Here is a 288,358-nt window from a genome sequence, read left to right as displayed (position 1 = left end):
ATTTTAAGCTTAATCAATATAGGCTGATCATAGCCAAACTGAACCCGATACACTTAATAAATACACTCAGTTAATCTTTAATCTGGTAATTAAAAATATTTTACAAAACAGTGAGATGTCTGCATTCATGACTTTTGGAGAAATTCAGGAAACGTTTTGACGCAGATACTTGATTTTCAAAGGAAACTGTTGAGGACCTATAAAATCCCGACATTTTATAATCCCAAAAGGAAAAAATTATTGACATTTCGTGTGTTTTTTTACAGTGCATATAAAAAAGCGTGGAACACTGGTAAATAGTTTTATTTCTTAGAATCGGCCGAACACATTAGATTTTAACACACTGTTAAAAAAAAATCACTGTCGTTTTTGGTGGTTTCAGTGCTCTTCGTAGAAAATATCTTTAGCAAAATATACTCGTTGACCGTTTTCGAACTGAAAGATGCCGGCTAGAAGGGGCTTTTTCGTATATTGGGACACTAAATGCTGTCAGATATCTTCGTTGCTGCTTATATATCTCCTCATCTCTCATCGACTTATTTCGTCAATATTTCTTTCTTCAAATGCGACTTAATAAGGACCTTTATTAAAGTTGCAAAAAGGTCTTAATGGATTACGCGGATACGGATACGGATCATGATTTTTCTCCGGTAGAGAGCGTGAGCTCTTTTGCCGGGTGTGAGGGTGTAGGGTCATTCATGGAACAGATCATTGTTTGTATGAGGGGGGAGGAGGAAAATATGTATAAAAAAAAGGAATCTTTTCACGGCCACTTGAGTATATACATATTTACAAGCACATGTGAAATAATTGACAAGTATGAAAAACGAAGGATAAATATGAGTGGATAAATAAGGACTATTTACCTAGCGCACGCATTTGCTTCTGTCTGACTGTGCGAAGGTTACTGGCAAAGTTGCACAATGCACATGCTCGTGTCTAACAGAAACCATCATCGCAGAAATACTTTATTTTATCTCCCAGATTTTGTATTTTTTAAAACTATTATAACTAAAGGTCATTCAACTTCTGCATTTCGTTTTCCCTTTGTTAATTCTTTTGCTCGTGAACAACTCTCGCATCCATGTGCGGGAGGAGTTATTTTTGAAGTTTCGAAGCTAGCCCAGTCAGGATGCTTCTCTGCTTGTAGGTGCATGAAAGCATCCTGAAGGCATGAAAGCATCCTGAAGGAAAGCAAATAAACGTTGATTCATTAACTAAACCTAGCGCCTGCAATTGCTTGTGTCTGACTCGGGCGAAAGTGGCGAATTTGCACATGCCATATCATTAGCCATCAGTACAGAAAATCTTTCTTATATCTACGAGTTCCTGCATTTTCTTAAAGTGTGGTAACTAAAGGTTGCTTTAGCAGAAGCTTTAGTTAAGTTCCTAGCATTTTTTTTTTTAAACGCGTGAACAACTCTCGCTTCCATGAGCGGGAGGAGTTATGTACGAAGTTGAAAAGCTAGCCCAGCCGAGAACTACCTCAGTCATAATGATTGTTTTACATGCAAGTGCATCTTAAGCAATGGATTTTTTTCTCAGAATATATATTCAAAAGTAAATAGCCTCAATCTCTAAACTTTTGCGAAATATGAGAAAAACACACAACTAAAGTTCATGAGTTGATAGCGTTTATATAAAAACCATATTATGTATTCTGGGGAGTACTTGTAAATTTTTAGCACCGGAAGGCTTGATTTTAGTTATAGCATCATTTTTCTTTTGTAGCGAACTCCCATACATTGAAACATGACGTTAAATTAAACGTGTGTGTGGGGCATATAATATATGGAAAAATTAACAATGTAGAAGTGAAATGTGTACTTTTCTTTTTTTCTTCTTTTACAACCTGAACTGTCACTTTACCCTCACGTTTTCTCTCATGCCATGCTCTCGTTCTCTTTGTGTCTGACTTGGGCATTTTCGGAACAAAATTGTATATTTTAATAAAAAAAGTAGATTTTACTAAACGAGAACATTAAACAATACTCAAAATGTAATTTGCAAAATTTTTCAAAAAACAATGAATATTTATAGTATAGTAGCTGACCCAGCCACGCGTTGCTGTGGTGAAGTAGTTGGACTAAAATATTCTTTTACTCAATATTTTGATAGAATCTAATTAATATTTTTAGTAAAGCTTAAAATAGTCTAGCCAATTTTAAAACAAATGAGATTGATAATGGGCGTGTTAGGCTGAATTATGTACCTATTGAATTAGTAAGTACTAACTAAATTTTCAATGGTTAAAGCACTATACTTACGCTTAGTAATTTTGAAAGTATGACTTCGGCCAAAAATAAAAGCAAAATAGCTTGAAAATGATAGTAAATATCGAAACTGATGTAAAATATCAGAACATAGAAATTAAACATAAACCAAAATACACTTTTAGAATGTACACTTCATTTTATTCATCTCAGATTTAGCTATAGTTTGTAATCAATAACTTTACAAAATACATTAACTAAATTAAAATCATATAAATATGGCTTATTATTCACAATAATTGTAGCTAAGATAGCGTCATTGCACTGTTTTTTCTCGTTGCAAATCAGTGTCAACTAAATCAGTGACCAATTGATGAGGTGAAATCACACCATAATGACTAAACAACAAATTTGAAATTGAAACGCATAAATCTTCAATCAACACTAAAGCTTTATTATACATCTTTGGTGTAAAATTTAGATTTGGACATCGGTGCGTTTGTTTAACTCTATGGAGTACATCTTTAAGCATAAAATTTGTCTAGTTTCCCCACAAAAATGATGACTGTGTTGGATATAATGTCGTGAAAATTATCTTAAACAGTTGACGAATACTGTTTCTCGTTATGCAAAACCATCATTAGAAAAACGAAATCCCAATGATTCTGTGATACCAATAATTACAATTCGCGAAATTCATCATGAAATGTATTTAACACTCGACAATTAACGGTCCGGAAATATTACCGTCTTTTTAGGAATGTTTAACGAAAACAAATGCAAAATCAAAATTCACTTTGTACTGGATGCACAGTTTTGTTTTGGATAGAGTTTTGGACCCAATGTCTTGGCTTTAAATTTTAATTGTGCCCGAGATTGATGAATGTTGGGTTCTTTGTTTGGTGGCTTCCATGATTGTTTTGATTTTATTTAACACTGTAAAAACAATCAAGAAACGTCCTGAAAAATAATGGGCAGCGAATACGCCGAATTTCTGCCAGTAACATATCTTGGAAAAAAAAATAGCAACGTATCCCACTAAAAGTCAGGAACCATCCTAAAAATATCCTGAAATCTTTCTGAAGAATTCCGAAACCTCTCCGATTCGAGACAGTCATGTCTGTGAAACCTTTAGAGAGAACCGAAGTAAGATTAAAAATAATAGCTTGGCACATTTTTCAACTCACCAAGAAAGTTCCAAAAGCATTATCGCAACCATAGCCACTGCTAAGAAGGACTTTCAAGCACGCACTAAGAATTTACTTGCTTGTTACTGTTGGAAAGTCAGCGGAATCCAGAGACTCCCTTCCTCCCATTGGGAGTTATGTCAATCTGTACGGACCACGACGACGGTAATCAAGTCAGTCCATCACTAAAATTCATTAACCTTCATGAAAGTATCCTTAAATCTTTGAAGAAATCAATACTATCCCAGGCTAAATTGCCAGTCGTGTCGCTGGATCTTCAGAAAAAGCTTTGGTAAGTTGAATGCAAAGCTTGAATCCTCTTTACTTCTCCAAGAAAGCTTCAACACTAATGCTGCAAACGTGACGAAATATAAGACAGTTTTGCAAGCAAGTATCATGAGTTTAATTCGTCTGCAATTCCTGCAAAGCTACGGAATCCAGAGGTTCATTCACTCTTATTGAGCGTTTTGTCAATTTAGACAGAACGTAATCGAACTGAAGCCGATACACTTAATAAATACGCTTAGTTACTCATTAAACCTGAAATTAAAAATATTTTTCGCAACAGTGATAAGTCTGCATTCATGACGTGTGTAGCAATTCAGGAAACTTTTTGAAGCAGATACTTGATTTCCAAATAAAACTGTTGAGGACCAGTGAAATCCCAACATGTTACATGGAAATAATCGTGACGTTTCGGATTTTTTTACAGCGCATGTAAAATAGCGTGGAACATTGGTAAATAATTTTATTTTTGAGAGTCGGGCCAAACACATTAGGTTTTTGACTGTGTAAAAAAAAAGAAAAAATCAGGGTCGTTTTTGGTGGTTCAAGCGCTCTTCGTGTAAAATATCTTCAGTAAAATACACTCGTAGACCGTTTTCAAGATGCTGTACAGAAGGGTCTCTTTCGTATGTGGGGAAGCCAGATAGCTTCGTTGCTGCATACATGTCCACATCGCGTTTTTTCGGCAATTTTGTCCATATCGCTTATTTTAAATGTGACCCAATAAGGACCTTTAATAACGTATTTGCAAAAATATTTATTGGATTTCACGGAACTGCAAAACTCGACATTTATATGAGCCTCATACGTTTTTAAAAGCAGTGGTGAGTATGGAACTACCCGCTGCTCAGCAATTTCAACTTGATTTGTAGAATTTGACATTTAGATTGAAAAGTGTGGCCTCTATACTCCTCCTTTCTACGACAATATTGTTGATAACCCTCAATATCCGTAACATTGCATCGTTTGTAAATTTTAATTAACTTAAGAATAAAATTTTTGAGGGTGAATTAACTTACAGCGCCATCTAGTAAGAATTTACAGAACCAAACAGTCGATACACATTATTAATGTATAATTGACTTTTTATTTGAAATATAAAAATATAAAAACCATCCTATCTTTTAAGTTGGACCAAATTATAGATACGTATGAAATTTTGGAAGTTACCGCAATTTCGGAGATTACCCCGGACAAACATCGTGACACCAGGTTTTTATATGTATATAGATTTATAAAGCTAATCTCTCCATAGCACAATATGAAGCCTTCAAAAAGCGACTGCTTGTTTGTCAAGTGACGTATGTTCATAAATAAGCCTTAAATGATGCCAAGTTCCTTCCAAATAATGACTATAGATGCTAAAATAATTTTAAGAAAGCGTCTGCTTGTTTGTCAAGTGACGTATGTTCATTAATGGGCCTTAAATGATGCTAAATTCCTTAAAAATAATGACTATAGATGTTAAAATAATTTTAAGAAATTAAAATAAGAAAACAGAAAGAAACGAAAAATTTAAAAGGCATAACCATTAGGGTGGGTCGAAAATTAATTTTTTCCCCTAATCAATTTCTAATAGGGCGGAAAGTTTGCTCATTTGCATCCTAATAACGGGAAAAATAATTTAAGAAATAATTTGAAAAAATTGAAATCGCGCAAGAACCTTAAAGTTAAGAAAAAATAGAAAAAATCGGCAACTTTTAAAGACTTGTATTTTTTTCCAAAAAATATCTTACTTCATTCTAGCCCTCGTATGAAAAGTTTGACCTCAAAAATGTCCGCGATGCTAGAATTAAATATAGGACAAAAGAAAAAAAAAAGCAAAACTAATTATGAAAAAGAAAAAAAAAAAGCATATGGTATTAGCCTTTAAATCGTTATCGACTTGTGGGTGGGTCGATAAAATGAGTACCACGTGTTTTGGGGAAATAAACCATGGCGTTTCCGCGTTCCGATGACCACCTTACTAGAACACCTGCTCTTGTATTCAATAGTCCTTGTTCACGAAAACTGAGATTTGCCCAGTCGGCCTAGTCCCCCCAGGACTGGGTTTAGATTAATTTGTGCAAAGAATATCCTTAAACGGGAGCGTCGATTTGGTCCTGATATTTGCTATACCAATACCAAAAAAAAAAAAAAGACGAGCTGATGTGTGCATCACATGTTCCAATTTAATGTCATTTCCCTATTACTGGCAATTTTAATGTGATTCAATAGTTTACTATCTTAATATCACCAACAGTAGCCAAATTGAAACAGATAATAAAAAATAAAAAAAACTGCCAAATTTGTCGCCAAGTTGGCAACAAGCCTTGGCGACCAAAAGACTGGCGATATAGCGACAAGTGTCTGCCAAATTATAACACCACTTGAGTTTACATTAAAATTAACAATGATTCCCCCCCCCCCCAAAAAAAGTGGCAAAAGACCCCTTCAGAAATTCCCGAATGCAAACAAAAAGAGAGTTGCACAACTAAGTACCAAATTTCAACTTTCTAGGACTTACCGTTCTTGAGTTATGCGGCATACACACGCACATCTGCACATACGCACATACGCACATGCATGCATACATACGTACATACAGACATCACGAGAAAACTCGTTGTAATTAACTCGGGAATCGTCAAAATGGATATTTCGCGTGTCTATACGTTCTTAGGCACTTATCCACGCGTGGTCGAGTCGAAAAAAAAAACTAAATATTCATTCGGGGTGAATAAAATGGAAATTAAGATCGATTTTTGAGTGAAAATTTTTCCGCGAATACAATACTTCCTTTTTTGTAAAAGAAAGTAAAAAGAAAAAAACCGTCAGTAATGGTTAATAGTGACATTTTTCCTCGTTGTGTTCTAAGCGAGATAGCTATGGAGTATGTAACTTCTGGCGATAACATGAATGGATAAGTTGTTTGCTAGTTTACGTCACATGTTGGAACAACCCTGTACAAAAATTACTAGAAGAAAGGATTATAAGCGAGGGAAGTGATTATTTATTAATATCGGGAAATCATGTATTTATTAATATTAACTCTGGCCTTACCCAAAAAGCCCAAAAGTTTCCCCTTCGTAGTGGGGAGAAACATTCTACGCAAACATTTGTTTACCTTACTTCTTCGAAATACGTGGAAGTACTAGTTTCAGTCTTTCCTGTTGTGTAGGGAGAGAATCAAATATTTTAAAGGTGCAATCCAGTGGCACACCTACGGAAGGAGCTGAGGGGCTTAAGCCCCTTAGCTCCTATAGACAAGAAGGAATTCAGAAAGGGCTATTACCCCCTTGACAAGACCAAAGAGATTGCCTACACTTCCTTATTTGGCCCTCAATTTTGGAAACGTTGCAAAATGGTTGAAAATTACTTCTCTTGAAATTCGGCTGCTACAAATATAATTTCCCAAGAGTCTTATCGTCGCTACATAGACGAATGTGTGTATCTCAAAAAAATCGAAAAACAGGTTATAACCACCACAGAAATGTCCAAAGTCGATTTCATAATATGACCTATGAACGTATCTCTACAATTAATAGTAAAAACTTAAGATTCCCTCTCACTGGTGGCGGTTCCCAAGCGATACAAGTAAACTGGAAATCTTTAAATTGGTTTTCTGCTTCGTGACGTTATACAACACTGAGGTTTATCTTTTTCTTTTTTCCTAAAACAATATTTTCTTCACCATTCCTTACTCACGATGTTTTTTTTTTTTTCTGACGGGAGCATGATTAGGTTGATGTGTGTCGTTTAATATTTACAAATTTAAACTGATTTGGTAGTTCGATAAAAGGAGAAAGATATAGAGAACGCACTGAGAACATCGCCTTTTCTTTTGTAAGTCCCACGTACATACTACCGTTTATGGTTTTACCATTTGAATGAGACCCTGAACACAGGAGAATGTTTGATCCAGGACAGGAGCCGGGAAATCCCTGGTCCAGTACCCTCAGAGGTATCAATTCATTTGGAGGACTTGGTGACTAAAAGCGTGTTTAACGTCCTCCAGTCAATACCGATTAAGACGGTGGATCTTGAACCGGCTAGGCTCAAACTCGGAACCCTCCGATCACAGGTCCAATGCTTACCGATCAGGTCACAACGGCCCTTAAGCACCGAGGGGGAGACTTCACTGATTTTGCGTCTCACTTCATGTATCAGATTTCCTTAAAAAATGTCTAACCCTTCCCAGGAGAATTTCTCAGTGCTTCAGTGGTGCAACCTTAAAGCAATAAATAATAAATGGTAGGAGCAAATTTAATCATTGACTAAGCAAAAGCTTTGGCAAAGACCCCAAATCACGTGATTGAACAATGACAAATGGACGACACGTTTTGCGTGCAATTAGAGAAAGAAACCTGATTCCTCCCAATGCTTTGTTAATGCAATAAAATAGATTTTAATTTTCAACAGATGCATAGTGCATATTTATTGCAAAAAAAAAAAACACATATTAAAGGACCAGAAAAGGAATAATATTGCAATGTTCAAAAAATGGTAAAAAATAGATTTTCGGTTAATTTCACGAAAATATTAAGCTTATTCGCGCACTTAAAACTGGAAAGGAATGTAGTTAATCACAAGGACATGTAAAAAGAATGTTAAAAGAGAGCCTTTGAATGGTTTAAGAACAAGAGCTTTAAACATTTGTATTCTTATAAAAAATTTTGGAAACTTTTTACCTTTTTTTTCAAACCTTTAAACTCATTTCCCGGTAACTAAACCTTAATATTTTTGAAAATCATACAAGAAATGAATTTTTCGGGTACAAATAAACTGCATCACAAAAGTGCATGCTAAAGTTTTAAAATTTTATTTTTAAGACATAATGAATAATCAATTGCAGAAGGTATGGATCACCAGCACATATAGTGTAGTTATAATGTTTGCAGTGATTCGTAGAAAAACGACATTTCAGTTCTTGCTACAGTGGTGGAAAAAAATTTGCACCACCCGCACCGCAAAAGAGAAGAATATCATCCCGACTGCAACACACAGTCAAGCATCCCGTATCCCAGATGATTTGGGGATGCATTTCTGATCAAGGAGTTGGGGGGCTTCACTTTGTGCAAGGAACAGTAAACGCTCAGGTGTATATTGGCATTTTGGAGGAGAAATTCCTTCCTACTATCCGGGATCATTTTATTTTAGTTCCAAACGTCATTTTCCAGGATGATTCTGTTCCGTGCCATAGGGCAAAACTGTTAAGTAACAATTTAAAAACATTTATAATGCCATTAAACTTAAATTGACATATGGTTAAGTATTTTTTTTTCTCTAAACTCACACACATGTTCAGAAATGGAAAAATAAGCATGAGGTCAGCAGTTTGCCTTGGCCCGGAAACAGCCCCGATCTACGTAAACAATTATCGGATCCCTGCTGTTAAATGTTTATTTCATAAGGTTTGCAGAATTTCACATACATTCGATTGACCAAAAGTTCTCAAATAATCCCATTATTGTGAAAATGCGAGGGTAATGCAGTCTTTTTTAACCAGCACTGTAAGCGCCGCTAGTGCTACAAGGGTTTCACCCTTGAAAGGTGCCAAATGCAACCGATAGTTTTAACAGTGTAGGTCAGGGGCGCACCCAGGATTGTTTTCTGGGAGGGGCTAGAAGTTTCGCGAGGAGCTAAGTGAAGTCAAAGGCAAAATCAATGAAGTTTCAAAGGCCCTCCCCAGAAACAAAAGTTACAAGTCTACAAAACATTAAAAGTCCCGAAAAAAACCTAATTTCAGGGAGTCCTTAGTGACTTCAGAGAATAGACGGAGGTGGGCGTTTCGTGAGAACTGCCACAAAAAATTTCGAAAGTGAAGCCTTAAAAATGACATTTTAGGGGTGTTAAGGGAAGATGAGGAGGCTTCCCCCCTGGAGAACATTGCTAAATTGAAATTTCTAAATTACGACATTTATTTAAAAATTGAAGATTCATGCAATTGTGGTGACGTTAAAGTGGGATTAGGGGGCTCTAAACCGTAAAATTTTGAAATTTAAGTCTTAAAAACGTATTTTTGGTTATCTTTGATGGTTTTAGGAGAAGAGAACCAGAGTTCCGGGGCTCTGCACAGAAATACTTTAATATTGAAGTTATAGAATGCAAATATAGAATATTTGCCGATATATTAGGAGATTGAGGGGGGGGGGGGGTACTCTCGGTAATGCTTCGAAATTGAAGCCCAAAAAATACATTTTCATGCTATGTTTGGTGATTTCAAGGGTTCTCCTAAAAAAATTTCGACATAGAGGATCTAAAAACACAATTGTAAATTATTTTTGGTGTGCAAAGGGGCACAGGATGGAAGATTCGGGAGTTCTCCGATTTAAAAGATTTTGCAGCTATCTTTTGGAGATAATGCACAAGGGAGGAAAATGCGGAAGTTTAGTGCTGAAAATACTTCGAAAATAAAGTTCCCAAAACTCACTTTAGGCAATATTAGTACCAGTTAGAGGAGAAGGAGAGGTATGGTAGCTGTCCCTCGAAAATGTTTCGAATTTAAAGTCTTTGAAAAAAATTAGTTTTCTTTTTGGAAATTATGATAAAAATTGGAGATTGAGTGTTTTCGCCCGGAAATTTTCGAAAACTGAAGACCAAAAACTGCAATTTTACGCTGTCTTTGGTCAAGAAGGTTCGTCTTCATGTTTCTGGGAGGGGCTTAAGCCCCTTAGCTCCCCCCGTGGGTGCGCCACTGGTGTAGGTAATTCTTGATTGTAATCATCTTCTGTGCCTCCCCTCTAATCTTGTACACGGCATTTAGGGACACCCTGTAAGTTGTTTTACACTTAGTATGTTCTTATGTGTAGAACTGTCTTAAACAGCTATTCAAGCGCATTTTCCAAAACATTCTCAAACCTCTGTACTTAAACTGAGTTATTACAGTACGCAGTTGTGTCCATGTGTTCTGTTAGAATTGGATTGAAAAGCTATTGAAGCGATTTCTTCAGAGATTTTCTTCTCCCTGAACTTCATATTATGTTCTCCAGTTAGAATTTCAGTGGTATGTCAATAATCTTACTTGTTCTCAGAAAAGTGATTTCTAATTAGAAATAAGCTATGACTATCCCGCTAAAAAAGAATTGACAACAAACTACTATATCTACGCATTTTAAATCTCGTTCTTTTATCTTAATGTTTGAAGCAAGATTATGCTTTCCAAAACAGATACCGACGTTCGTCGAATGGCAGTCGAAAAATAATGCTTTTCTAATTACTTTGGCTCAAAATGTTACTCCACAAGATTTCCAAATACTTTCTTTTAATTAAAGACGAGGGTTACTACTTAAGCATTCAATACGTGCTACAAAACTCTGGCATGCAATTTTTATTTTTTAAGAGTGAATTTGACTGAACAATTATTTTCGCGGAAAACATAAGAGTTGAACTTTTAATGAACCTTTATTTATTTGAAATGAGCAAAATGTTCATTTGGCTATTAATATTATGTCAATCATTATTGTTCTATCCAAGTTTTGAATATTTGAGAGAGATGGTTTTTTTTTTTTTTTTTTTGAGCAATCACGAAGTCCCTATTATTTTCACTTGACCAAAGTTGATGTTGCTCCAATTATTCAGATTATCATGCTTAGAGTTGCTTTTAACATTGATTTAGAGAGTGAAATGTTCGAAGTCATAATTTTATAATTACAAATCGGCTGCAATTTATTTTATTCATACTTTTCTGCTGCGTATCTCAAGCAGACTTAACATTTAAAAAACAGAAAAAAAAAAAGAGTTTTTTTGTGTAAAATTACGTTTTATTTTCCTTTAAAAAAAAAACCTCTAGAAAGATGAAATGATACAGAAAAACTTCATCTTAATTCACAATCTCCAGATTACTTATACCCATCATTTAATATTGATAAGAAAAAAAAATACATTACTTTTTGCGCTGTAAATAACGTTTATGATAAGTGAACTAGTGGATCTCGAATATAAAATATTTTTCTTTTTTTTTTTTTTTGTATCCTGACCACCATTTTTTTTATGATATGTTTTGCATTAGCCCTTCTAAAAATCACCATAATAAGACGGGTGCTAATTTCTTGGCTATTTATTGCGTTCCATTCCATTTGTAAAAGCAAGAAAACCAACGAGTTGGGTATAATCATAGTTCTTGATTTGCTAAAAACATAATTTAAATTTTAGACGTCACAATTCATGTATGAAAAATTTTCATTTTCATTTTTTTCCTTAGTATTTTCACGCCTTCAGCATTGCGGTCTCGTTGATGTTACCAAAACTATTTTTGGCTAACTAAACTAAAATTTCGCAATCGTGTCATAACCTCAACAATCAAAGTATCTCCATACTTTCAATTCCGTATGGAGAAAATATATCAATCTGGTTGACAAAAGAAAGGACGAAAATTTTCCCAACTAGTGAAAAAAGCTCAACGTTATTGAAGCGATTAAATTCACGAGCAGCTAGTAGTAGATCTTAAAATTATACAGGAGCAACAAAATCATTAACGGTTACCTGGTTTTCAAAGGAAACTGAACTTTAACTGCAGATTTAGACCTGAATGAGCAGGATGCTTTCCAAATCGCTTTGTGTCCTTGTATATCCACCACAGAAGTAAAAAATTATTAAAATAAAGCAACTTCTTTAGATTTATGGAACGAGCCAGCTCCGATATTAAATGCCTAGTGAAATATCAGGCGTTGTCTTTCGCAAAACAGTTCAGAAAAAAAGTCATAATTTGAGTACAAATGTTTGATTTCTCAATTAAGATCATTTGTATTCGACACAGTTTGATTTCTTCGTTTGGAAGATTAAAAATCAAGAGAACTTCGGATGTTACATTTTAGAAGTCAAGAAAAAACATATCACATCGTGTTAAAGTCGGAACGTGTTGTTAATTAAAGGAAAAATTGAAGCTATGAAAGGAATAATATTTATGTCATATTTCAGCCGACTAAAATTTTAATTACTAAAAATCTGGAGCATGAAATGCAAAAAGGGAAATCGTACTATATACGTTACTGGAAAATAATGGGCAGCTGATGTGCCCAATTTCTTCCAGTAACATATGTTAAAAAATCCAGGAACGTTTTCCGCTAAAATTCAGTAGCCTTCCTGAAATTATCCAGAATTCTTCGCTTTCAAATCCAGTCATGTCCTTGAAACTTTAGAAATAACATAGATGGTTATAATATTAAAGTTTTGCACCTCCGTGGTTCACCGAGAAAGCTGCAAAAGGGAACACAGCCAAAGCTAGCACAGAAATGCAAGTACATAACGAGAATTTTACCCGCCTGCAATTTTTGCAAAGCACTTTATAAATACGCTCAGTTAATCTTTATACTGGAAGCTAAATTTTTTCACAACAGAGTGAAGTCTGCATTCGTGCGACTTGCAGCAATTCATCAAACTTTTTGACGATGATACTTGATTTTTCCAGGAAGGGGATAGAAACCATTGAAATCCTTAAACGTAACACTGAAATACTCAGTATCGTTTTTGATTTTTTTACAATGTGGTATATTAAATAAAAAGCTTTTAAATTTCTCTCGCAGGTGCTAAGGACGAAACATTTTGAATTATTCAAGAAAGGAATACGTCTATTGAATTATTTCGTTTTCACATTATCGTTTTTGTGATAAGTGTTCGGCGAACACTTGCCTGTCATGAAAAGTATTAATAGAATATGCGAATCTCATATTAATACCTTAGTTTTGTTGAACCAATCAAAATTGAACAGGTAATTTATTAGACTATTCGACTTGTGAGGAACTCCGCACGGGTCTGTTCGAGTCGTTTCGAGTCGATTCATGTGGCATTTCTCTCTTTAAAAATTTCAAAGAAGAACACCATGAAGAAAAATCGAAAAAAACTAAACGGATTTAAGAAAACGGAAAAATGAAAAGGCACAAAAGAAGGCATGTAATTTAAAGACATCAGCAACAAAACCTCGTTAAATACAACGTTGTGATGATGTAATCATCGCTCAATTTTGATTGTACTTTTTTTCAATGTAAACATAAATATCATTAAAAGTGACTGGGTGAAAAAGCAGTAGTTGTGCATGTAAAAAAAAAAGGTTGTGGCAAATACAATCCTGCCTATGTGAGCCTGTGACGTAAAAAAAAAAGAGGCAGAAAAGATATATGTATTGGCACGTATTCGAACTAATTGTCAGCGTGACACTCCAACCAACCGAGCAATTTTGCCTTAGTTTTTAAATGCTATTCATTGAAGCAATGTGTAATAAAAAACAGCGAAAAAGCTTTGTGCAAAAAAAAAAAAAAAAAAAAAAAAAAAGACCATGCATCTATGTTTTGTCATTAGCGAGCTGATGAGCTTTAATATTATTTGTAAAACACGGAATATGGTCTTTGACTTGATTAAGGAAAGAGGAAGATTTTGCATAGTGATTGAAACAAACATTCTAGAGAAATAATATATTAGATTGAAAATAAATGTCATTATTTTTGAAAGTTGATACAATATCCCATAGCACGCTGCTTTAACCGTTACGGCTTGAATACCAGCGCATGTTTTTTTTAATCGAACACTTAAAATTCAAAACCAAAACCAGTTGAACTGAATCAGTTTTTTAAGTGTAATTTTCCGAACGTAGAAAAATTGCATTTTTTTTTCCGCCGAAAGCAGATGATAAGAAAGGGATTTCTTATTTTTGAAGTTGGTAATAATATTAATGTTTTACATCGTATTCGAATAAATAGTTAAAAGTTTACTGGGTTAAACTTGTAATTTCAATTTGGCATAGTAGTTTTTTATTTATACAAAAGGTCTAACACTGCTAACAGCAAAATCTACATTTCAGCATACAATGAAGAGTTTTTCTGCGCAAAAAGGACTCCCTTGAGGTCTGAATTTTTTAATCTAATATTTTTTATGCTTATATTTTGATTAGTAAACTGAACGGAGTTACAGCTTTAAAAAAAAAAAAAAAGGAAAGAACACCCTTTGATTAATAGTCAATTTATCTGAATAGTAACTGTAGTTTGCATAAAAGAGTTGAAATGCCAAGGAGCATTCTCGTCCCGTTTATGTTATTGCCATACGTGTGTTATCTGTTGTAATGAGTAATGTGAGGCTCTGAAAAGTTGAGCTCCGACTCTGACAATGTTTACCTCTGTTTCGATAAATTGAGAGTGGTAATTGGTGCCAAATTGAGTTGAGAAACGTTCTTAGTAGTTTTTCAAAAATATTCCAACTAAAATCCAAGCCAGTAACACGTCTATTTTTCACTAATCTCCCCTAAAACAGAGGTGAACATAGTCAAGGTCACAGCTCAACTAATCAGAGCTGCACTGTATATGTAATGCGTAATATTAATCTGTAATGAGTAATATTAATCTAAATTATCTATAATGGCGGACCCGAATTTCAGCTAATTTACAACCGAACGCTCTACCAAAAAAAAAAAAAAAAAAAAGAAACTTATCAATGAAACCGAACAACTAAGCTCAGTGCTTTTGAGTTTTATTTAAAAAAAACAGGTTTAACTGTGATTTTTTTTCGCCGAAAACGGTGCAAAAAATTGGAAATTGTATTAGAATTTTGAATTAAAAAAAATCTCTATAAGAACTGCAGGCTGCATCAAGGTTATGCAAGAGCAAGGGGCGTTTCCGAAAAATTGATTTTTCGACCGAAAGTCTGATTTTTGTCATTAGCCTACTCAATAAGCTTTAAAATGAGGGGTAAATCAAAGAAATCTACCAAGAATTGAAGAAGATCTCGCGTAGGAACAAAAAACAGGCTACAGAAATAAAATATAAGGATCTCGCATACCGACAGAAAAATGATCCACAGAAATAGTACGTAAGATAAGATATTGAACAGTAGTGTTTTTGTGTCATTAAAAATGTATACAATTTGTTATCGCAGGCTGCTTGAACCTTCATGGCTTAGATGGCAGCAAGTTTTTCATCATTTAACGATCGGTTAGAATACAAAATCGTTTGAACTATGTTCGTTTTTTAAGCGCAGCTTCCCGAATGTAATAAAAATGTGACTGGCTATTTGTTTTTGCCGAAAGAAGAAAAAAATTATTTTTTACCCATCAAGTTGTTAGTAATTTTAATGTTTTACTTCTTATTCTAATAAATGAAAAGCGTAATTTCAATTTGGAGTAATATTTTTTTTTTGTCCAAAAAGTCAAAAACTGTCATTAGAAGATCTACATTTTAGTATACAGTTTTTATCTGAACAAAAATTATTCCATTGTAGTCTGAAATCTTAAACCTGATGCTTATATTTTCGCTTACATCATGCTTTTTTTTTCTGACTGGAGCCAAAGCTTTAAAAACAAAAACCTTATAATTAAGAATCAATCGAGCTGCAGGTTGCATCAACTTCTCGTAATATCAAGGATCGTACCTATCTCATTTATTTTATTCCCTCACGTGAGTAGGTAAAAATTGACAGTTCAACGCCAGGAGGCGCAATGCGCAATATGCATCTGCAATCCGCCTCCCAATCCCCCTCCGACCTTGGGGTTGACCTTGGGGTTGCGCCTGAATCTTGAAGAAGATGACGAGGGTATTTTCCCGTGATTTCGCCCTTCCTCGTTTTCGCTCTTCCTCGCTTTTGCTCGGCTACGTTTTCGCTCTTCCTCGCTTCCGCTCGCGTTTTCGCACCATGAAAGGTTACGAATAGTTTTCGCGCGTTTTTTAGTTTCGGTTTTCGGTTGGCAACACTTGTTGTCATGACAAACAGAGTTTTTAGATATTTTCCCGCGTTTTCGGACTTAGAATATTTTTTTGCAATTTAACGTTATTTTTTTTTCTTCTAACCTTATACGAAGGTTTTCGCATGACCACGTTTTCGCATGACCGCGTTTTCGCACGGCCGCGTTTTTGGACTTTGTCGTTTTTTACTTTTTGGATGGCAACACCAGTTTTCGGTTGGCAACACTTGTTGCTATGTTTTTACTTTTCGATTTTTACTTTTAAGAACGTTCGTGGCGCCATCTATCGGAACTTTGAATATTTTTTCCGGACTTAGAATAATTTCGACGAATGGTTGTCAAGACAACCAAAGTTTCGCGAATTTAATTATTTTTATTTTACAGAGTGTCGAGAATCGAACACCCAAACTTTGAGTTAGCAAAAACGTATGCTAACCACTATGCTATATTTTCCATTACACTTTCAGTCTTAATATGAATCTGTACCATGACAACGAATATTACAATTAAATTAATTTTAAAACCATCAGTTAATTCACTGTTTAGTACTAATCATGGCATATCATTAACTGTATTTCAGCTCATAATTGAAACCATCATCATTATTATTATTTTTCATAATAACAAAGTTTTCACTTAAGTAAAGATTTATTTAAATACAACCCATTCGAGATTTTAGATTTGGTTCAATGCTTTGTGGACTTGAAATATATTTTAAACTTTGATTTTCTTTTTCATGCATTTCAGACTTTATCATTTTTATTTTTTCTAACTTGTTAAATTTTCTTAACTAATTTCTTTTTTCTTTGTCAAATTGACAAATAATTTTTCTAACTTGTAAAAATTTCGAAGAAATAATTTTCTTAACTAATTTTTTTTTTTTTTTTTTTTGACTTTCATACAACAAAATATTTTTTCTTATTTGTTAAATTTTCGAAGAAATAATTAACTTAAATATTCTTTCACACATTTTGAACTTTAACGCTTTTTCCTGTCATTTAGAACTTTGATTATTTTTTTTTTTTTTTTCACTATTTTAGCGTTTTTCAATTATTTTCAGTCTTTAACTATTTTCTTACTTTTTAGTCTTTAACTAATTTCAAGCATTTCAGACTTAGATTATTTTTTCGTGATTTCGATTTTATCGTATACTTTAGAGTTTGATCATTTTCTCGCTTGTTTTTACTTTATCGTTTTTTTCCCTGATATTTTTAAACTTAGAAATTTTTCACAAGTAGTGACAGGAATCGAACCTTCAAATTTTTCGAAACGTTATCATGTCTTCAATTTTTGCAATCATGTCAAACTTGCAATCAATTTACTCGTAGTAGTAATTAACACTTATCATTAACGAATTTTCACGGATTTTAAAAAATCAAATTAATTATTTTTTTCCAGTAAGCAAATTGCGCACTCAAGTTACATTCCAACACTGCATATACGTTTCAAGAGTTTCATTGAATTTATCACATTCCATTTAATTAACTCTAATAATTACTTTTTCATTAATACTTAACTTAATCATTTTATCATACATTTATTCCAGTTACAAAATTATGCTTAAAAGTTATTTATTTTTCTTAGCACAAGAGATTTTAACATGTTCCTACTAAAATGCTTTTCACTCTAGTTTGAGTTTACTAAAATAGCAACTCATTTACGATTTAGATTCATTTAATCGTCTTTGATTCTTTTTCATTGTTAATATTTTACATTATCACATACGTTATTATTTTTATACATTTATCCATTTAATTTTCCAAAATCTACAATCAATTTACTTTTCGCATTAATTAACACTTATCACTATCAAATATTTTCATGAATTTTAAAAATTATCTTCTTAAATAATTTTTTACTGTAACCAAATTTCCCACTCAAGTTATATTTTATCACTACATATGCTTTTCATGAGTTTCACTTAATTTATCGCATTTCATTTAATTAACTCTAATAATTATTTTTTATCATCGATATTTAAGTTAATCATATTTTCCTTTCTTTATTTTTTTTTTTCATGCAAACACTCTTGATGGAATAAAACAAAATTTTCAACTTTCATGAATTAAATCCCCTCTGACTATTTTATTTTACTTTACCATACTTTACTATTTTACTTACTGCGTTTTACTATTTATCATTTATTACAGCTTTTCCAAAATATTACTTTACAACCAACTAATTTCATTAACAGAATTTTCATTACAATTTATAAATTTCACTTTTATTTAATTATTTTTACCTACGGTAAAATAAAACACATCACACAAAACTGTTAAACATCAATGAAGAACCCAAGAAATGTTAAAATTATAAGTCGAGTATCAAAACTTCATGTCAGCAAATTTTAAAAATAGACTTACCGAAAAATAACTTCTACTGAAATTCATTTCAAAACTTGGAATCAATTTACTCTTAGCATTAATAAACACTTATCATTAAGAAATTTTCATGGATTTTAAAAATCAACTTATTTAATTTTTTTCCAGTAAGCAAATTTCGCACTCAAGTTATATTTTATCACCACATATGCTTTTCAAGAGTTTTATTGAAGTTATCACATTTTATTTAATTATTTTTGATTAGTATTAAACTTAGTCATTTTATCGCTTAGTATTTAACTTAATCATTTTCTTGCTTGTTTTTACTTTATCGTTTTTTTTTCCCGTTATTTTTAAACTTAGAAATTTTTCACAATTAGTAACAGGAATCGAACACACAAATTTTTCGAAACATTATCAAGTCTACAATTTTCATCCAACTAAGTTAATTTAAAAACTTGCAATCAATTTACTCTTAGTAGTAATTAACACTTATCATTAACAAATTTTCACGATTTTAAAAAAATCAACTTATTTAATTTTTTTCCAGTAAGCAAATTTCGCACTCAAGTTATATTTTATCACTACATATGCTTTTCAAGAGTTTTATTGAATTTATCACATTTTATTTAATCAACTCTATTAATTATTTTTTGATTAGTATTTCACTTAGTCATTTTATCGCATAGTGGTTTACTTTATTATTATTTTTTTTTCATACAAGCACTCTTGTTAGAATAAAACAAAATTTTCAACCTTCATGAATTAGAATCACTTTGACTATTTCATTTTCCCAATAATATTTTACTTTAACAACTAATTTCTTTAACAAAATCGATATCATTTATTTTAGTCTTTATCCTTTTCGAACGATACATTCAAATGGACAGCTATACGTTAGATTAAGAAACTTAATCTAAAATTTGACAAATTAAGTTAAAGCTAAATACTGACTAAAATTAAGTACAAAAGACTAACCTTTTTGGGGTGAAATCTCTCAAGTACCAGCTATCGCGGAGTTATTTAAAAACAGTGAATGAAATTGTAATAAGTGGATTGTTAATTATAACTCAATCTCACAAATTACAACTACACGCATGTTTTATTTGAAATCGCTGCATACGGCTGTTTCCCCATCGTCGATTTGCAGAAGGCATGCCGTAAAATCGCAAATCAACTCGGCTGTTGAAAAAAACTACCGTAATCCTACAGCACTTCGGATGGTCCACACACAACGGTGCGAATTGAGGAAATGACTTTATCAATATTTCTATCTACCCTTTACCGATAACAGATAACAAACCCCACGTGCGAGTATGATTCACCCCTTAGCAAGTACGTCTTGTAAGTGATGTCACTGTTTCTGACCAATTAAAATTAGTTCACGTTTCTCAAATATCAAGCACATAGATCGACAATAGCCTGATGTCAGGTTTTCCAAACAAAATTTTAGATTTTAATTCGTAGTTTCGAATTAATTTCTTTTTCATTTCAAACTTATAAAAAAAAATTTCAACTTGTCAGAATATTTCTTTTTTTGTTTCAAAACAATATTTTTTCAAACTTGTAATATTTTTCTACTTAGAAAATGAAATCAAATATTTTTTTTTTCTTCAATTATATAAAATGTTTTTAAGAATTAATTTCTCAAACTTGTAATGTATTTCCACTAATTAAAAAAAATCAATTTTTTTTTCAATCATATAAAAATAAATTTTTAATCTTACAAAAATAATTTTTTCCGCAAAAATATTTTTTTCAAAACAAAAAATAATATTTTTATAACATATTATTTTTTTTCTTTTCAACCTTTTTTCACAAAACTATTTTTTTTTTCATTTTTTTTTTTTCAAATTTACAAAAATAAATTTAATCAACTGAATCTTCAAACAGAATGATTTAATTAATTTTAAAACTAGCAATCACTTTACTTTTTGTATTAATAACAACTATTGTTAATCCATTTACTCTTTGCACTCTCAGTATTAATTAGCACACATGCATTACAAATAATAGTAATGTTTAAGATACTTATAAATCATTCACTCAAGCTTTCAAATATCCAATTTTCATGTTATTGTTCAATCATGTGGGGGAACTTGTAATGAAACTTTACTCATCAATCGAAATTATAAGCGAAAATATCACATTTTTAGCAATTAATATAATCATACAATTAACTTTGAATTTAAGAAAATTAAAAACTCTTATACACTTAGTAACACATAGGTCGAAATGGTTTACGATCAGGTGAGTGTCTTTTATCAATTGAGAGAACAACATAGTTGAGAAAGAGCGCTCACATTTCATATTAGAATTTATAAGTCTTTAAGGTATTTCTTCAATATTGAATTCAGTATTAATACGTATGAATTTCAACATGTGAATGTGACTGTATATTATTTTTCAACCGATTAACTTGTTTAAGGTTCACTATCATAATTTTCAACTTTTTCTTAACATATGTTGAAATATTTTATGTGTGTCAATCTATTGAAATATCACAAAAATCATATTCTCACTCAAACTTTATTACAATACCATACAGTGAAACAAACAAAATATCATATTGTCAATGTGGAAGTTCAGACTGCGAAATACGCACCTTTAGCTAAGTAGTAAATTCATAAGTTTTATAAATGAATTACCTCTATCCTTCAAAATGTATCTGTTATCCTTTAAGGCAGTTAAACTTGTTTTATTGCTTTGCGTTGTATATAGTTGATGATTTGTGCTTTGAAATTAATCTTTCATATATTTCTACATGCGTTTTCTTGTAAGCAAGCTTTAGAATGGCTGTATTTTGTTTGTTTCACTGTATGGTATTGTAATAAAGTTTGAGTGAGAATATGATTTTTGTGATATTTCGATAGATTGACACACATAAAATATTTCAACATATGTTAAGAAAAAGTTGAAAATTATGATAGTGAACCTTAAACAAGTTAATCGGTTGAAAAATAATATACAGTCACATTCACATGTTGAAATTCATACGTATTAATACTGAATTCAATATTGAAGAAATACCTTAAAGACTTATAAATTCTAATATGAAATGTGAGCGCTCTTTCTCAACTATGTTGTTCTCTCAATTGATAAAAGACACTCACCTGATCGTAAACCATTTCGACCTATGTGTTACTAAGTGTATAAGAGTTTTTAATTTTCTTAAATTCAAAGTTAATTGTATGATTATATTAATTGCTAAAAATGTGATATTTTCGCTTATAATTTCGATTGATGAGTAAAGTTTCATTACAAGTTCCCCCACATGATTGAACAATAACATGAAAATTGGATATTTGAAAGCTTGAGTGAATGATTTATAAGTATCTTAAACATTACTATTATTTGTAATGCATGTGTGCTAATTAATACTGAGAGTGCAAAGAGTAAATGGATTAACAATAGTTGTTATTAATACAAAAAGTAAAGTGATTACTAGTTTTAAAATTAATTAAATCATTCTGTTTGAAGATTCAGTTGATTAAATTTATTTTTGTAAATTTGAAAAAAAAAAAATGAAAAAAAAAATAGTTTTGTGAAAAAAGGTTGAAAAGAAAAAAAATAATATGTTATAAAAATATTATTTTTTGTTTTGAAAAAAATATTTTTGCGGAAAAAATTATTTTTGTAAGATTAAAAATTTATTTTTATATGATTGAAAAAAAAATTGATTTTTTTTAATTAGTGGAAATACATTACAAGTTTGAGAAATTAATTCTTAAAAACATTTTATATAATTGAAGAAAAAAAAATATTTGATTTCATTTTCTAAGTAGAAAAATATTACAAGTTTGAAAAAATATTGTTTTGAAACAAAAAAAGAAATATTCTGACAAGTTGAAATTTTTTTTTATAAGTTTGAAATGAAAAAGAAATTAATTCGAAACTACGAATTAAAATCTAAAATTTTGTTTGGAAAACCTGACATCAGGCTATTGTCGATCTATGTGCTTGATATTTGAGAAACGTGAACTAATTTTAATTGGTCAGAAACAGTGACATCACTTACAAGACGTACTTGCTAAGGGGTGAATCATACTCGCACGTGGGGTTTGTTATCTGTTATCGGTAAAGGGTAGATAGAAATATTGATAAAGTCATTTCCTCAATTCGCACCGTTGTGTGTGGACCATCCGAAGTGCTGTAGGATTACGGTAGTTTTTTTCAACAGCCGAGTTGATTTGCGATTTTACGGCATGCCTTCTGCAAATCGACGATGGGGAAACAGCCGTATGCAGCGATTTCAAATAAAACATGCGTGTAGTTGTAATTTGTGAGATTGAGTTATAATTAACAATCCACTTATTACAATTTCATTCACTGTTTTTAAATAACTCCGCGATAGCTGGTACTTGAGAGATTTCACCCCAAAAAGGTTAGTCTTTTGTACTTAATTTTAGTCAGTATTTAGCTTTAACTTAATTTGTCAAATTTTAGATTAAGTTTCTTAATCTAACGTATAGCTGTCCATTTGAATGTATCGTTCGAAAAGGATAAAGACTAAAATAAATGATATCGATTTTGTTAAAGAAATTAGTTGTTAAAGTAAAATATTATTGGGAAAATGAAATAGTCAAAGTGATTCTAATTCATGAAGGTTGAAAATTTTGTTTTATTCTAACAAGAGTGCTTGTATGAAAAAAAAATAATAATAAAGTAAACCACTATGCGATAAAATGACTAAGTGAAATACTAATCAAAAAATAATTAATAGAGTTGATTAAATAAAATGTGATAAATTCAATAAAACTCTTGAAAAGCATATGTAGTGATAAAATATAACTTGAGTGCGAAATTTGCTTACTGGAAAAAAATTAAATAAGTTGATTTTTTTAAAATCGTGAAAATTTGTTAATGATAAGTGTTAATTACTACTAAGAGTAAATTGAATGCAAGTTTTTAAATTAACTTAGTTGGATGAAAATTGTAGACTTGATAATGTTTCGAAAAATTTGTGTGTTCGATTCCTGTTACTAATTGTGAAAAATTTCTAAGTTTAAAAATAACGGGAAAAAAAAAAACGATAAAGTAAAAACAAGCAAGAAAATGATTAAGTTAAATACTAAGCGATAAAATGACTAAGTTTAATACTAATCAAAAATAATTAAATAAAATGTGATAACTTCAATAAAACTCTTGAAAAGCATATGTGGTGATAAAATATAACTTGAGTGCGAAATTTGCTTACTGGAAAAAAATTAAATAAGTTGATTTTTAAAATCCATGAAAATTTCTTAATGATAAGTGTTTATTAATGCTAAGAGTAAATTGATTCCAAGTTTTGAAATGAATTTCAGTAGAAGTTATTTTTCGGTAAGTCTATTTTTAAAATTTGCTGACATGAAGTTTTGATACTCGACTTATAATTTTAACATTTCTTGGGTTCTTCATTGATGTTTAACAGTTTTGTGTGATGTGTTTTATTTTACCGTAGGTAAAAATAATTAAATAAAAGTGAAATTTATAAATTGTAATGAAAATTCTGTTAATGAAATTAGTTGGTTGTAAAGTAATATTTTGGAAAAGCTGTAATAAATGATAAATAGTAAAACGCAGTAAGTAAAATAGTAAAGTATGGTAAAGTAAAATAAAATAGTCAGAGGGGATTTAATTCATGAAAGTTGAAAATTTTGTTTTATTCCATCAAGAGTGTTTGCATGAAAAAAAAAAAAAAAATAAAGAAAGGAAAATATGATTAACTTAAATATCGATGATAAAAAATAATTATTAGAGTTAATTAAATGAAATGCGATAAATTAAGTGAAACTCATGAAAAGCATATGTAGTGATAAAATATAACTTGAGTGGGAAATTTGGTTACAGTAAAAAATTATTTAAGAAGATAATTTTTAAAATTCATGAAAATATTTGATAGTGATAAGTGTTAATTAATGCGAAAAGTAAATTGATTGTAGATTTTGGAAAATTAAATGGATAAATGTATAAAAATAATAACGTATGTGATAATGTAAAATATTAACAATGAAAAAGAATCAAAGACGATTAAATGAATCTAAATCGTAAATGAGTTGCTATTTTAGTAAACTCAAACTAGAGTGAAAAGCATTTTAGTAGGAACATGTTAAAATCTCTTGTGCTAAGAAAAATAAATAACTTTTAAGCATAATTTTGTAACTGGAATAAATGTATGATAAAATGATTAAGTTAAGTATTAATGAAAAAGTAATTATTAGAGTTAATTAAATGGAATGTGATAAATTCAATGAAACTCTTGAAACGTATATGCAGTGTTGGAATGTAACTTGAGTGCGCAATTTGCTTACTGGAAAAAATTAATTAATTTGATTTTTTAAAATCCGTGAAAATTCGTTAATGATAAGTGTTAATTACTACTACGAGTAAATTGATTGCAAGTTTGACATGATTGCAAAAATTGAAGACATGATAACGTTTCGAAAAATTTGAAGGTTCGATTCCTGTCACTACTTGTGAAAAATTTCTAAGTTTAAAAATATCAGGGAAAAAAAACGATAAAGTAAAAACAAGCGAGAAAATGATCAAACTCTAAAGTATACGATAAAATCGAAATCACGAAAAAATAATCTAAGTCTGAAATGCTTGAAATTAGTTAAAGACTAAAAAGTAAGAAAATAGTTAAAGACTGAAAATAATTGAAAAACGCTAAAATAGTGAAAAAAAAAAAAAAATAATCAAAGTTCTAAATGACAGGAAAAAGCGTTAAAGTTCAAAATGTGTGAAAGAATATTTAAGTTAATTATTTCTTCGAAAATTTAACAAATAAGAAAAAATATTTTGTTGTATGAAAGTCAAAAAAAAAAAAAAAAAATTAGTTAAGAAAATTATTTCTTCGAAATTTTTACAAGTTAGAAAAATTATTTGTCAATTTGACAAAGAAAAAAGAAATTAGTTAAGAAAATTTAACAAGTTAGAAAAAATAAAAATGATAAAGTCTGAAATGCATGAAAAAGAAAATCAAAGTTTAAAATATATTTCAAGTCCACAAAGCATTGAACCAAATCTAAAATCTCGAATGGGTTGTATTTAAATAAATCTTTACTTAAGTGAAAACTTTGTTATTATGAAAAATAATAATAATGATGATGGTTTCAATTATGAGCTGAAATACAGTTAATGATATGCCATGATTAGTACTAAACAGTGAATTAACTGATGGTTTTAAAATTAATTTAATTGTAATATTCGTTGTCATGGTACAGATTCATATTAAGACTGAAAGTGTAATGGAAAATATAGCATAGTGGTTAGCATACGTTTTTGCTAACTCAAAGTTTGGGTGTTCGATTCTCGACACTCTGTAAAATAAAAATAATTAAATTCGCGAAACTTTGGTTGTCTTGACAACCATTCGTCGAAATTATTCTAAGTCCGGAAAAAATATTCAAAGTTCCGATAGATGGCGCCACGAACGTTCTTAAAAGTAAAAATCGAAAAGTAAAAACATAGCAACAAGTGTTGCCAACCGAAAACTGGTGTTGCCATCCAAAAAGTAAAAAACGACAAAGTCCAAAAACGCGGCCGTGCGAAAACGCGGTCGTGCGAAAACGTGGTCATGCGAAAACCTTCGTATAAGGTTAGAAGAAAAAAAAATAACGTTAAATTGCAAAAAAATATTCTAAGTCCGAAAACGCGGGAAAATATCTAAAAACTCTGTTTGTCATGACAACAAGTGTTGCCAACCGAAAACCGAAACTAAAAAACGCGCGAAAACTATTCGTAACCTTTCATGGTGCGAAAACGCGAGCGGAAGCGAGGAAGAGCGAAAACGTAGCCGAGCAAAAGCGAGGAAGAGCGAAAACGAGGAAGGGCGAAATCACGGGAAAATACCCTCGTCATCTTCTTCAAGATTCAGGCGCAACCCCAAGGTCAACCCCAAGGTCGGAGGGGGATTGGGAGGCGGATTGCAGATGCATATTGCGCATTGCGCCTCCTGGCGTTGAACTGTCAATTTTTACCTACTCACGTGTGTTATTTATTGGTTATAAGTGTCCATGTAATGCATGATATTTGTCTAATTTTTCGATGCAGATCATCCGGGACGGAGCCCGAACACTCGTTCTTCTGGTTAACAGTCGAACGCTCTGCCAATCAAGCTATTTTGCTCTGCCCATCATGGAGCAAGTTATAAATTTTACCGAAAACCTCAGTCCGGTGCTTTAAAACAGGTTTTTTTTTAATCAGAAAAAGTAGTTTTTGAACTTTGGGTCAATTTTTCGTCAGTAGCCTAAAAGATAAGCTTTGAAATGAGGGGTAAATCAAAGAAATCGATCAAGAATTGAGGAAGAATTCGCGTAGAAACAAAAAACAGGCTGCAGAAATAATAATATAAGGATTAAGAGAAAAAAGCACGGACAGATCAATGGCCGCGTCTTTCTCATTAAAAATAGAGTTTCTTGTAACCTTGAATCATTTTTATTCATTGATCTGCAATTTTGTGCAATTCACGTTATTTCTTAATTTATTGCTCAGGCACAAAGGCACCTATTCAAATTTATCATCTGAATATTTGACTCTAAATGTAAAACAGTTAACTAGTAGGCTATCTAAAAACTCAGTGACACAGCAGTGTATGGAGCCCAAGGCTTACTCTGCCTATCTCAATTTTTGTGACCGAGAGTTCTGAGGTGCAAAGGCAGATATTCTGGGTTGGTAATCAACCGAACGCAGAGCCCGACATGTCTAGTTCCCAAGCACACTTAGTATTCATTCGATCGATCCACTAAAAGGCTGAGTTGACAATGTTCTACAGGGAATGGAACCCGGGTTGGCGGCGTAGAAGCGCGAAACACAGAGACTAAGTGACTGGGCTAGTCTGCATCTAGCAAATCTAAGCAGCATTAAAGAAAAAGGAAGTTTGACCGTGGGAAGGTAATTTTGGTTGGTTTCTATTCAGTGCTTACTTATTGTTAACTTACAGCAAATCAACGGGTCATCATCGCGGGCTGCATATAACCTACACTGTAAAAGCGATTCAGAAACGTTCCTGGAAAATAACAGGCAGCTGATGTGCTCAATTGCTGCCAGTAATATATCTTGCAAAAACCAGTAACGTTTTCCGCTAAAATTCAGTAACCTTCATGAAATTATTCTGGAGGTCCTCCTGAAAAATTCAGAAATCTTCCCGTTAGATGTCAGTCGTGACTGAAACTCTACATTACACTTAGCTAGGTAAAATTTAATAAATTGGCACCTTCCTGATTTATTTAGAAAGTTACATAAGCAGTATTACAAGCATGGCAAAAGCTACGGCAGAATCGCAACGAAGTATCAAGAAGTTTTCTCGCCTGCAACTCGTGCAAAGCAACGTTGTCCAATCTTATTAGCTCCCTTTAAGAGCTTAACCAGTATAGACGGGCCTCACTACAAGAGAAGCCGACACACTTTATAAATACGTTCAGTTAATCTTTAAACTGGGAGCTAAAAATATTTTTTACAACAATAGGAAGTTTGCATTCGTGCAACTTGCAGCAATTCAGGAAATATTTTGACAATGATACTTGATTTTTCCAGGAAGTAAATAAAAACTATGGACTTCCTGAAACGTTACATGGAAATTCTCAGTAAATGTTCGGAATTTTTTTACAGTGTATGAGACGTAGGTTGAGCATCACTGATTTTAAGAAACTAAGACTATGATTAAACGTTATTTTAAAAAAATATATTTTTATAAAACATGGTAAATTGCTCATTTTTAAACAAGTTCTTATTGTTTGTGGTGCTCCATCAAGATAATTTTTTAGCCTGTCTTTGATGTATCACGTAAAATTCCCTCCTTGATAATGTAGGAAAACAAAACAATAAAAACTGATTAACAACAAAAACGAGTAGAACGATGTGTTGTTTTCGTGCTACCTCATTTGATGTTTTGCACGACAAGCGTATTTTTCATGTTATAGCACGAAAGCTATTGTGTTGAGAAACAACGTCGGCAATCTTTCAAAAACTGGACACATCTTATTTAAATTAATGATATAGTGTTTCAAAGTTTCGAAAAACATTGTGATGATTCTGTTTCATGCTTAGTTAATGGAATATTTGTCATAGACTGCTATCCGTGCTGAAAGGTAAAAACATACTAACATTCATAGTTAACTCATACAGAGGACTTTTAAGCATGATTATTGATCCTATAAAAATGTACTATTATATTGTAAGTACAACAAAAAAAAAATGCGTGTTTGTCTAACTTGTTTGGAATTTTAAAATAAATGTACTTTTGAACTTAAATTAATCACAATATATTTTCCATTTTTATTTTTAAAAAAAAACGACTTTTGATTACGTATTTAGATATTATGTATTACGAAAATAATCATGATTCAAGTACTTTCTTTTTTGTTAGATAAAGAAGCAAGTAAAAACAATAGATAGAGAAGATGATAATTGAATTAAATTGTGAAAGAAAATATAAAAGTCTGTAGCAGACCCCAATTTCCCAATAGGCAGAGTAGGCAGCTGCCTAGGGCAGCAAATATTTTAGGGACGGCAAATTTTTTAAATAATTATTCTTGAAAATAAAGTATCAGTTCTTTTTTTTTATTTTTCCCCTAAACAGCGACATAACTGCGACGAACTTTTGTGTACAATATAACAAAAGGATGGGATTCTGTTTAAGCGAATAAAAACAGATCACAATTTCGCAACCAGAATGCACATCTTTACGAATTGCACCATTCATTATACATTTACAATGATTTAAAAACAAATCTTGCATCAAAACATGTTCAATGTTACGGCGAAAGATCAGGTAGAGTTGTGGAAATATCACGATTTGCGAGATATTTCAAATGCCTCCAAAGGTAAAAGTCACACGGATTGAGGTTTGATGATAAGGTATTGTCCGTTTTCCACGAGAAGGCACTTGACTCCGCCTTCGTCACGTGGTATCCGATGATTCTATTTTGTTGTTTTCGTCAGAAGTTATATTCGGATCATTGCATTTTGTTGTAAAAGCAGCAGTTTCTAAAATGTAAGAATAACTAAAACGGCAACAGACAAGTGAAGAGAGGGACACTAAGACTCTTCGTTTCATTCTGAGCAATAGTTTCAACGATAGAGCCCTTTTAAAGTACGATTGTGTGCATACCGCATTGTATTTAGATAATGCAGCACGTTTAAAAGCAATTTAACGGTGGAAAGAAAAAAAAACAAAGTTGGAAAAACAACAGCTCTCCAAAAAGATAAAAATAATATTACCATTCAATGGTTTCCCTGTCTGATTTATCAACGGCATCATTTGATAAAGACAGAAATCATAGTTGGAAAAAATAATTTTGCTCAGGTAAACATGCTTTTAGAAATGAAGAATGAAAAAGGTTATTTTCTTCAACTGATATAACACGAAAATAAGTGTAAAAACCATTTAGAATAAATGATATCTATCTGAAAAGCTGTCTAATCAGAATTTCTTACATATTCAGGCTGATTGCTTCTCTAAGCATTTTTACTTCTTCAAAATAAGCGAACATTTTAATTAAAAAGATAGTCTGCAATTATTTTTCTATTGATTTTGTTGAAAGACATAATTAGAAAAAGATCAAATTCAACTTCCCTCCGATTATCTTTAACGGATAGGAAAAAAATGAGCCTGGAGGTACATTTTAAAGCTAAAAATGCCTTAAATTTAATGAGTATTTTTTTGTGAATTTGTACCAAAATTCATTTAATATATGTTTTGCTGTATTCTTCTCTTTTGCTTTTTTTTTTGAGAGATGTAAAGAAAGTAATATAGCTTTGACTTCTGTTGCATGCAATCTCAGAGTAGAAAAATAAAAATAATTGTTTTTTTTTTTTTTTTTTTTGAGCAATCACGATTGCTTATTGTTCTCATTTGACTGTTTTGGCGTGCTATCATTTCATTTTCCCACCAGCACCCTCTGCCAGCACCACCGTCGACCGGCTCCTCACGATGCTGCTCCTATAGCGAAAACAGTCTCCAGGTTGCGTCCATATCCTACACACACACGCATACAAACTCACACACCTACACACACACATACACACACTCCTACACACACATACACACACACGCACGAACGCCTACACACACGCGCTTACACACACAGCACTGCATACACAGCATGCACACACATGCATACATACACACACCCGTACACACACAGCACTGCGTACACAACATGCACACACATGCTTACATACACACACACACACATGCACGCACCCACACACATGCGCCTACACAAACACACACGCGCATACATACACACACACGCTCGTGATTGCGAAAAACATAATTTGAATTCAGATGCGAAAAATTCATTTTTTTTTTTTTTTGTATAATAAACTCTAATTTAAAAGTATTGAAAGGTTTTTTAGTCCAAATGTGTGTAAAGTAGAGCAAATTTAGCTTTGAAGTGTAAACCTTATTACAAGAAATAAAAGCGATATTTATTTATCTCGTATTACATCTTTATCACCGTTGCATTACAGGATGTTCAAAACCAAGCGGCTAGGTCAAAAGTATGAGACTGTTGTTCTACTAACCAATGCCACGTATAACAAATAACATTGGATATTTTAATTTAAGTTTTCTTTCATTTAAAAACGTGTTTAATTTTACCACTGATCTTTCTAGAGACCTTACCAGGTATTCCAAAATTATCGAAACAGTTTTATGAAAGCACAAATGTTTTGATTTTTTCACAGTCATCCTTTCCTAGCCCATTCCATGACCAGCCCGAAACCCCTTAACGCGCATGCCGCAGATAACGAACGGAGTTGCTTTTTGCTACGTTGTAATAGCACTTTTTCCCCCATTTTGCTATCGGGATTTTAATGTTGTTTTTGCTGTTCAGCTTGTACTCGAAAATCGCTTCGCTTTATTAGTTTTTTGGCCCTGAATTAAATAGTGCAATAAAAAATACAAGGTTGCTAATATGTGCTGAAATATTCCTGAAATTTACACAGTACATAACGGGAAAATAAACAATAGAGGATAGGACAAAAAGCAATTATTTTTATAACACTAATTATTTTATTCAATTATTATTATTATTATTATTATTTTTTTTTTATTGCTTTTACCTCAGTATATCATTTTTTTTCTTTTTATACACTTAAGAAATCTTAAGAACTGTTAAATGTAAGATGATCTATCTTTCAAAATGGCGCAACAAAGCATTCTTCAAACAATTGACTGATCGGTACAACCTGTGAGTTGGACCTGTTGAATGGACAAAACGCTTTAATAACTGTGGGAATGATTTTCTAAGAGGATAAAAAGTATTCTTCGGTGCCTTTTGATACATTGTGACCCTTCAAAACGACCTATACACACAGAGACTGGTCGGTTCTTTTATCCTAATTCCGATGACTTTTAAATCCCTTCTGAGTGTCCAGATATCAGTTGCTCAAGCATGGGAAGTATTTTAAAGTTAAATGCTTACAAAAGATCAAAATTGCGGCTAATCCCCTATTTCCCTAAAGGATACCTTTGTGCATGCAGCTAAAAGCCCCCAGCTGAGAGAGGAATCGGCGGCCTGGGCGGATTCCCTAAGGAGGTGCCCCCCTTGGTGTCTTGTGGTCAACCCTTCCGCATTATTTTCGTACAACAAAACAGTTTGAATCAGAAAGGAATTTCAAAGCAAGCTTTACTGCTTCTACCAGGGAACATGTCTTCAGAAGAAAAAAAAAAAAAGAAAATTTTGCTTGAAATCGAGTCGGATTGTTTTTTTTTTTTAAAACATACTTGGATAAATTTTAGTTAGTTTCATAGGATTATTTACTAATTAAGGTAATTTGATTATTGAAAAGAAATCAAATGTTTTATTTCTATTTTTAAAATCTCATAAAAGAAGGTGCAATTAAAACATTGGAGCTATTTTAAAACAATAAATAAAATCTGAAAAAGAAAGGGAGAAAAGGAATGTTTCGTTTTGTATGAGTAAAGCGAAAAGAACTCAAGATATTATCATTTCATTTGTACTGTAGTATATATTTTATGTTTTGCATAGGGGTCAACTATTATGCATAATCAATGCGGTCGTCATAATTTTTGTTTGTGAAATTAAAAATATTCAAAACTGTATCACTAAAAAGCCATCAAAGGGTTCCGCGAATATAAAACGTTATAATTTAAGTTTGAAAATATCATGATTTAAAAATGAATAAATATTAAAAAATAATAATAGTATACAAATAACTAAAAAGCGTAGTAAACACATTATAATAATAAAAAAAACATACTCGTACAAAATTAAGATGTGTAAGATAATTAAAAAATAATAGTGTGTAAATAAAATTATAAAATTTGAGGATTATGAACAATTTAATGAAGGTTGCTTGTGTAAGAAGGTTGATTTTTGATAACAAGAAAAAAATATTTCTGTTTCTTTGCTTTATTCAGGCATAGAAATATTGGTAAATGTGTAAGGAAATATTTTCACACTTGTTCATCAGGAGTTCGAATGCCAGAATGCTAAGAAACAAAGCTTCCACGAAAAGATAAAAATATAATGCCTGATTATTTGAAGCATTATTCGTGTCCCATCTAAGAGTAATTGAAAGGTTAATATCTTAGTAAAATAAAATAATTTACAACAAATTTCGTGAAATACTGTAAGTTACATCCCTTTTGCCTAAGGAAAAGAGCTTGATTAGCGCTCCCCTAAAAGCACCAGAACCCAACAGAGAAGCGCAATAACAGGGTTCTGCCCCTGGAAGGATCGCCGACACATATTCGGCCGAAGCAAAAACTGCTAAAAACACCGTGACGACACAGGATCGTCCAAGGCAGTTAGGAACCACTTTCTTGCGACGAGCCTGAATCGGCCGGGGCAGTTTTAACACAAACTGCGCGGCCGATCCTGTATCGGCCGGGGCAAAGAATGATGGGCTAGAAATTGGAAGGTCCTAGAAAGAGATGCGTCAGGATAAATAAACCTGAGGCCTCTATATAAGGAAAGTTGACTTATCCGACATTTTGGTTCTAAGATTGTCAGGTGGCAAAATTAGTATTTGTACAAAAGCCTCGTACCTGCCAAGCTATAGATGTGTTGCCTGATGGACGTTTGAATTTTTGATTCTGTAAATGAAGAAGATTTAAATAATATAAATTAAAAACAAATAAGGTGAGAAATGGAGGCTCATTACTGTAAACATTTTCTAATACATTTTTGTTGAATATGTAAACAAAGTTTTCATTTTAGATTAACCTTAAGGGACATTTTACTCAACTCATCATCAGTTTTTTTACGACGTAGCAACCGGCGAATATTATAACGTAATTATAAATACTAGAAACACGGTTGGTTCCGATGCCGTCTTTGAACCAAAATGTCGGATAAGTCGGCCTGCCCCTTTTAATGAGTTCTAAACAAACCTAGATGCGTTGTATTTACGAAACGCATGAGTGCGATCATCCGTTACATTTTGTTCCTCATCGTTTCTCTTCCCCGAACTACGATTCTAGAGTACTCACGATTGTCGTGCAATTGGGAGACTCTCTTGAAGAGGGTGTGACATAATGGGGGGAGAATGTTCGATGAGCCACCGCTCGGCTATATAAAACGTAGATAGAAACCTAATGGATCAAACAGGTTCAGCCAAAATTATGAGAGGTGTCACCTTCATATTTCAGTGTGAGTTCCACTAAACTCTTTCTGTAATACTCTACAGCAGTGCTTCTCAACCTTTTTTTATGTTACGGCTCACTTGATGGTTGACTCGATCCTTACCGCACACTGTACCAAATTTGACATGTCAATATGGACAATGTTTTCATCATTCACTAGTCAAAGCAAGGAAGAGAAGCTATTTGTAGTTTATGAAAATATGTTTCTTTAATCTCACCGGTCGTTTCATTTATTCGTTGCCTGATTACAAAGTCTGGAATTTTCATTCCGATCACCTCATTCACTGCATCGGAACTTTTCGTTACCTGTGAGATTTTTTTACAACCGTAAAATTAATGCTTCACCATTGGTATACAGTTTTCAAAGCAATTTGCAAATTCATCAAACTTGCAAAATTATATCTGATCTCTTGCGCAGGTTAATAACATCTTTATTGGGTTCTTCCATTTTTTTTCAACTCCGAAAAAAACCGTGGCACACTAAGGACCTTGTCGCGGCACACCAGTGTGCCGAAGCACACCGGTTGAGAAGCGCTACTTTAAAGGAACGCATGCAGAGATACTTCAAGCCTGATTAATGGCGTCTCCTTTTAGGAGTTTTGTACAAACTCTGCATATTAATAACAACTGTAAGAGTCCGTTTAAGAGGGGGTGGCAAGAATTTCTGGAGTATTTTATTACAATTAAGTAACTGTAAAATACCCGCACAAGGATATCTTATCAAAATGGATAAATTGGGAAACTATCTCTAAATGATTTGATCTTTATAGTTTATCCTGAAACCAAGAATCTTTATCAAGCAAGTTACACGTGGATGTATGAGAGTGCTATAGTTTTTGCCAGCAACGCATGATCCACAAGAATTCCTTAATTCCCTCAACTCCTAAGGACTTGAAATTTGGATTTTGAAATTAAAGACGATATTCTAATAATTTTATTGCTCAACTTTTTGTCTACTCTATGAATTGGTTCCCATATGATATCACTTAGGATTACTAATATAGAGTATTCTTCTTACAGCACCAACAGCAGTTCAGTTGGTTCATAGTCCTTGCATTTCCACGATCCCTGCAATTTCCTTTTCCAATTTAAGTAATTACAAATTCCGATGAAAATTTCTTATGCCAACACTGTCATTAAATCAGAAGTTCAAAAGGACACCTTTATGTTGTACTATGTTACATACGGGATGATTGTATTGTTCAGTGCCAATTATATATTGGCCTCTCTTGATCAGGAAATGATGTAAATCAATTTGTTTCGAAACCTTCTAAAAACGAAGCAATAATGTTGTTTTCCATTAAATATTAAATTAAAAAGCACCTGCATAACATTTATTTAAAATACAGGGTGATTATAATTAAAGTTCCACTTTCAAAACGCTGTAAAAATAAAACCACTAGTCAGAATGACGTCAAACTTCAACGGAATATTATCGAAAAAGGGGGGAACTTGATGGCAGAAGAAAAATAAATATTTGGAACTTTTAGCAATAGATGGCGCTGTGAGCATAATTTAATAGTAGTCGACTTCAAATGACAAATAAATCATAAAAAAATTACCTAAGGTATAAACTATACGTTAAAGCACCGTACAACTCAGCGTGCAGGAGGGTACAGTGTGATACTGTCAATTAAGTAAGCCCATTCAACACGGCAAGGTCATATCACATCGGATGGGAAAAATCGGTTTTTAATTGTCCTGAGGACGAAAACCGCATAAAAAACATCAGTAAAAATTAAATCGGTCTTTAATTTTCGTGAGACTAGCGCAAAAGATGTTCAATATGACAATATGATGTACCCCGTTTCTGTAACAAGTTGAAATCGAGAAACAGCATGTTCTATGACTGATTGAAGTGTTTCGGGGTCACGTTTAGAAAGTGCTGCGCAATGCATAGCTTTAGCTCAGCAAAGTTTGCAATCGGAGCACTGAACACAATAGCTCTCAGATAGCCCCAGATGTCACACGGGATAAGATCAAGTGATCGGGACGGCCAGGTCTTTCATTGAGACAGTCATAGTGAACTTCTCGGATGAGAAATGAGGAAAACAACGTGTATTTGGCGTTTTTATAACAACTTCAATGAGTCGTGCGCATGACAGATGTTTTGATTTACATATTCTGATACTTGCAGCGCCATCTATTGCTAAAAATTCCAACTTTTTTTTTTTTTTTTGTCATACGTCTTCCCCCTTCTCCGATAATATTCCGTTGAAAATTAAGGTCATTCTGATCAGTGGTTTTATTTTTACAGCGTTTTGAAAGTGGGACTTTCATTATAATCACCCTCTACATAATGTTTTGACCCAAACAAGGTCGGGACGGGCCGCTAGTTAATAAATATTAAAACAACAAGCTAGACTTATTCTTGCCGTCATGGTACAGTCATAGAAAAAAAAAACGAAACACTTTTAATTATTTGGCCATTATACATGCTAGAAAGGAAAGAAAGATGTCATCCGACTTGGTTTAAAGTCTTCTTTAATACTACGTAGGTAAAATTTTGATAAGGGACCATATACAAAGAAAAATGAGCACCAACTCTTGATTTTCGAATAGGGATCCCTATTTTTTGCTGCATAATTATGTTTAGACCGCAAAATACAGCCAGGGTACAAAATTTCACTCCATTCCGTGCAGTAGAACAGGAGTTATTAACGAAAAACGTTTAAGGTACCGTCACCACATTGAAAACGCTTCTTTCAAGGTCACAGTTTATCAAGTAAAAATCGATATTATTCAGCTCAGTTCATGATTTCATGAAGTTCTTTTTTTTTCCCTTAATTCTATACTTTTTGACCGATAATGTTGCGCTAAAAAGCGATTTAAGGTCGAAAACTTGTTTTTTCAATTTTTTGAAAAAAAAAAAAAGTTGAAATATTTACTGATTTTTGTCTATCTGGATTAACCTAAGAAAGACGGATGGGGTTTGGCTGGTCCATCGTATAGATCGTAATTTAGTAAATCGAATAATGACAAATTAAAAGTAATGGAACTTTTTGACTTTTCTAATATGAACCTATTGCATTGCTTATATCATCATTCAACAAATTAGCCTCACAGAAATGTAAATATCCAACCTTATACCAAGAATCATGATGTGAATATGTTTGATAAATGTATTGCACCTATGTTACAGGTTTATTTTGGAATGAATAGAAAGTCTTTTGATGTAAAATGAAATTGCGCGTTTTTAATTTCTCAGAACATCGGCAGAAGTTTGGGCCATCGCACACAAAATTATAAAAAATATACCGCACAACGTGGGAAGACGCAGCATTAAATAGATTGGAGACACGAGCGAAGCAAGGTCCATTTATTCCGTGAAAATTTGCTCTAAATACATAAAATGAACGAAGTATCAATCTAAAAAATAAAACAGAAACAGGAGAATATAAATACCCGTTAATGAACAAACCGTTCAAATTCGAACTTTATTTGGGAAAAATTTGGTTATTTGAACTAACACAGGGGACGAACACAGTAATTGTTCTAGCGGCTTTTTTGTAATCAAGAAAAGAGAATTTGTTTCAAATCCAAATTAGATGCGAAAGATCAAAATGCATGGTATTATTAAAAAAGCATAACACAATCGGCGGTTTTAGTTAAACATGTAACGGCTCTTAAAAGCAATTTAGGAAAGTAATTTTCCAATGCTGTTTCTAGCTCCGAGATGGTCCAACCCGTAATTTAAAAAGACAAAAGTTATTTTAGCTTAAACCAAGGTGAACCGAAATCAGACTTCTTGCCCTTTCTCTGATTTGGTAACTTTCCACACACAAATCTAAACATTATTTAATTTTGTTTCGCGAACTATATACCTTGCAAACGAACATTGGTGGGTTAATCTATTCAAAAGCTACAATTGCATCCTTGCTGCGAATTTTGCAGACTGGAATCGAAACTAATCGAGCGGAATGCAGAAGTAACCTCATTGAAGCTGTGAGTGCGAATAAACTGGTAGGTAAAGTTAATTAATTGCTGTATGTTTATTTCATCTCAATGGTGAGATAATTTTCTTCATCCACCAGTTTTTAGGCACTCTCAGCTGCAATGATATGATACCTGCTTCAATGGCCGGTTAAACCTAGTTCTGGACCGTTGTGCTCATTATTAGAACCCACAGTATCCATCGAATGGGAAAACGCGGGTGGCATTCAGCCCTCTAAGCTGGCCATGTGGGCAGTTGTTTGCTTAAAGAATAAGATCAGACAGTAACAATAAAGTGCCGGTGTCATAAAAGTGGAGCCGAATTGGATTTTGAAGAATATGTATTTAATATATAAGATAGACATCTAGTACTTGATAACAATAATTTATCATAACTCTTTTTTTTTTTTTTTGTCGATATTTTTCCATGTTATTCAAAAAAAGAAAATAATTCGAAATTTTATCTTTGCCTTGCGAGAATGATTTTAATGTGAAATGCACGGATAATGACCACAATGACCGAGAAATAAATAGAAAATAAGTATTTAAATTATAATTAAGAATAGACAAAAACTCAACTTTATCGAACACCCAAGTTAATGTTTTGTTAAATCTTTGACGAAGTCAAAAAAAAAAAAAAAAAAAAAAAAGTTCACACTTAGTCACAACTACAACTTTTGTGCGGAATACGGCTCAAAGCACGCGGTCCACTACTGCGACTGACATTTATTCTCCTAGATCTTAACAAATTGAAAATTATTCAAACACTTTACAAAAAAAAAAAAAAAAAATAATTCCTAAAAACCAGTAATTTTATCTAAGAGCAAATATTACCTATTGACCCATCTGGATACTGTTAAAGGCGAAACTTCACACTGTCGGCTATTTTTCGAGTGCTTTTTCCCGATTTAGACAAGGCAATAATTTTTCCTTTCAGCAAATCATCACCGGGAAGAGCCATTAAATTCTACACTGTCTATTGCAACATAACTAGCAAGACAATGAGGTTTTATTGTATGTGTCTGTGAAAAGGTTGTGCAAGTTAAATTTTTTTCTAAGTTATTGTTTTGCAAAAGGCAATGGCTAAACGCAAGAAAAAAAACAGAAGTATTTTAAGTGTAGCTTATAATTTAAAAAGTTCTATAAAATATTCTTTTATTAGACAACGAAGTAGTGCTTCGCATTATTTACACGTTGACGTTTGAACGATCTCCACAAAAAACTGACGGTTGCAATATTGTGTTGTTCTTCTGCAGAGACAGCGAATAAATTTATGCATTAAAAAAATTCATAGACGTAACTCTTATGTTGAGAAACCACGTTATAATTGGTTTGCTGATTTTGTTCAACAATTTTTTTCTTTTTTTATGAAGAAACCAACTTTCATAATTTCTGTTTTAAAAAAGTATACGGTCCCCTAAAGTGGGAAAAAATGAATTTTTAAGCATAGCGCAAAAACTACTGAATATTTTGAGCTCAAATTTTGGATACCGCATAAAAGCTCCTGTAGATTGTTTTTCTGTAAAAATTTAATATGGTTTCAGATCATATTTTTTTCAAAAAATATTAAAATAATTCATAAAAGAACTAAAATTACATTTTAGGTGTTGTAAATCATGTTTTTATTGTTGGGTCACTTCATATTTTGATATTAAAAAAAAACAATCTTTGCTTTGCCTAATCTAGTTTTTGTGTTATGAGTAAAAATATCAAAATACGTTTTAACATTACGAGAGGAATTTTTCAAAATTCGATTCTGAAGTAACGGCTGGATCGAATTAAACAAAACTTTGTATAGAAAGTTTAAAAAAGATGCTGATCACAAATATATGATAAAAAATGGGGGTTCTCATTGAAAAATTTGAAGTTGATGCTCGTTTTAGTATGAAGACGACTGCTTAACAAGAATTTTTTACCATAATTATGTAGAATTTTTTATTCCTAAAACAATAATACCTTACACGTGTCTCTAGTGTCAATAGTCTTTGTATACGATCGAGTGTTTCGTTTTTTTTTCTATGACTGTACACTAAAAACCAGAGCAACATCAAGTCAAACAAGACACATTCAAGTGAGCTTAATAAAAAATTTGTGATTGCACAAAAAAAATAAATAAAACAAAATAAAATAAATAATGATAAAATAAATAAATTTTATAAATTAATAGATTAGCTGTTTATTACCCAAACAAAGGTGGAAAAAGTATTGTTCATTCTAAGAGTCGTAATTACATATGGTTATGGAAATTCATAATATTTACCTTGCTATTGCAAATTTTGCGTATTTTTTCATATTTTGATTTGATTCGTGTATCAAATTAAAATAAATCTATCAAAATGCTTGCTGTCTTTATTGTACCTTTTTTTTTTCCTACCCAATGCTATATTCTCATCTTCAATGCTAAAACTCAAATACTTATTCTGACACAATCCTTCAAAATGCTAAAAGGGCAACAGTAGGTACGAGACATTGATTTTGTCGACCAGTTTTTTTTTTCCTTTTCTTTAAGTGAAATAACAAGGGATTCCTCCCTCTTCGTACTTCCCTCACACCACCCCTTCACGCCAGCTCGACTACTGTTTATTTCTCTCATTCAGACCGAGTAAAAGAACCTTGGTTCTGGCGCAGTGCACTCTCCCGATCTGATCTGATCTCTTCGTACTCGTTGAGTCTTTGCACGTTACTGCAGCTCAAGAAAACTTCTCGATGCAATCGTGGTGAGGAGTCGTGATGGAGTAAAACTGCGTTAGGGCAGCGTTTCTTACATTGCGTTCTGTGGAACCCCGGGGTTCCATGAGATCACCCAAGGATTCCGCGTTCTTTTTTTTCTAAATAAAAATGCTCACTTAAAAATTTGGTTGAAATCAGTTCTGAGTGAAATGTCAAATCGTTATTTTCTGAATAAGCAGCAGAGAAAACATCAAAATAAATTTTACATTGCGAACTCAACTGCATTGCTGATGTGATTCTCGTGTCCTGTGACTATGTTCGTACAAATCAAAATAGCATTTAATTAATCAAAAAACTTTAAAAAATGTGTTATTAAAATGTTACAATAAGAATTTGGAATATTTTTCGCTCTTGTTGCAAGTAATCCGTTTTTTACTAGTGTGCTACTAAAGATACGCTAGGGGTTCCACGAAAAAAATGGATTTAAAAAGGATTCCACAGATAAAGAAATTAAGAAACTATACTTTAGGGAATGATCCCCCTTTCAGGGCATTAATGGAGAAAAACCATACATAATGAATCCAAATGTCAATCAATTTCTTTTATTTAACATAAAGATTACTACGGGGTGCGGGGAGCGATATGCCCCGGGTGTCACGTGTCTAGGAGGTGATATCCTAATTGGAATTGCAAGTTTTTGAATAATATAAAGCTAAAATGCATTTTCAAGACTACAAATTTGAAAATTTTCCGGGGAGTAAACCCCCGAACCCCCCACTTTTTTTGTTTTTTTGTACATTAGCCCATTTAAAATTTTGTTATAACCCAAAAGAAAAAAAAAGTTGTTTCTGGAAATTCCATGAATTTCAAGTTAACATGTTTTGTGTATGGGGGAGGGGGGGGGGGTGACACCACAAATTACCGCCCCCGGATGCCACCCACGCTAGGTACGCCACTGAGAGGAGAAATTTATTTATTAGGTCCCCGTTTATCCGGAACTCCGGTTAATCCGGATCAAATTTGAAGAGTTTAAAAACAGTTTTTTATTATTTTAAATGAACATTATGTATTCGCTTTTTCTTCTAATATATACATTATACGTAGCAATCTAAGAAACATCATGTCGTACTTGCAGCATCAGTCCGACCCCACTATAACTTAGAACCCTATAACAGGACCGGTCGATTTATCCGACATTTTGGTTCCAAGACAGCTTTGGATATAACCCTGTTTCTAGTGCTTTTAAATATGTTATAACATTTGGTAGTTGCTATGTCGTAAAACAATTGATGTTTAGTTGAGTAAAATGTCACTAAAGGTGCATCTCGAAAGGTAACTTCATTCACAAATTCAACAAAAATGTTTCGTGAAATGTTTACTGTAATGAACGTCATTTCCACATCTAATTTGTTTTTTAACTTGTATTAATTAAATATTTTTTATTTACAAAATAAAATAATCAAACATCAATCAGGCAACTCAGCTAAACTGTTTTCTGCAACGAGGTTTTTTTATAAAAACTAATTTTGTGCCCCTGCAATTTTGGTACCAAAATGTCGATTGAGTCAGCTCCCCTTAGTGGCCTTACTACAACCCTTGTCCCGGGTGTCACCCTTGCTAGGTATGACACTGCTATCATAAAATGTTTCTTGTTGATTACCAGTATTCGTTTCCTTAATTATACTTGCTGATCATGAGAATGTATTTCTATTTTTGGAACACTCTGTTTAGACGGGCGTACCGTATTTCTTCCGCCGTCTGACAAGTGACTAAATAATGCAAGATAATTTGATCAAAACCTTTGAGATTCAACTAAAACGGTATGGAAGAAAAGTGCTGCCAGAGAACTTGCATTTGTTTGGAAAGCTCGTAATTCGGAGATAAGTTCATGGTCAGGTTATGCATGTGCGTGTTGGTAACTTCACTTAGTATGTCTAATTTTTTAAGATGTATCGCGAATTACAAGCTGCAGGTCACTGGCAATATATGAAGATGTTTACGTCCACATCAAATAGCTTACCAGTCTGGCTGGTTTGGCATTTAGAAAAGGTTTGCCTTCGTCTGTTTTTGCAAAAGTTGACAAAACAATTGTTCTCTCATGCATTGTGTTGGTCATATATCCTCTGAGACGTAACACTAAATGAAACAGCCTTCTACAAACTTGTTGCACAATTAAAATCATTTAATATAGCACCATGCCTAAAAGACCGTAAACAAATGTTAAAGAACGAGAGCATGTATTCAACGCTTGCTCGGTCAGACTAGAGACTAGTCGAGAACTGCAGTTTCCTTCTTATTAGTACTTATCAGTACTAATCAGTCCGACATAGGAAGTGACTAAATTGGAAGTGAAAAACTTCTTAAGGAAGCCAAGAGTGCCAAACAAACTATCAGCTATTATAGATTTAGCACAGAGCACACGATTGACCAAAGCAATGGTTCGTCTCAACTCGAAGATTGAAGGCAAGGCATGGCATTTTCAGTAAGTAACCAATCCTATAGCCAGGGCCAAAGCAGAAATGCATTACCAGCTTCAGTCAGCTACCAGTTTATTTGGCACTCTTGGCTTCCGGAAGAGTTCTTCCTCCTCCAAAGCAGTTGCTTACTATGCCGGACTGATAAGTGCTAATAAGCACGAAATTGCAGTCCGCGGCTGGAATGACTGAGCTGGCGATGAATTTCTGCATTAGCCCTGGCTATAGGGCGGTAACTTACTGTACGCGAGAACAATTATTTACTTCATTTTTCTTCCTGAAAAATTTAAACTTTAGTTGAGAAAATGATTTTATTCTAAAGACAAGATGTACGTAAAGGGTAAGAACGTTAATTACGGAGTGTCGATAAAATGTTTCTTGCATCAGGAGTTTTTTTCTTTATAAAATATGGTTTTTTGTTCATTGTGAAAGGCTTTATTTTGTATAAATACAGCAGCCTTTGGATATGATGCCGTTTATGCTGCGCGTATATTTTTAAAAATATTAATAGCAGACTATTAAGCAATTTTTGGCTCAATCTAATGAAGAAGCTTAAAGCCCTTTTTTCAGATACGAGTAGTAAAAATCAAATAATAAATAAAAATCAAGAATTTATTAGCCATTTATTTCCTACGCAAAGGTGAAAAAATATGTTTGATTCGAAGAGTCGTAATACATACAGGTCAAGAGCAATTCATAACGTTGATATCGTTGTACCGAGTTTTGGGTATTTGTGTCCTTCTTTTAATGTGATTCGTGGATTAAATTAAATCTATGAAAATGCTTGCTGATTTCACAACAATGCTAATTTTTCTATCCAATGCTACAATGCTAGAATTGAAATGTTTAAGCTAATACGACCCATCAAAATACTTAACTGACAACACTAGGCTAGAGGCCTTGATTTTTCAACCATTTTTTTTTTCATTGAATGTAAATAAAAAAGTATTAGCTAAACAATGATTTCGTCATTATACTTATTTCGGGTCGTAAATCTCAGGGTAACTCCTCATTCCGATCAGGGTGTGGAGTTGTAAAAAAAATCAGTTTAGGGACTATTCTCCTAATATTGCCATTAATGGAGAGAAACCAATTCATTTTGAATCTTTTACCTGAGGGCGAGAGCTTACATTTAAATGCAAATTTTTATCTTTTGTCATTTTTTTAAGAATAAAAAATTAAGATCCTATCGATCAATAAAACTACTTGTTGGTATGGCTTTAAACAAGCTTATTCGGTCACGTGTAATTTACTCGAAAATTTGTGTTTTATATTTTTACAATGAAGCTTGAAATATTATCCAAGTTTATACTGCACCGTTTTCGTTTTTCAGCCTCCAATTACTGAAACATAAATTCCCCTATGCAGTAGGACGTCGTTTATCCGTCCTCCTTTTATACGGAACTCCGGTACATGACGGACCAAATGTCTAGAGTTTAAAAATATATGTTATATATTAACAGAATATATATTTTTTAACTTCTGGTGTTTAAACTTTAAGTGTGCGACAGCAGTTACTTTTTTTTAAATTTATATTTACAATTAAAGCATGCATCATGCAACACACTATACGTAATAATCTATCAAACATCATGGCGTAATTTAAGCATCAGTCTGACACCAATGCATTTGAACTTTTAATGATCGAGTTTGGTTGAAAAGAACCTCCATAATTTTGTTACGAAGCATTGTTTTTTGCTGTAATAAAAGGAACATCTGCTTCTCAAATGTTTTTTTTTTTTTTTGTGGATTTTTCTGTGTCTAACGGAATACGTTATGTAGGACTCGGCCAACAAGGAAAGAATGCTCATTGACTTAAAATTTCATCCGTTGCAAGTTTGTACTTGTCCGCAAAAAAATATTAATAATTCATTTTATCATATGAAAGGTTTTAAGAGGACTGTCACTTTCCCTCTAGATTCTGCTTTTGGCATGAGCAAAATTTACTAGGAATGGTTATCTTTCTTTTTTCGTTTCTCCCGTGCCATTTGGAACAATAAAAAATAAATGTATCTAGATTTTGCAAGTGTTCTGCTCTGCGAAGTTGGTCTTAATATGAGGTCGGCAATCAGGGTGGAGGAGGCCCAGAGCCAGAGAAGCAGCACCTGGAGACGGTGATGCTAGCAGAGGACTCGGGGGCAAAGGTCAAAGAACGCGGACGTCATTTAATGGACAAGTGAAATCAATAAGCAAATCGTGATTGAACAAAAGAAAAAAAAATAAGAAGAAAATAGAAAAGAAAATATTGACTTAACAGTTGCCGCAAATGATACGTTTAAAACTTCTCATTTCCATGGAGGTAAACCTGAAAATTTTGGTTATGTTTTCCAAATTTACATTTGAGGCAGTGAAAAGAAAAGGGATGTATGTGGATTTTTGAACGTTTCGAGTAAATTGCGTGTAAAGTTCACATCCTAGGTAGGCTTTTATTGTTTTTTTTTTCTAAATCATGCTATGCAGCAGCACCTTCTAGGGCTGTCAGTGCTATTTCTTGCTCAAAGAAGAGGAGAGATTCTCCTTTTATTTGTACTGGTTATCTTCATTTTTTAAAATTTGTTATTTACATTCATTTGCTAATAACAGCCTCATATGTGATTTAACATGTTTTTATGTGCATTCCAAAATTCAGTAGGCTTTTTAAAAAATTAATAGTTGGATCATTTACAATGACATGATGTGTTATGCACATAGTTCCTCAGAAACTCGGGAAAATTTCAATTAGAAAGATAAAAAAGAAAAAAAAGTACCATAAGTATTTTTGTTTTAAAGGTGACACGGGACCTTAACTAATGGAATTACAGTGGAATATAGCTCGTTTTGATTGAGAAAAATGTTTCATTGCAAAAGCTATTCATTGCTTCCCCAAATTGAGAAATGCACACTTCAGACGAGGTAAAACCCCCTACACAGTGTTAAAAAGTACTTCAGAAGGTACACCAGACACATAGCACATTGTTGCTTTTGACAGGTTAAAAATTATTGCCGTTTTCTCTACACACGTGAATTAAAATACTCTACAACTAGAAATCGCAAGGTATAAGATCCGGAGACCATTTGGCGTTGGAGGGAGTGTAGATGCTGTAAGCATCGACTGAGGACTTCGTTCTCTCCAAATGTCGACCTCAGAAGTGTCGTAACAAGAGTACCTACGTGCGGAGGCACTCCATCGTGCATAAAAATTATTGACTAAAATGCTTGTCTTTCGTGAAAATAATTGATGACTTTAGTTTTTAATAGCGTTTCATATCACTCAATTGTGACAGAAAAGATGTGAAATACATGTCCAGGAAGTTCCTCGACGAAAAACAAGGAACATTAATTCAACTCCAGTGTCACATTAAAGTCAAACATGCAAGTAATACAAAATATTTGTATGTGATGTAATAGCAAATCCTGAATGCTTCTGGGATATTTACGTGCAAAGCACATAATTTTGTTGCATAAAGTTAAATAGTTTAAAGGTTCATTAAAGTCTGCTGTCTTTTGAATCACCCTATATTTCTTCAATTCTTTATAGTATGAAAGTACATTTTGGAGTTTTTCTTAGTCTTTAACTCTGTGTGAAGTTCTCATTTCTTATCAAGTTACTAAAAAGGCCAAATTTCCAGTCTTTGTCGAAACTACTGAAGAACATAGGTAAAACTTACTTTTGTACTTGGCTTTATTTATTTTTTGCTATTTTTTATTAGGCATCTCATGAATATGCAAAAGCTGCTGGGGCATTCCAAGGTATTTTTTTACATTTATGTAGAGTCCGTAACGTGACCTTTTTTGTCATAACTTTTTAATTTACTGTTTGATTAGCATATTATTTTATTTTGATCTTTTCCTACCAACACACCAGAAAAAAATTAAAATAATTTGCAAATCAAACGGTAAATTAATAAGTTATGGCAAAAAAAGGTCACGTTACGGACTCTACATAATGTCAAAAATACCGTGGAATGCCCCTGCTGCTAATTCAGTCATAAATGAGCGAGCTATTAGGTCATTAACCTCAGGGTGGTATTACGTTGCGTTACCTATCTTACATTGGTAGTTACTTTATATAATAGAGATGGGCTAAGATGCAGTGAGAAAGTTAGAATTCTTTAATATGTGCAGCGAGTCGAAAAAGTTTGAACCCCTGAATTAATTTTATCTACCAGTTTTGATATTTCATTGAGCATAATAAAAAAAAATCGCGTTATGATGGATACCGACTTGGTTTTAAATTGGGGCAAGGATCGTGAATCTTCTTCTCTCCGATTGGAGATGAGAAGTTGTTTTACGAAAATTACGCGTAGTCCAGTCATGATCAAAATAGAAATGGGACGAATTCGCTAAGCTCGTTTAAGTAATTAACTTGTTTAATTTGTTCTTTTGGAGAGTTAGGGTAGATTAAATCTAAGTTAAGAATTTTCAAAAATCTGTGCTGCTGCGTAATTGGAGAAAAAATGAGAAAATTTCAAACTTTTTTGCATTTTTTCTCTAACTCTTAACTCTCTAACCTCTTTCTCTAACCTCTATTAAACTTTTGAACACAACAGGCATACCCGTTTTCAAATACATTACATTTTGAACAATTTAAGCTCAAATGGCACTCTGTACAACAAATAGTTTAAGAGATATCGTACTTCAAAAATTGGCCATTTTTTACGAAAATGAAAAAAAAAAGCTTCTATCACATTTTGGGGCAAATTTTGATGCAAATTCCTTCTCTATTAGAAAACTTTGACTTGGCTGTTGCAGAAAAAAATAACTGGCTTTCATTTAAGCTCAAAATGAAATCTGTAGGTTAAGTAGTTTTTTTACACTCGAAAAGAACAATTGGAAAATTTGTTTTTTAAGAAATACAACAAATAATTTCGCCAGACAATATGAGAGGCCTATTTTAAAGAAAAAGGTAAAGCTTGGTATAAAAATGACTCCGACGTGTGTTTATAGAAGTTATCCGTATTACGAAAACGCGTGGTTATGTGAAGAAAATATAATCAGGGTGGAGGTGGCCCAGAGCGAGGGAAGCAGCACCTGGAGACGGTGGTGCTCGCAGAAGACCCGGGGGCAAAGGTCAAAGAACGCGGACGTCATTTAATGGACAAGTGAAATCAATAAGCATGTCGTGATGGAACAAAAGAAAAAAAAATTTTGACATCTTGAATTCAAATTATGTTTTTCGCAATCACAAGTGTGTGTGTGTGTAGGATATGGACGCATCCTTCAGACGGTTTTCGCTATAGAAGCAGCATCGGGAGGGGCCGGTCGACGGTGGTGCTACAGAGGGAAGCGGGGGGAAAATAATCAAAGGAACTCTATTCAAAGGCCAAAGGAAAACAATAAGCAATGCGATTGCTCAAAAAAGGGGGGGGGGAGAAAATAACGAATTAACGGTTGCCGCGAATAAATACGATTAATACTTCTCATTTCCATGGAGGTAAACCTGAAAATTTTATTTATGTTTTCCAGATTAACACATGAGGCAGTGAAAAGCAAAGGGATGCATGTGAACTTTTTAAAGTTTCGAGTAAATTGCGTGTAAAGTTCACGTCCTAGGTAGCCTTTTATTATTATTTTTTTCTAAATTATGCTATACAGCAGCACCTTCTAGAGCCGCCAGTGTTTTTTCTTGCTCAAAGGCAGAGGAGAGATTCTCCTTTCATTTGTACTGGTTATCTCCATTTCTTTAATTTTGTCATTTACATTCGTTGGCTAATAACAGCCTCACATGTGATTTAATATGTTTTTATGTGCATTCTAAAATTCAACAGACTTTCCAAAAAAATAATTGTTGGATAATTTACAATGACGTGATGTGTTATGCACATAGTTCCTCAGAAACTCGCGGGGTTTTCGATTAAAAAGAAACAAACGAAAAAAAAGTACAAGTAATATTTTTGTCTTAAAGGTGACACTGGACCTTAACTAACGGATTTACAGTGGAATATAACTCGTTTTGATTAAGAAAAATGTTTCACTATAATAGCTTTCAATTTGTTTCCACGTATTGAGAATTGCACACTTTGACGAGCTAAAACCCCCTGCACAGTGTTAAAAAGTACTTCAAAAGATACACCAGACACATAGCACATTGTTGCTTTTTACTGGTTAATAATTGTTGCCGTTTTCTCTACATAAGTGAATTAAAAGACTCCACAACTAGAAGTCACAAGGTGTAAGATTCGGAGACCATTTGAGGGGGAGAGTGAATGCTGTCAACACCGAATAAGGACTTTTTTGTCTTCAAATGTCGACCTCAGAAGTGTCGTAACATGAGTACCTACGCGCAGAGGCACTCCATCGTGCATAAAAATTATTGACTGAAATGCTTGCCTTTCGTGAAAATTAGGGATGACTTTAGTTTTTAATAGCGTTTCATAAGACGCCTATGACAGAAAAGATGTAAAATGCATCTCCAGGAAGTTCCTTGACAAAAAAAAAAAAAAAAAAAAAAAAAAAAAAAAAAAAGAGAACATTAATTCAACTCCAATGTCGCATTGAGATCAAACATGCAAGTAGTACAAAATATTTTTATGTGATGTAATTGTAAATCCTGAATGCTTCTGGGATGCTTACGTGCAAAGCACATCAGTTTGTAGTATACAGTTCAATAGTTTTAAAGTTTAAAAAAGTCTGCTGTTTTTTGAGTGACCCTGTATTTTTTCAATTCTTTATAGTATGAGAGTACATTTTGGAGTTTTTCTTAGTCTTTAACTCTTTGTGAAGTTCTCATTTATTATCAGGTTCCTAAAAAGGCCAAATTTCCTTTCTTTGTCAAAACTACTGAAGAATATAGGTAAAACTTACTTTTGTACTTGATTTCATTTATTTTTTGTTATTTTTTATTAGGCATCTCATGAATATGCAAAAACTGCTGCTAATTCAGTCATAAATGAGCGAGCTATTAGGTCATTTACCTCAGGTTGGCATGACGTTGTGTCACCTACCTTACATGGGTATTTACTTTATATAATAGAGATGGGCTAAGATGCAGTGAAAAGTTGTAATTCTTTAATATGTGCAGCGAGTCGAAAATGTTTGAACCCCTGAATTAATTTTATCTACCAGTTTTGGTATTTCTTTCAGCATAATAAGAAACAATCGCGTTATTTTATGAAACGTTTGTTATTTGTATTGGTCCTTTATCGTGAATCTTCTTTACTCCGATTGGAGATAAGAAGTTGTTTTACGGAGATTAGAAGTAGTGCAGTAATAATCAAAATAGAAATGGGCCGAATTCGCAAAGCTCGTTTAAGTAATCAACTTGTTTAATTTGTTCTTCTGGAGAGTTAGGGTAGAGTAAATCTAAGTTAGCAATTTTCAAAAAACTCTGCTCGCTGCGTAATTGAAGAAAAAATGAGAAAATTCGAATTTTTTTTTTCATTTTTTTTCTTTTCTAACTCTTTAACTAAGAAACTTTTTAAGACAACAGGCATACCCGTTTTCAAATACATTACATTTTGAACAATTTAAGCTCAAGTGGCACTCTGTACAACAAATAGTTTAAAAGATATCGTACTTCAAATATTGGCCATTTTTTACGAAAATGGAAAAAAAAATGCATCTATCACATTTTGGGCCGAATTTTGATGCAAATTCCTTCTCTATTAGAAAACTTTGACTTTGCTGTTGCAGACAAAAATAATTGGCTTTCATTTAAGCTTAAAATGAAATCTTCAGGTTAAGTAGTACTTTTACACTCGAAAAGAACAATCGGAAAATTTGTTTTTTTTTAAGAAATGCAACAAATAATTTCTCCAGACAATATGAGAGATCTTTTTTAAAGAAAAAGGTAAAGCATGATATAAAAATGACTCCGACGTATGCTTATTGAAGTTATCCGTATTACGAAAACGCGTGGTCATGTGAAGAAAATATTTTAGGCCGATAGTTGACAGCCCTATATAGGCAACGCAAGCGTTGCCTACACTCGTCTGCTAGTCTGTACCTTTCACCCCGATACATTTTGGGCTGTATCGAGTTTTGTTATTAACTGGAAAGAATTTTTCATAGCAGACGAATTTTTACTGAGATTCAGCTATCTGAAGAAAGACCAGTAGAGAAACAAAAACAGTTAAGAAAAAAAAAAAAAAAAGAAAATCTGAGCTCACTTTTTTTTTTTTTTGCATAAGAAAAGGAAGCTGTCTAATTCATCATGTCAAACGCAAAGCTGCGGCTGGCAACCTACAGTGAAAATGGCCTACTGACACACTTTGGGTGCAATATTATCGAATGCCTGTGCTTACTGAAGAAATAATTCACGCAGAAAGAATGTAAGATATGGTTGCACACCTGGAAACATTAATCAAAATACTTCTATTCTTTCACTTAGCAGATCACGTTTTCTACGCTAAATGTGATCGCTTATATTTTCAAGAGGTCTGAAAAAGCATATGGTTCCAAAGGATTGTTCACGTGCACTAAAAGAAAAACTTCACGATTTTTGTAAATCAGTCATTTTTCGCCTAGTGTGTGATTATACTTGTGTAGAGAGTAAGCTGCATAAACCTGCGAACTTTGGACCCTGAGCCCGAACAAATTGAAAAAAAAAAGAAAAGCCTTAATTAGATGCCTGTGTAAACAAACAAGCGAGAGAGGTTTTAAAACATTTTTAAGCGCTTTTTGGCGTTTTCTCAACTGTGTGCCCCGGAGGAAAAAAGCTCACACCGAGTATTGTTATTAAAAATGCATTATTCGCAGCTATTTAACTGTGTCTGTATTTTGCCGTTAACATATTATATAATTTATGAATGCAAATATTTTTGTTTTTAAGGAAGTCATTTGTATTATAACTATGCGCCATGTTAAAACATAAAGAATTCAATTTAATTTAAAACATTCACACACACTTGTCTTAAAGCAGCAAATTTAAACTGAGAAAGTTAAATTGTGATCTTCTATGAGCACTAGATATTTTTAGACAGAAATTAATAGCCCAAAGAAAAAGGAACTTTTTAATTAAAAATGCAAACGTCTGCACTCTTCTTAAGAAAAGAACTAAGATAAAGAAAGATAATATTTTTATACTCCCAGACCCTCGAATTTCATAAAAAAATCTTTTAACCCCGGACCTTCCACTGTTATCTATTTTTTGTACATTAGCCAACTTAAAATTTAGTTATAACACAAATGTAGTTTCTGAACTGCATGAAGTTCGTTTTTCCATGTTAACATATATTTTTTTTTCGTTTGCGTGTGTAGGGGCCGGGGGTGACACGACAGATTACCGCCCCGCGTGTCACCCTTGCTATGTACGCCACTGCTATAAGTATAAAATGTTTCTTGTTGATTACTAGTATTCGTTTCCTTAATTATACTTGCTGATCATGAGAATGTATCTCTATTTTTGGAACACTCTTTTTAGACGGGAATTCAGTATTTCTTCCTCTGTTTGACAAGTGTCATAATAATGCAAGATAATTTGAATAAAACCTTTGAGCTTCAACTAAACCGGTTTGGGAGAAAAGTACTGCCAGAGAACTTGCATTTATTTCGAAAGCTCATAAATCGGAGATAAGTTCATGGTCACGTTATGTATGATTGTGTTAGTAACTTCATCCAGTATGTCTGTTTCTTTACGATGTATAGCGAATTACAAGCTGCAGGTCACTGGCAATAAATCAAGATGTTTACGCCCATATCAAATAGCTTACCAGTCCGGCTGGTTTGGCATTTAGAAAAGGTTTGCTTTCGTCTGTTTTTGCAAAAGTTGACAAAACGTCAACTTTTTTCAACGTTGACAAAACGTTGTTCTCTCGTGCATTGTGTTGGTCATATATACTCTGAGACGTAACACTAATTGAAACAGCCTTCTACAAACTTGTTGCACCATTAAAATCTTTTATTATAGTACCATGCCTAAAAGTCCGTAAACAAATGTTAAGGAACGAGAGCATGTATTCATCTCTTGCTCAGTCACGCTAGAGACTAGTCGTGAACTGCAGTTTCCTTCTTATTAGCACTTATCAGTACTTATCAGGGAAGGGACGTAGTAAGTGACTAAATTGGAAGTGGAAAACTTCTTAAGGAAGCCGAGAGTGCCAAGCAAACTGCCAGCTAATATAGATTTAGCACTGACCACACGAATGACCGGAGCAATGGTTCGGCTCAGCTCGAAGATTGAAGGCAAAGCATAGTATTTTCAGTAAGTTACCAATCCTATTGCCAGTGCCAAGGCAAGAAATACATCACTAGCTCAGTCAGCTACCATTTTGTTTGGCACTCTAGGCTTCCGTAAGAGGTCTTCCACCTTAAAATCGGATGCTTTTAATGCCGGACTGATAAGTGGTAATATGCACGAAACTGCAGTCCGCGGCTGGAATGACTGAACTGGCGATGTAATTCTGCATTAGCCTTGGCTATAGGGCGGTAAGTTACTGTACATGAGAAGAGTTATGTACTTCATTTTTTTTCGTGAAGAATTTAAACTTTAGTTGAGAAAATGATTTTATTCTACAAACAAGAAATACATGAAGGGTAAGAACGTTAATACCGGAGTGTCAGTAAAATGTTTCTACTACGGGAGTTTTTTTTTTTTTTATAATTAAATCTGTTTTTTTTTTTTTTTTTTTTTTGAGCAATCACGATTGCTTATTGCTTTCATTTGACTGTTTTTGGCGTGCTATCATTTTTCCCATCGGCGCGGCGCCACCCTCTGCCAGCACCACCCGTCGCGTCGGCCGGCCTCACGATGCTGCTCCTCTAGCGAAAACCGTCTCCAGGTTGCGTCCATATCCTACACACACACGCATACATACACGCACCAACACACACGCACACACAAACACATACACACACACATACACAAACACCATCATTCGCACACATACACAAACACATACACACACGCGTGCATACAGACACCTACACATACACACAAATACACACAACTGCCCACACAATCATGCCTGCACACAGACACAAACACATATGCTTACACACACACACACATACACATACCCCGCCCCCACGCACACAAACACTCATACACACAACTACCCACACACTCATGACTGCACACAGACACAAACACACATGCCTACACACATACACATACCCCCCCCTCACACACACTTACAAACACACACTCGTGATTGCGAAAAACATAATTTAAATTCAAGATGACAAAATTAAAATTAATTTTTCTTTTTCTTTTTTTTCTTTTTTTTTTTTTTTGTTCATTGTAAACGGCTTTATTGTGTAAAAATACAACAGACTTCGGATATGATGCAGTTTACTCTGCGCGTATCTTTTTTAAAATATTAATAGCAGGATATTAAGCAATTTTTGACTCAAGCTAATGAAGAAGCTTAAAGCCCTTCTTTCAGATACGAGCAGCAAAAATAAAATAATAAATAAAAATCAAGGTTTTATTAACCACTAGCTGCGTTGCCCGGCTTTGCCCGGTCTACTTTGAAAAAAAAAAAAAAAAAAAAACATTGCGTCAAGTGAAGTATCTTCAATAACCAGGATTAAATGAAAGAAAAAAAACATCATGCAAAATTTTCTCGCCAAACAATGACGACAGGTACTAAAATACTTTTAAGGAATTAAAATAAAATGAGAAAGATGGATTTAAAAGGCGTAACCATGGAAACACAAAATAAGTTTAAGAATTGAAAATGCGAAAAATGAAAATAAACAATGGATTCAAAAAGCGTTACCGTGGAAACGCAAAATAAAATGGTTAAAAACTTGAATAGAGACCAAATTTTTGAACTTCATTTAATTCGCTTGTAACTTTTTTCTAATGGAGATAGAGGGTTAAACTTTCGACCTTAGGTCGAGTTGGATCTGGAGTAAAAAAAGCAGCTCTATCCAATTCTGTAAAAAAGAAAACTGTGGGACAATTCCTTCACTTTTTATTGATGGATTTAATGAAGAAAGTAGTGTCTAAATTTTAGCTAAGCCTAAAAAAATTCGAGTTAAAAACCTAAATAACTCCCTCCACAATTAAGTTAGAGCATTGGAACAAATTGCGTAGAATGCGGAAAATTCTTCCCTTTCCAACGATATATAATATTATTATTTGCGAGTAATTTTTCACCCCCATATTCGGGAATTTATGTGAAATTGGGCCTAAATTGGAATATAAGAACTATTCATCGAATTGTTTTCGAACTGGTCTGCAAACCTTCTCAGGACTTAAAGGAACAAACTGAAAATTTCAGCAAAATCGGCCGGTTAGTTCTCGAGTTTTGCGAGTTCAAACACACAGACGCTTTTTGGAGACATCATTTTGTACTATGTAGAGACTAGTAGACCCGTGCGGAACTCCGCACTATGCTTCGAATCGTTTCATTAGGCATTTCGCTTTTTAAAAATTTCAAAGGAAGAACATTATGAAGAAGAAACGAAAAAAAAGTAAGCGCAGTTGAACTGAGTCCGTTTTTTAAGTGTAATTTTTCGAACGTAGACAAAATGTTTTTTTTTTTCAGCAGAAAGCAGAGGAGTAGAAAATGATTTCTTGCTAATGAAGTTGATAATAATTTTCATGCTTTATATCGTATTTGCGCGAATAAAAAATTAAAGGTTTACTGGGTGAAACTCGTAGTTTTTATTTGGCGCAGTATTTTTTCATTTGTACAAAAGGTTGAACACTACTATTAGAAACATCTACATTTCAGCATACAATGAAAATGTTTTTCTGCACAAAAAGGATTTCCTATAGGTAAATCTAATACTTTTTATGCTTATATTATGCTGAGTGATCTGGATGTAGTCAGAGCTTAAAAAAAGGGAAGATCACCCTTCGATTAACAGTCAACTTATCTGAATAATAACTGTAGCTTTCATAAAGGTGTAGAAACACCAAGTAGCATTCCCACTGCATTTATTTTATTACGTTTGCATGTTATGAGTACATGTAATGCGTAATACTAATATACATTTGATATTATTTCGGACAGCCCAAGCTTGCCCGAAGTTCAGATAGTTTATAGTCGAACGCTCTACCGAAAAAAACTTATCAATTTACCCAAACAACTAATTCCAGTGCTTTTAAGCTTTATTAAAATATGAACACACACACACACAGGTTTTTTTTTTGCCGAAAGCGACGTAAAAAATTGGAAAACTGCATTAGAACTTTGCAAAGAAAAAAAAAAAAAAATGCATAAGAACTACAGGCTGCATCAAGGTTTTCAAACAGCAAGGTGCGTTTTCGAAAACTTGATTTTTCGACCGTAAGTCTATTTTTCGTCATTAGTCAGCCTGATAAGTTTTAAAATGAGAAGGGAATAATTTATAAGATAAGATATTGAAGAGAAATGTTTTTATTTTTGAAAATTTTTACAATTCGTTACCACAGGCTGCTTGAACCGTTATAACTTAGATGGCAGCACGCGTTCATCATTTAACAGCACGGTTAAAATACAAAATAAATTGAACTATGCTCTATTTTAAGCGTAGCTTTTCGAATGTAGTAAAAATGTGATAAGCTATTTTTTTTTGCAAAAAGAAGAAAAAATATATATTTTACCCTTCAAATTGAGGTAGTATTTTTTTTATTTGTACAAAGAGTCAAAAACTCATTAGAATAATATATATTTCAATATACGTTTTATTATTTTTTTCTGAACAAAAAATAATTCTATATTGTAGTCTGAAATCTTAAACCTGTTACTTATATTTTCGCTTACATTATGTTTTAATTTTCTTACCAGAGCCAAAGCTTTAAAAAAGAAAAAAAAAAAAAAACGTACAATTCCGAAGTAATTTGGCACAAAGTCACATCAAGTTTTCATACCAGCAAGGAGCGTTTCCTTCTCATTTATTCTATTCCCTCATACTTGTTATTGACTTACTTACGTGTTCATGCAATGCGCGATATTTCTCCAATTTTTTGATGCAGATTGTCCGGACGTTGGCCCGAACACTCATTCTCCAGGTTACGAGGAAAACGCTCTGCCGATCAAGCTATTCAGCTCTGTCGGTTATAGTGCAAGTTAAGGTTATAAGTTTAACCGAAAACCTCATTCTGGTTCTTTAAAACAGGTTTTTCGGCTGAAAAAAAAAAACAATTTTTAGAACGTGGGTCTATTTTTCGTCAGTAGCCAGCGCCATAAGCTTTAAAATAAGCTGTAAATAAAAGAAATCGATCAAGAATTGAGGAAAATCTGGCGTAGAAACCAAAAACAGGCTACAGAAATAATATATAAGGATTAAAATATGAACACACACTCACACAGGCTATTTTTTTTTTTTTTTTTTTTTTTTGCCGAAAGCGACGTAAAAAATTGGAAAACTGCATTAGAACTTTGCAAAAAAAAAAAAAAAATGCATAAGAACTACAGGCTGCATCAAGGTTTTCAAACAGCAAGGTGCGTTTTCGAAAACTTGATTTTTCGACCGTAAGTCTATTTTTCGTCATTAGTCAGCCTGATAAGTTTTAAAATGAGAAGGGAATAATTTATAAGATAAGATATTGAAGAGAAATGTTTTTATTTTTTAAAATTTTTACAATTCGTTACCGCAGGCTGCTTGAACCGTTATAACTTAGATGGCAGCACGCGTTCATCATTTAACAGCACGGTTAAAATACAAAATAAATTGAAGTATGCTCTATTTTAAGCGTAGCTTTTCGAATGTAGTAAAAATGTGATAAGCTTTTTTTTTTTTTTTTTGCAAAAAGAAGAAAAAATATATATATTACCCTTCAAATTGAGGTAGTAATTTTTTTATTTGTACAAAGAGTCAAAAACTCATTAGAAGAATATATATTTCAATATACGATTTATTATTTTTTTCTGAACAAAAAATAATTCTATATTGTAGTCTGAAATCTTAAACCTGTTACTTATATTTTCGCTTACATTATGCTTTAATTTTCTTACCAGAGCCAAAGCTTTAAAAAAGAAAAAAAAAACGTACAATTCCGAAGTAATTTAGCACAAAATAACTGAATGTTTTCATATCAGCAAGGAGCATTTCCTTCTCATTTATTCCATTCCCTCATAGATGTTATTCATTTAATTCAGTGTTCATGTAATGCGCGATATTTCTCTAATTTTTTTGTTGCAGATTGTCCGGACGTGGGCCCGAACACGTAATCTCCTGGTTATGAAGAGAACGCTCTGCCGATCAAGCTACTCAGCTCTGTCGGTCCTAGCGCAAATTAAAGTTATAAGTTTAACGAAAACCTTATTCTGGTTCTTTAAAACAGGTTTTTCGGCTAAAAGAAACAATTTTTAGACCTTGGGTCTATTTTTCGTCAGTAGCCAGCACCATAAGCTATAAAATTAGCCGTAAATCAAAGAAATCGATCAAGAATTGAGGGAAATTTGGCGTAGAAACCAAAAACAGGCTACAGAAATAATATATAAGGATTCATTTTCTACGCAAAGGTGAAAACATATGTCTGATTCGAAGAGTCGAAATTCTTACAAATAAAGAGAAATTCATAACGTTGATATCGCTGTACCGATTTTTGGATATTTGTGTCCTTCTTTTAATGTGATTCGTGGATTAATTTAAATTAAATCATTAAATCTATGGAAATACTTGCTGATTTCGCATTAATGCTATTTCCCATTTTTTTTTTCATTGAGTGTAAATAAAAAAGTATAAGCTAAGCATTGATTTCGTCAATATCTTCGCTCGTAGGGATGTAAATCTCAGGGTAACGCCTCATTCTAATCGGGGTGTGGAGTTGTAAAAAAAAAAATCAGTTTAGGGATTATTCGCCTACTAATGACATTAATGAAGATTCATTTTGAATATTTTACCAAAAGGCGAGAGCTTACATTAAAATGCAAATTTTGATCTTTTGTCATTTTTTTAAGAATAAAAAATTAAGACCCTATCAATCAATAAAGCTAATTGTTGGTATGGCTTTAAACAAGCTTATTCGGTGACGTGTACTTTACTCGAGAATTTTTCTTTTCTATTTTTACAATGAACTTTAAATTATTATCCAAGTTTATACTGCACCGTTTTCGTTTTTCAGCCTCCAATTACTGAAACATAAATTCCCCTATGCAGTAGGACGTCGTTTATCCGTCCTCCTTTTATACGGAACTCCGGTACATGACAGACGAAATGTGTACAGTTTAAAAATAGATGTTATATATTAACAGAAATCATATATTTTAACTTCGGGTATTTGAACTTCAAATGCGCGACAGCAGTTTCTTTTTTTTTAATTTAAATTTTCAATTCAAGCATACATCGTGCAACACACTATACTTAATAATCTAACAAACATGGCGCAATTCAAGCATCAGTCTGACACCACTGCATTTGAACTTTGAATGATCGAGTTTGGTCGAAAAGAACCTCCGTAATTTTGTTAGGAAGTATTGTTTTTTGCTGTAGAGTCATTCCATGTCAAGTGACCTAGGTGTCCCCACTCGACCATCTCTGATTTGGATGAAATTTTATAGAGGCGTAGAGATGTCTTTGAAACTAATCTATGCAAATTTTCCGCTTCCTAGATCCAAATCCTGAGAATCTAGGAACTCCGAAAAATGTGATCCAAGATGTCGGATTAGCTTTTTGTGCCAAATTGCAATGTTTACACCAAGCTTACAGGAAATTTTATTACACTGGAAGCCTAAAATTTTAGGCGCTTAAAGTATGTTTGACCGTTAGTATATTCAAGTATTTTTGTGAGTTTGAGCTCGTTAGATTTTGTGTACCATGCGCTTGAACTTGTGAAACAGAGAGATGGGAAAATTTTTTCCTGAATTTTAAGTTGTCATAAAATCTGAACAAAAATTACTCAAAAGCTCGTACTGCGTGACTCCATTGTAAAATGTTTTTTTTAATAGGTTACAGTTACAGAGCTTAAATATGTATTTTCAAAAAGATATTGTGATTCAAAACGGCTATCAAAAGGATTCAAGTGAAAAATAGCCTATTTTTAAAGCGCTATAGCTTAAGTTTGTCACCTCGAATCTTCTTTTCGTTTATACCATTAGAAAGAACACATTTTTTTCCTTTCAAAATAAGTTTTTTCTTTTCCTTCGATGGTGTTTCTTCGAATAAGGATAAAAAAACGAGCTCTACATTATAACTTTCGTAACGAATTGCCACGTTCAATCTCAGATTACGGGACATTTTAAAACACTGGAAGCCTGAAATTTTTATGAGCTTTAAGTATTTGTTTGTCAATACGTTCTAGTATTTTTGTGAATTTGAGTTTATTAACTTTTGTGTAGCAAGTTTGCAAAGTCTTGACAAAACGCAGCAGAGAAACTTTTTTTCTGAAATTTAGAATGTCATAAATTTTGAACAAAAATAATTCAAATGCTCGAACTTTGTAATTCTATTGTCGATATGCATGGTTTTAATGGGTTATACTTGCAGAGCATAAATATTCATTTTTTAAAAGATATTGGCATCCAAATTGGCTATCAAAATAGTTCACATGAAGAATAGCCTGTTTTTAATGCCTTGTAGCTTAAGTTTGCCACCTTGCATCTTCTTTTCGTTGGTACCACGAGAAAGAACATATTTTTTCCTATAAAAATGAATTTGCTTTCCGATGGTGTTCTTTCAGAAAAGCGGGAAAAAATGAACCTGAAATAATATTTTTCGTTAGCGAGAAAATCTCGTTCTACAATAAATAAAGAATGGTCCAAAAAAAGTTTCTCTGCCGTGCTTTGTCAAGACTTTGCATACGCGCTACACAAAAGTTAATGAACTCAAATTCACAAAAATACTTGAACATATTCACAACCAAAAGTACTTTAAGCTCCTAAAAATTCAGGCTTCCAGCGTTATAAAACGTCCCGTAATCTGAGATTGAACATGGCAAATCGTTATGCTAGGAATAATTTCAAGTTCGTTTTTTTATCCTTATTCAAAAGAACACCATCGAAGAAAAAACTTATTCTGAAAGGAAAAAATGTGTTATTTCTAATGGCATAAACGAAAAGAAGATGCGAGATGAAAAACTTGAGCTATAGCGCTTTAAAAATAGGCTGTTTTTCACTTGAACGGTTTTGATAGCCAATTTTAATCATAATAACTTTTAGAAAATATATATTTAAGCTCTGTAACTGTTACCCATTAAAAACAAGTATTTTTACAATGGAATCACGAAGCATGAGCTTTTGAATAATTTTTGTTCATATTTAATGACAACCTAAAATCCAGGAAAAAATTTTCACATCGCGCTTTTTAAGAAGTTCACGCGCATGCTACACAAAATCTAACGAGCTCAAATTCACAAAAATACTTGAATATACTAACGGTCAAACATACTTTAAGCGCCTAAATTTTCAGGCTTCCAGTGTAATAAAATGTCCTGTAAACTTGATGTAAACATGGCAATTTGGCACAAAAAGCTAATCCGCCATCATGGATCACATTTTTCGAAGATCCTAGATCCTCAGGATTTGGATGTAGGAAGCTGACAACTTGCATAGGTTAGTTTCAAAGGCATCTCTACGCCTCTATAAAATTTTATCCAAATCGGAGATGGTCGAGTGGGGACGATTTGAAAAATTAGGTCAATTAACGTGGAATGACTCTGTAATAAAATGAACATCCGATTCTCAAATGATTTGTTATGCGGATTTTTCTGTGTCTAATGGAATACGTTATGTAGGACTCGGCGAACAAGGAAAGAAAGCTCATTGACTTAAAATTTCATCCGATGCCAGTTTCTACTTGTCCGCAAAAAATATAAATAATTCATTTTATCTATATAAAAGGTTTTAATAGGACTGTCACTTTCCCCTCTCGATTTTGCTTTTGGCATCAGCAAAATTTACTAGGAAGGGTTATCTTTCTTTTTCCGCTTCTCCCGTGCTATCTAGAACAATAAAAATAAATGTATTTAGATTTCGCAAGTGTTCTGCTCTGCGAAGTTGGTCTTAATATGAGGTCGGCAATCAGGGTGGAGGAGGCCCAGAGCCAGAGAAGCAGCACCTGGAGACGGTGATGCTAGCAGAGGACTCGGGGGCAAAGGTCAAAGAACGCGGACGTCATTTAATGGACAAGTGAAATCAATAAGCAAATCGTGATTGAACAAAAGAAAAAAAAATAAGAAGAAAATAGAAAAGAAAATATTGAATTAACAGTTGCCGCAAATGATACGTTTAAAACTTCTCATTTCCATGGAGGTAAACCTGAAAATTTTGGTTATGTTTTCCAATTTTACATATGAGGCAGTGAAAAGAAAAGGGATGTATGTGGATTTTTGAACGTTTCGAATAAATTGCGTGTAAAGTTCACATCCTAGGTAGGCTTTTATTGTTTTTTTTTTCTAAATCATGCTATGCAGCAGCACCTTCTAGGGCTGTCAGTGCTATTTCTTGCTCAAAGAAGAGGAGAGATTCTCCTTTTATTTGTACTGGTTATCTTCATTTTTTAAAATTTGTTATTTACATTCATTTGCTAATAACAGCCTCATATGTGATTTAACATGTTTTTATGTGCATTCCAAAATTCAGTAGACTTTTTAAAAAATTAATAGTTGGATCATTTACAATGACATGATGTGTTATGCACATAGTTCCTCAGAAACTCGGGAAAATTTCAATTAGAAAGATAAAAAAGAAAAAAAAGCACCATAAGTATTTTTGTTTTAAAGGTGACACGGGACCTTAACTAATGGAATTACAGTGGAATATAGCTCGTTTTGATTAAGAAAAATGTTTCATTGCAAAAGCTATTCAATTTGCTTCCCCGTATTGAGAAATGCACACTTCAGACGAGGTAAAACCCCCCTGCACAGTGTTAAAAAGTACTTCAGAAGGTACACCAGACACATAGCACATTGTTGCTTTTGACAGGTTAAAAATTATTGCCGTTTTCTCTACACACGTGAATTAAAATACTCTACAACTAGAAATCGCAAGGTATAAGATCCGGAGACCATTTGGTGTTGGAGGGAGTGTAGATGCTGTAAGCATTGACTGAGGACTTCGTTCTCTCCAAATGTCGACCTCAGAAGTGTCGTAACAGGAGTACCTACGTGCGGAGGCACTCCATCGTGCATAAAAATTATTGACTAAAATCCTTGTCTTTCGTGAAAATAAGGGATGACTTTAGTTTTTAATAGCGTTTCATATCACTCACTTGTGACAGAAAAGATGTGAAATACATGTCCAGGAAGTTCCTCGACGAAAAACAAGGAACATTAATTCAACTCCAGTGTCACATTAAAGTCAAACATGCAAGTAATACAAAATATTTGTATGTGATGTAATAGCAAATCCTGAATGCTTCTGGGATATTTACGTGCAAAGCACATAATTTTGTTGCATAAAGTTAAATAGTTTAAAGGTTCATTAAAGTCTGCTGTCTTTTGAATCACCCTATATTTCTTCAATTCTTTATAGTATGAAAGTACATTTTGGAGTTTTTTCTTAGTCTTTAACTCTGTGTGAAGTTCTCATTTCTTATCAGGTTACTAAAAAGGCCAAATTTCCAGTCTTTGTCGAAACTACTGAAGAACATAGGTAAAACTTACTTTTGTACTTGGTTTTATTTATTTTTTGTTATTTTTTATTAGGCATCTCATGAATATGCAAAAGCTGCTGGGGCATTCCAAGGTATTTTTTTACATTTATGTAGAGTCCGTAACGTGACCTTTTTTGTCATAACTTTTTAATTTACTGTTTGATTAGCATATTATTTTATTTTGATCTTTTCCTACCAACACACCAGCTGAAATTAAAATAATTTGCAAATCAAACGGTAAATTAATAAGTTATGGCAAAAAAAGGTCACGTTACGGACTCTACATAATGTCAAAAATACCGTGGAATGCCCCTGCTGCTAATTCAGTCATAAATGAGCGAGCTATTAGGTCATTAACCTCAGGGTGGTATTACGTTACGTTACCTATCTTACATGGGTAGTTACTTTATATAATAGAGATGGGCTAAGATGCAGTGAGAAAGTTAGAATTCTTTGATATGTGCAGCGAGTCGAAAAAGTTTGAACCCCTGAATTAATTTTATCTACCAGTTTTGATATTTCATTAAGCATAATAAAAAAAAATCGCGTTATGATGGATACCGATTTGGTTTTAAATTGGGGCAAGTATCGTGAATCTTCTTCTCTCCGATTGGAGATGAGAAGTTGTTTTAAGAAAATTACGCGTAGTCCAGTCATGATCAAAATAGAAATGGGCCGAATTCGCTAAGCTCGTTTAAGTAATTAACATGTTTAATTTGTTCTTTTGGAGAGTTAGGGTAGATTAAATCTAAGTTAAGAATTTTCAAAAATCTGTGCTGCTGCGTAATTGGAGAAAAAATGAGAAAATTTCAAACTTTTTTGCATTTTTTCTCTAACTCTTAACTCTCTAACCTCTTTCTCTAACCTCTATTAAACTTTTGAACACAACAGGCATACCCGTTTACAAATACATTACATTTTGAACAATTTAAGCTCAAATGGCACTCTGTACAACAAATAGTTTAAGAGATATCGTACTTCAAAAATTGGCCATTTTTTACGAAAATGAAAAAAAAAAAGCTTCTATCACATTTTGGGGCAAATTTTGATGCAAATTCCTTCTCTATTAGAAAACTTTGACTTGGCTGTTGCAGAAAAAAATAACTGGCTTTCATTTAAGCTCAAAATGAAATCTGTAGGTTAAGTAGTTTTTTTACACTCGAAAAGAACAATTGGAAAATTTGTTTTTTAAGAAATACAACAAATAATTTCGCCAGACAATATGAGAGGCCTATATTAAAGAAAAAGGTAAAGCTTGGTATAAAAATGACTCCGACGTGTGTTTATAGAAGTTATCCGTATTACGAAAACGCGTGGTTATGTGAAGAAAATATTTTAGGCCGATAGTTGACAGCCCTATATATGTAACGCAAGCGTTGCCTACACTCGTCTGCTAGTCTGTACCTTTCACCTGATACATTTTGGGCTGTATCGAGTTTTGTTATTGACTAGAAAGAATTTTTCGTAGCAGGCGAATTTTTAATGAGATTCAGCTATCTGAAGAGAGATCTGTAGAGAAGCAAAAAAAGTTTAAAAAAAAAAAAAAGAAAGAAAATTGGAGCTCACTCTTTTTTTTTGCAAAAGAAAAGGAAGCTGTCTAATTCATCATGTCAAACGCAAAACTGCGGCTCGCAATCTATAGTGAAAAGGGTCTACTGATACACTTTGGGTGCAATATCATCGAATGCCTGTACTTACTAAAGAAATAATTCAAGCAGAAAAATGTAAAATATGGTTGCACACCTGGAAACATTAATCAAAATAAGATCACGTTTTCTAAGCTAAATGTACTCGCTTATATTTTCAAGAGATCTGATAAAGCGAGTAGTTACAAAGGACTGCTAACGTGTTCTAAAAGAAACCTCACTGTTTTTGCAAATCAGTAATTTTTCGCCTCGTTTGTGACCATGCTTGTGTAGAGAGCAGGTTCTAATGAAACTGATTTAGAGCCTGGAAAACTAATCCATAGTTGTAGCATATTCATCGCTGTGCTTTATCAGTGGGGTTAATGGGTTGTTTTCATGTTAAACTTTACTGGAGAACTAGAATGATTATGGGACATTTGTACTGTCTATGAACACACCAGAACAACTTCCCGCTGGAGCAATATGATTGTAATTGACTCTTCAACGTCAGAGTGTCCCAGAAGAAACGTTTTTCCTAAGCGTGCAATAAGCTATACCTCATTAACAAGTTGTGCTCTTCGTTTGGACTCGCGCGCATTGTAAAAGACAACAAAAGAAGCAGATTTAAACACTATCCGAACCGTCATCGACAAAAGTACATCTCAACAGATAGTGATCGCTGATGGAGAAGATGTGGACCTGCTAGTTCGTTTCTGCTGTTCCGTCCAAAAAAGAGCCAAGGTTCAGTGTATTTGTATTCTGCTTCCTTCAACTTATTTTAACCGTCGAAAAAAAGGCATAGCTCTTGGACTTGAACTCTTTCTTTATGCAGTAAAAGGAAATAATACCATATCTTCCCATGTCTGGCTAAGAAAAATGAAACTGATGAGTTTTTCTAAAGAACTGGTGTTGGGTTAACCTGACCACCAGAGCTTTTCTTCCAGAGTTGAGTCATAAATCCCTAGGGGCCATAGCTGGAGAACTGGAACTGGTTGCTCTGTATGGAAAGGAGGGATCCATCGATACTTTGCAACAGTCTTCGATTCCATTTCTTCCGTATTGCAAGTGTGAGAACAGTGGTTTTTAATCTCTATCTGAATGAGTAGCTTCATTCCATTCGTATCACAGGCACCACCAAGTAAACAAGGGGTTGGCAGGGGAAAAGGATGTCTCATAGTGGAGTGGTTAAAAAACCTACTCCACTCCAAAAAAAAAAAAGGCAATTATGTTTTTATTTTCATTTTACACTCTGTAGCATTTGCACTTTGATCTGTGAGATTTCTGTTATTGCGGTTTTTGTTTTTGATCTAATTGAATCATTTATGTATTCCCATTTCATGTTACTAAAATTTCCAATGTGAAACTCCCCCCCCCCCCTAGAAACCGATACTGAAATCTTTACTACTCGTTTCTGAACAGTTTATAATAGGCAACAGTTGGGCGAAAACTTTTACTCATTGATTTCGCAAATAATTAATTTTCTTTTTAATTTCACAACTTCGAACTTTTATATGGGCATTGGGCAATTGCACAGGTAACTGACTGACACTTTTAGAGTAAAGCGGTAAGTATTTTGTTTTGCTCAACACAAACATTTTCTTCTGGATTTACTGTATTTTCTCAGCTAAATTTAATAGTTTAACTGATTTCTCGAAATCCATATTGGTTGATTCTTAAAAAATTGTTAAAAATATGGTAACTTACATGCATTTTAAAAAGTACCGAGTCAGTCGGTTACCTTGTTTTGATTTGTTTTCTAAAAATCAACCAAAATGTCTTTCTAGAAATTATCTATACCATTATATAAAGCTTAAAAAATTCAATAATCCAGGAGAAAAGATTGTTTGCACAACGGAAATTTTTACGTTAAATGTTGTAAAATACGCAGTTTTCTCAAAAAATGTTAGTTACCCGTGGAATAGCCCAAAAATGTTTTTTTCAATTGGTATATTAAGAGTATGATGAACTTAACTAAGAAACAAATTTGTACCTCAGAGCCAGAGTGACGCAAGTCCAAAAATTGCGATTTTCTGTTTCTTAGAGAATTGCATGTAGAAGCTCATTCCACATCGAGTCATGTAAACGTAGTTCTTAAAATAAAATCCTTTTTAATTTTTTACCAAAGTCAAAAGAGCGCAAGTCCTATCTTTTCCGTGTGCCAGAAAAATGTTTTTCCTCTCTACTGTAAAATTATCATAATGTGACTTACGTTCCTCTGGCTCTGAAGTACAGAAACATGCCGTCCTTATTTCACTTACAACTACCAATAAATAATATTCTTTTAAAAAGTAGTATTTTAAAGGAATCTAAGTTTTTTTTTTAATTCTTTTTACTTCCTTTTACAATAAAGGAAGTATTGTATTCGCGAAAAAAATTTCACTCAAAAATCGACCTTAATTTCCATTTTTATTGCACCCCCGAATGGATGTTGAGTTTTTTTGTTTTTTTTTTCGACTCGACCACACGTAGATAAGTGCCTAAGAACGTATAAACATGCGAAATATCCATAATGATATTGCCGAGTTAATTACAACGAATTTTCTCGTGACGTCCGTTTGTACGTATGTATGTGCGTATGTGTGTATGTATCTCGCATAACTCAAAACCGGTATGTCCTAGAAAGTTAAAATTTGGTACGTAGACCCCTAGTGGAGTCTAGTTGTGCACCTTCCCTTTTGGTTGCATTCGGATGTACTTAAGGGGGTCTTTTGCCCCTTTTTGGGGGGAAATCATTGTTAATTTCGATGTAAACTCAAGTTGTGTTATAATTTGTTGGACACTTGGCAATATATCGCCAGTCTTTTGGTCGCCAAGTTTTGTCGCCAACTAAACATGAGAAATATCCATAATGATATTGTCGCCAACTAAACATGCGAAATATCCATAATGATATTGCCGAGTTAATTACAACGAATTTTCTCGTGACGTCTGTATGTATGTATGTGCGTATGTATGTCGTATAACTCAAGAACGGTAAGTCCTAGATAGTTGAAATTTGGTACGTAGACTCCTAGTGGGGTCTACGTGCACCTCCCCTTTTGGTTGCATTCGGGTGTTTCTAAAAGGGTCTTTTGCCCCTTTTTGGGGGGAAATCATCGTTAATTTCGATGTAAACTCAAGTGGTGTTACAATTTGTCGGACACTTGGCACTGCAACCATGCGACAAATTTTGCGATTTTCTTTTTTTTAAATCTGTTTTAATTTGGCATTGTTGTTGATATTTAGAGTAAACTATTGAATCACATTAAAATTGTCAGTAATGGGGAAATAACATTAATGTGGAGTAAAAGGAAGTAATGTGATCAGCTGGTTTTTTTTTTTTTTTTTTTTCAAAATCGTGGACCCTGTATTCTCTATTCATTATTGCACTTTTATTTGAACATTTTTTTATACTTCCTTGATTATATTTTAGTTTTCGTGAATTTACTTTTCCAGTACGAGGAAAACAAAAATCTTTTTGGCAGCCGCATCATATTTTAAGCATTAAATATTTTAATCTTGTTTTTAAGTTACTTATGAATAAAACAAAAGTATTGAAAATGCATCGCTAATTTTAAAAATTTACAATTCTGAAAAAAATTTCAAAACCTTGAAAATGCTTTAGCAAGAGTTATTTTAAACGGATTATTTACCGCAAACGATAATATATTGCTTAATGTAATGTGTGTGTCAAAAAAAAAAAAAAAGAAAAGAAAAGAAAAAAAAAAAACATCCTTTCATACATTATGACTGATTATATAAAATTTCTCATAAAAGGCAGCGGTTATTTTTCTAGCTTTGTCTTTGTTTTCAGAAAAAAACATATGAATGATTAATGACAGGGCTGTTTACTTAATTACCCAAATGATATGATAAATTAAGCGTAGTTAATATTTCCACCTTGATAATTGAAAATTTAGAATTACGGAAAAAATCTTATATCGTTATGTTCTCAATGTAATGACTCAAAGTTGATCTCATGCACAAACTAGTTAATGTATATTTCAATGTTGTTGCTAAGATTTGTTGATGGAAACTGAACAAAAATACTTTCACTAGACAAAAGGCCTACGTGGAATGATATAATGTAGGTTATCTTTTCCCACTATTTTATAGGGTTTAAAATGGAATCGCTGAGCTCAGTCATTTCTTTAGGTTCATTAAAATTAGTCTTCTAAAAACATTTATTTGATACTTTTTATGATAATAATAAAGATATTTTTTTTATCACTACGGTTGACGGAAGGTTCAATATTTAACTGTCGTTACTACTGTTAAGAACGTCTGCACTTTTTGCAACATTTTATTTTTCTAGAAATAATTCTTTTATACGTGACTTATTCAAAGAATAAAAGTGAAGAACTAATGAACCGGCGGCATCACTAATTGTCATGGTTCTTATACGTGACAGAGAAAAATACTTTTTTTTCTGAAGTTTTTTTCCTAAAAGCGATTTTTTTGGAAAGCGTAAACTGATGTCTTTTGGTCAATCTACATTTCTAATTATGCCTATTATATATTTTTTCTTTCCCTTTCGTGATGAATATTATGTTTCCAGAACCTTGTTTCAACACAATATTTAAGGGAAAGGACATAAGACAAAGAAATAAAAATGGAAAAGAAAGAAAAAAGAAAGGAAGACAAAAAACGTAAAGTAATAATAATAAAAATAATAAACTATGTATGGTCGTACACTGTAAGAGAAATTCTGAAACGTTACTGGTTATTTCCGTGGAACGTCTCGGGATTTCACACGTCTTCACCTATTTCCCCGTAAAAACAAGTATCATCACAAAAAAGTTTCCTGAATCGCTACAAGTTGCACGCGTGCTAACTTTTCATTGTTGTGGAAAATATTTTTAGCAACCAGTTTGAAGATTGAATGAGCGTGTTTATTAAGTGTATCGGCCTATGGTACTTGAGGCCTGTCCAGACTGACTAAGCTCCCGATGAGAGCGAAAATGTCAATGGATAGCTACAGTCTTAGCAAGGTAGGAATTGCAGGCAAGAGTTATGCTTGGTTCCTTCTACCATAGCTTTGGTCGTGGTTCGCTCTGATTTTTATGGAGACTTCTTGGTAAATTAGTAGGGTTCTAATCACTTGCACGAAACCTACTTTATTTTTCTAGAAGTTTTTATAGACATGACTGGCTTTAACAGGGGAGATTTCGCACTTCTTCTTAAAGTTTCAAGGTTAATTTCTGAAAGGTTACTGACTTTTAGCGAAAAGCGTTCCTGAATTTTCCAAGATATGTTACTGGAAGAAATTGGGCACATCAGCTGCCCATTACTTTCCAGGAACGTTTCTGAATCGTTTTTACAGTGTAAAGATTCGATAGAAGTCGAATTTTTGTATTACAGGGAATAACTAAATTGAGGGAAGTGTTGTACTGCCTGACAATTTGACAAACTGGTCGAACCAGTCACACTTCCTACTCTTTTTCGGCCGTATTCTCAATACCGTCACAGAACGGAGATGAAACTCGGCTCCCCAAAACCGAGAAGTAAGGGAAAACTAGTTTCGAACGCGGTGCGTATTCTTCAAGTCATTTCAAGCACGATTTAGGGGAGCCGAGTTTTAACTGAAGGAGAAATGAAACGGCTGTTACCATTGGGTAGAGTGACTCACGTGACATTTTCTACATGACTGCATTCCACGTGGTAGTAAATTCGCGCGCAGAAGAATGATTGACATATAATAAGAATTGGGAGTAGCAAAATGGATCTAGTTCATGCAATTTTTTTTTTTATTTGACTCAATTTGAAATTTAAAGACATCAATGCATTTTTTTAATGTTTCTGTATAGAAACTTAAAAAGTTTTTTATCTTGTTATTAATTAAATGTTTTTTTTTTCATCTTGTTATTAATCAAGATGAAATAAAAACTAATTCAATAATATAGTCACATTCTTGGGAAGGGTTTCATCTGGGTCGGGCTGTAATTTACGAAATCCCCCCCCCCCCCTCTTTCCAAAAGATGTTTTATGTAAATATTAAGTTCGTGCTATTTTTTAGAAACAACAACTTATTTTTATTTTGGCGTTGTAAGTATTAAAAAAAACGAGTTTAATAATTACGAATAAATTTTATGTAAAATTTGCTCTAGACGCATATGCAACGAGCTCCGTCCAAGCGCAATATTGTGCTTTGTTTTCGTTGACATTTAATGAATTAAATATGATTTAAGAAAAAAAGGGAAAACTTCAGAGAATTAATTAAAATTTATTTATTTTACTAACTTTGAAATCCACTTTGGATGCAATTCCGGGGCAGACTGTTGTTCCCCCCAATCTAGATACGCTACTGATTAATATATTAATCTCTTTCTAATATTGAAAATCTGTCAGTCATAAATGTTTTTTCTCCTTGTGTGTGAAGTAAACATCTTTGAATAATATAGAAGCTTAATATTTTCTACTATGTTGTAAATGCATTTGAAAGAAAGAAAGAAAAGAATTAAAAACATAAAAAAGAAAAATAATCTATAATATTATTAAAAACTTGTTACAATGTATTAGCTTTAGAACCCGATCCCCTCCCCCCTCCATCTGTTCCATTTCGTGAAACATTTGTTAACATTTATTGTCTTTAAAATCCATAAACTTATTAATATAAACGACACAGGGCAAAAACATAAACTGAATTTCGCCCTGCATTCGTTTTCCATGTGAAGAACTTATTTTTCCCAACAATATAGTCCTTTCTAAAAGTAGAAAAAATAATTTTATATTTTTATCATACAAAAATTCAAGGGCACACATATGGGGAGGGGGGAAAGTGGGGACTCAAGCCCCCCCCCCCCCCCACCTCTTTAGAAATTACAACTTCCTTGCTTTAGTATTTTTTTCTTTGCTAAAATGTAAAAAAAATTCTTTTCCAGCCATTATTGAATAAGTAAAAATGTCAAATTTTATTCGCTCTAAAATCTGTACTGAAATCGGTTTCCGCAGGAAAATATCCTGGTAAAACATATAGAAAATACCTGAGTCCCCCCCCCCCTCCTCTTAAAATTTTGCATATGGACGCCCATGTAAAAATTCCTTGTTATCATCCACACCTTAATTTTTACAATCACTTGTTTTTCAAAGCTCTTTCTCATCCCCTGTCTTGTAATTACATGCGTGTTTGTATGCAAAAATAAAGTCACATTCTAATTGCTTCTATATTTACATTCCCTAGCATAAAATCAAATGTTATTTCATCCATTGAGAATATTTTTCCACATTAATGTGTTCATGAAGCTAGTAATAGTAATTTCTTCTGCAGTTAAAAATCTCCTGAACCGTTTTATTTATAATTATTTGAAACAAAGAGAATTTTAAATTCGTTTAGGTATTATTGTGTTGCGCATTGAAATTTTGTGGAACATTCAACTTCATTCTGTCATTTTCTGTCTTGGAATGATTTATGTAATTCAGAGTCTCTCAATTGGACAAGATACCTTGTTAGAGTAAAAAAGTTGCAACAGGTACTACTGTTTAAGAAAAGTTATTGATTTTTCTAGGGGTGCCCCCGCCCTCCCTAAGAGCAAGGGCACACCCCTCCCTCCCGAACACTTCAAAGACCCCCCAAATTGGATCACCCCTCTAAAAAAAGAAGAAATTATTCCTTGAACAGCCCCCCCCCCGAAAAATTTCATGGCATATTCTGCGCCATGACGCCCCCCCCCCCCTCCTCCCACAGCCGAGGTGAGCACTCCTGATTATTTTGCTTCAGACCATTTTTTCATTTTCCCCAAACTCATAAAAATAATGGCAAGTGCTATTCTGCCACATTTTTCACAAATTTAAAACAAAACTTTAGCAATTATAAAAGCTCCGTTGTGACGTTATATGACTGTAATTCAGGGAAGAATTTGTTTAAAAAACTATTAGCGGTTTAAAAATTGTTTGACCTGCATTTTAAAATTGGAGCAATGCTGCATTAAAAAAAATAATGAGTTTTCGTGTTCCAGAAATTATTTGATAAAGGATAGTTTGTAAGGGACGAAAGTGTTATATTCTCTCAGAAGTGGCATCTAATCCCTCCCCCCCCCCCAAATACTTATTTTTTCATGCAGTATTCTTTTGTAACGTTTTTGTTGTTAATTGAGGCGAAAGTTTAAAATACGAAGAAACGGTGCGGCAGAAATAAATCAGATTTCAAAAAAAAAAAAAAAATGCTTACCAATCGCAACTTTTCCGCGCTACAGTGGCGTGGAAATTAAAAAAAAATGATTTTTTTTTCGCACCATTCTGTTGATCATTGCATTAATGTTTTCGGCCGTACTTTTTGATAACACCTATAACGAATGTTAATTCTGATTAAATTTTGTAATTAATCTTTGTTTCTCTGACGTCAAGTTAGCGAATGTTTATCAATAGTTTCTAGCATTTGCAAATCACTCAAAATAATCCAAACAGCCGTCGTCCATTTTGTTTGCTCACAAAGGAATGATGGGAAGGAAATCTAGTTTTAAACCGTCGAAGTAGCGGTTACAAGCCGAGCTCTGGAAGTGGGCGTTCCGTGACCGAGTTTAACGCCAAACCGGGATGGAGAATAGAGTAGTTTTTCAACTTCGAGGTTTAAGCCTTGGTCCGAGTTTTAACCGGAGTGGAGATTTCAGAGGAAAAATCGACCCATACTCTCCATTTTGGTTCCAAAAGTGCTTTAAATTAAGATTTGTTTCAAATACTTGTAAGAGCATTTTTCTGTAGTCGTTAATTGCTGTATCGTAAAAAAATTGATGAAAAGTTGAGAAAACTCACTTTCATAAAAGCTAGAAAGGTAACTAACATCTAAAATCAAATGCCATCTCCTCGGGGTATATATATATTTCCCGTTAAGAACCCAATTTTCAATCCTAAATTGTTTATAATGAAATCTTCTCTTTTTTTCCTTGCTCTTACAATCTGAAGTTAAGACTCCAGTTTTCTTCAGCTCTGTGTTCATACACATACTAATAATGCCACACAGCGCACTGTGACAGGAAGTCAGTGGCTCAATCCGCAGAGCACTACACATCAAACTTATCTGACCCGGTGTCGAGACCCGGCCAAGACGTGTCATACATATTCTCAAAATGCGTCGGTTGCACACACGTTTCCCAAAGGATGCTCTGTTCATGCTTCTGTGTGTTGGAACTATTTTTCAATGGAGTATATTTCCTTAATCATAATCTAGGGGATCTAGGACCCAAATAAAAGATAAGTTTTGCATTTTTTACTCATTTTTAGTTTTGCTTCAAACTTTCAATACATTAAATCTACAGCTAATTTTAAACATTTTTGCAACTGGAAGTGTACATCTAGAACTAACGGTTGAGAAACGCCTTGCCGGTTATACCGGAACAACCTGTTTATGTGTAATAAATTTAATGTGTACTTATTACGGAAGTTATGCACAACGTGTATAAAGAAAAAATGAATTCATTTACTGTTTATAAATAAGTTGGTTATGATATTCTTTTGGCAGTAATTAATTATTGTTCTCTGTGGTTCATAATGTGCATAATCTCTGTGCATAAATCTTCAATCAACACTAAAGCATCATTATACATCTTTGGTGTAAAATCTTGATTTGGACATCAGTGTGTTGGTTTAACTCTATGAAGTACATCTTCAAGCATAAAATTTATATAGTTTCCCCACAGAAATGATGATTGTGTTGGATATTATGTCGTGAAAATTATCTTTAACAGTTGACGGTTACTGTTTCTCGTTATGCAAAACCTGCATTAGAAAAGACATCTCCCAATGATTGTGTGTTACCAATACTTACAATTCGCGAAATGCATCGTGATTGTATTAAACATTCGACAATTAACGGTCCGCAAATATTCCCGTCTTTTCAAGAATGTTTAATGAAAAGAAATGCAAAAACAATATTCACTTCGTTTTGGATGCTTTAATGCCCGAGATTGATGTTCTTTCTTTGCGTTGCTTCCATGATTTTTTTGATTTTATTCAACACTGTAAAAACAATTAAGAAACATCCTGAAAAATAATGGGCAGCGAATACGCCCAATTTCTGCCAGTAACATATCTTAGAAAAAAAATAAGAACGTATCCCACTAAAAATCAGAAACCTTCCTAAAATTATCCTAAAGTCTTTCTAAAGAATTCCGAAATCTCTCCGATTCGAGACAATCATTTCCCTGAAATCTTTAGAGGGAACCGAAGTAAGATTAAAATTAATAGCTTGGCACATTTTTCGACTCACTAAGAAAGTACCAAAAGCATTATCGCAACCATAGCCACTGCTAAGAAGAAATTTCAAGCACGCACAAAAACTTTTACTTGCTTGTTACTCTTGGAAAGTTACGGAATCCAGAGAGTCGCTTCCTCCCATTGGGAGTTATATCCATCTGGACGGATCACGACGACGGGAATGATGTCCGTTCATCACTAAAATTCATTTACCTTCCTGAAATTATCCTGGAATCTTTAGAGAATTCAGTACTACCCCAGGCTAAAAGCCAGTCGTGTCGCTGGACCTTCCGAAAAATCTTAAGTAAGTTAAACATAAAGCTTGAAACCTCTCTACTTTTTCAAGAACGCTACAACACTAATGCTGCAAGCATGGCGAAATGTAAGACTGACATGCAAGCAAATACCATGAGTCTAACTCGTCTGCGATTCCTACAAAGCTACGGGATCAAGTGGCTCATTCACTCTCATTGAGAGCTTAGGCAATGTAGAATGAACGTAATCGAATTGAAGCCGATACACTTAATAAATACGCTCAGTTAATCTTTAAACTGGAAATTATAAATTTTTCGCAACAGTGAGAAGTCTGCATTCATGACGTTTGTAACAATTCAAGAAACTTTTTGAAGAAGATACTTCATTTCCAAATAAAATTGTTGAGGACCTGTGAAATCCCAACATGTTCGACGGAAATAATCAGAGACATTTCAGATTTGTTTACAATGCATGTAAAATAGCGTGGAACATTGGTAAATAATTTTATTCTTGAGAATCGGGCCAAACACATTAGGTTTTTGACAATGTAAAAGAAAAAAAAAAAAAAAAAATCAGGGTCGTTTTTGGTGGTTCAAACGCTCTTCGTAGAAATATCTTCGGTAAAATATACCCGTTGATCGTTTTTAAGATGTACTGCAAGATGCTGTACAGAATGGTCTCTTTCGTATATGGGGAAGCCAGATAACTTCGTAGCTGTTTTTATGTCCATTCATCGCTCATCGTGTTTTTTCGGTAATTTTTTCTACATCTCTTACTTTAAATGCAACCTAATGAGGACCTTTAATAAAGTATTTGACAAAGTATTGCAACAGCAAAACTCGACATTTATATGAGACTCATTTGTTTGTAAAAGCAGTGGTGAGTATGGAACTACCCGCTGCTTATCAATTTCAACTTGATTTGTAGAATTTAACATTTAGATTGAAAAGTATGGCCTCTATACTCCTCCTTTCTACGGCGATATTGTTGATAACCATCAATATCGGCAACATATTATCATTTGTAAATTTTAATTATTTTAAGAATGAATTTTTTGAGGATGAATTAACTTACAGCGCCATCTAGTAAGAATTTACAGAACCAAACAATCAATACACATTATTAATATATAATAAACATTTTATTTGCAATAAAAATTATAAAAACCATCCTATCTTTTAAGTTGGACCAAATTACAGGTACGTATGAAATTTGATAAGAATCGGTTCAGTAGTTTCGGAGTTTACCCCGAACAAACATCGTGACACGAGATTTTTATCTATATAGATTCGCTTAAACAATCGTGATTATGATAGCAAAAGCGGAACAACAAATGTGTCCAACTATACTACTGTACACTGAAAAAACGATTCAGAAACGTTTCTGGGAAATAATGGTTAGCTGATGTGCAATTTCGGCCAGCGACATATCTTTCAAAAACCAAGAACATTTACCACTAAAATTCAGTAACTTTCCTAAAATTGTCCTTTTATTTTTCATAAGAACATGGAAATCTTTCCGATTGAAGCTAGACTGGACCCTTAAAAAGGAAATTTGGTTGGTTGATGTAACAGATTAGATCCTTCCTCACTTACAAAGTAAGATCCTAAACCATCAACGCAACCACGACTAAAGCTAAGGAAGAATTACAAATAAGCGCCATGCGCCTCCAGCTTTCCAACGACTTATTCGCTTTCCTCTGGAATTCGCTCAGGCAATAAATGTACCTAACTGCCACCGATACACTCATTAAACACGCTCGGTCAATCTTTATACCGGTAGCTAAAAATATTTTTTGCAACAGTGAAAATTCTGGTATTTGTAGCTTTTCAGGAAATTTTTTTACAAATATTCTTGATTTTACGGGCAAAAATGAAAGTCCGTAAAATCCCGAAATGTTCCACGGAAATAATCAGTGACGATTTGGAAGTTTTTTACTGTGTATAGCCGGACAATAAATTATAGCAATTAATAAACAACATGGCGTCCTTTTAGAGTGTCAGTTCGACACCACGGTAGGTTAAACTATTAATGAAGAAAGATTTTTTGAGAAACGATCTTTTGTGTGATTTCGTTACAAAACACCGCTTTTTACTGCAATAAAATATAATTTTGCTTATTTAAGAATGTGTTTTGCCTTCTATGCATAATATTATCCCGATTATCAGGATTTTCGTTTTTCCGGAGTGCCCAGTTAGTCCAGGTAAGCAAGGTTGTATTGTATTTGAATACTAACAGGAAGCTCCGCCCAGAACTAAACGAGCCTACTTATCAATATACCAATATCGACTTTCTAGTGCATGATCAATTTTCTCAAAATTAGCTTAAACCGCAAATTATTTGAAACGTAACTTCTTAACATTTTAACTTGTTTTCACTGTTTATCCTGAAATCAATGATCTTTGTCATAAAATTTTACATGAATGTGCGAAAGGGCTATAGGTTTTGCCAACAAGCTGTGTATCATTCATATGCATTCTTTATTTCTCTTAACACCTCAGGAATTTTTTTAATGATTTCAAAATTAAAGGCAATATTCCAATAATTTTGTTGTACATCTTTTTTTGCCTTGGATTTGACGGCAATTAAAATCACTACGGAAAATTATGATTTAGACTTAGAGTGTTGTTCTTACATCACGTGCAGTAGATCAGTTGGCTCATATTCTTTGCACTCTCATGGTCCCCGCATATTTCCTTCCCCAGTTTAATTGAGTACTATTTCCAATGAAAATTGCTTATGCCATCACCATCGCCAAATCCGCAGTTTAAACGCAAAACTATATGCAGTACTCCGTTGCATACGGGAAGACTAGTATTCCGTGGCAATTATATGCTGGTGTCTCTTATTATTTCAAATTCTCATAGAAACGAAGCAAAAAATGTTGTTTAACGTTAAAATTTAAATTTAAAAGTACCGGCACAATATTTATTTAAGACAAATATTTTTTTTAACACGAACAAGGTCGGGACGGGCCCCTAGTGTAATAAAGGACTCCGAATTTTTTCTCCAAACACTGAATACATAGATTAAATCCTTAGCGTGAAAATATAAACAAATCATATCAACAACAATTTTTTTAAAGGAAAAACCATGACTATGGAGTCGGAGTCGGAGTCAATCTCATTTTGGGGTCAAGAAAGAGTCAGATTTTGGAGTAAAAGGATTTTAATTCAAAGAATCGGAGTCGGAATGGATCATTTTCCCTTAAAGTACGCAACTCTGCCAATGTTTGCGGAGTCGAAGTTAATTTATTTTAGAATAAATGAGTCGGAATCGAATACTGTAAATTTTCAACTGTCACTTATTTCCCCTTCATGTCTAAATTTTTGCCAAACCTGCAGTGTCGTGTAGTCGGAATCCGACTAATTTTTAGATACAGGATTCGGATTCGGAGTCGACTGCCCTAAAATTCCAAGAGTCGAAGTCGGTAGTTGGTCATCAAGGGCTATTTCTTACAAAATTTGTTTGAAATAAATCCGCCTTTGCGTTCGGGATCTAAATTGACTTGGAAAATTGCTGAAACCAAAAGGATATTTCTCATACAAGATCTTCTTAAAAGACTTTTTCCTACACACTTTGGCATTGCTTGTGCGTTTGAAAAAGGCGTTCCTTGTTACGGCGAAACACATGTCTGCAGTATTCTGCAATTTGTGCTACCTGACGTTGTTACTTCGAAATTTACTTTTTTTAGCTCAAAGGTATATATTTTTCTTCAATGTATAGTAGTTAGGAAAAGGAACACGAGTGTTTAATTGATGATTGGAGTTATCTCGTTTGAAGAAAAAAACTTTATTTTCATAAACTCCAGTCCTATTAATATTTTAATCGATCTACTTTTAATCTTAAAAAAAAAGAAGAATACGGTGCCGCTTGAAAGCTCTTTATTTATATATTTTAATTTTTTGAGGTTTTGGGGTACCAGCTTCCCTTAACTAAAGCAAATCATAAATGAAGCACTTATAAGCAAAGGGTTTTAATAACCAAAATTAAAAATTAGATGATAAATAATCAAATAGAAGAAGAACATCTTTTCTGTTTTGAGTCAAGATATGGTAATTTTGTCTACCAATTTTTTTTTTCCTGAAATCACAATGAGAAGGAATCACGCTGATTATCATGACGTCCGCAAATTATGTTTTCATGCGTTCATGTAAACTTCTACTCTCCTTTTGAAGATTACAAGTTGTTTCCGAGAATGTTTTAGTGAAAGTCTTGCTAAGGATATAACGTTCCACTTGTACTATTGTGCATTTTCCACGAGAAAGCACTTGACCCCTCCTTCGTCTCATGGTATCCGATGACTCTATTTCGCTTGTTGTTGGCAAAAGGCATATTCGAATCATAACTTTTTATCGCAAAAGAAGCAGTTTTTAAAATGTAAGAACGACCTAAGTAGCAACAGACAATTGATGTTAAGGACACTAACGTTTTTCGCGGATTAAAATGCACGCCAAAGTTAAGGTTGTTGGCTGTCTCATTTACAAGCACGGGGATAGGTTTACCTAAGGCTCCTATATAAGGGGAGCTGACTTATCCGACATTTTGGTTCCGAAATTATCGGGCGAAAAAAATAAACATTTGTACAAAAGCCTCATTGCAGAAAACTGGTGTCCAAACTTTAGGTGTGTTGCCCGATTGATGTTTGATTATTTTATTCTGTGGATGAATACAATTTAATTAATACAAATTAAAAACAAATAAGGTATGAAAATGAGGTTTATTACCGTAAACATTTCCCGATACATTTTAGCTGAATTTGTAAACGAAGTTATCTTTCAAAATTTACCTAAAGTGACATTTTACTCAACTTATCATCAATTATTTTACGACTTAGCAACCAGCGAATATTATGACGTATTTATAAATACTAGAAACGAGGTTGGATCCAATTCTGTCTTGGAACCAAGATGTCGGATAAGTCAGCCTGTCTTTTTCAAGGGGCTCTAGGTTTACCAATCACCCCCTCGTAAAAATTGAAGTTCGAGAAGGCGGGAAAAGTGCCTTCTCGTGGAAAACGGACAATATTTAATACTTGAAAACCTCTTCTTACATAGCTTAGATTTTTACTGCCATTTTTTTTTCCAAATTGTAGTCTGCGATCGTAAAAGACATTTGGGACAAAAAACATTGCAATTTTTATTTTTAACTCATTTTCCTCAACTTTTTATGATGGCTGAGGCAAACCTAGCCTGGCAGCACTCTAATGCTGCGATCAGGTTCTGCGTATATGAGATATTGCAAACAAAGCCACGTGAGTAATTCCCCAAAACCTCAAGTTTTTAATCGAGAGCTAGAGTTTTTGGGATTTTGTGGGGAGTTAAAGTCTTTTTTGGCTTTGGGTTTCACATTAGTTAAATATTTTAACAATAATACATTACGCATATTTTTAAGTCAGATTTTAAAGGATTGATGAGCATGCTTCCCTTAAGCCAGAGAAGAAGCTTTTGCAACAAAAATGACTGATTTGACGCAAGTCACAATTGTTTATGTTTCCTATGCATTGCTACCATTTATTAACATGAATTGAAGTTAAAATCTTTAAAGTAAATGTGCATTCAGTTGGTATATAGTCTTCTACTTGAAAAAGTTTGGGTACGAATCTTATTTTAGGACATTTTCGTTGGACGTGCCAATCATTGGTGACCTGCCAATTAATGGGGGTGTTACCCAATTCGGTAGGCTTATAAAAATTGACCATAACTTTCCTAAGTTTAAAAAAAGAGAAGCATCAATGCAACCATGGCCAAAACTAAAACAGAAGTGCCTGCAATTCTGCAGTTATTCATAGGCGTCTTTGTTGTCAGTGAGAGCTTAGTCAACCTAAACAGGTCGTAATTGGACTGAAGCCAATATACTAATTAAACACGATCAGTCAATATTTAAACCGGGAGCTAAAAATATTTTCCACGACAGTGAAATGTCTGCAGTTGTGCAACTTGCAGCAATTAAGGAAACCTTTTGGCAAATATACTTGCTTTTATTGAGAAATAGATAAAAACCCGGGAAATCCTGAAATGTTTCACGGAAATAATCAGTGACGTTGGGGATTTTTTTTTACAGTGTATAGTTGGACAATAAATTATAGTAATTAACAAACAACATGGAGTACTTTTGGAGTGTCAGTCCGACATCGTTGTAGGTTAACTACTGCTGAGAAGGTATTTTTGAGAAACGATTTTATGTGATTTATTTTTCAAAACATCGCTTTTTGCTGTAATAAAACATAGGTTTGCTTACTTAAGAATGTGTTTTCTAATTATTCATAATATTACCCCGATTATCAGGATTTTCGTTTTTCCGGATTGCCTGGGGTCCCAGATAAGTGAGTTTGTATTGTATTTGAGCATTAAAAACCGTTATGCGTTATGATAGCGTTTTTAATCTTATTTGACACGGGGACCGGTAAGAGCTTTCGAAAAAAAAAAAACCGGGAACAGGTAATGTTTTATTTTCTGAAAAAAAAAGAGAGAGGGGGGGGGGGGGGTGAGAAAATCCTTGCACATGCGGGCTGTTAAAAATATGATTTTTTTTCGTTCCTGAGTGGGACAATGACCGCATTTGTCTCGGATGTCTTTTCATCCATAAGCTCATTTCGTTTTCATTCGTTCCTTGTAAGGCGTTCCTTGTAACGCCGAAACTCATGTCTGCAGTCATCTGAAATTTCTGCTCTCTGACGTTGTTATTTCAAACCTTACTTTTTAGCTTAGTGGTATTTATCTTCTATGCATAGCAGTTTTCTTGGAAAAAGAACACAAGTGTTTGAAACTGACGATTTGAGAAAATGTCGTTTGAAAAAAAAAAGTATATATTTTAATAAACTTCTGTCCAATAAATATTTTAATCGATCCACTTTCAATCTAAACAGTGACATGAATACGGTATCGCTTGAATGCTAATTGTTTCAATATTTTGATTTTTTAAAAATGTAAAATTTTTTTTTTTTTTTGAGCAATCACGATTGCTTATTGCTTTCATTTGACTGTTTTGAGGTCCTATCATTTTATTTTCCCGCCAGCAGCCTCTGCAGCATCACCGTCGACCGGTTCCTCACGATGCTGCTCCTCTAGCGAAAGCCGTCTCAGGTTGCGTCCATATCCTACACTTACACGCATACATATATGCACGTACACACACACACACAAACACATACACACACATACATACACCTACACACATACACACACATACATACACCTACACACATACACAAACACATACACACGCACAAACACATACACCTACACACACGCATACATACAGACACCTACACATACACACACACCTACACACAACTATCCACACACTCATGCCTGCTCACAGACACAAACACATATGCCTACACATACATGCACATCCCCCCCCCACACACAACTACCCACACATTCATACCTGCACACAGACATAAACACACATGCCTACACACACACACTCATGCCTGCTCACAGACACAAACACATATGCCTACACATACATGCACATCCCCCCCCACACACAACTACCCACACATTCATACCTGCACACAGACATAAACACACATGCCTACACACACATACACATACCCCTACGCACAAACACACATACTCCCCACCACACACACATAAACACACACACCTACATACACACACACACTCGTGATTGCGAAAAACATAATTTGAATTCAAGAGGTCAAAATTCAAATTTTTTTTTGAGGTTTCGTTGTGCTAATTTCCCTTACCTAAAGCAAATCATAAATGAAGCACTTATAAGCAAACGGATGTCATTACTAAAATGAAAAAGTTGAAGATAACTAGTGCAAATGGAAAAAGACTCTAATCATCTGGCAATTTTGGCAACCACTTTTGTTTTTTCTTAAAGCACTATAAAAAAGAATCACAGGGTTGTTAAAGCCGTTGTGAATAATATTTTAACATTCATTTATGCAAACTTCTTAACTCCTTGCGATGATTAGAAGTTGATTCAGAATATTCTGTAACGAAGGCATTGCGAAGTTAATTTGCACGCCCATGTTACAGTTCCACGTTGTGATAATTAGGTAATTTACTCGTCTATGTTTAATAATTTGCTCGGTAAAATGTTCTTAAAATTGGAATAGAAAAAGAACAAAATCGATTTTTCAAAAAATCGCTTCGAGGTGCTCACCCCTGTGCTAAGATCTAATTTTGTGATAAATTTCATGAAAATCGGCCGAACGGTCTAGGCGCTATGCGTGTAACAGACATCCAGACATACAGATATCAAGAGATCCAGACATATAGACGATCAGCTTTATTATTAGTAAAGAAAAGGTATAGGTACATTTAATAAATGATTTAACCGAACGTTTTCGATCATACTTAGATTGGAAACAGTTGGATGTTTTAACATAAAAAATATTCACTAATTGAGAGTGGTAAAGATGACTATTAAGAAAAATACTCTTATGTCTTTTATGCCGAAACAAATTGTAAGAACTTTTTTTTTCTCTATGAAATAGATTTTTTATTGCCTAGAAAAATATGTGCTCCAAAATTTTTCTCTATTAACTTAAAGAGAATTTCGGTACTGAATATCCGAGTCAAAGAAAATATTAATTGAGTATTAAAATATTAATAACTAGGGCTACCCGTACGGCTTTGTCCGTAGTTGAAAATTAAGAGGTCATTCGGTTCGCCTGTATATTTACAAATAATGGATAACGATTTTCTCGCCAATTGGCTATGTTTATTCTCTCTCCCATTCCACATCATGATAATTTCGTAATTTATTCGTCCATCTTATGATAATTTTGCTCGGAAAATGTTCTTAAAATTGGAATAGAAAAAGAACAAAATCAAATTTTCGAAAAATCGCTTTGAGGTGCACAGCCCCATGCTACAAACTAACTTTGCCAAATTTCATGAAAATCCGCCGAACGGTCTAGGCGCTATGCGCGTCACAGAGATCCAGACATCCTACAGCTATCCTCCAGACAGACTTAGAGCTTGGTTATTAGTAAAGATGATGCAGTCTTCAGATAAAGTAAGAACACTTTTTTTTGCAGTGTACGGACATTTTTCATATTAAGACCTCAATCCCGCGAAGGACATTTATTTCGGTCTGTCCTAACGCCTGGCAATCTATCGTAAAATTTTAACATTACACAGACAGGACAAACTTGTTCCGACTGCTTACATGAATTTTTAATATTTGTTTTAAAATAATACTACGGAGTTGCCATGCGTAATTCGTAATATATATAGCTTTGAGTTAAAAAAAAACTGGTAATAGAGTTTAAATCTTTATTAAAATGATGAAATGAGTAGGAAATTAAGCTAAGAGAACAATTAAGTTTCTATTGTGAGCATTGTGGAAAATTCTGTAGTGCAACCGTCGATGATAGTTTGTCAGTTTAAATCTGTATGAAGGACACATTAAATGAATTTTAACTGCCCCATATTTTCTTCAATCACAATTTTTTTCTTTCTGCAAATTTCTTAAATCTCTACTTATATAAAAGTCAATGTCTGTTAGTCAGTTTGTCTCTGTTTGTGTGTGCAATGCTCAGACGAATTTTTATCACTTGCAGACTTTAAATTCGGTATATAAGCACTTTGAAAAATATCGGATGATGCACGTCAAAGCTTTGTTTAGTTACTAAAGTATTTGGGTCTCAATTCGTATAAAATTTAAAATTAAAATCACTGCGACTAATATTTACCCTAAACAGTGTTTTGTATAATACCCAGATACAAAATATTTTGGGTTTTTTTTTTTTTTTTTTTGAATACTTTCTCGCCATTTGGTCAACGTCATCTACTCCATATTTTATTGAATTACAAAAAATATAACTTCAGGAGTATTTTTCTCTGTATTTGTTACACGAAAGTTTGGATGCAGGGAGCTCAAAATAAATAAATAAATAAATAAAAGAAAATTAATTTGAATTCTGCAATTTTAAATTCAAATTATGTTTTTCGCAATCACGAACTGAGACAGGATCCTACTCATTGGAGTTATTGTTTCTAGAAACGGCTCCTGCCCCCCCCCCCCCCAAGACTGCCCCTCCTCCTGGGCGGTTACTTGTGCATAGTTGTGTGTGCGAGTAGACCTGTGTGTATGCACGTAGGCGTGTGTGAGTGTATGTGAGTGTATGTGTGTAAACGTGCGTGTGTGTAGGACATGGACGCCTCCGACCAGGAGAAGCGGATAGCTCAAAACCGGAGCAGCCGCGCCGCGCCGCCAGCAGAGGACGGTGGGCAAAAAGTGTCGGTAGTAACAAATGTGCGTAATATTTACTTACGATAGATATTTTTTCAACCCGAACAAGTTCAGGACGAGCCATTAGTTCACTGTAAAAAAAATCCGAAACGTTACTGAATATTTCCGTGTTACTTTACGGGATTTCTAGGGTTTTTATCCACTTCCTGGAAAAATCAAGTAAACTTGTCAAAAAGTTTCCTGAATTGCTACAAGTCGCACGAATGTAGATTTCTCATTGTTGTAAATAGTATGTTTAGCTCCTAGTTTAAAGATTAACTGACCGTATTTATAAAGTGTATCCGATACAGTTCAATTGCGGTTCGTCCAGACTGATAAGGCGTGCAAAGGGTGCAAATCAGTCCATATACTACGCAGCTTTGCAAGAATTGCAGGCGAGTAAAGTTCTTGATACTTACTTGCAGTTCTTGCTTAGCTGAGGCCATGTTTGCAATACTGCTTTTGGAGCTTTCTTCGAAACGCAGTATGGTGCCAAATTATTACAGCATGCCCACCTAAGTTTACTCTAAGATTCCAGAGACACGACTAGCTTTAAATGATAAGAGTTCTGAATATTTTAGGAAGCTTCCTGGATAATTTCAGTAAGGTTACTGAATTTTAGCAAAAAAAGGTTCTGGTTTTTGTAAGATATGTATCTGGAAGAAGTTGGGCACATCAGCTGCCCATTATTTTCCTGGAACGTGTCTGAATCGTTTTTAGTGTTGTTGTTGTTGTCGTGTGCCAGCACGGCTGGCAATTTGGGTACACTGCTTCACTTTTCCAACTGTAACGTAATTTGGTGTGAAGTTTGACTTCCACAGTACACACATGCCATTAGGACCCGTTAATAGGGTAGGCAAGCATTCAGAGCACAATAACTCATTCACACAAAAAAAGGACAAGGACAGGAGAGAGAAGGTACAGTCATAGAAAAAAAACGAAACACTTTTAATTATTAGGCCATTATACATGTTAGAAAGGAAAGAAAGGTGTTATCCGACTTGGTTTAAAGTCTTCTTTAAAACTACGTAGGTAAAATTTTGATAAGGGGCCATATACAAAGCAAAATTAGCACCAACTCTTGTTTTTAAAACGGGAACCCCTATTTTTTGTTACATAATTATGTTTAGACAGGAAAATGCAGCTAGGGTACGAAATTTTATTGCATTCCGTGCATTAGAACAGGAGTTATTAACGAAAGACGTTTTAGGGACCGTCACCACATTTTTAAAGCTTATTTCAAGGTCATGGCTTATCAAGTAACGGAATGTAAACAAAGAAAAGATGGAGATTATCCAGTTCAATTCATGATTTTTTTTAATTCTCTTTTTTTCCTGTAATTCGATACTTTTCGGCCGATGATGTTGCGCCACAAAGCGATTTACGGTAGAAAACCTTTTTTTATTGAAAAAAAAATTTAAAATATTTACTTATTTTTCTCTATCCTTTAAAAAAAAGGATGGGGGTTGACTGGTTCATCGTGTAGGTCGTTGGTTAATAAATCGAATAACTTCCAATTAAAAGTAATGGAACTTTTTGACTTTTCCTAATATGAACCTATTGAATTGCTTATATAATCATTCAGTCACTAGCCTAATAGAAATACAAATATCGAACCTTATGCCTAAAATCATGATATAAATAGGTTTGATTAATGTATTGCACCTATGTTACAGGTTTATTTTGGAATGATTAGAAAGTCTTTTGATGTAAAATGGAATCGCGCGTTTTTAATTTCACACAACATCGGCAGAAGTTTGAGCCATCGCATACAAAAATATAAAAAATATACCGCACAACGTGGGAAGACGCAGCATTAAATAGATTGGATACTGGAACTAAGCAAGGTCTATTTATTCCGTGAAAATTTTCTCTAAATACATAAAATGAACGAAGTATCAATCTAAAAAATAAAACAGAAACAGGAGAATAAAAATACCCGTTAATGAGCAAACCGTTCATACTCGAACTTTATTTGGGAAAAATTTGGTTGCTTGAATTAACACAGTGGACAAACACAGTAATTGTTCTAGCGGCTTTTTTGTAATCAAAAACGAGAATTTGTTTGAAATCCAAATTTGATGCGGAATATCATAATGCGTGGCATTATTAGAAAAGCATAACACAATCGGCGGAACACAATCGGCGGTTTTAGTTAAACATGTAATAGCTCTTAAAAGCATTTTTGGGAAAGCTTAAACCAAGGTGAACCGAAATCAGGCATCTTGTAATTTCTCTGATTTTGTAACTTTGTACTTGCAAACAAAGCTTAGCATTATTTGATTTTCTTTCGCTCACCATATACTAGCAAACGAACATTTTCTATACTATCAGGCATTAGGTTGTCACCCCAATAGCAAAACTACACGCAACATACCCTACACGCGGGTTAAGCTATCCATCCTGCAATGTATTTAGCAGACCGGAATCGGAGCTAACCGTGCTGGATGCAGAAGTCATTTCATTGAAGCTGAGAGTGCGAACAAACTGGTAGGTAAAGTAAATTTATCTGCTGTATGTTTACGGCCTCTCACTGGTGAGATAAGTGTTCTTCATCCACCAGTTTGTAGGCACTCTTAGCTACAATCAAATAAGACCTGCATCATTGTTCGGTTATGCCCAGTATTAGGACTCACAGCGGCAGCAGCTTTCGAGTGGGATAACTATACCGCAATTATATCGCTGATTAGATACGAGCCACATTCAGCCCGCGAAGCTGGTCCATGTGGCCTGGCCCGTTGTTTGCTGGAAGTATACGATCTGAAAGCAGAATTAGTTCTAGTGCAATCGAGTTGGAGCCGAGTATTCAGATATTGGATTCTGAAAAACATGCATTTAATAAGATAGGCATCTAGTAGTTGAATTAATTATTACTTTCTTTCTCTGTCGATATTTTTCCATGTTATTCAAAAAAGAAGAAAATAATTTGAAATTTTATCTTTGTCTTGCGAGAATGATTTTAATGTGAAATGCACGGAGAATGACAGAGAAAGTAAATAGAAAAATAGTATTTAAATTATAATTATGAATACACAAAAACTCAACTTAATCTGACACTCAAATTAATGTCTTTTTAAATCTTTGACGAAGTCAAAAAAAAAAAAAAAAAAGTTCACAATTAGCCACAACTACTACTTTTGTGCAGAATACGTGCTGAAAACAAGCGGCCCACTACTGCGGATGACATTTCCTCTCCTAGATCTTAACACATTGAAAATTATTCAAACACTTTACAAAATAATAATAATAATAATAATTCCTAAAAACCAGTAAACTTATCTAAAAGCAAATATTACCTATTGACACATCTGTATACTGTTAAAGGCGAAATTTCACACTGTCAGCTATTTTTAGAGTACTTTTTCCCGATTTATACAAGGCAATAATTTCTCCTTTTAACAAATTATCAACGGGAAGAACCATTTATTTTACACTGCCTATTGCAACATGACCAGCAAGACAATGAGGTTTTATTGTATGTTTCTGTGAAAAAGTTGTCATTGTTAATTTTTGTTGTCAGTTATTGTTTTACAAAAGGCAGTGGCTAAATGCAGAAAAAAAGAAAGAAAAAAAAAACAGAAGTATTTTTAGTGTAGCTTTTAATTTTAAAATTGCTATAAAATATTCTTTTATTAGACAATGAAATAGTGTTTCGTATTATTTACACATTGACGTTTGAACGATATCAACAAAAAACTGACGGATGCAATATTGTTTTGTTCTGCAGAGACAGCGAATAAATTTATGCATTTTAAAAAATCATAGACGTGACTCTAATGTAGAAAAAGCAGGTTATAGTTGATTTGCTTATTTTGTTGAACAAGTATACGGTCCCCTAAAGTGGGAATAAATGAATTTCTAAGCATAGCGCAAAAACTACTGAATATTTTGAGCTCAAATTTTGGATTCCCACATAAAAGCTCTTCTAAATTGCTTTTCTGTTAAAATTTAATATGATTTCAGATCATATTTTTTTCAAAAAATATTATAATAATTCATAAAAAAAAAAAAAAAAATTACATTTTAGGTGTTGTAAATGATGTTTTTATTATTGGGTCAATTCATATTTTGACATAAAAAAAACAATCTTTGCAGTGCCAAATCTAGTTTTTGTGTTATGAGTAAAAATATCAAAATACGTTTTAACATTACAAAAGGAATTTTACAAAACTCGATTCTTAAGTAACGGCTGGATCGAATTAGATAAAATTTTGTATACAAAGTTAAAAAAGGGTGCTAATCCCAAATATGTGATAAAAAAGGGGGGATCTAATTGAAAAATTTGAAGTTAATGCTCGTTTTAATAGTAAGACGACCCCTTAATAACAATTTTTTAACATAATTATATAGAACTTTTTATTCCGGAAGAAATAACAACTTACACGTGTCTCTAGTGTCAATAGTCTCTGAATACGATCGAGTGTTTCGTTTTTTTTTTCTATTACTGTACATGTATGACAAAGCTGAGATTCTAAACCGGGACTTCCCTGTTGCAATCAGACTATTCTGACCACTAAATAGGCAATTATGAATTATCATTAATGCCTATTTCTTTTTCCCAAAACCCTTTTTTTAACGAATATTTTGGACTAAACGAACGTTAACAAGTCCTTCCCAGACATATATTCGTTGCTTCAAGGAAAATGAGCCTTATCTTCTCAACAGATGGATCATTACAGAAAGGGGGGTAATTTTCTCTTCTCTGGATTAATTACAAAATAAGATTAATTAGTGTATATTGATTGAAGTTGCACATCCTTTATCCGCGGATGATATTCAACAGCATCAGCCATTAAACTGGCAACATTTTCGTGAATTTGTTTAACATTTGATCATCGCATCAACACTTCCAAACTATTAACCGTTCCTCATGACTGATTAAATGTTGTACTGAACCTAACTGAGGGTTCCCTAATTAAAGATTAACTCATGGCTTCCAGTGGAATGCATGCAAATTTGCTCAGCAATATTTTGATTCAAAACTTAGTGTTTCTACTCTGATTGATGTATCATTAGATTAATTCCTTAGTAACTCGATTGGTTTTGAAAAGCTTGTGTTGATATTGATTTCTATTTGTCAAAGTAAGAGCAAGGAAAGTGAACGTAATGATATTACTGTAGATCCTCGTTTTACGTGGGGGTTACGACGTTCCAGGGAAATGACGCGTAAATCGAAACCGCGTGAATAGAGACCTAGAAGTAGTACATCAAGTAATGTTTGTTAAAATAGGAGTTAGGTTCCGTATATAAAAAAAACTACTTCATTCTGCAATGACTAATTGCATAATAAGTTTAATGTGTACTTATATCGATTTTTATGCTCAACATGCATAGAGAAAACATAATTTAACTCTTAAATAAAAATAAATTAATTCTTTAGTTTACATAGAGGAGCTGGCAATGATAGTCTTATTGGTAATCATTAAGAATTTTTCTCTGTAATTCTTTGTAAAGCATTAACGCATCCATGACCACTTGCGTCATTTCCATGATAGAATCTACCTTCACCAACAAATCCGAAAGATCATTTCTATTGTCTGGGAATGGCTCAAAACTGTCAATGTGAACATTTTTGGTTGTGCGTCACCGACATCGTTATCCTCGTTGGTTTTGGTCTCTTTTCTCACTCCTAAAAGCGCTTCTTCCAGTGAGTTCTAAACTGTGCAAGTTTAATAACTTTACTTCTGGAAAGAGCTCTTTAACCAACTGCATGAAATGTCTCCAGTGGCCCAAGCTCGTTTATTAGCTTGCCAAAATGCAGTTGATTACGCGTAATCTGCAATCTTTAGAAGTTTGAATTTTGAAAGAGGGAAAATTTTATCTGTTTGCATTGCCGCATCAGCGTAAAACCGAAACTCATCCGCGTAAAATAAAATAAAGGTGTCAAATCTTAAACCGTAAAAGTAAACCGTATAGCGTAAAATAAACCCGCTTAAAACGATGGTCTACTGTATTGTTATAAGTGAGGGATAATTATCGCATTAGTTTTGTGTGAGCTTAAGACAAAAACATTTTTAACTTGATGTTGTTTACGTATTATTATTATTATTATTATTATTATTTCGAAACATCTGAACTGGTTTTAATGCCTAGCATGTTTTTCTAAGAGTCAAATTCACTTATTAAATATGTAAGCGTCGTATGCTTTCATGTGACATTTTTTGCAGCAATGTGGTCATTAATAAAATTAAACTGGTTTTTCATTTAAATTCTGTTTACTTGCAAACTTTACATTAAAGACAACATGCGAATTTTTGGCACTAAGAAAAATTTTTTGAAAAATTAAACAGGCAAAAATTTGCGGATTGAGTAAACATTGTACACTTTCATGTTAAATTTTATGAAAAAAAGTGTTTTTTTCAAAGTGAATTTGATGACAGATTTTAAAATTAGCACAACGCCAATAATCGTTATTTTAATGCTAACCGCACACCCCATCCGCTCATGCCTTTTTTTTTCTGCAAATGGTACTGTTTAAGCTTCAGTGATACAGAGAAGTCATTTTATAAGATATTAACTATTCCATAAATTTCATGATTATTGAAAAAGCTTTTTCAAATTTTATTTATTTGTTGTGGTTAACTTTGTGCAGTAAATATTTACATCACTTACTATTTCTGACTTAAAATACTCAAAGGGTGATTATTTCACGTTTCAAACATTGTGAACTGACTAACGAATCCAAATGAGTATAAAACCCAGCAAATTAAATTTAGTATCGTTTCAGCTACAAACTTCTACCCATAAGCATTTCTGTTTTCGCTTTAATGTCGCGTTAAAGAGTAAATATAACTTCTTAAACTGAAAACTTAAAATTAAATTCAAGAGTCCATTTCTCAGTGAAGTATAACGACTTTTTTTTGCGCTAGTTTGTATGCAAAGTGATCTGCTTTACTCAAGTCGCTAAAACTTATGATCCATATCATAAAACTCTACCTCCAGACTTGATGTGGATCGTTACACATTTACTCTCTTTGAATATTAACATACTGCTTAAAGACGAGTGCTACTTGCCGCTCACAAAATTAAACTTTTTAGTGTATTTAAGACAGTTTTTTTTTGTTTCCCTATACTTTTGGTTTAATGAGTAAATCTATTTTTATACGCAGAAAAGAGATATTTTATAAGGGCTGAGGATAATTACTTTTAGTTTCTTTTATTTTAAACTGTTTCATGTGACCTTAAAAAAAATTAAGGTTACTGTTTTAGGGATTCCTGATTTCGTTTTGGACTCAATGAGATTACATAAAAAGAACGATGCCATTCATTCTCTCTATTTTGATTTATTCTCTCAAAGAAACTTCTGTAATTATTCATAAAAAGCACGAAAAAGGGAAAAAATAAAGAAGCAAAAAAACAATTAATAAATAAATAAAATAAAATAAATAAATAAATAAATAAATAAAATAATAATAATACTGACAATTATGAATCCTTTTTTGAGCAATCACGATTGCTTATTGTTCTCACTTCACCGTCCGTGGCGTTTGGTTCCTTTTTCAGCTTGGATCAGGGGCCTCTGCAGCACCACCGCCCACCGGCCTCTGGTCCTGAGCACTGTCCCCTGGAATCCGCTGCTCCTGGTCGGTGGTGTGCATGTCCTACAAACACGCACGCTCATACACATACACACTCTCACACATAGCAACTCACACGCACGCCTACGTGCAAACACACAGGTCTACGCACACACACAAGCATGCACATGCACGCACACACGCTTTCACACACCAATATACACACGCAACCACCCAGGAGGAGGAGCAGGTTTGGGGGGACAGGATTCGTTTCTAGAAACAATAACTCCAATGAGTAGGGTCGTGTCGCAACTCGTGATTGTGAAAAGCATAATTTGAATTCAAAATTTCAGAGTTCAAACTAATATATATTTTTTTGGCTGTAGTTTCAATTGAATGCTGTTCTGATGAAGCAATCATGACCACTGATGTTTAGGTTCTTTCTGAATAAAAAATATTTAATTTGAATAAAACATACGGTCCATTCGTAAATATTTCTTTCGAATTACCACTGAGACTTTGGTTGTTTCTGAACAACCAATGTATAAGTTTATATCAGTTGATGAAAAAATAAGATTAACTCTTAAATTTTTTTCTGTTCATGTAAAAAATAAACTTTTTCTGGATTTTCTAAATCTAGTTTACCGTTGTGGTATTTCGTACAGTTCAGTTTCTATCGTGTATTGATCAGAGCATCATGACAGAAATCTAAGCAGTTCTTCCCTCGGTTTTTAATTTGAGGCTTCTAATTCTGAATATATATTTTTACTAGGTGACCCAGCCACGCGTTGCTGTGGCGAAGTAGATGGATTAAAATATTCTTTTGCTCTATATTTTGATAGAATCTAATTAATATTTTTAGTAAAGCTTAAAATACTCTAGCAAATTTTAAAACAAATGAGATTGATAATAAGCGTGTTAGACTGAATTAAGTACTTATTGATATTAGTAAGTACTAACTAAATTTTCAATGCTAAAAGCACTATACTTACAGTTAGTAAATTTTGCAAGCGCGACTTCGGCCAAAAATAAAAACAGAATAACTTGAAAGTGATAGTAAATATCGAAACTGATTGTTAAATATCGGAACGTAGAAATTAAGCGTAAACCAACATAAACTTTTAGAATGTACACTACACTTTATTCATCTCAGATTTCTCTGTAGTTTGTAATCAATAACTTCTTTACAAAATACATTAACTAAATTAAAAACATATAAAAATTTAATTTTATAAATGAAGTAGATAACATTGACTTCGATCTATTGTTTCTATTATTTGAAAACTGAAAATTATCTAAGCACTTATTTGTGCACGATATTCTTGCTTAACTTGTCTATTGCTAATACGAATAGGTATGATAACTTTCTCCCTTGTGAGTACGTGATAGATAGTTGCCCATTAGAGAAACATGTATGTTTCAAGTCCAACACTAAAAACGATTCAGAAACGTTCCTGGAAAATAATAGGCAGCTGATGTGCCCAATTTAAACCAGTAACATATCTTAAAAAAACCAGGAGCGTTTTCCGATAAAAGTCAGTAACCTTTCTGAAATATTGCGAAATCTCCCCTGATAAAGCCAGTTGTGAACATTCTAGATATATGAAACAGGCTTTATGCATTTGATTAGAGCCTTCCTAATTTCCCAAGAAAGCTCGAGAAGCATTCGAGCAATCCTCGCCGAAACTACGCGAAAATCGCAAGACCAAGCATTTCCTTGCCTGCAATTCCTGCCTCGCAAAACCGCAGCTATCCAGCAACTTTTTTTTTTGCTCCCACTGGAAGGTTTATTAACCTGGGCGGGCCGTGATCAACAAGAAGCCGATAAACTTAATAAACACCGTCAGTCAATCTTTAAACTGGTAGCAAAAAATATTTTTAACAGCAGTGAAAAGTCTGCATTCGTGCATCTTTTAGTAATTCAGAAAACTTTTTTGCGAAGACACTTGATTTTGAGTGGAAATAGGTGAAAACTCTGAAATCACGAAACGTTCCACGAAATTAACCAGTAACGTTTCGAAATTTTTTTACGGTGAAACCGAAAGTAGACATTGTTTGGTTTTAAGATCTAGTTATGGTCTTTTCAAAATCTAAACAAATCGGAATTGAAGCCATCCAAATGTGTTTGAAAATTATGATGCTATTAATGGATTGCGTGGCAACACAAAAATTCTCCTTTAAACCTTTCCGTCAAAATCGTATAAATTTTTATGAAAAAACGTGTACCGTTGCATAATCTTTGTGGGTTTAAACTGTCAAAAAGAATAATTGGTGAACCAATTTTCAACCGGAAATCGTCAAGTGGCATTCCTTGTATATCCAGAGAATTTAAAAATTCAATTGGAATGTTAACGGCTTTGTTTTCATCGACAACTGTATAGCCTTGTTCAGGATCAATGTTCAGCACAATATAATTTTGATTTTTTTCAGCTGTAAGTAATGGCTCCTTATTTACTATAATTGTAGCTAAGACAACGTCATTGCACTGCTTTTTCTCATTGTAAATCAGTGTTTACTAAGTCGGTGACCAATCGATCAGGAAATATCATACCATAATGACTAAACAACAAAATTGAAATTGGAATGCATAAATCTTAAATCAACACTAAAGCTTTATTATATATATTTGGTGTAAAATCTAGATTTGTACATCGGTGTGTTTGTTTAACTCTATGGAGTACATCTTCAAGCATAAAATTTATATAGTTTCCCCACAGAAATGATGATTGTGTTGGATATTATGTCATCAAAATTATCTTAAACAGTTGACGAATACTGCATTAGAAAATGCAACTCCCAAAGATTGTCTGCTACCGATAATTACAGTTCGCGAAATGCATCGTGATATGTATTAAATCCTCGATTAGTAACGGTCCGCAAATATTCCCGTCTTTTCGGGAATGTTTAACGAAAACAAATGCAAAAGCAACATTCACTTTGTTTTGGATGCACAGTTTTGTTTTGGATGGAGTTTTGGTCCAAATGACTTGGCTTTAATTTTTAATTATGCCCGAGATTGATGAATGTTGCGTTCTTTGTTTGCGTGGCTTCCATAATACTTTTGATTTTATTCAACACTGTAAAAACAATTAAGAAACGTCCTGAAAAATAAAGGATTGCTAACAGGCCCAATATCTGCTGTAACATATCTTGCAAAAAAGTAGGAACGTATCCCACTTAAACTCAGAAACCATCCTAAAATTATCCTGAAGTCTTTCTGAAGAATTCCGAAACCTTTCCGATTCGAAACAATCATTTCTCTGAAACCTTTAGAGAGAACCGAAGTAAGATTAAAAGTAATAGCTTGGCACATTTTTCGACTAACCAAGAAAGTACCAAAAGCATTATTGCAACCGCAGCCACTGCTAAGAAAGACTTTCAAGCATGCACAAAGAATTCTACTTGCTCGTTAATCTTGGAAAGTTACGACATCCAGAGACTCACTTGCTCCCATTCGGAGTTACGTCATGTCTAGACGGGCCACGACAAAGGTAGTTAAGTCAATTCATTACTGAAATTCATTCTCCTTCCTGAAATTGTCCTGGAATCCACTTGAAGGGTTCAGTAATATCCCTGGCTAAAAGCCAGTTGTGTCGCCTGCCCCCCCCCCCCCCCTTCAGAGAAAACTTAAGTAATTTAAATACAAAGCTTAACACCTTTCTACTTTCCCAAGAAAGCTCCAAAAGTATTACTGCAAGGATTGCGGAGGGTAAGACAGACTTGCAAGCAAGTACCGTGAGTGCAGCTCCCCTGCGACTTCTGCAAAGCAACGGAATCCAGAAGCTCATTCACTCTCATTGCGAGCTTAGTCAATGTAGACGGAGCGTACTTGTCCTGATATTCACTCACCGCGTTATTTCCACAAATTTTGTCCCTATCATGCACATAAAATGCGACCAAATAAGGACTTTTAATAACGGCTTTGACACAGTCAGTAACGGAACTTTAAACTCGACATTTATATGAGCCTCATACGTTTTTAGAAGCAGTGGTGAGTATGTAAAAACCCGCTGCTTATCAATTTCAACTTGATTTGTAGAATTTGACCTTTACATTGAAAAGTGTGGCCTCTATACACCTCCTTTTTCGGAGATATTGTTGATAAATATTAATATCCGTAACATATCATCATTTGTAAATTTTAATTAACTTAAGAAAAAAAATTTTAAGGCTGAATTAACTTACTGTGCCATCTATTAAAAAATTACAGAACCAAACAATCGATACACACTATTAATGTATAAGAAACATTTTATTTGCAATAAAAAATTATAAAAACTATCCTATCTTTTAAGTTGAACCAAATTACAGATACGTATAAAATTTGATAAAAATCGGTTCAGTAGTTTCGGAGTTTACCCCGAACAAACATCGTGACACGAGATTTTTATATATATAGACTAGCTGACCCAGCCACGCGTTGCTGTGGCGAAGTAGATGGATTAAAATATTCTTTTGCTCTATATTTTGATAGAATCTAATTAATATTTTTAGTAAAGCTTAAAATACTCTAGCAAATTTTAAAATATATAAGATTGATAATGGGCGTGTTAGACTGAATTAAGTACTTAATGATATTAGTAAGTACTAACTAAATTTTCAATGCTAAAAGCACTATACTTACACTTAGTAAATTTTGCAAGTGCGACTTCGGCCAAAAATAAAAGCAGAATAACTTGAAAGTGATAGTAAATATCGAAACTGATTGTTAAATATCGGAACGTAGAAATTAAGCCTAAACCAACATACACTTTTAGAATGTACACTACACTTTATTCATCTCAGATTTCTCTATAGTTTGTAATCAATAACTTTTTTAGAAAATACATTAACTAAATTAAAAACATATAAAAATTTAATTTTATAAATGAAGTAGATAACATTGACTTCGATCGATTGTTTCTATTATTTGAAAACTGAGAATTATCTAAGCACTTATTTGTGCACGATATTCTTGCTTAACTTGTCTATTGCTAATACGAATAGGTTTGATAACTTTCTCCCTTGTGAGTACGCGATAGATAGTTGCCCATTAGAGAAACATGTATGTTTCAAGTCCAACACTGTAAAAACGATTCAGAAACGTTCCTGGAAAATAATAGACAGCTGATGTGCCCAATTTTAACCAGTAACATATCTTAAAAAAACCAGGAGCGTTTTCCGATAAAAGTCAGTAACCTTTCTGAAATATTGCGAAATCTCCCCTGATAAAGCCAGTTGTGAACATTCTAGATATATGAAAATGGCTTTATGCATTTGATCAGAGCCTTCCTAATTTCCCAAGAAAGCTCGAGAAGCATTCGAGCAATCCTCGCCGAAACTACGCGAAAATCGCAAGCGAAAAACCAAGCATTCCTTGCCTGCAATTCCTGCCTCGCAAAACCGCAGCTATCCAGGGACTATTTTTTTTTTTTTTTTGCTCCCCTGGGAGTTTTATGAACCTGGGAACGCCGTGATCAAATTGAAGCCGATAAACTAAATAAACACCGTCAGTCAATCTTTAAACTGGTAGCCAGAAATATTTTTCGCAGCAGTGAAAAGTCTGCATTCGTGCATCTTTTAGCAATTCCGAAAGTTTTTTTGCGAAGATACTTGATTTTGAGGGGAAATAGGTGAAAACCTCTGAAATCACGAAACGTTCCACGAAATTAACCAGTAACGTTTCGAAATTTTTTTACGGTGAAACCGAAAGTAGACATTGTTTGCTTTTAAGATCTATTTATGGTCTTTTCAAAATCTAAACAAATCGGAATTGAAGCCATCCAAATGTGTTTGAAAATTATGATGCTATTAATGGATTGCGTGGCAACATAAAAGTTCTCCTTTAAACCTTTCCGTCAAAATCGTTTAAATTTTGATGAAAAAACGTGTACTGTTGCATAATCTGTGTGGGTTTAAACTGTCAAAAAGAATAATTGGTGAACCAATTTTCAACCGGAAATCGTCAAGTGGCATTCCTTGTATATCCAGAGAATTTAAAAATTCAATTGGAATGTTAACGGCTTTGTTTTCATCGACAACTGTATAGCCTTGTTCAGGATCAATGTTCAGCACAATATAATTTTGATTTTTTTCAGCTGTAAGTAATGGCTCCTTATTTACTATAATTGTAGCTAAGACAACGTCATTGCACTGCTTTTTCTCATTGTAAATCAGTGTTTACTAAGTCGGTGACCAATCGATCAGGAAATATCATACCATAATGACTAAACAACAAAATTGAAATTGGAATGCATAAATCTTAAATCAACACTAAAGCTTTATTATATATATTTGGTGTAAAATCTAGATTTGTACATCGGTGTGTTTGTTTAACTCTATGGAGTACATCTTCAAGCATAAAATTTATATAGTTTCCCCACAGAAATGATGATTGTGTTGGATATTATGTCATCAAAATTATCTTAAACAGTTGACGAATACTGCATTAGAAAATGCAACTCCCAAAGATTGTCTGCTACCGATAATTACAGTTCGCGAAATGCATCGTGATATGTATTAAATCCTCGATTAGTAACGGTCCGCAAATATTCCCGTCTTTTCGGGAATGTTTAACGAAAACAAATGCAAAAGCAACATTCACTTTGTTTTGGATGCACAGTTTTGTTTTGGATGGAGTTTTGGTCCAAATGACTTGGCTTTAATTTTTAATTATGCCCGAGATTGATGAATGTTGCGTTCTTTGTTTGCGTGGCTTCCATAATACTTTTGATTTTATTCAACACTGTAAAAACAATTAAGAAACGTCCTGAAAAATAAAGGATTGCTAACAGGCCCAATATCTGCTGTAACATATCTTGCAAAAAAGTAGGAACATATCCCACTTAAACTCAGAAACCATCCTAAAATTATCCTGAAGTCTTTCTGAAGAATTCCGAAACCTTTCCGATTCGAAACAATCATTTCTCTGAAACCTTTAGAGAGAACCGAAGTAAGATTAAAAGTAATAGCTTGGCACATTTTTCGACTAACCAAGAAAGTACCAAAAGCATTATTGCAACCGCAGCCACTGCTAAGAAAGACTTTCAAGCATGCACAAAGAATTCTACTTGCTCGTTAATCTTGGAAAGTTACGACATCCAGAGACTCACTTGCTCCCATTCGGAGTTACGTCATGTCTAGACGGGCCACGACAAAGGTAGTTAAGTCAATTCATTACTGAAATTCATTCTCCTTCCTGAAATTGTCCTGGAATCCACTTGAAGGGTTCAGTAATATCCCTGGCTAAAAGCCAGTTGTGTCGCCTGCCCCCCCCCCTTCAGAGAAAACTTAAGTAATTTAAATACAAAGCTTAACACCTTTCTACTTTCCCAAGAAAGCTCCAAAAGTATTACTGCAAGGATTGCGGAGGGTAAGACAGACTTGCAAGCAAGTACCGTGAGTGCAGCTCCCCTGCGACTTCTGCAAAGCAACGGAATCCAGAAGCTCATTCACTCTCATTGCGAGCTTAGTCAATGTAGACGGAGCGTACTTGTCCTGATATTCACTCACCGCGTTATTTCCACAAATTTTGTCCCTATCATGCACATAAAATGCGACCAAATAAGGACTTTTAATAACGGCTTTGACACAGTCAGTAACGGAACTTTAAACTCGACATTTATATGAGCCTCATACGTTTTTAGAAGCAGTGGTGAGTATGTAAAAACCCGCTGCTTATCAATTTCAACTTGATTTGTAGAATTTGACCTTTACATTGAAAAGTGTGGCCTCTATACACCTCCTTTTTCGGAGATATTGTTGATAAATATTAATATCCGTAACATATCATCATTTGTAAATTTTAATTAACTTAAGAAAAAAAATTTTAAGGCTGAATTAACTTACTGTGCCATCTATTAAAAAATTACAGAACCAAACAATCGATACACACTATTAATGTATAAGAAACATTTTATTTGCAATAAAAAATTATAAAAACTATCCTATCTTTTAAGTTGAACCAAATTACAGATACGTATAAAATTTGATAAAAATCGGTTCAGTAGTTTCGGAGTTTACCCCGAACAAACATCGTGACACGAGATTTTTATATATATAGACTAGCTGACCCAGCCACGCGTTGCTGTGGCGAAGTAGATGGATTAAAATATTCTTTTGCTCTATATTTTGATAGAATCTAATTAATATTTTTAGTAAAGCTTAAAATACTCTAGCAAATTTTAAAATATATAAGATTGATAATGGGCGTGTTAGACTGAATTAAGTACTTAATGATATTAGTAAGTACTAACTAAATTTTCAATGCTAAAAGCACTATACTTACACTTAGTAAATTTTGCAAGTGCGACTTCGGCCAAAAATAAAAGCAGAATAACTTGAAAGTGATAGTAAATATCGAAACTGATTGTTAAATATCGGAACGTAGAAATTAAGCCTAAACCAACATACACTTTTAGAATGTACACTACACTTTATTCATCTCAGATTTCTCTATAGTTTGTAATCAATAACTTTTTTAGAAAATACATTAACTAAATTAAAAACATATAAAAATTTAATTTTATAAATGAAGTAGATAACATTGACTTCGATCGATTGTTTCTATTATTTGAAAACTGAGAATTATCTAAGCACTTATTTGTGCACGATATTCTTGCTTAACTTGTCTATTGCTAATACGAATAGGTTTGATAACTTTCTCCCTTGTGAGTACGCGATAGATAGTTGCCCATTAGAGAAACATGTATGTTTCAAGTCCAACACTGTAAAAACGATTCAGAAACGTTCCTGGAAAATAATAGACAGCTGATGTGCCCAATTTTAACCAGTAACATATCTTAAAAAAACCAGGAGCGTTTTCCGATAAAAGTCAGTAACCTTTCTGAAATATTGCGAAATCTCCCCTGATAAAGCCAGTTGTGAACATTCTAGATATATGAAAATGGCTTTATGCATTTGATCAGAGCCTTCCTAATTTCCCAAGAAAGCTCGAGAAGCATTCGAGCAATCCTCGCCGAAACTACGCGAAAATCGCAAGCGAAAAACCAAGCATTCCTTGCCTGCAATTCCTGCCTCGCAAAACCGCAGCTATCCAGGGACTATTTTTTTTTTTTTTTGCTCCCCTGGGAGTTTTATGAACCTGGGAACGCCGTGATCAAATTGAAGCCGATAAACTAAATAAACACCGTCAGTCAATCTTTAAACTGGTAGCCAGAAATATTTTTCGCAGCAGTGAAAAGTCTGCATTCGTGCATCTTTTAGCAATTCCGAAAGTTTTTTTGCGAAGATACTTGATTTTGAGGGGAAATAGGTGAAAACCTCTGAAATCACGAAACGTTCCACGAAATTAACCAGTAACGTTTCGAAATTTTTTTACGGTGAAACCGAAAGTAGACATTGTTTGCTTTTAAGATCTATTTATGGTCTTTTCAAAATCTAAACAAATCGGAATTGAAGCCATCCAAATGTGTTTGAAAATTATGATGCTATTAATGGATTGCGTGGCAACATAAAAGTTCTCCTTTAAACCTTTCCGTCAAAATCGTTTAAATTTTGATGAAAAAACGTGTACTGTTGCATAATCTGTGTGGGTTTAAACTGTCAAAAAGAATAATTGGTGAACCAATTTTCAACCGGAAATCGTCAAGTGGCATTCCTTGTATATCCAGAGAATTTAAAAATTCAATTGGAATGTTAACGGCTTTGTTTTCATCGACAACTGTATAGCCTTGTTCAGGATCAATGTTCAGCACAATATAATTTTGATTTTTTTCAGCTGTAAGTAATGGCTCCTTATTTACTATAATTGTAGCTAAGACAACGTCATTGCACTGCTTTTTCTCATTGTAAATCAGTGTTTACTAAGTCGGTGACCAATCGATCAGGAAATATCATACCATAATGACTAAACAACAAAATTGAAATTGGAATGCATAAATCTTAAATCAACACTAAAGCTTTATTATATATATTTGGTGTAAAATCTAGATTTGTACATCGGTGTGTTTGTTTAACTCTATGGAGTACATCTTCAAGCATAAAATTTATATAGTTTCCCCACAGAAATGATGATTGTGTTGGATATTATGTCATCAAAATTATCTTAAACAGTTGACGAATACTGCATTAGAAAATGCAACTCCCAAAGATTGTCTGCTACCGATAATTACAGTTCGCGAAATGCATCGTGATATGTATTAAATCCTCGATTAGTAACGGTCCGCAAATATTCCCGTCTTTTCGGGAATGTTTAACGAAAACAAATGCAAAAGCAACATTCACTTTGTTTTGGATGCACAGTTTTGTTTTGGATGGAGTTTTGGTCCAAATGACTTGGCTTTAATTTTTAATTATGCCCGAGATTGATGAATGTTGCGTTCTTTGTTTGCGTGGCTTCCATAATACTTTTGATTTTATTCAACACTGTAAAAACAATTAAGAAACGTCCTGAAAAATAAAGGATTGCTAACAGGCCCAATATCTGCTGTAACATATCTTGCAAAAAAGTAGGAACGTATCCCACTTAAACTCAGAAACCTTCCTAAAATTATCCTGAAGTCTTTCTGAAGAATTCCGAAACCTTTCCGATTCGAAACAATCATTTCTCTGAAACCTTTAGAGAGAACCGAAGTAAGATTAAAAGTAATAGCTTGGCAAATTTTTCGACTTACCAAGAAAGTACCAAAAGCATTATTGCAACCGCAACCACTGCTAAGAAAGACTTTCAAGCATGCACAAAGAATTCTACTTGCTCGTTAATCTTGGAAAGTTACGACATCCAGAGACTCACTTGCTCCCATTCGGAGTTACGTCAGGTCTAGACGGGCCACGACAAAGGTAGTTAAGTCAATTCATTTCTGAAATTCATTCTCCTTCCTGAAATTGTCCTGGAATACACTTGAAGGGTTCAGTAATATCCCTGGCTAAAAGCCAGTTGTTTCGCCTGCCCCCCCCCCCCTTCAGAGAAAACTTAGGTAATTTAAATACAAAGCTTAACACCTTTCTACTTTCCCAAGAAAGCTCCAAAAGTATTACTGCAAGGATTGCGGAGGGTAAGACAGACTTGCAAGCAAGTACCGTGAGTCCAGCTCCCCTGCGACTTCTGCAAAGCAACGGAATGCAGAAACTCATTCACTCTCATCGCGAGCTTAGTCAATGTAGACGGAGCGTAATTCTCTTGATATTCACTCACCGCGTTATTTCCACAAATTTTTTTTCCTATCATGCACATAAAATGCGACCAAATATGGACTTTTAATAACGGCTTTGACACAGTCGGTAACGGAACTTTAAACTCGACATTTATATGAGCCTCATACGTTTTAAAATGCAGTGGTGAATATGTAACTACCCGCTGCTTATCAATTTCAACTTGATTTGTAGAATTTGACCTTTACATTGAAAAGTGTGGCCTCTATACTCCTCCTTTTTCGGAGATATTGTTGTTAAATATTAATATCCGTAACATATCATCATTTGTAAATTTTAATTAACTTAAGAAAAAAAAATTTAAAGCTGAATTAACTTACAGCGCCATCTATTAAAAAGTTACAGAACCAAACAATCGATACACACTATTAATGTATAATAAACATTTTATTTGCAATAAAAAATTATAAAAACTATCCTATCTTTGAAGTTGAACCAAATTACAGATACGCATGAAATTTGATAAAAATCGGTTCAGTAGTTTCGGAGTTTACCCCGAACAAACATCGTGACACGAGATTTTTATATATATAGACTAGCTGACCCAGCCACGCGTTGCTGTGGCAAAGAAGTTGGATTAAAAAAAACTTTTACTCATTATTTTGATAGAATCAAATAAATATTTTTAATAGAGTTTAAAATAGTATAGCCGATATTAAAACATATGAGATTGATAATGGACGTGATTCAATGTAAAATCCATTCCTAAATGTTCCTGGGAAATTATGGGCAGCTGATGTGGCCAATTTCTGCCAGTAACATGTCATGCCAAAACCCGGAAAGTTTTCCGATAAAAGTTTATAACCTTCCTGAAATCATCTCGGAAGAAGCTTGAAAAATTCGAAGATCTTCCCGTTTGAAGTTAGTCGTGTTTCTGGAACATCAGTGTGAACTTAGGAAGGGATACAAAAAAAAAAAAAAAAGCTTAGCACCTTTCTGATTTATTAAGGAACTTCTATAAGCAGTAATGCAAACATAGCCAAAGCTTAGCCAGAACTGCAAGCAAGTATCGAAAATTTTCACTCAGTAACGTCTCGGATTTTTTTTTTTTTTTTTACAGTGCATGCTGAAGAAAGTACTTATTGAATTCAGTAAGTACTAACTAAATTTTCTGTAGAAAAAACACTATACTTACGCTTAGTAAATTTTGTAAGTATGACTTCCGCAAAAAAAAAAAAAAAAAAAAAAAAAAAAAAAAAATTGAAACTTATAGTAAATATTGAAACTGATAGTAAAATAACCGAATGTAGAAACTAAGCGTAAACCACCATACACTTTTAGATTCTACACTACATTTTATTCACCTCAGCTTTCTCTATAGTTTGCAATCAATAACTTCTTTGCAAAATACACTAACTAAATTAAAAACATATAAAAATTAAATTTTTTCAATGAAGTAGATAGCATTGACTTCGAACTATTGTTTCTATTATTTGAAAACTGAAAATTATTTAAGCACTAAGTTGTGCACAGTGTTCTTGCTTAACCAGTCTTTTGCTAATACGAAAAGTATGATAACTTTCCACGTGTGAGTAGATGATATACGGTTGCCCATAAGAGAAATATTTATGTTTCAAGTCCAAACCGAAAGAAGACATTGTTTGTTCTTGAAATCTATTTATGGTCTTGCAAAAGCTAAACGAATCAAAAATTGAAGCCTTTCAAATGTGTTTGAAAATTATGAAGCTATTATTGGATTACGTTTCAACACAAACATTTCTCCTTTAAACTTTCCCGACAAAATTGTTGACTTTTGATGAAGAAACGTGTACCGTTGCGTAATTTAGGTGGGTTTAAATCGCGAAAAAGAATAAATTGTTGAGCCAATTTTCAACCTGAAATCGTGTAGTCGCATTCCTGGTGTATCCAGGGAATTTAAAAATTCAGTTGGAATGTTTACTGCTTTGTTTTCGTAGACAACTGTATAGGCTTGTTCAGCATCAATGGGGACCTTTTTTTCCAGCCGTCAGTAATGGCCTATCATTCGCAATAATTGTAGCTAAGACAGCGTCATTGCTCTGTTGTTATACGTTGCAAATCAGTGTTAACTAAGTCGGTGGCCCAACTATCAAGTGACGGCATATCATAATAACTAAGTGGCAAATTAGAAATTGAAACGCAAAAACCTTCAGTTAAAACTAAAGCTTCATATTCATCGCTGGTGTAAAATCTGGATTTGGACATTTGTGTGTTTGTTAAACTTTATGAAATACGTCTTCAAACGTGAAAGTTATATAGTTTCTCCTTAAAAAATAATGATTGTGTTGGATAGTATGTCGTCAAAATTGTTTTAAACAGTTGACGAATACTGTTTCTCCTTATGTCAAACATGCATTAGAAAGTGTCAACTCCCAACGACTTTGTGCGACAAATAAATACAATTTGCGACATACATCAGGATTTTTATTTGACAGTCGACAATTGACGATCCACAAATATTCCTGTCTGTTCGGGAATGTTTACCGAAAATAAAACTGCTACAAAACCAGCGCGATTACAGAGGCAATTATGATTTTAAAAAAATTAAATTTATCTGGGAATAGACTCTCAATTAGTTAACTTTTCGTCTCAACGGCAGACGAAATCGGCAGACTGTCTGGCTATTTGTTGTACTGTATATTTTGATACAGTTCAATTTCACCGTTTATAATACTCAGCAATTGCTTAGAAAATACTTATGCGAATAGATAATTTTGCGTTTATACTCGCATGTTCATGACCAATCGCATTATCTCGACATTACGCTATAGAAACGATTGTTTTAAACATGCGTTGATTTCATCGGAATAACTGGTAATGTCTGCCGGAAGTCCCCAGACAGTATTCAGATGATTTCGCCTAAAAGTTTATCGTTGCCGTTCAAATATTGCACAATCCTAGGATGTGCTTCGAATGAATGCTTTTACTCATGAGCCATAGTACACTTATATCCCAAATTATAATTACACTCTCTTGCAACACTACAGCCATACCACGTTTTTTTTTTTTTTCTTTAATGTTACACATTGCGTTTTGTTTGTTATGAATATCTAATAGGCAACTTTAAAGCTGAATGTGCTGTTCGTCTACCATCTAAAAAAAGTAGCAGCAATGCCTGACGATGCAATTGTCACTGCAATTTTCTGTTGCCAACGTATCTTAGCAAGAATTAATGATATTAAAAATCTCTCGGGGAACAAAATAAAGAAAATAATTGTTTTCCGCTTAAATTCATTAACCTTCCTGAAATTAACCTGGAATATTTTTGAAGAATTCAGTAGTCTTCTTGGTTAAAGGCAGTTATGATTCTAGCACCTTCAGAGAAGCCTAACGCAGGTTTATTATAACAGCCAGGAACCTTCCTGATTTTCTAAGAAAGCTCTCAAAGCATTAATACACGCATTACCAACGCTAAGACAGACTCTCAAGCAAATAGCTCGAATTAAACTCCCCTGCAACTCTTGCAAAATTTCGTAATCCAGATATCTCTTCGCATTCATTGGATATTGAGTCAATCTTAGCGAACCGTAAGCGCTCCGAAACCGATACACTTATTAAATACGTTTTGTTAATCTTGATACTGGTGGAGAAAAATACTTTTCACAACGGTGTGAAATCTGCAATTTGTAGCAATTCAAGGAAACGTTTTGAAAAATATAGTTGATTTTCTCAGGAAGTAAATAATAACCAGTAACATCCCGAAACGTTATATGGAATTCTAAGCAGCATTTCTGAGTTTTTTTTATCATGGTGTTTTTAGCAGTAAGTCATACGATGTTATATCGATTAATTAACTTACACCGCCATCTATTAAGAATTTTTACAACTAAACCATTAATTCACACTATTATTGCATAATTAATATGAAATTTGCAATAAAAAATTATAAAAACTATCCTATCTTTTAAGTTGGACCAAATGACACATAGATATGAAATTTTGGAAAAATCGGTTGAGTAGTTTCGGAGTTTACCCCGAACAAACATCGTGACACGAGATTTTTATATATATAGATTTGGGGGGGGGGGGAGGATTTCGTATCTTTTCTCTGTATTTCCACCTTTAAATACTCCAAAACTTGTAGCTTTTTTTTTCTGTATTTTTTAGTGTTTTTTTTGTTTGACTCTTCTCTACCTTCTTCCAGGCTTACAATAAGAATTTTTCTGTAAATACACTGTAAAAAAGTTCCGATTCGTTACTGGTTATTTCCGTGGAAAGTTTCGGGATTTCAGAGGTTTTCACCTATTTTCCCGTAAACTCAAGTGTATTCGCAAAAAAGTTGCCTGAATTGTTAAAAGATGCACGAATGCAGACAATCACTGGTCTGAAAAAATTCATGAAAATTTAGCGATGAACTTCGGTATTTTTGTACATATATATAAATATATTTAAACTTATCTAAGAAAATACTGTCAGCTAAAGGAAAAATGTAATCAATTCAATCTGAAACTGCTAAAATAGCCACTAAAGCAGCTGCTAAAATTTGGACTTTCCTCCGAAATCTTAGGTCCTTAACAAAGATCTTGGGTTGTTTTGTTTGAAATTGTAGAGTTGTGTACTATGTTGATGAAACAAATATATTCATAAAAGAACTTAAGCGACTATTTTTGATCACACTATTACTAGGAAAAAGTTAAAATAATTGAACAAATAGTATTATGTTTAAAAAGTAAAATAAGGTATAACATAACACGGATGTGCAAATTATTGCAGACACGAGTTTCATGACTCCAAGAAACCCCTTTTTTAGTGCAATAGAGTGTCTTTAGAAGCTACAAAACATGTCTCCGATGCAGTGATCAGTGCTATACTCGATTATGTAAGTTTTGTGCGATAAAACAGGGTTGTGTCTTATGTAACTAGGAAAATGATGGTTGTTTTTAAGTTTACTTCATAGAGCTTTATGTAGTTTTCAAGCAATCCATATAGATTTTGTTCAAAATTTCATTTGACAACTCAAATTAATTGAAAGAAAAAGTCAACTGAAAGACTACCAACATCGTTTGTGTGGTGAAAAGGACTATTAAAAATTTGTGAAAAGGACAATTGACTCTTTTGCCATGAAACAAGTGGTAAGAATATCAGTTTTTCTCTTTGAAAATGGTGTTTTTATAATCTTGAAACCAGTGGTCGGAGAAGCTAAATTTGTTTTTGTAGTGAACTACAGCTACAACTACTTTGATACAATTGTGGTTAACTACAACTACAACTACATTTTTTTTAAATGTAACGACTACAAACTGCTTTTGAAATGCAATCGCTACTTCTCTACTTTAAAAAAATTAATAAATAAAAAGCACACACATTGAATGGAAAAATTCGACAATTGGTTTAGATTGATAAGTTAGCTTACAGTATTTTAACATAGAATATTACTGAGAATCATCTTCCTTCTTACTTTCTCTCGTTCTTTCTTTCTTCCTTAATTTTTTAATCCTTTCCTAGCAAATATTTAACTAAAGAACTGCAACTCGGCTACATTAATATGTGAAGAGAAGCAGTCATAGTTTAATTTAAATGTTGCGTAGACATACATACACATAAAATGGATCAGATGATGAATAACATCTTTCAAACAGATGAGAAAACTTTAATTTTCATTATAAGAATTAAATTTACAAGAACTAATATTTTGTATGAGCTAATTAACTAGTTCTCAGCTTTTTTGGGGGTCCAGATCTGGACACCATCCATTTTTTAAGCCACTACGTGTTTTTTTTTTTTTTTTCTTTCTTTTTCTATCAAATAATCTCAAAAACTTACAAATATTCAACTATTAAGTTTTATTATTCCGATATATCAACACTCCATCATTAGAAAAGCAAATGCAAAAATGTATGAAAAATATCCTAAATAGAACTAATATTCACTATTAAATATTAGTAAATGAACAAACCGAAATATAATACACTAGTGGTACCCGCACGGATTTGGCTGTAGTAGAAAATGAAAAGGTCATTTGATTCGCCTGTATATTTACTTATAACGAATGATGAATTTCTCAAAAATTTTCTATGCTTGCCCACGTTACGGTTCCACGTCATGATCATTTGGTAATTTACTCGCCCACGTTGTGATAATTTGCTCAGTAGAAAGTTCTTAAAATTGAAATAGAAAAGGAACAAAATCGAATTTTCGAAAAATCGCTTCGAGGTACACACCCCCATGCTATAAACTAATTATTTGACAAATTTCATGAAAATGGGCCGAATGGTGTAGGCGCTATGCGCGTCACAGAGATCCTGACAGACAGACAGAGATCCAGACATAGAGAGATTCGGACAGAGAGACTTTAAGCTTTATTATTAGTTAAGGTAAAGACTAGTTGCATTGCCAGGCTTTGTACGGTCTACCTCGAAAATAAAATTTACGTCAAGTGACGCGTGTTCAACAATCAGGTTTCAATTGGAGGAAAAAAAATACTGTAAAATTTCCTGTCAAAATAATCATTCTTAAAGATAGAAAACGGCAAATCAAAAATTCCCGAATAAAACGCCTCCCTCCATATGCAACTAAAATCCTAAACAAAAATATAAAAAAAGGAAGAAGACAAATCGCCAAATAATAATCAAAAGAGGAAATTTTTACCTCAACACAAAAACAAAATTTTATTTAGCCACAGCCGAGACAAAAAAAAAGAAAGAAGACAAATTTCCAAATAATAATCAAAAGGAGAAATTTTTACCTCAACACAAAAACAGACGAGGAAAAAAAAAAGGCAACCTTCTGAACGTTAATTTAAAATGAGATCGCGCAAACTATAGTTTTCGGATAGGAAAATACAGTTCCATTAGGCTTATAGTTGCTTTTAAATTTTCCCCGGTGGTTTTAAAGCCTTTTATTTTTGAAATTCGAAGGAAGTGAATGAAAAGTATGGGTATTTTTTGCGCCAAATTCGAACTGATCTGATAACTATATTGGGTAGAAAGAGTCATTTAATGCCATTTTCGAACCAGAAAATTAAAATGCTAACGGTTTGATTATTTTTAGGTGTTCGATCCCCCCCCCCTCCCCTACATTCCTTCTCGGGTGTCTAAGTACCTCCCTGCCAAATTTGGTCGAGATCCGACGTAAACTGGATTTGTATAGGGGACACACACACACACATATTATATTCTTTGTTTTATTTATGTAGATAATCAAAGCAAGAGTTTTGTGAATAAATGTTACTGTCACGACAGTTTCACTTTATCGATTTTTTAAAACGTAGTTTATTATTTATTTATTAATTTATTTAATAGGCAAACTTTTATATAGTAACTACTTAAACCATGCAAAATTTCAATCCAAAAGCTCTCAAATGTGACTATTTTGCGTTTTAAACATTGTAAACAAAACAACGAATGCAACTGAATATAAAATCTGCTCATTAATACTAATACCGGTTACCCTTTATATTTCTACACTTAAGCGCTTCGATTTTCGCCTTAATACCTCTTTAGATAGTAAATATAAATTCTTAAACTAAAAGCATGCAATGAAATTCAGGCATCCACTTCTAAGCGAAGTATAACGACTTCTTGTTGCGCTAGTTTGTATGCAAAGTGATCTGCCTTACTAAAGTCACTAAAATTTCTGGTTCATATCATAAAACTCTTCCTTTAGACCTGATCTGGATCGTTACACTTAAACTTGCTTAGAATATTAATGTAGCATTAAAAGACGTGAACTATTTTCCGTTCTCAAATTTGCAGTTTTAGAAACTTTCAAGAAATTGCTTTACATTTTCACTATAGTTTCGATTTGTGAGTACGATGAGCATTTTATATGCAGAAATGACGTATTTTTCATAGGTTGAGGGTACACTGCCAAAAAACTTCCGAAAAGTTACTGGGTATTTAAAGGTTACGTTTCGGGAATTTAATGGTTTTTATCCACTTTCTGGAAAAACACAAGTATCATTGTCAAAAAGTTTCCTGAATTGCTACAAGTTGCATGAATGCAGACTTTTCATTGTTGTGAAAAATATTTTAGCTCCCAGTTTAAATATTAACTGAGCGTATTTATAAAGTGAGTCGTCTTCAACTCAATACCGGCCCGTCTGAGCTAAATAAGTTCCCAAAGGGAGCAAATAAGAATGGACTACGTAGCTTTGCAAGATTTTCAGGTGAGCAAAATTAACATTACTTATTTGCAATTCTGGCTTAGCTTTGGCCATGTTTGCAGTAATGCTCTTAAATTCCTTGATAAATCAGGAAGATGCCAAGGTAATACATTATACTTTCTTAAGTTTACTCTAATTTTCCAAGATGCGACTGGCTATTAACAGGAAGATTTCGGAATTTTTCAGGAAGCTTCCAGGATAATAGCAGGAGGGTTACTGAATTTTAGAGGAAAACGGTCCTGGACTTTGCGAGATATGTTACTGCCAGAAATTGGGCACATGAGCTGCCTATTATTTTCCAGGAACGTTTCTGAATCGATTTTACACTGTAAATACGCCCCCTTTTTAAAAAAAAAACTTTTTAATGTATCCCTTAAAAAATAAAGTTCACCATTGTAGTGATTCTGGGTGTTTCTTTTTCTTTATTTTGAATCTTTAAGAGTATATAAAATTCAATTAACCCTCTGAATTGATTTAGTCTCTCTGCACTGTAAAAACGATTCAGAAACGTTACTGGAGAATATTAGGAAGCTGATGTGCCCAATTTCAGACAGTAACATCTCTCGCAAAAACCAGGAATGTTTTCCCCTAAAACTCGGCAACCTTCTTGAAATTATCCTGAGAAATCCAGAAATCTTCCCGTTTAAAGCCCTAGTCGTGTCTCCAGAACCTTAAAGTAATCTTAGGTACGCATAATACAATAGCTCTCTAAGCAGTATTGCAGTCATGGCCTAAGTTAAGCCAGAATTGCAAGTAACGATTGCAATTCTTGCAAAGTTAAGCAATCCAAAGACTTTTTCGCTCCATTGGGGAGCTTAAACAGTCCGGACAACCCGTATATGAAATTAAGTCGATACATTTTATAAATACTCTTAGTTAATTTTTAAACTGGGGGTTGTAGATATGTTTTACAACAGAAAGAAATCTGCATTCCTGCAACTTGTAGTCATTCAGGAAACTTTTTGACAATGATACTTGATATTTCCAGGATGTGGATAAAAACCGTTGAAATCCCGAAACGTTACACGGAAATACTCAGTAATGTTTCTGAATTTTTTTACAGTGCAAGGATATGTTATAATTACCCGCCAAAAAAAAAAAAAAAAAGAACAATTATGATGTCTAATGCTTTGGTTGCTTTCATGTATCCACCATTTAAGTCGATAAAAAATAAGATCCATGTTTAAAATGTTTCTGTTAGTGTCGGATAAATGCATTTTTCTGTATCTTCTGTTTTCAAGTAATTCTGTCGTAAATTGCAGCGTCGTAAATTGCAGTTTCCCTGACGTCTGAACAGGAAAATGAAGAAAAATCTAAAAAAAATTTCATTTGCCTTTTGAATTGGGGCTTCTGATTTTGAATTCCTTTTAATTTTAATTTTTCCTTCCCCGCCCCTCCTTTTTTGTATAATTTAGCATTTATGTTTTTCTGGTTATTTTAGCTATTTTTAGTTCTCATCTTCTCCACCTTTTCTCGGCTTACTACAGAGTATTCTGCTGTAAATACTTCTTTCTGTCTTTAGGTTAAATTCTATTTTTTTCATCCTTTGTTGGTGCTTGTGTACTTTGTTTCAGTTACTTTCAGATTTGAGCTTTTCAAGTTGAACATAACTAACCAAATTATTATGAGGGTGTACTTCCATTTACTAAACTTTTATACAATCATAAAATAACTAAAACTAGAAAATGATCATTAGAGTAATTACAATCAAATTTGCTCTTAATGCAAAATTTTCTTGAGGGCCAAGGTCACATTGAATCAACATAGATCTAACTTGTTTTTCCAATATGTGTTTAATTTTTCTAAAATATTTTAATTTTGACTCGATATTTTTATCTAACAACTATTTATTAATTCTTGAAATAAAATATACCCTTATAGATAATAGGTCTTAAATGAAAATGTATATAACTTTAATATTTGTGCACTTGGTTTAGAGTAAAGTATAAATTATTCAAAATTTTTAGTAAATAAATAACTCTAACAATGTTTTTAAAGCAGTTAAATTAAAGATTCCTCTAATACTACAATCGAATAGTAAGAATCAAAATGAGCAGACACAAACTTGTGGTAAAACTGCTCAGCTGTACCAAAGTAAAAAAAAAATTTTTTGAGTACAACACTAAAAGGATTCCGAAACGTTACTGAGTATTTCCGTGTAACCTGTCGGGTTTTCAATGGTTTTTATCCATATCTTGGAAAAATCAAGTATCATTGTCAAAAAGTTCCCTGAATTGCTACAAGTTGCACGAATGCAGACTTCTCACTGGTGTAAAAAATATTTTTAGCTCCCAATTTAAAGATTAACTTTGCATATTTATAAAGTGAATCGGCTGAACTAGAGCTCCTTGAAAAGGACAGGCTGACTTATCCGACATTTTGGTTCCAAGACAAAATTGGATCCAACCTCGTTTCTAGTATTTATAAATACGTTATAATGTTCGCTGGTTGCTATGTCGTAAAGCAATTGATGATAAGTTGAGTAAAATGTCACTTAAGGTAAATCTAGAAAGATTACTTAGTTCACAAACACAAGAAAAACGTATCAAGAAATGTTTACTGTAATAAACCTCATCTTTTCACCTTATTTTATTTCAATTTGCATAAATTAAATCGTCTTCAGCTACAGAATAAAACAATCAAACATCAATCAGGCAACACATCTAAAGCTTTGACACCACTTTTCTGAAATGAGACTTTTGCACAAATACTATTTTTTTCGCCCTACAATTTTGGAGCCAAAATGTCGGATAAGTCAGCTCCCCTTATATAGGAGCCTTAGGCTGAACTACTTCAGCCCATGCTGACTTAACTCCCAAAGGGAGCGAATAAGTATGGACTACGCTGCTTTGCAATAGATTTAAGCGAGCAAAATTCTCGATATCTGCTTAGAATTCTGGCTTAGCTTTGGCCATGTTTGCGATACAGCTTGTGGAACTTGCATAAAAAATCAGGAAGAGGCCAAGCAGTTATATTGTTACGAGATCAGCCGCTTCAAGAATTATCTTTGAATGACGACACGGTTCTTGAGAAAAGCACAGGAGATTTATTTACAGTTATGTACAAGAAATGTAGTTACAACTGCTATATCAATCATCAGCAATCAAGCAAACATCAATTATCACCGTAAACTCAACGAAGGCACACGTATTTACGGCCAAATACGCAAAAACTCAGCGCATATGCTTCACAAAACAGAGCTAATACACACTCTCCGCGCAACTTCTCGTTCGAGACCGACTTTGAACACGCGGCATGGCTATTTAGAAACCTCCAAAAAAGAGAGCTCCCAAATATTCCTCAAGATTCCCGAAGTTTCCTTCCATTTTCTTTTTATTCATTCACAAATCTTATCATTCAGAAATGGAGGGACCATATACTACATTCGGATGTAAGGGGGTTGTATATTTATTGCAAGAAACTATTTACAGGTTACGTTACTAAGATAATTTTAGATGAAAGATAATGGAATAAACGCCAAATTTGAACAGATTACAACAAATTAATCATAAAAATAATTACTATTTACAGAATTTTTAACCATAGTATACCTTCCAAAGTTTACTCAACGGTTCCAGAGACACAACTGGCTTCAAACGGGAAGATTTCTTAATTTTTAAGAAGGTTTCCGAGATAATTTCAGGGGGATTACTGAATATTAGCGGAAAACGTTCCTGATTTTTGCAAGATATGTTACCGGCAGAAATTGGGCATACAGCTCCCCATTATTTTCTAGGAACGTTTCTGAATCGTTTTTACAGTGAAGAAACGGAAATAGCTTTAAAAACAATTACATGCTGTTCCATACTTGACCGAAATAACTGTTTGATTTTTTTTTTTTTTTTTTTTTGCGAATTTTTACCTTACCTAATGCGCCAACTTTGTGCCACGGCACCTATTGATACTTTTGAGCTAAGTAGAGATGCTGTACGAAATAGAGCTTCGCAAAAATTGTAGATCGCAGTACTAATTCGCAAATGGTTGCTCTTCTGCTTTCTTTTGGTGACAGCAAACAGTTTGAATGTAAATCCGGCGTTTCTCTTTGTTTCTGCATTGTCGTGACTCAGTTTTTTAAGTGATGTGTCAAAATTACATGAAGTTCAACGCCAGCTCAGTCATTCCATCCGAGGACTGCAGTTTTCGCGCTTATTAGCACTCATCAGCCCGGAATAGGAAGTTCCTGAGCTGGAGGTTGAAAACCACTCTTGGCTCCCTTATGAGGTTTTCAACCTCCAGCTCAGGAACTTCCTATTCCGAGCTGATGAGTGCTAATAAGCATGAAACTGCAGTCCTCAGATGGAATGACTGAGCTGGCGGTGAATATTATGTATTTCTGCCGTAGCCTTGGTTGTAGGGCAGTAACTTGCTGAAAATACGTCAAGATTAGCTGCCTAAAATATGAGAAACGTGAAAAAATTTCTGCAACCAATTGTCATAACTGAAACTGTATTACTTCTATCGCTTTTTTTTCTGTTTCCCCGCAGCATTACTAATATATTGAAACTTTTAGTTTTAGAACTGTTGCTTAACCTTTCTCGAACATCAGGAGGAAGAGAGAGAGAGGGTGACAATTCTTGAACTTTACAAAAAGATTAAAATGCCGGCGGATCAACCTCGAAAATACGGGACAGGTTTTTTCCCCCCCCTAGCGCAATGTCATGAAAATATCTTTTACTTTTGCTTGTTTTTGATTTTTTAAAGATTTTGTCAGCCCCTTCAGTAACTATTCTTGGTTGGATTCTAAATAATATATTTTTTAAAATCTAAATAAAGTAAATTTCCTTAAAGATGAGTTAAAATTTTTTGTGAAATGTGTTTAAAAGTCAAAAAATGCTATTCAAAGCTTTAAAAATATAGTTTGTTAAAATTTAAAATGCAAAGTAAAATTTTTTAGTAACTTTTAAAAGAAACTTTTTTTATTCCACCAACAACTTAAGAGGAAGAAAATTTTAAAAAAATAATAATTCAAATGCCTATATTTTAAATTACAGATTTCAATTATGAATAACTGAGTGTGGCAGTTTTGTGAAAAGATCAGTTTAAAATGTATTTTCAGTAAAAAAAAATTGACGCAATCATAAACACAATACTGTGTCACAAGAAAAAAATCATCCACACATCCTAGCCATCTGGATTTTTTTTACCATTTTTAATACATTTATAAGATGTGACGTAAAATTACATAGGGCACAATAATCCTCCCATTATCTCAAAGAATATTAAAAATGTACTTAAAAATCATCAAAATATTGCACAAAGACAGCGTCTTGACAGTACATTTTTAAAATTTCTAAAAATATAGATATTTCGTTCTATGATATCTGCAGCGAAATCAGATAAATATTGTTTAACACTAGAGGTTTCGACAAAAATCTAATTAGCAAGTTTCAAATTAAAGTTCATAAAATCGGACATGAAGAGCAAGAAATGGAGCTCAATAAAAAGCTTAATTGTACAAAGTCTGAAACAATAAAGTCGTTCTATCGTATCGGAAAAGGAATTTGGAGCCACTTTTTACTTCAAAACCAGAATATCAAAAAAAATCGTTTTTTTGAAAAACACCTATTTGCTTGCGTTCATACCCAAAACAAATTTTGGACCAAATTTCATGAAAATTGACTACTCATTCTTAGCCCTTTCCGAGTCAAGACAATTAACTGTCATGGGAAAGTTAAGCGCAGAAACTGCATTTTTGTTCATTTTTCACGTTTATGAATTTTTGTCGTTTTTTGCTTTACTGTACAAGCTTGCTTATTTGGTTTCCGCTAAAAGTGAAGCCCGAAAAAAAACGTCGCATTAAAACAAGCTTTTATTTTTACTACAGAATTAAAAACGCATGTCTTCAACTATCTCAAAACTTCATTTCTGCAGACACTGCGCTTTATCTTTTCACAACAACAAACTGGAACTAGTATGTTGTGGCCGTTACGAAACTTTCTTCTATATTTTTCCTTTTTCTGATCCCTCCCCATGCTTGACGAGGAAGCAATATTCCCAACAAAAACAAAATTACACATGCAAAAACTTGACGACCATCCCAATGTCTGAATTATTGCAAAAGCAAAGCAAAGAGCGAATATTGAAAGTTATTTTAAAAGCCTTGCTTGAATTAATTACAAATATTTTATTTGTTAACAAACATAAGATGGCAACAGTTAAAAATTTTAATTCATTGAGATAATATTTCCGATCATTTCCATACAATTAAAATCACGAGAAATACGCAGACGACAATCTATTACGATTTATCTTTCTTATTGTTGCATTAATAAAACTTTTTATTCGCAAAAAAAAAAAAAAAAAATCAACACCTCTTGGAGCGATTGGAGTCAAAATTGAACCAAAGCCTGTTTACGTATGGATTCACATATATTCCAAATTTCAACCAGAACGTAGCATTACTTCTTGAGATAGGGCACTCACAATGGAAAAAAAGAACGGGCGATTGCGCTACCCCCCCTTTTTAGCTGTTGACACCAAAATAAAATCAGCTCTTATACCCACTAAGAGCTACTTGTCAAAAAATTTTTGTTTGATTCCGTTCGTTATTTCTTGAGATACAGCAGTCACAATTGACGACAAAAAACGTTCTATAACTCAACCCCCGTTTGAGCTATTGACACCAAAATTGAATCAGCACCTGCTCCTGTTAGGGGCAACATATGGACCAAATTTTGTTTGATTCCGCCAGTTACTTCCTGAGGAATAGCAAGCACGCGTAACTCAAAAAACGTCCCATTGCTCCGTCCCCCTTGGAGGAATTCGCGCCAAAAACCAATGGGCACAAGTTCACCTAGGGGCACATATGTGTACCAAATTTCGTTCAATTTCATGCGGTAGTTTTTGCTGTACAGCGGCCACAAAAAACTGGTCACACACAGACGTGACACACATACACACACACACACACACAGACAGACAGACATTTTCCAAAAATAGTCGAAATGGACTCAGCACACCTCAAAACGTTCGAATCCGTCAAAATTCGAAATTCGAAAATTTGCACGAATCCAATACTTTCTTCTATATATTAGATATAGAAGAAAGTAAAAAGAAGGTTTCTGCTCACCTTAAAAACGAGTCGAAAACGCGTTTCTGGAAAATAATGGGCAGCAGTTGTGCCCAATTTCTGCCAGTAACACACCTTGCAAAAACCAGAAACGTTTTCCTTTAAGATTCAGTAACCTTCCTGAAATTATCCCGGAAATTTTCCCACCCGAAGCCAGTCTTTTCACTGAAACTTTAGAGTAAACTTACGTAGGTATAATGTAATAACTTGACCCCTTACGGATTGATTACGAAAGTTTTATAAGCAGTGTTGTAAACATGGACAAAGCTCAGCAAGCATTGCAAGTAAGTTCCGAAAATTTTACTTGCCTGCATTTCTTGCAAAGAAGCGTAGCCCATACTTATTCGCTCCCTTTGAGAACTCAACCAGTATACACGAACAGTACGCAAACTGAAGCCGATATACTTTATGTATGCTCAATTTATCTTTAAACTGGGAGCTAAAAATATTTTTCACAACAGTGAGAAGTCTGCATTTGTGCAACTTGTAGCAATTCAGGAAACGTATTGTCAATGATACTCGATTTTTCAGGAAGTTTATAAAAACCAATAAATCCCAAAACGTTACCCGGAAATACTTAGTAACAATTCGGAATTTTTTAGTGCTTTGTTATCAGTTTTGTGTGCAATCTAGCTTTGATAAAAGTTTAATACATTTGTAATCAAATCATAAAGCTCTTTCATTGTTTACTATAAAATAAAATAACTAAATCAAAAATTGAAAAGGAAGCTACGCATTAAAAACGTAATTTTTAATAAATTCCTTGATTTTGCACCTAACTGCGTTCAATACAATTATAAAGGTATATGTTGCAATACAAAAAGAAACAACAGCAATTTGAAAACACTAGATTAACCAAACAATAAAACTTACCATTACTTGTTATTTAAATTTTCAAAAACCGCAATTTCAATCTCAACATTAAGCACTAAAGAGACAATGTCCCATTGATCGTGGACTATGAGAAATTCATGTCCAAACCGTATTGGAGTACGGTAGTTTTTACAGCGATCAATCTTCTCGGGTGATGAATGAGGCATCAAGAGTGCTTCATGCAACTTCGCAGTTTTAATAATGAATTTATTTATGATATTCATTTCCTTGCTACATCGAACTTTAGTAAGTTTTCGTGTGGATTGTAATGAAGATCAAACCAGCAATATGTTATTTAAGGCAGTAACTTATCTGCAAACTGGATTCAACGGTCCTTTTATTAGAGTTTATGCAAGAGGCTTGATAGTACTTAAGCTGTCTGCGGTAAATTAATAAGGCACTAAATCAATCAAAAGCATCAGTTATGTAGTGATTAATAATGTTATGTCATGTTCTTCTAAATACTATTGATTCATGCAGAGATAAAACTGTATCTTTTACATTAAAAAATTGATTATGAATTAGGAAGTTCTTTTACGTAACTTAATGGCGTATCAAGTACCATGCTTCACCTTTTCGTAATTTCTTTTTGTTTGTGACAAAATACAACTGAAAACCTTCTAAAAATGAAAAATAAATGTTAGCTTACGAAATATCGCCACGATGTAATGGATATAGCATTTTAAGATTTCACTTTTTTTTACGCATTTGCGTTTTAGTGTCAGTATTTTGTTTTAAAATATTTTTTGAACTTTTGTTGTTCGTGTCGTATAATTCGTCGCTAAAAAGACGAGTGGGCGTATCTCACTTTTAAGCACTTTGCAGAAAGCCGATTTAAAGATTTCCAGATTACAGAATCGCTTGAGAACTGCCAACAATGTGAGGGACTAACTTTTTTTACTATTTATTGTAGAGGTACGCTCATTGGTCATATTATAAAATCAACTTTGGTAATTTCTGTGGTGGTCATAACTCATTTTTCGCTTTTTTTTTTCTGAGATACGCCGATTTGTCTTTTTCGAGACAAATTTATCCTGCTATCGCAAATTTAAAAAAAAAATGTTTAGAAAGAAAAAGTTCAAGATTTAATTACTTTAATGTAAACTAATACACTTTATGACACTGTAAAATTCTTAAAAATAAAGAAAAAATAAATTTAGACATAGCATAGAAATAAAAACGAAGTTTTCATTACTCGTTTTCTTATTTCAAAGAAATCCCAGAGAAATTCTACCTCACCCCCAACCCGTTCTTCCCTTTATCAAACAGTTACTTTCGCTTTGCTCTTGCTCCAAAGACAAACACTGAAGCCTGAGTATTTTTAAACCCCAAACCCCACCAATCGCTCTAGCACCGGTATTATATCCAAATACAAGAGTTTCTTTCTCTTTTTTGTTTGCTTTTCGAGCGACAGTGTTGAAATTGTCAGCTTTTATATCCTTTTCTTTGCATTGTGCTACTTCATTTTTGAGTCAATGGGGATTTTTTTCGATTTATTGAAAATGAATCATTTATGAATGTTACGAAGATAATGACATGATTTACGTTCCTTTTTTAAGACTTTAGTTTCTATAGAACAGTTCTTTGAATTAGTAATAATTTAAGACATCCTATTGTAATGAATATGAAGATATATGTAATAATTGAAAAAATACCCCTGTGTTTGAAAAGTAAAATAATGTAACACATTGTATGATATGATTTAGTTCCTTTTTTAAAAATTTTAGTTTCTATAGAAAATTTCTTGAAGTAAGTAACGATTTAAGGAATCCTATTATAATGAAAGTAAAGATACGTGTAATAACTGAAAAAAAAAAAACAAAAAAAAACCTCTGTGTTTGAAAAGTAAAATACTATAACAGATCGTATGATATGATTTATTTCCTATTTTTAAGACTAGTTTATATAGAAAATTTCTTAAAATAAGTAATGATTTAAGGAATCCTATTATAATAAAAGTAAAGATTTGTGTAAAATTGGAAAAAAAACCTCTGTGTTTGAAAAGTAAAATAATATAACATATCGTATGATATGAGTTACTTCCTTTTTTTAAAGACTTTAGTTTCTATAGAAAATTTCTTAAAATAAGTAACGATTTAAGGAGTCCTATTATAATGAAAGTAAAGATATATGTCAGAATTGAAAAAATACCCCTGTGCTTGAAAAGTAAAATACTCGTGTTATAACACATCGTATGATATTAATTATTTCCTTTTTTTAAAGACTTTTGTTTCTATAGAACATTTCTTCAAATAAGTAACGATTGAAGACATCTTATTATAATGAAAACAAAGTTACATAAAAGAGTTGAATAAATTGTTCTGTGTTTGAAAGTAAAATAACATGTTACAACGTACAAAGGGATACATTTCCAGGACACTACATACCCGTGTTTCGCCGTTATTAGGAACCCCATTTTAATGCATAATAACGCTAAAAACAATTTAGAATCGTGTCTGAAAGAAATAGGCAGGTAGTGTACCCAGTTTGTGCTCGTAATATATTTTGCAAATTACAGGAACGTTTTTCGTTAAAATTTAGTTATTTATCTGAAATTATCCTGGAATCTTTCAAAAGAATTTAGAAATCTTTACTGTTAAAGCCAGCCATGTATCTGAAGATAGCAGCCCTTGGCACTTTACAGATGGACCACTATCAGGGCCACGCCGTCCCTATGTGCAAGGTCGTGCGGCGCACGACGACGCCAGAGTCAAAAAGGCGCCGAGCTCTACCAATCGAAAATGCTCCAAATAAGTGGAAAACATCTCCAACCAAAACAATAAAATTGAACTTTTCATTATGTTTAATAATGATGGTGAACTTATACTGCTCATTGAAGCAAGCAATCCTCCTCGCTGACCCCTCGCTCTGAAAACACATGATGCTAATTTATGCATACATTAACATTCTTATTCATATATGGACTGAGGAATCCTGAATGATATTTAGGTAGTATGTCTGTAATTTCAAAAGGTTGATCATACGAAGCGCAAGAAAATTACTTTTCTCCATTTTGGTTCTTACAGTGAATATGCTGTATTATAATTTATGCACCTCCAGAATGCTGAGTTGAATGTTTTTCAAAAATATTCTTTATTCTTGAAGGGAAAAGAAAGAAAAAAGAAAAAAAAAAACGCGTCTTATCTTTGAATTAAAAATTTTCAATAGTTACATCTAATTGATCACCTGTCTGCACTCCATCCTATGTTTCTTTTTTTTTTCTTTATTATTTTTCTTTTTTTTAGTTCGTCTGAAAATAAGATAGTCTTAAAAGTACTACTTCACCGATTCTCTCCCCCCCCCTCCACCAAAAGCATTACGAAGCATTTCAAATTTCGTTTCCAGATCTTTAAATTTCTCAAAATTTCCAAAGTCCCAGAATACCAAACAACAATGCTTGAAACTGCGTTCGAAAATCATGTAAAATTGCGTTTTTTGCGCTTCAATTTTGAAAGACTGCCGGTCCTTATGTTACCAAATACGGTCTTACAATCCTGTTTATAAGACTTCAATTTCAGAAAATATTCGGGCAAGGGCCTCCGAACCGCCTTCCTTTAATATCATTAAAATTTAGGTTTTTAAAACATGACTTACGTAAAATTTAAGTGGAATAGCCTCTGAACCTCTTCTCCTAATATCATAGGATATTGCTTCAGATTTTAGGGCTTTAACTTTGAAAAATTTCCAGGGGAAGCTCCAAAATATTCCCATAAAAATCTTCAAAGTTGTCTACAATTGTGTTTTTGGAAGTTCGATTTTGAAAAATTGGAGAGGAGAGGAGGAATTCATTTCTGTTTTTCAAAAAAAAAAAGGACAAGTAGAATCCCAAAGTTCCATCCCTTGTTCTAACGTCAATAAATACGGCCTATAATCGCGTTTTAAGGCTTATCGAAATAATTTCGATTTATGAAGTAAAAACGTACACCATATTCGAAAATCAAATGTTCACACAATATTTTTTGAATAAATTAAATGCCAAACGTATTTTTTTTTTCATTTTATATTTGTCTACAAAACTTCTTTCCATATGTTAACTATACTTCCCCGAACGCCAGAGCATAAAGGCGCACAAAAGACATTTGCACGACGGCGCCGATCAGGCTTGGCGCGGCCCTACCCACTATAGCTCCAAAACAGTTACTGTGCCTGTTATCAAAGCTACGACCGAGTTGAAAAGTAAGTACCTAGCATCTCACTTGCTAGAAATCGTTGCACAATAATCCGGAGTCTTAACCCGCGATAAACTGGAGCTTAGTGAATTAGAGCCAAAATCGAAATGAAGCCGATATATAAATGAGTTACATTAATCTTTAAACTAGTAGCTAAGAATATTTTTCATAACAGTGAGAATACTGCATTCGTGAAACTTGTAACAATTCTGAAAACATTTGGACGTACATACTTGACTTTCACAGAAAACGAGGAAATCCTGTGAAATCTCGAAACATTTTGCGAAAATTATCAATGACGTTTCGGGTTTTTATTTATTATTTATTTTTTACATTCAATATATACATACGGAAATCTTGGAATTAGGCTTTTTTTTTAGTGGAAACCAAATAAGCAAGCTTGTACAATAAAACTAAGGTACTGTTTGACCGCGGATTGTATGGAATTGGTAAAAATCCAGTTAAGGCGACTCCATCTGAGTGAGGGGAAAAATAAAAATTTTATGCGCGTATTCCGCTCATTTGAATGAGACTCTGCTTAATTTAGAGGCTAACATACATCTGCAAAATCTGACATCCCTGAAAACTAATAGATGCTTCCATTTCCGCGTGTAAACCGGATGTTTGCCTTTCTATACAATCCGTGGTTAGACAGTACAATAGATGACAAAAATGAAAAAAAAAAAATTAAAATTTGCAGTTACCTGCACAGGCAGCAATGTCAAAAAAGTTAGCCACAAAGGATATCACTTTTACGGAATTTTTTTCTGCTGTAAAAGTATAAATTTTACGAAGTTTGTCATCTGCAACGGAATTGAAAAGTTTGTTTGTAACTGTCGGATGGTTAGATATACGATCAAATCAATGTTCAGTATCGATTTATTTGTATTTAAGGTATGCTTATGAAGTCTCATAATTCATTCATTTAGCTCTAAACTACTTATTTTTATCTTTTATTGTCCAGTATTACATTTAGTTATATCTTAACATTTGTTTTCTTGATTTGGTCGTGATTTTAAAAACTCGAATTTGAAACAGGTTGGGAGTTAACTACACAATAAAATTTAATCTTACCTCGTTCTTATCGAAAAGATGGGATTCTGATTGTGTCTGAGAATATGTACGAGTGACAATGTTTATGAATACGGTAAATTCTCACAGTACGTAGTCATTTGCACTAAGAAAAAAAACAATCAATTTTCTATTTATAAGTTTTAAATGTGAAAAGTTACAAAACAAAATGCCGAGTTATTTTTAAGGTTTTGTAAGAGAAATACAGTGCTGGCCTAACTGTTAGACTAAAGAGTTTTTTTTTTGTACACTATTTGTACTAAAATACTATTTATTTTACTATTAGAGTACGGTACATATTGTACACTGATCATTACGTTATTTTAGCATAATTTAATGCTTGCAGGTGGAAGCACTGACTGCTTTGTTTATGTTCTTTGTTTATCTACCTACCAAGAACATATCCTCAATCAGCTTAAACAGTCCACTAGTTCTTTTTATTAGTGTGTCCTGTTATAATTAAAGTTAGTTTTAGGTAATTAGTGAGAAGGTGTATGTGAGTATACATAATAGTGAGTATTACCGGTTTTTTACCTCTTTTTTAAAAAGTTAAGAAATGGTGTAAACCTTGTGAAAAGTATGCCATAAAGACTTAAAATGATCATCAAGAACAAAGGCATAATAAATATTAGATAATTTTTTCACTGTTCGTTAATGTGTCTATAGTTATGTAATCAATAAAGAATTTTCTTTTAAAACAGTCTTAGTCTAATAATTTGGCCAGCACTGTAGTATGCAACATACTTAGCAATCTACTGTGTATATTTGCATTTAGGTATGTATAGTTTTTGGACTTGCGAAGTAGGTTAATGTAAAAGCTGCCATGCATATACTATTGCCACGTAAAGTGACTAGATAGAGTTTACCTATCTCTTTACTCGGAGGAAGGACACAATCTATATATATAAAAATCTCGCGTCACGATGTTTGTTCGGGGTAAACTCGGAAACTACTGAACCGATTTCTATCAAATTTCATAAGTATCTGTAATTTGGTCCAACTTAAAAGATAGGATGGTTTTTATAATTTTTTATTGCAAATAAAATGTTTATTATACATTAATAGAGTGTATTGATTATTTGGTTCTGTAAATTCTTACTAGATGGCGCTGTAAGTTGATTCCCACTCAAAAATTGTATTCTTAAGTATATCTTAAGTTAATTAAAATTTACAAATAATACTATGTTACGGATATTGATGGTCTTTTCACCGATGCGTCTTATAAGAACAAGGACTTCATCATTATCTTACACAAGCTTTATATTTTTTAAATGACGAGCTTCCGGGTCGTTGGATTGGACGAGGTTCCCACTGTGACAATAGCCTTGCTCTGTGGCTATACAGCGTTCTACAGACCCAACTCCATGTGCTGCTTTTTTCTATGGAGTTACATCGAAGATCGTACATTTGTGCTCCTTGTGTCACATGGTTTACAAGATTTTTTCCAAAGAATGGGTGCTATTCACGATTTGGCAACGGTCCCATCAGATGTCCGTCTGTGGGTATTTTGACCGACTACGTAGTGTTAGTAGTGGTAAAAAAAAACTCGTTTTATTTAAGGAACAGTGGTACCCGCACGGCTTTTCCCGTAGTAGAAAATTAAGAGGTCATTTGGTTCGCCTGTATACTTACAAATAATGGATGATGAATTTCTTGTCAATTTGGTATGTTATCGCCAATTTGCTATGCTTGCCCAAGTTGCGGTTCCACTTTATAATAATTTGGTAGTTTACTCGCCCACGTTGTGATAATTTGCTTGGTGAAAAGTTCTTAAAATTGGAATAGAAAAAGAACAAAATCGAATTTTCAAAAAATCGCATCAATTTGCGCACCCTATGCTATAAACTAATTATGTGCCAAATTTCATGAAAATCGGCCGAACGGTCTAGGCGTTATGCGCGTCACACACATCCAGACAGAGACTTTCAGCTTTATTATTAGTAAAGATAAAGATGACTGGACTTCATACGTATTATGAACATGCTTATAGGGCTTATACAGACTTACGATTTCATGAAAAATGCCTAGAAAAGGGAAAAGTGAAACGAAAATTCGGGTGTTCATCAAGTTTCTGATAAAGAACCAAAGAGGCTTAAACCCATAAAAATACGATAATAAAGAGAGTATTTCGTATTAAATGAATCTTTCATCAGTCTTTTACAACGTTTTTTAATTAAAAACTTTAAAAAACTTTCAGTTTCATTTAGAAAGAAGAGTTTATCAACCGCAAACAAAAAATCAAGTGTTATTACACGCTGTAGTACCGGATTTTCGTCAGCTACGGTTCCCACTATGCATTGCAGTGACGTCTTTGAGCCGCAGTGACGTCAGGTGAAAAGGACACATTACATGCTACCATTGATCGTTACGTGTTGCTGCGACTGAAATAGGAATTAGATTTTAGATTTCACATAAGGAGCATTACGAAAAGTTAACATTTCGAACATTTGGGAAACAAAACTTTTAGCATTTACTTCTCTTTATTTATCTTTTCTACTGCTTTATTGACAACCTCGGAGAAAATTGTAACGTCCCTGCACTGTAAAAACGATTCAATAAAGTACCTGGAAAATAATGGACAGCTAATGCGCCCAGTTCCTGCCAGTAACATATCGTGCAAAAAACGGCAAGGTTTTCTGCTTAAATTCAGAAACCTTCCTGAAATTATTCTGGAACACATTGAAATAACACAGAAATCTCCCAGGTTCGTTCTGTAAATTCTTCGTCTATAGGTAGGTGTCAAGTTTCTATAAATTTATGAGCAAACTTAAGTAGGTTTTATGTCACGCTTGGCGCTTTCCCGAATTATCCAGAAAGCTCCAGAAGCATTATTGCAATCATGGTCAAAGTTACACTATAAAATCGATGCAGAAACGTTCCTGGAAAAAAAAGGGCAGCTGATGTACCCAGTTTCTGCAAGAGATGTTCAACCATAGATGTTTTAAATAAGAAAAGATTTAAAATATTTTCATTTCCCAATATGTAAGAAAAACACGAAAGCTTGAATTTAAAAAGCTTTCAATTAAAATACCTGTTAAACTTTTTTTTTTTAATCTAATAAACTTTTAAAATGTTTCATTACTTTTTTTTAAAAGGATGGATTTTTAATTGTGGCGTGAGGTCTCACTCGGAACGCATACAAATATATATTTTTTTAAAGCCCTTTAATAAAGTGAAGTGCGTAAAAATGCCTTTTTTGTGCAAATGGATTCAGCAATGTATTACTCAAATTCTACACACGGAACGTAGCTATGAGATCAAATAAATACACCAGTATATCACCGCTTATCTACACTAAATACAGACATTTGATGTGTAATGCACTCTTACATTGATATAAAGTTTCTGCCAAAATCAGCTCCGATTCCGGCCGAGCAAGCAGAAACTTGCTCCTATAACAGGACTTTGGAAATTAGTTTCCATTCCGTGTTAGGGCAACGATCATTCACAAGTATTATCAATCCATCGTTAGAGACGAGAGTAATGGAATCTAGGACTGGGGGTGTGAAAATCGTGCTCCGGGTGTCACGAAGGGTGTCAGGCACTTGAAATGGAAGCTCGAATGTTCGGATCGAGTTTTCGGAATCGTCTGCAGTTATTGGAGTGAAAGCTCGTGTTTCCCGCTGCATTAATAGGAGTGATTTCCGTTGAGTCTTTAAACGAGGGTATGTTTTGAAATGAAATGTATTTGATGATGCTTTCAACGTCTGAAGTAAAATTTACTAAACGAAGACAAGCTATTCGCTTCTTACTTTTAAATTAATTTTTATTATTTTTTTCCCCTAAATGTGTCGTTTAAATTTTTAACTTAGCAAAAAAAAAAAAAAAAAAAAGAAAGAAAAAACTTTTGTTGTGAAACCGTGTTTTTCCCTTTCTCTCAAATCGCTACAGCTTTCGTTTAGAAAATTTCAATATTATCGATATTGGAATCCATATTGGAAGAAAGAATATTGGATGTTCCGATTTACCCTCGTTATGTTGCTGTTTACTAATTTTGACTAACAATTAATGGAAATATTACGCATTGAAATGAATTAGATGTTAATTTGTTTTATTCATATTTCTAGGGCGTAATGTGCTATTTAATGGGGTTGTTTCCTTCAGTCAAAAGTGCTACTTTTAGTACCTGAAATTGATAGAATAAGCATAATATTTTGTTCATTCTCTCAAATCGCTAAGCATTTTTGCTACCCTTAATAGGTGGAATAGAATATTTATTTATTTACTACTAGGCATGTTTTGATCTCAAATAATCAATACAATTCGTCAAACTACATGCGAAGTGAAGTGAAATAGTTTATTCAATTTATTTCTTCATCCCCTTACTAAATCGCTTACGGACTCATAATTTAGTTCATTTTTGCAGTTATTTTCGTATTCATTCTAAAACTAATTTACTCATGTAATTTTTACTCATGTATTTCTTCCTTTATTGAGAAGTTCAATTACTTTTCTTTTGATTTGTAAAAAATAAAGTTTAAAATCCTTGGGGCATAAGGGAAATTTTTCACTTTAATTGGAAGCACAAATTTATTCTTAAAAGTGAAAAACATCATTTTAATACAAGTTTTATTATGAAATGCAGTATTTTATCTCTATGTACTAATCTTTTCATAAAATTCCAATTTTTCTTTTGAACGCATACTGTAAAAACGATTCAGAAACGTTCTTGGAAAATAATAGGCAGTTAATGTGCCCAATTTCAACCAGTAACATATCTTACAAAAACCAGGAACGTTTTCTGATAAAAGTGAGTAACCTTCCTGAAATATTGGGAATACTCTTCTGTTTAAAGCCATTCGTAAACCTTCTAGACAAATTAAATATATTTGATGTACTTGATTAGAACTTTCCCTATTTTCTACGAAAGCTCCAGAAGCATTACAGCTACCATGACCAAAGCTACACGAAAATTGCGAGCAAGAACCAAGAGTGCTCCTACCGGCATTTCTTGTCTCGCAAAGCTGCAGGGGTCTAGCGATATACTTGCTCCTTTTGGAAGCTTAGTCAATATTAACGAGCCGTAATCAAGTTAACCCGAAACACTTATTAAACACGCTCAGTCAATCTTTAAACTGGTAGCAAAAACTATCTTTTACACCTGTGAGAAGAAGTGTGCATTCGCGCATCTTTTAGCAATTCAGGAAACTTTTTTGCGAAGATACTTGAATTTACGGGGAAATAGGTGAAAACCTCTGGAACCCCGAAACGTTCCGCGGAAAAAACCAGTAACGTTTCGGAATTTTTTTACAGTGTACATTATCTTAATAATTTTGCTTTACCCCTAGTTTACTGTTACTCTTAACACCTCAATGATTCAGTTTATATTTAATAAAGCTGTACAGTTTTAAGCCTAATATACAGATTACATTTCTGAGAAGAAAATTGGTACTAGTTTTCAAATGAAAGCTTTCGGTAATAAAAGAAAGATTTACTGAAATATATTTTAACTAATACTTATAATGTTTTAAAAATAAGTTCTAATTTTACCATAAAATAAATTTGAAACTATATATTTTTCCCTCACTAAAATGTGAAGTTCAAACACTTAAAAAAATTTAGACTATTAGGAATAAAATTTTTACTGCAATTAGATTACAAAGTAAAGTTAAATAACTCGAATACGCATTTTCTCCTACTTTTCTTTTATATATTTTGTATAATTTTGCAGAATTACCACGCTCAAATATGGTATGGTCTTCATTAAGATTGTACTACAAATTACTTTTATAGAACCATTAAGATGATAAAGGAGAGAAAACACCCAACATGTTTGTATGAGCAAATAATTAAAATTTATGCACGTGTTTGTTGTAAGAAAATTAATGTACATGAAAGTTCATAAAATAAGCATATGTATGGTACAAAATCCCATAATACTTTTCCATTATCTTCGGAGCCCTTTGTTGTGTCGAGAAAGAAAACTACTTTCTGAAAATTTACGAGAATCCTCTTTTAATAAATTTTCTTTACCATAAAAGCTGTGTTTGCATTACAGTAAAAAAAAAAAGAAAAATGAAATTGGAAAGAATTAGAAAATGCTCGCGTTGAACATTTGAACTTAATGTGTTAAATTTGTCTTTTCTCCTTACACGTAACATTTCTAATAAGTTCTGCAAAATGTTAATCTGTTTTTTAGATGGTTGAACTCGGTTAATACGAAATTCAAAAATGCACTAACTTCTACGTATTAGTCGTTATTCGTGGCACACGAGAATAAGTTAAGTATGAAAGAATTCTTATATACAGGGTGGTTAAAATTAAACGAACAGTACTCAGAGGCTCATAGCTCCGGTTCTACTGAAGGGATCCGAATGAAATTTAAAATATACGTTATGTAGAACATGCGCTCGAGGTTTTTGCAAAAAAAAAATGTTTAAATTTCTCGCCAATAGATGGCGCTGTAATGACGTAAGAAGAAAGATAACACTAAAAATTCAAAGAATAAAAGACGGTTTATTGAGTTACACATACGTATGCTATCGGTACCGAAAGAAAACGGCTCGCCTATTAATATATAAAGATTCTGTACTGTAATAAAAAATATATGATGCGTAACGAAGGCAAGACACTCCGATTCTAGTCCTGATCAAAATAAACCCGTGCAATAACACCAAAACTACAAAAGTCTATTAATTCGATGTTCATCTCTAAGATGTTGCATTTGCTTTTGCCTTGATTCAAGGGACTGAGTTTAGCGACGTGTACTTTCTTGACAGGCTTTTTTAGTTTTGCGAGAAAGATTTGAATGACGGGGCCTCAGTGGCCGAGCGGTCTGAGTAACTGCATGATATTGGCACACTTGAGGCGGTGGGTTCGACTCCCACCCTCGCTCCGGTTGTACTTTTCCTTTGTGATGTAAATTCTTTCATGTGTTGTTTATATGTGTAATAAAAATATATATCATGCATAAGGGAGGCAAGGTACACAGATTGTAGTCCTCATCAAAATATACCTGTGCAATTAAGCACCAAAAGAAAGAAAAGATTTGACTGACGACGTTTCTGATTTCGTGTCATAATGAGTTATACAGGCTGTTTATATAGCTGTGCTGTGGTTGACTTAAGTTCGCGCATTTTTGCCGAAGGTGAAGCACATGTAGCTTTAAACCGAGTTAGGTCCCTAGAGGGACTAATTATCAATAGTCTAGACCTCCGCAAGTTACTTAATAAACCTCACGATACAAACTCTCTCAATGAAATGACAAGATTGCGAAATAAACCGTATAGTAATCATAATAACTAAGTCAATGAAAATTAACTAAAAATTGTAAAATAAGAAATTATCAAAAAAAAAAAAAAAAAAAAAACCGACTGCGTAAAAACCAAAAAAAGAACTAAAAAGAAAAATGTATAAACCCACTATTTTAGAATGTTGTTAAGTACTACTGAAAAACTACACCGTTGAAATAGTTTTAAAACACTACACAGATAAGACAAATCATATATTCAAAAGCAGAATAGAAGGATCAACAGTCGGGGCACATTTCTTTCTGATTCAAGGAATCCCGTAAAATTTGAACTTAGTAATACTATACGTTTTCAATACAGTTCTACGATTGATTATAGCTGATTTATTTGTTTTGACTGATTGTGAAAGAAACATTAAGAACTTGGAAGGACGTTCAAGCAAGACTTGGTCATGCAGACAGAACTTGGAACATGCAAAATAATTTCAAAATTTCATGCAAAGTATTTCAGTAGATTTTTTTTTAGTCCCCAGTGTTACAACAGAAGTTATTTCTTTATCCGCATTCTTAAAGACATTCGTAAATTGTTTAATTTTACTTCGTTTACGGTTTTATTACATTTCTGCTCGTCATGAAATACTATCAAATCCCATACTAAAACTTCCGAATATTTTTTTTTTTTTGCCAAGTTTAATATGTCTAACAATACGATACATTGCTCAAGATAAATTTAAAACGAAACTAACACTTTAAGTGAACGATATTTGCACAAGTAGTACAGATCTTTTACATAATTAACACACGAAACCATCACTTTTCACAAGCACATCATAAAATTACTCGGAAAAGCTAAACTACACGGCAGCTTAATTCGCATTACCTGTTTTAGAATACTAATTGGGACTTTAAAGTCAAGTAACACGTTGCGCTACATTAACGAATACGTGACAGAAGGTGTTAAGCATGATACCGTCCCATCGAAATGTATTTCTGCAAAATGTTCTATCGGTACAAGTGATGCTCAGTTCAATATTTAGAAGTTTTAGTGTTAAAAATTGCAACAGCAGACTGACCAAATGTACTTCATTTTTTTCTTTTCTTCTATTCTTTTTTTTTTCAATACAAAAACCATGCGCTATGCCACCGAGTATTGTGGTGACGAATTCGGGAGCCTCCATTTACGAACTTTGATACGTCCTTTCTGTCTCTCTCTTTTTCAAAACCTATCACGGCTAATAAAATTAATGACAGAAGTTTAAGATAAAATTTTGTTTTGAAACAAAAATATAATGATGACGTCGATTGTTTAACAAAATGCAAAAAATTTTATAGACTTTTTTTTGTGTGTTTTATGTGCTAGTCAGCAAGATCTATCCCACTCTTGCTGACTTTGCGTTTAATTAATGAATTTTCATCCAAAACCTTCTCACTTACTCTACTTGTAAAATATTTTTTTCCAGCATACACTGTAAAAAAATTCCGAAACCTTACAGAGTATTTTCATGTAACGGTTCGGGATTTCAATGGTTTTTATAACCTTCTGGAAATATCAAGTATCATTGTCAAAAAGTTTCCTGAATTTCTACAAGTTGCATGAATGGAGACTTCTTACTGTTACAAAAAATATTTTAGCTCCCAGTTTAAAAATTAACTTCTAGTATTTAAAATGTGTATAAGCTTTAACTCAATTGCGGCTCGTCCAGTCTAATTTAAGTTCCCAAAGGAAGCGAATAAGCCTTTGGTCTACGTAGCGTGCAATGTATTGTGAAGAAGTAAGATGCTTGTTACTTACTTGCAGTTCTGGCCTAGCTTTGTCTATGTTTGCAGTTCATATTTTGAAGTTGTTATCGTATCCCTATCTAAGATTATTCTGAAATTCCAGAGATACGACAAACTTTGATTTTTGGAAGATTTTTGGATTTTTCAGGGTAATCTGAGGAATGTTACTGATTTTTAACGGAAAACGTTCTTGTTTTTTGCGAGCTATGTTACTGGCAGAAATTAGGCACATCATCTGCCTATTATTTTCCTATAACGCTTCTTAATCGTTTTTAGAGTGTAGCTACCAATGAGCTCAACCTTCTATTAGCATGGCGAGAAAATGGCACGATGTCGGTAAGTCTTTCAGGTCGTTTAGGGTTTTATCTACGGCTTATATACGCGAGCAGTGGCTCGTTTATCTCACATCATAAGACAGACATCTCTTCCCAATGCTTTTTTTTGGAACATAATAATTATTTTTGGAGGGGGACATTCAAAGCACTTTAAACTCGGAATGGTCAGATTTTACACCGCTAAGTAAAATCGTGCTAACTCTGAAAAAAAAAAAAAAAACCTTCGCGCGAAGGTTGTATTGAGTGTGTGGAGGGATGTGTAGGAATTAATTCGCTGGGAGGTCCTGCCAATAAACCAAATCATCAATACAGTATTTTACTGTATACACAGTGATAACGATTCAGAAACTTTCCCGGAGAATAACGGGCAGCTGATGTGCCCAATTTCTGCCAGTAACATACCTTGCAAAAACCAAGAACGTTTTCCGCTAATATTCAGTCACCTTCCTGAAATTATCTCGGAAGCCCTCCTTAAAAATTCAGAAATCTTCTCGTTTGAAGCCAGTCGTGTCTCTGGAACTTTACAGCAAACGTTGGAAGGTGTAACATAATAGCTTGGTCCGTTCCTGATTTATTAAGAACGTTCCTTAAGCAATATTGCAAACATGGCCATAGCTAAGCCAGAATTGTCAGCAAGTATGGATAACTTTACTATCTTGCAATTCTTGAATGCATCTTAGTCCGTACTTATTCGCTCTCTCTGGGAGCTTAATCAGCGCGGCCGAGCAGTAATTGAGATAAAGCCGATTCACTTTATAAATACGCTAAGTTAATCTCTAAACTGGGAGATAAAAATATTTTTCAAACTAGTGAGAAGTATGCTTTCGTGCAACTTGTAGCAATTCAGGTCAGTAAAAAGTGTGCATTCGTGCAACTTGTAGCAATTTAGGAAACTTTTTGACAATGATGCTTGATTTTTTCCAGGAAGTGGATAGAAACCATTGAAATCTCGACAAGTTACACGGAAACACACAGTAACGTTTCGGAATTTTTTTTATCATGTACAGTTAGACAGCATACAAATTTGGCAGCAAAGCAGTCAAATCTTATCAATATTCGTAGTGTTACTCTTTATCCCTAAAACGACAGACCACATGCTGTTATAATACCTCGCCGAACGTTTCTGGGTTTCGGTTGGGAGGTCTTGCCCCATCTTCATAATCCTCCTGCGTCGTCAGTCAAAAATTGTTTTGAACAATTATTTTGTTCGGAAAAGCTTTCGATGATCTTGATGCTGTGAAAACTGGTCCCAACAAAAACTTTCCTTGACTCAAATCCGCCAGAATTTTGCCCCCGTAGGATTCATCTCCTACGAATAACATACAAAGAGCCCCATATATCAATGGGGATCTTGTGCACTAATAGGTACTGTTTATTCTGCTCTGATTTTCTTTTCTTTGTGAGTAAGAAAACCGGTTAGAACTTCTGCACTCACTCACTCAATATACATAATATACGCTTCCTGCTTATTTCCCAGCTATAATTATAAAGTATTGTAATATGTACGAAATGTGTGTGCAAGAAAGTTACACATGTTTCACAAATTTATTATTCGGGAATGTCTCTCTTTCAAAATGTGGAACAGGGACTTTAACAGAAAAGTCTAATTGTTGTAACACACTAGAATCGCGGTGATCCCTCTGTGACCTTCTCTTACTTAGTTCAATAACTCGAATAATACAATGGTGGTAAAAAAAAATTGCATCACCGGCGCCGCAAAGGAGAGGAATATCATCCCGACTGCATTCAACACACAGTCAAGCATCCCGTATCCCGGATGATTTGGGGATGTATTTCTGAACAAGGAGTTGGTGGGCTTCACTTTGCAAGGAACAGTTAACGCTCAGGTGTATATTGGCATTTTGGTGGAGAAATTGCTTCCTACTATCCGGGATCACTTTACTTCAGTTCCAAACGTCATTCTCCAGTATGATTCTGCTCCGTGCCATAGGGCAAAACTGGTAAATAACAATTTAAAACCTTTATCCTGCCATTAGACTTAAATTGACATGGGGTTAAGTAATTTTTTTTCTCTAAACTAACACGCGGATTCAGAAATGGAAAAATGAGCATGGGGTCAGCAGTTTGCCTTGGCCCGGAAACAGTCCCGATCTTCGTGAACAATTATCGGATTCCTGCTGTTAAATGTTTATTTCATAAAGTTTGCAGAATTTCACATACATTTCCCGTTAATCGGTCTACCAAAACTTCTAACATAATCCCATTGTTGCGAAATTGCGAGGGTGATGCAATTTTTTTACCAGCACTGTACATAAAGGAGCTTAATACAACTTCATAGCTTTTCTTTATATGAATGCTTATTTAATCATTTAGTCATTCGCCTCATTGTACTGTAAATTTTGATCTTTATAACCTAGGAAAACGTTTCCTTTGAAACAAAACCAAAAAAAAAAAAAAATTCTAATTATTGTAGCATAAAATACTGCTATGTACTCTAGTGTTGCCTATAACTTCATCTTTACGTAGCTGGTTGGAATTCCAAATGCTATAAACAGTGTCCACTACAAACCAGCCAAAACGTTAGCCACTGCTCTGCGAAAGATAAACTAATTTTACCTCTTGGCGTGTAATGATAGAAATACTAATGATATTTACGCATTAAGTTTTAGTTCAGTCATAAAAAAAGATGCGTCGGGCATGCAGACTTACTCCAGAAAAAACTTCAAAAGAATTTGCCCAAAAAATGTGTAAGGGTCCCGCTAGCCGTTTCAGTCTTTCTAGGTATACTCAAATTTTCCGTCTTTCATGCACACGCTCCAGACGAAGGGAAATTTTCGTTGTAAGCCGCCTTTGATGTAATCCTCAAACCCCTCAGTTGGCAGTGACCCATAATTTGTTAGAAACATGTAATTCAAAAACATGATTCTGATTTAAAAGAAAAGAAAAAAGTTGAATAAACAAAATATTTAAAAAAATTGTAAATTCGCCAAGCTCTAGTTTTTTTATGCATACAAATAATGTAGGTCTCTACTAAACCATTCTTGTAAAAAAAAAAAAAAAACCACACACACACACACAACGTATTTAAATCAGAGAAAATCCACCCGTCTTAAAATGCGTAACTGCCCTCACTAATGGAATGGGCGCACTTGCGTTTGCGCATGGTGGCAACATTTGTCTTCCCAACAGTTATTACGAAATTTGGATCCCGATAATAAATTAGGCAACTGGATTTAAAACTAACGCAAAAAATAATTTTCAAAACTTCAAGTTGTTTTAATATCTTTCTTTTAAGGACACATTTGAAACTTTCATTCAGCAACAGATACCGTCGTTTTTTTTTTTTTTTTAAATATTTTTTATTACAACTAAGCAATGTTCTTGGCGCAAAAGCATTTCAGTTTTTCTCTACGTTTCCAAGTTTTTATGTTTAATCAAATTAAAAATTATATCATTCAACCCTCGACATAAACTGTGCAATATAAGATTCACTCGAAAAAGTGCTTAAAAAACGCTCACAAGCTACACTGTTAAACATTCAGGAAACTTTTATGGTAAATATTACGGTAAAATGGTGTGTTTACAGTGCAGAAAAAAATTACAGTAAATTGTACCTAGGAAAATAAACCATTGCAGCACTAACTGATATACCACGTAACTGACAGTGTGAGGCAAATAACACAGTATTTCCCCTCACTCGACGTGTCCCAACTGGTATGGTGGGCAGCAAAGCCGCCTGCCAATTCGAAGGTCCCGGGATCGCACTTGCAGCTTGCATTTTGCATTTTTTAACTCTTGTTTATTCTACCGTAAAATTTTACAATAACATAAGATTTTACAATAAAAATTGCTGGCAACATGGATGCCAGTAACCTTTACTGTAAAATTTCAGGATTTTTTTTTTTTTATACAGTGTATGGTATTCTTAAAGGAGTGCAATCTAATCAATCCTATGCCTATCCCAAAAGAGTAGGGATTAGCACTTCATCAGATAAGAAAGACATAAGTTACACAGTACAAACAATTCAAAAATATTCCTGGAAAATTGGGCTGTTAGTGGTACACATTTTTAACCAATTTTATATCTGGAAAAAAAGCAGGAAAGTCTCCCACTAAAAGTCAGTAAGTTTCTGAAGTTAACCTTGCAGTTTTCTAAGGAATTTAGAAACCTTCCTAATAAAAGCCAGACACGTTAACACAAAAATTTTGAAATCTTCCAAACGCACTTAATTGTTTACATTAAAGTATCGGTACAAAAGAAAGGAGGGGGGAGGGGGGATGGGGAAACGAAACACAATTAATTATTTGACTATTAAACGTGCAAGGAGTGAAAGAAAGGTGTCATCCAACAGCGATTATATTCGTCTTTTAAACTACACAGAAAGGTAGCTTTGATAAGGGACCATACAGAAACTAAAACGAACACAAACTCTTAATTTTCGGATCTGTATCCATGTTTATTACTTCATAGATGAGTCTTGAGGCTCAAAGAAGGTAGAGTAACATATTCCGTTTTATTCTGACAAATATAAGGAAAGTTGCTAGCATAAGCGATTAAGGGATCGACACTGCATTTCAAATGTTACTTTCAAGGACAAAGGCTAACCAACTAATGCATAAAAGTTCCATAATTATCAATTCATTTTTCAAAAGAAGTACCTGACAACTACTCACTATAATACATTAAGTCTGGGCAATTACTGTAAATTTTCTCATTTTGGTAAATTAAGGTAAAACACGAAAACTTCAATACTTGAGCATTTTGCTTAAAAAATAGTTGAAAGAACACTGTAAAAACGATTCAGAAACGTTCTTGGAAAATAATAGGCAGCTGATGTACCCAATTTCTGGCACTAACTTATCTCGCAAAAACCAGATACGTTTTCCGCTAAAATTCAGTAACCTTCCTGAAAAATCTAGATATCTTCCTGTTTAAAGTCAGTCGTGTCTTTGGAACTTCAAAGTAATCTCAAGTAGGGATAATATAACACCTTGGCACCTTTCTGATTTATCAAAACAGTTCCATAAGCAGTATCGTAAACACGGTCAAAGCTAAGCCAGAATTGCAAGTACGTACCGGGAATTTTTCTCACCTGTAGTCCTTGCAAGGTTACGTAGTCCAAACTTATTCGCTGTCTTTGGAAGTTTAATTTACATTGCCGAACCATAACCGAACTGAAGCCGATGGACTTTATAAATACTCTCAGTTAACCTTTAAACTGGGAGTTAATTTTTTTTTACATCAGAGAGAGTCAATATTCAGACAACTTGTAGCAATTCAGGAAACGTTTTGACAATGGTACTCGATGTTTCCAGGAAGTGAATAAAAAACCATTGAAATCCCGAAACGTTATACGGAAATACTCAGTAACGTTTCGGAATTTATTTAGTGTCTATTTTGTATCTCAGAGTCAGAAGGACGTAATCCAAAATTTAAGATTTTCTGTTTATTAGAGCATTGTATATAGACTCCTATTCCGCATAGAGCCATGTATCGGTAATTCTTTAAAAAATTCTTTTCACTCATTTACCAGGGTTAAAAGATTGCACGATCCATCCTTTGCATGCGCTCGAAAAAAGTTTTTCCTCTCTTTTGTAAAACTATCATTATGTGACTTACGTTTTTGTGGGTCTAAGGTACAGAATTTACATGTATGAACTAACGCAGCCAGAATATACCTTCTGCAGGGTGTTTAAGTCAATTTACAAGTATATGAACTACTGCATTAAGATCAGCAATAATTTTAAAACATAAGGTCCTAGGAGAAGGTTTTGACACCGAAATCCGCGAAACACTGCCAGTACGATCGGTGACTTATTGTAATCTTGTCGGGATAAAAAGTAAATATCTCTTTTCAGTTATATCTGGATCACGTGCTTAGTTCTCAAAAAACAGAAGCAGCTGCCTTTAGTTATCTGCATTAAAATTGATGGCTGCTGATTTTTTTTAATGACTGTACCGTATCGCAAAGCTTTATAGGACTGTGTGTCACCTTTCTGATCCACCTGCAATGACTTGGAAACAGAAACTGCATTCCGGGAGTTTGTTTTTGAGTGTGTGGTAGCATGTGCAGGGATTACAGTCGGACCTCTATATATCGAAGTAGCAAATTGTCGGAAAAAAATTCGATATATAGAAATTTCGATACATGGAAATTATCTTATTTTAGCATAAAAATAAAACACCTAAACATTAAAATTAAAGCTAATTTTTGTGTATGAAACACTAATTCTAATTTATCTGAGCACCGGATTAAATGAAAATTAATAATTAAAAAATTAACAAAAATTACATTTTTTGGCTTTCATACATCATCATTCTTCGGCAATTCAACTTGATCCGCAACATAAGGGGGATTTTCGTTTTGATAATATTATCGAGAGAAAAGTAAAAAATCACTAAAACCTAACTTGAATGACTTTTACTGAAGCTAAAAAGACTAGGAATGATAATCAACAGAGAAAAGGGTTAACGTGAAACTGATTTTACAGTGCTACTGGTTAAAACTAAGATTTGAAATAAACTTGAGGGAATTTAAGAACTCCAGAACGAAACAACGACCTCTCTACACACCCCTCAACTCCAGATTCCTTATGAGTTTCGTAGCAATCTTTAGTGAACATAATTTTCACCCGTAACCTTCAGTTTTCATGAAACAAACAGTCAAAAATGGAAAAAAATCTACGAATGTCCCGAAAAAAATTTCGATATATAGAGATTTTTTCGATATCTAGAAACAATTTTTCTATGTAATGAACATAGAAACTTGCTGGGAGTTCGATGTATAGAAATTTTCGATATGTGGAAGTTCGATATATTGAGGTTCGACTGTTCTTTACTGGAAGGTCCTGCCACCTATCAATGTAGCCTTCTGCTATGTACATTTTGACAGGATGCTTTCAAATTTGGTATCAAAGAGGCCAAGTCTCAAAACATTTTTTTTAACTTATGGGTTATCACGTTAAAAAGTCACACAGGTTAAAAAATATTTAATTCCCTATGGTAACACGCATTAATTGCACTTAAAGAAACAAACTGCATTGACGTTTTTAAATGTTAGATGAGCAGTAAAGTAAAATAAATTTCAGCTGTGTTACACTAACAAATATTATTTCTTTCTTTAATGCACAAAAAATAAAAAAAGATTGCTTTAAAGAGTACGAAAAAGATAAAGTGTATGCGAACTTTCTAGTCAGAACAAAGAAATTTCCGTTACTAGCTAAATTAAGTAATAAAAAAGGCTCATTAATTTACAACCATGAAAAAAGACAATGAATGCAATCAATTTAGTGTAACACAATGCCTCACTATATGTTTATGCAATGCCAAAAAAAATAATTTTATCAACTTAAAATTTAACGGAAATCGTCTGGACACCAAACTGTAAATCACTCTGAAAAACGACCATGGGTCTTACTGCGGAAATGCTTACATGAACGGCATGGAAAATCCATATTTAAGAAGTGGCATAGGTAGTAACTTACTTGCGTAGTGGTTGCAGCGTTGAAAGTGCTATGAGCTCATGTCATGAGTTTTGTGTGATTATACGATACAAAATATTATGATAAGTAAACATTTTCTGAGAGTCATATCGATTAGGAATATTTATCTTCTCTTTACTAATAATAAAGCTGGAAGTCTCTCTGTCTGGATGTCTGTGACGTGCATAGCGCCTAGACCGTTCTGCCGATTTTCATGAAATTTGGCGCAAAGTTAGTTTGTAGCATGGAGGTGTGCACCTGGAAGCGATTTTTTGAAAATTCGATTTTGTTCTATTTCTATACCAATTTCAAGAACATTTCTCCGAACAAAATTAGCATAAGATGGACGAGTAAATTACCAAGTTATCACAACGTGGAACCGTAACATGGGCAAGCCAATTGGCGAGAAATTCACCATACAATATCTGTAAATATACAGGCGAATCAAAACACCTTTTAATTTTCTACTACGAGCAAAGCCGTGCGGGTACCACTAGTAGACAATGTAACTCATTTAAAACGAAATCACTGAAATATCTGTAAATGTCTTTCGAATGTTGAAGAAAATAAAAATGTACGAAAAAATTACGTAACTTAAGTTAATATATACAGGGTTGTTGTGTCGTTCACAACTCTCCTATACAACTTTGTTTGTTTTCTCACTGTCCTCGCCTCCTTGTCTCTTCGTGTTCATCCATTCCATTCCCTATCACGTGATCTTGCGTCTCGGCTTAGGACATTCACTGATGTCTGCCGTATGCTCTCTGCTAAACACGCACACTCCATAATGTTTTCCACTTCGTTCGATTTCAATGCATCTTTTCTAACGCTGCGAAGTGTTTGGCAACGGATCGTTTTACTATGATTCGGCATGTCTTTGGTTGTTTTTCGTAGAGCTCCTTGAAAAGGACAGGCTGACTTATCCGACATTTTGGTTTCAAGACAAAATTGAATCCAACCTCGTTTCTAGTATTTATAAATACGTTATAATATTCGCTGGTTGCTATGTCGTAAAGCAATTGATGATAAGTTGAGTAAAATGTCACTTAAGGTAAATCTAGAAAGATTACTTAGTTCACAAATTAAAAAAAAAACATATCAAGAAATGTTTACTGTAATAAACCTCATTTTGTCACCTTATTTGTTTTTAATTTGTATAAATTAAATCGTCTTCATCTACAGAATAAAATAATCAAACATCAATCAGGCAACACATCTAAAGCTTTCTCACCACTTTTCTGAAATGAGACTTTTGCACAAATACTATTTTTTTCGCCCGACAATTTTGGAACCAAAATGTCGGATAAGTCAGCTCCCCTTATATAGGAGCCTTAGTTTTTCGTAAGTGCTGACCTGCGTTACGTGGTCTGCAAAACGACGTGTGGAAACGTGATGCATGTTCTCTGATGGATCTCCCCTCTCCCTTTTATTAAGGATTTTTATCAATTAGGAATGCTCTGCCTCATGAAACTGTAGTGAACTAAAGAGTCAAGCTTATTTGTTACGTCTCCTTCATCATTAGGTGAACAGGACATTGTGGTGGTCACAACGCAATGCTTATTGTATATTTAGCAATGCTTATTGTTAAAAAAATAAACGAGTTGTTTCGGGTTCATGTGTGATGTGTCTCATTTGTCAGGCCTTGAGAAGACTATGAGTCAAACCCAAAATTACCAAAAACTAAAACCCTACAAGGGTGTTTCTGAATTCTTGGGGAAAATTTTTTTAGGGGTGATAGTACATGTCCGGCAAACAAGATAAAGTCAAAAACAAGGGTCCCAAACGTTTTCCGAAGGAGCTAAGCGCTGTAAGAATTTAGGGTTTAAAATTTCAAAGGATCATAAAAAACGGAAAATTTTTTCGATTCGTTTGCGGCTTCACTAAAATCATTCTTTGTATTATTATTTTCATGAAAGTAAATTTTGAAGATGTAGTTTTTAAAATGTCGATAGAGAGTGTTTTGATCTTTAGAGTTACAAACATTTTTTTTACAACTATTTTGAATCGCATTTAATGTTTTTTAATGCTCGGACTTGAACTTAAATTTTCAGCTCAAAATAAGAATCATTTGGAGTAATTAAGTCACGCAAACTGAACAGTTTTCAAAGGTTAAAATACACTTTGTCTCATGAAATATATGCATCAAGAATAAATTGCGTGGGAACCAAGGAACTCGGCAGGAATGTAAGTTTAGATTAGAAGAGACACCAGTTGCAACAACAAGAAAATATATATTCATGTGGGTAAACAATCTTTAATAAGTATAATATAATTTTATAATGCCTTAGATGATATGTCAGCTTACAAAGAGAAAAAAAAAAAAAAGGCCACCATGGGAATCCAAGTGACTGGGATTTCCGTTTTGTTATCACAAAATAGTTGGCTGTGGTCGTAAAAAGCAACTGAAAACATGTTCGGAAGACCTAAATCCTCCAAAATACTGTGTTCGGTCACTTATGAATTTACCATAGGATCAAAATGATTTACACTCTCCCATACACACAAAATATTCAAAAACACTAGTCTTTATAATGTTAGATTAAGGCTCCTATATAAAGGGAGCTGATTTATCCGACATTTTGATTCCAAAACTGCCAGGCAAAAAAAAAAAAAAAAAAAATACATTTGTACAAACGCCTCTTCGCAGAAAACTGGTGCCAAATCTTTAGGTGTGTTGCCTGATTGGTGTTTGATTATTTTATTCTGTAGATGAAGACGATTTAATACAAATTATAAACAAATAAGGCATGAAAATGAGGTTTATTACAGTAAACATTTCCCGATACATTTTTGTTGAACTTGTGAACTAAGTTATCTTTCTAGATTCACCTTAAATGACAATTTACTCAACTTAACTTGAGTTGTTTCACGATATAGCAACCAACAAATGTCATAACGTATTTATAAATACTAGAAACGAGGTTGGAACCATAATGTCGGATAAGACAGCCTGTTTTTCTCAAGGGGGCTCTAAGTTAGATAAGCTCAAACCAAATAAATATAGGCGTATAAAATGAGCGCAATGGGAAGAAATAAACCTAGACAATAGGAAAAATGACTAATGTATTGGGCGTTCCCAATCGCAGATTACGAGCTTATATCGTGTTGCATTTAGTGAGATGATAATAAATTTGCGTATCAGGATCATGATATTGGTTGTTATTTATCCATATCTGGAAATGATCTAAATAATATTATTTTGTCGTGGACGTCTATAATAATTGTTGTCACATTTACGGGAAAATGTCGAATGGTATACACTCAAACCTGTTTTTGTGCGGTTTTGTTATTTGCGCAACTTTTTATACGGCATTAGTAAATTTCAATCAAATTTGAGCACAACTAAACAAAATTTATCAGTAAAATGACTGCGATTTACTATCTTTAACTGACGAAAGCGATTTTGTATCAGTTTATCTCAAGAAGTTCGCATATTGTTACACTACAAAGGTTTTACTTTTTATGCTTCGAAAAGTTTTGCAAATGCAAAATAAGAACATATGAAAATAAAATAACTAAAAACGGTCATCCATTCCTAATAGCGTTGAAAACCAGGAATGGATTTTGTTTATCGGCATACCCAATAAAACTGAGAAAACTTAAAAAATCCATTACCGGAAGACTGGCTTTTCCGATAGTTTTTTACGAAATTGCCAGAACTTTACTTAGTGTTGGAAAAACTATTCATTCCACATTTAAACTACCTGAAATGTCTCCTGCAGAAAAACTCCGTATGTTCCATAAGAAAAAACAAGCAATTGGGAGAATTTCTTCAGTAGGGTACCTCATAATGAAGGACGAATTTTCGATGAGCCACTGTTCGGATATAGAAGGTTTAAATAGAACACTAAAAGGCCAAAAAGGTTTAGTCAAAATTATGGGAGGTGTCACCTTCGTATTTGACGATGACTTTCATCAAACTCATTCCTGTGGTAACCTAGAGGAACGCGTGCAGATGTCTTCAAGCCTGAATAAGGTCGTCCCCTTTACAATCTCTGTATCTCAAGAACAACTATAAGAGCTCGTTTACGAGATGGTGGTAAGCATTTCTCAAGTCTTCCTTTGCAAGTAACGCAAAAACGCCTATAAAAAGATAACTTATCAAATCAGATGAGTTGGGAAAATCTCACTATGTTTATCTTGACACCAAGAATTATATATAAAAAAAATACAGGTGGATTCGGGAGAGGGCTATAGTGTTTTCCAACAACGCTGTGCATCATCCACATTAATTCATGAATTCTCTGACTTCCTCAGATGTTCCCTTAATACTTTTAAAATTAAAGGTAATATTCCAATACTTTTATTGTGCAACTTGAATTCGATTAATTCATGAAATGTAATTGTGCCTCAATTTAAGTCACTATGGAATAATACATTTAGAGTATTGTTCTTATAGCAACAGTAGCTGGTTAGTTAGCTCATATTCCTTGAATTCCCATGGTGCTTTAATTGCCAAATCGATTACCTCCACGTTTTAAAAAAAGGCCTCATTTCTGCTTTAATAGTGCTTTATCAATGCTTAACATGTGAATTTATGTTCAAGTTTTGGTTCAGTACATTTCTGACTATGTGATAGCAGAAAATGTAACACGACCTATTTACTTTTATGGATAACACCATCCTCTTCAAAACTATTCTCTGTTTTTTGCTTTATGGAGTTAGTCAAGTAAGGCACCCATATATCTTTCTCCAATTTAAATGATTAAAATTTTTCAATGAAAATTCCTCATACCATCACCATTATCAAATCAGAAGCTCAAGCGTACAAGCGTTATATGCGGGAGGATTCTGTTGTTCAGTGGACATTTTATGGTGGTTTCTCTTGATCAGGGAAATAAAAGAAAAAACAATTTGTTTCAAAGCCTCATAAAAACGAAACAAAAATTGTTATTTTAGATTGCATTTTAAATTAAAAAATACCTACATTATACTTATTTAAGATAGATATATTTTAAACTCGAACATGGTCGAGACGAGCCGCTGGTACAGGGTGTCCTGAAAAAGACTGAAATTTATAACAGGAGAACGGTTAATGATAAAAAAAAAAACAAATTCTTGTAGAAAATTCATGTGGTGGGCGCTAAATTTTTTCCCTCAGGGTTACAAATTTTAGTTCCAAAATGTTTCAATAGATGGCGCTGCAAATGGTAAACCGGTAAGTCGGAAAAGAAAAAATGAAATTAGCCGATTTTTTCTCCGATTGCGACATGGGATTACAGCCGACGAGTGTTTGAAAATATTATTTTGTTCTTTTGTTCATTATTTTCGAAAAATTACGATGTAATTTTCTATCTTTTTTTTTTAATTTACGGGCTTACTATCTGCAGTGCCATCTATTGGCAAAACTTTCAACTAAAATGTGGAACTCGGGAGGGAGGGGTAAAATTTACGGCCCACCAAATGAATTTTCTGTAATAATTACTTTTTTATCATTTACGTTCTCCAATTATAAATTTTTGAAAACAGTCAGTCTTTTTCAGGACACCCTGTATATACATAATTCGACCCATATGTTACTTTGTGAGAATGTACCTTTCATGTAGTGAAAGAGTTTTTCAAATACCTGCTGTGGTTCTGGAGATTACCTGGAACATATAAATATACATAATCCGCTCTTTCTCTTTATAATATTAGTCCAGATATAGATTAGTTAATTTCATGTATTTTTTTTTTAACTGCCAGTTATATTTGTAATAAGTTGAGTATATTTTGGAAAATGAAGCAAATCCATCAGCGTATTTTGACCACTATTTCATCTAGTCGTGAAAGTTCCCTTTGTATCATTTAAAGCGGACCGATTTAAAAACTCCAAAACCGTTTAATTATTATAACCTTGAGGCTGAGAAGCGAAATGCAAAGAGACTCCTAAAATAATTTATTATTTAAGTCTCATAAAATTAAAATCCAACACGGACATATGATGCTGTGAGAAGTAAGATGACATAGGTAGTCATTTTCTAGTAAAACCCGTTTGTGTAACGTCCTAAATATAACGTCATCAAATCAGAACAAGGTCTGGACGGCCCGCTAATCAGAATATGCAAGGTTTGGCGAGATTCCACGCAGCTTCCGTGTCTTGATTTTATTTAATACAGTAATTCCTACTTATTTCGTAAGGGTTTAAATTATTTTCTACGTGAGACTTTTTTACGTGACCTCTATTCACCGCATAGATTTTTTTTTTTTAAACTGTGCAGCGTAAACTATTCCTTATAGCGATTTATTGTACATTCATGAATCCGTTTTGGAAGAATTTGAGCACAGGCAAAACAAAATTAAACATCTAGCATCCAGGCCTTAGCCTCTGACCCCTGCAACTAAATAGAAATTTAACAAACTGAATTATATTATTTTCTTTGCAAAGGAGAAATGCTATATAATCCTATTTGTTGGATTCCTTGTTTCTACTATTGACTTCAATCGCAGTCATAAATCGCAAAAAAAAAAAAAAAAAAAAATTGAATTTTGACATCTTGAATTCAAATTATTTTTTTCGCAATCACGAGTGTGTGTATTAGGCGTGTGTGTTTGCGTGTGGAGGAAAGGGTGTTTGTGTGCAGGGGGTATGTGTGTAGGGGTATGTGTATGTGTGTGTAGGCATGTGTATTTGTGTCTGTGTGCAGGCATGAATGTGTGGCTAGTTGTGTGTATGTGTATGTGTCTGTATGTATGCGTGTGTGTATGTGTTTGTGTGTCTGTATGTGTATGTGTGTATGTGTTTGCGTATGTGTGTAGGTGTGTTTGTGTGTGTGTATGTACGCGCGTGTGTGTAGGACATGGATGCAACCTGGAGACGGCTTTCGCTAGAGGAGCAGCATCGTGAGGAGCCGGTCGACGGTGATGGTGCGGAGGGTGGCGGTGGGAAAATAAAATGATAGCACGCCAAAAACAGTCAAGTAAGAGCAATAAGCAATCGTGATTGCTCAAAAAAAAAAAAAAAAAAAATGATTTCAAGCCGTCAAAAATCTAATTTATGCCAAGGCTGCACTTTAAAAACGATTCAGAAGCGTTTTTGGAAAATAATAGACAGCTGATGCTCCCAATTTCTACTAGTAGTATATGTATCTTGCAAAAAAAAAAAAGGAATGTGTTCCGCTATAAGTCAGTAACCTTCCTGAAATCATTCCCAAGCGATACAGCTATACATTCGATTAAAGCTCTCTGATTTGCCAAGAAAGCGCCAGAATTATTTCGCAATTCAGACCAAGGTTGAGACAAAATCGCAAGCTCCAAGCAGCTCATTTGTCGCGCAATTCTAACAAAGCTGCGGGAGCCAATGACTTTATCACTCACATTAAATAGCTTTGAGCTTTTTTACAATTCGGATGGACGAATTAGACGCATAAGCCGATACACTTAATAAACACGTTCTGTTAATCTCTAAACTGGTAGCTAAAAATATTTTTCCTAATAGTGAGAAGTCTACATTCGTTTAACTTGGAGTGGTTCAGGAAACATGTTTATCAAAATACTTAATTTTCACAGGAAATAGATGAAAATCTTTGAAATCCCGAAACGCTCCCTGGAAATAACCGGTAACGTGTTAGATTTTTTTTTTCAGTGTGGATGCTCGGTGTTGTGTGCCGGGTGATGTTTTTGTCTGCAGAGGACTGTGTAAAGTCGACTGTGTATAAATGAAATTGATTCCATAGTACATGGACGCCGCCACTCTAGTTCATTATGATAGCACTTATTTTTCTGGTGTAATAGTCGCTGAAATATACGGCTCTAATTATTAAGTGAGTGCCATGACAAACTAGTATGTTGTGGCCATCACAAAACTTTCTTCTATATCTTTCTTATAATTATAATCCCTCCCCATGCTTAACGAGGAAGCAATATTCCAAACAAAAACAAAATTACACACGCCATAACTTGACGACCATCCCAATTTCTGATTTAATTTAAAAGCTAAGCAAAAAATGAAAATTGAAAATTATTTTAAAAGCCTTGCTTAAAATAATTACAAACATTTATTTGTTAACAAATACAAGATGGCAACAGTTAAAAATTTTAAATCATAGAGATAATATTTCCGATCATTTCCATGGGGCAATTAAACTCACGCGATAAACGCAGACGACAGTCTATTACGCTTTATTTTTCTTATTGTTGCAATTATAAAGCTATTTTTATTCACACAAATAAAAAAAAATCAGACCTTATGGAACGATTGGCGCCAAAATTGAACCAACGCCTGTTTACATATGGATTCATATTTATTCTTAATTTCATCCAGAACGTAGCATTATTTCTTGAGATATGGCACTCACAATGGGAAAAAAAGGAACGCTCGATTGCGCCACCCCCTTTTCAGCTGCTGACGCCAAAGTAGAATCATTTCTTATACCCTGTAAGTGCTACTTGTCGACAAATTTTTGTTTGATTACGTTCATTATTTGTTTAGATACAGCAGTCACAATTGACGACAAGAAATGTTCTATGGCTCAACCCCCGTTTGAGCTATTGACACCAAAATTGAATGAGGCACCTGTACCTGTTAGGGGAAATATATGGACCAAATTTTGTTTGATTCCGCCAGTTACTTCCTGGGAAATAGCAGTCACGCAAAACTCAAAAAACGTCCCATTGCTCCACCCCCTTGGAGGAATTCGCTACAAAACCCAATGGGCACAAGTTCACATAGGGGCACATACGTGTACCAAATTTCGTTCGATTTCATGCGGTAGTTTTTGCTGTAGAGCGGTCACAAAAAACTGGTCACACACAGACGTGACACACACACGGACACACACACATACACACACACACAAACACACACACACATACATACACACACACAAACAGACAGACATTTTCCAAAAATGGTCGAAATGGACTCAGCACACCTCAAAACGTTCGAATCCGTCAAAATTCGAAATTCGAGAATTTGCACGAATCCAATACTTTCTTCTATATATTAGACATAGAAGAAACAAAAAATTGGCCCAGAAGTGTGAAAATGGTAAATAAAAGACGGTTTATTGTGGTGCACTGTAGATGTTATCATGCAGTTTCAAACCATGAGACAACCTACAGCTAAAATAACACGCGGTGTAAACGCAGTGCTTCTTTCTTTTATTGCAATGTTTAATATTCTAATAAAATACCTGATTCACATTCATTAAAATGACTAAAGAGACAAAAACATTGCTTTTCTTTTACATGTTTCTCGTATGTCTAATATTGAGCTAAGATTTTAATTCCAAGGTAAAAATACGGTTTTTTGCCTCAATTAGAGCATAAGGCGGCCACAATTAGCTTATAGCTCGCCACAGCTGGTGAAAACTATACTTTGTCAGTTGAATAAATTTATTTTTCTGCTTTTCGTTTAATTGCTTATAAGGGTATATATACATAAATATATATATATATATATATATATATATATATATATATATATATATATATGTTAAAGAGACTTTATTAACATATGACACATATTGACACATATTTTATTCTTCACATCTACAAGTGGAACATAATTCCTCAGAGCCTCCGCTGGGTATTAAACTAAGCACGGTTTTTTCACTTAACCTACAAAATCAAATATTAGTCACCAAATGCAAAGCCATTTCTTAAATAATATTCGTAAATATAAGAAATTAAGTGCTTAAAAACCAACAAGGACATTTTATGAACGATTTTAAAGCAATCAGAATTAAAAATCGTTAAATGATTTTAACGAAAAAAGTAAAAAAAGAAAAAAAACTTTTCTAGCACTTACCTTAAAAGCATGTACGCCACGCCAGAATCACATGGTTGTTGTTTTAATTTGTCGATACTTCAAGTTTTTTGCAAGTCTCTTCGATTCTTTCCCGTGCTCAAGGGGTGCAAAAGCGAATTCAAAATCCCAATCACTTTGACCTTACTTCCACTATGTTTATGAACACGCTTAAGAAAGCTGAAATTACCAGTAAGCATAATATCAGTAATGGAAATAAATGGTTAAAAAAAAAAAAAAGAAATATGTTCGAAATTGAAGTCTTGTCCGTCTCGCGAAAGCGTTCTGAGCTGAAGGCATACATTTCATGATGCAGTCGAGCCCGCCGGAGAGCTCGTACAAATCCAGAAAACACGGTCACACTCTCGCAGGACCATGGCCCGTGCTTGGAAGTTAAGTCTATAAAGTAGGTCTAGTAGGTAAGTCTGCGCGAGCATTCCTAAAAATCCACCCTATTTTACGAACTTTGCCACTTTTCGATCCACATTAGGCCGAGATTTCCGGACTGTATAAAAAGGATATTTGAGGGAATTTGCATTTCAGTAACGATTGGGCTGTTATGTTCCGCGATTAAAGTTATGAAGTAGTGCTAATTTTAAGTAAATCCGAAAATCCACCCTTTTTTACAAACTTAGCCATTTTTCGATCTACATTAGGCCGAGTTTTACGGTGTGTATTGTTAATGTTTTCGTATGGCAAGTACGAAATGAAATTCTATAATAATAAAAAAAAAATATATAATTTGAATTTTGACATCTTGAATTCAAATTATGTTTTTCGCAATCACAAGTGTGTATGTAGGCGTGTGTGTTTGTGTGTGGGGGTATGTGCTTGTGTGTACGGGTTATGTGTATGTGTGTGTAGGCATATGTGTTTGTGTCTGTGTGCAGGCATGAATGTGTGGGTAGTTGTGTGTATGTTTTTGTGTGTATATGTGTGGGTGTCTGTATGTATGCGTGTGTGTATGTGTGTGTATGTGTGTGTGTAGTTGTGTATGTATGCGCGTGTGTGTAGGACATGGATGCAACCTGGAGACGGCTTTCGTTATAGGAGCAGCATCGTGAGAGCCCGTCAACGGTGATGGTGCGGAGGGTGGCGGTGGGAAAAATCAAAGGAACGTCAAAAACAGCCAACTGAGAACAATAAGCAATCGTGCTTGCTCAAAAAAAGTCAAATTGAGACGAAAGCTTCAATAACGGCTTTGGCGACTTCTACGGCCTTGTCTGTGTAGAGCGTTCGCTTTGTGCAGTTCAGGTCAGTTTTGAAGAGGGCCGCTACGATGGAAGGGCAATTGAAAATGTGTTTCGGGTCAAGTTGTTTGCCTGGGCAATGTAGGCAATCTTGGAAGATTCTGGATCCATCAGGCATAATCTTCATGCCCTTCAAGTGTCCTGTTCTAAGTCTGGTGATCGTGGTAGTTATGTCTCAGCTGTAGTTCAGTTCAAGTAAGGAGTATTTCTTCTTTGATTTAGCACAAAGTCTCATTTTCGCTACTGCATATGCTTCCCCCTCCCCCTCGAAGTCCGAGCAGGCTATCTCAACGTAGAGGTCTTTGAAAAAAACAGGCTGACTTATCCGACACATTGGTTCCAAGGCAAACTTGGACCCAACCTCGTTTGTAGTATTTACAAATAATTTAATAGTTGACCCGTGCTCTGCTTCAAGTCGTTTCATGTGGCATTCTACTCTTTCAAACAACCAACATTATGAAGAAGTATAAAAAAATGTAAACGAATGTTGGCACAGAAGGGCAGGCATGTATTTTGAAAACATCACTACCAAACACTTTGTTAAATACAATGTTGGTTTTGATAATGTGATCTTCGCTCACTTTTTTGATGTACGTATTTTCGATGCAAACATAAATATCATAAAAAGGTTTTATTAAGAAAAAAGCAGTAATTGTGAATGGTAGATAGCAGAGTAGCAAAGCAAGAGACATTAAGTTAAAAACCATTTATTGGTTTATGTTACATTCAAAAATAAAAATATGCTCACTGAGCTGATACATAAATCAAACTTATACATTTGACCCGGCGTCAGTTTGACCAAAAAACCATTAAATCAATTGAGCACCTTTCCAACTCTAAAGTCCATGCCTATATACGTAGAAAAACAACTACGCCACCTATGTAATTTACATATTGTTGCACTTTCAGTTCGAATACTGTCAGTGCATACAAAAAAACAGGTCGTAGCAAATACAATCCAACCTATGTGAGATTCTGCCGGAAAAAAAGAAACATTTAAACGATATATATATAGGCACGGATTTGAACTGACGCCATTTTGATGATCAGAGCGACACTCCAACCAACCGTGCAAATGCACTTTCGATTTCGAATGCTATTCATTGAAACAAATTGCAATAAAAAACAGCAAAACGTTTTTGTCTAAAAAAAAAAAAGTTCATGGTTCTGTGTTTTACATTAGCCTGCATGATATGTTTAAAAAATTATTCGTAAAACATGGAGTTAGATTAAAGAATAAGGAAGATCTCGCGTAGCGATTGAAACAAACAGGCTAAAGAAGTAATAAATGAGGTTGAAAGGAAGTGGTTTTTATTTTTTAAACTTGATACAATTTCCCACAGCAGGCTGCTTTAACGGTTACGGCTTGGACGTCAGCACATGTTTTCCTTTGAATTGAACAGTCAAAATTTTAAACCAAAACCAGTTGAACTGAGTAAGTTTTTTAAGTGTAAAATTTTTAAAAGTAGACAAAATGCAATTCGTTGTTTATTTTTCGCCGAAAGCAAAAGAGAAGAAAATAATTTCTTACTTATGAAGTTGATAGTAATTTTAATGTTTTACTTTGTATTTTAATAAATAGGTAAAAGTTTACTGGGAAAACGCGTAATTTCAATTTAGGATATTATTATTTATTTATACAAAAGTCGAACGTAGCTTTTCGAATGTAGTCAAAATGTTACTGGCTATTTGATTTTTGCCGCAATCAGAGTTTTAAAAAAAATGATATCTTACTCATGAAGTTAATAGCAATTTTTATGCTTTCCTTCGTAGTTTCATCAATATTCATTGTTTAACCTTATGAAAAGCGCACTTTTAATTTGAGGTAGTAATTTTTTATTTATGGAATGGGTCAAAAATTGCCATTTGAAAAATATGCATCTCGGAATACGAAAAAAAAAAAGTGTGCACAAAAAAAAAAATATTCCCTTGTAGTCTGAAATCTTAAACCTGTTGCTTCCATTTTTGTTTACATTATGATTTAGTTTTGTGAGCGGAGCCAAAGCAGTAAAGGCAAAAAAAAAAAAAAAAAAAAAACTTAGAATTACAGTCAATTTCTGCAGACTTCACCAAAGATTATTTATTGTCTTCAAGTGTTCATGAAATGCGTGATTTGTATCCAATGTTTTGGTGCACATTGTCCAGGTTGGACCCGAATACTCATTCTTCTGGTTGCCAGCCGAACGCTCTGCAGATCGAGCTATTCAGCTATGTCGGTCACAGCGGAAGTTAAACTCATAAATTTAATCGAAAATCTCACTCTTTTGCTTTAAAACAGGTTTTTTGGCAAAAAAAAAAAAAATAATAATTTTTAGACCATGGGTCTACTTTTCGTCATTAGCCATCATGATAAGCTTTAAAATGAGGGGTAGAACAAAGAAATCGATCAAGAAATGAGGAAGATCTCGCATAAAAACAAAAAACAGGCTATAGAAATAATACAGGGCGATTATAATTAAAGTTCCACTTTCAAAACGCTATAAAAATAAAATCACTGGTCAGAATGACGTCAAACTTCAACGGAATATTATCGAAGAAGGGGGGAACTTGATGGCAGAAGAAAAATAAATAGTTGGAATTTTTAGCAATAGATGGCGCTGTAAGCATCATATTTAATAATGGTCGACTACAAATGACAAATAAATCAAAAAATATTACCTAAGGTGTAAACTATACGTTAAAACTCCTTACTACTCAGCGTGCACGAGGGTATTGGTGTGACACTGTTAGTTAAGTAAGCCCATCCAACACGGAAAGGTCATATCACATTGGATGGGAAAAATTGGTTTTTAATTGTTCTGAGGCCGAAAACCGCATAAAAAGCATCAGTAAAAATCAAATCGGTCCTTAATTTTCGTGAGACTGGCGCAAAAGATGTTCAATATAATATACCTCGTTTTCTGTAACAAGTTGAAGTCGAAAAACAGCATCAGCATGTTCTAAGACTGATTGAAGTGTTTCCGGGGTCACGTTTAGAATGTGTTGCGCAATGCATGGCTTCAGCTCAGCAAAGTTTGCAATCGGAGCGCTGAACACAACAGCTTTCAGATAGCCCCATATCCAGAAGTCACACGGGTTAACTTCAGGTGATCGGGACGGCCAGGTCTTTCATTGAGACAGTTATAGTGAACTTCTCAGATGCGAAATGAGGAAAAAAACGTTTATTTGGCGTTTTTATAACAACTTCAATGAGTCGGGCGCATGACAGGTGTTTTGATCGACATATTCTGACACTTGCAGCGCCATCTATTGCTAAAAATTCCAGCTATTTATATTTTCTTATGTCATACGTTTTCCCCCTTCTTCGATAATATTCCGTTGAAATTTGAGGTCATTCTAACCAGTGGTTTTATTTTTACAGCGTTTTGAAAGTGGAACTTTAATTATAACCACCCAGTATATAAGGATAATGTCTGCTTGTTGCCATGTCGCAAAACAATTATTGATTAGTTGAGTAAAATGTTACTTAAGATGAATCTAGAAAGGCAACTTAGTTCACAAATTCAACAAAAATGTATCGGGAAATGTTAACTGCAATAAACCTCATTCTTACAACTTATTTGTTTTTAATGTGTATTGATTAAATAGTCTTCATCTACAGAATAAAATAATCAAACATCAATCAGGCAACACATCTAAAGTTTGATCACCAGTTTTCTGCAATGCGGCTTTTGTAAAAATAGGGTCTGGTGGGGGAAAGTGGTCAATGGGGTAAAGTGGTCATTCGTCAAATGAATGGCTATAGCTTGGAAATAAATGTTCGAATGAATGTGAAAATTTTATAATAGAATAGGGCAGTTAGAAACTACATTTTGAATACAAAATTTTACAATTGGCAAAATTTTATTTGGTGAAAAAAAATATTTTGTGTGAATATGAAAAGTTTTAAAATCTAAACACCTCTTTTAACTTCCTTGGGAAATTTTGTTTGTTAGAATTATGAACAGATTGACTGCATAGGAAGCTTCCTACATGTCTCAAGAACTCGTTCTCATTAGCAGTTAGCTGAATCTCTTTTAGATAATTTTTTAGAACAATTTAAGTAAGATGGGGTAAAGTGGTCATAATATTAGGCTTAACAAATATTGTTATTCTAATGTCACTTAATCGTTAAGTATAAGACAGATATAACTTAAATATTAATTTCACTTAATATGTATTGTTTTTACAGTAAACGGGGTTAAATATACGAGTATATGCATATGCATATGCATATACTCGTGTAGTCCCGTATATAGACGTATTCACATAAATGCACCAATAAATACGTATATGGGTATCTGCAAGGTTTTTAAATCTATACAGATATACATTCGACTATACACATATATACTCACTTATACTCGTTACTCAGGTAGACACGAAAATACGCGTACGTACTCGAGTAGACACTTACATACAAGCATATTATATACAAGTAAACAGGGTGAGTTTAAACTTTTGGGCAAATTATTAAAATGTGTTAGAAGAGAGGATAAGAAGCAAGAATCATAAGGAACATATGGTCACAAACACAATGCTGACGCACTACATACATGCAAAGCCAGAAACTGATGGATGCAAAACAGGTCACAAATTTATATTACACACAGAAAATTTTACACAACATTTTAGGTCTCAAGAAAGTTTTAATGCGATTGATGAAATTTGCGACCTGCAGCTATAATGCATGTGCGTCGCAATCACAAAGCACTCTCTGTTGCAATAACGAGACTTTTGAAAAAGTTCCTTCTGTCGCTGCGCTTTGTTGCGACTACAGGCCGTAACTTTTAACAACTGCTCTAAATATTTCTAACTAAAATGCTGGGTAAAATCATCTTTGTGTGACAAAATTGCGATTTGTTTGCATTCATCAGTTTCCGGCTTTGTGTGCATGTAGCGCGTCAGCTAACGTAAGTTCCTTATAATTCTTTGGTTCTTATTCTCCCCTCTCACACTCCTTAGATTTTTACCCAAGAGCTTGGATTCATTCTGTAGGCATACATGTATAAAGCTTAAAAACTCGTGCATACATCAGTACATGTACTGATGTATGCACGTAAATGTACGTATATACGTCTATACGTCTATACAGGTATATAATCGTGTTTGCACATATACATACGTATATACTCGTGCTTCATAATATATATATATATATATATATATATATATATATATATATATATATATATATATATATATATATATATATATATATATATATATATATATATATATATACCAGCTGACCCAGCCACGCGTTGCTGTGGCAAAGAAGTTGGATTAAAATAAACTTTTACTCATAATTTTGATAGAATCAAATAAATATTTTTAATAGAGCTTAAAATAGTATAGCCGATTTTAGAACATATGAGATTGATAATGGGCGTGATTCAATGTAAAAAGGATTCCTTAAATGTTCCTGGAAAATTATGGGCAGCTGATGTGGCCAATTTCTGCCAATAACATGTCATGCCAAAACCCGGAAAGTTTTCCGATAAAAGTTAATAACCTTCCTGAAATCATCTCGGAAGCCTCTTGAAAAATTCGAAGATCTTCCCGTTTGAAGTTAGTCGTGTTTCTGGAACTTTAATGTAGACTTAGAAAGGGATACAAAAAAAAAAAAGCTTAGCACCTTTCTGATTTACTAAGGAACTTCTATAAGCAGTAATGCAAACATAGCCAAAGCTTAGCCAGAACTGCAAGCAAGTATCGAAAATTTTTACTCAGTAACGTTTCGGATTTTTTTTATTTTTTTTTACAATGCAGGCTGAAGAAAGTACTTATTGAATTCAGTAAGTACTAACTAAATTTTCTATGGAAAAAGCACTCTACTTACGCTTAGTAAATTTTGTAAGTATGACTTCCGCAAAAAAAAAAAAATTACTTGAAATTGATAGTAAATATCGAAACTGATTGTAAAATACCAAATGTAGAAACTAAGCGTAAACCACCATACACTTTTAGATTCTACACTACATTTTATTCACCTCAGCTTTCTCTATAGTTTGTAATCAAAAACTTCTTTACAAAATACACTAACTAAATTAAAAACATATAAAAATTAAATTTTTTCAATGAAGTAGATAACATTGACTTCGAACTATTGTTTCTATTATTTGAAAACTGATAACTGTCTAAGCACTAAGTTGTGCATAATGTTCTTGCTTAACCAGTCTTTTGCTAATACGAAAAGTATGATAACTTTCCACGTGTGAGTAGGCGATATATGGTTGCCCATAAGAGAAATATTTATGTTTCATGTCCAAACCGAAAGAAGACATTGTTTGTTCTTCAAATCTATTTATGGTCTTTGCAAAAGCTAAACGAATCAGAAATTGAAGCCATTCAAATGTGTTTGAAAATTATGACGCTATTAATGGATTACGTGGCAACACAAACATTTCTCCTTTAAACTTTCCCGACAAAATTGTTGACTTTTGATGAAGAAACGTGTACCGTTTCGTAATTTAGGTGGGTTTAAATTGAGAAAAATAATAAATTGTTGAGCTAATTTTCAACCGGAAATCGTGTAGTCGCATTCCTGGTGTATCCAGGGAATTTTAAAATTCAGTTGGAATGTTTACTGCTTTGTTTTCATCGGCAACTGTATTAGACTTCTTCAGCATCAATGGGGAGCTTTTTTTTTCCAGCCGTCAGTAATGGCTCATTATTCGCAATAATTGTAGCTAAGACAGCGTCATTGCTCTGTTGTTATACGTTGCAAATCAGTGTTAACTAAGTCGGTGGCCCAACTATCATGTGACGGCATATCATAATAACTAAGTGGCAAATTTGAAATTGAAACGCAAAAACCTTCAGTTAAAACTAAAGCTTCATATTCATCTCTGGTGTAAAATCTGGATTTGGACATTTGTGTGTTTGTTAAACTTTATGAAATACGTCTTCAAACGTGAAAGTTATATAGTTTCTCCTTAAAAAATAATGATTGTGTTGGATAGTATGTCGTCAAAATTGTTTTAAACAGTTGACGAATACTGTTTCTCCTTATGTCAAACCTGCATTAGAAAGTGTCAACTCCCGATGACTTTGAGCGACCAATAAATACAATTTGCGACATGCATCGGGATATGTATTTGACAGTCGACAATTGACGATCCACAAATATTCCTGTCTGTTCGGGAATGTTTACCGAAAAGAAAACTGCTACAAAACCAGCGCAATTACAAAGGCAATTATGATTTAAAAAAAAATTAATGTTATCTGGGAATAGACTCTCAATTAGTTCACTTTTCGTCTCAACGGCAGTGTAGAAAATGTCTGGCTATTTGTTGTACGGTACATTTTGATACAGTTCAATTTCACCGTTTCCAATACTCAGCAATTGCTCACAAAATACTTTGCGATTAGATTATTTTGCGTTTATACTCGCATGTTCATGGCCAATCGCATCTTCGACATTACGCTATAGAAACGATTGTTTGAAACATGCGTTGATTTCATCGGAATAACTGGTAATGTCTGCTGGAAGTCCTCAGACAGTATTCAGACAATTACGCCTAAAAGTTTATCGTTGCCGTTCAAACTTGCACAATCCTAGGATGTGCTTCGAATGAATGCTTTTACTCGTGAGCCATAGTACACTTATCCCAAATTATAATTTCACTCTCTTGCAACACTACAGCCATACCACGTTTGTTTTTTTTTTTTTCTTTAATGTTAGACATTGCGTTTTGTTTGTTATGAATATCAAATAGGCAACTTTAAAGCTGAATGTGCTCTTCGTCTATCATCTAAAAAAAGTAGCAGCAATGCCTGACGATGCAATTGTCACTGCACTTTTCTGTTGCGAACGTATGTTTGCAAGAATTAATGATATTAAAAATCTCTTGGGGAAGAAAATAAAGAAAATAATTGTTTTCCGCTTAAATTCATTAACCTTCCTGAAATTAACCTGGAATATTTTTGAAGAATTCAGTAGTCGTCTTGGTTAAAAGCAGTTATGATTCTGGCACCTTCAGAGAAGCCTAACGCAGGTTTAATATAACAGCCTGGATCCTTCCTGCTTTTCTAAGAAAGCTCTCAAAGTATTAATACACGCATCGCCAACGCGAAGACAGACTCCCATGTAGAGCTCCTCCAAAAAGACAGGCTGACTTATCCGACATTTTGGTTCCAAGACAAAATTGGATCCAACCTCGTTTCTAGTATTTATAAATACGTTATAATATTCGCTGGTTGCTATGTCGTAAAGCAATTGATGATAAGTTGAGTAAAATGTCACTTAAGGTAAATCTAGAAAGATTACTTAGTTCACAAATTCAACAAAAACGTATCAAGAAATGTTTACTGTAATAAACCTCATTTTTTTACCTTATTTGTTTTTAATTTGTATAAATTAAATCGTCTTCATCTACAGAATAAAATACTCAAACATCAATCAGGTAACACATCTAAAGCTTTGTCACCACTTTTCTGAAATGAGACTTTTGCAAAAATACTATTTTTTTCGCCCGACAATTTTGGAACCAAAATGTCGGATAAGTCAGCTCCCCTTATATAGGAGCCTTACTCCTCTGCATCTCTTGCAAAGCTTCGTGATCCAGATATCTTTTCGCACTCATTGGGTATTGAGTCAATCTGGAAGAACCGTAATCGCTCCGAAACCGATACACCTATTAAATACGTTTACTTAATCTTGATACTGGTGGAGAAAAATACTTTTCACAACTGTGTGAAATCTGCAATTTGTAGCAATTCAAGGAAACGTTTTGAAAAATATAGTTGAGTTTCTCAGGAAGTAAATAATAACCTGTAATATCCCGAAACGTTGTATGGAAATTCTAAGCAGCATTTCTGAGTTTTTTTATCATGGTGTTTTTAGCAGTAAGTCATACGATGTTAGAGTTATATCGATTAATTAACTTACACCGCCATCTATTAAGAATTTTTAGAACTAAACAATTAACTCACACTATTATTGCATAATTAATATGAAATTTGCAATAAAAAATTATAAAACTATCCTATCTTTTAAGTTGGACCAAATGACACATAGATATGAAATTTGAGAAAAATCGGTTGAGTAGTTTCGGAGTTTACCCCGAACAAACATCGTGACACGAGATTTTTATATATATATATATATATATATATATATATATATATATATATATATATATATATATATATATATATATATATATATATATATATGAGTAGACACTTACAAACACGCACTGGATGTATCCACGAATTAACTCGTGTATATTCGTATATGTGTGTATGTACACTTATATATGTGTGCATGCGTCTACTGTACACGTATATACTCAGGTATGCACGTATGTACTCGAGATACTAGTGCATACACGCATATAATGTTCGTTTTACACGCCCATATACCCGTACGTACACGTAACACGTATAAACTCGTGTAGACACGTATATACTCCTGTAGGTAATCACGTATACATACTTATATACTAGTGTATACACGTATATACTTGACTAGGCACGTGCATGCATGTATCTGATGCATACATGTATCTACTCATATATGAACGTGTTTACTGATGTTTACACGAAACGTATATATTCGTGTATACACACATATGCTTGTGCATATACTTGTAATATATAAAAATAACAGAAATATACAAATATTAGGGTTGTTTATAATGGTTTTGCATCTATTTTTAACTATGACCACTTTACCCCCATGCTATGGCCACTTTCCCCCACCCCATGGGGTAAAGTGATCATAAATACAAAGGGAAAAGAAAGTGTTATAAAACTGCTTAAATCAATATTTATTTTCCTAAAACTCAGTGTACTGTGTTCTTTAATAATGCAATGTAAAATAAAAACAAAAAAGTTTAAATGTTTAAAGAATTTATTGTATCTATTATTCACATAAGTTGAAAACCTACGATTTTATGACCACTTTACCCCACCAGACCCTACTATTTATTTCGCTCGGTAATTTTGGAACCAAAATGCAGGATAAGTCAGCTCCCCTTGTATGGGAGCCTCATCTCAACGTGCTGGAGTGGGTGAAGTACGTTGTGAGTGCATACTCCTGGTAGGGTTACTCCTTTATGTTCAGCTAAAGCCTGCAGGCAGAGAAATCCAGCCTTTCTGACTCTGGCAAAAATCCTGTTAAGTGTAATTTACGACGGTTTGTATTAATAGGATATTTGTGGGAATGTGCATTTCATTAACGACTGGGCTGTTCGTACCGAGAATAACGTTATGAAGTGGTGCTAATTTTAATCAATTCTGAATATCCGCCTTTTTTTACAAACTTTGCCTCTTTTCGATCCACATTAGGCCGAGTTGCCTTGACTATTAACAGGATATTTGAGAGAATGCTCATTTCATTAACGACTGGGCTGTTACGTTCCGAGAATAACGTTATGAAGTGATGTCAATTTTAAGCAAATCCGAAAATCCGTGCTTTTTTTACAAACTCGGTCACTTTTCGACCCACATTGGGCCGAGTTGTCCAGACTATATAAATAGGATATTTGAGGGAATGTTCATTTCATTAACGACTGGGATGTTATGTTCCGAGAATAACGTTATGAAGTAGTGCTAATTTTAAGTAAATCTAAAAATCCGACTATTTTTACAAACTCGGCCACTTTTCGAACCACATTAGGCCGAGTTGTCTGGACTGTATTACTAGGGTATTTTAGGTAATGTACATTTCATTAACGACTGGGGTATTACATTTCGAGTGTAAAGGCATGATAATGTACTAATTTTAAGAAGCTGTTGTATTGATTCGAAAACGTTCACGTGATTTTTTTTTTTCAAACGAGTTTTTCTTGAAAGAATTTTTTTTTTCTACATGTGGGCATTCTAGTTCGAAGAGTTTTTCACGAATCGTTCTGAAAATTTGTGTGAATATTCTGCATTGAATTATTCTTTATATGGATCTATCTCTGGGATGTTGTTATTAATAAAAATATGTTTTTAATGCAAGATATGTGAAATAAATAGTAGATAAGCATGACATTGTAATTAAACATCTCAAAGACATGCAGGCTTTTACCATGCAAGCGTAAAACTGTCGCTTTACTTCTCGCATATTCACGACACAGATTATGTTATTATTACAGATGAAAAAGACACAAGAATATTTTGAGTACATATTTTACATGCTAATAAAATAAAAACTGGTAGTTGTTTTCTTCTTATGTGGTAGCCGTGTGGTAGAGAACTTATATTCAACTGCTTAGAAAATTTAAATTGCAAATATAAAATATTGATTTCTGCTGTAACTATAATTGGTTATCTAAAGAAATACTACATGTACTAAAATAACACATAAAGCATAAATTACAGACAAATATTTAATATAAACATATAATTACTAATACATTATGTATGGCCGAGTTGATATTTTATATTCTATTTTGTATAGTGGAGTACATTTTCGTTATTGACCGATTGAAAATGTAAACAATGGAAACAGTTGAAATATATATCAAAAATTATTTAAATACTTTCTTTATCTTTAACTTTCATTAATTCTAATATAACATGAATGATGATATAAATTTATCTTTATGTAATTACTGGGTACCCAAATATTAATTGTAAAACATGATTTACTCACGATACTGGATGTGCGGGCCGGCTGCAGCGCTGGGACATAAGTATTGTAGTTGAAACACTATTTGTTTGATGTCTTCATATTTGTAAGAATCCAGGTATGGAGATGATTCAGAAACTTAAGTCAGTTCACATATTGTAGATGAAGATTGATTTGCTGGGGATTTCTTGACGGTAGTCTTCTTTTATCCTTAATTTGATAACGCCGCAGGAATTGATTGGATGACTTTTTTTCTATTTAGGTAGTAAATTCCGACATCAATTTGTACTTCCACAGATATAAGATTAATTTCTGGTGCTTATTAAATAATTGAAGACATGGCGTTTACTGGATCACTAAAGACATGAAGACAACTATTTACAATATTGATATCCTTTTATACCCGGGCGTGGACAGCATGTCCAGCCTCGGGATGTAAGAACTTCATCACTACATTTCAACCGACGAATTTTTGAATACTCTTTTAGAACCGTTAGGGGTGTCTCTATATAACCTCTTTTTCAGGGCAAACCCCGCGAACACCGCTAGACTGAGGCAAACTGAGCTTTGAACTCATAAAGCAAATTCCTGACGTGTTCCCTCTTTCGATTCAACAGTGCTGGAGATTAGTACGCGTCAAGAAAGAGTTCCAGATCTCCTTGGTTCTATTTATTTTATACATCAGCCATCCATGAGAAAAATCAATGCCAAAGTAAAAATTGGGCGAAATTATATATATTGTATGTAAAGGAAAATAGTATAGTGTCTTCCGACCGCGGCGCATTATTATAACGGCAGATCAGGCAGGGACGCTCACAGTGTATTAGAGTATATTCATGCGCGGTCAATGAACCTAGTTGGCAAGAAGGGGGGAAAGGAGTTTCACTCCGCTCTCGCTAGCGTTGCATGAAAACTTGAAAAAAATAGATTCGGGAATGGTGGGAATAGAAGGATATTAAAAAGTGTGGCAGTGTGATTCTTATCGCACTGTCACAGTAGTAAACTAATTTTTTTTTAAATGTTTATTTATTGAACTAGGTTAAGGTTTGAAATGTGTTTAAGTCACTTGATTGATGTGACTAAACTAATCAGACAAGGAGAAAATTGATTTTAACGATTAGAATATCGTGAATATTATTTACGGCATTTACAAAGTGACACCTCCCAAATCATATTGTTTGTTTCTGGATATAATTATGACAACCGACGAATTTCAAGATGTTGTATTTGAGTAGTGTTATTTAGAAACATCCTAATTTTAGCCTAATTTGCTACGACGTAAATAATAATAATTTTAAAAAAGAACATTAGTACTAAACGGAAAACTACATTCCTTTATTTTAATTAGCTATAAAATAAATTTTTAAAGCAACGTTAATACTGCAAAAGAGTACATACATTTTTGGGGAGGATGGGAATTGATTTTCCAGAACTCCAAAATTTTTTACTCCAATTTCGGCCTAAGCTCCTATTTTATTCACCCCTAAAGAATTCTTAACAGTTTTTCCCTTTCTCTTTTCTGCCCTTTCAGTATGAAGTACCTCATTTAAAAAGGACTAAATTTTATTTTAGGACAAATGCTTCTTCGACGTAGACACTACATTTTTTTTCATAAATTTAGGCATATAATTACAAATCAACCCTTAATCCAGGGATAAGGGCCGTAACTAAATGCAATATACCGACAATGTTATTATATGTTATATCGATATTTAAAACATATATATCTATTTCGACTCTTTGTTATGCTTTTTTTTTTTTTTGTTCTTCTAATTCATTTGTAGCATAACGTGAGCAATGCAAATAGACATGCAGAATTATTTCCATGGACATTATAATTTGCTTCTTTTGTAAATGACATCAGTCAGAATAGTTCCTGTGCCAAAATCTGCACTCAGCGATTTTCTCTCTTTTATTACATCAATTTATGTCTTTATACTCAATTATTCGAGTTGTGTAGATAACCAAATTACTCAACTTAAAAACGTAAAATGTGAATTTAAAAAAAAATCTAAAAATACTAAGTTTTGACAATTTTTTTTTTTATTTTCATTTATTAATCATCGTATTATGTTTGCTATTACTTTGATAGCACTGCACCAACTAAATCCGCGTAGAACACCTGCGCTGTTTCTTCTTTCCATTAAATATCTATGAATCATGTGAGACCATATACACTGCTTGTAAAGTGCATGAAGTTTCTGACAGAACTGTAAAAGAACTTCACCAGCAATTCAGCGTACCAAAACTTTTTGACTAGAACTCATCTTATCTTTCTAGAATAATCTATTATATTACTAATATTATAAATAGAGATGGCGGATTTTTGTGTGTTTATATGTTCGAGGTAATCTCTGGAACCATTGCAGCTATTTGGAAATTCCTTTCACTTTAAGAAAGAAGCGTTCTTACTGAGTGACATAGGCTAAAACTTACGCATATACAGAGTGTCCAGCAAAAGACTCCCCAGTTTCAAAATTAAATATCTCGAAAACAAAGGACGATATTGGAATGAAATAAACTGTATGTTTATTATGAAAGCCATAAAAATCATACACAAGAATGCGGAAATTAGTTTAAAAACTGCCAACAGGTAGCGCTGTACAATGTAATTGCTATAGAAGTCTCCATAAATAGTGCTGTTAAGAGGTTTGTTGTTTCAGCAGCAGTTTAGTCTCTCAGATATGCTTACATATACGCTAGAAATTATCGTCCAACCTCTTCGCAGCACTATTCATGGAGACTTTTATTGCAATTACAGCGTGCAACGCCACCTGTTGGATTTTTTTAAACTAATTTACAAGTTCCTATATATGATTTTTATGGGTTTCACGATAAACATACCGTTTATTTTATTCCAATATCGTCCTTTGTTTTCGAGATATTTAATTTTGAAACCAGGGGGTCCTTTGTTGGACACCTTGTATGTATTTGTCCCAATATTTTAAACCAATAGTTTGTCTTCACTACCAGTATATGTTTCGTACTGATCCATTCTTATATACGTAAACAAGTGCGCTGATCGTCCCGTAATTGCAATGACAAAAAAAAAAAAAAAAAAAAAAACAGGTTCCTATGGAAATAGATATAAGGAATAGAAGCGAGTAAAATACAAAACACTTTCGCGTAGTAAGAACCACCAACAGCTTTAAATGAATTTTATGAGACTGCGAAGTATAAGGTATAAGGTAACGCATTAGTAGTGGCCACTGTTAAGCATATTTTATGTATTTTTTAAATGTGGGTCTACAATATTAATTCTAATTTTCCAGCTCAATGAAAGTATTATAACCCAACTATTCCTGAATCATCCCATTTTCTAAAAATGCCAGATATTCTATTTTTTCAATTATTTATTTATTTTTTCCCAAACTTCAAATTTGATCCAATAGTGGCCACTCCAAAATCTGAGATTTTCAGTAGTGGCCACATGCATGAGTCAGTAGTGGCCATCTGACATCCTTTCCTTAGAATTCACATTACTCACTTTAAATTCAAATAACTGATGGATAAAATTGATTCAATATGATAGTTACATTAAGTACCAATATATTAAAATCGCTTTTATTGTACATTTCTTTCTTCAAAGTACATACGTACTTAGAATAAAATAAAAAGTTTTTAGTAGAAAATTTGTATTTGTATTTTTCGTACGCTAATGTAAAAAAATAAAGTAAAAGAAAATGTAGAATACTTATATAAGTATTCTACATATGAACTTTGGTAAGCATGAACTGAATAATTATTATCACTAAGAAATCATCTTTACTAATAAAAAAGCTGAAAGTCTGTCTGTCTGTATATCTGGATCTCTATCTGTCTGGATGTCTGTGACGCGTATAGCGCATAGACCGTTTGGCAGATTTTCATGAAATTTGGCACAAAGTTAGTTTGTAGCATAAGGATGTGCACCTCGAAGCGATTTTTCAAAAATTTGATTTTGTTTGTTTTCTATTCAAATTTTAAGAACATTTTCCCGAGCAAAATTATAAGATGGACGAGTAAATTACCAAGTTATCATAACGTGGAACCGTAACATGAGCAAGCCAATTGGCGAGAAAGTCACCATACAGTATTTGTAAATACATAGGCAAACCAAAAGACCTTTTAATTTTTCTACAACGGACAAAGCCGTGCAGGTACACACTAATTCATAAGAAAATATTAAGTATACAATTCAACGTAATTCTAGGACAATTTGTTTCCTACAACTTACCAAGGTATATCAATGGATATAGGAAATTGGTAGCATAAGTTTTCAATACTGCTAAAGGCAAGGTGTCCATACACCTAGAAAGTCATGGATTTCGGTTATGATCAAAAATGGTCATGGAAAGTCATGATTTTCGGCAAAAAGTGCTCAAAAATCTTGGAATTTGACAATTGGTCATGGAATTTGAGTTCAAGAACATTCATATTTATCAAATTCTATACATTAGCTTAAACTTACGCATCTTGGCCATTTTTTACGCTATTACGTGTTAATCCCAAATTTTCACACATTTCTAAATCCGATTACATCCGCTTCTTTAATACTCGCTCAGTTTTCTTTTCCTTGTGATTTTACCTTTTGGACATTTATGATTATGTATTTAGCATTATTTTTAACCCACCCTATATGTCTCATTGTGTAGTTAAGGACTTTTAGACTTCTAATTTTGCCGATCGCATTCGATGCAAAAATTTTAAGTCATCAGTGTTGATTCATGAGATTCATAAAAATTATCATTAATTCTCAGCTATGTCTTAAGTTAATGAAGATTTTAGAAAATAAATGGTCTGAAGAATTAATTACGGACGTTTTGTACATCGATAAAATACAGAAATCAGGGAATTTTCGAAGGTCAAATTTTTAAAAAGTCCGTAAATGTTACATATTTCACAAATTCGGAAATTTTACAACATTTGTAACCTATCATAAAACTTTGGCGGTAAATATCTGGTATTGTCTGGTAAATTATTTTTTTAAGTCCTTTAATATTTTTTTTTCTGATTATTTATGCTATTCATTGTAAACATAATTTTAGTAACTACTAAATCATTGCTAGTCACAGATAATTTAGAAAACTACTAGTAGTACCATGCTCCTATCTTTTATTCGGTAAGCATTGAAGTTTAATCCGGTAAACTGATAATTTCCACCTTCCCAAAAGTTTGAACTTTGGGCGTCCTTGACTACTAGCAGTCATAAACAAATATGAATCAATAGAGTATAAATTGCAAAACATATACTTACTGACATTATTTAGACTACCAAAGAGAAAAATTGCTCCATAAACAAGTGTTATGGGATATAACTGGGAATTTTATATATTATGGCTTTTTCTAATTTTACTGTGTATGACTTACTTCTAATAAGTGTTTTACCTAAAAAAAATCTGTATTTTCAAGAAATGATTGCTTAAATCTAAGAAATTAAAAATTATCTGCTTGCTTAGAAAAGGGATAAATAACTTAGATCAAGCGTTATGCCTTTACCCCTTCAATAATCTCTCGCTCGGTTCTAGTAGAATGTTTCTCCTCTTTTTGTACTAGCGCGCCAAATTCCCGTTTCTTTTTTTTTTTTTTTTTTTTTTTAACCAACAAGCTACTTAATAATTCCCCCCAGTCCCCATGATATGCGCCCCTAGGCCAGGGCGTCTGGGCCTAGGGGATGGCCTGTTGAGTAATCCGGGTCTGTCCATAGAAGAGGTGAACGCCAGGCACTACAGTGAAGCATATTTTTGTGGCTTTTTTAAACTGTGCGCCTACACTATCAATTACCATATTCGAAACCCAATGAGCATATTATAGCCCTTCTCTTCCTTAATCGTCCCATTTTCAAAAATGCCAGAATGTCAATTTGTTCAATTTTTTTTCAAACCTCAAATTTGATCCATCAGTGGCCATTATATAATGTACATGAGTCAGTAGTGGCCATATTGCTGTTTAAAAATGGCCACCGGGTGGCCACTACTAGATCACACAATAATATTATGTCAGAAATGAGGCAGGTTTTTTATGTAAAGAGATAACAACCTATTAAAATGAAAATTGAGTTGATTTATGAAAAACCTTCCTGATTCAGTAGTGGCCACTCGGTGGCCACTTTTAAATTTCCCATTTTTTTTTGGTACCAGTAGTGGCCAGGAAAACTGCCAGCCAAAAAAGCAACTATTTCGAGTTGAAAACGTTCAAAACATGATCTTCCACATTTCATAACATGGTTACAGTTCTAAAAATATTATTTTTGAGCATTGTTCTATTCATAATACAACACAATGTTTATATACCTCGTTATGGAGAAGCGTTAGAAGACAGCTGAAAAAACATCGAAAATCCAGGCGATCGTACTAAATAATTGATAACAATATTCCATGATGCTCTACCTACTCCTCCTTGAACTGCTCACTACACTATAACCTGAGGTCTACCTCCTGCAAGTTTGAATCCACTGGGACCCCTAGAAACCTTATTTTTAAAATATAAACATTAAAGTGGCCACTACTGAAGCAGTGGCCACTACTGGTGCATTTACCTTATATTATTCCGTTTGCCTTGGACATATCGAACCATTTAGAGTAGCCAAATTGAAATGCATCAAAATTCATTTAAATGAATTATAACTGTGATTTGCTTCGAGCAAATTAGTTTATGAATTCAAGTAGTGCAGATAGCCGATATTAATTCATGTTTCTAAAATTTGTAATTTTGCATGCATTTCGAGCTACCCTTTGAGGTTTTTTATCTGTATAAATATTTTAAAGAGAGAGGGTTTATTTTGTATGTTTAAATGTTCTTGGTTATCTCCGGAACCATTGCACCTAATCAAAAAATTTCTTCTTTGTATGAAAGGCACAAACTTGCCCAGTAAAATCTATACTTATATTATAAAGAGAGAGAGAGAAAGAGCGGTTTTTGAATGTGTTTACATGTTCCGTACGAGATTGATACATGATTCCAACCTATTAAATGAGTACGTTTCCAATCACGCAACCAAATTAGTAACCGATCAGCGAATCGCATGTGATACCAGAACGCAAATTAATGTGTATCGGCATACCTGGTGAAACTGAAAAAAATTAATAAATTTAACCAAAATCAACAGGCATACTGAGTATGTGTATTTATTTATTTATTTTTTTTTTACTTAAGTGTAGCAATTTTACTTACTGGTCGAAAAACTGGCTACTTAAGATTTAAACTACTTTGAATGTCTCCCCTCAGAAAAACAACGTACGTTTCATAAGAAACAAAATGGGTCATTTGGAATGCGTGTTCAAAAGATCTGCCCCCTAATGTATTACGGATGTTTGAAGAACCACTATTTGAATATAGAAGCCGTGAATTCCAAAAGAACTAAAATATTAAGACAGCATTGAGAGAGGTGTCATTTTCGCATTTGCCGGCGACTCTTACCAAACTATTCCTGAGGTTCCCTTGATAAACGCGTGCAGTTACACTTAGGGCCTGTTTAAAGTCATCTCCTTTTAGAAATTCTGTATGATCAGTCAGTAAAAATCTTAAGAACACTTTTAAGAGCCTATAGTCATTGTATTAAAATTAAAGGCGGTATTCCAATAATTTCGTTGCGAAACTTTGTCTTATGTATGCAATGGAACTGGACCCCAAGTAAAATCAATATGGACTGATATGATTTACCGTATTATTCTTACTGGGTCAGCAGCAGATCAGTCAGGAATATTTCTCTAAATCGCATGGCCCTTGCACATTACCATTTCTAATATAAGTAATTGCGATTTCCAGTGAAAATTTCTTATGCCAACACTATGATCAAAACTGAAGGTCAAACGTACAACGTTGTCTATGGAAAGATTATACTGTTCACGGGAAAGTAAAGGTTGATCTTTCTTGATTAGGAAATGAAATGAATCAATTTTTTTCAAAATCTTATAAAAATGAGACAAAAAATTTTGTATTACATGATATTTGAAAACAAAACATAATTGCATAATATTTATTTAAGACAGATAATATTTCAACTCGAACAAGTTCGGGACGGGCCTCTAGTACGTGATAAAATTAAATCACAAAACTGACGGGGAAAATATTACAGTAAAACCTGTAAAGTTGACCACCTTTGTAAGCTGACCACCTGTCTATGTTGACCGCGTTTGTCAGGAACGGAATTAGTCCTATCTCATATAATAAAGGAAAACCTCTGTAACTTGACCACCTCTGTATCTTGACCACCTGTCTATCTTGACCACTAATGTATGCCAAATTTGGTTTGAAATATTGTAAAAAACCCTTTGTAAGTTGACCACTTGGTTTATTTTTTTAAACTTTCTTTACAAAATTATTTTATTATATTATTTATTTATTTATTTATTAATTATTATTATTATTTTGATAGCTTTCCAAAAATGTTTTGAATGCTTTGATGAGAGACTAGCATTTTACTAACTAACCAGCAGCATAAAGCTTATGCTGCTCTTTATTCTCCAAACTTGTTTTTCATTTGTTGTTCTATTTGAGATAGCTTTTTGTACTCTGTTCAATGAAAATTAGGTGTCAGTAAAAAAGTTCAAAGTCTTTTCTTTTAGCTCCAATATGTTGCGGCAATACAGGAATTGTGCTAATAAGAGCAGGCCAGGATCTATACATTTTGGGCCCCCCTGCAACAAAATATGTAGGGGCCCTCCTTAGTGGCCAGCAGTGTCTATTTGTAAAGTGAATAAGTTTTAGTGCTATTTATTTTTCTATTTTTTCTTCAATTTCTAGGACCGTTAGCCCCTTTAAGGACACGGGCCCCTTGCTCTGCATGTACTCAGATCTGGGCCTGCTAATGAGTAAAGTTACATGTTTCTGGTGCAAGGGATTAAGAGATAGGATATCTTAATTTTGCCTTTATGAACTGGGAGAATCGCGCTTATTGCTCTTTGTGCTATAATTTGTACAAAAAAGGCTTGAAAAAGAAAGTTAGTTGAACTAGAGATTAATAAAAAGTATGAAATATTACATTAAAATTAATTGAAAATGGAAAAAGCGAGAGAAAATTAGCCGGCACATATGGAATTTCTAAAACTGCAGTGTCTAATATAGTTGAAAACAAGGAAAAAAATAACAAAATTATTTGAATAATATTTTTAATTATTGTTTCACTTTCAATAATGTTAAACAATGAAAGTGAGTTGAACAGAAAGAATAAGGGTGAATTACTCAAAAAATGAAAACATGGTGCTAGAAATGACAAAAAAAAAAAAAAAAAAAAAAAAAAAAAACATTACCACCCTTTATAAGTTGACCACCTGTCTAAGTTGACCACCAAAGTACTGCACCGCGAGTGGTCAACTTACACAGGTTTCACTGTACTTCTTTTTGCTATAGTGTTTTGCGCCGCAGCATAAACGCCTATTACTACAGCAAAATTTCCCATTACAGACGGAAAGAAAGAAGCGCGAATAAATTTGCTGTACAATATTATAAAATAATCATAAATATACAAATAACAAATGTATTCTGAGTATAAGAAATCAAGAATAGATTATGTTACTTTAAAATTTCTTCGTTCATTGTTATTGTAGCGATTTCGTAAGAAAAAAACCATTCTGAGTAAATCTACAAAATTATGAATATTCTGAAAACTAGTTAAAATTATGTTTGCGTCTTCAAAAAACGAACTGCTGAACACTGCTAATCGGAATACGCCCAAAATGTCGCAGTTAAAATGTCGCGGGACAAAATGTCGCGGCCAAAATGTCGCCGGCCAAAAATGTCGCCAGCCCGTAATGTCGCCGACCCGAAATGTCGCCAGCCCAAAATGTCGCCGTCCCAAAATGTCGCCAGTCCAAAATGTCGCCGGTCCTCAATGTCGCCAGTCCAAAATGTCGCCGGCCCAAAATTCGCTAGTTCAATTGGTACGAAAAATTTAAATGTACGTCGATGCTTTTCATCATAAAAATTGCGAATGAATATTAATTGCCTTTCAAATTAAGTTCCTTCAAAAATTCCAAACGTTTTCTCCTTTCTTAATTCGTACACATCAGACTAATTCCAGAAAATTAATAGTTTTCAGAAAAACATACGTTTTTCTGTATACTATTACAAACGTAAACATGCGAAAGGCTGCTGCAACGGAGTTCTCCTTCTCGTTTAATATGATTATTAATAATACTCAAGATGTAACGCAAAGGATCAAGATGTAACGCAAGGATCAATCTCAAGGCAAAGCAATCTCAAGATGTAACGCAAGGATTCAGACAAAAAATTGGTATGGAAGTAAAACTAAACTGTTCTAAACGCGAATGAAAGAATAGTGAGGCGCAATGCGAATATGGCAAGAGAATAGGCGGTTTGTATTTTTTAGCGTAATGGAGTAAAAACAAATAACTCCTTCACTCTAGCATATTATTACGGTAGCGACAGGTCAGTCATTTAGGGGATCAAGCAGAATGGCCTCCGACTTTGAATTTTATATATATATATATATATATATATATATATATATATATATATATATATATATATATATATATATATATATATATATATATATATATATATATATATATATATATATATATATATATAAGTGGAAGTGGTTTTTATAGCAATCCCACGAAATTTGCATTGGTTATACGCCCGTTATCCTCCCTCTCCCCTCCCACTGGAAAAATTCGAAATCACGGGCCAGGGTAGAAATAAAGTCGAAGAGTATCTTAATGAAATTTAATTTCTCATAGATTTATTAACATCACTCTAAAAAGTGTAAAAAAAAAAAAAACTGTACGCTTTCAGTGAGATATACGTTGGTCAAAGTAATATCAAAACTGTTCTGAGACTTTTTCTGGAAATGAAACTGAAGGAGTTTAACAAGACTGCTCTAGACCTTCCTCTGAGAGGACATTTGTATGTTCTTTGCGACAGGGATTTTGGGACAACAAAACAAATGTTTAACAGAGATGACAGATTATTGCCTTGGGAACTTTCATCTCTTATGTGTAAAATTCTGAAATTACGTCGAAATGTTCGCCGTCAAATCTTTTGAAATCAATGAAATCCGTAACTGGTAAAACAGGTGGCTTTCATTCAGATTTTGGAAAAACGACTCTACGCGATGACAAATATTTTCATTTCTCAACATTCATGAAATTTAAATATTCGATAGAACATAAAGGGACAATTTCAGAACAGCTATTTCATTGAAAGTTTTCAAGAGGATACTTTCATGCTTGCGAAGTAGCGCTTGTCAGCTGAATCACATTTTCCAATTTCAAATAGAAAAGAAAAAATTTCATAATGTAGGGTGAAATAACTGATATCAATGAGATTATTCAGATCAATTTTGACCTAGACTTATTTTTTAAATGAGTTTCAAAAATTAATATTTCCAGTTCAATATAGCTTGGTAATTCAGAAAGAAAAGAATATTGATATTAATAATAAACAAATAAGTTTTTCTCTCTCAGAAAAAATCGCAGTTTTAATTAGTGAATTTTTACTACGAAAATGTATAAGAATGCAAACTCAGTTTTTATTTGACAGCCCCGCTAGTTAAAGTGCTACAAAAATGAGAGGAATACACGACTAATTTAGATTTTATTGACATCTTGCTCAACCTCTTATATTTAAATTTAGTTTATTTTTCATTGTTTATTTAATAACACTGACTCACATAAACGATTACGAAACTCAACTTAGAACGAAAATAAGGCTTGTTGAGCAATCACGATGGCTTATTGTTCTCACTTGACTGTTTTGATGTGCTATGATTTTATTTTCCCGCCAGCACCCTCTGCAGCACCACCGTCGACCGGCCGGCCGCCTCACGATGCTACTCCTCTCGCGAAAACCGTCTCCAGGTTGCTTCAGTTACTTGCCTACACTTACACCTACACACACATACACCTACACACACACATACACCTACACACACACATACACCTACACACACATACACCTTCACACACATACACGCACCTACACATACACACAACTACCCACACATACACATACCCCCCACACAAACACATATACTCACAACTACCCACACACACACACATACACAAACCGCCCACACACAAACAAACGTACCCCCCCCCACACACAAACACACACGCCTACATACACACACACTCTTGATTGCAAAAAACATAATTTGAATTCAAGATGTCAAAGTTCAAATTATTTTTTTTCTCCGTTTAATTTCACTTGTATACTACATTTTTGTATGAATCCTCACATTACTTCTTGAGATACAGCAGTCACATAAAACGATAAAAATTATTCGGTGATCTATCCTTTTGGGATGACTGAAGCCAAAAATAAATGAGCAACTCGCCCTTTAAGATATACCTATAAATTAAATTTTGTCTTAACCCCTGTACAATAGACCCTCGTTTTACGCGGAGGTTATGTTCCACGGACATGCTGCGGAAATCGAAACCGCGTAAATTGAGACCTAATATTAGTGTCAAAATAGGGGTTAAGGCTCCGTAGATAAAAGAATACTTCATTCTAGTGATGACTAATTGTATAATAAGTTTAATGGGTACTTATATCGATTTTTATGCATAATATGCATAAAAAAAACAAACTAATTTCGTGTTCTGTTTATGAAGAAGAGCTGGCTATGATAGTCTTTCGGTAGTCATTAAGAATTTTTCTCTAATTCTTTCCGGAGCATTAACGCATCCATGATCACTTGCGTCATTTCCTTGATAGAATCTTCCTTCACTAACAAATCAGAAAGATGATTTCTATTGTCTACGAATGGTTCAAAATTTTCAATGTGAGCGTTTTTGGTTGTGTGTCACCGGAGGCGGTATCCTCGTTGGTTTTGACCTCCTTTGTCATTCCTAAAAGCTCTTCTTCCAGTGAGTTCTGAACTGTGTGAGTTTAATCACTTTACTTCTGGAAAAAGCTCTGGAACCAATCGCATAAAATGTCTCCAAGGATCCAAGTTCTGTTATTAGCACGCCGAAATGCAGCTAGTTACGTGTAATCTGCAATCTTTAGGAGCCTGGGTTTTGAAAGAGTGGAAAATGTTACCTGTTTGCATTGTCGCATCTGCGTAAAACCGAAACTCATCTGCTTAAATTAAAATAAAGGTGTCAAATCTTCAACCGCGAATAATCGAAACCACGTAAAATAAACCCGCTTAAAACGAGGGTTTACTGTATTACCTTTTGAGATATATCAGTCACAGATAATAAAAAAGGAAGGAAAGAAGAAACATTCGATTGCTCCACCCTCTAGTGTTATTGGCCCTAAAATCTGTCCCCCTGCTGCTTCCTAACATTTTATTTGATTCCGTTCATCATTTTTTGATTAATGACAGTCACGCATATCGATGAAAACGTTCAGTTACTCCACTATCTTGAACGAATTGACGCAAAAAAACCACTCGGCCCTAAATCATATATGGGTACTTGCGGGTATCGTTCGAATTCTTACTACAGGTTTTGACGTAGAATGGCCCCAAAAAATCGGTCACATACAAACGCACACTATTCTTGAAGAAAAGTTTAAAATAATTTAGCGAACGTGGGAACTGAACGTCGTCAGAACGTTTTACAGTTGGTAGATAGCGAGTCACAAGAAATAAGGTAACGTAACGCTTGTATTCTATTTGTTTGCTAAAAAACAGCCCAGAGTTGCGAATCAAAACGGAATAATTTTTTTAGAATTTATCAAGAAACTCAATTAGTCCAGTCCCATTTTTAACGGAGACATTCATTAAAGGCAGTTATCATTTATTCGCAAATTTGGTGTTAAACAGCATTTTTGTACATTTGCATTTTTCTTACCAACTGAATGAGCGAATTTTGGATCTACGACATTTTGAACAGGCGATATTTTGTACCGGCGACATTTTGGACCGGCGACTTTTTGAACAGGTGACATTTTGGCCCGGCGACATTTCGGCCCGGCGACATTTTTGATAGGCGACATTTTGGCCCGGCGACATTTTGTCCCGCGACATTTTGACCCCAAACCCTGCTAATCATTGTCATACCTCACCCCTGCTAATACAGCTTGCAGAAATATTTTATGGCAGCTCTATTCGGATAATTTATTTGGCTATAACATTAACTTGACCAGAATAATTAAAGTATCTCCAAATTAACGATTTGTATTTCACAGTTTTTTAAAAATACTTTCCAACTCTTGTTAACCTGTGAATTATTTTTCGCTGGTGTTCTTTGAATCATTTAATGATGAGTTAAATAAATACCTTTATGCTGAAAAAAAAAAAAAAACGAGAAATAACAACGTCAAACAACACAAATTGCAGATTACTGTAGACACGTGTTTCGACGTTACAAGGAACGCCTTTTTCAGTATCACACTGTAAAAACGATTCAGAAACATTCCTGGAAAATAATGAGCAGCTGATGTGCCCAATTTCTTCCAGTAACATATCTTGGAAAAATCAGGAACGCTTTCTGATAAAAATCAGTAACCGTTCTGAAATTAACCTTGAAACTTTATGAAGACGTGCGAAATCTGCCCTGTTAAAGCCAGGCATATCTCCAGAACCTTCTAGAAAAATTAAGTAAGTTTAGTGTAATTTACCAAGAAGGCTCCATAAAAATCAGAGCGACCACAACCAAAGCTATGCAAGAAGGAACCAAGTATATCTCTTGCCTGCAATTCCTGACTTGCAAAGCTGTAGCTATCCATCGATATTTCCACTCACATTGGGAACACAGTCAATCAGGGCAGGCCGCACGCAACCTGAGGCCGATACACTTAATAAACACGCTCATTCAATCTTTAAACTGGTTGCTAAAAGTATTTTCCACAACAGTGAAAAGTCTGCACGCGTGCAACTTGTAGCGATTCAGGAAACTTTTTTGTTAGGATACTTGTTTTTACAGGGAAATCGGTGAAAACGTGTGAAATCCCGAGACGTTCCACGGAAATAGCCAGTAACGTTTCGGAATTTTTTTACAGTGCAAAAGAAATGAGCTTATGGATGAAAAGACATTCAACAAAAGCCAAGAGCCAGATAAGACAACAGCTTACAAAAAAAGCGGTTAACCAAACATCAATCTGAAAACTATAAACCCAGAAAGAACCAATCGAAAGGAAAACAAAGGGCGAGATTGTGAGGTAACGTAGGATAGACTTTTTTAAGCTTATTGAGAAGGATAAATACACAACGTCCCCATTTAAACACATTTGTCCAGTTCATAACACTTTTTTTTACTATTTTTAACCCATGTTAAATTAATTCAGTTTAAACAGATTTTGTAATTGCGTAATTAATACTTTGAAAGAATTGTGTAATTAATATTTTTTGAATTAATACCACGAAACAAAAGTTACAACGAAAAACCATGGACACCCATATGCAAAGTTTTAAGGGGGGGGGGGGGGGCTCAGATATTTTCCCAGTGGTCTAGCAAGATAGTTCCTCCATAGAAACCGATTTCAGTACAGATTAGTTATTAAAATGTGAAACTTTTGATTACTTAATCATTAATGGGTTGAGAAAAAATGATTTTACATTTTTGCCAAGAAAAAGACACTAAAAGGAAGATAGTTCTCATCTCCAATGGGGGGGGGGGGGGCTTCAGCCTCCACTTGCCCCCCTATATGGGCACCCATGCGAAAAACCCAATGTAACTCAAATCTTTATAGTTAAGAATGCAGATTGCTAAATTGTGCACCTTCCCTCCCTGTCGTTTCGTTCAAATAGGTACCAGTAACTTTAACTTTGAATAGGTAATGTCAAATTCTAAAAAAAAGAGAACATTTTCTAAAATATTTTATTGTTTCACATGTAATATAGGGCCTTTACACAAAAAAAAAAAAAAAGATAAAATCACTCGCTTCTCCAGTGCGTGACGGTTCATGTATTTCATTTAACAGTAATAATTTTAATGGGTAATGAAGACTTTTTTTTAAAGATATCAGACATAAGTTTGTAATTTCATAAGCAGAAAAAATGTGACACACGAGATTTAAAGAGGATAAACACATCTGTGCTGTTCGTGACTGTAATTTCTTTTTACATCTTCTGTGCAGATTAAAAATGTCCTGCAATATTTGTAATATAATGATAAATTATTTTTAATAGATATTACGAAACACAGATTAGAAAGAAAAAAAAGTTTAACACTCAAAAGCTTTAGCTCAAATCCTAATTGTTAAGAATATGGATATATTAAAACTTGAACCTTATCTCTGTCTTTAAAAAAGGATTCGTTTTTCTCTTAAACATACATTAACTTTTAGCTTTAAATATAATACATTTACTTGAAAAACTGACGCAGGTGAAAGCTAAACAATTAAAACACTAATTCAAAACAAATATCATCCCAAAAATATGTCTGAGGTTATTATTGTAAGATTCCTTTTTAGAAACTATTCTTTGAAACTCTTATTGCGACATATTTTAAGATTTGAAACAATCTATACAAAATCATAATTTAATGCTTCTCCGTTTTTTTTTTTTTTTGATTGTATACATCCATTTATGACACGGAGAAATATTACAAAAGCCACGATCAAGATTATGCAAAAATTATTCGACAGAACCTGGCCTGCAGGTGTCATTATGCAGCCTCTTTTGTTCTACGTGATGTCGTGACGTCAAATCGAACGAATTCGCTTGCTGAGGGAACAGATGATTGATGTGTTATAAAGTTTCTTCTTTTTCAAAGAATTCAACTGCAAAATTGGAACAAGACGCATTAGAAGTGAATTAGGGTATGATTTTGAAAGAGAACTTAGTTTTGTTAAGGGTGCTCACAGTTTTATAATGGAGAAATAATTTGTATGTCACGCTATTTAAACGATTGCATTGATTGAGAGTTGCATCGACATACTTTTTCCGGCAATAATAAGCAGAAAAATATTCTTATTCGAGTTTAATCTCTTGCTCAAATCAGCACAAATCCATGAAATTGAATGCATCATTCAACTTTTTTTTTCTGCAATGATTCGTTGTGGAGTCTCAATTACACAGTAAGTCTAGTAAGAAACGTCACAGATTATTTGCATTTGATGTTTCGTAAATTAAGAGTTGCATCTAGTTCGTTTTAACGAGATTCGAGTGCATCAATGACTTTAATTAACAATCAATAGTTAAAACCTTTATTACTATATGCAAAAAAAAAAAAAAAAAAACACATAGCATGCTCTGATCCCGTCGAGGGGTAAGTGGTATAGTTCACCTCAGAAGTGTTGGTATACGTCCCTGGACGTGCCCATTATAAGCCCGGAAAAGCACAGGAGTAGATAGAATTACGATTAAAAAAAGATTTGGTGACACAAGTTTTTTTTTATTTTTAACATATGAAGCGTTTTTTCCTGTTTGCAAAAATAAATAAACTTAAACTGTGTATTAGTACCAACTTCCCCGGTAATGTGCACACATGTAATTCATGATTTGCCGAAAGCGTTTACAGCCTTTTCCATTTCTTTTTGGTTCAATGCTTTAGACTACAGTGGCGATCAACCTTTGTTTACCCGAGGGCCGCTTGCTTGTGAAAAAACGGGTTGTGGCAAATATAGTCCTGCCTATGTGAGCCTCTGACGGGAAAAAAAGAACATTAAAGAGATATTTATTGGCACGGATTCGATTTGGCGTCTCTCTGATTAACAGCACGACACTCCAACCAACCGAGCAGTTGCGCATTCGTTTTCGAATGCTATTCATTGAAGCAATGTGTAATAAAACAACAGCAAATAAAGCGTTTTGCCGAAAATGTACGCATTGTACCTATGTAGTATCTGTTGTAACTAATTAAACTAATATACAGGAATACAGGGTTCGAAAATATCATGATATTTTCAAAAATATCGAAAATTATTGATATTTTGATTTATATATCGGATATTTTGATATGTATCCGATATTTTCAATTAGCTCAAACTAAACTCTTTAAAATAGATAATGCATCCTCAAATCACTCTTTATTTCGCATATTATAATTACAGTACGTAGTCTTAAAATTAATGTTTCTTTCATTATTTATTTCTAATATTTCATTTTACATTTCTATCAATTTTAATGGATTTAATTTAGCATTTTCTGTTATACTCATTTTTCTTCTGTTAGCTACTTTTACAGTTATATGATTCATCAAAAATAGGTAATGTGCAATGTTCGGTTTAAAGTCATGATTTTATTTTTTCTGACCAACGTTTAACATTTAATTAGGCACTTTTACTATGAATTAAAATTGTTACATTGCTAATAATGTTATGAATATAAAATACAAGTAAAAATGGAATATTATATTACTTTATACATAACGTTTGGGTTATTTTTAATAATAACTGACTAATATTACTATGATTAATATACTTTTATATTGAAAATACCATAGTTGAAAAAATAAATATCGAAAATATCAGAAAATCATGATATTTTCAAAATAAATATCGGATATATATCGTGATATATCATGATATATATCGGCGAACCCTACTGGTATATCTATCAACATTGTAGCTGGAATTCAAAAAAGAAATTTAAAAAACAAGCGATTGTTTCTGTAAAAACACATTATGTTCTTTACTATTGGTCATTTTTCTTCAATTATGATGAGTAAAGAGAGATATTTCGTTTAGTCTCAAATTTCTTTCTTTATCACACTAAGGTTTCTATATCTAAGCTAAGTTTTTGTTACTTCATACACCTTGCTCTTAATTGTGTGAGTAATATTAAGAGTAAACATTTCCTTTTAGTTCTCTCAATTACGCAGATAAGCTTTCAAGTTAATGAACAATTCTTTCGAAAACATATTTTACGTCCAACTTTACTTTACTGCATAATAATAATAACTTTAAATCAAAACAATTTACGAGAACTGAAACATACAAGCCCTTCTGTATGATCATTTTTCATTCTCTACTTTCTACATTTTATGTAGAAAATACACAACCGCAAGAAATAGTTTACTTTTAAAGCATCATTTCGGGGAAATAAATTTTCCAAAATCGCTCCCTAAAGCGACAGAGTGACTGTTTGAATTGTGATGCATTGCTTTTTATGTGAAAACTCTATACTTATTCGACAACAGTAAGACCCCGGCGTTGCTTTAGCATTTTCGAGTTCCTTTTAAATAGAAGTGTTTTATGATGTTGAAAGGAAAAGTTAAACAACGGACTTAATATTCTGTTCCACATGAGCTATTTCGAATACATATCAAAAAAGAGATACCTTTTTTTTGACTTTTGTATAAAATAACCCATCACGAAAGTTTTGAAAAATGTAATTCTGATGTTAAAACTAATTTTTTTGGAAATATTCGGTAGTAGATTGTAACCATTTTCGTTCGTTAAATGAAACATTTTAAAACGTAATACATACAGGGTGTTCCGAAAATGTCTAATATATTTACTAAATCAATTAAAATTAAAAGGACAGCGATAGAAATATACCGTTTGTTGCATTTTGCTTAGGACAACAGTAAATTTTCGGACAGACAGACTGCAAAAATTAGTTACAATGTTCCTCAACAGATGGCGCTAGCGGTAATTTAAAAAGTATGAAAGAAAGATATGAAGAAATCTGTAAGATCGCCAGAAATGATCGGTGTATTTTAAAAATCAATAAAAACTAAACGAGCAGCATTGATTTTTCAAATGTACCGGTCATTTTGGCGATCTTACAGATTTCTTCATACCTTTCTTTCATACCTTTTAAATTACCGCCAGCGCCATCTGTTGAGGAACATTGTAACTAATTTTTACAGTTTGTCTGTCTGAAAATTTACTGTTGTCCCAAACATAATGCAACAGATGGTATATTTATATCGCTGCCTGTTCAGTTTTTATTGATTTTTCAAATATATCAGTCCTTTTTGGAACACCCTGTGAAAGGCGTAATTATACATGCATATATACCTTTAAAACTGCAATGGTAAGGACATCGTAAAAATTAGACAAGTTTCGCAAAAAAAATCGGCTGACTTGAATTAGTTCAGTTTCGCATCATTTGTGCACCTGGGGGTAGTTGAAATTATGTGTGAGCGATGAATTCATTTCATTACTACGCATAAACGTTACCTTGGTAGAAAAAGCAAAAAAAAAAAAAAAAATTAAGCATTTTTTTTATGGCGTTATTGTTCTATTATCTCTGTCATTTTTGATACATTATCTAGCTTATTTCTTATATGTAACGCATTTAGACTTTTAGTGGGGATTTTTTTTTAAATTGACAGATTATTAGAATCGAACATTTTACGGTTTTTAATGGCTGTTTCGTTATTTTGCGGATAATTTTACATTTTATTGCGTTACTTTATAACTATTTGGAGGACCTTTTTTTTCATTTTAATAAAAGCTTCTACGGTTGTTTAACTCATTGATGGTTTTCGACGTCTTATGATGCCCTAGTGAGCATGTTTCAAAATCATTTTACACTTATCTTTCTGATGCTAAATGTTTGTTGTCAAATGGTCAAAGGTGCAGGGTGGTAAATAGGCATTGACAGAAGGTAGGGCACTTGATTTACATGGCAAGTTACACCAAAAAAATTTCACAGGGAAGAATTTCCCACATCTTACTCTTGACGCAAAAAAGTAGTTTCTATGCAACTTTGACCAAACATGAATGTAATAAACCAAATTAAAAATGATAGCCAAGATTTAAGCGAAGTATTTGGGGAAAAAACCTAATTATCTATGTTCATTATATTTTTTTTCTGTTAAGTGAAACGCGTCTTAAAAGTTATTCAATTAAGAAGTACTAGTCGACCCGTGCGGAGATCCGCACTGTGCTTCGAATCGTATTGACTCCTCCTTCGAATCCTCAATGATTGCAATCTGGTGTTAGCAGCTGAAGACTAAACGCAGCAATCACAACGAAAGTAACTCAAAAATTTTAATTATTTCAATTTACTCTTACTTACTATATGAGGTTAGTTTGAACTGGTTTTCCCCTGTAGCCAATAACCTGTAGCCAATCATTACAAATTTAGAAGATGTTGCAAACTCAAGATTTTAACATTTCAATATAGACTAAAATTGATTTTAAAGTTATAACTCTTATAACTATTTCGTACTCAAAATGTGAAAATAATTTTTGACCGATTCCTTTTTTGTGATTACAAACTGGTGTCAGCAGCTAAAGACTCAACCCAGCAATCACAACAAACGCAAATCAGAAACTATAATTATTTCTATTTACTCTTACCTACTATATGAGGTTACTTTAAACTGTTTTTCCCCTGGAGCCTATAATCATTACAATATTAGAAGTTGTTGCAAACTCAAGATTTCAACAATTATAGCTAGCTATTGATCAACCAATTGTTCACAACAACTAAGTTTCATCATGCACGCACAAATACGTTCTGATGCACGCAAACTTCCATAAGCATCCAATTAGTGTAGTCATCTAAAAGAACATACTCACGATTGGCTGTTTTTCTTCCATGGTGATGAAACTTTAATGATATCGTTTAATGGTTTTTGGCGTGACATCTTGAAATAATTCTCTGCCGAGGTTCCGTGCTCGCCCACTGACTACTTAGAGTCGTATTTCAACGGTTTTTTTTTCATGGACAACGAAACTGCTTTGTCTAATGGTGCGGGAAAATATCAAAACATTATATTTAAATTCACAATGTTTTTAATTCATAGAAGCGAAATATACAGACAAACAACTACCCAAGTAACAAAAATTTAAAGAAAAAACCGACTAAGCCGCAAATGTATAATTAAGAGGGAAAATAGAAAATACTTTTAAAAGTCCAATACTACTAAAAATTAATTGCAAGTATTTTATTTGTAAACAAACAGAAACTGGCAACAGATAAACATTTAAAATCACTCGACGTTAAATCCCGGTTATCACAAATTTGCCATTTCAACTGCGCTTGCTCACGGACTTTGCTTTTTGGGCTTTCTGTTTTAAGATTTCATGTTGCTTGTTTATATTTAGGCTGTGCTAGAGTCCCAACAAATTAATGAATGCGATTAGAGTATTTTCACAGCAATTTCGGGATACATTATATGAAACTATGGATATGAATAACTGATAATCTTTATAAAGAAAAGAGAAAAAAACACTTCAATATTTATTGGTTTGGAAATATTTATTTAACGTAAACGTAAAACACGTTATGTACTTCAAAAATGATCGGAATATTACAAATATCCGTCTTTTGCGGATATTTTACGTTAGGCGTAAACAGCTTAGTATTACACTTTTTTATTTAGGTTGAGGGTTCGGCTTTGTAATGGAAGTGATGCTGCAGATCGAGTACGCTCTTCTGAGGTTAAAAATTTGGACCTGAAAAGGGCCTTTGCTTGATAGAAAAATCAGACTCCGAATCCATTAATAATTAAGACGCAAAACTCAATCTTTACCGAGGCGTAAAACCTAAATCAAAGAAAGCTTTGTAATTTCTCATTTTTATCTGTTCTCATCTCATATTAACAAATTTAAATGTTTTTCATTAGTTTGAGCAAGAGTTCCGAAATCAGCTAAGTCCGCGCGCAAGCGCAGTTGAAATGTCAAATTTGTGATAACCGGGATTTAACGTTGAGTTTTAAAATCATTGTGTTTAGTTTCGTTGTCCGCCGACAATGATTTCGGTTACCAATCGCTTGAATAAAGGCCGTATTCAAAATCTGCTTTAAATGTATAACATGGCTTCTATATATAGCATGGAAGTTAAAAACACATTTTGTCAGACGCAGAAAAAAATTCTCTTTATTTTGGTGCTAAATTTTTAAATGTTTTTACTGCAAACATCGCAAAAACCTTTTGGAGGTTTTTAATTAATATCTTCGTTAATTAATGTTATCTGAAGACGCAACTTAGCTAAGAGCACTCTCGATCAACTTTCGTTTCGAACTTTTTTTTTTTTTCAAAATCGGTCCATCCATTTAGGTGCTAGAGTGCCACAGAGAGATATACAGACACACAGATACACAGACACGTGAAACTTATAACCTCCTTCCTTTACGTGTCGGGGTTGAAGAAAACACTCACGTATGACTGATTCTACGAAAGTATACCACTGTGAGATTTCGTAAATCTTTATAAAACACTTCTAAAACTAAAAACAAAATTTTCGGCAGTGTTTTCTTTCATAAGCTCACATATAGTTTTTTCATTGAATCGTTTCTTGAAATCTGAAATGAATCAAGGTATTTTTAATGGAAAATTATCAAAGATTGTTTTCTAAATTCAATTAAACGAACGTACCGATAAAATTTTTAATGAACTATTGTTGTCAATTTTTAATGTACCAATTAGAAAATTGCAGTTATTGCATTTAAAAAAAGCTTGTAACAGCTATCACAATTGTTTTACGTGATCAGAAATAAAATACACTTTTTTCTCTCATCATAACTTTGAATTTTAAATTCGTTGTAACTATTATCAAAATTACTCACAATAAAATTACTTTTATCTCTTCATTACGAAATTCTAATAGTCATTATGTGCCTCAAGCTTTTACCTCTGATAAAACATCTATTCTAAAGACTATTTCTTCACATAAAAGTCAAATTTAGAAAATAAGTACTCCCATTTCGAGCTCATTATTTAAACAGGACCGAAAAAGGTTCAATAAGCGAAGCAAAGGAATGTCCCAGCCTGGCCTGATTTAAAATTTAAAGCTTCGATGTTCGCTGGATGTCAATTACTTCTGACTGCTATTTAAATGAGAATTTCGAGTATCTTATTAGGAAAACTAGGTGACGTCACAGAATGGGGAAATGTCGATGTTTTATAATGATTATAATAGTATTAAAGTCATTACTTCTTCCTTTTTAAAATATTTTTTTTTTTAATTTGGAAAACTTCATAGTATAGCGTTCGATAAATACCGGACTCCAGATTGCCATGGCACAGTAGCGGATTTTAGGGGGGGGGGGACCCGTGCCCCCTTAAAAGGATGAATTAATTTCACTATTTTATTTATTACTTCATTGTAAAAATATTTCAATACTTTACTGAGTATTTCCGTGTAACTTTTCAGGATTTCAAAAGCATTCCACTTCCTGGAAAAATCAAGTATCATTGTCAAAAAGTTTCCTGAATTGCTACAAGTTGTACGAATGCAGACTTATCACTGTTGCTGAAAATTTTTTTAGCTCTCAGTTTAAAAATTAACTGAGCGTATTTATAAAGTGTTTTGGTGTTTATGCCGATTACAACCCGTCCGGACAGATAAAGCTCCGAAAGGGAGCGAATATGTCCACGGGCTACGTACCGTTCAGACTGGTTAAGCTCCCAAATGGAGCGGGTAAGTTCGCGAAACTTCCTTGGTTAATCAGGAACGGGCCAAGCTATTACATTATACTTCCCTAATTTAACTCTCAAGTTTCAGAGACAGTACTTGCTATAAACGGGAATCTTTCTGACTTTTTCAGTAGGCTTCCATTATATTTTCAGGAAGGTTACTGAATTTCAGCGGAAAACATTCCTGACTTTTTCAAGATATGTTACTGGCAGAAATTGGGCGCATCAGCTGCCCATTGTTTTCCAGGAATGTTTCTGAATGGGTTTTACAGTGTTTTTAAGTGACATTTCTTTTGCAGTTCTTTTACGTAGTTATCTAAAAAGAACACGAAACACACACACACCATATTTTGAATAAAAGTATTTGTTTGCTAAAGAAATATTACTGGAGTCACAGGCGCAGAGTTGCAGAATACATTTTACTCACTGGTTTTGAATTCAAGGGACCGTGTTATCGCAATTCGTCCACTAATTCTACTTTGATGAGATCAATATAATTATCTTTTTTTTATGTGTAGGCGCATCTAAAAGAGTCATTTTGATCCAGGGACCTATTTGCCAAATAATAGATTTCTTTTTCAGCTTGTAAAAAATGCAAAATGAAAGAAATCATATGGTAGTTTCTTGGAAAAACCATGATTTTTAATGGAAATGCCATGTAGTATCAATATGTTATCTGAACTGTATCATGGCTTTAAGAATAAATCAGCAACTCTTTTGAAATTCACACAGAAATAGTTTCTGAATTCTTCAATAAAACTTATATGTTATGAAGTTATGATATTCTTTACAAATTAATTAAAAAAAACTCAAGTGAAGCATGAGTTTATTTAATAACCTTGCCCTAGTGTTATAATAACTATGACAATGTTCCTAAGTAAACCGCTCATAGTCTAGCATCTCGGTGACATTATATTGGGTTTAGTATTTAAATATGGTTTGAATCGTTAGAGATGGGTTCCATCCACATTCAAAGTATATTAGTGCATACTATTTATGTACTTAGAAGTAGATTATTGACCTGAAATAATCCTAAAGAATAAATAAATAAAAAACACGAACATTTAAAATTAAAGTCTTTAAAACTTTGTTGTAAAACTTCGATGGCGGCGGGGGGGGGGGGGGATTATTGTATTTCCCGTGCCTACTCCAAAAGATTTTTCTGTCATGGCACCAATCTGTCATCGCCATTGCCATGGCACCAAGTGTTTAAACGCTGACCCCTTATTATTGTACAATAGTATTAAATTTCATAATTCTAGCATTTCGATTTTCATTCAGAAGTAGAGTAACTATTCAGGTTTCTTTTGAAAAAAATGTGTTTTTTTTTTGTCTACAATCCTAATTGTTTATGCCTTGAATATATATTTTATCCCCTGATTATATCAATATTTAAGCAAACATACATCAAATTTTATAATTCAAAACCTTTGAACAGTAGTTACCCTTAATCAAGTCTTATATCTATTATATCGATATGAAACTATGTATTACTTGCAGTATATTAGCTTAAACACATTACTTATCAATACAATTCTGCATGCAACGTTACCAAACTGTAGCTTTCTCGATAAGCCACTAGAATCACATCCATATGTGCATTGTCCCAACATCTATAAGGTCTGTTTACATTATAAACTCCGTTTTGAGTGTATCTACCAATCGATAGCTAAGCTCTAAATTCCAATAATGAAACTTGTAGGAAACATGTCGAATATTGGCTACAGTTCATAATACGATGCAAATACTGAGCAAGTTGTAGTTAATTTATGTGACAGTTTAATTTAGCCTATGTATGTGAGAAAATCATGAATATCCCATACAATGGGTGCTTCATATGATAGTTTTACTTTAACAGGTGTCTAAGAGTATACCGGTTACGTTAAGATGAATATACAGTTAACTTCCGTTTATCCGCTGGCAATTAACCCACGGTCCTTCTCACAGTTTTTTATTTATTTATTTTATTTATTTTTTTTGTTTCTGGTAATGGTTAACTGAACGCAATTAAATGCACCCATATTATCTTAGCAAGTGCAAAACCTATTTCTATGCATTTTAATTTCGTCCTTGCTCCTTCCTTTCAATGACATCAAATATTTCAACGTCAACGAAGCCTAAATAGTTGAAACCCCACTTTTGCAGGCCCACGTTACTTACGCGTGTAAACGAGTGATTGGAACAGTATGTTCGAAAAAAATAAGCAAACGGCGTAAAACAAGCAAACCATTCACATAGTTTTTTTTTTTTTTAATAACCGCTAAGAAGCGTGAACGCTTCGCCCGGGTCAGCTAGTAAACATACAGTAGCGTGACTAGGGGTTGGCAGGACGGGTTCTCGCCAGTGGCGGAACAACCTGAGAAGGAACATTGTGCATCATAAAAAACAATTCTAAAAACGAAAACAATAAAAAAAATTACAATGCTGCCTCCTAAGGGGAATAGTTGGTGCAGTGAGACAGAAAAATTCAATCACATTTTTTATTATGAAAAAACATTAAAATTCAATTTCTTATAAATTGACTAATATGTGGTACTGTAATAGGTATTATAAAAGTTGGTTTCGAAAAATCTACGAATTCACACAAAAGAAAATGAAAAAAAAAAAAAAAATGCAATTTTCTCTTACTGTTCCCCCAGAACTGTGAGACACACATTTATTGAGATAACGAACATTGAAAGCAGCAAGATTAACCTGAAAACACAAGGATGCTTCTTGCCGTTTTGTTTTACACTGAGTTACGTGCTTAATCAGAACACATTTCAAACAAAAATAATAGCAGAAATGGGTTTTCTGTTTAGGGACTAAGATACACACGATGAAATTAGTTGGTCTCGTATGACCCGAGGGCCGTAGTTCGGGCAAACCTAGAAAAAAAGCAGTCTCGATAAAGTAAATTTCAAACAATGAAAAAATATCAAAAACGGTTCATCCGTTAGGTATCATTGATTAAAATAAAATAACATAAAATTGGGGATGCGATGCCAAACACACACACAAACAAGTTGCATTTATAATCCAATTTCTTTTTGCGTTGGGGTTAAATACCAAAGTTATATAGATTAAATACGAAATCGAAATAAATACGCCTTACATCTATATTATTTCGAAAAAAAATGGCCATAACTCCATTCAACACAGCTATTGTGTTCGTGAACGGTTTTCCAACTGATTTTATTGCTATTTTTGTAGGCACTTCACTTGTAATTAAATTCCATTCAACACATTATTTTTCCATTTCTTATATGAAAACACCAAGTGAATAGTGAGACACGAAAACATACTGTCTAACTGTTCCCTTATTGCTATATCTGAAATAAGTAAGCGCCATTTTCATACAAAGAAAAATAACAAAACCATTTTATTGCTAAAATAAACAATAAATATGCTAATAAACGATTAATAACATCAGTTTTCAAAGTGTATCAAAGAAGGCAAGAAACGATACAGCAAGTAATGAAAAACATTTTCAATGACGGGGTTCAATTAATATAAGGTAATTATTTTTCTCACCTTAGATCTGAGCGCAACTTTCTTTCTGAACTAATATTCACAATATAATGATTTGACTTTGCAAAAGTGTTACCAGCCTGGAAATAGCTAAACAGGAAAAACGAGCTGATGTGTGCATCACATGACTTCCTTTTACTCCAATTTTAATGTCATTTTCCCATTATTGGCAATTTTAATAAGATTCAATAGTTTACTTTCTAAATATCACCATCAGTGGCCAGATTGAAACCAGATTCAAAACAAAAAAAAGGAAGAAATCGCCAAATTATTTGCCAAGTTGGCGACAGAAATTGGCGACAAAAAGACTAGCAATCTATCGCCAAGTGTCCGCCAAATTATAACACCACTTGAGTATACATCTAAATTTAACAATGATTTCCTCCTACAAAAAGGGGCAAAAAAACCATTTAGAAGCACCCGAATGCAACCAAAAGGGGAGGTGCACAACTAGACCCCACTAGGAGTCTATGTACAGTCATAGAAAAAAAAACGAAACACTTTCAATTATTCGGCCATTATACATGCTAGAAAGGAAACAAAGGTGCCATCCGACTTGAAGGCCAGTGCCAATAATGTTTGAGACCAAAAAAATTTAGAACAGGATAAAACCAGTTCGAAAGGTAAGAAAATCTAATAACATTAATAGGAAAAATAAATTACGGGCGAGCTGAGTTCGGGAAGGGGGTGTAGGGGGTTTAAGGGGGGGGAAACGGTTTATTACGATTTCCGGAAAAACTAAGAGTCATATCGAAAAAAACTAAATTGCAAAGTTGTTAGTAATAAAAAGATCTACAACTTTTGCGTTTGCACTTTTTTTCTATAACCTCAAAATATATGCGAAAAATTCAAAAAACCGACTTTTTGGTTTTTTATTTTTATCTCCCACAAAAAAAAATTTTTTTTCACTACATTTAATGAAAAGTTACCTTATTATGTCCCAAATACACTGTAATTTTTTGGATTTAAAATATTTAATTTTTTCTCCTTATTTTGGTTCAGTAGTAAAAAAGCATCAGAATTTTCAATCAAAAATTCTCACGTCAAAATATCTGATTATTTTAAAAAATCGGAGCAAGTTTTTTTTTGTTGGAATCTCTACTTTTTGATGGTATAAAAAACAATACACAATACTATGGAAACTTTTCGCAAAAAATGAAAAAAATCAAAAAAACTCGAATTTGAAAAAAAAAAATCATCACTATGTAAAATTTTAAGCTATTTATTAAATTAACAGCAAACACAATAATTAACAGCAAACACAATTGGAAAACTGATTATTTTTCATAATATTCAAGGTTACACAGTTCGAAATTGCGGAAATTACTCATTTATCCCATCCTACAGTGTAGCTTGCTATTCGTAACTCCAAAAAACTATAGGGGACACTGCAGCCACCGTCTAATGGTGGATGAGAAGGATATAAAACAAATGCATGCTGTAGCTTGATTTTTAATTATTTTAATATATTTTTATTTTCAGTTTGTGTCAATGTAACATGAAGAATTTCATTTTTAGAGTAATTAAAGTGTACATTTTAATAAGGAGCTTAAAATTTTACATAGTTATGACTTTTTTTTTTTTTTTTTTTTCAAATACGAGTTTTTTGATTTTCTTCATTTTTTGCGAAAAATTTCTATAGTATGGTATATTGTTTTTTGTACCATCAAAAAGTAGAGATTCCAACGAAAAAAACTTGCTCCGATTTTTTAAAAAAATCAGATATTTTGGCGTGAGATTTTTTGATTGAAAATTCTGATGATTTTTTACTACTGAATCAAAATAAGGAGAAAAAATAAATATTTTGAATCCAAAAAATTACAGTGTATTTGGGACATAATAAGGTAACTTTTCATTAAATTTAGTGAAAAAAAAATTTTTTTTGTGGGAGATAAAAATTAAAAACCAAAAAGTCGTTTTTTTGAATTTTTCGCATATATTTTGAGGTTATAGAAAAAAAGTGCACCTGCAAAAGTTGTAGATCTTTTTATTACCAACAACTTTGCAGTTTAGTTTTTTTCGATAAGACTCTTAGTTTTTCCGGAAATCGTGATAAACCGTTTTCCCCCCCCTTAAACCCCCCTACACCTCCCTTCCCGAACTCAGCTCGCCCGTAATTTATTTTTCCTATTAATGTTATTAGATTTTCTTACCTTTCTAACTGGTTTTTTCCTGTTCTAAATTTTTTCGACTTTTTACCATTTTCAAAGCTATTGGCACTGGTCTATTAGTTTAAAGTCTTCTTTAAAATTACGTAGGTAAAATTTTGCTAAGGGACCATATATAAAGCAAAATGAGCACCAACTCTTGATTTTCAAATGGGAACCCCTATTTTTTGCAACATAATTATGTTTAGACCGCAAAATACAGCCAGGGTACGAAATTTCACTGCATTCCGAGCAGTAGAACAGGAGTTATGAACGAAAAACGTTTTAGGGACCGTCACCACATTGAAAACGCTTGTTTCAAGGTCGCGGCTTATCAAGTAACGGAATGTAAACAAAGAAAAGATCGAGATTATCCAGCTTAATTCATGTTTTTTTGAAGTTCTCTTTTTTTTCCGTAATTCGATACTTTTTGGCCGATAAATTTGTGCCAAAAAGCGATTACGGGCGAAAACTTCTTTTTTTGAAAAAAAAGTTAAAATATTTACGGATTTTTGCCTTTCTGGATTAACCTAAGAAAGACGGATGGGGTTTAGCTAGTCCATCGTATAGATCGTTGTTTAGTAAATCGAATAATGACGAATTAAAAGTAATGGAACTTTTTGCCTTTTCTAATATGAACTTATTTTTTTACTTATATAATCCTTCAGCAAATTAGCCTCATAGAAATGTAAATATCCAACCTTATACCTAGAATCATGATGTGAATATGTTTGATAAATGCGTTGCATATATGTTACAGGTTTGTTTTGGAATGAATAGAAAGTCTTTTGATGTAAAATGGAATTGCGCGTTTTTAATTTCGCATAACATCGGCAGAAGTTTGGGCCATCGGAAAAAAATATAAAAATATACCGCACAACGCATTAAATATATTGGAGACACGAGCGAAGCAAGGTCCATTTATTCCGTAAAAATTTGCTCTAAATATATAAAATGAACGAAGTATCAACCTAAAAAATAAAACAGAAACAGGAGAATATAAATACCCGTTAATGAGCAAACCGTTCATACTCGAACATTATTTGGGAAAAAGTTGGTTATTTAAATTAACACAGTGGACAAACAGATTAATGGTTCTAGCGACTTTTTTGTAATCAAAAAAAGATGATTTGTTTCAAATCCAAATTTGATGCGGAAGATCATAATGCGTGGTATTAAAAAAGCATAACACAATTGGCGGTTTTAGTTAAACATGTAATGGCTCTTAAAAGCAATTTAGGAAAGTAATTTCCCAATGCTGTTTCTAGTAACGAGATTCGAGATGGTCCAACCCGTAATTTAAAAAGAGAAAAGTTAATTTTAGCTTAAACTAAGATGAACCGAAATCAGACTTCTTGTCATTTCTCTGATTTTGTAACCTTGCACTTGCAAATAAAGCTTAACATTATTTGACTTTGTTTCGCGTACTATAAGCCTGCAAACGAACATTTTCTATAGCATCAGGTTGCCGCACCTATAACAATACTAGACGCAGCATACCCAGAGGCTACGCTTTCGTCTTCGCTGCGGATTTCGCAGACTGGAATCGGAACTAATCGTGCGGGATGCAGAAGTCACCTCATTGAAGCTGAGAGTGCGAATAAACTGGTAGATAAAGTAAATTTTTTCTGCTGGATGTTTACGGCATCTCACGGGTATTATAAATTTTCTACATCCACCAGTTTTTAGGCACTTTCAGCGACAATGACATGACACCTGCTTCATTGTTCGATTAAGCCTAGTTCAGGGCTGTTGTGCTCATTAATAGGCCCCACAGTAGCCATCGAATGGGGTGAAGGCGCGGGCTACATTCAGCCCTTGAAGTTGGTCCATGTAGCCCTTTGTTTGCTTATAGAGTAAGGTCAGAAAGTAGAATTAGAGTGCCAATGTCGTAAAGGTGGAATCGAATATTCCGATATTGGATTCTAAAGAACATGCATTTAATATATATAAGATAGGCATCAAGTAGCTGGTAACAATAATTTATTATAACTCTTTTTTTTGTCGATATTTTTTCGTGTTATTCAAAAAAGAAAATAATTTGAAATTTTATCTTTGTCTTGCGAAAATGATTTTAATGTGAAATGCACAGACAAGGACCGAGAAAGTAAATAGAAAAATAAGTATTTAAATTATAATTAAGAATAGACATGAACTCAACTTAAACTAACAATCAAATTATTGTTTTGTTAAATCTTGGACAAAGTCGAAAAAAAAAATCACAATTAGCCACAACAACTACTTTCGTACAGAATACGGCTCAAAGCACACGACCCACTATTGCGACTGACATTTCCTCTCCTAGATCTTAACATATTGAAAATTATTCAAACTCTTTACAAAAAAAAAATTAGTTCCTAAAAAACAGTAAACTTATCTAAGAGCAAATATTACCTACTAGTGGTACCCGCACGGCTTTGCCCGTTATGGAAAAATTAAAAGGCCTTTTGGTTCGCCTGTATATTTACAAATAATGTATGATGAATTTTTTCGCCAACTGGCTTTTACCCATGTTACGGTTCCACGTTATGATAATTTCGCAATTTACTCGTCCATCTTATAATATTCTTGTTCTTAAAATTGGAATAGAAAAAGAACCACATCGAATTTTCGAAAAATCGCTTCGAGGTGCACATCCCCTTGCTACAAACTAACTTTGTGAGAAAGTTCATGAAAATTGGCCGAACGGTCTAGGCGTCATGCGCGTCACAGAGATCCAGACATCCTACAAACATCCTCCGGACAGAGAGACTATCAGCTTTATTATTAGCAAAAAGATTGACCCATCTGTATACTGTTAAAGGCGAAACTTCACACTGTCGGCTATTTTTCGAGTGTTCTTTCCGATTTAGAAAAGGCAATAATTTTTCCTTTTAGCAAATTATCACTGGGAAGAGCCATTAATTCTACACTGTCTATTGCAACATGACTAGCAACACAATGAGGTTTTATCGTATGTTTCTGTGAAAAAGTTATGCATGTTAATTTTTTTTTTCTGAGTTATTGTTTTACAAAAGGCAATTGCTAAACGCAGAAAAAAAAATAAAAACAGAAGTATTTTAAGTGAAGTTTTTAATTTTGAAAGTTCTATAAAATATTCTTTTATTAGACAATGAAGTAGTGTTCCGCATTATTTAGACATTGACGTTTGAGCGATATCTACAAAAAACTGACTGTTGCAATATTGTAATGTTCTTCTGCAGAAACAGCGAATAAATTTATGCATTTAAAAAATTCATAGACGTAACTCTAATGCAGAAAAACCACGTTATAATTGGTTTGCTTATTTTATAGAACAATTTTTTTTCTTTTTTTACGAAGAAACCAACTTTCATAATTTCTATTTTAAAAAAGTATATGGTCCCTTAAAGTAGGAAAAAATGAATTTTTAAGCATAGCGCAAAAATTACTGAATATTTTGAGCTCAAATTTTGGATTCCCACAAAAAAGCTCTTCTAGATTGTTTTTCTGTAAAAATTTAATGTGGTTTCAGATCATATTTTTTTCAAAAAATATTAAAATAATTCATAAAAAAACTAAAATTACATTTTAGGTGTTGTAAATGATGTTTTTATTATTGGGTCGATTCATATTTTGATATAAAAAAACAATCTTTGCATTGCCTAATCTTGTTTTTGTGTTATGAGTAAAAATATCAAAATACGTTTTAACATTACGAGAGGAATTTTTCAAAACTCGATTCTGAAGTAACGGCTGGATCGAATTAAACAAAACTTGGTATACAAAGTTAAAAAAGGTTGCTGATCACAAATATTTGATAAAAAAAGGGTGTTCTTATTGAAAAATTTGAAGTTGATGCTCGTTTTAATATGAAGACGACCCCTTAACAACAATTTTTTAGCATAATTATGTAGAACTTTTTATTCCTGAAACAATAACACCTTACACGTTTCTCTAGTGTCAATAGTCTTTGAATACGATCGAGTGTTTCGTTTTTTTTTCTATGACTGTACCAAATTTCAACTTTCTAGAACATATCGTTCTTGAGTTATGCGACATACATAAGCACATACGCACATCCGCACATACATACATACGTACATACGGACGTCCCCAGAAAAGTCGTTGTAATTAACTCGGGGAATGTCAAAATGAATATTTCGAGTATTTATTCGTTCTTAGGCACTTATCCGCGTGTGGTCGGGTAAAAAAAAAAAAAAAAAAAAAAAAAAAAAAAAAAAAAAAAAAAACTCAACATTAGCTCGGAGATGAGCAAAATGGAAATTAAGGCTGAATTTTGAGTGAAAATTTTTTCGCGAATACAATACTCCCTTTTTTGTAAAAGGACATTAAAAAAAACAATCAATTTTCTGTTTGTAAGTTCTAATATGAAAAGTTACAAAACAAATTGACGATTTAATTTTAAGATTTTTAGACTTGTTTTAGTAGGTTAATGTAAAACTTACCATGCATATACTATTGCTCCCACGCTTTCATAAAATGACTAGACAGAGTTTACCTATCTCTTTACTCGGAGTTACTCAATTATATCAAAGTTTTCTACGCTTTCTGCTTGAAAACCCTTACTCATGGATAAAATGTAATATAATTTAACTCGACTGTATCAAATACTTTAATTAAACTCTTGTTGGCCAGTGGCGTGATCGCATACTGCAATGATTGAGCTAGGCATTTCTAACCTGTGAGCTTTATTGTTCATTAACGGGAGGAGGGGGGAAGGAAACTTCAAGAATATTATGTGAAAACAATAATTGTTAAACCCTAGAAGGAACAAGTATCTCCTTTGCTTTCGCCCTTATATGTTTATAAGTGTATGGGAGTGACTAATTTAATGTTTCACAATCCCCGCCCGTAAAAATGATGCTGTCTGACTGATCTCTTTGTCTTACTGTACTGTAAAAAACTCCGAAACGTTACTTAGTATTTCCGTGTAACGTTTCGGGATTTCAATGGCTTTTATCCACTTTCAGGAAATATCAAGTATCATTGTCAAAAAGTTTCCAGAATTGCTACAAGTTGCACGAATGTACACTTCTCTCTGTTGTAAAAAATATTTTTAGCTAACAGTTTAAAGATTATTTGACGTATTTATAAGGTGTATCGGCTTCGATTTGGTTAAAGCTCGTTCATGCTAATAAAACTCCGGAAGGGAGCGAATAAGTATGGACTACGTTGCTTTGCAATTATGTGAGATGCTTGATACATTGCTTGCAATCCTGGCTTAGTTTTGGTCGTGTTTGCACTACTGCTTTGGAAAAACCTTGATAAATCAGGAAGTTGCCAAGCTGTTACATTATCCCTACATAAGATTACTCTAAAGTTTCAGAGACATGACTGGCTTTAAACGGGAAAATTTCTGGATTTTTCAGGAAGGTTCCTGAATTTTAGCGGAAAACGTTTCTGGTTTTTGCGAGGTATATTGCTGGCAGAAATTGGGCATATCAGTTGCCTATTATTTTCCAGGAACGTTTTTGAATCGTCTTTAGTGTGTACCCATTTTTCCCCTACAGTAAAATATTGCCTATCTGAAATAGCTTTATGAATTATCTTGAGGTTTATCGATGTTTATTTTATTTTTGTTTTGTTTAATTTTGGAAATGTAAAATAAGACTAAAATTTAATTACTGTATTAGCGAAATGTTTTTTCAATAGTCATAAAAAAATTATAAGGTTTTTTTTCCACAATATTTTCATTTCCTTTATATATTTAAGAACTATATTTTAGGATTCTCTAACAAAACATTGTTCTCCAAATTTTCTTTTAAACTTACTTTATTAAACTGAAAATATTTTTTTTCTCCCAAGCTCTCTGCTGTGAAGTGTTATTCTTTAAAGCGGGAAAGTATTCAACAGTTCTCATTTTAATTTTTTCCTGCAAGTTAAGCATCTTATTTCGCGGTCTTGACCGCGCAGTAGCAAATTAAATTAATCAAGCATTAATATCTTATCTTAGAAGAATGGAAAGATAAAATAGGTTCTTTTTTCTTGTGCTTCTAAAAATATCGTCGCTGATGAAATTTTTAAATATTCAAAGAAAGAGTGAGACGTTGCTCTCGATGGGTTTCTAAAAAATAGTTGAATACATTAGTTGATAATAAAATATTTATTACTAGTGGTACCAGCACGGCTTTGCCCGTAATAGAAAAATTAAAAGGTCTTTTGGTTCGCCTGTATATTTTCAAATAATAAGTGGTGAATTTTCTCGTCAATTGGCTTGTACCCATGTTACGGTTAAACGTTATGATAATTTCGTATCTCGCCAATTGGCTTGTGCTCATGTTAAGGTTAAACGTTATGATAATTTCGTAATTTACTCGTCCATCTTATGATATTTTTGTTCTTAAAATTGGAATAGAAGAACCAGATCGAATTTTCAAAAAATCGCTTCGAGGTGCACAATCCCACGCTAAAAACTAACTTTGTGCCAAATTTCATGAAATTCGGCCGAACGGTCTAGGCGCTATGCGCGTCACAGAGATTTAGACATCCTCCGGACAGAGAGACTTTCAGCTTTATTATTAGTAAATATTGTAAGGAAAAAATTGTAATGTTCACGGATGAACAATCTAATAGCAGTATGGACAAAAAATATGTTCTCCAGGCTTGATTACGAATATAAAAGCACCAACTGTGAATCTAAAATCATATATAATTGGGTTGTTTCTGAAAAATTAAAAGTATTTTTCTTTCTTGATGGAGCATGCTTATAAAAATAGGTTTTCTCCCTTTTTTCAATATTTTGACGGAGTTTAATCTTCTCAAAAAATAATTCTAATTGTTGCGCAGATTCAATTCTATTTTTCACACTTCCAAACATGACATCACAAGTGATGAGATGCCATTCACCGATGCCATTAGCGCAGAGGGAAATATTTTGGCATTAGATAAATAAAAAAATACTGGTGGTAGCCGCACGGTTTTGTCCGGAGTAGAAAACTAAAGAGTCATTTGGTTCGTCTGTATATTTGCAAATAATGGATGATGAATCTCTCGCCAATATGCTATGTTCATTTTCTCCTCCATGTTGTGGTAAAAAACGCGTACGTGTTATGGTAATTCGCTCGGTATAGCTGCAGAGGAATTAAATCCAACAATGGTGGCTTAAAATCGGAATAGAAAAAGAAAATGAATTTTCGAAAAATCGCTTCGAGGTGCTTACCTCAATGCTACAAATTAATATTGTGCCAAAATTTAATGAAACTCGGTTGACCGGTCTAGGCGCCATGCATGTAACAGAGATTCAGACATCCAGACTTTCAGCTTTATTATTAGTAAAGATGATTATACACTGTAAAAAAATTCCGAAACGTTACGGAGTATTTCCGTGTAACATTCCAGGATTTGAGTGGTTTTTATCCCCCCCCCCCACTTCCTGAAAAAAATCAAGTATCCTTGCCAAAAAAATTTCCTGAATTGCTACAAGTTGCACAAATTTAACTTCTCATTGGTATAAAAAATATTTTTGGCTCCCAGGTTAAAGATAAACTTCGCGTATTTATAAAGTGTGTGACAGTGCGATAAGAATCACACTGCCACAAAGTGCATCGGCTTCAGTTCGATTGCGGCCAATCCAGACTGATAAGGCGTCCATAAGGGCGCAATTCAGATTATAGACTACGTATCTTTGCAAGAATTGCAGCCGAGTCAAATTCTTGATACATGCACTTCTGTCTCAGCTTTGGCAATGTTTATAATACTGCTTTTGGAGTTTTCCTGGAAACGAAAGAAAGCGCCAAGATAATACATTATACCAACTTAAGTTTACTGTAAAGTTTCAGAGACATGACTGCTTTTAAGCAGGAAGATTTCTGAATATTTAAGTAGGTTTCCAGGATAATTTCAGGAAGGTTACTGATTTTTAGAGGAAAACGTTCCTGACTTTTGCGAGCTATGTTACTGGAAGAAATTGGGCACATCAACTGCCCATTATTTTCCAGGAAAGTTTCTGAATTGTTTTTACAGAGTAGCTCCATGATAGAAAAGAAACGCATGTTTGCTTCAAAAAAAAAAAAAACCTTTATTTAAAATTACCATAATGATTGCTATTAATATTACTGTTTAATGGCATTTTTGAAACAATGAGTAAATACTCAGCGTGCAAATGGAGTAGCGCACCAAGGTACATCACTTGTGACGTCATGCGAACCACGCCTTATTCCCAAAATCGGACATAAATAAATTAAATAAAAAATAACTGCTGGAAAAATAAAAGTTTTTTCTCGCACTATATTATTTTTTTTGCTCACTTTATCAGTTTTAGTGACTAAAAGTAGTACTTTTAACTAAAGGAAACATCCTCTTTGTAAAAGCAATTTATACATGTTAATACAAAGTTGGTTTATGTTGAGAAAAGGCATAAAAGACCTCAATGTATCAGCAAAATGAACTTTTTGATTGCAAGTTATTTCAAGCTTCAAATACAAAATCAGTTACGAGGATAAAAATACAAACATAGATTTGAGTGTAATTTGGACGAACATTAAAATTTTAGGAGGACATCAATTGTCTTCCGATTAGAAAAAGATTGTCTTACCTTAAGAAATTGATAAGAGTTCGACGACCCTCATCTTCAGCGACATTGAACTATACGTCTCTGTGTTTGTTTGCCATAAGCTGACATGTCAAATTTGATGTGTCAAGACATGATGTATAGAGTTATCAGTTTTTGGTGAAGAATAATATGAATGTTTTTATTATATTATGTTTCGCAGTTCATATTTTTTCCGCTTAAGCTTTTCATTAGACTCATCAAATTAACATCATCAAAAAAATACCACTGTAATCATGATAGGTAAAGCAAAAAATGGTCAAATTTGACCGATCAACTTTTGGCAAATAACCACAGGCATAATCTACTATATTAAAATCAGAGTGTATCTATCAATATATCTATCAATTTATGTTACTCAAACTTCTCACGAACGTCATAGATTTGACTATCGAACCCGGTATAGTAGGATTACTAATTTTTCGTGGAACAGGTTTGTTGAAGGTACATTATTTTACAACTTTAACTAGTGGAGATATTAACTAAAACATCCATTCCCAGCGACTCGATTCAAAATTTCGCTCTTTGCTACTGGCATCGCTACCGGCAAGTGCAGTGTTGCCAGATTGGGGGAAATTTCCCCATTTTGGGGAAATCTGGTGCTCTCTGGGGAAATTTTGGGGAAATGGGATTTGAGAGGAATTCTTTGTGGAAAAATTTTTTTCTTGGGGGGGGGGGGAAACCTGGGGAAAAAAAACCTCGGGGGGAAAAAAGAATTTTTTTGTATTTAGATTCGCGTCAAGAAGTAGTAGTGTTTGTATCAAACAACGTTGGTTTAGCTTTGCTCAACTTTATGGAAATCGCATTTCGCATTATGTGGAATATTATGCTACGGAATTCGCATTAATGTTCTGCGTGAGTACCTAGTTGATACGTGAAATAGGTAAAAATAAGTGATGAAGAATGTTCTTGGATAAATATATACAAAAATCATAGTTTAAATATACATACAGAAACAGAGTAGTAAATGCAAGTAGAAAAAAAGCCTTTGGCTATTCCTTATCTTTCGGTCAGGCGCTTATGACTAGTGGCACCCGCACGGCTTTGCCCGTAGTAGAAAATTAAAAGGTCTTTTGGTTCCCCTGCATATTTACAAATAATGCATGATGAATTTCTCGCCAATTGGCTTGCCCACGTTACGGTTCCACGTTATGATAGGTTGGTAATTTACTCGTCCATCTTATGATAATTTTGCTCGGGAAAATGAAATAGAAAAATAACAAAATTGAATTCTCGAAAAATCGCTTAAAGGTGTACCCCCCATGCTACAAACTAATCATTTGCCAAATTTCATGAAAATCGGCCGAACGGTCTAGATGCTATGCGCGTCACAGAGATCCTGACAGACAGAGAGAGAGAGAGACTTTCAGCTTTATTATTAGTAAAGATAAAGATAAAGAAGACAAAAAAAAAAAAAAAAAAAGCGAAAATGGGAAGGAAAAAAAAATGGGGAATTTTATAAGAAAGTTTGGGTTTTTGGGGAATTTTTTTTTTTTTTTCAAGAGACAAAAATATTAGAGGAAGTCGATTCATTTTATGAAAATATTAGTGGAAAAATAATTTTTGAATTTGGGGAATTTTGATAGAAAACGGCTTTTTGGGGAAAAGTTGGAAGGGAATTGGGGAAATCTGGATTTGACCATCTGGCAACACTGGGCAAGTGACGTTACAAAATACTTGAAGAATTGACCTTGACGAAATAATTTCTGGTTCGAGCGAAAATAGATTAAGTTCGACGTGCAGATCGGTGAAAAATGGGACTGATATACAGGCGTCCCTCGTATAACACGGTAATCTACAACACAGTTTCGATATTACACGGTACCAAATTTGCGATTATTTTAACACGGTTTCGATAGTACGCGGTACGAAACTTGATTGTAAATACTAGTCGGTTTTGATGTAACTCGAACGTTATGTTTAAAAATGATGGAATTCAATTTTTGTTCAATACATTCTGTTAATGGTTGAGAACTCTAATAAGTTTTTATTAACCTTGGTTTCGATACAACACGGTCCACATCTCTTGATTTATATTTTTTCTAAGTCTCGTATAACACGTTTCGATATAACACGGAACACGGTTTCGATATAACACGATACATATTATTCTGATTTTTCTCATACGCATACATAATTAGTATTAAAAATAAGTAAGAATTTTATTTTTAAAAATGTCTCGTATAACACGGTTTTGATACTACACGGAACGAACTAACCGTGTTATACGAGGACACCTGTACTGCAGAATCATAATGTTTCGTCTCGAGGGACAAGAGGCCCCCGAAGTACACTGCTGGTGATTACCGACCCGAGTACAGCGCTCACCGAAGAACAAATTATGGATTGAGTTTCTTTTCCGATTACACTGCAAAAACGATTCAGAAACGTTCCAGGATAATAATGGGCAGCAGATGTGCCCAATTTCTTCCTTACAAAAGCCAGGAAGTTTTCGGCTAAAATCCTGTAACCTTCCTGAAATTGTCCTGGAAACACTCCTGAAATATTCAGAAATCTTCCTATAACGTATAGGTATTATACAAAAGTTTGCTACTTTCCTGCTCTTTTAGGAAAGCTCCAAAAGCAGTATTATAAGCATGGCCAAAGCTAAGACAGAAATGCAAGCAAATATCAACAGTGTTACTTGCCTGCGTAGTCCAAAGACTGATTTGCGCCCATTGGACACCATATCAGTTTGTGCCGTGTCTTTAAACTGGGAGCTAAAAATATTTTTTAAGGCAGTGAGAAGTCGGAATTCGTGCGACTTCTAGCAATTCAGGAAACTTTTTGACAATTATACTTGATTTTTCCGGGAAGTGGATAAAAACCACTGAAATCCCGGAAAGTGGCACAGAAATACTCAGTAACGTTTCGGAATGTTGGTTGATTACTGAAGTACACCGCTGGTGTACTTTGGTACTTTTTGGGAACAGGTGGGTTGCACTAGCCACCCAAGGTGACTGGACTAGTCACCCTGGCGACTAGTGCATCTAGTAGTCTCTGCATCGGTAGTAAAATGCTTATTACGGCAACACGGGCTAAGAAAGAATCACTTAGTTAAAGTAAAGCACTTCATGTACCAAACTTTAATACCATAAGGTTCAATTTATGCGGGATTCTGAAATAATTACTTCTGCGATTCGAAAAAGATGCCTGTAAGGAAAAAGATTCAATAACGAGTAATGCAATCTTGTCGACTAAAAACTACAACTAAGTAATAGCAAATTTGAAAAAAGTAGAAGGTTTCACTTTTGTTGAAATTTTTGTTCAGAATAGTTCATAAAAATTTCCAAATTTATAAAATTTAGAAATGGTATAGTGATAAAATTTAAGTGATATCTTTACATTCCCCCAAAACCGTGCAAAAACATTAATTTGCCGAGTTTTAGCCGAAACAGTATGAAAAAACCTGCAGTTACCTGCTTGTAGCTTTCACAATTCGATATAAACTACACTGTAAAAGCAATTCAGAAACGTTCCTGGAAAATAATAGGCAACTAATGCGCCAAATTTCAACAAGTAACATATCTTGCAAAAACCAGGAACGTTTTCCAAAAAAAGTCAGTAACCTTTCTGAAATACTGGGAAATCTCTCCTGTTAAAGCCAGTCGAGAACCTTCTAGGAAAATTAAATAGGTTTAATATATTTGATTAAATTCTTCCTGATTTACTACGAAAGCTCCTGGAACATTAGAGCAGCCACGGACAAAGCTACGCGAAAATTGCAAGCAAGAACCAAGCGTACTCTTTGCCTGCAATTCCTGCCTCGCAAAGCTGCAGCTATCCAGTGACCTTTTTGCTCACATTGGGAGCTTAGTTACTCCGAACGGGCTGTATTCAAACTAAAGCCGATACACCTCATAAACACCCTCAGTCAATCTTTAAAGTTGTAGCAAAAAATATTTTTCACATCCGTGCAAAGTCTGCATTCGAGCATCTTTTAGCAATTCAGGAAACTTTTTTTCGAATATACTTGATTTTTGCGGGGAAATAGGTGAAAACCTCTGAAATTGCAAAACGTTCCACGGAAATAAACAGTAACGTTTCGGAATTTTTTTTACAGTGTGGCAAGAATCGTCCTTCAGTTCTTGTCCCTCAAAACCAAGAGAGACGTGCGTGAATACATAATCAAATCACCAAAGTATGAGTTCAAGAATGAGCTTAGTTTTAGCTACATACAATTTTGTGATTTTAACCTGACTGGTAATTAAAGGAAAGCTCAGTAATATTGGACTGAAATTTATTTAGCTCATAGTGCCTTTGGATCTCTATTATTTTGTAATGTTCACTTTTGGATGACGGAGATAGTTATTGCAAGTGCCCCAACATACGTTTTACTTTGCAAAAAAGAAAAAAAAAACAATTTTAGTATTTTAGAAGATTAAGTTCTCTTGTAAGATCATTACATTCACACCCATTAAATCAAAACGTCCCGTTTCGTCAAAATTTTGTTAATTTTTAATTGGAATGAAAACAAAATTTTGAGCCTAAGTCATTGATAATTTTTACCTGCAAAAATAATGTCTTTTCATTTCATCAACGAAACGTATCTCATTAAATAGATTATGACTGTCTTAAATTCTTAATTTTACGCTTAATTACTACAAAAGTAATTGTAACTCACAAATTTGACAGTTGCTCAGCTCACGTGTAGTATTAAGCTAAAAATGCTTACTCTATCAATTTAATTACTTCAAGCAAATTCTACTTTTTCCAGGGAAGCCTAACCATACACAGCGATGCCCAACTTCCCTTAAATCTCACGAAAACGAGGTACCCCACCAAAAAAAAGACTAAACAAAGAAAATACCTAAATGAAAAAAAAAACACCTTCCCTCTAAAAATTTTAATCGTACAGCCTGCACCATGTACCCCTCCCCCCACCCCTCTTGGTGGTCGTCCGCACTGTTCAAATCGAAGTGTGTAAAAACGTAACAATAAAAATCATTAAAGTACTATTTCATCACACTTCATATATGTAATAGCCGATGATCGAGTAACGCTCCTGACGTCATCAACAATGAAACTCGCACCACGGCATGATAATTTGATAATGTGTTTTGGTAATGTTTAACATGCAGGGAAAGGCTTTATTGTGACAAGGCTGCACTCGATCCGGTAACTTAACTGTTTTACCGGTAAAACCGTCATTTCAGGAGAGTGAAGAAACGAAGAAGTGGTCAACAATGAACGTACCTTCTGGAGCTAAGGGTTCATCCACTGGAGTTAGGGTTACAGTTTCAACTATTAAAATATCACCAAACAGGCAATGGCTTCGTTCAAATGTAGAAGCAATATTCACCCGTCATATCTTGACGGGCGATTTTCTAGTTGTTTAAAATAATGACTCAAAGAATGCTTTGTATATATTGAACTGGTTAAATCCAGAATTACTTAGATATTGAAGTGGATATTGAAGAATGCTTGGGAATTCATTCTGATTTCTCTAAGAATAATTTTTCTCTACTATCGGAAAAATAACGATAAACAGTTTCAATATAGTCACATACTGCACCAATAATCACTTGGGAATAAATGTAGAAAAAAAATAAAAGTAAGATACAAAATACATTGAAATCTATATTTTTGCCAGAAGACTTAAGGAAAACTATTGCTAGCGACAGCAAAAGAAGCGAATAAAACCTATAATGCCAAGTAGGGGAATACGGGGGAAAGTTAAATAGCGGGACAAAGTGAAATGGTGAAATATGTACTCTGCTTAAAGCGCTACCTATCTAGTAATATTTTAACAATGTAGTAGCACATGCAGTCTATTCCAGCCAAGAGAAAAATACCGCCGAAGCTTATATAGCATTTGATAATACAGGCTATTTTCAAAAATGGAAAAGCTTATTGTAATATTTGTAGAAAGTCAAACACAATTTTTGGTATTATAAAAGGATTAAGTTCTCGTTATTAACTTTTAAAATATGGATTGAGACCTTCTAATAGTCTAAGCACTATTTATTTGTATTTAAAATATTGTATGCAATTACTCAAGAACATGCGGAAAAAAGTGGATAGGGAAAAGTGAAATATCTTGTTTCGTTAAACTCTTTCAATCATTCACTTAATTTCTAGCGCATTCATTTATTATTTGATTCATTTGCATTTCTTCATTTATTAATTCACTTATTCATTCATTAATTCACTTCTTTTCTTATTCATTCACTCTTTTTTTTCACTTATTTATTTTTTCATAGATTAATTAATCTATTACTTTATTTATTCGTTTCTTGTAACATTTTTGTTTCATTTATTCATTCAACAATTTATTTACTGATTAATTTGATCGAAAATTCGATTTGATCATACGTTTTTGTAATCGAATAGAAAGCATTTCATTAGAAAAATACTTTATTTTTCAATTTGCCCCATAAAAAAAAGTGAAAAATTTCCACTTTTTTTTGAAAGAACAAATTTACTGCCAAAAATTTAAAAATAATGTTTCATTGCAAGTTTTATCATAAAATACAATGATTTGCACAGTAGTTTTCAAAACAAATTTCCAATTAGTTCCGTTTGAAAAAGCTCAGTCACTTTGCCCCACATTCCCCAATTTTACCAGACGATATTCAGGAGCTATAATAACCTATTCAAGTCCTAACCTATGTATGAGTGACATCGTATAAAAATAAAATTCATCAATAACGAATCGAATCTTCTAATAATCGAATTTTTGATCAATAATTTGATCAAAAATTCGATTTGATTATACGTTTTTGTAATCGAACAGAAAGCATTTCATTAGAAAAATACTTTATTTTTCAATTTGCCCCATAAAAAAAAGTGAAAAATTTCCACTTTTTTTTTGAAAGAACAAATTTACTGCCAAAAATTTAAAAATAATGTTTCATTGCAAGTTTTATCATAAAATACAATGATTTGCACAGTAGTTTTCAAAACAAATTTCCAATTAGTTCCGTTTGAAAAAGCTCAGTCACTTTGCCCCACATTCCCCAACTTTACCAGACGATATTCAGGAGCTATAATAACCTATTCAAGTCCTACACTATGTATGAGTGACATCGTATAAAAACCCGTATCACTAAACACTTTAAAACCCAATATATAGAAGCTATAAAAACTCAAGTCCCATACCGTCTAAAATACTATCTAAATTCGAAATACTCATTCTAAAATAGAGCCCACTCAAAGCACTTCTGCTTCACCTTCAGGTGACGTATGTCTGTATTTCCATATCAGAAAGATTTCGATCAATTTCCATTGGATAACGCTAATTATGCTTGCCTTTCACACATTATCTGCGCAAAGGGATTTCATCGATTGAATATTTCATGAGGTATTATTTTCTGGATCAATGCAATGGTATCTGCGCATCAATTGTTTTCTTCTATTAGTAGAACTAGAACATTAACGGGCAAAGCTTGAATAGTAAACATAATCAAAGTGAAATTGTGAAGTATAAACCCTTTACGTTTTTACCGTTTATGAATGATTTTTAATTAATCATCATTTATAATTACACAATTGATAATGTACTATAGACCTAATTGCAGTACGCTTTTATTCAAGTAACACATAAGCTCAAAATATCAATACGTTAATAAATTTCCAAATCGCTTCCTATATTATACTTTATTATTATCAAGAAATTGAGTTACAAATCATAATATTTTTCAAATTTAATAACTAAAGTATTAGTTTGTTAGTTGCCTTTGTGTTGAGTAATAAAAGTACGAAGACCGGAATTTAAGCCCGAAAGAAAAATTTCGGTTCCTCTTTAAGTTTCTTTAAACATTCAACGTGATTTATTTATTAATTTAATGACCACTTAGTACCAGAAAGTTAACTTTAGACTTGCATGTTGAAATACAGAATAAGTATTTTACAAGTTCTTTGTTTTCTTTTCTTTTTATTTTATTTTATTTATTTATTTTTTTACGTTAACCACACTGTAAAAACGATTCCAAAACTTTTCTGGAAAAAATTAAGTAGCTAATATGCCCAATTTCCACCAGTAACATATCTTACAAAAACCAGAAACATTTACCACTAAAATTTAATAACATTCCTGACATTCTCGTTGACTCTTCGTGCTTAATTTGGAAATCTCCCTGGTTAAAGCCAGCATGGAGCCTTAAGGAACCCAAGCATGTTTAATGTAATTGATTAAAGGCTTCCTGATTTACTAAGAAAATCTAGAAGCATCAATGCAACCCTAGGCAAAGTTATGGCAGAATTGCAAGACCCAAGCAATTCAAGTCTTGCAACGGTGCAGCTGTCCAGAGACCTAAACGAGCCGAAGCCGATATACGGATTAACCACGCTCAGTCAATCTTTAAACCGGTAGCTAAAAATATTTTTCACGACAGTGAAAAGTCGCAATTCAGGAAACATTTTTGCAAATATGCTTGATTTCACTGGAAAATGGATGAAAAACCGTGAAATCAAGGAAATAATCAGTGACGTGCCAGAATTTTTTTACAGTGCAATTAACATAACTTATTCATTACTTACAAAAAAAAAAAAAAAATCACTAACTATGCAAGTAAAAACGAAGCTTGCCACGCCCGCAATCAACAACATTATAATTTCCTTCTTGTCTTTAAGATTGTATTTACATAAATTACTCGTTTGGAAGAAGAGTGCCACATTACAAAATTTTTAATTTTCTTTTTTTTTTCCGCTTAAAGGTCATCAAGGACGTTATCTTCTTTGGAAAATGAGATTTTTTGTGCGAATATTAACCACTAGAGAGCACAAAAAACTTACTTTTCTTAATGCTAATGTCCTGAAGGGTTAAACTTCAAACGCCTCTCCTCTAAAATTTCATTTCTTCGTATTCTATCACTCTTCTTCCAAATGAATGATATATGTTATTCAAGAAATTTCTGGCTATCGTTTTGCTGATGTGTCTCTAGTATCTTAGAGTGCAAAGGAACTTTTTTGTTCCAAATCAGCTTGAGATATGTCCGGCAAAATTTTAGACAGAAAAATTCCGCTGAAAAAATCATCATTCAAGCCCGAAAAACTATATTTCGGTTATTGTTTAAGTTTCGTTCAGCATTTAACACTATTTGTTTATTAGTTAAAAAGACACCTTAACAGAGCGCGCATGGTACACATATTTCTATCGAATGAAAATAAGTCTAATGTAGATTCCTATACCTCAGAGCCAGGTAAAGTAAGTGAAACATCATTGCTACTTTGCAGGAGATCGAAAAGACTTTCGTCTGGTGCCTATAAAGGCTGAGCTCGCGTTCTTTGATACTGGAAAATAATTATAAAGGATTTTTTATGGAACTACGTTATGAAGAATCCATATGGATTACGATCCCAGATACAAATAAAGCAGTAATAATATGAAAGCTGAGATTTTTGGATTTACGTTTGTCTGGCTCTGAGATACAGATTTTATCTTTTCTATTTTTAAGCTTTCAGCATAATTTCTTCGATATTTTCAAGAACTCACATAAAATGTGTAAGCATAATAACTAAGGCTATCACGTCGCATTATTAACTAAATACTTTTTTCTCGGCTCAGATCTTGTGCATGGTTTTTAAAACACTTCTGGCTTAAAATTTTGTGGCTATGTCGTTGGCATCTTACAGAACGAAAGAAACACGATTTTATCTCTAATGAAACTAAAGGTATAACAGACGAAATGTTAACCAGAAAAATCTCGAGTAAATTACGGCACTAAGCCGAAAAGAAAAGAAAAATATGTTATTGTTTTAGTTTTTTTAAAGCTTTCAACATGGAATACTAATTTGTTTTAAAAATCCCTTAAACGTAGCTCGTTTACTGTATATGTTGATGTTGACAGATAATTGGTTTTGTAAAAGACAAATTACAATTTGGTTGATAAATTATTTCATTTAAGATAACATAAGTCATACGGAGCCAAAAACAGACGCATGTATCCCAGAACGGCCGGAAAAATAGTTTTATCAATTAAAATAAAATAACCAGTATGTTATAAACGTACCATTTATATAAAAAGTAATAATAATCGTCAGAGGAAGCAAAAATATCTATTATAAGAATGTATTAAAACTTCAGCTTTGGAGATAAAGCAAAAATATTCTATCAAACTATAAATGACACATATTTCTCCCTTTCACACAGAAGGCTTGTCCTTCAATTTAGTGATTAGTAGCAAACAGTAGAGCATACATAATAAAATATGCAACAGCGAAATTTAGACATGAAGAAATGAAAACCGAAACCTTTACAATCGAATAAACCTCCAGCTTAAAAGATAAAATAAACAATTCAACAAATATAAAAAAGGTTTCCGATTTTATAATTATTCATCAGATTTAATACGTGATTTTAAACGTGTACGTTTTTTCGAAAAAAATCATATTTGCTTTTTGTTCTACTTCTTTGGAATTTTTACATATATTGATGTATGCCGATAAAGAACCAAAAACAAACTTCAATTTCTATATATAAGAAAATTCATTGAAAATCATCAACAAAAAAAATCCTAGTTGACGAGATAATTAAAATTTATATTCCTTGAAAATGTTTCATCTATTCCGTGTAACTTCTTTTGGTGTTAAAATTGGAAAAAAAAAAGCGCTTGTGAATATGTCCCTGGAACAATATAGTGCGATAATTAATGCAGAAAACGCAGATAAATATAAAATATCACAGACGATAGTAGACGGATACGTATTAAATCACAGTAAACGATAAATTCAAATATTGTAAGAGCATTTAGTTGCGCTGGCGATAATTGGCGGTATTTTTCGCGAAAATGAAGATATCCGAGGTTTTGCGAACTGAAAAGTTCGCGCATTTCATATGAAAAGAATAGAAAATGTAAAAAAAATATTTTACGACTGTTGAACTTTCGTGATGATGACTGGCAAGTGAAAATCGTGAAAATTCAAACATCATGAAAATAAGCGCTTTAACAGCACAATATTTTTAAAAAAAAGTTTAGAAATAAAGTTATCTTACCATGTGCTGCTCGAAGATTCAGGAATGGTGCCACCAGGCCCCCGAAATCCTTGAGGCACCCACTTTGCGACCAACCCCTCATAGTCTGCGACAGAGAGGGACTTGATTTTGGATAGGAGCGACTTTAAAGTCGCCGCTGCTGTGTCCGCAGAAGCCAACTTGACCGGTATAAACAACCACTTTACACAATATTCACAGACAACTTTTTGAAACACAAAATCAAAGTGCAAGAGTTCACACGTGTATTCCAATGTAAGTAGTTATCCACAAAAAGGCGGAGAATTGTAGGAAAACGTTCAGTTTTTATTAAACCGATAGAAATGTTACAGGCAAGTTTTTGAGAAGTTTCTCAAATTATGAAGCACTTTTCCACATTTATTTAAACTTGCATTAGTTCCTTGCATTAAAACAACAGAAAGGAAGAAGAAAAAAGTTGAAGTTTTTAATTTATTTATTCTGAAGAAGTATTCGAAAAAGTAAAAAAAAATGACGAAAAAACTAGTTGTGAATGAAAACTAAAATATTAAAATGATGGGTGTCCGTATTGTGTTTGAACCAAAATGTGAAAGAATAACTTTATGGTATAATTAAATAGTCTTACATATAAGTATTTTTGTAGCTTTTATAACTCTTTCTTCATAATCAAAATAATGTGTTACCTTTCATAACTCAAAATGAAAGCAAGAGTTAAAAATTAAAAGTGTTTCGAAGTGCAACAAAAATTCTCAGCTCAAAACCTGAATCTAAAAATTAACAATTTTTCTGTTCAGTTTTTATTGCGCATTTATATGAGGATTTGTAATATTAAAATAATAATAATAATAATATTAAAAAATGTATTTCTAACGGAAATTTTTAGTATATATTTTTTTTTCACTGATACCGAGCAAAAGTTAAATGTGAAAAACCTTCATCAATCAATTAACACATCACTTTAAAATTAAAAAAAACGCAAAAAATCAAAAAACGAAACTGAAACTTAAAACAGAAAATATTTTTCAGTTATCTAGAACTACGGCACACACCAACATAGATTGTATCAGAATTTGAAACGCGAAATTCCAATTCGAAACAAGCAAATAAGACAGGTTCACAGAGCCAACAGGTGTTTGGGTTATCTCGTCCAGATACACTCACTGTTGAATCGGTGGTGTGTATCTAGAGTAAAGGATTCGCACAGGTGCGTTCCCGCCGCTGATGCGCGCGCTCCCCGTCCCTCACCGGTTGTCGTCATGGTTACAGAGACAGTGGTGGGTGTGGGCGGGAGTGGTCGGTCAGTATTGTTATTTTCGAGCGTTGCTTTGTTTATGTTTACCAAATAGGAATGGGAAAATAAAATAAGTAAATAAAATGCTTAATAAATAATGGGTACCCTAAAAACAAGGAGCGGTTTATCGTTTCTTGTATTTGACAAAGTTTATTTGTTTAATAATATAATTTTTACGTATTTCGGCATTTCAAAAAAAAAAAAAAAAAAAGTGTACATTTATTAGTACCATACCACTCCTAATCCAGAGCTCACGCATAACTACAAGCGCTAAAGTTGTATGTGCGTCTGAGTTCAAAATGAAAAATTGCCGTTTATGTAGTGTGCCTCTAATGTACAGTCAACTCTCGATAACTTAAAAAAGGATTCGAGCTTTTGGTACTTTGAGTTATGGTAAGTTTCACAAGTATCAAGAATTTGGAATCCGATAAAATCTTTGAGATATACGAGGTTTAAACTTCGAGTTATAGAGATTCGACTGCATTTTATACTGATGCAACTTTTTCAGAATTCTTTAAAAAATATTTTTCTTTTACAGATGACCATAAAACATAGTACTTAGGTATACTATGTGACAAAGAATCACTTGGTGACTACCTTTTGTGCTTAGCTCCCGGCAACATAACATAACATAACACTCCAGGGTCCCTCGTACCTACCACTATGTGTGGTTTTAGCCTTGGAGAGAAAAGTTGTCCGGACTACAAAAGGGACCCCAAACCTGAAACAGCTTGGGGCCCCCTGAAGTCTAAATCTGGCCCTGTTTATACTACTGTATTACGATCGGCCATAAAGTTATAACCAAGGATTCCGAGGAAGGGTTAACCCCCTCAAGTCTGCGTCGTGGCCTCTAAGGTCTGGGAATCGTTGCAATCTTATCGGCATGGAATCTAGAAGGTCCTTTACTGTTGTACATATGGACCACTTTTTCAATTTTCCATGAAACAGCTGCCCTAGGTTTATCTGCATTATACTGCAAAAACAATTCAGAAACGCTCCTGAAAAATAATGTGCAGCTGATGTGTCCAATTTCTGCAAATAACATACCTTGCAAAAACCAGGAACGTTTTCCGCGAATATTCAGTAACTTTCCTGAAATTATCTCGGAAGCCCTCCTTAAAAATTCAGAATTCTTCCCTTTTGAAGCCATTTTTATGTCTGGAACTTTTAGAGTAAACAGTAGTAGGTATAATATAATAGCTTGGCACCTTCTTGATTAATTAAAAAAGTTCCATAAGCAGTATTGAAAGCATGGCCCCACACTGTAAAAAAATTCAGAAACATTACTGACTATTTCCGTGTAACCTTTCGGGATTTCAATGGTTTTTATCCACTTCCTGGAAAAATCAAGTACGATTGACAAAAAGTTTCCTGAATAGCTACAAGTTGCACGAATGCAGACTTCTCTCTGTTGTAAAAAATATTTTTAGCTCCCAGTTTAAAGATTAATTAAGAGTATTTATAAGGTGTATCGGCTTCAGTTCGCTTACGGCTAGTCCATGCTGATTAAACTCCCAAAGGGAGCGAATAAGTATGGACTTCGTAGCTTTGCCAGAATTGCAAGAAAGTGAGATGCTTTATACTTACTTGCAATTCTGCTTTTGGCACTGTCTTGATAAATCAGGAAGGTGCAAAGCTGTAATATTATCCCTACCAGAGATACGTTTGAACTTCCAGAGACACAAAGGCTTTAATCGGAAAGATTCCTGGATTTTTCAGGAAGGTTACTGAATTTTATCGGAAAACTTTCCTGGTTTTTGCGAGATATCTTACTGAGAGAAATTGGGCACATCAGCTGCCTATTATTTTCCAGGAACGTTTCTGAATCGTTTTTACAGTGCATAGCTAAGCCGGAATTGCGAGTAAGTGACGAGAATCTTACTCGGCAGTAATTCATGCAAAGCAACGTAGGCAATTCTATTTTGCTCCGTTTGGAAGCTTAATCAGTACGGACGGGCCGGAATCGGACCAAAGTCGATGCACTTTATAAAGACGCTCAGTTAATCTTTAAACTGGGAGCTAAAGATATTTTTTACAACAGTGAGAAGTCTGCTTTCGTGCAACTTGTAGCAATTCAGGAAACTTTTTGACAATGATACTTGATTTTTCCAGGAAGTGGGTAAAAACCATTGAAATCCCGAAACGTAACACAGAAATACCCAGTAACGTTTCGGAATTTTTTTACTGTGTACTATTAAATTATTATCATTATTTAACCCTATGAAAGTAACATTTGGCTTATGGTAACTATAATAAGCAACGAAATTTTTGCATTTTATGTTATCTAAAGATCTTGCAAAGACTGCATCAAGTACAGTTCCGTGACTTGTAGTGGCTTCTCCTGGCTTATTAATAATTTATAATTGTAATTTGGATTGTAGAAACGAAAGTAAATTTTTTGCTCGATCAGTTCCGAAACGTTACACGGAAATACTCAGTAACGTTTTGAAATTTTTTTACAGTGTAGGAAATGTTGGGAGCTGAATTTGCCTCTTTTATAATGCCATCACAATTTATATGCAATTCAATTCTATTGTGTTACTGACCCTTAGAATTGCACAGATCCCATTTTCTCCCCTGCATTGACAAGCCCTTTTCCCGCGTGTGACAAAAAAAAAAAAAAAAAAAAAAAAAAAAAAAAAACTCTTGTGCAATAGTCCAATATTAATAGCGATCACATTTTTCTGTTGACCAATTTTCTTCTTTACTTACATTGCAATCAACATCAAACTGCACTGCTTTCTCTGTATCAGTTTGCAAAATTTTACGGACCCTCAAACGTAAAGCAAAATTGATTTTTATTCGTATCTAAAAAACTACTGAATAATTTAAGCTAAAATTTTGGAGACACGTTTAAAATCTCTTCTAGATTATTTTTCCACCAAAAGATGAAATGGTTCTGAACCATATTTTTTTATGAATAAATTTTTATAACAGTTGTAAAAATGTTATTTTTTTTTTTGATATAGTCATTGACCATTTTTATTTGTTATTTGGCTCATACTTTGCAACTTAACATTATGCGTGTAGAGGGTACCGACTCCTTAGGGTCACAAAATCAACTAAAAGTATTAAAAATGTCCTCTTCGTTTTCAAGGTATGAAAAGAAAAAACATTTTTAAGGAAGAAGTCAAAATGTTGACATAAATACACAAATTTACCCTACGTATGATTAATTGAGAACCAAACTTTTTAAAGTCTCTAATAAGTTAAAAAAATGAGTGAATCAACGAGACGGAAATCGTTTGCACAATAATTGCTTCTTGTTGGCAAAAGGATCAGGCCTCACATGCTGGTTTATTCTCTAATACGTGCTCAAACGAACATCACGTGACAAAAGAAAGTTCTTTCTTCGAAGAATTAAGCACCGGAAAGGGAAGAAATAAATACAGATTGGGCTGTTCATTGCTTTATGAGATTCTTCTCTCTTAAGAGATGATTAGGGAAAAAAGTTACGGTTGCTCATGTTAGTTATTTATTTTAGTATCGGAATCAAAATATTAAATGTCCTTAGATGTTTGAAAATTTTTAATTACTTTTTATCAACTTACAGTTTATCATTTCACTATGTCCTTTAGTTTTCTTCATTTAAACTTAATTAATTATCTTGATACAGCTACTTCCACTCGTAGTTTTCATAACATGACTCGACTTTTTTTTTTAGTCTAGAATGGGAAAGGATATGGGACGAGACATCATTATCTAATTTTATGAAAACAGGGTATGACTATACTAGAGACCTATTTAGTTATTAACTAAATTTAGCGTATTACTTAACATCGTTAAGATTTTGAGACTTTAGTTTAAGGGGATTTGGTACCCTAAAACCTTACAAAAAATATTTGTTTAGTTTTCACATATTCAAAATATTATAGTCACGAGATTTCACGCAGCACCAAATTCATATTTTTCATGTATAGATTAGAAATAGCTCAATTTAAATATTAATGGGGATTGCTTCAAAATGTACGTACTAGTTTTTTTTTTTTTTTCAAACGTGGTTTTCTCAAAACTTCAATTTTAAACTCATGTTTCTCTTTTTCTAGAAAACAACTTCATATATTTTTGATAATCATGATATTATTTGACGTTGCCCAATCACAGTTTTTGGCTATTATATACATGAGTGTGTGAGTGTAGTATCAAAATTTTAACACTATTATTTCTAATTACGTCAGAAGTTAAAACTGATTTTAGATACTTTTCGCGTTTATGCTTAATTTTAAATTTCTACTCGGCGTCTCTTCAAAATACCATTTTCTTGAACTTTAGTGTTAGGATTCAATCCTTATTTCTGTCATTAATGAGCATGTCAATATTACATCATATCTCCTCCCAGAAACATTTGCGCTTCATCAAGCCCGGAGCTGTCTCTTCTTGTATGTGTAGCAATGGCTGTAGCCTATAGAACAGAGTAGTCTGCAGTTTTTATCTATGTGTAACTGTGATGTGCAGTTGTTGTTGTTGTTGTTGCTTATCCTCCAGTTGTCTGACGAAGTCAGTAGAGGTCCATAAGACCGTTGACCCTGAGAAAATCGAGGACCAGAAGGGGAGATGAATAAATGTCCGCTCTAGAAAGTCCTAAACAGTCGAAGATATGTTTAATAGAGGCCTGCTCAGTTTTACATTTAGTGTAGACCTCGTAAAATTTATTGCCCTCGAAAAACGAGAGACCCTTTTTGTGGCCGCTCGCTAATCTTGAGATTGCAGTTGTAGAAGCTCTGTCACAATTGATGGTTAAAGAAGAGCCTGCTTTTTCACTTGCGTACCGGTGATGGAAGGGAGGAATCCTACACGCATTCGAGATTTCAGTATTTATTCTGGACCGATGTTCAAGATAGGTGAGTGATGAAGAGGAAGGATAGTCGTGGTTGCAGCCCTCTTTGGCCAGTTCGTCCGCTCTCTCATTGCCAAACATGTCTACATGAGACGGAATCCATCGAAAATAAATTTCATGGGACTCGGAAATGAGCTTGAGTTTCTGAATGATAGAAATACTGGTTTGATCTCCTATTGCAATCCAATTACATAGGTGCTGAAGTGAGCTCCTACTGTCCGAAAGGATCCAGAGATTTCCAAACTCTTTGTCATCAAGAAGAGCTTCGAGACCTCGCTAAATTACGATTAATTAACTTTTGAAGACCTATGATGAATTATGGTTACGAAAGCTGAAAGACAGTCCCCCCCCCCCCACCCCCACCCACGGTTTCTCTATGAAGATGCCACTGCCAGTTTGGTCATCTAGTTTACTGCCGTCCGTGTAAATTTTTATACCATTGTCGGGGATCCCATTTATGATGTCTAAGGCCAACTGTCTGAGATGATCCGGAATGAAGTCTCTCTTGATGATGTGTAGCTATCAATAAATTTTTGCGCTTAAGAACTGTGTTTAATCCTGCCTACATTTAGTATTATACAAGCAAAAGTTGTTGTATAACTCTAATTGTTTCAATTAAAAAAAAGAAAAAACTTTATCGTGCACATTACTTTTCAAGCATTTTACGCAATTAATTGAAAGAATACAATTTAAATTTAAATGTTCTTTGCACAAATCTTAATAACACCTTTTAAATCATTACCTTAATACCTTAATGCAAGATTATCTATCACTGAAGAGTTATGCCTGGCGAAATGATTATAGCTGTTATGTGAACAAATGTTTGATTCATTTCCTCTTCGGCCACTCTTTCAGTTTCTCACCATTAGAATAACTTCTTTTCTTCTTATCGACGCCAGTACATTCCATTCTTCCGAGTTATTGAAGGAAAACGTTTTCCTGAAAAGGATGGCGGTATTTGTTCTCCCATTTTACGACGGGGGAGAAAAGGGATAAGAATTGCTTCCTTGAAGAACGCGTCATTATATGGGAATTTCTTTGTATGACGTATCAAATGTGTACAATTCTTATCTCTGGAACAAATACGGGGAAAAAGGACGAAGTTTTAATTCAATACTACAAGAAAAACCCAACATAATTTTTCTTATTTGATGGATTGCTAAGAAAGCTTTTTCCTCAATATAATTTTATAACCATGATAAAAAATTACTAAACACTTTTAGGTGATACAGCAGATATGTTCGTATAACAAAAAAAAAAAAAAGGGGTGATGTGTGCATCACATGACTTCCTTTTACTCCAACTTAATGTCATTTCCCCATTATTAGCAATTTTAACGTGATTCAATTGTTTACTCTCTAAATATCACCAACAATGGAAAAATTGAAATCAAATTTTTAAAAAAATGCCAAATTTGTCGCCAAGTTGGCGACAAAACTTGGCGACCAAAAGACTGGCGATATATCGCCAAGTGTCCAACAAATTATTACACAACTTGAGTTTACATCGAAATTAACAATGATTTCCCCCCAAAAAGGGGCAAAAGACCCTCTTAAGAACATCCGAATGCAACCAAAAGGGAAGGTGCACAACTAGACTCCACTAGGGGTCTACGTACCAAATTTAAACTTTCTAGGACATACCGTTTTTGAGTTATGCGAGATACATACACACATACGCACATACATACGTACAAACGGACGTCACGAGAGAATTCGTTGTAATTAACTCGGGGGTTGTCAAAATGGACATTTCGGGTGTCTGTACGTTCCTAGGCGTATATCCACGTGTGATCGGGTCGAAAAAAAAAACTCAACGTTCATTCGAGGGCGAGAAAAATGGAAATTAAGGCCGATTTTTGAGTGAACATTTTTTTGCGAATAGAATTACTTCTTTTTTTGTAAAAGAAAGTAAAAACGGTTGTATCGTTTTCCTTAATGATTCATGAAAATGTGTTTAAAAAACTGCTTCAACTCTACAAAAACAGCACTATTTTTAAAAAGTGGTAAGTGTCGAGGTGCGAAACGGTGTTTTTATTTAAATTCAAGATTTTATTTTACATAAGAGTCAACAAGAATGGTGTCACAAGCAATTGAAGGTTTTTTTTTTTAAATATTTTTACCACGCGTCTGATTCCATCTAACTATTTTCTATGAAAGCTTCAGCATTGTAGTATTTCCTGCTGCTTTACAATACTCTTATATCACTCATTAAGTTTCATTAAAGTATGCTAAAGCAAAGTACTGATGTACAACTTAGCTTTCTGAAATTAATAATAATAAAGTACTACTTACTTTACTTAAAATTATCCGTAATTGAGACCTGTAGCAATATTTCTTAATTTTTTAACAACGTATTTTAAATATGGCATTTTCTGAAAATTTTCTGCAACACTCTAATGGCTCGCAAAAAATGTCTAGTAATATTTATGCTTTAAGCGCTTCTCCTTCCTATTTCATTGTTAATATCATTGTCCTTGCACTCATTTCATGCAGCGTAAAACAATTCAGAAACGTTCCTCGAAAATAGTAGGCAGCTGATGTGCTCCATTTCTGCCCGTAACATATTTTCCAAAAAACAGGAACGTTTTCCGCTTAAAGTAAGTAACCTTCCAGAATTATCTTTGAATCTACTGAAGATTTACGAAACATTTTTTGGTTAAAGCAAATCGTGTCACTGGAATCTTCCTGAGTGGCCGAGACAGCTCCTGAAGTAGCCATGGCCCAAGCGTATCTCTTGCCTGCAAATCTGCAGCTAGTCAAAGACTTACAGTGCTGGTAAAAAAAAAAAGGCATCACACTCGCATTTTCACAACAATTTTTTTACCACCACTGTAATCGCTCCAGCTGGGAGTTTAGTCAATTTGGATAATTAGTTATCGAAATAAAGCAGATGCACTAAGACACACGTTCAGTCAATCTTTAAACTGGTAGCGACAAATTATTTTCAAATGGACCAGGAAAAAAGAAGTTAAAATTTTTTTAAAGCCTAATATGGAACATCATTTTCATACCGGGAAATATCGTCTGCGAGATCTCATTTTAAATTAGCATGAATAAAACCATTCAGAAAGTTGTTACTTTTTCTTTTTTTCTCGACTGACTAAACGAAATTTTGTTTTTGTTTTGAGGTTAAATTTTCCTGTTTTGTTTACTATTTGGCAATTTATCTTTTTTTTGTACTGCCAGTAGAATCTAATCAGGAAAGTTGCATTAAATTTGTTCGGGAATGTTTGATTTGCCGTTTCTTTCTTTAAGAATGATAATTTCGACGTGAAATTTTACAGTATTTTTTTCCTCTAATGGAAGTCTGATTTTTGAACACGCGTCACTTGACATAAATTTTACTTTTGAGGCAGACCGTGCAGAGCTGGGTGATGCAGCTAGTGTATTAATACATTTTTACTAAATTTTATTCATTATTCATGTTTATGTTTCAGATGTTCCAAGAATGTTTATTTTTGATCTATTTATTAATTAATTAATTAGCTTTTTGTTGTCACATTTTCTATTATTTTGCTGATAATAGTTTCTGATTTTACATTGAGACGAAAACTAAAACTCTGATCTCTTCATTTTTTGATATCGTTCTCCTTCAAGATTAAATTCTCCATTCCTCAGTTTTCAAATTAAAGTCAGATACTGTCAGAAGTTCACAATAGCTGACATGTTTTAAAGTTTTCTATTTCAGACTTTGTTGAAGAAAACATACTTGGAAACTGGAGGTAACGTGAAAAGATTTAAACAACCTTTCAAATTATAGCTTTCGTTAAGTCTAGATAAATCTCTTTTAAAATTTGCTCAAATAAGTTATAAAACATATTTTACGTCTTATGACTCAAAGTGAATTTTTCTTAGTTTCTCACGTTTCAAAAATACGGATAGAAATACATTGTAGAGTTTTTTAAGGCATGAAATACTTCTTGACTTTTTTTTATAGGAGTGATTCATTTTGGAGGAGGTTAATATGCACAAAGAGTAAAGACCCCAACAAGGATCAGCTGCATAAAGAACTGACTTCTAAGAATAAAAAAGTGGGGTGTAGGAAAAGAAGAGACTTGTTCTATTTGTTTTTCCTTCCTTTCTTTTTTTTTTCATTTCGAGTGTCTGACAATTTATATTAAAAAATCAATTTAACATTTTTAATATTTTAGCTCTCCATAAATCTTAATACAAACAAACTTTTTTTTATGTTCGCGCAGTAAGGTAAACACACCGAAAGTGGCCAGTGTGTAAACTTTGAAGAAAAAAATGAACAATAATGATGTGATTAATACATTGATACACTGTAAAAAACGATTCAGAAACGTTCCTGGAAAATAGTGGGCAGCTGATGTGCCCAATTTCAGCCTGTAACATATCTTGCAAAAACCAGGAACGTTTTCCGATAAAAGTCAGTAACCTTTCTGAAATATTAAGCAATCCTTATATATTATTTCTGTAGCCTGTTTTTGGTTTCTACGCCAGATTTTCCTCAATTCTTGATCGATTTCTTTTATTTACGCCTTATTTTAAAGCTTATGGTGCTGGCTACTGACGAAAAATAGACCCACGGTCTAAAAATTGTTTTTTTCAGTCGAAAAACCTGTTTTAAAGAACCAGAATGAGGTTTTCGGTTAAACTTATAACTTTAATTTGCGCTATGACCGGCAGAGCTGAATAGCTTGATCGGCAGAGCGTTCTCTTCGTAACCAGGAGAATGCGTGTTCGGGCCCACGTCCGGACAATCTGCATCAAAAAAATTAGAAAAATATCTCGCAGTACATGAACAATGAATAACAAATATGAGGGAATACAAGAGGAAGAAACGCTCCTAGCTGATATGAAAACTTGATGCAACGCGGAGCTAAATTGACACTCAATTGTAAGTTTTTTTTTTTTTTTTTTTTAAGCTTTGGCTCCAGGAAGAAAATTACAGCTTAATGTAAGCGAAAATATAAGTTTTAAGATTTCAGACTACATTGGAATTGTTTTTTGTTCAGTAAAATATAATAAATCGTATGTTGAAATATAGATTCTTCTAATGAGTTTTTGACTCTTTGTACAAATAAAAAAAAATACTACCTCAATTTAAAGGGTAATATATACGTTTTTCTTCTTTTTGCAAAAAAACAAATAGCGTATCACATTTTTACGGCATTTGAAAAGCTACGCTTGAAAAAGAACTTAGTTCAAATTATTTTGTATTTTAACCGTGCTGTTAAATGATGAACACGTGCTGCCATCTAAGTCATAACGGTTCAAACAGCCTGCGATAACAAATTGTAAAAATTTTCAAAAATAAAAACACTTCTCGGCAGGAAAAAAAATTTAAAATTACCTGTGTTTTTTTTTTTTTTTTTTCTTTTTTTGCGGTAGAGCGTTCGGCTATAAACTGTCTGAACTTCGGGCCAGTTCGGGCTGTCCGACATAATAGCAAATTACATTAATATTACGCATTACATGTACTCATAACATACAACAGATAACACACGTAATAAAATAAATGCAGTGGGAATGCTATTTGGTGTTTCGACTCCTTTATGCAGGCTGCAGCTATCATTCAGATAAGTTGACTGCTAATCGAAGGGTGTTCTTCCCTTTTTTTTAAGCTTTGACTCCGTCCAGACCACTGAGCATAATGTAAGCATAAAAAAAGTATTAGATATACCTCAAGGGAATCCTTTCTGTGCAGAAAAACATTTTCATTGTATGCTGAAATGTAGATATTTCTAATAGCAGTGTTCGAACTTTTGTATAAATGAAAAAATACTACGCCAAATTAAATTTACGAGTTTCAACCAGTAAATCTTTAATTATTTATTCGAATTCGATATAAAACATTAAAATTATTATCAACTTCATTAGTAAGAAATCATTTTCTTATCCTCCGCTTTCGGCTGAAAAAAAAAAAAAAACATTTTTTGCCTACGTTTCAAAAATTACACTTAAAAAACGGACTCAGTTCAACTGGTTTTGGTTTTGAATTTTAAGTGTTCGATTAAAAGAAAAACAAGTACGGGCTTTTAAGCCGGACAGGTTAAAGAAGCTTGCTATGGGAAATTGTTAAATATTCAAAAATAAAAACGCTTATTTTTTCAACCGAATTTATTACTTCTCTAGAATGTTTGTTTCAACCGCTACGTGAGATCTTCCTCATTCTTTAATCAAATTCCATGTTTTACGAATAATTTTAAATCGTATCGTCCTGGCTAATGACAAAACATAGACGCATGATCTTATTATATTTTTTTCGGCGAAAAACTTTTTTACTGTGTTTTATTACGCATTCCTTCAATGAATAGCTTTCGAAAAGGAAGGCACAGTTGCTAGGTTTGTTGGAGTGTCGTACTGTTAATCAGAATGGTGTCAGTTCGAATCCGTGACACTAAATATCTCTTTAATGTTTCTTTTTTTTCCGTCAGATGCTCACATGGGCGGACTGTATTTGCCACAACCTGTTTTTTCACATGCAAAATTACAGATTTTTCACGTGTCACTCAGCCACACTTTTAATGATATTTATATTTGCATTGAAAATACGTACAACCAAAAGGGGAGCGATGATCAAATTATCACAACGTTGTATTTAACGAGGTTTTGTTACTGATGTCTTCAAATTACATGCCTTCTCTTGTGCGCTTACTTTTTTCCGTTTACTTTTTTCGGTTTTTCTTCATAATATTCTTTCTTTGAAATTTTTAAAGAGCGAAATGCCTTATGAAACGATTCGAAGTACAGTGCGGAGTTCCGCACGGGTCGACTAGTGTTTTCATATCAGCAATTAACATTTCCTTCTCATTTATTCTATTCCCTCATAGTTGTTATTCATTTAATTAAGTGTTCATGTAATGCGCGATATTTCTCTAATTTTTTTGTTGCAGATTGTCCGGACGTGGGCCCGAACACGTAATCTCCTGGTTACGAAGAGAACGCTCTGCCGATCAAGCTACTCAGCTCTGTCGGTCATAGCACAAATTAAAGTTATAAGTTTGACCGAAAACCTTATTCTGGTTCTTTAAAACAGGTTTTTCGGCTAAAAGAAACAATTTTCAGACCTTGGGTCTATTTTTCGTCAGTAGCCAGCACCATAAGCTATAAAATTAGCCGTAAATCAAAGAAATCGATCAAGAATTGAGGGAAATTTGGCGTAGAAACCAAAAACAGGCTACAGAAATAATATATAAGGATACTACCTCAATTTGAAGGGTAAAATATATATTTTTTCTTCTTTTTGCTAAAAAACAAATAGCTTATCACATTTTTACTACATTCGAAAAGCTACGCTTAAAAAAGAGCATAGTTCAATTTATTTTGTATTTTAACCGTGCTGTTAAATGATGAACACGTTCTGCCATCTAAGTTATAACGGTTTAAGCAGCCTGCGATAACGAATTGTAAAAATTTTCAAAAATAAAAACATTTTTCTTAAATATCTCATCTTATATATTAATCCCCTCTCATTTTATAACTTATCAGGCTGTCCAATGACGAAAAAAAGACTTACGGTCGAAAATTCAAGTTTTCGAAATCGCCTCTTGCTGTTTCAAAACCTTGATGCTGCCTGTAGTTCTTATGCATTTTTTAAAGCAAAGTTCTAATGCAGTTTTCCATTTTTTACGTCGCTTTCGGCAAAAAAAAAAAAAAAAAGAAGCCTTTGTTTGTGTTCATATTTTAATAAAGCTTAACAGCACTGGACTTAGTTGTTCGGTTTAATTGATAAGTTTTTTTCGGTAGAGCGTTCGGCTATAAACTATCTGAACTTCGGGCAAGCTTGGGCTGTCCGACATAATATCAAATTTATATTAGTATTACGCATTACATGTGCTCATAACATACACACCTAATAAAATAAATGCAGTGGGAATGCTACTTGGTGTTTCGACTCCTTTATGCAGGCTACAGTTATCATTCGGATAAGTTGATTGTTAATCGAACTGTGTTCTTTAACTACATCCAGACCACTCAACATAATGTAAGCATAAAAAAGTATTAGATTTACCTAAAGAAATCCTTTTTGTGCAGAAAAACATTTTTATTGTATGCTAAAATGTAGATGTTTCTAATAGAAGTGTTCGACCTTTTGTACAAATGAAAAAATACTACGCCCGATTAAAACTACGAGTTTCACTCAGTAAACCTTTAATTTTTTATTCGCGCGAATACGATATAAAGCATTAAAAGTATTATCAACTTCATTAGCAAGAAATTATTTTCTACTCCTCTGCTTTCTGCTGAAAAAAAAAGAAAAAAACATTTTGTCTACGTTCGAAAAATTACACTTAAGAACGGACTCAGTTCAATTGGTTTTGGTTTTGAATTTTAAGTGTTCGATTAAAAGAGAAACATGTGAGGGCATTTAAGCCGTAACGGTTAAAGCAACCTTCTATGTGAAATAGTTCAATATTCAAAGATAAAAACACTTATTTTCAATCAAATTTATTACTTCTCTAGAATGTTTGTTTCAATCGCTACGTGAGATCTTCGTCATTCTTTAATCAAATTCCATGCTTTGCGAATAATTTTAAATCGTATCATGCTGGTTAATGACAAAACACAGATGCATGATCTTATTATTATTATTATTATTTTTTTGGCAAAAAGCTTTTTTGCTGTTTTTTACTACGCATTCCTTCAATGAATAGCTTTCGAAAAGGAAGGCGAAATTGCTAGGTTTGTTGGGGTGTCGGGCTGTTAGTTAGAATGGCGCCAATTCGAATACGTGCCAATAAATATCTCTTTAATGTTTCTTTTTTTCCCGTCAGATGCTGACATGTGCAGGACTGTATTTGCCACAACCTGTTTTTTCACATGCACAATTATTGCTTTTTCACGAGTCACCACTCAGCCACACTTTTAATGACATTTATGTTTGCATTGAAAATATGTACGATTAAAAGGGGAGCAATGATCAAATTATCACAACGTTGTATTTAACGAGGTTTTGTAACTGATGTCTTTAAATTACATGCCTTCTCTTCTGCGCTTACTTTTTTTTCGGTTCTTCTTCATAATGTTCTTCCTTTGAAATTCTTAAAGAGCGAAATGCCTTATGAAACGATTTGAAGCACAGTGCGGAGTTCCGCACGGGTCGACTAGTCTCCCTTATTAAAGCCAGTCGTGAACCTTCTAGAAAGCTTAAATAGGTTCAATTTATTTGATTAGAACTTTCCTGAATTATCAAAAGCTCCAGAAATATTAGAGCAACCACGGCCAAGCTACGCGAAAATTGCAAGCCAGAACCTAGCATATTCCTTGCCTGCAATTCCCACCTCGCAAAGCTATCCAGTGACTTATTTGCTCCCAGTGGAAGCTTAGTCAGTCCGGACAGACCATAAAACACTGAAAGCCGACACACTTAATAAACACGCTCCGTCAATATTCAAACTGGTAGCAAAACATATTTTTCACACCAGTGCAACGTCTGCATTCGTGCATCTTTCAGGAATTCAGGAAACATTTTTGCGAATATACTTGATTTTTTGGGGAAATAGGTGAAAACCTCTGAAATCACGAAACGTTCCACGGAAATAACCAGTAACGTTTCGGAATTTTTTTACAGTGTAGTTAATTTAACAATCATACTAAATCAATTTTATCCTTTAGTTATTTGAATTTAAAGCAAGTAATGTAAATTCTTCAGATGGGAGACAGTCAGATGGCCCAGTTTTCAGATTTTGAAGTGGCCACTTCTGGATCAAGCTTGAGTTGTGGGAAAAAATTGATAAAAATTGAATTGAAATTCTTTAGAAAATAGGGTGAATAAGGAAGAGCAGTGCTATAATACGCTCATTGAGTTTCAAGGGTAATTAATATTGTAGATCCACAGTTTAAAAATATACTCCACTGTGGCCACTACTAGTGTATTTTAAACCTTGAAGTGGCCACCACTTAAGCACGGGCGACTACCGATGTGTTAAACTTATTTCTGAAAATTTTAATCAAATTGGAACACAATTTATGTAGTTATTTATCGAACGCGTGGGAGATAACATCTTCATGTGATTTTTAACCAGTTTACCACGATAAAATTTGCGTATTGTTACACTACGAAGGATAATAGTGTAACAATGCGCAAAATCATGTTGCATAAAATAACTACAAGAGTAAATAAACTATTTAAAAATGCGTGTCTTGATTTCATTTAAAAAGCAATTCCTAGTCATTTCGTATGGAATTGAGCTATTTACTATGTGAGACTTGTTTAAAACAGTCCCTTATCACGTCATAAAAAATTGAATTGTGTTGCAAAAACCGTTTTTTATATCACTACTCGTAAAGTTTTGAGTTATAAGTTATGTAGTTTTTTATGAGGTCCCTATTCACAGCACAAAAAAAAAAAAAAAAAAAAAAAAAAAAACAGATTTAAGATTAACATTATGAAAAAAATAACAAGGTATTCTTTTTTCCTTTCGCATAATGTTAAGCTTTCATTGAGAACATGGAAATATGCTTGTCTTCATTTTTAATGTGCATTTCCAGTTTGGAATGTAGAAAATACTATTTTTAAGTCGTTATATAAACATCTCTTAGTTATGGGCGTCAATAATTTCTAATTCGCTATTGTGGTATGAGTGATTCCACTGCATTTGTTTAATTTGTCAAATATAGCAAGGTATAAAACAACTTTAATGATACTTTTCGTTTCAAATTGAGGTTTATATACAAATACTTCATGTTTTACCAGATTTAGCGTGTCCGTGCCTTTTTGTATTTATATAGTTCTGTATGCGTACGTGCGCATACGTTTGTACTTACGTATATTTGTGTGATTGTATTTGTGTATGAGTGCGTCTGTGTATTTAAATGCATGTAAGTGTCTTGTGCAAATTATATGCATTTTAAATACATATTTTTAAAGTTATTATTTATTTATTTGATTTCTATTTTTATTTTCCAACCATAAAAACGCTGTGTTATACATAAAAAATTAAACAAGATGAAACGTGAACAAACTAATAATTTATTACGAATGGACAGGGACGGACTGGCTGGCTTTGGCCCAGTCGGCAAAAGAATATTTTGGCCCATTTCTGTAAATTAGTCGAGCAAAGACATTAAACTACCACTAGTTCCTATTTCTCTTTAAGTTCTTAAATAAAGATTTAAAGTTCTAAAATAGAAAATTGCGAAATGTAAAATATATCTAACACTGACACATTTTTTATGTGCCTTGAAAGGATACTTATGGTTATAAACCTGAAAAGGCACATCTTTAGGCTTCTATACTGACAACATAGGAAGGACACGAGGAAAGAGATGAGGAACCAGGTAAATCCCAACGGAAATTTTTTGAAATTGGTTGATCTATATAGGCCTAAGAAAAAAATCGGGACACAGGGTTCTAATGTTTTCCCTTCCAAGCGATATTTTCAAAGTTGATGTCAAAAAACGCAATTTTACAATTTTCGGTAGCGTTAAAGGAGAAGGAAAACAAGGGGTTCCGCCACAATTTTGTGTTCTTATTTTTTTTTTTTTTTTCAAAATTGAAATCCATTTTAGTCTATCTTTGTTTACAGTAGAATGTCGAAGGCTCGTACCAGAAATTCTCCGAAATGGGAAGTTTTAGAAATGCAATTTTAGGCTACCCTTAGTAAAATTAATGGAACAGCATAGGGAGCTCTCTACAAAAACGTTTAGAGTTTGAACTATTAAAAAACGCAAAACTAACTTTGGTCACGTTTGAGAGAATAGGAGGGTCAGTGATCTCATTTGGAAGCATTTAAAAACTGAAGTATACTTGACCCAATTTTAAACTACATTTCGTTACTTTAGGGAATCTGGCGACTCTCCTTCGAAATTTTCCGACATTGAAATTTTAAAAATATAATCTTATAATATGTTTGGAAACATTGAAAGAAAAAGAGAAAGGGGGAAACCTTTCTCCCCCGAGGTATTTTAGAAGGGCACCGTGACATTCCGCTTTTAAGCTAACCTTCCATCATTGTCCTTGAAACGTCATTCTTTCGTTTCAATCATTTATCCACAAGAATCTGATTAGAATACAGGGTGATTATAATTAAAGTTCCACTTTGAAAACGCTGTAAAAATAAAACTACTGGTCAGAATGACCTCAAACTTCAACGGAATACTATCGAAGAAGGGGGGAACTTGATGGCAGAAGAAAAATAAATAGCTGAAATTTTTAGCAATAGATGGCGCTGTAAGCATCATAATTTAATAGTGGTCGATTACAAATGACAAATAAATCATAAAATATTACCTAAGGTGTAAACTATACGTTAAAACACCGTACTATTCAGCGTGCTCGAGGGTACAGGTGTGATACTGTTAGTTAAGTAAGCCTATCCAACACGGCAAGGTCACATCACATCGGATGGGAAAAATCGGTTTTTAATTGTCCTGAGGCCGAAAACCGCATAAAAAGCATCAGTAAAAATCAAATCGGTCTTTAATTTTCGTGAGACTGGTGCAAAAGATGTTCAATATGATGTACCCCCGTTTTCTGTAACAAGTTGAAACCGAGAAACAGCATGTTCCACGACTGATTGAAGTGTTTCCGGGGTCACGTTTAGAATGTGTTGAGCAATGCATGCCTTCAGCTCAGCAAAGTTTGCGATCAGAGCACTGAACACAATAGGTCTCAGATAGCTCCATATCCAGAAGTCACACGGGTTAAGATCAGGTGATCGGGACGGTCAGGTGTTTCATTGAGACAGTCATAGTGAACTTCTCAGATGCGAAATGAGGAAAAAAACGTGTATTTGGTGTTTTTATAACAACTTCAATGAGTCGCGCGCATGACAAGTGTTTTGATTTATATTCTGATACTTGCAGCGCCATCTACTGCTAAAAATTCCAATATTTTTTTTTCTGCCGTACGTTTTCCCCCTTCTTCGATAATATTCCGTTGAAATTTGAGGTCAGAATGACCAGTGGTTTTATTTTTACAGCGTTTTGAAAGTGGGACTTTAATTATAATCACCCTGTATATCTGAATGTTTTTTGCATGCACCAAAAAGTAAAAGAAGCCTTTTTTATTCAACAAAACTTCTCTGCCCTTTTATCTGAAAGCGCACTGCCCCTTTTTTGGTCTGGAGGAAACACTAGTTCTCTCTGGGCATTTTTTTCTGAAACTGAAATCAATTTTTGGCTCTAGTGCAAATAAAAGGGCTACGAAGCTCTCCCATGAAAATTTCTATAAGTGAAATTCTAAGCTATCTTTAGTGACTTTAAGGGAATGCCTAAGGTTCGAAGACCTTGGCAATTTTTCGTTATTTAAGGGGGTCCGAGAGACAAAATGTGTCAAATTTTGCATTTTTAAAAAAAAATAATTTTAAAAAAATTTACCGTCTTTTTCTGCTTAAAAGGACGTTTGAATCTTGTTTCTATCTTAATTAGAATGAAAGACATAATTATTTTTGTTGAATTCTTTTAACTAATATTATATTTAACTTTAAAACCTCAAACGCGTTTCTCTCCATTATGCAATTTTTCCCGAGTTTTCGGATTCAAACTCTTATAAGTCAAGAACTGATAAAGATAAAGTAATGAAATTTGGAGCATATCTTTTTTAAACAGTTTACTTTGATTTTTATACAGTGAATTTGAAAAAAAAAAAACATTACGTCAAAAAATATGATTTTTTTTAAAAGTATCTTTTTGAATTTTTCGAAATTTTTCAATTATTTTCTATTTTTATTGAATTAATATATTTTAAATCGTCAAATAAAAATTAAAACTTAGATATTTGTGCATTGTTTATTGAAAAAAATTTGAAAATTTACCAATAATATTTTGAGTTTTAGCAATTTAAAGCAACCCCATTTTTTTTTAGAAAACAATAACTAAATTTAAATATTTTTTTTTAAATATTTATGTTATGATTTTGCGAATCAAACTGATGGTGAATCAGTGCAAAAAATTTCAAAACTCTTAAATTGTTTAATACCATTTTTTTTTTCAAAATGTGTCCCGGACCACCTTAAATCTTTAATACACAATTTCCTTTTTGGACCTTGATGCAAAAACCAAGAACAGGAAATTCCAGACTCACTCATTTTTGGTAAGACCAATAAATAACATTAGTGTCCGATCGAAAGGCTAATATCTTTCCCACATTATTTACTACAAAGCATGTGTCTAATCTTACATTTGTGACCCGTTGTTGCACCAATCGGAACAACCACTTCTCCACACGCAAAAGTGAATTTTTAAAAAAGGAAAAGTTTGGACTTAACTCGTTCCTGCATCAAAGTCCTCAATTGTAGACTTAATACTATCGTGAGTTTACACTGTAAAAAAATTCCGAAACGTTACTGGTTATTTCCGCGGAACGTTTCGGGGTTCAGAGGTTTTCACCTATTTTCCCGTAAAATCAAGTATCTTCGCAAAAAAGTTTTCCGAATTGCTAAAAAATGCCCGAATGCAGACTTCTCACGGGTAGGAAAGATATTTTTTGCTACCAGTTTAAAAATTGACTGAGTGTGTTTATTAAGTGTGCCGGCTTGAAAATGATTACGGCCCGCCCATATTAACTAAGCTCCAAATGGGAGCAAATATGTCACTGTACCGCTGCAGCTTCGCGAGGCAAGAATTGCCGGTAAGGAGTACTCTTGGCTCTTGCTTGCAATTTTCGTGTAACTTCGGCCCTGGTTGCGCTAATGCTTCTCGAGCTTTCGTAGAAAATCGGGGAAGTTCTAATCACGTACATCAAATCTATTTAATTTGTCTAGAAGATTCACGATTGGCTTTAAACAGGGGGGATTTCCTTATATTTCAGGAAGGTTACTCACTTTTATCGGAAAAGGTTTCTGGTTTTTGTAAGATATGTTACTTTTCTCCGCACTCACCCCACCTCTTAGCCGTAGGCCTTAGGTTCCAATAAGATGTGTTACTGGTTGAAAATTGGGCACATCAACTGCCTATTATTTTTCAAGAACGTTTCTGAATCGTTTTTACAGTGTAGGACTACAAAGGGACCTCATACCTGAAATACCATAGTGATCCAGGGTTGCCAACTGCTTCGCATTTCGGAGTTGCTGCGCAAAAATGGCGAATCCGCGGCTCCGCAAAGAAGTTCCTTTGCTCCGCATTTCCCTGCCGAAGTTTTCCAGCTTAAAGTTTGCTATTTCATCATAACAAACATGTAAATATGGAAAATTAAAGATGTTTCTACTCAAAGATTGAAATTGTATATAAAGCTGTTTTATTAATTTAGAAATAATTATTTTCATACTAGTGCTTAAAATAATTATTAAAGCTCTAAAAACACATCAGATAAGTGGTTTTAGTTAATTTTATTGATTTTTATGCAAAATTCCGAACTGCTCCGCAAAATTTTAAAATGCTCCTCGAAATCAGCACAGATGCTCGTCAAATTATTTCTCCAAGGTTGGCAACTCTGGGACCCCCGTTTTGGCCCTGGTTACAACTAATGTTGCCCAAGAAAAAAAAATGTTTGCCCTCCCCCCTTGCGTCGCCTGGAACTCAGGCCTAAATCCGCCTATGTTCAGGAACTCGCCCTTCTAAGTTGAAATTTTGTCCTGCTTCAGATTCAGTTTATCGTAGTTCAGACTTGCTTTCCCGATGCGATTCTGAGATGAAAATACTTGTACAGTGATAAATTACATTAGACTAAAGAAATCAATTGCCAACTGACAGCATTTAGTTGAATCTGCCGCAACCAGTGAAAACCTGGCCGGGGGCGTGTACAGAAGTTTTTGAGGCGTGTCACAAATGCTTTTACGGGTCCCCCTCCATTTTGTTTACCACTACGTCCCTACTGTATATTTCACCCCTCATTAAAAAAAATGTCAGGCCCCCTTCAGGCTCAGAACCGGGCCAACAGATGTTCCTTCTCCCCCCACCCCCCAACCTTGTGCATGCCGCTGCTCATGTATCAACACCCCAAAGCATGGCCCACACATTTATAGCAGGGCCGGGGCCACTTTGTCTAGTGGTGCAGGCCAATTGTTGTTAATAGACGTACGATTATAAGATTTTAAAAGCTCTTTTTTCGTCCTGGACCCTTTTTCAGGCCGCGTCGGACCCTAATTTCTCTGGTCCCGTCCCGTTTCCTCAATGTGGGAGCCATGGACCCCAGAGCTCAAAAAACTGGAGAGAAAGTTGACAAAGAGAGGAAAGCATTCGCACTTCGCACAGGACTTCGGCTATTTATTTTGGCCCCCTGCTAAGGATGGGAGAGAAATAAACCTGCTTCCAAACACTTTTTTCCCATAGAGTGAGCAAATTTCATTTTTTCTTCTATTTATTACGCTTTAAAAATGTTAGATGTGAATTAAATGCATTAAGTTCAATAAAAAATTGCTTAAAGTGGCCCACTCGGCGGTTGGCCCAGTCGGGGATCCCCGACTAGCCAACCTGGCCAGTCCGCCCCTGCGAATGGATGTGTTTTAATATCAATATCATAAAGCATTTTCTGACTTTACTAAACTTTACTATGCTTTGACTTTTCCTACCTTATCAATTTTAATGCATTCTGATTTGTACTAAATTAATTCCGTTTTGAATTTTATTTTTTTCCTTCCAAATTCTGAACTTTAATTGTAAATTTCAACATTTATTTACTTCTACATTTAAGCAAAAATTTGATAAAACTGTTTTTTAAGTTAGACCAACTTTTAGCTTGCGTTCTAATTCTTTTCACCCGGACGATCCAAAAATGTGGGGGCGCCAAATAAGGATCATGATTTTTTTTTATTATTATGATTATATGGTTTAAAAAGATCATCATTATTATTATTATTATTTTGTAATTATAAAGCCTAACTGATGATAAAACGTTATGCAAAGAAACATTGCAAAAAAATTCCGAAACGTTACTGAGTATTTCCGTGTTACGTTTCGGGATTTCAATGGTTTTAATCCACTTCCTGGAAAACTGTCACTGTCAAAAAGTTTCCTAAATTGCTACACGTTGCACGAATGCAGACTTCTCACTGTTGTAAAAAATACTTTTAGCTCCTAGTTGAAAGATTAACTAAGCGTATTTATTAAGGGCTATATGGGGCTTCTATCCGGTTACAACCTATCCAGTTTGCTTAAGCTCCCAGTAAGAGCGAAAAAGTCCATGGACTACGTAGTTTTGTAAGAACTGCAGGCGCAAAATTCTTGATACTTATTTGAAATTTCGTCTTAGCTTCGGCCAAGTTTGCGATACTGTGTTTGGAACTTCCTTGATAAATCAGGAAGGTGCCATTCTATTACATTATGCCTTCCTAAGTTTACTCTAATATTCCAGAGACACGACTGGCTTTAAACGGGAAGATTTCTGAATTTTTCAGGAAGCTTCCAGGATAACTTCAGGAAGGTTACTGAATTTTAGCAGAAAACGTTCCTGGTTTTTTCAAGATATATTACTGCGAGAAATTGGGTGCATCAGCTGCCCATTAGTTTACAGGAACGTTTCTGAATCATTTATACAGTGAAAAGAAGGCACAAGTACTTGTTCAAAATTGCCTGGTCTTATTTTACGTCAAATTTTGTTTCTTCATGGCTCACCATAGTTAACAAGTATTTAAAATACGTTTCTTAATTTTTCCAAAAAACGTATTTTTTTTTTAGTTGACAAAATTTCTTTAAAAAAAAAAAAGAAGATGTGTCCTGCCATTTTTTCCTGTGAATTAATAACCATAGAAAAGTTTACTATAGCTCAATAGGACCATGATTGGCGTTATTAGAACTCCTGTGTGTTTAGTTAGGCTAAGAAGAATGGGGTAGAAGGCAAAAAATAAATCATTTTCTACAACTTAAAGGAAACGTAAAACAACACTTTACGTGACATTTATTATATTTTATGAGAAAAGTGTATTTTCTAAAGATTTGAAGATGATAGAGACTGTTTAAAAGGGAAATTTTATTAACCATTGTGTACGAATAAAGATTTCATTATTATCTTAATCTATCTCTCTCTTTTTTGAATAAAAATAATCAAAGATGCCTTCCCAATACAATTGGGAAAAGTTACCTTTCAGTTTTCAAGTTTATTTTTCCGATTCAAATGATCCTTTATTTAAATGTATTTAGTTTTTCAAACGAAACCAATTTCTTTGACTGAATGTTTTTAATTTTTGTTATTTTATTCATGAGATAGTTGTTCAAAAACCTTTTTAATTATCAGATACAAACGTCTGCTTTCTCAATAAAAATGCTTTGTTATCATAAGTCTATTGTTGCTGCTATTGTACCTCATTTATTACCATGCCATTCTATTTAAAAATAATATTATTACTTTCAATGCTTTACAATTTAAACAATTACTTTTAACAATACCAGCCATTTTACGCTATTTAATTGGACTATGGTTTCTGTTTGATTCCAATTATAACGTTTATAAAACAGAGCGATTATTAGAATTATTTTTTATGTAACCTGGGGACCACATTTTAGCTGTACATCTAATTTTTCTTGGTATGGCTTTGTTGACTATTTTTTAAAAGGCATTTTTGTGAAACAATATTAAGTGCGCAGTTGAAGTTTAAAAAATACTTCTCTAATAACTAAATTATAAATACGGTATTCAACTTTATATTTAATTGTTCCTGAACATACATATAATTTGGCGTACAAACTCCTATAATATCTTTTTTTTTTTTTTAATCAAAACGTGAGTTCTGTTTGCTAAGTCAAACAAGAAAAAATCTGATAAAGTATAACAACAAACCAAAAAATATCATATTTTTCTTTTAAATATTTGGGATTGTTTTTTTAGGGACGAATTATTTACGAATTCAACCCCGGTAAGGACGAATCATTTTTAAGGTTTATTTCAATTTGAATACAAAAAACTCAGTCAGTTTAACATTTGTGAATTCTTATAACAAAACCAGGTTCATTAACTACAAAAAATGTATTTTTTTTTTTAATGAGAAAAGAATTTTAAGCATTATTTTTAAATGTTATTAAGATATTTAACCTTTAAAGCTTATTTATAACTAGTATAAGTTTGATAAATTTGAACGATTTTTTACGAGACGGTGTGTGCTATAAGACATATTTAAAAAATCAAATATTGAAATATTCGAACTAAAATATTAGCTCTACTGCATGAGTAATGAAAATTTTCTTCAGTTTAAAGTTGTATATATTGTGCGACAAATACTATGAATAGTATGATATGGAAGCACAATACTATATCTCCTTATTTTAGGAGTGTTTTTTTATTGAGATTTTTTTCCAGATCATCGATCTTGTAAGGAAGTATTATACATGCATTTTTTTAAACTCAGATTTCGATCTAAAATAACATTTTACTCACCTGGTGGTGAATATTAAGTAGTTTTTCAGCTCGTCCGCACCGGGGTTGAATTCGTAAATAATCCAGTATTGAAACGTCAATAAGAAATAGTTGAACTCTGGAGTAGTAAAAAGTTCTTTATAAAAGGTGAATAACATAGGAGAGAAAACTGAACTGGAACGGTGTTTCTAGCTATTCCAGCACCAAATTACCCCTGGTTCGCATATGCATATGTACAAAGGCTTGGGCATTCATTTTCCCTAAACCGAGTTAGTTATAAACAGGGTGCGGATTCGGAAGGAAAATGGCTGACTCCAAATCCTGGATTTTGAAATGTCCGACTCCGACTCTTATAACTCCTTTTCTTTCCCCATTCATTTTGTTTATTTATATATTTATTTATTCATTCATTTATTCATTTATTTATTTATTTATTTCAATTTTTCTTCCTCATGGGAAGCGGGAAAACCACTAAACAGGGTTTAAATATTAATTCATTTTTACAAAATTTGAGTTGTATTTTAGTGTTGCAAAGATGCATACAACGTTAGAGATTCAATTAAAAATCAACTTTTCAAACAGTTGTAATTTTAAAAGTAAGATTACTTAAAAATCTCATTTTTTAAAAAAATTAAAAAGGGTGAATTTGTTATCCTTTAATGTTTAACAAATACATGTTGATCAAATCGTGTGCTTTCAATTTTTGAAAGATCTTTCTTGAGAGAACAAAAGCTTTTTCCCCCCAAGTTAAAAAACCTTTCTTGAACAGGGGGGGGGGGGGTCCGCCCTTTGTGACACCCATCTCGTGGAGGGGACGGCGTAGGTTGCTATTACAGAAAGTTCGATAATCAATTAAGCCAGTTGGTGGCCAATAACAGTTATTTTCTTATTAGTAGGGCTTCATGAATGTGTAATCGAACCAATTGGTAGTCATTTTTTTTTTAATTATGCAAGGAGAGTCTGAACATTGAACAAAAAAAAAAAGCCCGGAGTCGGCATGTTTTCTAACGACTCCGACTTCTTCACACCAACATCAGTCCGACTCCAACTCCGACCCCACTGTCCTGTTTTAACGAGTTTCCACTCGATGGTTTTCCGCTTACATATTTCAAAAACAGTAGGTCGAGTTTTTGTGTGGAGAGTGTGTGGGGCTTATTTGAGAACATCCACGTTTTGTTTTGTTTCGATTTTCCAAAAGGAGCATTTCGTTGCAAATCGATTTTTATATTTAATGCAGGGCTGGAATAACGTTAGATATTGCCGATCATGTGGCGACATTGCACGTCGGTTTTTATGGCCAACTTAAAAACATATCGCCGTTGGCGAAAAAAAAATGTTAAATTTATTTCGCAATATCTAGCGAAATTTTGATATAAACATCGTTGAAAATAGTTTTGTAGCATAAATTTTACTTATTTCATTTTTTTCTAATTTAGAATCATAAGAATGGGGTCGTTTCCAAAATTTTAAAAGTGTTTTTTTCTGAAAGAACGAGCTTAAAAACATAGAATCTGACAATTTTTTAAATAATTTCTTTAAGTTTAATATTTTTAAAAAAATACTTAAATCGGTGTGCTTTCATCGTTTAACGCTTCTGCCGATGACATCACAAATGATGAAATGCCATTCAGTGTTGCCATTCACGGTCCAAAATATTTAATTCGCATCTTTACTCACATGTATTGGCAACGATATGGTTGACAGCAAGCGTAGAGCGCAATTTTAATTCTCCTCTTGATTATCATAACGTGGAAATGCGGCAGAAAGATGCGTCAAAGTGCATCATTTGTGACGTCATCAAGCCACGCCTTGTTTGAAGAATCGGACATTAAAAAAAATAATTAAAAGAATAACTGTTGGGAAAATGAAAGTATTTTCTGAGTCCATGTTAATTTTTTTTGCTCATTCTATCAATTTGAGTGACAAAAAGTACTACTTTTGACTGAAGGAAACAACCCCATTATTGTTTAGGACTTGATTTTTAGTAAAATTGACATATTAACCTAATACTATCGTAAATTTTAGGAGAACATTTATAGTTATTTTTTTTCTATCTGTTGTGTACAATTGCATTTCCTCATTCAATTGCCGAAAATGGGCCTCATATAATATGTTTCCACTCCATTTAGAGCACGTAAAAAATGTTACTTTGATAAAATTAAATAGGCAATAAATTTCCTACTCTCACGTGCTCGTAAAGGTTTTGTTGCCCGAAACCAACATCGATAATAGGAAACAAATTCTTGGAAGGCATTGAATTCGTACTAGAAAATATGAATAATTCAAATGTAGTGTAAATAACAAATCCTGCTATGTATCGTTTGCATTTCGGAATCTTAACGCGGCAAGATTTTGTTGGTTCACAGAATAAGGAATGAATTTGAATTGAAAGAAATAAACAAAATATTTAAATTAATATCATGATTGTTTTTTAAATATGTTTTGTGTACAAAAACTGACGAAAATAATAATTAATTTTTTGTAAAAGCAGTGAATGCTTGCATTAAAAAATATTTTTTGTGCAATTTCAATATGGAATTTATGTGCAATAGAATTACTTTAATGAAAGAAAACTTGCTTGAAATAGGCTTATAAAAAATATGTCATTGCTTATTAATTAGTTATTTTAGATTTTCGAATCATTATGACTGTGTCAAAAAAAATCTAAGACCATTAATTTTAAAAGAAGCATATCGACCGAATTAGAAGAATAAATGATAATGTAAGACATGCTGACTTCTGTAGAGATTGAATTCTAATTAAAAACTTTCTTAAAAGTGGATTAAAAAAAATGAAAAATGAGAAAGATAAACAAGACATTTGAGAAACACCATTAATTAGAAATCCCTTAACAAATGCTATTTACGGTTCGAACCTAATTATATTTAATTATTTGAAGAAAAAAAGAGTTACTATGTGTGGTTTTGTACTTTGAAATCACAGAAAAACACCATAGCATTAAGTAAAGAGAAACGAGCTGATGTGTGCATCACGTGACTTCCTTTTACTTCAATTTAATGTCATTTCCCCATTTCTGGCAATTTTAATGTGATTCAAATGTTTACTCTCTAAATATCACCAACAGTGGCCAAATGGAGACCAAATTAAAAAAAAAATCACCAAATTTGTCGCTAAGTTGGCGACAAATCTTGGTGACCAAAAGACTGGCGATATATCGCCAAGTGTCCGACAAATTATAACACCACTTGAGTTTGCATCGAAATTTACAATGATTCCCCCCACCCAAAAAAAATAAAGGGGCAAGAGACCCCCTTAGGAACATCCGAATGCAACCAAAACGGAAGATGCACAACTAGACCCAACTAGGAGTCTGCGGAAGAAATTTCAACTTTCTAGGACATACTGTTTTTGAGTTATGCGAGATACATACACACATAGGCACATACGCACATACATACGTATATACGGACGCCACGAGAAAATTCGTTGTAATTAACTCGGGGGTCGTTAAAATGGATATTTCGGGTGTCTGTACTTTCCTAGGCATGTACTCGTATCCTAGGAAAGTAGTCTTGAAGCTCGCATCATAAAATTTATTCGGGGGTGAGAAAAATGGAAATTAAGGCCGATTTTTATGGGAAATTTTTTTTGGCGAATACAATACTTCCTTTTTTGTAAAAGGAATTAAAAAAGGATAGAAGGAACGCTATTGATCAAAATTATTTACTTTTTTTTTATTTTTTAACGAGACAATCATCGTTCAAGGAGTTTTTTAAAAAGGTAAAAATTTTACAGCTGCGAAAACTACTGTAAGTCAAGTACTACTTTTATAAAAAGTAGAGTCAGGTGGGATAAAAGGAAATAAAATTTCAATGTTCCCACTTTAGATTCTTTTCTTTCTTCCGAATAAATTGTCAAATAAAATTGGGTGCGTTGCGCCCACGAGCACTCTCTAAGACCAATTAGGTGTAAAATATGATTTTATAGTTATTTAGTAGCATCTGTGAAATCATGTTTGGATTTGCATTTGTGACTAGAGAGTATAGATAGAATATTTTTTTTTACTGCTCGTGATATTGATGTACACCCAAACCTCTTTTTGTGCGGTGGGAGGGGACCTAGAGTCGCTATATAGAGAGGCCGACGCATCAGCTTGAGTTTAGCCATTTTGGATCGGATTTTTCATTGTTGCGCTGCTGGGGTTACCACAGCAAAGTTTCGGATTTCGCCAAATTTGCAGAAAATAATATTTTATTTTATAAACAATTCGCGTGCCGCTAATAATTGCTTACAGTGAACAATCACCAACGCAATAACTCGCCAGAAAAGACAACCACTCAAACACGCGCTCCGATCCAAAAAGGCTGATCTTAAGCTGATGCGCCGGCTCGTATATATAGGGGACTTATAGGGACCGCATTGAAAAAGTTCGTACGTTATATAAATTATTTCGTCCGGTTTATAAATACTATCGTCAATTGAGTCCCAATCTGATTGAAATTTTCATGCACCGCATAAAAAAAGATCGCACCAAAAGAAGTTTGGGTACAAAGATAACCGAACGATACACAATCAATTAAGAAAAATCATGTTCCCTTTTTAGCAAAATAAGCAAGAATTAGACTTTAAGCATGGTATAACGCAACGTTCACCAGTCGAACATTTTGCATATTGAACTAATATAGTTTCTTTTCCCTGTAAAGTCAATGCTGTTACAGTATTGAATATATGTTCTTTTTTATTTTTAAATCTTATATACTTAAAAACCGAGCGTATGTACTTATGTATGTAACTATGTATGTACTTATGTATGCAACTATGTATGCAACTGTGTATGCAACTATGTATGCAATTATGTATGTATGTCCTAGTTACTTCTCCCGAACGACAGTGAACTGGCCATCGAACCAGGTATCGATGGATTCCTAATCTTTCCGTCTTTATGTTTGGCTATTTAACATAATCGTTCGATAATAATTAGCGGAGATATCAATTGAAAGCTCTTAATTATGACACATAGATTTTGACATAAAATCCCTATTTTTCGAAGGCTTTCCTCCATTGAAATTATTATTCAGTGCTTCATCTCAACTTTCCGCAACCTTTTATTAAAATTTATAGCGTGAAAAAAATCGTTGAGACGAAAGATTTGTTGCCATTTTTTTCTCGAATATGAACAAGTTAAGTTCTTGCTTTTGTTTCAAAGGCTTTTTCTCTAATCGGGGAATTTAAAATTTTCACGTTTTGGTTATTTTTCCGCAATCTGCCGCAAAATTTTACTGATTTTTTTTTTTTTGGTTCAAGCCTAAGTGTTGAACACGCGTCACTTCACATAACTTTTGTGTTCGAGGTGGACCGTGCAAAGCCGGGTGACTTAGCTAATATGCCTTATAAACCCCGTACGGAGTTGTAAGACATTCTGAACAATGAGAATATCTTGAGCGTTTTTAGCTAATCTAATAAGTCAAAAAATAAAAATAAAATGAAAGACAAGCTCAATTGATTAACGCCTTTCATTGTTTCAGATTCATTAGATTTATGCACTGAAGAAACTATTTTATTTCCGTCAAAAGCTTCTGTTTTGGCGCGTCTCAATTTTGTGCGATATATAAAAGTCCCGAGCTGCCAGTACTTTTATTCAATGAGAAAGCATTTCCCTCAGTAATTCAATTTACTAACACTCATCTGAAAGTGCATGGGAGAGTTTATGGGGTTAATTAAGAAAAATGACGTTGTTAATTACCGTATAATAACACTTCTCTCGTTATTTTCAGAAATTTAATGAGAATGGATGGGAAGGATTATGAATGCAAGCTGAATCATAGATTTTTTTTTTCACTGAACTCAAAAGACGAACTGAAAATTAATTACTTGCATTTGTAACATTGATTTTTATTTCATTGAAAGCGTTTCTGAAATTCAAATATTCATCTATAATTCGGTAAATAAAATAGGGGTAGGCGAATTTAATTCAGTTTGTAACGTCCCTTTTGTCTGAAAATAATCCATAAAAATGTTTATAGCATTAGCTAAGGAGATTTCATGTATTGAATGGTGCTTTAGTATTGAATGCAGAATACAAGAAAATCGGAAACGTCACAGATTATTTCCGCGGAACGTTCTGGCATTATACTAATTTTCCTCAGTCTCCTGTGAAAAACAAGTGTCTTTGTTAAAAGGTTGCCTGAAATGCTGCAATTTGCATGAATGCAAGCCTCTTACTGTTTTGAAAAATATTTTAACTACCAGGGTGAAAATTGTACTCATCTTCTTTATAAAATATGTCGCCTAAAGTACACTTGTGGACGATCTACATAGACTAAGCACAAAATAAGCGCAATATTAAAGGCAAGCTAATAATTCACTCTTGACTTTTGGTCATGTTCGCTAAACTGCTTCAAGAGCATTGCTGTCAAGTCAGGAAGAAGCCAATCGATTACAATAAACCTATGCAAATTCTTCTTTGAAAGTTCCTGATTTATTTCAACATCGTAGCTAACTTCTATCTTTTTTTTTTTTTTTTACTGTGCAGGAGTCTAAATCTAACAGCGACTTGGATCTAAAGAGAAGCTTATATAAATTTTAGTTAAGACCTCAGCAGTCACAAAGAAGCCTACACTGTAGAAACGATTCTCGAAATTAATGGGCAGCTGATATGCCAAATTTCTGCCAGTAACATATCTTGCGAAAACCAGGAACGTTTTCTGCTAAAAATCAATAACCTTCCTGCACTGCAAAAAAATTCCGAAACGTTACTGAGCATTTCCGTTTAACTCTTCGGGATTTCCATGGTTTTTATCCACTTCCTGGAAAAATCAAGCATCATAGTCAAAAAAATTTCTGAATTGCTACAGTCCGCTTCACTTTGATTGCGCCCGTCCAGACTGATAAGGCGCCCAAACGGCTCAAATCAGTCAATGGATTACGTAGCTTTGCAAGAGTTGCAGGCGAGTACCAGCTATTTACTTACCTGCAATTTCTGGCTTATCTTTGATCATGTTTACAGTGCTGTTCTTGGTGCTTTCCTGGAAACGCAAAAAGGTGCCAAACTTTCTTAGTATAGCCAGTTAAGTTTATTCTAAAATTCCAGAGATGCGACTGGCTTTAAACGGGGAGATTTCTGAATACTTAGGAAGCTTCCAGGATAATTTCAGGAAGGTAACTGAATGTTAGCGCAAAACGTTCCTGGTTTTTGTGAGATATGTTACTGAAAGAAATTGGGAACATCAGCTGCCCATTATTTCCCAGGAACGTTTCTGAATCGTTTTTACAGTGGGAAGTATTTCTTGAATCTTTCTGAAGAAGATGGAGATATCACCTGTTAAAGCCAATCTGTAGCCTTCAAGGGAAATTCAGTAGTTATGATACAATTGTTTAAAATATTCCAGACATACTAAATAAGCTCAAGAAACATCAATTCAAGCATAGGCCAGAGCGTTAAGACGAAATTGCAAGTAAGATGCCCAATCCCCCTTGCCTGCAATTCTTGCTTTGTAAAGTAGAAGCTATCCAGAGACTTATTAGCTCTCATTGGGAACTTAGTCAGCGTGGTTGAGCCGCAATCGAACTGAAGACAATACATTCAGTTAATTTAAAGCTAAATATATTTTTTACGCCAGTAAATAATCTGGATTAATACAACTTGAAGCAATTCAGGATACTTTTTTGCAAAGATACTTGATTTTACGGGGAAATAGGTGAAAACCCGTGAAATCCCGCAAAGTTTCACGGATATAATCAGAAACGTTTCGGAAATTTTTTACAGTGCATATTTTAGTTCCAAAATCCGAGAGTTCCGAAAATAAAATATGATACGCAAAACAGATTATAGGAAAAATCCCGCAACGTTTCACGAATATAATCAGCAACGTTTCGGAATTTTTTTACAGTGCATATTTTAGTTTCAACACCCGAGAGTTCCGAAAATAAAATATGATACGCATAACAAATTATAGGAAAAAAAAAAAGAACTAACGCTAACTGCCCCGGTATTCCCCATGGTAAAAATGTTAAAATATCTTTACTAATAATAAATCTGACAGTCTGTATATCTCTTCGGATGTCTGGATGTCCCTATGTCTGGATATCTTTGACGCGCATAGAGCCTAGACCGTTCGGTAGATTTTCTTGAAATTTGGCACAGAATTAGTTGGTAGCACGGGGGTGTGCACCTCGAAGCGATTTTGCGAAAATTCAATTTTGTTTTTTTTTTTCTATTCCTATTTTAAGAACATTTTACCGAGCAAATTATCATAACGTGGACGAAAAAAAACCTATAACGTGGACTAGCAAATCACCGTAACGTGGAGGAGCAAACTATTATATGCGACCGTGGGCGAGCAAATTAGCGTAGCAAATTGACGGAAAATTATTAACCATTATTTATAAATATACAGGGGAACCAAATTACCTTTTAATTTTTTACTGTGGGCAAAGCCGTGCTGGTACCACTAGTAAATAAATAAAAAAAATATATCAAAAATAAAAAAAAGACCTTATCTGACAGCACGTTGTCACAACAATCATTTCCAGCGCTGGGAACGGTTTTTACTACTTAATAATTAAAAAAAAAGTAAATCCACCTAAAGTTCCGAGTGTAATGTTAAAATAATCATAAGATTGCCAATATAAACCACAAAGCAAAACAATAGCAATAATAATAAAAATGATAATGAACAGCACGCAAATTAAATAAAGTAAAGTAATTTTCTAATGCTCACGTTTTTTTAGGATTGGCAGGATGCCAATGTTTTGTTACTGATAAAGAAAAGTAAATTTTTCTTAGCAAGAATCTGTCAATTTGGTCAAAAGTTGTTTTTTTTTTTTTTGAAAGAATATTAGCGTCCTCAATATACTATTGTCAAAGGACAAAACATAGAAGGTTGGGTAGGATGCACGCTATATCCTGTTTGACCTCTTACCCAAATTTCTTAAGCACATTTAAAACAGAGGATCAACATGATCTGCACATTTGCATCTGGTAACATAAACTTAAAATTAGCAATGTCATATGATGCAGGGAAACAAAGGTAGGGAGGAAAATGCAAAGCGGGTTGACCTTTGAATTTTTACCCCTTTAATCCCACTAAGAATCTCATATACTTCTAAGAATCTTCAAGTATCGTCTAATTACGAGCGGTTACCGCAATTTCCAAGCGAACACGATTTTGGGAAAAGAAGCTAACAAATATCTTCGCTGTTTTCAATAAAAATTTCCGACTTTACTCTAAAATGTTTCACAATATGACTTTGTTGTTTTTAAGTATTTATTTTGTCACAAGTGGGTTTGAATTCTGTCACTTAGGTTCGAGGTATAGGTTGATGAAATGAACTTGTGGTTTTCTGACTAAGTTGGTAGATAGCCGTTGTGTCTTTATTTGTGCAAATTACTTAAATACTTAAAAGTTCAGCTTATTTTGTAAGAGATCAGTACATACAAAATAAAAACGCCACCGGCGTCGTGAGATTTTGATCACATGTCGCCAAGTTAAACTGACAAACCAGATCCTATCCCTGCTCCCAACAACACAAGTTTGATGATATTGAACCTTGAAGGAACTGCAGGAAAACTGAACTTCCTACAATTGAGCATGAGCCTGCTGCTTTGTATAGCATTGTCTATCAAAGCAGTGAACTGCGTTACCATCCGAGTTGATATAATCTCATATACCGGGTGATCCAAAAGTCAGGTACAACTTTAAAAATAAATAAATAGAAAACGAATAAAAATAAGAAGATGCGGCTTGCACTAAACAGATGGAAAATAAGCCGGGTTTTATCTGGCAACGAACCAAAAATAGTTCTGTTGGCAACCAACAGATGCCACTGAAAGATTTCTGATCTAAGAACACGCAAAGCAACAGATGCTATAAAAAGAAGCAACAGCAGCAGGTAATGGTAGTTTGGAGCTAATATGCATCAAAATGCTGCCCATAGTTAAGAAAGCTCTTTTAATTAATGTGTATTATAAGAATTATGGGGAAATAAAAAGCAATAGCGTTATCTGTTTGTCGAAAACACAACTGTTTTTGTTTCGTTGCAACACAAAACCCGGCTTCTATTTTATTCGTTCAGTGAAAACTTTTTCGTTTTATCCTCATTCCCTTTTGAATTATTCATATTTAATGTTGGGCTTGACTTTCGGATTACTCTGTATTTATTCCTATCCGCTTTTTCCAGATCCCGAACCCGCTTTAGTCTTACTCCACGAGCAAAGCGGGTTTTCAAAGGCTAATTTTTAAGAAACTTTATGAAAATAGTATTTGCCGAAGTTTGTTCTTTTGAATGTGAACAAAAATTGCTACAAAAAAAAAAAAGCTAAAATGTCCAGTGTAAAATCGAACTATAATTATTTCCTATCATGGATAACGTAGCCGTTTTGGACATACTCCTACTACATAAATATTCTGGAAGGCTTCTGTTTTTCGTGATATTCGTCTGCTGTCAACCAGATATGGACCGCTGAAAGATAATCGAGAAAATCTCTTGGAACATCTGACATCTGAGTTCCGAAAGTGCCAGTTGACAAAAATAGCATTTATATAAAAGCTTGAATGAAGAAAACTAGTGGCCAAGCTTTAGATGTGTTGACTGATTGATGTTTGCTTCTTTTACTCTGTAAATGAAGAAGATTTAATACATAATTCAAAATAAACAAGGTGTGAAAATGAGGTTCATTGCAGTAAACATTTTCCGATACATTTTTGTTGAATTTGTAAACTAAGTTATCTTTCTACATTTACCTTAAGTTACACTTTACTCAACTTATTATCAAAAATTTTACGTTATAGCAACCTGCATGTATAATCCTGTAGTTATAAATACTAAAAACAGGGTTGGATCCAAAGCTTTATTGAAACCAAAATGTCGGATAATTCGGCCTGTCCTTTCAAGGGGTTCTAGACGGCAATATTGTTGATATGCTTGAAGACGAAATGCAAATGAGATACTTTGAAGACAATGAACTAAATCTGGAACTTCATGCCAATTTCAAGAAATTTAGTAACGATGCCTATAAACTGCTATGCCCGGTTGCGATTTATTTCAGTGATCGGAAGCAAACTCGAAATTTCGTGACCGAAAGCACGTAAGAAATGTTAAAAACAATGTAGAGCTACATGAAATACACCACCAAGCCCAATCTATTCCAGTCGAGGACTGCAGTTTCGTGCTTATTAGCATTCATCAGCCCGTCATAGAAGTGATTGAGCTGGAGGTTGCCTCCAGCTCAGTCACTCCACTGGGCTGGTGAGTGCTAATCAGCACGAAACTGCAGTCCTCGACTGGAATTTATTAGACAGGCGGTGCATTTCATGTATTTCTGCCTAAGCCCTGCCTATTAGGGTAGCAACTTACTTAATATAGAGAACTAGTTTCATTTCGATCCCCCCGAAACACTTCAAAGGAGATTTGCGTGAAATGATTTCTTAACGATAAAGAAAACTACGCCACGGTAAGTTTCCATTTCACAAATATGCTCAGAATATCACAAACAAAACTGGTAGTTAAATAAAAAAAAGGCATGGAGTTTATTAATAAAACTAAAATATAAATGATCCGCTCATTTTCTTTTTTCCCCTTTTTTTCTGCATACTCTATTTTCTAATGTGGATTTTTCGTAAAATCAATGAGTGCAGAAAAGAGGCGCGCATCGTGTATGGAATCCTTATATATTATTTCTGTAGCCTGTTTTTGGTTTCTACGCCAAATTTCCCTCAATTCTTGATCGATTTCTTTGATTTACGGCTTATTTTATAGCTTATGGTGCTGGCTACTGACGAAAAATAGACCCAAGGTCTAAAAATTGTTTCTTTTAGCCGAAAAACCTGTTTTAAAGAACCAGAATAAGGTTTTCGGTCAAACTTATAACTTTAATTTGCGCAATGACCGACAGAGCTGAGTAGCTTGATCGGCAGAGCGTTCTCTTCGTAACCAGGAGATTACGTGTTCGGGCCCACGTCCGGACAATCTGCAACAAAAAAATTAGAGAAATATCACGCATTATATGAACACAGAACTAAATGAATAACAGCTATGAGGGAATAGAATAAATGAGAAGGAAATGCTCCTTACTGATATGAAAACATTCAGTGATTTTGTGCTAAATTACTTCGAAATTGCACGTGTTTTTTTTTTTTTTTTTTTTTGAAGCTTTGGCTCTGGAAAGAAAATTAAAGCATAATGTAAGCGAAAATATAAGTAACAGGTTTAAGATTTCAGACTACAATAGAATTGTTTTTTGTTCAGAAAAAAAAATAATAAATCGTATATTGAAATATATATTCTTCTAATGAATTTTTGACTCTTTGTACAAATAAATAAAATACTACCTCAATTTGAAGGGTAAAATATAAATTTTTTCTTCTTTTTGCTAAAAAACAAATAGCTTATCACATTTTTACTACATTCGAAAAGCTACGCTTAAAAAAGAGCATAGTTCAATTTATTTTGTATTTTAACCGTGCTGTTAAATGATGAACACGTGCTGCCATCTTAGTTATAACGGTTTAAGCAGCCTGCGATAACAAATTGTAAAAATTTTCAAAAATAAAAACATTTTTCTTCAATCTTCATATATTAATCCCCTCTCATTTTAAAACTTATCAGGCTGGCCAATGACGAAAAAAAGACTTACGGTCGAAAATTCAAGTTTTCGAAATCGCCTCTTGCTGCTTCAAAACCTTAATGCTGCCTGTAGTTCTTATGCATTTTTTAAAGCAAAGTTCTAATGCAGTTTTCCATTTTTTACGTCGCTTTCGGCAAAAAAAAAAAAAAAAAAAAACCTGTGTGTGTGTGTGTTCATATTTTAATAAAGCTTAACAGCACTGGACTTAGTTGTTCGGTTTAATTGATAGGTTTTTTTCGGTAGAGCGCTCGGCTATAAACTATCTGAACTTCGGGCAAGCTTGGGCTGTCCGACATAATATCAAATTTATATTAGTATTACGCATTACATGTGCTCATAACGTACACACCTAATAAAATAAATGCAGTGGGAATGCTACGTGGTGTTTCGACTCCTTTATGCCGGCTACTGTTATCATTCGGATAAGTTGATTGTTAATCGAACTGTGTTCTTTGACTACATCCAGACCACTCAACATAATGTAAGCATAAAAAAGTATTAGATTTACCTAAAGAAATCCTTTTTGTGCAGAAAAACATTTTTATTGTATGCTAAAATGTAGATGTTTCTAATAGCAGTGTTCGACCTTTTGTACAAATGAAAAAATACTACGCCCGATTAAAACTACGAGTTTCACTCAGTACACCTTTAATTTTTTATTCGCGCGAATATGATATAAAGCATTAAAAGTATTATCAACTTCATTAGCAAGAAATTATTTTCTACTCCTCTGCTTTCTGCTGAAAAAAAAAAAAATACATTTTGTCTACGTTCGAAAAATTACACTTAAGAACGGACTCAGTTCAACTGGTTTTGGTTTTGAATTTTAAGTGTTCGATTAAAAGAGAAACATGTGAGGGCATTTAAGCCGTAACGGTTAAAGCAACCTTCTATGTGAAATAGTTCAATATTCAAAGATAAAAAGACTTATTTTCAATCAAATTTGTTACTTCTCTAGAATGTTTGTTTCAATCGCTACGTGAGATCTTCGTCATTCTTTAATCAAATTCCATGCTTTGCGAATAATTTTAAATCGTATTATGCTGGTTAATGACAAAACACAATTGCATAATCTTATTATTATTATTATTATTTTTTTTTTTTTTGGCAAAACGCTTTTTTGCTGTTTTTTACTACGCATTCCTTCAATGAATAGCTTTCGAAAAGGAAGGCGCAATTGCTAGGTTTGTTGGAATGTCGGGCTGTTAGTCAGAATGGCGCCAATTCGAATACGTGCCAATAAATATCTCTTTAGTGTTTCTTTTTTTTCCCGTCATATGCTGACATGTGCAGGACTGTATTTGCCACAACCTGTTTTTTCACATGCACAATTGCTTTTTCACGAGTCACCACTCAGCCACACTTTTAATGACATTTATGTTTGCATTGAAAATATGTACGATTAAAAGGGGAGCTATGATCAAATTATCACAACGTTGTATTTAACGAAGTTTTGTTACTGATGTCTTTAAATTACGTGCCTTCTCTTCTGCGCTTACTTTTTTTTCGGTTCTTCTTCATAATGTTATTCCTTTGAAATTCTTAAAGAGCGAAATGCCTTATGAAACGATTTGAAGCACAGTGCGGAGTTCCGCACGAGTCGAAGGGTATACAAGAATTAGTTGACACGTGCGGAATTCCGCACTCTGCTTCGAATCATTTCATGTGGCATTTCTCTCTTTAAAAATTTCAAAGAAGAACATAAAGAAGAATTCAAAAAAGTAAACGGATTTAAGTAAACGGAAAAAAGTAAAGGCACTAAAGGCATGTAATTTAAAGACATCAGCGACAAAACCTCGTTAAATACAACGTTTTGATGATGTAATCATTGTTCACTTTTTGGTTGTACGTATTTTCAATGCAAACATAAATATCATTAAAAGTGTGACTGAGTGACTCGTGAAAAAGCAGTAGTTGCGCATGTGAAAAAACTGGTTGTGGCAAATACAATCCTGCCTATGTAAGCCTGTGACGAAAAAAAAGAGGCATAAAAGAGATATGTATTGACACGGATTTGAACTGGCGCCATTCTGATTGTCAGTATGACACTTCAACCAATTGAGCAACTTCGCCTTCGTTTTGGAGTGCTATTCATGGAAGCAATGTGTAATAAAAAACAGCCAAAAAGCTTTTTGCCAAGAAAAAAAAATCATGCGTCTATGTTTTGTCGTTAACTAGCTGATACGCTTTAAAATTATTTGTAAAACATGGAATTTGATTAAGGAATGAGGAAGATCTCGCGTAGCGATTGAAACAAACATTCTAGAGAAATAATATATTAGATTGAAAACAAATGTTTTTATTTTTGAAAGTTGATACAATTTCCCATAGCAGGCTTCTTTAACCGTTACGGCTTGAATGCCAGCAGATTTTTTTTTTTAAATCGAACACTTAAAATTCAAAACCAAAACCAGTGGAATTGAATCCGTTTTTTAAGTGTAATTTTTTGAACGTAGAAAAATTGCATTTTTTTTCTGCCGAAAGCAGAGGATAAGAAAAAGATTTCTTATTTTTGAAGTTGATAATAAATTTAATGTTTTACATCGTATTTCAATAAATAGTTAAAGGTTTACTGGGTGAGACTCGTAATTTCAATTTGGCATAGTAGTTTTTTATTTATACAAAAGGTCGAACACTTCTAACAGCAAAATCTATATTTCAGCATAAAATGAAGAGTTTTTCTGCTCAAAAAGGATTCCCTTGAGATCTGAATTTTTTAATCTAATATTTTTTTATGCTTACATTTGCTTAGTAATCTGAACGGAGTTCAAGCTTTGAAAAAAAAGAAAAAACGCCCTTTGATTAATAGTCAATTTATCTGAGTAATAACTGTAGCCGGCATAAAAGAGTTTAAAATGCCAAAGAGAATTCCCGTCACGTTTATGTTTTTGCTTTACGTGTGTTATCTGTTGTAATGAGTATTAGGAGGTTCTGAAAAGTTTAGCTCCGACACTGACAATGTTTACCTCTGTTTCGGTAAATAGGGAACGGTAATTGATGCTAAATTGTTTTGAAAAACTTTTTTTAGTAGTTTTTCAAAAATATTCCAACTAAAATCCGAGCCAATAACTCGCCTATTTTTCACTAAACTCCCCTAAAACAGGTGAACATAGTCAAGGTCACAGCTGAACTAACCAGAGCTGCACTATACATGTAATGCGTAATATTAATCTGTAATGCGTAATATTAATCTGTAATGCGTAATATTAATCTAAATTAGCTATAATGGCGGACCCGAAGTTCAGCTAATTTGTAGCCGAACGCTCTACCAAAAAAAAAAAAAAAAAACTTATCAATGAAACCGAACAACTAATCCCAGTGCTTTTGAGCTTTATTTAAATAATAATAATAGTAATAATAAAACAGGTTTAAATGTTGAATGCAAAAAATTGGAAACTGTATTAGAATTTTGAATTAAAAAAAAACCTGCAAAAGAACTACAGGCTACATCAAGGTTATGCAAGAGCTAGGGGCGTTTCCGAAAAATTGATTTTTCGACCATAGGTCTGATTTTTGTCATTAGCCGGCTCAATAAGTTTTAAAATGAGGGGTAACACAAAGAAATCGATCAAGAATTAAGGAAAATCTCGCGTAGGAACAAAAAATAGGCTACAGAGATAAAATATAAGGATCTCGCATACCGACAGAAAATTAATCCACAGAAATAGTATATAAGATAGGATATTGAAGAAAAGTGTGCTTGTTAGAAAATTTATACAATTTGTTATTGCAGGCTGCTTGAACCGTTATGGCCTAGATGGCAGCACGTGTTCACCATTTAAACGATTGGTTAAAATACAAAATTAGTTGAACTATTTTCGTTTTTTAAGAGCAGCTTTTCGAATGTAAGTAAAAATGTGACTGGCTATTTGTTTTTTGCCGAAAGAAAAAAAAATGATATTTTACCCATCAAGTTGTTAGTAATTTTAATGTTTTCTTCGTATTCTAATAAATATTCATAGGTTAACTAAATGAAAAGCGTAATTTCAATTTAGGGTAGTTTTTTTTTTTTTTTTTTTTTTTTTTTTTTTTTGTCCAAAGATTCAAAAACTGTCATTAGAAGATCTACATTTTAGTATACGATTTTTTATCTGAACAAAATATATTCCATTGTAGTTTGATATCTTAAACCTGATACTTATATTTTCACTTACATCATGCTTTATTTTTCTGACCGGAGCCAAAGCTTTAAAAACAAAACAACAACTTTATAATTAAGAATCAATTGAGCTACAGGTTGCTTCAACTTTTCGTAATAGCGAGGAGGGCTCCTATCTCATTTACTTTACTTCCTCACTTGTGTTATTTTTTGTTCATAAATGCCCATGTAATGCATGATATTTGTCTAATTTTGCGATGCAGATCATCTAGGACTTGGCCCGAACATTCGTTCTTATGGTTACCAGTCGAACGCTCTGCCAATCGAGCTAGTCTGCTCTGCGAGTACGGAGCAAGTTAAATCTATAAATTTAACCGAAAACCTCAGTCCGGTGTTTTAAAACAAGTGTTTTTTAACAGAAATAATAATTTTTAGACTTTGGGTCTATTTTTCGTCAGTAGCCTAAACGATAAGGTTTAAAATGAGCGGTAAATCAAAGAAATCGATCAAGAATTGAAGAATATCTCGCGTAGAAGCAAAAATACAGGCTACAGAAATAATGACGCGTGTTCAACAATCACGCTTGAACAAAAAAAAAAAGAAGTAAAATTTTGCGGCAAATTCCGGAAAAATAACCAAAAAGAAGACATTTTAAATCTCCAGATTACAGCAAAAGCCTCAAAACAAAACCGAGAATTTCATTTGTTCTTATTCGAGGGAAAAAAATGGCAAAAGATCTTTCTTCTCAATAATTTTCTTCACGCTACAAATTTCAATAAAATCATTGTTACGAAAAGTTGAAATGAAGCAATGAATAATAATTTGAACGGCCGAAAGTCTTCGAAAAATAGGGGTTTTATGTCAAAATCTAAGCATTATAATTAATAGTATTTAATTGATATATCCGCTGATTTTTATCGGAAGGATTATGTTAAATAGCCAAACATAAAGACGGGAAAATTAAGAATCCATAGGACATTTTACTGGCGTTCGCAAGAAGTAACTCGAACACACACAGATACATAGATAGGTACATACGCTGAGAGTTTTTAATTATGCACGATTGTTGGTTTTAAATAGTTCCAAGTCAAGGTAAGGTCTGCTTGGATTGAGATCACAAAATAAAAATTGTCATAAGAGAAAAACTACAAACATTTATAACAAAAATACATTACTGCTCTGATTTTCCTTTTCTTTATACAGTATGCGAATGCAAATGGCTACCCGAATGATTTCACAGGTGTGCTCAGTCTAGTATCAACTGTGCCACCAATCTGTTCTCAAATGTCTTTCCAAGTTTAAGTTGAACAATTATCCTGAGCGGATCACATTCGGAGCACATTTTAGTACACTTTCGTGTTTACTTATCCCAATCGGAAAACATTTTAATGCAGATTCCGAAAACTGTAACACTTTTTTCTGGATAAAATGATCCAAACGTGTGTTCAATTTATTCTTCGAATTTACTGTGTAAGATTAGATTGAATTGAATAATACCATGACATTTTAAAATTTGTTATTATAAATGGTCTGCATAACTTAATGTTGCTGAAATTTTTTAATGAATAATAAAAATATCTTGAGCATTTAAAATGATCTAATAATACAAAAAGAAAAAGAAAAAAAAAACATATAATTGGTCAACAGTCTTCTCTGCCCAGGACTCGAACGCTCTATGCATCGAACAAAAGATTTAAATTCCATCAAAAGCTTCTGTTTAGGCATATCTCAATTTTTTACGATACATATAAGTCCCGAGCTGCCAGTACTTCCATTCAGTGATTGCGCATTTCCATCAGTAATTCAATTTACTCATCCAAAAGTGCATGGGGGAGTTTATGGGGTTAATTAAGAAAAATGACGGTGTTAATTACCGTATAAAACCACTTGTCTCGTTACTTTCACAAATTTAATGAGAACAGATGGAAAGGATTTCGATGCCCGCTGAAACAAGCAACGTTCAGTTTTTTTACTGAACTCAAAAGCGAATTAAAAGTTAATTAGTTGCATTTGTAACGTTGATATCTATTTCGTTGAAAGTGTTTTCGAAATTAATTTAATTCACTAAAATAATTTGGTACTCTAAATAGGAAGAAGTGAATTGAATGTAATTTTTGAAGTCACTTTTGTATAAAGTCATCCATATAAATGCTAATTGCATGAACTAACCTTGTTTCATGTAATCAAGGATACCTTAAGGCAGAATGTACGGTCATGGGGAAACAACAAAACACTCGTAATTTCTCGGCTATTATATGTGCTAGAAAAGAAAGAGAGATGTTATCCGACATGGATTAAATTCATCTTTTAAACTACGTAAGTAAAACTTTGCTAAGGAACCATATACAAAGTAAAATGATCTCAAAATTTAAATTTTCAAGTAGGAACCCCTATTTTTTACTACATAAAAAAATCCTGAAAGTAAAAAGAGCTAGGGGTTACATAATTGTACTAAAAAAGTCATTTCGAACAAAAATATATTTTGAGTTTTTAGAGTTAAACATATTATTACCATGTATACCATATATTACCATACAAAAGCCAATGTCTTATTTTCTTATGAATATAGAGAAAAATATTGAACAGCTTTGTAAAGCAAAAAATAAATAAAATAAATATTCTAATAAATTTATGAAATAAACATATGAAATATGATCAGAAATAGCAATTTCAACATGTTTGGATTACTTACATAAATAAAGATAAATACAGTTGGCTCTCTGTTAAAGGACTTTCAAGGGACCACAAAAAATCATCCTTAAATAGAAAGCGTCCTTAAATAGAATTTAATAGAATTTTTTAAAACTATAGGGGACCATCTGGGACCGTGAAAAGCCGTCGTTAAGTGGAGAAAGTCGTTAAATAGAGCGTCGTTAAACAAAGAGCCAACTGTAAATAAATAAAAATCATCGAAATGGTAGTATCAAGTATGAATTTCACCATGTCATATTGGTTGAACCTGGTGAGAGTGAAGACTGAAATCATGTCCAAAAATGCTCGTAATTTCATTCACCCATAAACAGTAGTCTAAAATATCACTTGTCTATTGCGTCATAATCATCACGGGATCTTAGATGACGCTACAACAGTTTCACAGAAAATTTTGTATACTCTGTATGGCTACAACTGGACTTGTATACAGGGTTTTCCGTTTTAACCTACAAGACCTTTATTTTCGCAACCGTTAGTCCTAGATGTATAATTCCAATTGCAAAAATGTTCAAAATCAGATGCAGAGTGGTATCGAAAGGTATTGAAAGTTTGAAGTAAAAATAAAAATAAGTCAAAAAGTATACTTGTGCTTGCGTATCATGGCATAACATTTGCATTAATTTTTGAATAGCAATAAAAAATTTAAATACATTGTTTTTTTTTTACTTTGACTTTACTTGGACGACCTGTCATTCTTCTGAAAGGGTAAAATGTTCCAATCTCATCTTCTGAATGGTCTCTTTAAACTTTGAACTCAAATATCTCCTTGAACTTTAGTCGCACAAAAGTCAAGTTTTTTGTATCAATAATAGTTTTCAATGGAGATTATTTCTCTAAATATTAGTTAGGGGAACTAGTTAGAACTTAGGGGAACTTTATGAACTAGGATTTGTTAGGGGAACCTTAACTTTTAGGTATAAAAAGTTAAGTTTTGTCCTTTTGACTCTTTTTTTTTTTTTTTGCTTCAAACTTACAATATCTTAACTCTGCAGGTGATTTTGAATACGTTTGCAACTGAAAGTAAACATCTAGGATTACCTGTTAAGAAAATAAAGGTCTTGCAGGCTAAAACGAAAGACCCTGTATAATGTAATAGTGACCATTGATATGACTGCAAATAGCAAATATAGAAATTTAAATCGTTATCCAGTTTTAGCCAGACTGTTATGCATGAAAGTTAACGAAAAAAAATGATAAAGAATTGTAATTGAAATTTACTCATCTACTTCATGTCAGACATGCTTTTCCCGAGATAAACGCTTTATCCCTGATTCAGATTTTGACAATTTTTTAATATGCCCCGGTTCTTAACTCCCACTAAAAATCTTGGTGACGTTGTAATGTTTCCATGTTATTTCTCATATTGCAATGCACCTTTGCGCCAAATTTTACGGCAACACTGCGAAAAGTTTTTCATTGTTCGCAGATTTTGTGTTTGTGATCTTAATTTTGGAGATGAGTGAACTTAGTTACCAATGCTCATCACCGAAAGTCAATTAATTCATTTGTTTGTGAAAAAAATGTCAGATTTACGCTTTGTTTGAAATTGCATGTGATTTCATTTGAACACTTTTTTTCTGTTACGTAAAATGTTCAATTACTTCTTACATTAGTTTATCTGAAAGTGAGAGCAACAATTATCTAAACACTATGTAAGGTTTTACTTAAAATTAACTTAGCATTTTGCGTAAAATTAAATTAACAATTGTGTAGTAACTACACTGATTGACAATTGCTAAGGAACAAGTGATTTATGCAAATTTGTATCTCAAACACCTGGCCAATGAAAATAAATTCAAGTTCAGATGGCGTGGTAGACCAAGACTCGTTATCTGTATAAAAGACAGTGCATACACACTCAAGATTCGTACGAAAATTCACGCTGTTTGGTTTTTAACAAAAATAGTGCTGGATGTTAAAAAAAAGGTTTTTTTCTGAAATTCTGTTTGGTTCTTGAAATACTTAAGAGTAAAATGCCAACAAGACATTATTTGAGTGTCTACGATCGTGAACGAGCGGTTGGACGACTGGAAGCAGGTCAAAGTGTCACCACTGTGGCTGCTGTAATGGGTGTATCAAAAGTGCCATCTCTCGATTAAAGAAGGCCGCTGAAGGTGGAAATGTTTTGCAAAAGCATGCCGGGGGTCGTGGTAGGAGCACCACACCTTTAGAGGTTCGCTGTGTATCCCACGTAGCAAAAAGGAACAGAAATTTCACTCCTGGACAGATAGCTGCAAATCTAACAACCGCTACCGGTACGCATGTTTCTGTAAGAACATCTCACGGCGAGTATAATAATGTCGGTTTGTATGCACGGAAGCCCATACGTTACATCCAAGTTCAACCACACCGTCGTCGAGAGGGATTACGCTGGTGTAAGGAACATGTTGGTGGGACCGTCAAAATTGGTTTAGAGTGATGTTCGCTGACAACTCTCGTTTCAGTGTGACAAGTGATTCTGGTCCCTAACTACTGTGGAGAGAGCGTGGAACACGTTATGCACAAAAATCTGTGAACGTGATCGGTACGGCCCAGGCGTCATGGTGTGGGCAAGCATCATGCACAATGGCAGAACACTGCTTCACATTTTTGAATAAGAAAGCGATACATCGCGAATGTATTGCAGAGATGTTATGCTGGATCATGTTCGTCTTTTTAGGGGGGCTGTAGGTCCAGGCTTTCTCTTTACGGACGACGATACACGGCCACACTGGAGAATTGAAGTGTCAGATACACTGCAAAGTGAAAACATTCTCCGTATGCAGTGGCCTGCTTACTTTCCCGACTTAATTCCAATTGAACTTGAAAAGAACGTTTTTTGCAGTTATACTTCTTTTAACATAAATACGGCAAGATTCTAGCAGGAACCAGACGTTGCGTTGCAGAGGAAAAATAACCTAAAAAATAGATAACCATCCGGAAACAACCGGGGCCTCATCAGGGGGCTCCTCCAATGCACGGATAAAATGAGATGTCTGTGGAATGCTGGTTGCACAAAGCCCAAAAAATGCAACATGAGTTCCCCGACATCTTACAAACGAGCAAAAAGGGAAACTGGAGGAACAAAACATAGTTATAAACAAAGCATAATTTTACTCAAATTAAATATTACACCACATCACAGCATAAGAAAAAATAGTAAGAAGACCAAGAAAACGACAGAGCAACTAACTTACCAACACTTTATGGATTAAACTGTGAATGAGTTTTTCAGGATGAAGGTTCTCACAGTTAAAGTTATAGTTAGAAGCTTAATTGCTGTTTCCAGATTGGTTTCATTATTGCAATTTTTTTTGTAAGTTGAAATCTGTAAAATAATTACGTTTCGAAAAACTTTTTTGTATATACAGTTGTGAAAATAAATTAGGAAGTAATTATGAAAATTAAATTCCAAACGTTTATCATATAATGCCAGATTGGGGTCGTTTTTACTTAGTTTCATATTTATGTATATCGAGGGAAGTTACTGAATCGTTATTGTTGGTTGGTTTTAGTAAAAGTTCATTGGGGTAAATTTCTTTATAATAGCTCTAAAAGTCTTTGTTGTTGTGGATGATAATATCGTCTATACATCTAAAAACTTCGATTTTGCAATTCGCTGAAAAATGGACTCGTAAAAGTGCAGAAAGACATTTATAAATGTCTCTAATTTAAGTCTAATTTTTCGAAACATGAAAATTAGTCTTAAAGAATATTTATAAATGGTGAATTGATTTTATTAAAACTAATCATGGATAGTTATAAAGGGTAGTGAAGTATTTTAAAGTCTCAAGACTAGCTTTATACCAACTTCATGTTTACTTTCTACCCATAGAGCCTAGTTGAACAAGACTAGCTAAAAATATGTGATTGATCATTTTCTCATTTCCATATGCTTTTGCAACCAATTAGATTTTTTTTTGTATTAAAAATATGAACAATAAACGTGAAAAATTAGTTTAACCGTGTACTGCAAAAATTAAATCCTAAGAGTTTCAAGTTCTTAACTGCAGACAAAAATTTTCAAAGAATTTACTATTTCCGAGATTTGATAAAACACACTCTTCATTTCAGTCGCGTTTCTTACATCCAATTTCGATACTTTTATTTTACGTCAGGACGAAGCAATACTTTCTCATTATTCTCTTCCGAAATATCAATATGTTTTAGCGTTACCTCCTAACGTGACTTGACTCTTATGATAGCTTTCAAACACAATATTTTATCGTTTATATTCAAAGTGTTAACCCACAGAAGCATATTGCATTAGTTTGAAATATTTTCGAAATATCTCTCTAACATGAGATTGCTTTGATTACAAGAACTTCAGATCAGCAGAAACTGCTTTAAAAATTGACTTGCACAAGTTACTTCTTACTGCTGTTTTTTATTACTTAAACAAGTTAAAGCCAAAATGATGTAAGTGTTAATGTCATAATCAAATGCTGCAAGAATGTGCAAAATGCATAGCTTGCCAGATTTCTGAAATGTTCAACAGGGACACCGGCTACATTTGACATACTATTTTACATTTAACAGGGATTTTAATGTTGTTCACATTTGTTCTTGGATCACCTACACGTAAAAACGATTCAGAAAGGTTCATGGAAAATAATTGGCAGCTCATGTGCCCAATTTCTGCCAGTAACATGTCTTGCAAAAACCAGGAACGTTTTTCGCTAATATTTAGTAACCTTCGTGAAATTACCTCAGAAACCTTCTTAAAAATTCAGAAATCTTCCCATTTGAAGCATGTCTCGTCTCTGGAACTGTAGAGTAAAGTTTGGTAGGTATAACATAATAGCCTTGCTCCTTTCTGGTTTATTGAGAAAATTCCATACGTAGTATTGCAATCGTGGCCAAAGCTAAGCCAGAACTGCAAGCAGGCATCGAGAACTTTACTCGCCTGCAACTCTTGCAATGCAGCTTAGTCCTTACTTATTCGCTGCCTCTTGCAGCTTAATCAGCAGAGACTGGTTGGAAGCAACTTGAAGCCGATTCACTTTATAAATACTCAAAGTTAATCTTTAAACTGGGAGTTAAAAATATTTTTTTACACCAGTGAGTAGTGCGCATTGGTGCAACTTGTGGCAATTCAAGAAACGTTTTGACAATGATACTTGATTTTTCCAGGAAGTGGATAAAAACCATTGAAATCCCGACACTTTTCACGGAAATACTCAGTAACGTTTCGGAATTCTTTTACAGTGTAGTATTATAATAGAAAGTTTAATGTTAATAACTTATTTTATTCTTTTGACGGAAAATGGAGCTTTAATTCTCGTTTAACGGCTTGTTTTAATTTAAAGTAGTGTAAAACTGCAAAATACTGCGCGATACAAAAAGTTTCTATGTATATTTAGCCAAATATGGCGACAGATATTGTAGTTTGCATACAGTTTTTAAATGCTGCCATCAAAGAAGTCCTTTACTGATGTTCGAGGTAAACCTATTTTAACCAAGTTTCGAGTCAATGAAATCATTACAAAACTCATTTCTGCGCCAAAAATGTGTGACTGAAAAGCTGCCAAGCGTCCCGAAATAGAGATGTCAGAGAGAATTACTGTTTACTCAAATTTGGGCATGTTTAAAAAGTTTATGGATGTTCCGCACGTTTCGTAACAATCGAGTCAAAATATATATTTTCCTGAGCAACTTGAACCAGCCATTACGAGTAAGAATAACTTTGGTATGCCAGCTGCTTTTCTCTTATTCTTTTTATTCTTTTTTCCATAATAATAGTCGCCTTGTGAACTTAAATTACTTGAGTTATTTTTAAACTTATTTTTATTCACTAAGTATACTTAAAATTTGATTTATTATAACTTGGCTTTTAATTCTTTTCATGTAAAAAAAATAAGTACTCGTAAATAAACAATTTTTTTTTAAATCATTGTTGCAATATTTTCCTCCGTTAAAAAGAAATGTGTTCAAATAAAAACAAAAGTTGAAAGGCTGTTTTTTTAATTATAATTAAGATCTGAAATAACACGAGCTGTCCATAAAAAGCAAGGTTTTTTTTTTAAGTTTTTTTTTTTTTGAATGTTAAAAGCAATGTAAAAGACGGCATTAAAACATTCTTATTGTGGTGATTAATTCTTTCGCCAAAAAATGAACGTCTTTTTATGCAAATAAAAGAAAGCCGAGAAGTTTTTGTATGAAAAGCAAAAAATATTTCGATGAAAAATAATTAATTAGTCAGACCGTTGGAATATTTTTTCACGCAGAAAGTCCATCTAAATTATTTCAAATTGACGGTTATTAAAAGTAGCAGCAATTATTTTCAAAAGAAATTGGGTTCAAAACATTTTTTTTTTTTAAATATTGGTCTTTGGAATCCTAGGATTTTAATTTTGTTCGTCAATAAGAGAGATAGAGGGAAAAAAAACATGTTGAGGGAATACTATCTCTGTATTTAAAAAAATCCCCAAAAGTTGGAATTTCGGTCGGTTTTTCGTCGGCATTTGTTTTAGTAAGTTAAAAATATTTTTACTAAATATTAATCAATTTTGGGTGCAGTACTATAGTTGCAAAAATAGCAGAAGGTATAATTTACATTAACTATAAAATGAATGAGAAAACGCTGAATCTTTAGCTTGCTAAAGAAGCTTAAAATGTAAAAAAAATGTTGATACTACGGTTTTTTATTTTTTTTAACACATCCCATGCAGTATGTCAAGATGCATACGACTCTGAAAACATCAATAAATCTATAATACGTTATGAAAAAACAATGGTGAGTATTAGGAAAAAAATATATATATACATTTAATGTCTATCAGATATTGCAATTCCAGCCTTTAATAATAGTTTTTTTTTTTTTTTTTTTTGACCTTAAATTCATTAAAATGAAAAACAAAGTATTAAACTCAATAAAAATAAGCACGTCTACGCTTTTTTTTTAAAATTTACTAAGTATGTGTCGTATACCATTGCTACTCAAATACAGTAAGGTCCGACGAGAGGCCGTATAATACTAGTCAGAAATTAGGAACCCGGGTCGGTAGTAGTGAGCTCGGTTTACGAAACTTACAAGGGACCAGCCTTATCTCTCCACGGCCCTGAATACAGCAGCTTGGGCGTTAACACAGTTTTAGCGAGTATTAGTGATTTGGTGCCGAAATTTACTCCTATGTTAGTTGAGAAAAAACAGGACATATAATTACATTCCTAATAATTCAAATGCTTATGTTTGAGAGTATAGAATAAGTCTGCAATAAGTATAAAAAGTCATAGTGCAGCAAAAAATACAAACACAATGCCGACACATGTTTTTAGGTAACAAAAAAATCTTTTATCAGTTCATACAGATGTTATCTTTGATAGGTAAGAATCATGTTTGAACAATCCAATCGTCACTTAATTCATTAACAAGCAATGATTTCTTAAACAAGATAATCGTCTGCTCATTGGGTGTCGATTGCACAACTAGGACACAAACGAATCCCAATTTGATTTTCTGTGATTTTTTATTTGATTTTTTTTTTTTTTAATTTTTTTAAAATTTTTATTTTATTTTAATTTTTTTTATTTTTATTTTTTTTGTCATTGGCTTGAATGTGAAGATTTTATAATAAGTACAGGTCACAAGTTTGTCGCATCGTAAACCCTCTTGGTTTACTAATACCAGCAAATTGAAATTCAAGAACACGAGTTTTCGTAACTATGAATTTGTAATAAATTACAAACAGTTAGAAAATAATTTTAAAACTATTCCCTTTTAGAGAGATTCTAGTAGATGACGAGCAATCTTTGTTTTCCAAGACATTCCGTTGAATATACAAAACTAATTTAGTCTGTACATTCATTTCGTAATTTATTTATTCATTTTTTTCCTTCTAAATATCCTACAACACAAAACAAAGTTTTTAGAAACAATTAAGTTACCGTCATTCATTAGTTACAAAAGACTTTTCACATTTGTGTTTTTCTTTGTTTTAAATATTTGACTTGATTGACCTCGAGAAGTAAACAGCCTTTTGTAATTCATTAACTGATTTATTCAGTGAACCCAGTGTTTAATAATAACTTGGTTTATTCAAAAAAGAAAAGGATGAACTTGCACTCAGAAAAAGAAAAATACATCTGTTTAGAGAAAGAAAGTACTGTGACTTTCATACGTCGTGTAACGTTTTGCATTTCTAACAGTACATAATTCACAAATCGTAATACCTGTGTTCCTTCACTGTAAAAACGATTCCGAAACGTTCCTGGAAAATAATGCGCAGCTGATGTGCCCAACTTCTGCCAACAACATATTTTACTAAATCCAGGAACATTTTCCGCTTAAATTCATTAACCTTCCTGATATTATCCTGAAGGTCTCCTGAAAAATTCAGAACTCTTCCCGTTAAAAGCCAGTTATATCTCTAGAAAATTCGAGTAAACTCAGGAAAGTTTAATATAATAGCTTGGCATCTTCCTAATTTATCAAGGAAGTTCCAAGATCATTATTGCAAACATGGCCAATGCTATGCTAGAATCGCTAGTAAGTAACGGGAATGTTACTCACCTGCAATTCTTGCCAAGCAACGTAGTTTTTACTCATTCGCTCCCTTAGGAAGCTTAAGAAGCATTGACGGGCCGCAAGTGTTCTGAAACCGATACACCTGGGCAGGTCACTACTGTGATAGGAACAGGGGACCCTCCACTGTAAAAATTTCAGACACGTTACTGAGTATTTCCGTGTAACGTTTCGGGATTTTAATGGTTTTCATCCAATTCTTGGAAATATCAAGTATCATTGTCAAAAAGTTTCCTGAATGGCTACAAGTTGCAGGAATGCAGACTTCACTCTGTTGTAACAAATATTTATAGCTCCCAGTTTAAAGATTAACTGAGAGTATTTATAAGGTGTATAGACTTTCATTTAGTTGCGGCTCGTCCTGACTGATTAAGCTCCCAAAGAGAGCAACTAAGTCTTTGGTCTACTGAGCCTTGCAAGAAGTGCACTCATGACTTGCAATTCTGGCTTAATACTGCTTCTGGAGTTGTTATATTACTCCTATCCCAGATTCCTTTGAATTCTAGAGACACGACTGGCTCTAAGCGTGAAGGTTTCAGGATAATTTCAGGAAAGTTACTGAGTTTAAGGGAGAAACTTTCCTGGTTTTTGCGAGATATGTTAATGGCTGAAAATGGGCACATCAGCTGCCTATTACTTTCCAGGAACGTTTCTGAATCGTTTTTACAGTGTCGGGTGTGATGTGATGAAACCGATACACATTATAAATACGCTCAGTTAATCTTTTTACGGGGAGCTAAAAATATTTTTCACAACAGTGAAAAGTCTGCATTCGTGTAACTTGTAGCAATTCAGGAAACTTTTTGACAATTATACTTGATTTTTCCAGGAAGTGGATAAAAACCATTGAAATCCCGAAACGTAACTCGGAAATACCCAGTAACGTTTTGGAATTTTTTTTTTACAGTGAATGATTGAGTTTTAAATTCCATAATCGTAACGTATTGCTAATAAAAATATTGTCAAACGAGTTTTCTTACTTTGAGATGAAAATTAAATACTGAACTTGCCCCTCTTAGTTTTTTAATGGGAAATAAAACGTGATGAAAGAATTATTGCTAGGCTATTTTTCTTCTTAATAACATTAAAAAAACGGTATTGAACAGATGTAGTCACTTAAACGAATAACCGGAGAACATTTTTCTGCTGCGTAGTTAAATTTTCAAACACCAAGGTAAGAAAAAGGTTGTTTTATTTTAGGCAAATATATTTCGCACTTATTTACTAACAAAGGAAATTCAATTAAGACTTCAAAAGTGCAAGAGGTAGAACTTTTTTCTCGTTAAAAAAAAAGTATAAGAAAAATAAGAGGAATGAAAAATGTACTCTTTGGAATATTTGGGATGCAAAAAATGAAAGAAATAATCATTAAAAATCTCTATTTTATTCATTTCGCGTCGATTTGGATTGCAACATTTTTTTTTTTTTTTTGTCAGATGAAATTAGTTTTAAAGCGTGAAAAGTCTGCTTATTCAACTGTTTTTAACGAATTTTTTAAAAGAAATGTTTTGACATATAAATAACACGTATTATATTGACTTACATGAAATATTTTCAGACAAAAAATTAAGAATACATAAACTTTAATGTCTCTATTTTTATTTTTCCGTTTTCGTAAAACTAAGGACTTATAATTATTATGTTATCATGCAGAAACTTAAAAAACGTTTTTAATGTGTTGTCACTTATTGCTAAAGAACTGAAAATAATAAGTCATCGACATCTCTTGCAACCAGATAAACTTGTATAACATGTTACGTCATGTATGAAATTAGAGAATTAATGCAGTTGGAATTTTCTCGTCTATAATGGGTCATAGAGCTTACAATTTTCCGCAAAATGGATGGTCAGTCAGTATCAGGGACGCCTGGAACGTAAATTTTTAGTAGGACCTAAATTATCAATTTGCCGAATAAAACTCCTATTTTTTCTCAATTCTGATAATTTCGCCGAATGGAACTCTAGTTTTCGAAAATGATGATAATTTTTGCATACAGAACTCAAATATTTGCCAAATATTAATGTTTTTACCCGATCAGAAAACAAAATTTGCTGAATAAGGACATTTTTTTCGAGGTCATTGTGACCTCCAATTGTGACCCCCTGGTAACTATTTTTATTTATGTACGGATTACTATGCTAGGAGTTCTTTCATATTAAAACTAGAGACTCTAGGAAAGGGGGGGGGTAGGGAATTGTAAAGGTTACCACTCCCCATCGCTGGATTTGAAAGTAACGTATTAAGTATAAACGATACCGGTATAGACTAAATTTAAGCAATTTTCTAAATAGTTACAATATATTAACTTTCGAACACATAAAAAATAGCTTAAATTAATGAAATTATATTGCTTCAAAAAATAAATGAGTTGTTTTGCTTTTTTTTTTTTGTTTGAGCATTCGACTTAGTTAGCAATTGATGAATAATTCACCCGAATTTTACAAAGAAATAGTAAACTACGTCGGACATTTTTTAAAATTAATATATATATAAAAAAAGATATTTTTAAAAATATTTTCCTTTTTTATAATGTCGTTTATTTCTTTAATCAATACACTGTAAAACCGATTCAGAAACGTTCCTGGAAAATAATAGGCAGCTGATGTGCCCAATTTCTTCCAGTAACATATCTTGGAAAAATCAGGAACGTTTTCCGCTAAAAGTCAGTATCCTTTCTGAAATTAACCTTGAAACTTTCTGAAGAAGTGCGAAATCTCCCCTGTTAATGCCATGTCTCCAGAACCTTCTAGAAAAATTAGGTAGGCTTAGAGTATTTGCTTAGAACCTCCAGAAAAATCAGAACGAACCACGGCCAAAGCTATGTAAGAAGGAACCAAGCATATCTCTTACCTGCAATTCCAGCCTTGCAAAGCTGCAGCTATCCATTGACATTTTCGCTCTCATTGCAAGCTTAGTCAGTTTGGAAAGGCTGTAGGCAACCTTGGGCCGATACACATAATAAACACGCTCATTCTATACTTAAACTGGTTGCTAAAAATCTTTTCCACAACAGCGAAAAGTCTGCACGTGTGCAACTTGTAGCGATTCAGGAAACTTTTTCGTGAAGATACTTGTTTTTACGGGGAAATAGGTGAAAACGTGTGAAATCGAGAGACGCTCCACGGAAATAACCAGTAACGTTTCTGATTTTTTTTTACAATGTAGAGGCGAATTCAGTAACTATAAAAGCAAAAGGGATAAAAAGCAAAGCTTAGGGCTAATGATTTTTGTTTCTTTCTCTTCATACGATTCAAGAATAAACTAACGTATAGATAGATGCATAAGCTGTATTCTACCGTGGTCAGGTAAACGGCAGCATCTGCAGGAATGAATTTTCGATATATTGATGCCTCAGTTGCCAAATCGATTAATTCCACTTTAAAAAAAAATCCTCACTTTTGCTTTAATAGTGCTTAATCAATGCTTTGAATGTGAATTTACATCAAAATTTTGCTTCACTTCATTTCTGACCATGTGATGGCAGAAAATGTAACACGAGGTCCCATTCACTCTTATAGATAACACTATCTTCTTCACCACTTTTCTCAACTTTTTTTTTTTTTTTTTATGGAGTTAATCGATTTGGCAAGTAAAGCATCGATGTATGAAGAATCTTGTTTTGTATTCAATATTAAAAGTAGAGAAATAATGAATTTTGACGTTTTTTTCCGCTTTTTTTTCAGTGGAGGTCAAAGCAGCAAGCTTTTCCTATAAAACTAACGTATACAATAGATGACAAAAATCGAAAAAAAAGGGAGGGGGAAATGTGAAGTTATCGCCTTTTACCTGCCCACGGCTGTGCAAGTGTTGCTTGGTGGTTTGTTCAAAGCATAAAACAATAATAATAACCTAGAGAAAAAAAATAAACTGAAAATTTTTAAGCAGCTAATAAATTGAAAACGAAAATTTACTTACATTGAGTTCTCTAATATTTTACTTGCACATTTTTTGCATACGGCATGAGTTTAGTTATCATTACGCGACCCATTGCATTTCAAAAGCCCTCTGCGCTTTAGCTATTTGTATATTTGATGTTTGAAAATGAATTCAAATTCCGCAGCATTACTGCATCATTAACTTAGCATAACTTGCATAGACTCGTAAAGCGCACATTTACATAGAAATTTATTACAAATGAATTTTTCATATCTAATGCTATATTTCCTACCCAAACGCATTACAATGCAGTAGCTGGATGTTGTAAAGTTTCAATCGTTGTATATTCTGTAAAGAAATATGAATTATTGATGCACAAATTACGCATCAACACGAGTCAGAGCATTTTAAATTTTGATATGTTACTAAAGCTTCAGGAAAACAACACGCAAGAGGTTTTTGAAATTTGAATAATGCATTCGTCAAAACTAAATTTAAATTTTAGTTTATGAAATTATTATTGGAAAATAAATACAACTGTGCAAACAGATGATGAAAGATTTAATCATAGTTTGTATGCATTAGGCAAATAAAATAGACAGTTTAGTACCTTACTTTATAAATTGATTCAAGTTCTTACTGAACATATTGGATGAGCAAATCATCCCGTTAACGAACACCTCAATATTTTACATCAAATACCTTATGCCAAAGATTATTTACAGAATGCAGCTAGTATATGTTCTTTATTTTCATTAAGTTTGCTTTAAATCATAGGTTTTTTTATATCGCAACGTCCATGACAATATCTTTTATTCACACCTGCGCACAACTTTTAATTTTTAGAGCATTTTTCTGTTGTTGATAATTCATATACAGTCGAGCCCGCTTAATGGAATAGCCAATTTGGCACTAAACATTAATCTAATAAGGGGAATATTCCTTTTAACGGGATTAAAAAAATAGACATCAACGGTTTGGTACCTTGTAAATGTATTATTAAGCGGGATATTATTAACCGATATTCGAATAAGCGGGCTGTATTCGATAACTCCCCCCTCCCATTTTTTGAGCAATCACGAATTGCTTACTGCTTTCACTAGAACGATTAATGACGTCCGAGTCCTTTGAGTTTTGTCCAAGGGTCCTCTGTCACCACCGTACCACCGTCTCCATGTGCTGTTCTTCTGGTCCTGGGCCTTCACCAGCAGCACTATCCCCCGGAATCTAATCCTCCTGGGCGGCTGCATCCGTGTCCTACAAACACACACTATCACATATACACTTAAACCATATGCCAACACACACGCTTACGCGCACACACCACAGATCTACACACACACACACACACACACGCCTACATATAAAAATCTCGTGTCAGGATGTTTGTTCGGGGTAAACTCCGAAACTACTGAACCGATTTTTATCAAATTTTATACTTATCTGTAATTTGATCCAACTTAAAAGATAAAATGGTTTTTATAATTTTTTATTGCAAAAAATTTTTTATTATACATTAATAGTGTGTATTGATTGTTTGGTTCTGTAAATTATTAATAGATTGCGCTGTAAGTTAATTCATCCTCAAAAGTTTTATTCTTAGATAAAATTTACAAATGATACTATCGTATGGATATTGATGGTTATCAACAACATTGCCGTAGAAAGAAGGAGCATTGAGGCCGCACTTTTCAATGTAAATGTCAAATTCTACAAATCAAGTTAAAATTGATAAGCAGTGGGTAGTTCCACACTCACCATTGCTTTTAAAAACGTATGAGGCTCATATTAATGTCGAGTTTTGCAGATTCCGCGAATTCCACTAAATACTTTGTCAAATACGTTATTTAAGATCCTTATTAGGTCGCATTTGAGGTGCGAGATATGGAAAAAAATTTACGGAATAACACGATGAGCAGCAAACGAAGCTATCTGGCATAATTTAGTTTCCCCATGTACGAAAGAGACCCTTCTGTACTGCATCTAGCAGTACACCTTGGAAACGATCAACGAGTATATTTTACCGAAGATATTTTCTACGAAGAGTCCTTGAACACCAGAAACGACCCTGATTATTACTTTTTTTTTTTTTACATTGTCAAAAACCTAATGCGTTTGGCCCGATTCTCAGAAATAAAATTATTTACCAATGTTCGACGCTATTTTACATGCATTGTAAACAAATCCGAAATGTCACTGATTATTACCGTGAAATATGTTGGGATTTCACAGGTCATTAACAATTTTATTTTGAAATCAACTATCTGCTTCCAAAAGGTTCCTGAATTGCTACAAACGTCATGCATGCAGACTTCTCACTGTTACAAAAAATATTTTTAGCTCCCAGTTTAAAGATTAACTGAGCGTATTTATTAAGTGTATCGGCTACAGTACAATTACGTTGCCTGAAAGTTCACAGAGAGAGTGACCACCTCTGAATTCCGGTGCTTTGCAGAAATCGTAGGCGAGTTAGACTTATGGTACTTGTTTGCAAGTTTGTCTTACCTTTCGCCATGCTTTTAGAATTATTGTTGGCACTTTCTTGGAAAAGTGGAGAGGTGTCAAGCTTTGTATTCAACTTTGTATTCAAGTTTTTTCTGACGGTCCAGCGACACGACTGGCTTTTAGCCTAGGATAGTACTGAATTCTTGAAAAAGATTCCACGACAATTTCAGAAAGATTAATAAATTTTAGTGAAGAACTGACTTCACTACCGTTGTCATGGTCCGTCTAGATGGACGCAACTCCTTATGGGAGGAAATGAGTCTCTGGATTCCGTGACTTTGCAAGAGTAACAAGCAAATGGAATACTTTGTGCATGTTTGCAAGTCCATCTTAGCATTGGCTATGGTAGCGATAATGCATTTGGTACTTTCTTAATGAATCGAAAAATGTGACAAGCTATTACATTTAATCTTACTTCGGTTCTCTCTATAGGTTTCAGAGAAATGTTTGTCTCGAATCGGAGAGGTTTCGGAATTCCTCAGAAAGACTTCAGGATAATTTTAAGAAGGTTTCTCAGTTTTAGTGGGATACGTTCCTATTTTTTTGCAAGATACGTTACTGGCAGAAATTCGACGTATTCGCTGCCCATTTCTTTTCAGGGCGTTTCTCAATTGTTTTTACATTGTTGAATAAAGTCAAAAAAATCATGGAAGCCACGCAAACAAGGACACAACATTCATCGATCTCGGGCATAATTAAAAATTAAAGCCAAGACATTGGGACCAAAACTCCATCCTAAACAAAACTGTGCATCCAAAACAAAGTGAATGTTGTTTTTGCATTTGTTTTCGTTAAACATTCCCGAACAGACGGGAATATTAGCGGACCGTTAATTGTCGAGTGTTTAATACATATCACGATGTATTTCGCGAATTGTAATTATTGGTAGCACACAATCATTGGGAGTTGCCTTTTCAATGCAGGTTTTGCATAACGAGAAACAGTATTTTAAACACTTTAAGATAATTTTGACGACATAATATCTAACACAATCATCATTTCCGCGGGGAAACTATATAAATTTTATGCTTACTCCATAGAGTTAAACAAACACACCGATGTTCAAATCAAGATTTTAAACCAAAGAATTATAATGAAACTTATAATTCTTTGTGTTGATTGAAGATTTATGCATTTCAATTTCAAATCTGTTGTTTAGTCATTATGGTGTGATATCACCTGATCGATTGGTCACCGACTTAGTTAACACTGTTTTACAACGAGAGAAAACAATGCAATGACTCTGCCTTAGCTACAATTATTGTGAATAATGAGCCATTACTGACAGCTGAAAGAAAAATTCATAATCAGATTGTGCTGACCGTTGATGCTGAACAAGGTTATACAGTTGTCAATAAAAACAAAGCCGTAATTATTCCATTTGAATTTTTAATTCTCTGGATATACCAGGCTTCACTAAAAATATTAATTAGATTCTATCAAAATATTGAGTAAAAGAATATTTAATCCATCTACTTCGCCACAGCAACGCGTGGCTGAGTTAGCTAGTAGTCTATAAGTAACGCTTATGGTCCAATATTGACCAACGACTGTTGCTGCCATTAGTATTATACAACAAGAATTGTTATACCGATCACGAGTAATATTATCGCTGCCAATGGGGTAGTTTGCAAAAATTTAAAAGTATACTTTTCTGAAACAGCATGTTTAAAAACGTAGGACCTGACCATTTTTTAAATAATTTGCTTAAGTTTAATATTTTTAAAAAATACTAAAATCGTAGCGTTTTCATTGTTTATATTTCTGTCAATGGCATCACAAATAATGAAATGCCATTCAGTGTTAACACTCACAGAGCAAAATATTTAATTCGCATCTTTTCTCACGTGTATTAGCAACGATATGATAGATAAGAAGCGTAGAGCACAATGTTTAATTCGCTTCTTGATTATCATAACGTGGAAACGCTGTAGAAAGATGCGCCAAAATTTATCATTTGTGACGTTATCAAGACGAAGCCTTGTTTGAAAAATCGGACATTTTTAATAATTAATTTAAAAAAACTGTTGGGAAAATAAAAGTAAATTATTTTAATATTGGGCGCATGGTTTTTTTTTTTTTTTTTTTTTTTTTTGCTTATTCGATCAATTTGAGTGACTATAAAATTAGTACTTTTGACTGAAGGAAACAACCCCGTTGGAAAGACAATATTTTTCTTCAGCTAGTGAACTTTAGAATTATGTCACGTTTCCGTTAGTATAACGTTAAATTTTTCAAACATTACATAATACTTCGATAGACTAGCCTCCAGTTCAGAAGGCTTACCGTGATAAAAAAAATGTTATAAGAACCAATGGAATGCGTTACACATCGCTATGCTATGAATATATATGCATTATTCGTATTTTAATCACTGGTAGTCTCAGTAATCAAAATGTATTTTTGCATGCAAGTTTTTTTTTTTCATAAATGGCGTGTATGAAATGAGGATATCAGGACAGTAAATATACTAATTAGGTTACAAAGTATGAAGCGCATATTTTTAGGGTTCAATTTTTAAGTCTTGGCCTGAAGTGTGGGCTGGTGACGGCATATACCACATTTTTGTTGATGAGTGTAGAAACAATTCGAACTCCCTGATCAATTTCCCATACATATTCCGAGTAAATTTATTTAAAGCAGAAAAACCACCTCTTTTGATTTATGTATAAGCTCCAAACTGAGAACATATTTTAATTCATTGGCTACTGCTAGAAAATCAATTGCGTTTCTAATTATTATTTCAGTTAAATGAGGTCCTAGGAAGATGAGATTCGAATGGAGGGGATCCTTGGAAAAGTATGAATTCATTTGAGAGCAGATTATTGGCAACTTTGGGAAGCAAAGGAAATAATAACAAATTCCTAATTACTCAGTAAAATCAAGAAGACTTGTCTTCGTAATTTTAGAAATCGACCTACAGTTACGCTATCTCCACGTTTTTAAGAAATAAATATTGCTTTTCGAAATTACTTTTCTGTTGTTTGCCGTTTTTTTTTTTTTTTTTTTCATTTTATTGTTTTTTGTTTATTTCCCAACTTTGAATCACTCTTCAGTAAAACAAAAAAATATATATACAATTCCTCAATATTCGATTTTTTTTTCTTTTGAAAAAAAAAAAAGAACTCCGAAAGTAGGCAGATCCCTTCAAAACGTAACAATTATAATTCAGTTTCCTAATTTTTTGATATTCTGAATTGAAGGAAGTAATTTTTAAGTTGGACTTTCGTATACACTTATGTTTCTTATCTTGTATGTTAAAAAAATGTTTTGCGGTGTTACATTGTTTCGGTGTTCTTTTCCTTTTACTTTTCGATGTGGAACCAAACAATAAAAAAATCACCCAGTGAGATGAGGTGACTTTGTGGCAGTGTTCATTATTAATAACAAGTTTTTACATTAATATTTAATTTTTGAAAATACATTTTTGCGTATTTGAAGTATGTATCTGCCCAAAGAGAAAAATATATCTGAGTTTATTATTTTTTTTCCTGTTAAACGGAAAACAAAACTCAAAAGTCTGATTTACGATATGTTGCCAGAACGCCAAACCTATCGGATTGAAAGGCAAAGATAGTATAAAGATTAAACAAAATTAATATTTCATGGAGTCGTTTCCAAAATTTTAAAAGTATTTTTTTCTGAAAGAACATGCTTAAAATCATAGGATCTAACCATTTGTTAAATAATTTGTATAAGTTTATTATTTCTAAAACAATACTTAAATCTTTGCGCTTTCACTATTTACGCTACTGCTGATGACATCACAAATGATGAAATGCCATTCAGTGTTGCCATTCACGGTTCAAAATATTTAATACGCATCTTTACTCATGTGTATTGGCAACAATATGGTTGATAGCAAGCGTAGAGCGCAATTTTAATTCGCTACTTAAATATCATAACGTGGAAGCGCGGTACAAAATGCGCCAAAGAGAGACGTCATCAAGACCACGCCTTCTTTGCAAAATCGGACGTTTTAAAAAATTAATTAAAAAATAACTGTTAAGAAAATGAAAGAATTTTCTGGGTTCATGTTATTTTTTTGCTTACACTATCAGTTTCATTGACTAGAAGTACTATTTTTGATTGAAGGAAACATCCCCATTGTGTGTCTGTAAATAATGCTTGTGTTCAAATAACGAGCGCAAGCAATCAAGACACAATAACAAACAAAAATTCATTACACGGTAAAAGATAGTGATTGCTGATTCAGGTAATTTACCAGACTCTTGGTTCGTGCAACTCATTGAGAAGAGATAGAATATTTTGAGACTTTAATTCCTGCTCCTAAGGTGAAACTCTTAGCTACACACATATCATAGTTTATTACACGTACGTTCATCACATTTATCATAACTATTACAAATTACCCTCCGCCTTTATTTTTTTTTGGCCAAGCTGTTCGTTGTTGGTTTAATATTTATACACATCATTCATCTTAACTCATTGGTAGTATCAGCTTTATGCAATATTTTACGCATTAACTTTCTTTTATACTTGATAAAAACTGCACGTGTATGAAATGAGAACAAATACAGGATAACCATGTAGTACACATGTATTGAGCTATAAAATATAAAAGACATATTTTTATGGTTCAATATAAAGAAGCAGAATCAGTTACATAAACTGTGGACAGATGTCAACACATACCACATTTCATTGATATGTGTAAAAGTATTTTAACTCCACATCTGCTTTGCATTCAAGTTCCGCGCAAATTTATTTTGCGACGAAAACTTCGCTCTTCCGATTGGTTTCTAAGCTTCAAATGCTATGGTAAGTTTTTATGATCGTATTCACGGAATACGATAACTTTGGTTAGTAATGAACTAATATGTTAATTAATGTCTTCAGAAGAGAAGGCCATGTTTTATAGCATCTTTGTTATTTTATTTCCTTTCACAATAGGGTTGTTTCCTCTTATTGTTATTTTCAACCCCTCCCAGAACTTAAACGCATTTATTTCTCTAGTACAAATCAAGGGAAAAAAAGTATTTGAACTTTTCCAAGAAGGTTAGTTGTCAAGGTGTCAACTTACTACTTTCAATGACCGGGAATCAGTCACAAATTACTTTCTAATTCTTAAATACACAAGTAATACTTTACGTTTTATCATAAGCACCCTTTCGGGTCATAAGAGAGCTAAAATGGTTTAGAGAAACCCAGAGAGAGGAATCCTACTACACTGGATATTCTGAGACTGCTTCCCAATTCTCATTTTAAGAATCGAAATTGTTATTAGCGAGCATTTGACAGTTATAGATGGATGTGTTTGAAGAGGAGGTTTTGTATGCATTTGCCTTTAAAAAAAGTTCAAAAAATGAATGTAAGATTAAAGTAAGAACAATAATAAATATACTGTGTTTTTCCCACTTTTTTCGTTTTAGAATCAAAGTAATATCGATATGAATTACAAATTATTTTTAAGCGAGTGTAAAAATGAGCAATTACTGAGCCGTAGAAACACTTTGATTAAATATACCGAATATTTTCGGGTTATAAATGGATGCGAAAGGAAGCAACACTTTCGTATTTGAAAACCTAAGACAGAACTTTTTTCTTGCCGCGCCACTGACTGAAAGTAACCATTTTGATGGTTGAAAGAGAAATTTAAAAAAAGCAAACTTCGCGCGAACATATTTTTTTTCTTTGCAAAATAGTTGGTTAAAACCAATTAAAGACTACAGCTTATTTACAAAGGAATGGAGTTATCAGTGACATCAAAAGTGACAACCTGCGGTTAACCTGCGACACTACTTTGATATTTACTTGCTTTTTTGCATTAACTGTGCAAGGTGGAAATCGTAATTTTTGAAAAAGTTAGCAACTTAGATAGAATTTCAGTTTTTGCAACATATTTGTTCCGATAACGAATCTTAAAATTGTGTGCAAAGTTTCGAGCATTAAATAAGAATATCTCAACTAAGGTAATTCCGGTACAGATGCCCCCCTTAAGGAAAAAGGAGCTCTAATATAAATTGGGTATTAAAAATGACAACGAAAGTTTATGGTAAATACAAAATAGTTATTGTTTATTAATACTAAGTAGTTTTTTTGTACAATATTGTACATTTTTTAAGTGAAAAAATAAAATTGTGACAGTACTACATTTGGCCATCTCTCCCGAAGTTCCGGGTGAGATGCCTCACTCACATGGGAGAGATGCCCTACCCGTAAAAATCAGTTATTTTTTAAACATAAAAAGTTTAAACAATGGTCAATAGTTTATAAAAAAATCAATCGTTTATAACACATGAAATGAAAGCTATTTCGAAAAAAAAAGGAAAAATCCAACCTTAGCATTAATTTATAAAATATGAAACTCTCATACACAACATATAAAATTTATAATCAAACTCAAACTATTGCAAAATATTTCATTTTTTTCCCTATATATGAAAATTTCAAATTTACATTTTAGAAAGTATAATGTAAAAATATTACGAAATAAGTGGAATTTTATTCAGACAATATTTTTCTTTTTATTTTCTCTAATTTTTGTTTTTCCGCAAACATTGCAAAGATTACCATACATTGTGCATGATTCATGTAACCATTTTTGGCACTTTACGCACTTTATCCAGTCTACTGTTTCTTTTGTCAAATAATAGTTCTCCTCACATTCGAGGCAGTTGTTTGTATGATCACTTCCGCCGGTTTCAATGGGTGTGTCCATCACCAGCTGTTTTGACGCTTTGCTTAATTTGGCAGCGGATTTTAGCTTTTTTTCTTTGATGTGTTCTTGGGATGTAATAACCATAGCCGACTGTTTCTTTCTTTTTCGGCATCTTTCCTCTAACTTAGGTACAGGTGAAATCTGGTGCAATAACTTTGTCGGGGTGGATGTCAGGTCAGATGATTTAGAACTTTCGGACTGTTCACAGGTCGGTTTCATTTCTTCACTGATGGAAAAGAAGTGGTTTGGAATCTCTGCTTGGTTCAGAGGGAAAATTCCCGTCTTTCGAAAACCATTAATAGCAGTGTGAACAGAAGCTGCCCTTTTCCAGGCTCTACCAATCAGTTCTGCAGCTTGTATTCTCCCAATGGTCCTTCCTGGATGATTAACAATCCAATTCCTTGCTTCCTTTTTAAAGTAGTGTTTTAGTGGCTTAAAAAAAGACCGGTCAAGAGGCTGAAGAGCTTGTGTGGTATGGCTGGGCAGGCAGACAACTATAATATCATTGTTGTCTGCAAATTCCAGCAAGTCATAACAGTTTAAGTGCGATGCGTGACCGTCCAGAATTAGTAAAGTCTTTCCTTGGGGTTTTCTCGGAACAAAGACATCTTTAAGCCATCTGAAAAAAATATCTATGCTGATGTATGAGGATTTTTCGTTCATGAACACCATAGATCCAGGTGGAAGACCATCAGAAAACTCTTTTTTTTCCCGAACGCCTTTAAAAATAACTGAAGGGGGGAGATATTGTCCTTCTGCATTGCAACAAGCAATAACTGTAATATTTTCTCCTCTTTCTGTAGACGTCAAAACATGAACATCTTTTGCCCCCTTAGTAGCTACGACCTTTCCTGGAACGTTATTTAACTGACAGCCGGTTTCATCCATATTATAAATACTTCCCGGTCTTGTAAAGAATTCATGTTCCTCAAACACTTCCGAGAGAATTTTAAAAAAATGATCAACACTTTCTTTGTTAATACCTTCCCCCCTTGCTAAAGAGAGGCCCTGGGCTTGTCTAATACTTAGTTCTGGGTTTCTTCTAAGAAATGATGAAAGCCAGTCATACCCAGCCATTCTTGATTCTAAATTAAATCGATGATTGAGACCTAGCTTTTCAGCAAACTGAAAAGCAAGTGTTCTAATTGTCTCTTTGTCAGGTGCAAATACACATTTTTCTAAACGTTGGATGTGCTTGACGAGACGTTTTTCGTTTTCAACTCCAAACACTCCTTGTGGTCCTAAAGAGCTTGTTTTGATATTGTTGCCTGGGGGGGGGGGGGGTTTTCTTCGACGACGAAGTGTCCGAGAAGAAATTCCATAGTATCTAGCAGCTTCATTGACACCAATTTCTCCTGCTTCTAGCCTCCTTAGAGCCTCTTTTAAATTGTCTTCTGTCCAGGTCCCACGAGCTGCTCCAGTTTTTTTTCCTTTTGTACACTGTAGGCATCTTGCCTAAAACAAATAAGAAGCATTGTACCAATAAATTTCAAATTTAATTAATTTCAAATCAAAAGTTAAAATTTCCTAGTAGTTAACTTGCGATAAATACTTTGTAAGACATATGTCCATTTGTTTAGTTAAATTTAATTTCACCTATTTAACTATTAACCACAGAAAAAATAAATTTGAAAAAGTTCAACAATACATTAGCAAAAAAAAAAGACATACAAAAACTATTATAATTAATTACCCGTTTCACGCCCAGCAAGCCGTCTGAATAATTATCTGTCTTAGTTTCCAAACGGAAACTTGTGTGCATTTCAAAGTTTAATTTAATTTTTAGAATAAACACTATCAGTTTGAATAATTTAAAAAATAAAACAACTTAGTTTCATTAAAAAGAGTAATATATTTTATTTTAATTTTCTTCATAAACTTAACACTTCGGTTACTTATCTTACCCCTTAGATAAAGGAAAGTGAATAGTATAAAAAGTGTGAATATTAAATAAATGTATTACTTCGTTAATCAAGCTTAAAACTATATTTTGAATTTTATTGATAAATGTTAATCTAAATTTATAGTTCCAAAAAATATTTTTTCAGTTAAAAAATATACCGATTTACGCACATTACACAATTTGTAAAAACTATATGATTTTAAAAATACTATTTAAAAATTTAAACACTTAAAAGAGTTTTGTCGCTGAAACTGTATGTGGGGCATCTCACCCGAATAGAAGCTGGGGCGTCTGTCCTTTTTGTACGGGAGAGATGCCCTGTCAGCAGTCCAAAGTACAAGACGGCAAAAATGGCGTTACATTGCCTGAAGTCGACTAATCAACTTCGCACTACAGATTTTTAGCTTAGATGAATAAAAATTCATTCTTATTAACAAGTGCCAGCCTTAAAATGCAACATCACTCTTATAACACAGTAGAAAAAACATGGTACTTACTTAAAATGTTACTGTAACAGCAGAAAACGAAGAAATAAGTTCACGTAATTTTCACAGCACAGCTTTCAACATCCAACTGAAATAGTGATCGGACTTGGAGATCCATCTAGTGTTGGGTTTCGAAATTACAGCAACTGGGGCATCTCTACCGGTGGGGCAACTCACCCGGAATTACCTTATGTGTTATTATCTCTTTTCGGCGGATTTAGTCAAGAAAATGTTAACAGTGCAGACGTTCCAGCTGGAAATTAGATAAGAATTCCCAGTTTTATTTAATTTAGTTGATTCCTTCTGAAAACGAAAACTGTGATGTTTAATTTACTTGTGTCAACTATATTTCCTGAACATCGATTTTCTTAACAAATTACTTCCGCCACGCAAATATTTTGAATCAGAATTTCAAAGCTCATACATACACAGTTTCACTTGAAAAATATATTTCGCACAAAAATACTTCAAAACATCAAGAACGCAGTGAAAAGTTTCATTAGCGCATTTGCGCGTTTTCGAGCTGTAATACGCAAAATAAAAGTTCAAATAGTATTATAAAAGTTATGAAAACAATTTGTGTAATAGACGAACTTTGTATGGAATATTTCAGAAGGTTCAGATAGAACTCCACAGCAATAGAAACGTTAAAAGCCGTGTTACACAAATTATAACTACAGAATATAAATACAGTACAGTCAATAAGGTCAAAAAAAAAAAAAAAAAAAAAAAATCGAGAACATGAAAATGAGCATTCGAAGACTAATAACACTAAAGACACGCGTAAGGTAATTTATTTTTTCAGAAAAAAATGTGTTCTACGTAGTTCCGTTACTTAATGGTTGTTGAAGGGTCTTATTCATATTAAAACTAGCAACAACTTTAATGGTTTCTACGAGAACCTATCTTTTTTATCAAATATTTGTGATTAACACCACCATTTAACTTTAAATATGTTGAAGAATTTGCTGTAGCCGTTGCTTCACGACTAATTCGAGAAAAATACATATGGTAATGCTAAAAAGACTGTTGATTGTTTTTCATATTATACCTAAACCACCTTAGGTACGGCAAGGATTTCTCTGAATGAGAAAAGAAACAGTATACAGAGCCTGAAATTAATTTTGCACTTAGTTTGAAATTTTGCAACAGTCTTGGCTTTGCATGTTATCATTTCTTTGTTCCGTTATCTTTAACAGCATTTAGAAAAAAAGAAAACATATGTGATTTGTTAATTTCCGTTATAAAATCAATTGTTACACTGATATTTTTTTTTTAATTTTATTTTTTCAGGATCAATTTCAAAACAATTTTTTATTTTAATGTTCTAGATTACCTGATCTTTCTTTTTTTCACTTGCGTTTCCTTGATTTGCCAGTTTGAAGTCGGTCATTTCGTCATTTTAGAACTCGAGATTAATAGATGAACGAGCTTTGAATCTCCCTTTTACACAGTAAATATATATATATATATATATATATATATATATATATATATATATATATATATATATATATATATATATATATATATATATATATACTAGCTGACCCAGCCACGCGTTACTGTGGCAAAGAAGTTGGATTAAATTAAACTTTTACTCATTATTTTGAAAGAATCAAATAAATATTTTAATAGAGCTTAAAATAGTATAGCCGATTTTAAGACATATGGGATTGATAATGGGCGTGATTCAATGTAAAAACGATTCCTAAATGCTCCTGAAAATTACGGGCAGCTGATGTGGCCAATTTCTGCCAGTAACATGTCATGCCAAAACCCGGAAAGTTTTCCGATAAAAGTTAATAACCTTCCTGAAAGCATCTCGGAAGCATCTTGAAAAATTCGAAGATCTTCCCGTTTGAAGTTAGTCGTATTTCTGGAACTTTAGTGTAAACTTAGGAAGAGATACGAAAAAAAGCTTAGCAACTTTCTGATTTATTAAGGAACTTCTATAAGCAGTAATGCAAATATAGCCAAAGCTTAGCCAGAAATGCAAGCAAGTATCGAAAATTTTTACTCAGTAAAGTTTCGGTATTTTTTTTTTTTTTTTTTTACAGTGCAGGCTGAAGAAAGTACTTATTGAATTCAGTAAGTACTAACTAAATTTTCTATGGAAAAAGCACTATACTTACGATTAGTAAATTTTATAAGTATGACTTCCGCAAAAAAAAAAAAAAAAAAAAAAAAAAACAAAAACAAACAAAAATAACTTGAAAGTGATAGTAAATATCGAAACTGTTTGTAAAATAACCGAATGTAGAAACTAAGTGTAAACCACCATACACTTTTGGATTCTACACTACATTTTATTCACCTCAGCTTTCTTTATAGTTTGTAATCAATAACTAAATTAAAAACATATAAAAATTAAATTGTTTCAATGAAGTAGATAACATTGACTTCGAACTATTGTTTCTATTATTTGAAAACTGAAAACTGTCTAAGCACTAAGTTGTGCACAATGTTCTTGCTTAACCAGTCATTTGCTAATACCAAAAGTATGATAACTTTCCACTTGTGAGTAGGCGATATATGGTTGCCCATAAGAGAAATATTTATGTTTTAAGTCCAAACCGAAAGAAGACATTATTTGTTCTTGAAATCTATTAACGGTGTTTGCAAAAGCTAAACGAATCGAAATTTGAAGCCTTTCAAATGCGTTTGAAAATTATGACGCTATTAATGGATTACATGGCAACACAAACATTTCTACTTTAAACTTTCCCGACAAAATTGTTGACTTTTGATGGAGAAATGTGTACCGTTGCGTAATTTAGGTGGGTTTAAATCGCAAAAAAGAATAAATTGTTGAGCCAATTTTCAACCGGAAATCGTGTAGTCGCATTCCTGGTGTATCCAGGGAATTTAAAAATTCAGTTGAAATGTTTACTGCTTTGTTTTCATCGACAACTGTATGGGCTTGTTCAGCATCAATGGGGAACTTTTTTTCCAGCCGTCAGTAATGGCTCATTATTCGCAATAATTGTAGCTAAGACAGCGTCATTGCTCTGTTGCAATTCAGTGTTAACTAAGTCGGTGGCCCAACTATCAAGTGACGGCATATCATAATAACTAAAAGGAAAATTTGAAATTGAAAAGCAAAAACCTTTAGTTAAAACTAAAGCTTCATATTCATCTCTGGTGTAAAATCTGGATTTGGACATTTGTGTGTTTGTTACATTGTATGAAATACGTCTTCAAACGTGAAATTTATATAGTTTCTCCTTAAAAAATGATGATTGTGTTGGATAGTATGTTGTCAAAATTATTTTAAACAGTTGACGAATACTATTTCTCCTTATGTTAAACCTGCATTAGAAAGTGTCAACTCCCAACGACTTTGTGCGACCAATAAATACAATTTGCGACATGCAACGGGATATGTATTTGACAGTCGACAATTGACGATCCACAAATATTCCTGTCTGTTCGGGAATGTTTACCGAAATTAAAACTGCTACAAAACCAGCGCGATTACAGAGGCAATTATGATTTTAAAAAAATTAAATTTATCTGGGAATAGACTCTCAATTAGTTCACTTTTCGTCTCAACGGCAGTGTAGACATTGTCTGGCTCTTTGTTGTACTGTATATTTTGATGGAGTTCAATTTCACCGTTTCCAATACCAGCAGTTGCTTAGAAAATACTTGTGCGATTAGATTATTTTGTGTTTATATTCGCATGTTCATGGTCAATCGCATTATCTCGACATTACGCTATAAAAACGATTGTTTTAATCATGCGTTGATTTCATCGGAATAACTGGAAATGTCTGCCATAAATCCCCAGGAGTATTCAGACAATTTCGCCTAAAAATTTATCGTTGCCGTTCAAATCTTGCACAATCCTATGATGTGCTTCTAAGGAATGTTTTTACTCATGAGCCTTAGTACACTTATCGAAAATTATAATTTCACTCCCTTTCAACACTACAGCCATTCTGCGTTTTTTATTTTTTCTTTAATGTTACACATTGCGTTTTGTTTGTTATGAATATCTAGTAGGCAACTTTAAAGCTGAATGTGCTGTTCGTCTACCATCTGAAAAAAGTAGCAGCAATGCCTGACGATGCAATTGTCACTGCAATTTTCTGTTGCGAACGTATCTTTGCAAGAATTAATGATATTAAAAATCTCTTGCGGAACAAAATAAAGAAAATAATTGTTTTCCGCTTAAATTCCCTTCCAGAAATTAACCTGGAATATTTTTGAAGAATTTAGAAGTCTTCTTGGTTAACAGCAGTTATGATTCTGGCACATTCAGAGAAGCCTAACGTAGGTTTTATATAACAGCCTGGAACCGTCCTGCTTTTCTGAGAAAGCTCTCAAAGCATTAATGCACGCATTGCCAACGCGAAGAGAGACTCTCAATCACGTAGCTCGAACATATCTCTGCTGCAATGATTGCAACGCTTCGTGAGCCAGATATATTTTCGCTGTCATTGGCTGCTGAGCCATTCTGGAGAAACCGTAATCGACATGAAACCGATACACCTGTTAAATAAGTTTAGTTAATCTTGATACTGGTGGAGAAAAATATTTTTCACAACGGTGTGAAATCTGCAATTTGTAGCAATTCAAGGAAACGTTTTGAAAATTAAAGTTGATTTTTTCAGGAAGTGAGTAATAACGTGTAATATCCTGAAACGTTATATGGAAATTCTAAGCAACATTTCTGAGTTTTTTTAATAATAGTGTTTTTAGCAGAAAGTCGTTCGATGTTAGAGATATATCGATTAATTAACTTACACCGCCATCCATTAAGAATTTTTAGAACTAAACAATTAATTTACAATATTATTGCATAATTAATATGAAATTTGCAATAAAAAAATATAAAAACTATCCTATCTTTTAAGTTGGACCAAATGACACATAGATATGAAATTTGAGAAAAATCGGTTGAGTAGTTTCGGAGTTTACCCCGAACAAACATCGTGACACGAGATTTTTATATATATCTATATATTTTCTCAAATTTCATATCTATGTGTCATTTGGTCCAACTTAAAAGATAGGATAGTTTTTATAATTTTTTATTGCAAATTTCATATTAATTATGCAATAATATTGTGAATTAATTGTTTAGTTCTAAAAATTCTTAATGGATGGCGGTGTAAGTTAATTAATCGATATATCTCTAACATCGTACGACTTTCTGCTAAAAACACTATTATTAAAAAAACTCAGAAATGTTGCTTAGAATTTCCATATAACGTTTCAGGATATTACACGT

Source organism: Uloborus diversus, chromosome 8, assembly GCF_026930045.1.
Source record: "Uloborus diversus isolate 005 chromosome 8, Udiv.v.3.1, whole genome shotgun sequence".
NCBI classification, from domain to species: domain Eukaryota; kingdom Metazoa; phylum Arthropoda; class Arachnida; order Araneae; family Uloboridae; genus Uloborus; species Uloborus diversus.
The sequence above is the reverse complement of the archived record's forward strand: the minus strand, read 5'-3'. Positions refer to the sequence as shown.